At 40.4% G+C, this 288358-nt stretch overlaps 1 protein-coding gene across 1 annotated transcript; it reads left to right on the plus strand.

Annotated features, from left to right (window-relative positions):
- Positions 1-18398: 18398 nt before the first annotated feature.
- Positions 18399-234471, plus strand: LOC139381349 (protocadherin-15-like). Its single transcript, XM_071124806.1, has 32 exons — positions 18399-18489; positions 29436-29450; positions 29790-29855; positions 63451-63611; positions 64318-64473; positions 66241-66360; positions 66469-66579; positions 75146-75316; positions 79439-79547; positions 79713-79825; positions 86322-86528; positions 92078-92212; positions 92751-92900; positions 95345-95538; positions 100521-100653; positions 105664-105743; positions 111970-112063; positions 144520-144648; positions 154811-155116; positions 155526-155756; positions 162043-162159; positions 172512-172652; positions 177143-177255; positions 207927-208036; positions 216959-217099; positions 220484-220611; positions 226315-226530; positions 227442-227530; positions 229833-230009; positions 232625-232843; positions 233945-233953; positions 234351-234471. The coding sequence occupies exons 1-32, from the start codon at positions 18399-18401 to the stop codon at positions 234469-234471; spliced, it is 4353 nt and encodes a 1450-aa protein (XP_070980907.1).
- The last annotated feature ends 53887 nt before the right edge of the window (positions 234472-288358 follow it).

Genomic DNA, 288358 nt, shown 5'->3' on the forward strand with positions numbered 1-288358 from the left:
AAGTTTGGTGTATGCATGTGCCGTGCGTAGTAGTGCCTCAATGTTTGATGATCACGCTTGGCAATAGAAAGATACTAGACACTAACTCGTACAGTAGTTACCACTAAATCTCCCCATTTCAAGTGTAGGCGAGAGATGGGCAGGCGAGGGCTGGTGTGCTTGTGTGAGAATGCGTTCTAGTTTCAGTCGCCGTCTATGACAGCCTGAATAGGATTTGTGTGCTTTTGGAGCCAACATGGTAAGACATCATTTCATGTTTGATATGAGCGTTGTAATAATTTGTTTATGTCAGGGAATAATGTGAAAACGGTAGTTAATGTGTTAGTTATTTGAATGTTTGTAATCTACAGCCATTGTAATGTATTGCTTGGTCTTGTGCGAATCTATGAGCTAGGCATTTAATTTCAAATAAAACTACCATGCAGTGTAATCATTGCAGTATTGGGGATGCCAGTAATAAACAATTATAATGTGATAATAATTTGGACTATATTTCATCCACTGACAATGCGTCATCATAGAGCAGCCTAAAGTAGACCGTTCCGTTAATCTCTTAAAAGTTATGTTTTAAAGCACACTGAATGCATGAGCATTCACATTGGATTGATTATATAGGAGTGATATCCCACTCGTGTCAGTGCTTTACTGTAAACTGCAGCTGCAGGAAAAACAAAGTTTACTTCCAGTCGCTTTCAGCACTTCATGTCTCTCTGTGTCAAATGCTCTGCGTTTTTGTTTTATGCACGGGGAGAAGAAGTCTAAAATCATACATTTCTCCACTGAGTCACCACACTATAGCGCCTTCACGTGCATGGGTCAGGTCTCTCACGCGTTGACGCACATACAGTACACACTAAATACAAATGTGTTGAAATAAGGGTTATTTGGCTTGTATCCATAGCGGATCCTTTTTTGGTTCTATGTGGAACCTGTATGGCAGTAGCGATGCGTGTGTAAAATAACTTGGGAAGCCAAGCCAGAAAAAAGCCATAGTATAACCTATGTGTTGTGATAATTGCGTTGTTTTCTCTATAACCTGTTAATTCTATGCCTTGCGATCATGACATGTGGTTGGTTCTAAGGTCAAGACAATAACAAGACACAGTGGGAGAATATTATTTCAACCACACCTTTGTTTCATCACAAAACCTGAGATCAACCTCTGTCTGGTGAAGTCCTCAATGTAACAAACAATTACATGACCTACAGCATGGTCAAGCAAGTTAATGTTTCCGACATTTTTGGACTACTTAATTAACAACTAGGCTTATTGATTTAGAACAACGGAGTGTTTACCTCAAGTCGCAAAGAAAACAGGAGCTGCCTCTACTATTCCAGCACCTTTTCAACTTCAACATTTCAACATCATCAAATCACCTATGATTAGTCTAATACAGTGACAACTAAAAAATACCAAAAAACGATTTAGTTCAATCAACAACTTATGCTAAATATGATGTGGCTTTCCATGGTTCTGATTTCTCTCTCTCTCTGTGTGTGTGTGTGTGTGTGTGTGCATGCATGCATTAGTGTAGAAAAAAACATGTTCATTTACCCAACTGCCATCCTGCTCTCTTTCATGTATGCAAAACGTCTATGACTGTCATACAGTACAGACTTTTATTTGTTGTCATAGGCAATTTTAGCTAGCTAGCTAGCCTCCTGAGGACAACAACAAAACAAGATGCAACAATTCAAGTTGTTCCTGTCAATAACATGTTGCTCTCGATGTGACGTGATTGGAGTGAAGCCAAATCCAAACTGGATTCCCTTGACACTTTGTTTTGGTGCGCCAGGACCATTCACAGTTGAGCTCACTCAGTTTAGCTCAACGCTGATTGGCTATTATTTGTACTTTTTCTTATCAAGGGATGCCAAATGCTCTATGGCTTCCCTTGCATTCAATGCTATGGACAGCAACAATGTCATACTCTTTTTGACCAGACATCGTCATATAGATTGCCTACACATACAAGGACAGAGGGGGCGCTGTTTCGCTCACTTGGATGCTTTCTCCAGTGAGATACATCGAGCCTCTTGCGAATTGAAGGAAAACTAAGAAACACAGAGAGACGAAAGAAACACATTTTTTATTATCTTCTTCTTGATACATTTTTTGGGGGGGGGAAGCCTGGCTTACCTTGGCATCCATGAATACACACCACTGCTGTATGGTGCTATAAATCAGGGTTTCCCAAACTCTTACCTGTTTCCAAAGGTTCTATAAAGAACCATAAAAAAAGCTTATATATAGCAACAAAAAAGGGTTCCGCTATGATATATTTTTACCAGATTTGGAAAATAACATGTACTTGGTTTTACCTGAATTAAGTACCAATTTCAGTTAAACAAAGGCTTTCTGCAGGGCAATAAAAGCATTTTTTTTTTTACAGATAAACAAATATTGTTAATGTAAATACTAAGAACCAGACCAAGAATCGATCTCTGTGGGACACCCTTTGTTATGCCCAGAAAACCTGATGTTATGGTTCTCTGGGATGTTTATAGTTTTGCTCTAATACAGTGGCCTGAAACTCATAGTTTACAGGCCACATCAGGCCTGCAAGTCACATTATGCTGTCTTGCAAAGTGGTGGGTAATTCCTGTTTGTTTTTCCAACAGTCTTGAAAGAGTTCCCACATATGCTGAGCACTTTACTCTGCGGTCCAAATCATCCCAAACCATCTCACTTTGGTTGAGGTTGGGGGATTGTGGAGACCAGGTAATCTGATGCAGCACTCCATCACTCTCCTTCTTGGTAAATAGCCCATACACAGCCCGGAGGTGTGTTGGGTCATTGTCCTGTTGAAAAACAAATGATAGTCCCACTACGTCCAAACCAGATTGGATGGCGTATTGCTGCAGAATGCTGTGGTATCCATGCTGGTATCCAAGTGTGCCGTGAATTCTAAATAAATCACAGACAGTGTCACCAGCAAAGCACCCCCACGCCATAACACCTCCTCTTCCATGCTTTACGGTGGGAAATACACATGCGGAGATCATCCGTTCACCTACACTGCATCCTACAAAGACACAGCGATTGGAACCAAAAATCTACAATTTAGACTCCAGACCAAAGGACAGATTTCCACCGGTCTAATGTCCATTGCTTGTGTTTCTTGAACCAAGCAAGTCTCTTCTTCTTCTTATTGATGCCCTTTAGTAGTGGTTTCTTTGCAGCAATTTGACCATGAAGGCCTGATTCACACAGTTATTACATATGTGACCCTTTCTGGGAAAGTCTCTTAGAGCTTTCCACACCTGGATTGTACAACATTTAACCATTATTATTTTGAAAATTCTTCAAGCTCTATCAATTTTCAGGTCTTGCCATAGACCTTCAAGTAGATGTTCAAGTCAAAACTGTGACTCGGCCACTCAGGAACATGCACTGTCCTCTTGGTAAGCAAACCAGTGTAGATTCGGCCTTGTGTTTTAGGTTATTGTCATGCTAAAAGGTGAATTCTTCTCCCAGTGTCGGTTGAAAACAGACGGAACCAGGTTTTCCTCTAAGATTTTGACTTAGCTCTATTCTGTTTTATTTTTGTAATTTTTTATTTTTACTCCCCAGTCCTTTAACAACTACAAGTATTCCCATAACAAGATGCAACCACTACCATGCTTGAAAATATGGAGAGTGGAACTCAGTAATCTGTTGTATTGGATTTGCCCAAACATAACACTTTATATTCAGGATAAAAAGTACATTGCTTTGCTACATTCTTTCCAGTTTTACTTTAGTGCAATCATGACAAAAAGTGAATTGCTTTGCTACATTCTTTCCAGTATTACTTTAGTGCAATCAGGACAAAACGTTATTTGCTTTGCTACATTCCTTCCAGTATTACTTTAGTGTAATCAGGACAAAAAGTGAATTGCTTTGCTACATTTTTCAAATATTACTTTAGTGGAATCAGGACACATAGTGAATTGCTTTGCTACATTCTTTCCATTATCTCTTTAGTGTCATGTTGCAAACAGGATACATGTTTTGGAACATTTTTATTCTTTACAGGCTTCATTCTTTTCACTCTGTCAATTAGGCTAGTATTGTTGATTAACTACAATGTTGTTGATCTATTGTTAGTTTTCTCCTATCAAAGCCATTAACCCTTTGACACGTACCAACAGATGGGTGTGATCATTCTACAGTTGTCCCTGCAACGTACACTCAAACAGATTTGATTAGAATGCTTATTTAAGCATTGTTGTGGACTTAAAATATTACATTTGGTTGCTTTTCATTAAAAAAAGTGTTTTTGAGAGTGAACGTCAATCGAAACTGGCCATTTTAACCTGTTGCGACGACCAAACCCGGATCCGGGATTCTATTTATAGACCTAAGCTCATTACCATAACGCAACGTTAACTATTCATGAAAATCGCAAATGAAATGAAATAAATATGCTATCTCTCAAGCTTAGCCTTTTGTTAACAACACTGTCATCTCAGATTTTCAAAATATGCTTTTCAACCATAGGAAAACAATCATTTGTGTAACAGTAGCTAGCTAGCGTAGCATTTAGCGTTAGCATTAGCGTTAGCATTTAGCAAGCAACTATCACAAAAACAAGTAAAGCCTTCAAATAAAATAACTTACCTTTGAAGAACTTCTGATGTTTTCAATGAGGAGACTCTCAGTTAGATAGCAGATGCTCAGTTTTTCCAAAAATATTATTTGTGTATTAGAAATAGCTCCGTTTTGTACATCACATTTGGCTACCAAAAAAAAAAAATAAACGAAAATTCAGCCCTCAAAACGCAAACTTTTTTCCAAATTAATTCCATAATATCGACTGAAACATGGCAAACGTGGTTTAGAATCAATCCTCAAGGTGTTTTTCCACATATCTCTTCGATGATATATCCTTCGTGGAAGCCTGGTTTCTCCTTGCTCTCAAATGGAAAAATAATTGCACCTGGCTTTGCGCTCCAATTTCGACGCAGGGACACCAGGCGGACACTTGGAAAATGTAGTCTCTTATGGTCAATCTTCCAATGATATGCCTACAAATACGTCACAATGCTGCAAACACCTTGGGGAAACGACAGAAAGTGTAGGCTCATTCCTTGCGCAATCACAGCCATATAAGGAGACAATGGAAAACAGCTTCAGAGATTCTGCTCATTTCCTGGTTGACGTATCATCTTGGTTTCGCCTGTAGAATGAGTTCTGGGACACTTACAGACAATATCTTTGCAGATTCTGAAACTTCAGAGTGTTTTCTTTCCAAAACGGTCAATAATATGCATAGTCGAGCATCTTTTCGTGACAAAATATTGCGCTTAAAACGGGAACGTTTTTTATCCAAAATTGAAATAGCGCCCCTAGAGATCCAAGAGGTTAACCTCTTTATCCTACCCCCTCCTTTTTCGAACATTCTTTTAAAAATCGCGCAACATTTCAGCGTCCTGCTACTCATGCCAGGAATATAGTATATGCATATGATTAGTATGTGTGGATAGAAAACACTCTGAAGTTTCTAAAACTGGTTAAATCACGGCTGTGACTATAACAGAGCGTGTGTTTCATCGAAAAGCGCAAGAAAAAATGGTCACTGAAATCTGAAAAAAGTATCCATGCGCCCCTTTCATGGATTATTTAAAGGAAACCAAATTTAATATGGAGACGGATGCAATTCCTACAGCTTCCACACGATGTCGCCAAAATTTTCATTGACAAAAATAATTTTCATTGACAAAAATTCTTTGAGACATTACCAATAGATCCGTGATTCCATCCAGCCTACCTCAATCGATTTTGGAAGATTGAAAAATGGACACTGTTTTCTTTTGTAGCTGCTATTGAATACAGATCGCCCAGTGATCAATTTGATCGCTTATTAACGTTTACAAATACCTAAAGTTGGGTTATAAAAGTAGGTTGAAGTGTTTTGTCAAAGAATATAGGCAACTTATATAATTTTTAAACATGACGTTGCGTGTTGGAAGAGAGCTTTTTTCGTGATGCAGACATACAAATGGATATTTTCGGCATTCATGGACGGATTTAATTGGGAAAAAGACCAATTTGTGATGTTTATGGGACATATAGGAGTGCCAACAAAGAATATCATCAAAGGTAATGAATGTTTTATATTTTATTTCTGCGTTTTTGTGTAGCGCCGGCTACGCTAAGTCTTTTGTTTACGTCGCCTTCAGGCATTTTGGGGTGTTGCATGCTATCAGATAATAGCTTCTCATGCTTTCGCCGAAAAGCATTTTAAAAATCTGACTTGTTGGCTAGATTCACAACGAGTGTAGCTTTAATTCAATACCCTGCATGTATATTTTAATGAACGTTTGAGTTTTAACGAGTACATTTAGCATTTAGCGTAACGCATTTGCATTTCCAGGTGCCTACTTGAGACGACTGCGTCTCAAGTAGGAGCAAGAAGTTAAACTACATCAGGAAACCAGTACATGTAGGTTTTTGAGTTTATTTATCTTTTTATTGAACTGTGTAGGCACCTAGCACTGTTGTTTGGTTAGCAGTGTTTCTGTAGCACACATGAGATGGAGTTGCAAAACAAATGGCCACTGGATTGATGCAAATAATCATGATCTCATTCTGTCAGGTAAGCATAGACTACTCTGTAGCTAGTTAACATTTATTGAGAAGGACTTTGAGAAAGTCTTTCCTACATCCAGAAGACGGTTATGTCTATCATTAGCATTGCTATATCATTCCGGTTCCTTAATCTTGATCCTACTTGAGACGCAGATGTCTCAACTAGGCACCTGGAAATGCAAATGCGCTACGCTAAATGCTAAATGTACTCGTTAAAACTCAAACCTTGATCAAAATTCACAAGCAGGGTATTGAATTAAAGCTACACTCGTTGTGAACCTAGCCAACAAGTCAGATTTTTAAAATGCTTTTCGGCGAAAGCATGAGAAGCTATTATCTGATAGCATGCAACACCTCAAAATGCCTGAATGCGACGTAAACAAAGACTTTGCTTATCCGGCGCTGCACAAAACGCAGAAATAAAATATAAAACATTCATTACCTTTGACAAGCTTCTTTCTTGGCACTCCTATATGCCCCATAAACATCACTATTGGGTCTTTTTTTCGTTTAAATCGGTCCATATATACCCAAAATAGCTTTCTATGAAAGCTGTGTCATTCAGAAAAAAACATCGTTTTTAAACGCTGCGTCATTTTTTTAAATTAAAAAAGTCGACGATAAACTTTCACAAAACACTTCGAAATACTTTTGTAATCCAACTTTAGGTATTAGTAAACGTTTATAATCTATCAAAATGATTACAGGGCGATGTATATTCAATAGCTCCTCGTCTGCAAATCAATGGCTGCCAATGTGCACATTGAAAACATCCTGGTGGAGACCGGAAGAAACGGAATCCAGATAGTTGGATTTTCCAACAAAAAATTCAATTGAAAATGACGACAATGGCGACATCGTGTGGAATTTGTATGAATTGCATGCAGGTCGATATTAAATTTTGTCCCCTTTTAACAACCCATGAAAGTGACTTATGGAAATTATTTTTAGCTTTCAGAGAGCAGTTTTTCTTGCGTTTTTCAATGAAACACACGATCTGTTATAGTCACAGCCGTGATTTAACCAGTTTTAGAAACTTCAGAGTGTTTTCTATCCACACATACTAATCATATGCATATACTATATTCCTGGCATGAGTAGCAGGACGCTGAAAAGTTGCGCAATTTTTAACAGAATGTTCGAAAAAGGAAGGGGTAGACTTAAGAGGTTGGGACGGACCAACATTTACAGAATGGTTAGCCAGAGGAAAATGGGGGAGGGTCATGCTTTTTCAATTTTAGAGACAAATATAGTCCATGGGAGGGCAACGTAATTCATAACTGATGGAATTCCAATATTTCTCAGTGTTTTGTGATTAGTTGCTTATTCGGCTATATATCTATAGGCTACAAAGTGCATGCCCAGAGAAGCACAGAGCAAAGTTATATTTCTAAGATAGCTGCTGGGATAGTGTAAATAAAACTAGGCTGCATTACACACTGTAATGGATATTCCAACCCTGATCCCCGGCCTGCTCTGCTCTTGCTGATCAGGAGGAGAGTCGGAGGTTTCTTCAGAATTGTTTTATTTATTAGGTCTAGTCTTGCGCGTAACCTATGTTCAATTCAGTTTGACAAGGAGAGTGCGAAGATGAGGAGAACCCGGAGGTCAACTTTGAAAGCTTGCTACTACTATAATTTATTTTATTAAACACAATAATGTTTATTGCCCATGATTTATTTATCACATTTATTTGTCTCACAATAATCCAGATTTGAGTAATTTACATTGTGGTTCTGAAACTTGAAACAGCAGCTACTGTACAATCAGTCAGAAATGAACAGCTCATGGTCCTGAAAGTAGGCAAATTCGGCTAACAACAAAGAGGGCTTTGTAATGAAGCCTATTTTTTCCTATTTAAGAAACAAGAGGTACGCCTATCGGTTTGACAGATAAAATTAGGCTATAGGCTGCTATATCTATAGATGTGTTGGTAATTTCCTCCACCCACCATGCACTCTTTAAATAGCCTACCTCCATGTAAGTGAAGGGTTGTTTGTTAAGTTAAAACCTAAATTAAAATTGAGGGGGAATGAGTGGGTATGCAATAGGCATACCTTTTATTAATGAAAATAAGATTTTGTAGCGTAAGATTTTGAAGAAAATAAAATATCAGATTATATAAAGTGATCTTTAATAGCGCTTTAGTCCGCAATACTTTATGCTAGAAAAAAGCTGTAAAATACTCAGGAAAGACTGAATCTTTGTTTCGTTTCTTTGACATTCAGAGGTTGACTTTCATTGGGAAGTAATCTATATCTGTCACTATCAATTGATTAAGCTATTCACTTTCTGTGGAGTAGAAGATGTTAAACCCAGGCAGCTTTTTGGGAAAGACTTTTGACCTTTTCTCGTTTGAGTTAAGCCATGGAAGACCGGCCTGACGGCCGTGTGCGGCCCGCGACCTGTTTCGATACGGCCCGCGGAATCATGCTCAGATCAGATAAAGAATTTGCGATAGTAAAGTTTTGAAAACGTATTTGTTATTCAAATTCGAGGCCCAATGAATACTGGCCTTTGTGTAATGATTTAACTCCAACTGCTTGTGGGACATTTATTTTGAAGGCACATGTAAATAACAACTGCACAAGGACAGACAGTGTCTTTCACGCTGACACACGTCACAGTTACAAATAGTATCTAGCTATAAAACGTGCAAAAATTTGTTTTTCAAAGATTTCAAGGAAAAGGAAAGTAGACAATGAATGTAGGGTGTTCCAGTAAGAAAAATGGATATATTTCTTTATTGAAGTGTCAGGGCTTGCCTTCATCGTGGACATCATGGCCCTCATGAATGAACTGATTTCCAAATTACACGGTACTCTAATTCTCAGAGTAAGAAACTCTACGGACACTATGGAAGCTTAACCAAGTTTATTCTTCAAAGAGGATCAATACAGCTGCATTAGACATACATTTTCACACAAGAACTGATATTTAACCGTTCCTCATAGGCTGTCTCCTCCTACTCATCTGTACAAACATCGTTCTTTACTGCTATGCAGGGCACTTGTGATACGGGCCATAAACCTTTATTTCTCCCTTAACCTCACTAGGGTATGTGGGATGCTAGCGTCCCACCTGGCCAACATCCAGTGAAATTGCAGAGCGCCAAATTCAAAAACAGAAATACTAATTATAAAATTAATAAAACATACAAGTGTAATACATTGGTTTAAAGATTAACTTCTTGTTAATCCAACCACGGTGTCAGATATCAAAAAAAGGCTTTACGGGAAAAGCAAACCATGCGATTATCTGAGAACAGCGCCCAGCAGACAAATCATTACAAACAGTAACCAGCCAAGTAGAGGAGTAACAAAAGTCAGAAATAGCTATAAAATGTATCACTTACCTTTGATGATCTTCATATGGTTGCACTCCCAAGACTCCATGTTACACATTAAATGTTTGTTTTGTTCGATAAAGTCCCTCTGTATGTCCAAAAACCTCCGTAAATGTTTGTAGAAACATGTCAAACGATGTTTATAATCAATCCTCAGGTTGTTTTTGTCATAAATAATCAATCATATTTCAACCGGACAATAGCTTCATCAATAGAACAGGAAAAACAAGAAAGGCTTGCTCCCGGTCATGCGCAGGACTCATGTCTGGAAATTTCCACTGTCGTCTCATTGAAAGTGGTGTTTCACCCTCATTTTTCAGAGTAAAAGCCTGAAAGAATGCCTAAAGACTAGCCACATGTAGTGGAAGCCATAGGGATCGTGAACTGCGTCATAAGTCTTTGTATGTTGGAAAGGCTTTCAATGAAAAAACAGCCATTTCAAAATAATAGCACTTCCTGGATGGATTTTCCTCAGGTCTTTGCCTGCCATATCAGTTCCGTTATACTCACAGACATCATTGTAACAGTTTTGGAAACTTTAGAGTGTTTTATACCCAAATCTACCAATTATGTGCATATCCTAGCTTCTAGGCCTGAGTAGCAGCCAGTTTACTTTGGGCACGCTTTTCATCCAAGATTTTGAATGCTGCCCCTATCCCAAAAACGTTTTTAACTTCTGGTGTAGACCCTCCGAACCTCAGCACTCCATCAGTGACATGAATAAGTATATTTTCATATTCTCAGAACCAAACAAAGGGAAGGGCCTTTTTGCACATCAGATGTACAGCCTTGTCAAAGCCTTCAAGGAAAAATTACTCCTCGTAACCCACCAACTAGAAGCCAACAATCTCACCCACCTTCAGAAACACTACTAGTCTGTCTCCTATGAGATGACCAGCGGGAAAAGTATACATCGCTGCTGCGTGCTTTGAACATTGAGTTTTGTCGTCCCTTTTGAGGATTTCAAAGTGTTGGAAAATGACATGCTGTTGGTTTCTTCTCCTTTCACCTTCAATGTGAATAACGCTCCCACTGACCTGTAACTTGAGCTTATCGATCTTCAGTCTGATGCAGTGATTGGAGAACTATTCAAAACAATGTCACTAACGAGGTTCTATGCATCTCTCGATGAACAAAACTTTCCAAAGATTAGAAGTCACGCTCAGAAGATGTTTGTACTGTTTGGGTCAACCTATGTATGTGAACAGACATTTTCAGTCATGACATAACAAGTCAAGGCACAGATTATCTTGCTGACTCTCACCTCTCAGTTATACTGCACATAGGGACATCAGCAACTTTCCCTGACTTCACTGCTCTAGTCAATGCCCATCAGAGAGTTCACTCCTCACACTGATTGAGTAGTTCAAATTAGAGGTCGACGGATTATGATTTTTCAACGCCGATACCGATTCATCGGCCGATTAATTAATTTATTTATATGTAATAATGACAATTACAACAAACCTGAACACTTATTTTAACTTAATATAATACATCAATAAAATCAATTTAGCCTCAAGTAAATAATGATTTTTTTTTACATTTGTTTAAATAATGCAAAAACAAAGTGTTGGAGGAGAAAGTAAAAGTGTAATATGTTCCATGTAAAATATGTGCCATGTAAGAAAGCTAATGTTTCAGTTCCTTGATCAGAACATGAGAACATATGAAAGCTGGTGGTTCCTTTTAAAAGCTGTTGAGGCTAGGGGGCAGCATTTCCACTTTTGGATGAAACGCGAGCCCAGAGTAAACGGCCTCCTACTTTTTCAGATAGGAATATATGCATAGTATTATTACTGGTGGATAGAAAACACTCTGAAGTTTCCAAAACTGTTTGAATTATGTCTGTGAGTGTAACAGAACTCATATGGCAGACAAAAACCTGAGAAGAAATCCAAACAGGAAGTGAGAAGATACCTTAGATAGGGATGAGAATGCACTTCCTAGGGCTTCCACAAGATGTCACCATCTTTAGATTCTGGTTGTATGATTCTACTATAAAGGTGGGGTTCATAATAGCTCTTTGAGTGTGTGGTCTGGCAGAAAGCCTCGGTTTCATTACGCGCGGTCACGAGAGAGTGTTCTTGCGTTCCTATGCTTTTCTTCAGACAATGAAATTCTCCGGTTTGAACCTTATTGCTGATTAATGTTTAAAATATCCTAAATATGGATTGCATACATCATTTGACTTGTTTCTACGACCTGTAACGGAACTTTTTTAGTTTTTGTCTGGAGGAATTGCTCGTGCTTTTTGAGGGTTGAATGCTGGACTGAACAAGCTAACAACAAGTTGCTAAATTATGGGCTTTTTTGAACTTTATGGAACAAATCAGTCATTTATTGTCAAACTGGGATTCCTGGAACTGCCGTCTGATGAAGATATTCAAAGGTAAGTGAATATTTATAGTGTTTCTTGTAGCTTCTGTTGACGCCAAAATGGCGGCTATTTCTTTGGGTTCTGAGCGCCGTTCTCAGATTATTATTTTTCTGTAAAGTTTTTTTTAGAAATCAGACAGCGGTTGCATAGAGGATACATTTATCTTTAATTCTGTGAATTACACTTGTATCTTTTATCAATGTTTATTGTGAGTATTTCTGCAAAATCACTGGATTTTTTGGAATCAAAACATTACTGCACGCAACGCGCCAATGTAAACTGAGATTTTTTTTTACATATATATGCACATTATCGAACAAAACACACAATACATGTGTAACATGATGTGTCATCTGATGTAGATAATCAAAGTTTAGTGATTCATTTTATCTCTATTTATTTATTTTGTGACTGAAATATCGCTCAGTGTGTTTTTGAATTTGGTGGTCATCTAACATAAATATATGTTGTGTTTTCGCTGTAAAACATTTTAAAAATCGGACACGATGGGTAGATTAACAAGATGTTTATCTTTCATTTGCTTTATTGGACTTGTTAATGTGTGAAAGTTAAATATTTCTAAAGAATATTTTTTTAAGCTGAATGGGAGGGGGTGTTCCCTTTAGGGAACTCCTCCCCCCCCCCCCCCCCCCCCCTAGCCCCAACAGGTTTTAACATGAGTCTTCAATATTCCCAGGTAAGAAGTTTTAGGTTGCAGTTATTATAGGAATTATAGGACTATTTCCCTCTATACCATTTGTATTTCATTAACCTTGACTATTGGATGTTCTTATAAGCACTTTAGTATTGCCAGTGTAACAGTATAGCTTCCATCCCTCTCCTCGCTCCTCACTGGACTAGAACCAGCAACACAACGACAATTAGCGCACGCTAACTAGCTAGCCATTTCACTTCGGTTACACGAGCCTCATCTCGGGAGTTGATAGGCTTGAAGTCATAAACAGCGCAATGCTTGACTTACCACGAAGAGCTGCTGGCAAAACGCACGAAAGTGCTGTTTGAATGAATGTTTACGCGCCTGCTTCTCAATCAAATAATTTAACTTTGAAGAACTATGGATGTTTTCAATGAGGAGACTCTCAGTTAGATAGCAAATGTTCAGTTTTTCCAAAAATATTATTTGTGTAGGAGAAATCGCTCCGTTTTGTTCATCACGTTTGGCTAAGAAAAAAACCAGAAAATTCAGTCATTACAACGGCAAACTTTTTTCCAAATTAACTCCATAATATCGACAGAAACATGGCAAACGTTGTTTAGAATCAATCCTCAAGGTGTTTTTCACATATCTATTCGATGATAAATCACTCGTGGCAGTTTGGTTTCTCCTCTGAACAAAATGGAAAAATGCACGCACCTGGAGATTACGCAATAGTTTCGACGGAGGACACCGAGCGGACACCTGGTAAATGTAGTCTCTTATGGTCAATTTTCCAATGATATGCCTACAAATATGTCACAATGCTGCAAACACCTTGGGGAAACGACAGAAAGTGTAGGCTCATTCCTTGCACATTCACAGCCATATAAGGAGACATTGGAACACAGCGCATTCAAAATCTGGCTCAATTCCTGTTTGAAATTTCATTTTGGTTTCGCCTGTAGCATTAGTTCTGTGGCACTCACAGACAATATCTTTGCAGTTTTGGAAACGTCAGAGTGTTTTCTTTCCAAAGCTGTCAATTATATGCATAGTCGAGCATCTTTTCGCGACAAAATATCTTGTTTAAAACGGGAACGTTTTTCATCCAAAAATGAAATACTGCCCCCAGAGGTTCAAGAGGTTAACTGACTTGCCTAGTTAAATAAAGATTAAATAAAGGTGTAAAAAAAAAAAAAGAATCTGCAAATCGGCGCCAAAAATACCGATTTCCGAATGTTATGAAAACTTGAAATCGGCCCTAATTAATCGGCCATTACGATTATTCGGTCGACCTCTAGTTGAAATGTAATGTTGAGCGCTCTCTCTTTCGTATGTTTTTGTTAGTTAGTTCTGTCCGTGGTGCTGAATGCAGAGTGTACAGTACTTTTCCCTCCGTGTAGTTCATTGCATGTTTAAAAATGAAAATACCTGCCAAAAGGAGAACATGGATGTGGTTTATTTTTGTACTTGTTAAACAAGTAAAACAAGTAGCATATCTGGACGTGATTTACAGTAGATATATCTGTCAACACAGTCATACACATGTAAAATCCTGTAATATGATTCTGGCCCACGATGGGAAAAATGTATTCTAATGTGGCCTTCCATGGAAAATAATTTCACAGGCCTGGTCTAAGCCCTGTCTAAACTGAGGGTGGGGGTGGAATTGTTTTAAAAAGGCCCAGCATCGTCCGGTTAGGCCGTCATTGTAAATAAGAATTTGTTCCTCAACCCTTCTGCTGTGTTACGGTCGAATTGGACCGAGCCCTGGGAGACACAAGTAATGAGAGTACATGGTGCAGACACAGATCCTCTCCACGTCACCTGGTAGGAGCGGCCTGAGTGTGATGGGAGGATTAAGAGGAGGAAATAATGGTTCATGGTGTTGAAGGCAGCAGATAGATCTAGGAGGATGAGAACAAAGGAGAGAGGGTCAGCTTTGGCAGTGTGGAGAGCCTCCATGACACAGAGAAGAGCAGTCTCGGTTGAGTGACCAGTCTTGAAGTCTGACTGGTTAGGGTCAAGAAGATCGTTCTGAGAGCGAGAGCGAGAGATTTGGTCAGAGACAGCACACTCAAGTGTTTTGGCAGTTGTTGACGTCAGAGTAGTCGAGTGTTGGTTTCTTCAGGAGGGGAGCAACTCAGGTCATTTTGAAGTCAGAGGGAACACAGACAGTGGTCAGGGATGAATTGAGGGAAGTGAGGAATGGGAGAAGGTCTCCAGAGATGGATTAGATAAGGGAGGAGGTGATGGGGTCAAGTGGGCAGGTAGGCAAAAGCTTGAAATTTAGAGCGATAGAAAGTGGTATTTACAGTGAATACAGAGGAAGAGAAGGTAGAGAGGAGGGAGAGAAAGGATGATTGTTCCTCTGGAAGTTTAGTTTAACCTGGCTGCTCGCAGCCCTGTTCTGTGAGTCCGCAATGAATCACTCAACTACGGAGCAGGAGATAAGGGCCAAGCCGGCCGGGAGAAAAGGAGACAGTGTGAGTCATAGGATGCTGAAAGGAAGGAGAGTATAGCCGAAGAGGAGACAGGAGGATAAGGATTTAGCAGAAGGGAGAGATGATAGGATAGAAGAGGAGAGAATAGTGGGATATAGAGAGCGAAGATTGCGACAGCGCATGACCATCTGGGTAGGGGCTGATTGGCTAAGGTTAGAGAAAAGGGACACAGAAAAGGAAACAATGTAGTGATCAGAGACCCGGAGAGGGTTTGCATTGAGATTAGTAGGCGGACAGCCTCTAGTAAAGATGATGTCAAGTGTATTGTCTGCCTTGTGAGTGGGAGGGGACTTAGAAAGGGTTAGGTCAAAAGAGTCAAGGAGGGGAAAGAGAGAGTTGGAAAGAAATTAATTGAAGGCAGACGTCTGTAGGTTGAAGTCGTCAAGTACGAAGAGCGGTGAGCCAGCGTCAGGAAATTCGTTTTTCAAGGTGTCAAGCTCATTGAGGAACTCTAAGGATACCTGGTGGGCAACATATGACAACAATGTTAAGCTTGAGTAGACAAGTGATAGTGACAGCATGGAATTAAAAAATAAATTAAACAACACCTAGGAGAAATGAGTAGCCCTGTGCCACCACTGCGATGACCAGATGTTCTCAGACTATGAGAGAAAACGTAGTCAGATAACACCTGGAGAAGCAGTGTTCACTGGGATGAGCCATGTCTCCGTCAGACCCAAAAAGTCAAGGGACTGAAGGGCAGCATATGCTTAGATGAACTTGGCTTTCTTGACCACAGATCGGCAGTTCCAAATGCTGCCAGAGACCAGGAATTCCACATGGGTTGTGCGCACAGGGTACACTAAATTAGAAGGGTTGCAGCCAAGGGGTGGGGGTCGTCTGTAAAGCTTACAGGGAGAGGAGCGAACAGGTATAGAAAACACACACATACACTACATGACTGTAGGACACCTGCTTGTCAAACATCTCATTCCAAAATCCTGGGCATTAATATGGAGTTGGTTACAAATGGTTCTTTATAGAATCATTCTCCATAAAGGTTCTATAAATAACCATAAAAAATGGTCCTATATAGCCCCAAAAACGGTTGTAACCATAGCGAACCCCTTTTTTGGTGCAATATTGAATATTTTTGGATTGGTTCTTTATAAAACCTTTTTAAAAATTGTTATTTATAACACCATACACGTTCCAATTCGAATGTTATGAACATGGTTCTTTATTGAACCTTTAAAAAGTGTTTTAATATAGCACCAACAAGGGTTTCGCTCGTTACAAACCAAAGAACCACTATCTGGTACTATTTAGAACCCTTATTTTTGTGTGTACAGAGGATGAGAATCATGTTGTTTTTTAGTTTCCCCATATGTTGTCCTTTGTCCTTGTGGAAACAGTCTCATCCAAAGCAAAGGACATAGTTAAAGGATACACATTCTGTGTTCCATCATACCGTTGGGGTAGTTTTGTGATCAATTCTGATAAGCAAAGGAAGCTAAGGAGACAGGACATCAACCATCAACTCTCTCCTTGCACCTCCATCTTCCCCTTGTATGTTCCTGTCAGTATGTTCCTTTAGAGTCACAGTAAAGCCTGGGTTGTGGCTAGAAACATGATCATTGCTTTGTCGACCTTGTGGGCCAGGAGAACATTCAGTTGAGTCACAATGCCTCCAAGTTTGTGCACCCCTTGTTCTCTTCTCCTATAGTCACATGGATTTATTTATCCTCATGGGGACAGGGAGGATATGACAGTTAAGGCTCAGACAGGATGTCATCTAGGGAGAATCCTGAAAGATGGCCGTCCTCTCCAGGGTTCCTAGGCACTGAAGTCTGGCTTCAAATGTCTCCTGATCAGCCCTGTTAAGACAGATAGGCATTTGTGTGAAATTAACCTAGCTTCAAAATGGAACACCACTGAGATGAGAGAGAGATGAAGAGGCAGAAAGAGAAAGAGGGAGAGAGAGAGAGAGAGAGAGAGAGAATAGGTTGTGGGAAAAAATGTGAAAGAAGGAGAAGAAAGAAATGTGGAAGAAGAAAACAGCTGCATGGGTTTGCTCTCCATTTTCCCCTTCTGTAATCTGCTAGTTATATGTAAAATATGTGTGTGTGTGTGTGTGTGTGTGCATGTGTGTCTGTCTGTTTCTGTGTCTGTTTGTCTTGGTGTCTGGATGTGGGCTTGCAAGTGTGTGCGTAAGCATGTAACGTCCTGACAAATAATGTTTCTGTCAGGATGTGTAATAAGATGACTGACAGAGATGCTGATTGTGTTAAAAATGTAATTGATATAAACATGTCATTGATCGGCCATTGATATGGTCCAGGTGATACAGTATCTGTGACTGCTTGCCTTGGCACCAGTATGGTTTAAAAGCACATTTTCCATCTTATCTCCTTCCCCCAGAATAAGCTGACTGAGGAAGTTGTGACTCAAAATACCCTTGATAGACAAAAGAAAAAACACTTATATTCTTCTCTGAGACACCTTGCCTCTGTGTAGGGAAATACATGTATGTTCTGAGTAATGTGCAATTCAATCACATAGGCTACATACAGTGAGAAGAACACACACTAGGTGGTCTACATTGATAGTAGATGTCTTCAGTGAGGACTTGAATAGATCCATTTACAATGTCTACAACTTACTGTGTTGGGATAATGTGATGTCTACCGAATTCACCCATAGTGACATACCCATGGGAACTATACACACAGAATGTAAGCAGCACACACATTGCCTACACATGTGTCCCTGAATAAGCACAATGCAGTAACAACCTTGGGTGTTCTGTATGTTGTATGTGTGTGTGAGTGTGTGTGTGTGTGCATTTATGTCTGTGTCTATGTGTCTGTGTGCGTTGGACAGGTGTGTGCTGGACAGGGATATCTGGGCTCAAATGCGCTATCTCTGACTAGTAAATTGAAAGTGTCTCTCTTTTCCTTCCGTCCAGGTGGGCAAGCAATAACGTTTGAAAGAAGATGCGACGGGGGTCCTGTCACTTCAGATGGCTGGGGATAGACATGGCACTTCTCTGTCTGGCCACCTACAGCTGGGCCCAGGACACAGAAGGTACAGTAGACAGACATGCCTTACAAGGAAATTCCACCACTTTTCAACCTCATATTCATCATCCCCAGCACTAAACCAGTGTCTACAAATGTGAAACCAACACTTCTATGATTAATGGTTAAAAAGATAAGAAGGTCCTAAAAAATGCTTCTCTGTGACATAACAAGGGAGGGTACTTTCTTGCTCCCTACACCACTGCGAATCTGATAGTGTTAGAAAATCCCTGTTTTAAAAGGTTTTTACTTTTGATGATGTAATCAGGTCGAACTTTTGAACTTAATATTTTGTTCTACAAAATGGAGAAACGTGCTGTTTTCATATATGTTAACACAGGTATTGCACTGGAGATAATGAAAAATAAGTGCTTTTTAACGGCATGTGTGAAGTAGGGTATTGTGACAGCAAATCAATACATTTTCATACAATTTACAATTAAGTGTCTATTCTATTCTATTTAGGATACATGGGCTCCGATACGATGCAGGAACAATTTGGTGCAATTCGGTTTGATTAGAGCAGGTATTCCCAAACTGGGGTAGTCCCAGGGGCACTCGCAATGCCATTGGGGGTACGCCAAATAAAAATGTGATTCGCATAAAAATTTAAATACGTTTTTTTTTTCTTTAAAAAATTATAATCTTCACATTTTCAAACAGTCCATTTAGTAAGGTCCGCGTCCATAGAAACACATACCAGCTCTACTGGTAGTACTGCTACTCCCAGCAGTACTACACCTACACCTGTCGACGACACAGGTTGTTCTGCTTCCATGAGCACATGCAATGCTATCATCAGTAATTCTACATTTGTTGTTAGCCCAGCTAGCATGGACACTGACGGTTGTGAATCTGATGCAGCCGAAGAGCTACTACCCCCTTACCCGGGAAAGCACAGAACAACAGACAGGGACGTTCGACCATCGAAGAGGTGCAAATATGATGAGAACTACATTGATTTGGGGTTCACTTATATTGGGAGTAGTGCCTTTCCTCAGCCACAGTGTTTTATATGTGCAAAGGTATTATCTCACAACTCGATGAAACCTTCAGTCTTGCGCAGACATTTAGAAACAAAACATGCCAATTTGAAAAATAAGCCAAGGGAGTTTTTTGAGCGAGAATTAAGACGACTTTCGAGTGGTAAAAGCAACAGATATAGTGCGCAACCGAGTGGCTAGGACAGGCAAGCTCCATACTATTGTGGAGGACTTAATTCTTCCTGCTGCCGCAGATATGGATGGGACAATGCTAGGGGAAAAGGCCAAAAAAACTATACAGACAATTTCTCCATCAAACAGCACTGTTTCAGGATGCATCAGTGACATGGAAGGAGATATTTTGAAAAAATGACTGCTTCGCATACAAGCCAGTGAATTCTATGCGTTACAGCTGGATGAGTCAACAGTCATGGCGGGCATGGCACAGCTCCTGATATATGTCCATTACATTTATGGGGGGTCAATTAAGGAAGACATCCTCTTCTGTAAACCACTGTAAACCAGTACAACAGGAGAGGATATTTTTGAAGTACTGGACAGCTTTGTGACACCAAATGGACTTTGGTGGTCAAGATTTGTTGGTATCTGTACTGATGGTGCAAAAGAGGCTCTTGCTGCAAATGGAATGCCTGACAGCTTGAAAGACGTTTTGGACACTACAGTGAAAATGGTTAACTTTGTTTAAGCAAGGCCCCTGATCTCTCATGTATTTTCTGCACTATACAATGATATGGGCAGTGAATATGTAATGTGTTTACTACATACAGAAATAAGTGAGCTGGTTATCTAGGGGCAAAGTATTGACACATTGTTTTGAATTGAGAGACAGCTTAAAGTTTTCTTTACTGACCATAATTTTCACTTGTCTGACCGCTTGCATGAGGACAACTTTCTCACATGACTGGCCTATTTGGGTGAGGTTTTTTCTCTCATGAATGATCTGAATCTAGGATTACAGGTACTCTCCGCAACTATATTCAATAAGTGGGACAAAATTGATGCTATGATTAAGAAGTTGGATCTCTTCTCTGTCTGCAGTAACAAGGACAACACACAGGTCTTTCCCTCCTTTCAGATGATCTTACCACAACTCCATTTTGTTGCTCCCAGCCTATAGAGAGATTCTAAAACAGGAAGCACCCGTGCTCAGGGTTGTTCAATGCTGGTCCGACCAATCGGATTCCACACTTCAAGATTGCTTCGATCACGTGGACTGGGATACGTTCCACATAGCGTCGGCCAATAACATTGAGGAATACTCGATTCGGTGAGCGAGTTTATTAGCAAGTGCATCGGTGATGTTGTACCCACAGCGTCTATAGAAACATTCCCCAAAAAGAAACCATGGATTGATGGCAGCATTCGCGCAAAACTGAAAGCACGAACCACTGCTTTTAATCAGGGCAAGATGACTGGAAACATGACCGAATAAAAACAGTGTAGCTATTCCCTCCGCAAGGCAATCAAACAAGCTAAGCGTCAGTATAGAGACAAAATTGAGTCGCAATTCAACGGCTCAGACACGAGAGGTATGTGGCAGGGTCTACAGTCAATCACGGACTACAAAAGGAAAACCAGCCCTGTCGCGGACCACGGTGTCTTGCTCCCAAACAAATAAAAATCTTCTTTGCTTGCTTTGAGGACAATACTGTGCCACTGCCTGCTACCAAAACCTGTGGGCTCTCCTTCACTGCAGCCAATGTGAGTAAAACATTTAAACGTGCTAACCCTCGCAAGGCTGCGGGCCCAGATGGCATCCCCAGCCGCGACCTCAGAGCAAGCGCAGACAAGCTGGCTGGTGAGTTTATGGACATAATCAATCCTTATACCAGTCTGCTGTTCCCACATGCTTCAAGAGGGCCACCATTGTTGAGGTTCCCAAGACAGCTAAGGTAAGTGAGCTAAATAACTATCCCCCCGTAGCACTCACTTCCGTCATCATGAAGTGCTTTGAGAGACTAGTCAAGGACCATATAGTCATGGACCTCCACCCTACCTGACACCCTATACCCACTCCAATTTGCTTTTCCGCCCCAATAGGTCCGCAGACGATGCAATCGCAATCACACTGCACACTGCCCTAACCCATCTGGACAACAGGAATACCTATGTAAGAATGCTGTTCATCGACTACAGCTCAGTATGTAACACCATAGTACCCTCCAAAATATTGATAAAGCTCGAGACCCTGGGTCTCGACCCCGCCCTGTGCAACTGGGTCCTGGACTTCCTGACGGGCTGCTCCAGGTGGTGGGGGTAGGTAACAACATCTCCACCCGCTGATCCTCGACACTGGGGCCCCACATGGGTGCGTTCTCAGCCCTCTCCTGTACTCCCTGTTCACCCATGACTGCGTGGCCATGCACACCTCTAATTCAATCATCAAGTTTGCAGACGGCACTACAGTGGTAGGCTTGATTACCTACAACGACGAGACGGCCTACAGGGAGGAGGTGAGGGCCCACGGAGTGTGGTGTCAGGAAAATAACCTCACACTCAGTGTCAACAAAACAAAGGAGATGATCGTGGACTTCAGGAAACAGCAGAGGGAGCAGCCCCCTATCCACATCGACGGGACAGTAGTGGAGAAGGTGGAAAGTTTCTTGGAATACACATCACAGACAAACTGAATTGGTCGACCCACACAGACAGCGTGGTGAAGAAGGAGCAGCAGTGCCTCTTCAATCTCAGGAGGCTGAAAACATTTGGCTTGTCCCCAAAAACACTCACAAACTTTTAAAGATGCACAATCGAGAGCATCCTGTCAGGCTGTATCACCGCCTGGGACAGCAACTGCTCCACCCACAACCGTAAGACTCTCCAGAGGGTAGTGAGGTCTGCACAACGCATCACCGGGGGCAAACATACTGATTCATCTCTATCCAACATACTGATTCATCTCTATCCACTTTAATAATGAAAAAATGTATGTAATAAATGTATCACTAGCCAATTTAACCTGTATAGGACACAGGTCCCCCCCCCAACATTCCCCAGCATGGAAAATATTTAACTTTCACACATTAACAAGTCCAATACAGCAAATGAAAGATAAACATCTTGTTAAACTACCCATCGTGTCCGATTTTTAAAATGTTTTACAACGAAAACACAACATATATTTAGGTTAGATCACCACGAAATCCAAAAAAACACACAGCCATTTTTCCCAGCCAATGAAAAAAAGCAGAATTAGAGATAAAATGAATCACTAACCTTTGATTATCTTCATCAGATGACACTCATATGACATCATGTTACACAATACATTTATGTTTTTTTCGAAAATATGCATATTTATATCCACAAATCTCAGTTTACATTGGCGCCATGTTCAGAAATGCCTCCAAAATATCCGGAGTAATTACAGAGAGCTACGTCAGATAGCAGAAATACTCATCATAAACTTTGATGAAAGATACATGTTTTACATATAATTAAAGATACAATAGTTCTTAATGTTCCAACAGGACAATTCCTTTTGTCTGTACAAATGAAGTGGAACATAGCTACCTTTCACGTGAGAGCGCCAGACCGAGGCTGTGGCACTCTGTCAGACCACTCACTCAAAGAGCCCTTATGAGCCCCTCCTTTAGAGTAGAATCCTCAAAACAAAATACTGTTGACATCTAGTGGAAGCCTTGGGAAGTGAAACATAACTAATATCACCCTGTATCTTCAATGGGGGCTGAGTTGTAAAACTACAAACCTCAGATTTCCCACTTCCTGGTTGGATTTTTCTCAGGATTTCACCTGCCATATGAGTTATTTATACTCACAGACATCATTCAAACAGTTTTAGAAACTTCAGAGTGTTTTCTATCAAATACTAATAATAATATGGATATATTAGCATCTGGGACAGAGTAGGAGGCAGTTCACTCTGGGCACGCTATTCATCCAAAAGTGAAAATGCTGCTACCTATCCCAAAAAGTTGAATCACATCTAAGTTAACTCACCGAAGTTAAAAACGCTAATATTCTGGTTGAAGAACCACTTTGACCCTTTCAGAGTACTACTGTACATTTCTGTTTTAAAACACATTCTGGTTATTAAAACACTTACATTGGGTTTACATTCAAACAACCTCCAAACACCACATCTTAGCTTAGGTGCAATACTTCTCATGGTTTCATTTGACAATCATGGTGTTTTTAGACTTTCTATTTTTGAAGTGTAGAAAGGTCCATACAATGTAGCCTATACCTGAAACAATCATACATTAATTGACACCAGGAATAAAAGTGGATTAAGGTACAATTGTCTGAAAAAAAATGACATATTTTAAGAACAACAATCTCAACATCAAACTTCCATGCACCATTGGGATCACAAAATCAGAGAGACACTCATGCACTGTGCAACTTCACCTAGGTGCCTCCATACAATGCAAAGTGCATTAGCCATCTAAAAATAATTAATTCAACAACAAACGTTTATCCACAATAAGGATTACCTAAGCAGAGAGTCACTCATCTGATCAACAAGCAGCGCAGCAACTAGACTAATGTTTCATTAGCCAACTCAAAAAACACAGAGAGGCTTTGTTCTGTTAATCTAATGGAACATTGCTTTAATGGAAATCAGTTTTTCCCAATAAAATAAGTGGAAGTAGGGAAGGAAAACTGGAAATGTTAAAGAGGCAATACTCCATCAGTAATTGGTAATCAAGGCACTATACACTCCAACAGCTTACTCCAAGAACAATCTAAATATTAACATTTGAACCTCGGGGCAATTTGCTTTCATTTGGGAAAATAGTATCCTGCACAAATCAACAGACTGACTCCCCCTCGAGCTACAAAACTTCAATTACCAAACGTTTATAACCTTTCTCACAAAAGAACCAGGCCCAGAGATGGATGGAGACACAAGTAACCTTTTTCAGATTTGATGTGGTTGTTTTTCTGCAAGATCTTACTTTTTTCCATGATTGAGATATAAATTGATTTAAAGGTATTTTCAGTAGAAGCAGGCTTGCACATACAGTGGGGCAAAAAAGTATTTAGTCAGCCACCAATTGTGCAAGTTCTCCCACTTAACAAGATGAGAGAGGCCAGTAATTTTCATCATAGGTACACTTCAACTATGACAGACAAAATGAGAAGGAAAAAAATCCAGAAAATCACATTGTAGGATTTTTAATGAATTTATTTGCAAATGATGGTGGAAAATAAGTATTTGGGTAGTAACAAAAGTTTATCTCAATACTTTGTTATATACCCTTTGTTGGCAATGATAGAGGTCAAATGTTTTCTGTAAGTCTTCACAAGGTTTTCACACACTGTTGCTGGTATTTTGGCCCATTCCTCCATGCAGATCTCCTCTAGAGCAGTGATGTTTTGGGGCTGTTGCTGGGCAACACAGACTTTCAACTCCCTCCAAAGATTTTCTATGGGGTTGAGATTTGGAGACTGGCTAGGCCACTCCAGGACCTTGAAATGCTTCTTATGAAGCCACTCCTTCGTTGCCAGGCGGTGTGTTTGGGATCATTGTCATGCTGAAAGAACCAGGCACGTTTCATCGTCAATTTCCTTTATGATGGAAGGAGGTTTTCACTAAAAATCAGGGGGACACGTCTGGCACTGCAGGATTTGAGTACCTGGCGGCGTAGTGTGTTACTGATGGTAGGCTTTGTTACTTTGGTCCCAGCTCTCTGCAGGTCATTCACTAGGTCCCCCCGTGTGGTTCTGGGATTTTTGCTCACCGTGTGATCATTTTGACCCCCGTGGTGTGACATCTTGCGTGGAGACCCAGATCGAGGGAGATTATCAGTGGCCTTGTATGTCTTCCATTTCCTAATAATTGCTCCCACAGTAGATTTCTTCAAACCAAGTTTGAACTTTCACAATTGGTGGCTGACTAAAATTCACCAAAATTATTGTTGGAAGCTTGTGGAAGGCAACCCAAAACGTTTGACCCAAATTAAACAATTTAAAGACAATGCTGCCAAATACTAATTGAGTTTATGTAAACTTCTGACCCAGTGGGAATCTGATGAAATAAATAAAAGCTGAAATAAATCATTCTCTCTACTATTATTCTGACATTTCACATCCTTAAAATAAAGTGGTGATCCTAACTGACCTAAGACAGGGAATTTTAACTAGGATTAAATGTCAGGAATTGTGAAAGACTGAGTTTAAATGTATTTGGCTAAGGTGTATGTAAACTTCTGAGTTCAACTATATATATATATATATATATATATATATATATATATTTAGACAGTGGGGCAAAAAAGTATTTAGTCAGCCACCAATTGTGCAAGTTCTCCCACTTAAAAAGATGAGAGTACTCTGTAATTTTCAACATAGGTACACTTCAACTGTGACAGACAAAATGAGAATTTATTTTCCAGAAAATCACATTGTAGGATTTTTATGAATTTATTTGCAAATTATGGTGGAAAATAAGTATTTGGTCACCGACAAACAAGCAAGATTTCTGGCTCTCACACACCTGTAACTTCTTCTTTAAGAGGATCCTCTGTCCTCCACTCGTTACCTGTATTAATGGCACCTGTTTGAACTTGTTATCAGTATAAAAGACACCTGTCCACAACCTCAGTCACACTCCAAACTCCACTATGGCCAAGACCAAAGAGCTGTCAAAGGACACCAGAAACAAATTCGTAGACCTGCACCAGGCTGGGAAGACTGAATCTGCAATAGGTAAGCAGCTTGGTTTGAAGAAATCAACTGTGGGAGCAATTATTAGGAAATGAAAGACATACAAGACCACTGATAATCTCCCTCGATCTGAGGCTCCCCGCAAGATGTCACACCATGGGGTCAAAATGATTACAAGAACGGTGAGCAAAAATCCCAGAACCACACGGGGGGACCTAGTGAATGACCTGCAGAGAGCTGGGACCAAAGTAACAAAGCCTACCATCAGTAACATACTACGCCGCCAGGGACTCAAATCCTGCAGTGCCAGACGTGTCCCCCTGCTTAAGCCAGTACATGTCCAGGCCCGTCTGAAGTTTGCTAGAGGTCATTTGGATGATCCAGAAGAAGAATGGGAGAATGTCATATGGTCAGATGAAACCAAAATATAACTTTTTGGTAAAAACTAAACTCGTCGTGTTTGGAGGACAAAGAATGCTGAGTTGCATCCAAAGAACACCATACCTAATGTGAAGCATGGGGGTGGAAACATCATGCTTTGGGGCTGTTTTTCTGCAAAGGGACCAGAACGACTGATCCGTGTAAAGGAAAAAATGAATGGGGCCATGTATCGTGAGATTTTGAGTGAAAACCTCCTTGCATCAGCAAGGGCATTGAAGATGAAACGTTGCTGGGTCTTTCAGCATGACAATGATCCCAAACACACCGCCCTGGCAACGAAGGAGTGGCTTCGTAAGAAGCATTTCAAGGTCCTGGAGTGGCCTAGCCAGTCTCCAGATCTCAACCCCATAAAACATTTTGAGAGGGAGTTGAAAGACTGTGTTGCCCAGCAACAGCCCCAAAACATCACTGCTCTAGAGGAGATCTGCATGGAGGAATTTGCCAAAATACCAGCAACAGTGTGTGAAAGCCTTGTGAAGACTTACAGAAAACGTTTGACCTCTGTCATTACCAACAAAGGGTATATAACAAAGTATTGAGTTAAACTTTTGTTATTGACCAAATACTTATTTTGCACCTACAATGTGATCTTCTGGATTTTTTTTCTCATTTTGTCTGTCATAGTTGAAGTGTACCTGTGATGAAAATTAATAATTTCTGAGACTATAACACAATTGATATGGCAGGCGGAGAAAGTGGAGAAAGAAATGTGTATCTGATAATCACACACTGCTATTTATTGCTAACCAGCAGATGTCACTCATCTGCATTGTGAACAGATAATGAAGCTCTGAGTAATGAACCGTTTTCTGGTACAATTTGGTGAAAGCAATGAAGCCTTCAGAATGCCTCAGTTACACTGCTGGTGGTTTGAACACTGCTTGACAATGCCTGCCAAAATTGTATATAATGGCAAATTATCAAATGCATAGAACAATGTTAAACGTTACGACACTTCGAAAAAAGGGTTTGCATTCTGCTCTGGACAGGTTTGAAAACATCATAATGGTGTTTAGAAACTTTAAGGAGAGGAAACAAGACCAAATGAGAAGGTTTCTAATTCTGCACTAAACATGACTTTAAACCTTTTTGTTAGTTCTCCAAGTCCCTGGCAAGGTGTTTCACAATACTTGATTAATTAAGTGGTGTTACAACACACCATGTAATGTTTTAAAACATCTCAGGATGATTTGTTTCAATACTCCAGCAAAGTTAAGGTTTTGTCTCCTTCAACTTGGTGGCAGCTCAGTTGCCACTAGTGTTGGTGTTAGAAAAACACTTAATTTTAAGTGTACCACTAGGTGGCTCCACTTTTAGGATTGTTCCACGCTGAGCGAGGACAGGATGTGTCTAGTTATGGAGGAAGGGATCACTGTGATGTTCATCATAGTTATATGTATGAACAATGACCTTACATTCTAGGTCACATTGAATTGGACATGGCCTGTGTAGTCCTGGTCGATACCCTGCCTCTGGTTACAGAGAGACAGTATTGACGATGTGTCCAGTCATGGGTTTGATGCAGAAGATACAGTATCTCAGCACGTTTTAGCTCAATTTTCATAACAGGCCTAGGTGTACTGAAAGTGAGGGTGCAGTTTAGTTTTAGTTCTATACGCTATGGGGTTTTATCCAGCTTCCACTGCCACTGCTCAGTTTGTATTGTTTTTCACTAGTTATCATTCTCTATACAATCGGTCCAACTCTCATTATGTATTTGTGTTTGTGCGAGAGAGAGGGAGAGTGAGAGAGTCCTTCCCTCTCTTATCTGTCTTTCTCTCTCTCTCTCTCTCTCTCTCTCTCTCTCTCTCTCACACACACTCTCTCATCCCTTTCTCTCCAATTCCATTTTCCTCCTCTGTGTCCATTTTCTCATTACGATAAGTTGTGTTCTCTTCCGAACAGTTTTGCTTTGGCGCTTGCTGGTTGCACAATGGTTGGCTGGGTCCCTCCACTCCCCCTGCTCAGTTTGTATTGATTTTCACTGGTAATCACTCTCTATACAAATCGGTCTAACTCTCATTATGCATTTGTGTGTTTGTGTTGGTGTGTGCGTGTGCGAGCAAGCGGGAGAGTCCTTCCCTCTGGTGTATGTGTCTGCTGCCTCCTGTCTGTTGTGTTCTCTTCCAAATAGCTTTGCTTTGGTGCTTGCTGGTTATACGATTTATCCCTCGTCCTTTGGGCTCTCGTACCCCTTTTCCTATTGAATCAAGTTAACTCGCTACACACCTCCTGACTTCTTCACAATTTAGCTTTTTAGGATTTGCCCTGGCCGGCCAGATAAGTGGATACATCTATAAGTGTATATGGTATATGGTGTGTGTATATGTCTATACCAACTTCAACAATAGGTTTCACACCACATTACCAACCCGAAGACCATTACGGGTTGTGGTATTTAGGGAGTTCAGCATAACTAAGCAATGTTTAGTCGTATGAATACAGAACTCATATGAATACAGAATTCCAAGGGTGGGTCAGTTATCAGGAAGCATCTCTGATATTCTCTTCTAACTCCGGGATTTTACCCGAGAGGGGAAAGTCCCAGACAGAGAATATTGGAAAACAAACACCAACACCCTGGAAAAGATGTCAACACTATATGAAATATGGTGTTCTCTTTGGATGATTTTCAAGAGACAATTGTATGTAGAAAATAGGCTAACTATGTTGTGATGAATGTATCTTTAGAAGTGTTTCCTACTCCCATGCCAAATAACATCCATCCAAAGAGGTATTTAGTTGAAAAAGATTTTGTAGAGCTGTTAACTTACTCTCTATTCCTTCACTCCCCTCCCCCTTTCCTCTACTCTTATGTTTTTTCTCTCTTCTAACATCAAACCTCTTCTCCAAACCAACAATTTCATCTTTACAGACTGGCGGTACGAGGGTAAGAGGGCAACCCTTTACTTTTCCTCATTCTCTCTATCTATCTTATTTTGTCTTTGTGTGCTCAGAGTCATTTCCATCTGTGCAACTCCCTGTATTGAACACTGTGCTCATGTTGTCACCCCACATGGTTGTCATGTATTGTCGTCATGTATTGTTGTGAGTTGGTCATCACTGTGCTTTTGTATCAGTGTCCTTAAACCCGTCAACATGCTTCAACATTAATAGAAAGGATGAAACCATTCATAACCAGTTATGACAGTTGCTGTCAGTTTATGACATTGAGGCTCTTTGTGGTATTGGTGTGTTTGTTTTATTGCCTTCTCTCTCCATCGTACAGAATGTAAACTGTCCCGGTCTGGCCCCCCTGCTACCATAGTGACCATTGATGAAGAGAGCCCCAATGGTATGTACTGCCTTTGTTTTCTTTGTACCTGCTAGGCTGTTCAATATATGCCATTCATAACATACACTACTGTTCAAAAGTCGTGTATGGTGGTCACTTAGAAATGTCTTAGTTTTTGAAAGAAAAGCAAATGTTTTTGTCCATTAAAATAACATCAAATTGATCAGAAATACAGTATAGACATTGTTAATGTTTTAAATGACTATTTTAGCTGGAAACTGATATTTTTTTATGGAATATCTACATTGGCGTACAGAGGCCCATTATCAGCAACCATCACTCCTGTGATGCAATGGCACAATGTGTTCGCTAATCCATGTTTATCATTTTAACAGGCTAATTGAAAACCCTTTTGCAATTATGTTAGCACAGCTGAAAACTGTTGTCCTGATTAAAGAAGCAATACAACTGTCCTTCTTTAGACTAGTTGAGTATCTGGATCATCAGAATTTGTGGGTTCGATTACACGCTCAAAATGGCCAGAAACAAAGAACTTTCTTCTGAAACCTGTCAGTCTATTCTTGTTCTGAGCAATGAAGGCTGCGTTGCGACACCGTGTATAGCTTTGTGAAATGTTAGGCTTGAAATAAGAAAATCAAGACCAGGCCTACCAATACAAATGTGTCCATTAGCTAAAGAAAAGCTATACAAGCCCTGGTACCACAGAAAGCCAATCATCGATTCGATAGGCATGCAGACGCATAGACATGGCTGCCGCTGTGCAAATTAGAAGTAGCCCAAAAACCTGCAACCCGCGACCAATACATTTTCACCCTCTGCATTGTTTTCGAAGTAGCCCAATGCAGGAAAACCGTAGACATGACAACCCTGACTCCTTTCGCATTCCATCTTTCCCCGTTCCTCTGGAGAGTATATCTAATTACCCAGGAACATGAATGACAGTGAAGTAAGACACTCTCAATTGTTTTATTTCATTCACACAGTTGAATTAAGAAAATCTAAGTTTGTTATTTTGTCTCTGGTGCACACCTGTTTGCCTCTTTCTTTTGGTTGCATAACAATTTTTTTACTGTGTCCTGTAATTATAGAATGGTTACTATGCTAAAAGAAGGGCTCTGACTATTCTTGTTTCAGTGCTGTGATGTTAGTTGTAATTCTGTGATGTGCCTTCACTCTTTCTGGCTGAGAGGCTGGTTTGGTATTCTGTAGCCGTCTTTCTGTGATTCAAATGCCTGGCAGCAGAGTAAAAAGAGAAAGACGGAGTAAGTGACTGAGTGTGGGTGTGTGTGTGTGTGTGTGTGTGTGTGTGTGTGTGTGTGTGTGTGTGTGTGTGTGTGTGTGTGTGTAAGCAATGTGCACATATATGTGTGTGCCCTGTTAAAATAATTGCAAGGCCAGCAATATGTAATTAGAGAGTGTGGCTGAAAGGACGGGATTTGTCCCAACACCTGCTTCTTCTCTGGATTAGAGAGAGAGGACCAGGGGAGGGAGAGGGAAAGAGAGAGATTGAGAGGGGTATGGGGGAGATGAGAATGGTGCATAGAAAGCTGTAGAGCAAAGAGAGAGGGTATAATGTGTGGACAGTGTGCATACTGTAAACTCTTGGGAAAAATGGTTCCAAAAGTGTTCTTTGGCTGTCCCCATAGGTTAACCCTTTTTGGTTCCAGGTAAATCTGTGTTTAGTTCCATGTAGAACTTCTGTGGAACCAAATGGGTTCTACCTGAAACCAACAAGGATTCTTCAAAGGGTTCTCTTATGGGGACATCTGAAGAACCCTTTTTGGTTCTAGATGGCACCTTCTTTTCTAATAGTGCTTGCAATCTTGCCTCCGTGCATGTGATGTGCTAGTAAATGAAAATGTGCATATAATTTACCCAGGCTTTCCATTTTACTGTCGTTTTTTATATAATGTATCACAATGGCCTCGTGTTTGAATCTACATGCTAATTCAATGGAACATAAACTCTTTAGTGGAAGGGTAGAACACCAGTTGATATTTCTCTCTGTGTCCACCCATTTAGTCTAGTGGGGTTGCTAGTGTAGTGTTTTGATATTGTGAAGCATATTCCTCCATTTGATGGGTAAATAAAGGCCACAATTAAAGTATTATGCTGAGATAAATGGTCAGATTAATTAGCCGTGTTCTTGTGCTAAATTACTTACCCTCATTAGAGGCTATAGAGATGAGTTTGTTTGAAGTATAGCAAGAATTCTGCATCTTCATTTACATGCACTTAAATTCTTTGTTTGGATTTTTGCTTTTTTTCATGTGAAAACCTCTCTCTGTTATGAAAATCAAATGAGAACATCAACTCCCAAAACGGATCACTAAATCAAATTAAATATACTCATCCTATTCATATTTCCAATATTATATAAAACCCTAATAGAGAACTCATCTGAACAGCATACAGTACATTCCCAACTGCCATGCAATTTTATAAGAAGTAGAAAGAAATGCCTCTAACTTCCTTTACTATTTCTCAAGTCTATTCTGACATGACTTTACAGCCCCCACTACATTATTAAATTGTGTGAGAGCATTGCCATGTTAGATTAAGGTTTCAGAATTATCAGTATATTTGTCATTTTGGATTCACATCTCTCTTATGAAATCCTGGGGTAAATGTTCACAAAAACAGCATCCACTCCTTTAAGTTGCTTAAAAAAGGTGGTCTCTATCTACAGTACAATTGACTTTACTCTAATAGTTTTGTAGCCACATAAGTAATACAGATTAAAAGGTTCAAATGTAATTGTTTTTTATTTCTCTGTTTTGTTGGCTTTGTGTTCATTTCATAATACTTTACAATTTCTAATTATAATGGGATATTGGTGTATTTTACTGATTTAATATGAAACACGTTGGGAAGTAAGTGATCCTGATTGTCTTAGTCCTCTCATTAGACTGAGTCGTAATTAAAGGGATAGGTCATCCTCATTTCATAATTGGAGCACATTCATTTTTCTAAATTGTCAACTAAATCAGCACAAAGCTAGTTCCCTTTACTGATTTACCGCAGCCTTGCTTTCAATCGTCCTATTTAGGAAATGCAACTGAAAAGAAGATTTTCAAACGTGCTTTTATATGGGTGTCTTGTGTGTGTGCTTGCACGTGGAAAGCTTTTGTACACTCACTCTGCCAAAACAGTACACAGTTAGTCACTCATCCTTCTCGATAACTTTCGATAACTTGACACAGTCGTAAACAGATATTGTGTCTGGAAGTAGCATAGGCTAGCTAGCAAGCTAGCCAACTTATTTCGCCAATTAGCTACAGACGGCCAGGGTGCGACCATGGCAAAATTGCTTTGACTTTGGATAGCATATCTGGTAGGGGCCATCAATATATTACACAATGTAATGTGATGCACACCTTTTAGTTTTCTCATGAAATGATTTCAATATTTGTAAATTAATTAAGTCAAAAAAAGTAAACATTTTGAAATGTGGAGCTAATTAAGTTCAAAAATAGTGTTCCATTGACAGTGCCTTCAGAAACTAGTCACAACTCTTAACTTTTTCCACATTTTGTTGTGTTACAGCCTGAATTGATTACATGTAGATTGTGTGTCACTGATGTAAACACAATACAACCCAAAATGTAAAGTGGAATTATGTTTTTTATAAAAAATAAAAAAATAAAATGAAATACATTGAGTCAAAAGGTATTCAACACCTTTATTATGGCAAGACTAAATAACTTCAGGAGTAAAAATGTGGTTAATAAGTCAGATAATAAGTTGCATGGACTAACTCTGTGTACAATAATTGTGTTTAACATGATTTTTGAATGACTACCCCATCTCTGTACCCCACATATACAATTATATGTAAGGTCCCTCAGTAGAGCAGTGAATTTCAAACATACATTCATTGACAACGACTAGGGAGGTTTTCCAATGTGTCGCAAAGATAGATAAAACTTTTTTTTTTAAACATTGAACATCCCTTTGATGAAGTTATTAGTCACACGTTGGATGTTGTATCAATACACCAATTCACTACAAAGATACAAGAGTCCTTCCTAACTCAGTTGACGGAGAGGAAGGAAATCGCTCAAAGATTTCACCATGAGGCCAATGGTGATTTTAAAACAGTTCTAGACTTAAACTGAGGTAACTGAGGATGGATCACCAACATTCCAGTTACTCCACAATACTAACCTAAATGGCAGAGTTAATAGAAGGAAGCCTGTAGAGAAAAAAACATTTAAAAACATGCATCCTCTATGCAATAAAGCACTAAAGTAATACTGCAAAAAATATGGCAATGAAATGAACTTTGTGGCCTGAATGCAAAGCATTATGTTTGGGACAAAAAATAAAAAATAATAATAATAACTGAGCACCACTCTTCATATTTTCAAGGATAATTGTCATCGGCAAGGACAAGGGGGTTTTTCAGGGTAAAAAGAAAAGGAATAATGCTAAGCAGAGGCAAAGACCTACAGGAAAACCTTGTTCAGTCCGCTTTTCAACAGAAAATGAGAGAAATCCATCTTTCAGTATGACAATAACCTGAAATGTAAGGTCAATTATACACTAGACTTACTTCCCAACACAGCATTGAATGTTTCTGAGTAGCCTAGTTAAAGTTTAGACTTTAATCAGCTTGAAAATAAATGGCATGACTAAAAATCAAAAATAAACTTGATAGAGCTTGAATAATTGTAAAAGAGAAAACTGTCAAATATTGTACAATCCAGGACTCACAGCTGTAATCACTGCCAAAGATGATTCTAACATGCCGGGGCGCGCACCACTTTGGTTTTAGAAGTGGAGGGATCATAACCTGGCGGCAATCTGGGGGTCCTCCCCGATAATTTTCTGGGGCATCTAAATCTAATTTCCTGCATTTTACACCATCCCGTATGCCATCTCTATTTTAGAACAAAAAGTATGCACAGTCATCAAGCTTCAATTATAATTCTATAATAAATATTGTGTTGCACCTTTTAACCAATAGCCTAACAAATGAAGTCTTGAAAAAATACAAATACTTTTGATTGTCTTTATTAAGATATGCTCTATATCACATTTCAGCCAGACTGACTAGCCAGGTCAGGTCGAGCCACCTGCACACCCAACACCACCAGTCTAGTCAACATCTCAACTCTATCCCAACACAATTTCCTTCCCACCTCACACCTTACATTTTTTTTTAATTCACAAGGGAAGGGTTAAAAAAAAATATATATATATATATAGTTGAAGTCGGAAGTTTACATACACTTAGGTTGGAGTCAATAAAACTCATTATTCAAACACTCCACAAATGTCTTGTTAACTTCTTGATCCTACTTGAGACGCAGATGTCTCAACTAGGCACCTGGAAATGCAAATGCGCTACGCTAAATGCTAAATGTACTCGTTAAAACTCAAACCTTGATCAAAATTCACAAGCAGGGTATTGAATTAAAGCTACACTCGTTGTGAACCTAGCCAGCAAGTCAGATTTTTAAAATGCTTTTCGGCGAAAGCATCAGAAGCTATTATCTGATAGCATGCACCCCCCAAAATGCCAGCTCGACACGTAAACAACAGATTTTGCGATAGCCGGCGCTACCCAAAACGCAGAAATAAAATATAAAACATTCATTACCTTAGACGAGCTTCTTTCTTGGCACTCCTATATGCCCCATAAACATCACTATTGGGTCTTTTTTTCGTTTAAATCGGTCCATATATACCCAAAATAGCTTTGTATTGAAGCTGTGTCATTCAGAAAAAATCATCGTTTTTAAACGCTGCGTAATTTTTTAAAATTAAAAAAGTCGACGATAAACTTTCACAAAACACTTCGAAATCCTTTTGTAATCCAACTTTAGGTATTAGTAAACGTTTATAATCTATCAAAATGATTACAGGGCGATGTCTCTTCAATAGGTCCTCACTTCAAAAACAATGCCATCTGATCTCTCCCTAAACTGCTTCCGGGTGAAGACTGGAAAACTGGAGGTCAGACAGATGTATTTTCCAACAATTAATTCAATTGAAAATTAGTACAATGGCGCCATCGTGCGGAATTTGTATGAGGTGCAGGCAAATTCCCATTAAATTCTGTTCTCTTTTAACAACTGGTGGAAGTGACTTATGGAAATTATTTTTTGCTTTCAGAGAGCAGTTTTTCTTGCGTTTTTCAATGAAACACACGCTCTGTTATAGTCACAGCCGTGATTTAACCAGTTTTAGAAACTTCAGAGTGTTTTCTATCCACACATACTAATCATATGCATATACTATATTCCTGGCATGAGTAGCAGGACGCTGAAAAGTTGCGCGATTTTTAACAGAATGTTCAAAAAAGGAGGGGGTAGGATGAAGAGGTTTTAACAAGCTATAGTTTTGGCAAGTCGATTAGGACATCTGCTTTGTGCAAGACACAAGTAATTGTTCCAACAATTGTTTACAGACAGGTTATTTCATTTATACACCACTGTATCACAATTCCAGTTGGTCAGAAGTTTACATACACTAAGTTGACTGCCTTTAAACAGCTTGGAAAATTCTAGAAAATGATGTTATGGCTTTAGAAGCTTCTGATAGGCTAATTGACATCATTTGAGTCAATTGGATGTGTACCTGTGGATGTTTTTCAAGGCCTGCCTTCAAACTCAGTGCCTCTTTACTTGACATCATGGGAAAATCAAAAGAAATCAGCCAAGACCTCAGAAAAACACATAGGGCACATAGGAACAAAGATCGTACGTTTTGAAGAAATATCCTCTTGTCTGATGAAACCTAAAATAGAACTGTTTGGCTATAATGACCATCGTTATGTTTGTAGTTAAAAGGGGGAGGCTGGCAAGCTGAAGAACACCATCCCAACTGTGAAGCACGGGGGTGGCAGCCTAATGTTGTGGGGTTGCTTTGCTGTAGGAGGGACTGGTTTACTTCACAAAATATATGGTTTGAGGAAGGAAAATTACGTGGATATATTGAATCAACATCACAAGACCTCAGTCAGGAAGTTATAGCTTGGTCGCAAATGGGTCTTCCAAATGGACAATGACCCCAAACGTACTTCCAAAGTTGTGGCAAAATGGCTTAAGGACAACAAAGTCAAGGTATTGGAGTGGCCATAACAAAGCCCTGAGCGCAACCCTAAAGAAAATTTGTGAACAGAACTGAAAAAGCATGTGCGAGCAAGGAGGCCAACAAACCTGACTGTCAGGAGGAATGGGCCAAAATTCACCCAATTTATTATGAGAAGCTTGTGGAAGGCTACTCGAAACATTAAACAATTTAAAGGCAATGCTACCAAATACTAATTCAGCGTATGTAAACTTCTGACCCAGTGGGAATCTGATAAAGGAAATAAAAGCTGAAATAAATCACTCTTTACTATTATTCTGACATTTCACATTCTTAAAATAAAGTGGTGATCCTAACTGACCTAAAACAGGGCATTTTTACTAGGATTAAATGTCAGGAATTGTGAAATGTAATGTTTAAATGTATTTGACTAAGGTGTATGTAAACTTCGACTTCAACTGTATATATACAACTGTGTATATATATATATATATATATATATATATATATATATATATATATATATATATATATATATATATATATATATATATATATATATATATAACATACACCTCAAATATACATTAGTACACAGAAACAGCAAATCTTCCATATAGTTAATCTCATAGGACTAATAGTACTGCAGAGCTTGTTTTACTTACAAACAATATAGCTGGGACCCCAACCCAAAACACCCCACTTTAGGATCTTAGTGAAACATTCATTATTGGAAAATGAACAAGACTTTACTAGAAAATGAAGTATTTAAGAAGGAAGTAGCAGGAATTATTGATAAATATTGGAATTGTGCCTGTGTTATGAATACGTTTGGAAGTTACTGGGTGCTAATTCAATTTGATATAAGGCTTTTGGTTATTTCAATGGTGAAATAAATTGCTCGTGCCAAGAGAGAGAAAGAATATGACATCATAAAGGGAATAATGGATTATACTACAAAAACTGAACTAACTAATCAGGAACTACTGGAGCTATCACCATTGCAAATGCAGTTAGACTATATCTACGAGGAAAAGGCCCGGGGAGTGTTTGTAAGATCAAGACGAAAATGGATGGAAGAGGGAGAGAAAAATACAAAATATTTCTTTAATTTAGAAAAAAGGGCATGCGAAAAGACATCCATTTGTAAATAATGATTAATAATATTGCCAATGAAAATCCAAAAGAAAACTCTCAGTATGTTGCCCAGTTTTATCAGAATCTGTATACATCAGCCCAGTTAACTTCCAATATGGATATTTTCTTAGACAATGTAGCAAACATTGCTAAGATAGATAATGACTTCAGGTATTTTTGTGATGATGAGTTATCTGAAATTGAGATAAGCCTATATTAATATTAAAAGCCTTAAGGACAATAGGTTCCCTGGAGATTATGGTTTAATAAGCGAGTTTTATAAAGCATCCAATGATAAATTGATTCCTTTCATTCTTGCTATGTTCCAAGAATCAATAGAAAAGGGGGAGTTACCGGCCTCCTTAAAGCAAGGTGTAATTACTTTGATTCCCAAACCTAATAAGGATAGTCTTTATATGGACAACTGGAGAACCATTAGCCTGTTGCATAAGGATGGGAAACTATTTGCCCTTGTATTTGCTAAGAGGTTGAAACAAGGCTTGCATCATATAATTGATAAAGAACGGTCTGGTTTTATGCATGGTCAACACATTGGTAATAACATAAAGTTGATCTTAGATATGATTGACTATAATGACTTCATCCTTGATGATAGTTTTCTTATGTTTGTTGATTTTTATAATGCTTTTGACACTGTATAACATGTGTTTATGTTCAAAGCAATACTTTTTTGGGGGTTTGGTGACTTTTTTTTGAAAGCAGTCCAAACTTTATATAGTGGTTGTACTAGCTCTGTAAAATTAACTCACAGGACATCCCAAAGATTTGATTTTGTCCGTGACATTAGGCAGGGCTGCCCAATTAGTCCATTTTTATTTTTATTGGTTACTCAAATTATGCCTCTTCATATTAAAAAAGGGAATTTAAGGTGTTTCAGCACTTGGCAATGAATTTAAACTGGCTGATGATACCACCATATTTTTGAGAGACGGTAATGAGGTTTCTAAAACAGTTTCCTGTATTGAAGACTTTTCCTTAGTTTCGGGATTGAAAATTAATATCAATAAATCAGTCTTATTTCCACTCAAGGATTGTGTTTTACGGGAGGTATATGGTATCCCAATTAAAGATAAGGTTACTCTTCTTGGAATTGTTATATGCAAGGATGAAAAACAAAGGAGTGAATTAAACTTAACCCCATTATTGACAAAACAAAGAATAAATTTAGTTATTCATTATATGGTCCAGTTTTATTTTCCAAAGCTGAAGGGTTATCCAGATCGGTTTATGTCTCGTTATCACTTGGATTATCCCCTAAAATTGTAAAGGACTTAGATACAATTCTTTATAATTTTATTTGGAGGAACAAGCCTCACTATCTATGGAAAGATATTCTCACTAATACCCAAGAACATGGTGGTCTTGAGGTTTCAGATTTCAATATTTTAAATAATACTATTATTACTATATTACTAATACTATATTTACAGTTTTTCTCAATTGCTAAAACACAATTTCTGAAACCTTGCTCCGTTTCCTGAAAACAGTAAACACAAAACCTAATCTTCAAGCACTATTTACATAACCTCTGACTCCTCTCGCAAAAGGGAACATCTGCCTGAAAACAGTTTTACCTGTGTTCAAAATCAAACACTGCTCTCAAATCATAAACATAGTGATCAAAATTATATACACTCTCAAGACTCTCAAGCAGTCAGTAAACAATACACCAAAGAATAGAAAACACATTGTTCAAAACATACAGTTCTCAGGGAGAAGTACATTTTTAATCTAAAAAATTATTAATATTATTCCGTCATTGTCTTTTGATGAACAAAAACATGTTCTATCATAGTAGCTCAAAATTGATCAGAAATTACTACTCTGCTTTGCTCTTTGCAATTTTGTTTTTTGTTCTTCCTCCTTGTACCCCTATTTTTACAGTACTGTACCCTGCATCTCACAAACTTGTCCTTTGTCTCTGTGATACTGTAATTCTTGTTCTTTGTTGATGTGAACCTGCAACCAGTCAAAATCTATTGAGCAGTCAGTGCTGTTAATAAATGGAAAGCACAATGTTCAGGGCCATACAATTTGTCCATTGTACAGTATACAGCCTACAATGCACTGTACTACAGTATACAATACTAAAAGGGACAAAAATCAAAGGAGTAAACATGTGATCAATGTGCTTCTTCTTGTCTTTGGGCTGGGTCAGGCCAGAGTATTTCGTCGACATCACAAGCAATATTGTCCCTCCTGAGGCAATGGGGAAAGAAGCCTCGTGTGTGCTGCATCCAGCCCTGACATGATTCCTCACCTATATCACCACAGGCTAAATCCATGGCGTGCAGCAGATTTACTCTGGTGTAGGGTTGTCTATCATACACTTTCCATCTCCAAGAGGAGAAAAACTCCTCAATCAGATTCAGGAAAGGCGAGTATGGAGGGAGGTACAAGTTCATAAACTGCCCATTGATGTTAAACCATTCTTTTACCTGAGCAGCTCGGTGGAAACTGACATTGTCCCACACTATCACATAGGTGGGAATGGGATTCTCATTTAACTCTTGACCCTGCGGCTCTTGAACGTGCTGCTCAAATAAAATATATCTTCGATTGGCAATAATCTTAGAAGGTGCTGGGTGTTATATGGCCCGAGTGTAACAAGGGGTTGTAGAACTCCATGGTTGCTGATAGCAGCACAGATTGTGACATTTCCACCTCGTTGACCAGGGACTTCAACAACGGCCCGATGTCCAATCATGTTTCGGCCTCTCCTTCTCCTCTTTGTTAGATTGAAGCCTGCTTCATCGGCAAAGATGAAGTCATGGGGTATGTCCAAGGATTCCAATTAAAATGTTGTCTGTGTAGAATTAAAATATACTGTATGTAGGATTTTGTAAGTCGTACAGAGACAGTGCTATACTGTAGAGTACAATTAGGCTTCTGATTCACATACATACTGAAGAGTAATGTCATTCACATAGTATGTGTTAGTACTGTAGACAATCTGGATTACAGTAAATGTTTCTGAATGTACACTTACTTGCACATACAGAGCTCGCAGTTCTTTCACCCTTGGTGAGTTGCGCTCAAAAGGTACTCTGTCTACTTGTTTCATTCGCATCCTGTTACGATGGAGGACACGGTCAATTGTGGAAATGCTCACACTGTCGATTCCCTGGAAGTGTGTGTTGTCTTGTATCACTCATTCCTGGATTTCTCTGAGTCGTATTGCATTATCTTGAAGGACCATGCCAACTATAACGGCCTCTTGCTCCCGAGTGAATATAGCTGTCCTTCCACCTGCATGTGGCAGCCTTGTAATTCTACAAAAAGTAGTTGTGCAGTTACAAAACATATTCATGCAGTACAATACATACCGTGATTAACTTTACAAATGTCTATTGAAACACCTGCATATAGTGTAGTACAGTAAATGTGCAATTACAAAAATACAGTAGTATCCTGTACCTGTTCTCTTCTCTGAATGTCCTGACTATGGTGGACACAGAAAATCAGCTCAAATTGGGTTGCACTCTAAGTCCTCCTTCCCTTATTGTCAGTCCATGGACAAGAACATGGTCTATAACTGTTGCTCAAATTTGATCAGATATTTCCACTCTTTGTCTTCCTCTACCTCTTTCTTGCCCTACTCCTCCTCGTCGCCCACCTCACATACGCACGTGTCCTCTCACATTGTTTCTTCTATCCATTCTCAGACTTTCTCCTTCCCACCTTCAACAACCTGTTTGCTCTCTGAACTGGCTTATATTGGTTGTGTCGCATCATTTGAAACAGGTTAAATCAATTATGAGTGGTTGTGTTCAATCAATGACATGTGTTCTCTATTTGTATTTGATTGTTGCCACTTGTGTTTACCAGTATGGATGACATGTGCATTAGAGTGCAGCATGTGTTTTGAGAATGAGAATGTGTTTAGAGTTTTGCTGAAAAATCTAAGTGAGATCTGAAAATTGTGTTTTACCATGTGAAATGGTTTAAGGTATTTACAACAGACTGCATAATTAGCTAAATGAGTCCAGGCAACTGAGAACTTTGTTCAGCTAATGGGTTTTAGTGTTTTAGCAATTGAGAAAAACAATAAAATAAATTGGATTCTGAAGTATATTAAAAACCAGAACATTATTTAGAATGTCTTCCGTAAGTATTTATTTGACTCTTTTGGTGGTTTAGAATTTTTGCTTTGATGTAATTTTGATGTTGATAAAATCCCAGTAATTTTGGCCAAATTCCATAAGCAGGCAATTTTAGCTTGGATGTTAGAGTATAAACACAATCTTTCCCCTCACAGACACTTTCTATGGAACAACAAAGATATACAATTTAAAAATAAGTCTCTTTTTTTTGTAACTGGTTTGAGAATACAATTATTTTGGTTGGTCAGTTACTGAATGAGGATGGATATCTACTCATATGGGGAATTTATTGATACGTTTAAAATTCCAATAACCCCGAAAGAATATGCAATTGTTTTTGATGCAATTCCAATGAGGGTTGAATCTCTTTTAAATTCCTCTGTGGTTGATGTAAGTAACATAGATTTACATTAAAATATATGAATTGGTAATAGTAACATCAAAGATAAATGAACAGATTAGGAATATTGTTTGTGATTTTACAATTCCCCCAGCAAGATTATTTTGGTCAAATATCTATGGTGATATACAATGGGTGAAAGCATGGAACATTCATTTAAAATGTTACATAGAATTTATCCTGTGAAACATGTTTTGGAAAGATTCAAGCTGAATATTGACTATAAATGTGATTTCTGTGGAATGGAGAATGAGACCATTTTGCATTTGTTTTTTGCCAGTATTTATAGTAGAATTTTTTGGATTGAATTTTGTAACAAAAGAAATAGGACCGGTTGTACTATTTTATGGTTTTGATATGATTTATTTCAGAAATTCTGACATTAATTAAATATACGGATCTTTATCTAACTGCTAATAATACTAGCTCCATTTCATATTCGCAAATGGTCTAATTCAAAATATAACTTTTTTCACTTTATAAATGAATTTAAACAATATGGCACGACTTTAACTAAAATGAAAAAGAAAAAGGCAATTAAAAGTTGTGTTAATAATGAATATGATTTGTTTGTTTAGGATTACGGGCACAGTTGAACAACCCCCTCCCTTTCCCGGCACTCCAATCTTCTGGCATTTCTTCATTTTCTTCAGATAGCTTCACAGTTCAAAGTGGATGGCCCATGACAATGTCCCAATTTCAATGTCTCACCTGAACCCCACCACAACTCCTATGTCTTGTCCATTTGCCAACCAGTATACCAGCAAAGTGGATGGCCCATGACAATGTCAATGACAAGCAATATGAGAAAGGTTTTGGAACTGATCTCTCTCCATGCTCACTCCAAGTGGGCTTCTGTTGCACTCCTGAGGGAAAAGCATGAGAGAAGGCCGTTGATATCTTTAAGTGGATGCTGTACACCGGTTGCTGGCCCCCTTCAGGTCTCTCACCATAATAGAGGTGGTGCAGGACAGGGCCTTGGTGAACGTAATTTCTTCAGTCGGTTAGAGGATTTTTGAGGTCCACACCATTTGTTAAAATTATCCCTCTTTATATCAGGATTTGTAAGATACTGATAGAAACGAAAACAGACAGAGGCCCAGTCTACCAAAGTTAAATGTTTATTCACGGGAACGTTCTGACGTTGACAGTACAGGACCTTCAATTTATAGCGACACACATACTTCCACACCAACCATCAAATCTGCCCGCCAATAGAGCCTAGGGGAGTACGTGAGAATAGTGTCTTCCTACCCTCCCCTAAGATAGGGAGAGACCTGGGACTGGGAAGTTCTCAGTGTCCCAGCCAAGGTCTCCCCGGATCTGGCTCAGACAGATAGTCTGTTCTCAAAACACTAGACACATTGTTCCCAAAACGTTGATTCTGACTAAAACCACACACAGTATTATAATATAATCATCGAATGAGTCTAACACTTACACAAATGTATTATAATAATCTAATGATTCAAATAAATGTCATACAATCACATGGTATCAGACTTATGGTTTCAGGACTGTAACATTCTAATAATTTATTAAAACACATTTCCTTATCAACCTCTTCTATGTATTTATTTCCACTCCTCTCTCCTCGCAGTTTTAATATGTGCCAATCTTTTACAATCCTGTAAACAGCCATATAATGCTTTAACCTTATCTCTAACAAATGAGCCATAAAGAGACCACTCTGAACCTACATACTGTATGTCTACGTATGGGTTATTTAAGTTGCATCTCAACATATTTCCAGTGTTTCTTTGTCAAATCTCTAGTAAGCGATTATACGCACATGGTTATTTCTCATTCATGATTTTTTTCAAATCTTCACAGAATCAATAAATAATGTAGGGAATCTTAGGTACTCACATTAATGAACCACTCCATGTGCTTTTACCAACAACTCTTGATGCATACACTCCCAGCGGAACACAAAAACGTTATTTTCCAGGACGCTGCCCCATGGGAATAATGTTCCACAGGATCCTCAACAATTACTTAGACTTCCAGAAATTATAGACTTGCCGCTATTGTTCTAAAATAACATTGCACTTCCAATACCACCTCTGATATTCTATGATGGGCAGTGATGGACGGAACCCTAAGATAACTCTACATATCGAAACTTATACCAATTTAAATCAGCTTATTATTCACATTTCTACATCTTATTATCCAAACTTCAGATAACCCTTATTTCCAAACTCACAAAACTCTCATTCACATTTACACAGTACTGTTCCCAAAACATACTTAATCAATTAGTTGTTTTCTACAATATTTTTTATAACCTGAAGGAATATTTTCTAACTTCTATTTTGGGGTTAGGTCCTGAGATTTACAATACTAACCCATGGTACAGGTTCTCATAACCTTAAAACGGCAGTAAATCCACAGGTGCACCTTCATATTTTACTATCTTATACTATTCATTCTAATGCATTCTCTAATATTTCTATAGCACTTTTGAGTCCACACCAGATCTCTAACCGACACAGGGTTTTTAAACCACACAGGGTTTTTGCTTTAACTTTTTATGGCTGCAGGGGCAGTATTGAGTAGCTTGGATGACTAATGTGCCCAGAGTAAATGGCCTGCTCCTCAGTCCCAGTTGCTAATATATGCATATAATAGTACATTTGGATAGAAAACACTCTGAAGTTTCCAAATCTGTTTGAATGATGTCTGTGAGATTAACAAAACGAATATGGCAGGTAAAAACCTGGGAAAAAAATCAAACAGGAAGTGGGAAATCTGAGATTTGTAGTTTTTGAACTCATCCCTATCGAATACACAGTGGGATATGGTTCAAGTTGCATTTCCTAGGGCTTCTAGATGTCTACCGTCTTTAGAAACTTGAATGAGGCTTCTACTGTTATGTGGGGCCGGATGAGAGCTCTTTGAGTTAGTGGTCTGGCAGAGAGCCAGGTCCTGGTCACGCACATTTCACATAAGAGCGACCTGCGTTCCATGGCTCTTCTAAAGACAATGGAATTCTCCGGTTGGAACGTTATTGAAGATTTATGATAAAAACATCCTAAAGATTGATTCTATACTTAGTTTGAAATGTTTCTACGACTTTCAATATAACTTTTTGAACTTTTCGTCCAACGTTCGGCTGGACCTGTACGAGCGTTTGGATATGTGTACTAAAAGCCCTAACAAAAGTAGCTACTTGGACATAGGCCGAGAGCCTACCCTTTACAGACCATGCTGTTTCTTATATACCTGATACCAAGATTGCTCAGTCATAGCTGGTTCAACCCCTCCATATAGATTGGGGGCACCATAAGCCACTTTGGGTTCATCCTGTGGTCATCTGCCTCTGGTATTGTTTCCAAGATGCCAGGATAATTAGGAATACTGAGGCCTTTGTTCTGTTCCTCCAGGCTCTCTATCTCAGGGACACCCACCACATCTGATCTATGAAATGCCAGCTGTAGGTTTTTTATCACCAAGCCCTCACTTAATCAGTTGCCAGCCCATCTCCATAAAGACTTCTCTCAGTTAACTCAGAAAAGAGAGAGAGTCCTAAGAACCTTACTCTATTAAATAAAACAACCATTTGGTGCATAAATATAACATAATCTTGTAATCCAGCTACCACAGTAGGCTATAGCCTATGCATGGGTGAAGAAACATGGGGCAGTTATCTTTCCAAGGAAATGTATTTTTAAAGAGGCCTATGATTAGGTTATAGTTTACTACATTGCCTAGAAATAGGACTAAATATTGATCACTCATATTTCTCTGTCTAAAAATATTCCCACTCCTAAACGGTAGGCTATAAAAAAGTGCAAGTCTCTCCACCTCTGCTCTCTTCAAACTACATCTAGCATATTGGCTGATATAGCCCAGTAATGCAATGTGAGAATCTCTGGTAATTTAACCTATTTCATAAGATATTTTTGCGTATTTTATGTTGCCTATAGGGCGTAAAATTGCTGGGATCATGGCTGGCAAGTGAGAGGCGTCACATACGCCTAAAATAACATTGCGGTACTGCTGTTGGGTTTGGGTAGCGGGTGGGAGTCTGACAGAAAGCCAGCTGGTGTGGGCAGGAGTGGGATGAAGAAATTGGTCCTGCGCAGACCTCTACTGTGCACCATGACAGTGAAGCCTGTAACATTAGAGCTGTTTAATACTGTGTCAGTGTGAACAGTAGAGAATCAGATAGTGAAATTGACTGATCAATAGGGTTACATTGCCATACTGACTAATAAAACGCACATTGCAATGAAAAATAACGATATTAAATTGTTTAGCCGATGGTTTCATAGTTTGACTCAGGTCTAGTGTGATTGAGGCTCATATTAATATATGTAGACTTAGAAATAAGATTAATGAAATCAATAACTTGCTAAAAATCAGATAACATTTATATATTAGCCATTTCTGAGACTAACCTATATAATTAATGTGATGATACAGCAGTAACAATACAATGATGTAACATCTATAGAAGAGATAGGTGTCACACCCTGACCATAGTTTACTTTGTATATTTCTATGTTGTGGTTGGTCAGGGTGTGATCTGAGTGGGCATTCTATGTTACATGTCTAGTTTGTCTAGTTCTATGTTCGGCCTGATATGGTTCTCAATCAGAGGCAGGTGTTCGTCATTGTCTCTGATTGGGAACCATATTTAGGTAGCCTGGGTTTCACTCTGTGTTTTGTGGGTGATTGTTCCTGTCTATGTGTTTTCACCAGATAGGCTGTTTAGGTTTTCGTTACGTTCTTTATTTTTGTAGTGTTTGTATTGATTCGTGTTTTACGTTTGTTTATTAAAACATGGATCGCAATCTACACGCTGCATTTTGGTCCGACTCTCCTTCACATACAGAAAACCGTTACAATAGGAATGCTTATGGGGGAGGTGTTGCTGTATCTACTGTGATCCATATCCCTGCAATGCTTAGAGAAGATCTTATTTCAAGTGTTATTGAAGTGTTGTGGTTGCAGGTCCACCTGGCACATCTAAAGACGTTTCTTTTGGGGTGTTTCTATAGGCCACCAAGTGTTAACAGTCAGTGTCTAAATAATATGTGTGAAATACTATAGTGATAGTGTATGTGATGTAAACAGAGAAGTCTACTTACTTGGTGACCTGAGAATTTACTCTTTTTCATCAAGCTGTCCGCTCAAGAAGAAGCTTTTCTCTGTAACCAATGCCTTTAATCTGGTCCAGGTTATTAATCAACCTACCAGGGTGTTTACAAACACTACAGGAACAATAATTTTTACTAATAAGCTGAAGCTGTATCCATACCCATTGGAGGCAGTGATCACGATTTAGCTGGGCCTAAAATAGTGATTAAGACCCGGGTGGTGCAGTGGTCTAAGGCACTGCATTGCAGTGCTAGCTGTGCCACCAGAGATGATGTGTTTGAGTCTAGGCTCTGTCGCAGCCGGCTGCGACCGGGAGTCTCATGGGGCGGCGCACAATTGGCCCAGTGTCTTCCTGGTTAGAGAGGGTTTGGCCGGCAGGGATTTTCTTGTCTCATCGATCACTAGCGACTCCTGTGGTGGGCCTGGCGCAGTGCATGCTGACCAGGTCGCCAGGTGTACGGTGTTTCTTCCGACACATTGGTGCGGCTGGCTTCCGGGTTGGATGGGCATTGTGTCTAGAAGTAGTGCGGCTTGGTTGGGTTGTGTTTCGGAGGACGCATGGCTCTCGACCTTCGCCTCTCCCGAGTCCGTACGGGAGTTGCAGCGATGAGACAAGACTGTAACTACTACCAATTGGATAATTTTGATAATACAAAGGATTTTGACGCTGAATTCATGAAATTGGTGCTTACAATTATTGATAAACATGCACCTATTAAGAAACTGACTGTTAGAACTGTTAAGGCTCCATGGATTGGTGAATAATTGAACAACTGTATGGTTGAAAGAGATGTGGCGAAAGGAGTGGCTAATAAGTCCATCTGCACATCTGACTGGCTGACTTACTGAATATTTTGAAATTATGTGAGTACCTAACAAAAAGAAGAAGAAACTGTATTATGAAGCCAAGATCAATCATATAAAGAAAGATTGAACAAAAAAAACCATTGGAGTACTTTAAGTGGAATTATGGGCAGGAATACTCAACTCCATATTTCGCATCAGATGGCGTATTCATCACAAAACAAGTTGATGTTGTCAATTATTTGAATGATTACTTCATTGACAAAATGGGAAAACTTAGAGAGGAAATGCCAACAATGAACAGTGAGTCATCATAATCATGCATAAAAAAACAAATATGAAAGAAAAACGTTGTAAATTTGAATTTTGTCAAGTTGGTGTGGGAGAGGTGGGACATTTTTTGCTATCGATCAGTAATGACAAACTTTCTGGCATTGACAATTTAGAAGCTACTGAGGATGGTATTTGACACTATAGCCACTTCTATCTGTCATATCTTTAATCTGAGCCTAGAGGAATGTCCTTGTCCTCTGTCCTGGAGAGAAGCCAAAGTCCTTCCATTATCCAAGAGTGGTAAAGTGGCCTTTACTGGTTTCTAACAGCAGACTTATCAGCTTGCTGCCAGTGCTTAGCAAACTGTTTGGATATTTTGTTGTTGACCAAATACAATGCTCTTTCTCCGTAAACAAATGAACAACAGACTTTCAGCATCCTTATATAGAATGGCACTCAACATGTACTGCACTGACACAAATGACTGATGATTGGTTGAAAGAAATTGATAATAAGAAGATTGTGGAAGCTGTACTGTTAGATTTTATTGCAGCCTTTGGTATTATTGACCCATAACCTGTTGTTGAGAAGACATATGCCTTATTATGTCTTATGGCTTTTCAACCTCTGCCATATCATGGATTCAGAGTAATCTACAGTGCCTTGCGAAAGTATTCGGCCCCCTTGAACTTTGCGACCTTTTGCCACATTTCAGGCTTCAAACATAAAGATATAAAACTGTATTTTTTTTGTGAAGAATCAACAACAAGTGGGACACAATCATGAAGTGGAACGACATTTATTGGATATTTCAAACTTTTTTAACAAATCAAAAACTGAAAAATTGGGCGTGCAAAATTATTCAGCCCCTTTACTTTCAGTGCAGCAAACTCTCTCCAGAAGTTCAGTGAGGATCTCTGAATGATCCAACGTTGACCTAAATGACTAATGATGATAAATACAGTCCACCTGTGTGTAATCAAGTCTTCGTATAAATGCACCTGCACTGTGATAGTCTCAGTGGTCTGTTAAAAGTGCAGAGAGCATCATGAAGAACAAGGAACACACCAGGCAGGTCCGAGATACTGTTGCGAAGAAGTTTAAAGCCGGATTTGGATACAAAAAGATTTCCCAAGCTTTAAACATCCCAAAGAGCACTGTGCAAGCGATAATATTGAAATGGAAGGAGTATCAGACCACTGCAAATCTACCAAGACCTGGCCGTCCCTCTAAACTTTCAGCTCATACAAGGAGAAGACTGATCAGAGATGCAGCCAAGAGGCCCATGATCACTCTGGATGAACTGCAGAGATCTACAGCTGAGGTGGGAGACTCTGTCCATAGGACAACAATCAGTCGTATATTGCACAAATCTGGCCTTTATGGAAGAGTGGCAAGAAGAAAGCCATTTCTTAAAGATATCCATAAAAAGTGTCGTTTAAAGTTTGCCACAAGCCACCTGGGAGACACACCAAACATGTGGAAGAAGGTGCTGTGGTCAGATTAAACCAAAATTGAACTTTTTGGTAACAATGCAAAACGTTATGTTTGGCGTAAAAGCAACAAAGGTCATCACCCTGAACACACCATCCCCACTGTCAAACATGGTGGTGGCAGCATCATGGTTTGGGCCTGCTTTTCTTCAGCAGGGACAGGGAAGATGGTTAAAATTGATGGGAAGATGGATGGAGCCAAATACAGGACCATTCTGGAAGAAAACCTGATGGAGTCTGCAAAAGACCTGAGACTGGGACGGAGATTTGTCTTCCAACAAGACAATGATCCAAAACATAAAGCAAAATCTACAATGAAATGGTTCAAAAATAAACATATCCAGGTGTTAGAATGGCCAAGTCAAAGTCCAGACCTGAATCCAATCGAGAATCTGTGGAAAGAACTGAAAACTGCTGTTCACAAATGCTCTCCATCCAACCTCACTGAGCTCGAGCTGTTTTGCAAGGAGGAATGGGAAAGAATTTCAGTCTCTCGATGTGCAAAACTGATAGAGACATACCCCAAGCGACTTACAGCTGTAATCGCAGCAAAAGGTGGCGCTACAAAGTATTAACTTAAGGGGGCTGAATAATTTTGCACGCCCAATTTTTCAGTTTTTGATTTGTTAAAAAAGTTTGAAATATCCAATAAATGTCGTTCCACTTCATGATTGTGTCCCACTTGTTGTTGATTCTTCACAAAAAAATACAGTTTTATATCTTTATGTTTGAAGCCTGAAATGTGGTTCAAGGGGGCCGAATACTTTCGCAAGGCACTGTATATAATAGAATTCAGACAGTATTTTTTAACGGAAGCTTCTCTAATGTCAAACATGTAAATTGTGGTGTACCAAAGGGCAGCTCTCTAGGCCATTGACTCTTTTCTATTTTTACCAATAACCTGCGACTGGCATAAATATTGGGATAGGCGTGCCGCTAGCGGGACACCTCAACAACATCCGGTGAAATTGCAGAGCGCCAAATTCAAATTAAATTGCTATAACTATTTAACTTTCATAAAATCACAAGTGCAATACATCAAAATAAAGCTTAACTTGTTGATAATCCAGCCACCATGTCAGATTTCAAAAAGGCTTTACAGCGAAAGCAAACCATGCAATTATCTGAGGACAGCGCCCTGCATACCAACACATGAAAAACATATTTCAACCAGGCAGGTGTGACACGAAAGTCAGAAATAGTGATATAAAAAATGCCTTACCTTTGATGATCTTCTGTTGGCACTCCAAAGGTCCCAGTTACATCACAAATGGTCATTTTGTTTGATAATATCCTTCTTTATATCCATAAAAACTCAGTTTAGCTCACGCACTTCAGTCAATAATCCACTCAGTTTCCCTCCATCAAAATGCATACAAAATTAATCCCAAACATTACTAATATACTTTTCCAAACAAGTCAAACGTTTATAATCAAACCTTAGGTATCCTAATACGCAACTAAACAATACAATTTAAGACGGAGAATAGTAAGTTCATTACCGGAGATAAATAAGAAAGAACGTGCTTTCCTCCATGCACTTGGAAACACTGTAGCCAAAATGGGAGCCACCTAGAAAAACTACAATGAGAAACAGGCAGTTTACTTTGGGCACGCTTTTCATTCAGATGTGAAAATACTGCCCCCTATCCTAATGAAGTTAATATTAGCCCTCTGATTACAATGAAGAGAAAGACATATGTCTATGTTCTGGGCCAGCTGCAGCTTAAATAGGTCTTGATTTGCTGCACATGACCATATGACTGGACGATAATCAAGGTAAGATAAAACTAGAGTCAGCAGGACTTTCTTTGTGGAGTGTGGTGTCAAAAAAGCAGAGCAACTCTTTATTACAGACATACATCTCTCCCTTTTTAAAACCATTGCATCTATATGTTTTGACCATGACAGTTTACAATCTAAGGTAACACCAAGTAATTTAGTCTGCTCAAATTGTTCAACAGCCACACCATTCATTACCAGATTCAGCTGAGGTCTAGAATTTAGGGAATGATTTGTTCCAAATACAATGCTCTTAATTTTAGAGATGTTCAGGACCAGTTTATTACTGGCCACCCATTCCAAAACAGACTGCAACTCTGTTAAGAGACTTCATGAGCTGTGGTTTTTGATGTGTATATGGCTGAATCATCAGCATACATGGACACACACTCTTTCTTTAATAGTATGCATGTCAGTCTCTCTTGGCTAACAGTTGAGGAAAGACTGACTTCGTCACTTCATGTTTTTATAAGAAACATTATTCCAAATATTTTGCATCATTAACTTACACAAAGCACTGACACACACACTTACCCCACCAGACATGCCACCAGGGGTCTTTTCACAGTCCCCAGGTCCAGAACAAATTCAAGGAAACATACAGTATTATACAGAGCCATGAGTGCATGGAACTCCTTTCTATCTTATATAGCATAAGTGAACAGCAAACCTGGTTTCAAAAAAACAAATAAAGCAAAACCTCACAGCACAACTCCTCTCCTCCATGTGACCTACATGTTATGTATGTACTGACATGTATGTGTAATTGATAGATGTACACACACACTACATGTTCATAAATGTATGAAAATGTTAAAGTATAATTGTCTGTAATGTCTTTTTCGTTATGTGTCAGACCGCATTAAGACTAGCTGTCGCCATTGGCTTAATAAATCAAATTAAATTAAATCCAGAGCCAGTGCTCCCAGTGGCCGGTAATTTTAATGCAGGACAACTGGAATCCGTCTTACCTACTTTCTACCAGCATGTCACATGTAAAACCACAGGAGAAAACTCCTTATAACATTTACCCCACACATAAATTAAAACAAAGCTCTCCCTCGCTGTCCATTTGACAAATCTGACCATAACTCTATCCTCCTGATTCCTGCTTACCAGTAAAAACTCAAACGGAAGTGTCCTTATTTAGTGGATGCTAAACTACAGGATTGTTTGGCTAACGCAGATTGGAATATGTTCCGGGATTCATCCGATGGCATTGAGGAGTTTCATTAAGTGCATCGACGATGTCATCCCCACAGTGACCGTACGTACATATTCCTACCAGACACCATGGATTACAGGCAACATCCGCACTGAGCTAAAGGGTAGAGATGCCACTTTCAAGGAGTGGGACATTAATCCGCAAGTTAAAAATAATTCTCTCTACGCCCTTCGACGAACCATCTAACAGGCAAAGCGTCAATGCAGGACTAAGATCGAATTGTACTTCACTGGCTCTGAGCAGGGATTGCAAACTATCATGGATTACAAAGGGAAATTGAACCTCGAGCTGTCCAGTGACGTGAGCCTACTAGATGAGCTAAATGTCTTCTAGGCTCGCTTTAAGGAAAACAACATTAAACCATGCATGAGAGCACCAGCTGTTCCTGATGACTGTGATCACATTCTCCGTAGCCGATGTGAGTAAAACCTTTAAAGAGGTTAATATTCACAAGGCAGCAGGGACAGACAAATTACCAGGACGCGTGCTCAGAGCATGCGCTGACCGATTGGAAAGTGTATTCACTGACATTATCAACCTCTCCCTGAACCAGTCTGTAATACCTACATATTTCAAGCAGACCACCATAGTCCCTGTGCCCAAAAACGCCAAGGCAACCTATCTAAATGACTATGCTGTAGCACTCACATCTGTAGCCATTCATAGCTAAACATTTCTAGATATGACTCCCAGACTCTGGTGTTTGTGTTCACTCAATATATAAACCACAATGTCTGATGAGATTAGCGAAAGTATTGTCAGGTTAGCAGGTTAGTTTGTACCAAACAATCAGTCTGTTTGTGTGGGGAGAAATGGAGGGAAATGTCCTGATGTGGCAATAGCTCGTAGGCACATCGTCACAGCAAAGAATAGTGGCGAAGCTCATGGGCTAATAGTGAAGCATAACAGTGTGGATTTATAAAAATAATATTGGTCTGTCAATATACACTTATATCTCTTGAGCAATGGGATCCAATGGCACTTCCTGTCACAACTTTGTTAACTAAAACAAATTGCATCATCATGTGAAGGAAGCAAGGAAGGAAGAGTTTGTGCAGATGAAAATAATATCGTGGAGATGAGAAGTATAACTTCTTTGTCATGGGTTCAGATAGTGGTAATAAGCCTAAATAGAAGTGACAAGGTATGTTGCAGAGGAATTGTTAAGAAGCTCATTGCCATCCATGGAGCAGCTGTAGCAAGGCAGAGGCTGAAACAAGTCCAGCTTCAGCAGCCTTGATCTCTCCAGTCAAGGCTTAGGTATAGAAAATAATCACAAAATCCTCCCTGTTACTCACAACGAAACGGAATGGAGAGCGAGAGAGAGAGAGAGAAAGAAAGAACGAGGGGGAGCATAGAGAGAGAGAGAGAGAGAGAGAGAGAGAGAAGAACGGAGTGGGAGCATGGAGAGAATGAGAGATGGTGAAAGAGAGAAAGTGATAGAGATGGAGGGAGGGCGAGAGAAAGAGAATAAGAGAAAGAGAGAACAGAGAGAACTTGTTTTTTATCTGCATTCTCCTTGAGATTGTATGTGTCTGCAGCAACATTTAACAGGCTTGCAATGTTGAGAGCACGTCTTAAATCTCGTTGTCACAAGCTGTCAGGACTGAGAGTGTGAGTGGGCTTTACATACAACACAAAGCTAATCAGAACGCTTTCACTCTCCATGCAGAATTAGCTTGCGGGATGCTCACAAGTTCCTTGAATATAGACCCTGTAGTGCTCATAAATGACCACTTTCAGGGATGTGAACATGTTTCGTGGAAAGTCGCTAATTAGACGCTAGGGGTGAAAGAAGATGTGGTGCAGAGGGAGATGCAGCTAATCTGGACACTATAAAATAATCTCATTCAGAAAATGTACGTAACAAGGGGATTATGCTGTCTACTAGAAATATAGCTGGTCTTTGAATGAATCCTTTAATGCAATGAAGTTGTTTCGTTTTTGAACTCACCCTTTCATCTTGGGCCTTGTGTTTACTGAAAGTTTGCCGAAACAATAGAAATGTCAGGTTCTGGTATGGTCTGTTGCTCAATTCACCTGTTTTGCATTGACCCATTTAATTTGAAGGATTTTCACTTGTTTCCTGCTCTACACACAGTTGGCTACTAAAACAGCAGTTCCCTGATCTTTTCTTCTCATTTGGCTCTGTAGTTATAGTTTACTTTTGATGTTAATGTATAAACAGACAGATGACATCCCATTCTCAGTTGGAGGCAGTTACTTAGCACTCATGTAGGGTGCAGTGGGCATTGCTAGGTGGGTCCCTTAGCAGCTGGTGTGTGCTTGGGTGTGTGCATGCATTTGTTTGTGTGTGAGGCTGAGGGTCAGCGAACCAGGGTCAAGCTGAGAGAACTCACATTAAATTGCAGAGCTTTCATAAAGTTTTCATACTTTTTGAGTTATTCCACATTTTGTCAAAATGGATTTAATTGATTTTTTCCCTCACCCATCTACACACAATATCCCCTAATGAAAAAGTGAAAACATGTTTTTATAGATGTTTCCACATTTTCTGAAAATTTAATACAGAAATGTTTAATTTACACAAGTAATCACACCTCTGAGTCAATACTTTGTAGAAGCATCTTTGGCAGCGATTAAAGCTGTGAGTATTTCTGGGTATGTCTCTAAGAGCTTTTCAAAATTCTTCAAGCTCTGTCAAATTGGTTGTTGATCATTGCTGGACAACTATTTTCAGATTTTGCCATTCATTTTCAAGTAGATTTAAGACAAAACTGTAACTCGGACCCTCACGGTCTTCTTAGTAAACAATGTCAATGTTCATTTGGCCTTGCGTTTTAGGTATCCTGTTGAAAGTTGAGTTAATTTCCCAGCATCTGGAGGAAAGCATACTGAACCAGATTTTCCTCTAGAATTTTGCATTATGCTTAGCTATATTCTTTTTCTTTTTTATCCTGAAAAACTCCCCAGTCCTATGCTTGAAAATATGGAGAGTGGAACTCTCTTTTTACAGTATTACTTTAGTGCCTTATTGCAAACATGATGCATGTTTTGTAATATTTGTATTATGTACAAGCTTCCTTCTTTTCACTCTGTCAATTAGGTTAGTATTGTGGATTAACTACAATGTCGTTGATCCATCCTCAGTGATCTCCTACCACAGCCATTCAACTATGTAACTGTTTTAAAGCCACCATTGGCCCCATGGTAAAATCCCTAAGCGGTTTCCTCCCTCTCCGGCAACTGAGCTAGGACTGTATATTTGTAGTGACTGGGTGGATTGATACACCATCCAAGTGTAATTAATAACCTGACCAATGCCTGCTTTTTTAAAATTTCTACCCATCAACAGATAGGTGCCCTTTTTTGCAGGGCAATGGAAAACCTCCCTGGTCTTTGTGGTTGAATCTGTGTTTGAAATACACTGCTCAACTGAGGGACTTTACAGACAATTGTATGTGTGGGGTACAGCGATGAGATATCATGTAAAAAAACAAACAATGTTATACACTATTATTGCACATAGATTGAGTCCATGCAACTTGTAATGTGACTTGTTAAGCACATTTTTCTCTTTAATTTATTTTGGCTCACCATAACAAAGGGGTTATTGACAATACTTATTGACAAGATATTTAAGCTTTTCATTTTCATTTATTTGTAAAAATTTCAAAAACACATTCCACTTTGACATTATTGTGTATTGTGTGTGGGCCAGTGACAAAAAAATCCATATTTAATTCATTTTAAATTCAGGCTCTAACACAACAAAAGGTGGAAAAAATAAAGTGGTGTGAATACTTTCTGAATGTACTGTATATGTGTCACGACTCCTACCGAAGGTGTGGTAGTGTGTTTCGTGTTGGGTTTTTCTCCGGACTAGTTAGGTCCTGTTTTTGGACAAATCGTGGATGTGCGCACGGCATTTGCATGTACGATTTTCCCTGTGCCGAAATAAAAGCACTATTCTGTACCTTCTGCCTCCTGCGCCTGACTCCGCACCCACTACGCCGGAGTGCGTCACAATATGAATTTAAATGGGAATCTGCGATTAATACTTTTTAATTAGATTATATATACCCATTTATTCTTACAGATTATAATTACGAGCTATCCCACTGGTAAAAAAAAGAAGAAAATCTACTTTTTTTATATCATAGATGGTCAGTTTTTGCCTCCATAACTCTGCCAATGAATTTAAGAGTGGTAACATTTATCTTGCCCCATCTCTCAGCTCTTTACCAAAATATTGACTGGGTGGAGCTTGTTTTTGTTTGAACAGCAGATTGCCCCTTTAACTTACACATAAGGTAATATTGGTGTCAGTTACACCAAGGACAGCCTGTGTACTTTAGCATGCCACTTTGTTATCTTAAAGGGGTTTTGACACGTGTCACGAGTGGCATACAATAGGGCAGAAAAGTATTTAGTCAGCCACCAATTTTGCAAGTTCTCCCACTTAAAAAGATGAGAGAGGCCTGTAATTTTCATCATAGGTACACTTCAACTATGACAGTCAAAATGAGAACAAAAAAATCCAGAAAATCACATTGGAGGATTTTTTATGAATTTATTTGCAAATTATGGTGGAAAATTATTTGGTCACCTACAAACAAGCAAGATTTCTGGCTCTCACAGACCTGTAACTTCGTCTTTAAGAGGCTCCTCTGTCCTCCACTCGTTACCCGTATTAATGGCACCTGTTTGAACTTGTTATCAGTATAAAAGACACCTCCCCACAACCTCAAACAGTCACACTCCAAAATCCACTATGGCCAAGACCAAAGAGTTGTCAAAGGACACCAGAAACAAAATAGTTGACCTGCACCAGGCTGGGAAGACTGAATATGCAATAGGTAAGCAGCTTGGTTTGAAGAAATCAACTGTGGAATAAATTATTAGGAAATGGAAGACATACAATACCACTGATAATCTCCCTCGATCTGGGGCTCCACGCAAGATCTCACCCCGTGGGGTCAAAATGATCACAAGAACGGTGAGCAAAAATCCCAGAACCACACGGTGGGACCTAGCGAATGACCTGCAGAGAGCTGGGACTAAAGTAACAAAGCCTACCATCAGTAACACACTATGCCGCCAGGGACTCAAATCCTGCAGTGCCAGACGTGTCCCCCTGTTTGCTAGAGAGCATTTGGATGATCCAGAAGAAGATTGGGAGAATGTCATATGGTCAGATGAAACCAAAATATAACTTTTTGGTAAAAACTCAACTCGTCGTGTTTGGAGGACAAAGAATGCTGAGTTGCATCCAAAGAACACCATACCTACTGTGAAGCATGGGGGTGGAAACATCATGCTTTGGGGCTCTTTTTCTGCAAAGGGACCAGGACAACTGATCCATGTAAAGGAAAGAATGAATGGGGCCATGTATCGTGAGATTTTGAGTGAAAACCTCCTTCCATCAGCAAGGGCATTGAAGATGAAACGTGGCTCGGTCTTTCAGCATGACAATGATCCCAAACACACCGCCCGGGCAACGAAGGAATGGCTTCGTAAGAAGCATTTCAAGGTCCTGGAGTGGCCTAGCCAGTTTTCAGATCTCAACCCCATAGAAAATCTTTGGAGCTAGTTGAAAGTCCGTGTTGCCCAGCAACAGCCCCAAAACATCACTGCTCTAGAGGAGATCTGCATGGAGGAATGGGCCAAAATACCAGCAACAGTGTGTGAAAACCTTGTGAAGACTTACAGAAAATGTTTGACCTCTGTCATTGCCAACAAAGGGTATATCACAAAGTATTGAGATAAACTTTTGTTCTTGACCAAATAGTTATTTTCCACCATAATTTGCAAATAAATTCATAAAAAATCCTACAATGTGATTTTCTGGATTTTTTTATGAATTTTGTCTCCCATATTTGAAGTGTACCTATGATGAAAATTACAGGCCTCTCATCTTTTTAAGTGGGAGAACTTGCACAATTGGTGGCTTTTGGCAATTGGTGACTAAATACTGTTAATGTAATATTATACAGTGAGGATGCGCCACTGTGTATAACAAATGCTTGAGGTCACGCATGTTTTTGATGTAACTTTTGAACGGCTTAATACCAATCTCTGCTATTTGTGAACTGTATGAGGGTTTTTGTCTTTGCATGTATAAATGTGCCTTTGTCTACAATACCTAACCTATTCTATTTGTCTATTGGTGCAGCTTTGCTCACTCTCCCCATTCACACCTGGTTGATGGGTGCTAAAGGGAATTCACCAGACAGACAGAGGAGCCAAACCCAAGCCACATTTTATCGGACACAGAGTTTGATCCACCGTGTCTGTGATAGAGTCAAATCTTACTTCAGACACAACGTCTTATACAAGACGACTGGTCTTGAAAAGTCAAAGTATTGGATTGTTTCTTACAGCATGGTCTTTTTTAGTGGATTGAGGACACGCATTACTTTTCTATTCAGGTTACTGCTGCTTGTTGCGTGGAACATATCATGTTTATTGGATTATTTTAAAGATCAAACAAAATTAAACCTGGTCTCGGTTGGACTTCAGTACAGAACAAGTTAAGTGCTTATTGATTAGTACTTTTTTTGCTAATCTTTAGATTTTTTCCCCACTAACTTCAAAGCCTTTTGTAAACCTCAGCGTCTATACTATAATTATCCAGGGATTGATTATATTGGTTCAAAGTCTAAGATATCATGCGTCCAGACAGTCAGTTATGAGTCATCAAGGCTCACACCTTATGAAAGGTATTATCTTTAATATATCTTCAATATCTACCAAACTCACGCAAAGGCACTGACTGTCCTTTGCACCTGGCCTATCAATTAGAGAAAATGGTCTATATTTACTTTGAATTGCATACCTATTGTTTGAAACATAACCATATAATCTCTAGTGAAGTACATTTCCACCTACATACCTTCCTATAGCTTCTGAAATATACATCTATCTGATTTTCAGTGTCAGCCCTGTCTGGCAGCATGATTCTGGGATGCTGTAAAGTGTCTTTTGATATTTGGAATAAAAGTGGGCTGGTCACACAAGTCTGGAATAGATGACATGCTCAGGAGGTGAAGTGGTCATTGGAGAATGACCCTGTCTTTGAGTAGAATCAAACAGGGTTCTTCAGGTTTGTCCCCAAAGAGGAACCCTTTTTGATGCTGGGTAGAACCCTTTGCAAATGGTTCTATCTACAACCTACTATGTAGGGTTCTTCAATGAACCCTCTGTATATGGTTCTACCTAGAACCCTTTGTGAAGGGTTCTGCCTAGAACCCTCTATGAAGGGTTCTACTGAGAACGCTTTTATCTTTGCAGGGTTCTTCCTAGAACCCTTTATGAACGTAATTGGAGCAGTAAAAATCATTATTTTGTCATACCCGTGGTATACGGTCTGATATTACATGGCTGTCAGCCAATCAGCATTCAGGGCTAAAACCACCCAGTTTATAATAAGATTTTGTATACTCTGTGTATATCATAAGGCCTTTCTTTGAGGGCCTAGTTATACCCTAACAAAGTGGTGTTGGGGATCTCCTGGTTTACTGGCCACACCAGGCCTGCAAATCACAAAATGTTGGCTTGCAAGATGATGTGTAATTCCTATTGAATCCAGCCAGAGTTAGGATATCCAACAATTGGATTTGTTAATCACCCACAACCTGCATTCAGAATGAGTGCCAGGGTAGGGAAGACTGATTACTGAGACTACCTCAATCATCTTAACTGGAACAACCATCTCAGTAACAGCTACAATAAATCCAATTACTAAGAGATTGGGTTAGCTTCGGAAATGGTATGTTATTTATCTTTGTGTAGCATAACTTTAATCAACCAATCAATGTATATTCAAAAACACAGAATTTACAGTAAAACAAACAATTCTGAAAATATCCCTGCAATAGAGCTTGCTGAGAAATATTATATATGGTTCTATGTACAACCCTTCTTGCCTTCCAAATAATCCTGATTGCCTTCCAAAGAGTCATCAAAAAACCCTTTCTTCAAAAAATGGTTCTTAGGATGTTGAAGGTTCTAGGTAGAACCCTTTGCTTTATAAAGAACCATTGTCTTCCAAAAAGGGTTCTTCTGGTCAAAACGGTTCTTGGTATAACCCATCCTTCCGCAAATAACCCTTTTGGAACCCTTTTTTCTAAGAGTGTGGAGAGAAACCATTAGGTGGAACGTTTCTGTGGGAAGGCCTCTCACCCCTTGCAGACGTTTACTTTATCTTGTGTGAAAGTGTCAACAGTACCTCTTTCCTTTGTGAGTTTTGTAAGTATTAGATTGAGAGAGTAAGTGACTAAGTGCTTTATGTTTGGGCTGGTGTTAAGCATAATGGGCAGTCTGTGTCATGGCTGGATAGGCTGCGTTTCCGCTGTCAAAATTTGTGCCATAACTTGTTGAGGATAGGGGGCAGTATTTTCACTTTGGATGAATTGGGTGCCCATAGTGAACTGCATCCTACTCTGTCCTAGATTGCTAATTTATGCATATTATTATTACTATTGGATAGAAAACACTCTGAAGTTTCTAAAACTGTTTGAATTATGTCTGTGAGCATAACAGAACTCATTGGGCAGGCAATCTTCCAAACAAGAAGTGAAATTCTGAATGTGTAAAGTATTTACATTTATTCTAAACAACTGGTTCCTCGTCTGGTTCTATTCTCTGCTCCTGGGTCCTACCTCACCTCGTCACAACTTCCATAGTCTGCTTTGTTTTAATATTATATGCACATGGGAAGCAATTACTGTGTCTGCCTATTTAAAACAAGTTGTTGTTTAGTTTTGTTTAGAATTTGATTAGAACTAATCGCTCTCTTTTTAGTGAATTTAGTCTTGCTTATTGACAACATTTGGCTCGTCCATGCTTGGCCATAATGCCATTTGCAGTAGGCCTATCCTCTATATAAGTGAGAATGCTATGCATATATTTCAACATTGAGGCCATGCAATTACTTACAACAATGCGGACTGCAAACATGTTCAAGTTAACATATTTAGCAAAGATTGGATAGGTCCACATTTTGATTCTGTAAGCTGTTTAACAACCTATAACAGACTAACATCGGAATTGGAGTTGATTCCAAGGCAATACATAAAAGACCGTAAGTACACAACTTGAAGCAACCAGATATTTAGCCATGGCGCATGTTCTGATTGGCCACAACTTGTTTATTCATCAAAACCAAGCCAACTGCGCCGATAATTGTGCTTGTGAAAATACCAAAAATATTTCTGACATACCCCGAACCTATAACACTACTGCCCAGCGCTTAGATTGACCATTGCGTTAGGTTCGTTAAAATAGAGCCCTAGATGGTAAGGGCCTTTGCCTGTCTTAGTCTCTCTAGACAATTGAAGCGTAATTAACTTTAGAAAGCAACAAGGCTCCCTCTCCCTCCCCAGTAATATTATTTGTAATATTATCAGCAGTTATGACCTAAATATTCCAAAAAGATTTCCCTCTGAAGTTACTGAAGTTTAAATATGTATGAAAATGCCTTTTTGAGATTAAAGCACAAAATGATTGCGTGCTAGACTGTAATTAAAACATCCATAAAGATACACACCATCCTATTTCATTTTATAGCTAAATGATCTGCTTGCATCTATGTGCTAGTGTAGTGAGGCAAGTGTTAAACTCAGTACATTACATATGTAGTTTGCCAGCATATGGCTTGGTTCAGGGTTCTGTAACTACGTTAATTTTAACCTCATGTGGATACTGCACATGCCTTGCTACAGACGGCGAGCAGAATTACTTCTGATCATATGTATTTTGTCTTGCAAAAATGTTAGAAAAGGTGACTGCACATCAACAAGGTCAGAATGTGTTGTGGTGTAGTACTGATACCCTAACAAGCATGCCAATCAACCAAGGCACAATTGGTTGGATTCCTCTAGCCAATGCCAAGGCCAAAATTCCAATGCTGTGTTTCTGTTTAGTCCTCGAGTGCTGCAATGTCAGATTTGAATCATTCCAATCGTGATTAAAAGGCAAGGATGCAATTCATCCGAAACTTAAGAGTGGCTCTTGAGGAAAATAATTTGGTAATGTCTGGTGCTAGCCCAAATGAGCCTTTCTCTGCAAAGGGATTTAGATGTTTTAGAGAGTAAACCCTGATCATTATGCTGCTGTGTAACATGACTGTTGTTTGAGGCGTGGTGCTTGTAACACAATGGTTGAAGGTTTGATTTTTGCATGGGCTACAGACTGAGCATAAATGTGTTAAATAAATGTAAGTTGCAAAGTATAAAACAAATGTGTGCAAAATTACAATATATCATAATATGCTACTTCTGTGCAGGCACAGTTATAGTGAAAAATATGCAGATCAATGGGAGAGCAGAGGACCCAGGCAGGACCATCTCTCTGACCCTGCTGGACAATTACGCCTACTGGGTCATCCTGGACCCCCTCAGACAGAGACTGTTCCTCAACAGCACCGGACGCGCCCTGGACAGAGATGTGAGTATGGACCCGGCCCCAGGTTGGGTTGGGATAATGTCGTTTGTAGAGGGTCTCGCTAAGAAATGTTGACAAACACAAGCCTACTAGACAGTACTATGAAAAGCATTTTCCCCCTTTATAATTTTCTCTACTTTTGCATGTTTTTAATACTGAATATTATCAGATATTCAACCAAAACCTAATGTTAGATAAAGGGAACCTGTGTGAGCAAATAACACAACAATGACATACTTATTTCATTTATTTCATAAACAAAGTTATGCTACACCCAATGTCCCTGTGTAAAAAAGTATACTCTCAATAACTGGTTGGGAGCCCTTTAGCTGTAATGACACCATCCAAACACTTCCTGCAGTTGTTGATCAGTCTCTCACATCACTGTGGAGGAATGTTGGTCCACTCTTCCATGCAGAACTGCTTTAACTCAGTGACATTTATTTTCAAGCATCAACTGCTCATTTCAAGTCCTGCCACAACATCTCAATTGGGATTAGGTCTGGACTTGACAAGGCCATTCCAAAACGTGTAGACTTGTTTGTGGGTTTTGGATCTACTGAGGTAAAGGGCTTTGGAGCAGTGTGCCAATGTATTTTTCTACAGTGATTACATAATCCAGAGTTTATTGATCGTTTTATTGATTGATGAATTGGTTGATTTACAGTTCCTCCTTTTCTCCCTTTCTCTCTTTCTTTCTTGCCTTTAGCCCCCCTCATATATCTCTACCGTCGTGGTGAAGGTCCAGTGCACAAATGAGCTGGTTGGGACAGTGATTCTCCACGAGGTCCGCATTGTAATCAGGGACAAAAACGACAACACGCCTCGCTTTCAACAGCAGCGCTACTATGTAGCCGTCAACGAGGTGAGCGAAAGCGTGAGTTACTACAACAATTATTGCTTTTTTCTTTAGTGAGCATTTCTTTATCCCCAGGGTAAGTCACAACCTGATTCCTCAAATGAGGTTTGAAAGTCATCATGACCATTCCAGCAGTCAACAAAGCCCAGATGACTTACAGAAAGGGACTCCTACTGTAGTAGATTCACACTTCATTCTTTGAAATACAAAGAATGGCCCAGGTTTGGTGATCATTTAAATGAAGGACCTACCTGATTAAACAGTCAAAGCATTTGTGATGTTGGCACAGTGAAATAGAGTGTAGACTACTCTGTAGCAACAGGGGGATTCTGTATTTCTATTTTGTTGATATGCCTTCAGCACGGAGACAGAGTAATACATGACAACAGCTATTATACGCATGTTAAGCAGAAGGTTCCCAGGATAATAGAACAATAGCTGATCCTCAGATCTTCAGAATATCTGTTCATTCTCTAGTGCATTAAATTGCTCAGTGGCACACTAGTTTGCATGTTCCCAGTGAATCATGGGGATCCTGTCTGTGTGCTCTGCGTGCTATAGATGTCATATTCCCTGTGTGCACCCGCAAGCTCAACAATGATGCTTTTGACTAACAGCATCAGCTCAGTATGTGTGTGTGCTTGTACATGCGCATGCATGTAAATGCGTGTGTGTGTGTGTTTTTCTATTTGATTTAAGACAAAGTGATAGCTGTGTGAGTCAATACTTTTGTTACCATTCCAGACAGAGAGCACAGTGGAATATCAAATGTTATTTTGTGTTAGGCATCACTGTGTTTAGAAATTTAAAATCTGTCTCATCAAAATCAGTCAGTGATATCCGCACCTATATCTACACCTATACAAATTGACTTTTGGTTGCATTTTGCAGTACTATTTTCAGCATAAGTTATTAGGATTATTTTGACCAAAAAGGTCTGCAGAAATGAACAAACAAGCAAATTATGTGGATATTTGCATACTCCTTTGAAGATTGATTTTAATCTCCTACTTTTGCAGATCCTGTATAAATCATTCTGAAATTACCATGGTTCTCCTCCGTCATAGACCCCAGCTGTCAAAGGGAAATAGAAGTAATTTTATATTGAGTGTCACTGACAAAATATCTAGTTATTTCTGTTTGTCTCTTTTCCAAAATGCCATCCCTGTACAACTACATTACATTAATGACACTAGACATTTGAGATGTCTTATTATTTCAGCTATCAAAACCAGATTTTGACATGACACCTATCAAGAGGCTCAGAGTCAGACATTGTGTTGTCTAGAGTAGACAACCATGACTGATGTCTACTTTGTTGACACTTCCTGTGTTTTATGTATTTCACAATGAGTGTGTGTTATTCCAGGAAACACTACTCCCTGAACAGCTATGAGTCAGACTCCGCTGCTGTCAAACCGCTCCTGAACTGAGCTGAACTCCCCTCGAGGCCCCTTTCTCTTCAGCATCTCTCTGAGTGGTTGTTATGGCTGTCAGTTGGGTGCAGAGACCCCCAGAGAAACACACATTCATGGCTGCTGATGACAATGTTTTCATTTCAAATCAGTTAATTCATTCACTCTTTCTATAGCATAACGACAAAGGTCTCAATTTCTCACACTTCGGGCAGTATTTGGCCATCTTCTATTGAAGACACACTGTGTCCTTGTGACCTTGGGAGGGGTCAGTCATTTCTGTGAGATAGAGTTGTTACAATGTCCTGACAGAGTGACATGCCTGATGACGGTTTGCTCCCTCTATCTCTGCCTCCAGCTCACTCCTGCCGGGACCATCATATTCACAGGCTTTGGTGAAGACAATGGAGCCACAGACATCGATGATGGGCCTAACGGACAGATAGAATATGGCATCCAGTACAACCCCAATGACCCAGTACGTGGATGTAATGCTTTCTTACTGAAGACTGACTTATTTAAGTAGAACAATGTATGTTGTTAATGAAAACTATGAGTGAACACTCTCTCTCTCTCTCTCTATCAGGTGTCTAATGAAACTGTGGTTGTAGGGAATACTCTCTCTGGGTACATTGTTCTGGCTGAGAGACTAAACTACGAAGAGAGAACACGCTACCTGGTCATTGTTCAAGCCAACGTGAGACACTTTGCTATTTCCTTTGTTTGTTTGTGTGTAGATGCCAGAAGTGTGTAGGCGTATGACTGTGTGTTTGTGCATATTGCATATGAATGAATCAAATTGATCCTCTTGAAATTGTTTTTTGTAAAGATTTTACTTGGTATTGACAGTGTAAAGCTTGATTGAATAATATTCTGAAAGAGTTTACTTTTCTTTGCCCTGGCTAAGGTAATGGATTGGTGTTTTGCAAAACACTCTGTCAGGCTTTTAATGTAACGCTGTTAAATTAAGAGTTGTAATAGTAGAATGCACAAAATTTGGTGGTGCATGGACAGTTTTCCTCTTATATAATGAACCTGTCAGAAGTGTCCAGTTGAACAACTAGCCCATGTTAGCTAGGTAGGTAAGTTATGCCAACCAGCTATCTAAATCTTGTAGTTAACATGGCCAGATTATGTGCCCATGTGGCCCTCTATAAACATACATAAAACATGGTGTCACGACGTGGGGGTTTGCTACTACACCAATGAATGACAATATCCATCCGAACCTTTGCCACCTAGGAATTTTGAGTGACTGGGCCTTCTCAAATAGTAGTTAAATACCCCTGTTTTATGGACCTCTTTTTGTCCAAATCGTTTAGATTGGGTAAATTAGTAATCGTTACTTAGATTGGTGGATGCTTCTTTAAGTTTGCCATCACCAGACAAAACAAAACCTTACTAGTTAGCTATCTGTTATTACGGAAAATGTACGCAATTGGAAGAAGATGATTTCTCGTTGGCAATTATAGTACATCTTTTGCAAACTGTTTATCCATAAATTAAATCATCAGCCTCTAGAAGCTTTGATTATTTGACTGTTTTGAATGAATTGCTTGACAGACAAATATGTCTAGTTATGGAATAAAAGTGGCATAATTATACTTGCTTGTGAGTTATTAGACTATTTTGATGGTTGTACATTGCTGGCCTTAATCTAATGTTTTAAACGTTTATGGTTCTACAGAGGAAACAAAGATACACAGCAATGAGTAAACAGAGCATTTAATTAAAGTAGACAGTTAAATAATGGCATAAGAAGATATACATTATGGCTGTATTATACATAGACTAGTTTAACATATACTGTAAGTCAGAGGTGTGGACTCGAGTCACATGACTTGGACTTGAGTCACAAATATGATGATTTTAGAATCAAAAACACTGCACTTGCAGTGGGAGATGGCTTGAAAGAAGCAAAAATGATAACTCTTTCTATTTCAAAGTTATCAAAAATCAGCTCACTGCTGCATACAAGCACAACATTGAAATACGTGTTTGAGGCTGAATTTGGGGAAAGAGGCATCCCTGCCACTGTCAACACAAGATGGAACTCAACACTGAGACAAGTGAAGGCAGTTATCCAGTGTTACCATCTAAAGCTATGTCGTGTTCTAGAAAAGGCACACGGAGTTGCAGGCACCATCTTCCCCCAGAAAGTGACAGGGTCACAATCACCAGCCTGCTCCTTCAAACCCACATTTTCTTGCAGCTCAATCAACTCCATTTGCAGTGATGCAAAATCTACCAATCTGAAGATCTGTTTTGCTTCTTTTGACAACTTTGTCATGTTTATGACCAAGAAGAGGTTCTGGATGAGCAGCAGCAGTTCTCTTCCAACAGTGAAGTTATCAAAGCGAGCCTTGAAGTTATCGATCAGCTTCTGGGTGAAATCATCATGGTTGGAGACATCTTTGTCTCCCTGTGCTTACACCAGAAGATTGGGGAAGTGGACAAGTTCTCCCTGGAGATCCTTCTTGAAAACCTCACATTTCTTCTGTAAAGCCTGGACTGCTGTCATATCACACACTGTGTTGTCCCGTCTCTGCAGCTTAACATTCAGTTGATTAAGGCGTGATGCAATGTATGTCAAAAATACAACTGTTTCCATCTTCTACTCATCTTCCAAAAACTCAGAAAACTGAGTTGCCTAGTCACTATTTTGCTCTGATAAGAAAGCTTTGATTTCCTCCTATATGGCCCTAAAGCATGCCTTTGTTGAGCCATCTGTTGTGCAGTAGTATGCCTCAGAATGCCTCGTAACAGGCTGTGTTGCTCTCAAAAAGTTAATCAGTTTCATCATTGTTTTCATGACCTCAGAATACTATTTCCCAAGACACAGGAGAGATATGATTTCAGGTCAGGGTGGTCCTCTTTCAAACGTGCAACCAGTCCCCTCCCTCTTCCTATCATGGCTGGAGCTCCATCTGTGGTGATGGAGACCACTGACTTCAGATCTAACCCCCTTTTAGTCAGCATCCCTTTGATGGGATACGTCTGATCGAATTTACTATGCCTGGTGTCATAATGTCACGTCAAGCCTTGAGAGATAGAGAAATCATGAGCAGATGGGCTCCCACATTTTTTCAGCATGTTTTTAAAAAATTGATTTAGTGTTAGATGAACTTGATGTTTCCAAAGGACATATAAAGGATACTACCCTCCACAGCATAACCTTCACTCCAAATCAAAACTTCAAACCTACAACTTGATTTTGGACAAAATAACCTGGAAGGATTCCTACTACCAAAGATTCTTATTTCCAAGGTCTATATAGCAAATGCTCTGGCAAACCAATGACCAGCAAACACCATTCAACCTGGCACTGAGTGAGTAATATTTAATCTGAAGCTTATTTTAAAGCCAAGAAGAAAGATAAATTACAATTCAATTAATTCAATAAGTAAATCTTCTCCCAAGTGGGTGTGACACCTTCTCCCGTTGCCTGCTGCTTTGCTGCTTGGATTCCACCTGGCGATTTGTTCACCGTCTGCCCTGGCCTGTCTCCCCCTGTTTGGTACAGGTAACCCCGCCACACACCCCCCTCTCTCCTAAGCTTTCGCTCGCCTCCAGCACACACTCACTGTTGGGGCGAGTGACTCTGAACTTGCAATGGCTAGCCCCAAATCGTCATATTTTTTTATTGTGCTTTATGCTATTTGCCTCATGACTCCTGTGGGATTTGTTGACTATGAACTTGCTTGTTTACCCGACCGTGGGACAGACTATGTTTGTTCCCACACTCGAGAGTCTGAGTCTCTATTGGTTCCACGGACACTTGTCCTCCAATCTTCATCTAACCACCTTTCGCCGGCTTTTGTATTATTTTAACCTGATGGAATTGCTGTACAATATGATCTTGTTGCCATCTAATGCACATTCAAATGTCATAAATGAACACTGCAGAGTTCTCCCTGTCGTCTGCTGTTCCCTGATTGTGTTACTGCTGATGATATCTGGACATGTGCATGTACACCCTGGCCCATCTATGGTTGCTAGCCCCAATTCTGACTTGTGCTATGCTATATGCTTCACTGAATTCTGCTCTCATAAAAACCTGGGTTTTCTGCACATTAACCTTTGTAGCGCAGGCATTCCACTAGTGACCCACCTCGACAACATCTGGTGAAATTGCAGAGCGCGAAATTCAAATGACAGAAATATAAATATTTAACATTCATGACAATACATGTGTTATACATCAAAATAAAGCTGAACTTCTTGTTAATCCAGCCGCTGTGTCAGATTTCAAAAATACCAGGCAGGTGCGCCACAAAAGTCAGAAATAGAGATATAATAAATGCCTTAGCTTTGAAGATCTTCTTCTGTTGGCACTCAAAGGTCCCAGCTACATCACAAATGGTCCTTTTGTTCGATAATGTCCTTCTTTGTATCCCCAAAAACTCAGTTTAGCTGGCGCGCTTCATTCAATAATCCACCGGTTTCACTCCTTCAAAATGCATACAAAATGAATCCCAAACGTTACCAATAAACTTATCCAAACAAATCAAACAACATTTATTATCAAACCTAAGGTAACCTAATACATAAATAAATGATACAATTTAAGACGGGGAATCGTTATTGTCTTTACCGGAGATAAACAACAAGAACACGTTCTCATCCACGCACAGCCAAAATGGGAGCCACTTAGAAAAACTACAATTTCTTGCTAATTTTTCCAAAAACAAGCCTGAAACTCTTTCTAAAGACTGTTGACATCTGGTGGAAGCCCAGAACTGCAATCTGGGAGGTTTTGGCCTCCTAATAAACATGAAAGCCATTGGAAACAGTGGTAGGCTGATTTTCTTTTTTTATGGTTTGTCCTCGGGTTTTGCCTGCCATATCAGTTCTGTTATACTCACAGACATTATTTTTTAAAGTTTTAGAAACTTTAGAGTGTTTTCTATCCAAATATACCAATTATATGAATATCCTAGCTTCTGGGCCTGAGTAACAGGCAGTTTACTTTGGGAACGCTTTTCATCCGGACGTCAACATACCTAAAATGTATAAATTGAAAGTGTGGGTTCATAGTTCCAATCCAGATGTGTTGGTCATTACTGAGACGTGAAGAAAGAGTTTTTTGAACACTAATGTTAACCTTTCTGGTTATAATATTTTTCGACAAAGCAGATCTTCCAAAGGTGGTGGAGTGGCAATCTTTACCAAGGAACACCTTTAGTGCTTGGTTGTCTCCACCAAGTCTGTGGTTTTAAGCATTCAACTTTCAATTTTTTTTTTTGTTGACTGTTGCTGGGTGTTATCATCCACCATCAGAACTGACCTGTACCCCAACTGCCCTAAACTCTCTCCTGGCCCCTTACACTAAGTCTGAATGTGTCCTGCTAGGTGACCTAAAATGGGAGATGCTTAAACCACCTGACCAAGTCCTAAAGCTATGGGACTTATTACCAGTCCCACAAGGTATGACTCCAAACAACTAAAGGCTACTCCTTGATGTTATCCTCGCAAATAATCCTGATAGGTATCAGTCTGGTGTTTTCTGTAATGACCTTAGTGATCACTGTTTTATAGCCTGTGTTCGTAATGGCTGCTCAGTGAAACGACCTGTCCAGATTTGTCAAAGATGCGTACTAAAAAATATTAATGAGCAAGCCTTCCTTCATGACCTGGCCTCTGTAAATTGGACCTTCTTTTTTATATTTTCAGTGGTATTCTTAACAAACATGCCCCGTAAAGAAAACAAGAATTAAAAACAGGTTCAGCCCCTATTCATGCATTGTGCTGCGCACAATTGGCCTAGCATCGTCCAGGTTTTGCCGGAGTAGGCCATCATTATAAATAAGAATTTGTTCTTAACTGACTTGTCCAGTTAAATAAAGGTTGTAGGCCGTGCCTATTTCTCCTGGTCAGTAGCCGTGAAGAGTCCCTGACAAGGATTATGAATCGGACACTGTTATGCTACCTGTGATCATTATCAACATCATTATCCCAGAAACTAGACCAACTCCAATTTGCATTCCCCCCCAGCAGATCCACAGATGATGCAATCTCTATTGCACTTCACACTTCCCTTTCCCACCCGGACAAAATTAACACCTATGTGAGATGCTATTCATTGACTACAGCTCAGCATTCAACACCATAGTGCCCTCACCATAGTTCCCATCACTAAGCTAGGGACCCTGGGACTAAACACCTCCCTCTGCAACTGGATCCTGGACTTCCTGACGGGCCGCCCCCAGGTGGTAAGGGTAGGTAACAACACATCTGCCCCGCTGATCCTCAACACTTGGGCCACGTCAGGGGTGCGAGCTCAGTCCCCTCAAGTACTCCCTGTTCACTCATAACTGCACAGCCAGGCATGACTCCAACACCATCATTAAGTTTGCAGATGACACAACAGTGGTAGGCCTGATCACTGACAACGATGAGACAGCCTATAGGTAGAAGGTCAGAGACCTGACCGTATGGTGTATGGACAACAACCTCTCCCTCAACGTGATCAAGACAAAGGAGATGATTGTGGACTACAGGAAAAGGAGGACCCAGCACACCCCCATTCTTATCGACAGGGCTGTGGTGGAGCAGGTTGAGAACTTCAAGTTCCTTGGCGTCCACATCACCAACAAACGAACATAGTCCAAGCACACCAAGACAGCTGTGAAGAGGGCACGACAAAACCTATTCCCCCTAAGGAGACTGAAAATATTAAGGCATGGGTCCTCGGATCCTCACAAGGTTTTGTACAGCTGTACCATCAAGAGCATCCTGACAGGTTGCATCACTGTCTGGTATGGCAACTGCTCAGCCTCCGACCGCAAGGCACTACAGATGGTAGTGCGTAAGGCCCAATACATCACAGAGGGCCAAGCTTCCTGCCATCCAAGACCTCTATACCAGGCGGTGTTAGAGGAAGGCCCTAAAAATTGTCAAAGACTCCAGCCACCCTAGTCATAGACTGTTGCTCCCGCACGGCAAGCGGTACCTCTGCTCCCGCACGGCAAGCGGTACCAGAACGCAAAGTCTGTGTCGAAAAGGCCTCTAAACATCTTCTACCCCAAGCCATAAGATTCCTGAACATCTAATCAAATGTCAACCCAGACAACGTACGCTGCTGCTATTCTCTGTTATTTTCTATGCATAGTCACTTTAATAACTTTACCTACGTAAATATTACCTCAATTACCTCGACACCGGTGCCCCCGCACATTGACTATGATCTGTTGTCCCCTGTATGTAGCCCCACTATTGTTATTTTTACTGCTGTTTTTAAATTACTTGTTATTTTTATCTTACTTTTTTCAGGTATTTCATAAAACTGCATTGTTGGTTAAGGGCTTGTAAGTAAGCATTTCACTGTAAGGTCTACACCCTTTGTATTCGGCGCATGTGACAAATAAAATTTGATTTGATTTTGACAGTATGATTACACAGGAGAAGAAGAAGAAAATGAAGACAGGAAAGGGGGATTGAGATAGGGAGAAGACAGAATGTCACAGAGACAGACACTAATATTAAGAGGAACAGAGGAAAGGGATTTATTTGCTTTATTTCCCCAGTAAATATGGATGACAGGGGCCTAAGCTGCTCCCAGAGATTTCATCTTACCTTTACCAATGTCAGAAGAGTTTAGAGGGAGAAGGACATGGCATGTTTTTTTTCTTATTTTTCTAAGGGGTGGATCAGCTTAGTATTGCGGAAATAATGTTGCTTCCGTCAATGTAATTGTTCTGCATCATTTCCAATCCCCCATATATTTTTGGGGTAAATATATATCCCATACACGCATGCATACATATACACATATATACATACATATACCTATATAGAGTAAACTAAAAAACACTTTGGCTTTTACCTTCAATTTACACATCTTATACACATTTTACAGACACAGTCTACTTTACAATAGTTCCCTCTTGTTTGTTCTTAGTCCTTCCTCTATTTCTGATGTCCATCCAGTTTGATTCCAAAATGTAACTGTGCTATTTCACAAAAGTTCCCGTATGTTTTACATTGTTTACAGTATCTTGTTATTAGTCCCACCCTTCAGCTCCATTCAACCCCTCCCATCTATCTCTTAACATCATCCATTTCGGATTTCTATTTGCCATATATTTTTCAACTGTGGTGTGATGCTTCACAAAATATTTGAACCTTTCTATTCTCATAGCTTCTACAGATTGTAAATTAAAAATAAACATTTTTGCTAAAATAATTATTATATTATTGATTGATTGACTATGGCTTTTCAAATCACCCAGTATTGCTATCTGTAGCATTAGTTCTAGGCAAATGTTGCAATTCTTCAGCCATTCCTGGACCTGTGACCAAAAATGAGCTACATATGGACAATACCAAAATAAATGCCTCCTCACAGCAGAATCTGCAGAGCTGGGAAGATTGTATCCCCCATATATATAACATTCTATTAGTTGCAAGAATTTTGTATAGTAATTTAAATTAAAAATTAGAAGTTTTGAATCCGGCGTTGTTTTGCGTATCAATTCATAAACCATGTGCCATGGATTGGGTACATCGAAAATCTCTTCCCAACTATTTTGCAATTTATATGGCACAGCTGCCAGTTTATTGGTCCTTAAATGAAATTGTTATATGTTTTTATTTATCACACTTTTCTTTAACCATTTATGTTCTTTAATACAGGGCCGACATACAAGTTCCTTACCTTTTTCCCCTTCTACTTGCCTCTTCCATTTTTGTGGTAATGCTGCAATTACTTGGTTGTAATTTTGGGTAGAGCAGACATTTCCATATGTCTGTGTTAGCTGCATGGCAGGACATTGCATTAATTGGACCTCTGCTGCTTATGTCAGGGTTCAATTATTGTGACAATGTGAAGTGCTGCTCAGAGAGTATTGGGAGAAGGAAATTGCAAGAACATAGACATACTGCAATTACTTTTATAATTTCTCGTGTGCATGTGCGTTTGTGTACTGTCTGTATATTGTTGTCCTTGAAAAAGGTAACTGTACACAATGCTTTCTAGAATCTGATGCCTTGAGTAAGGGTATATGTCGAATATCTCTGAGTGTCTTAAGATGGTAAAGATGTAGGAAATTAGAGGGGTTGTTACAATTGATATTTGAAGTAGAGGTAGAGTGATGATGAAATGTATTTATCAAACTAAATGTTCAGTAAGTTTATGAAGTTGATCATGGAATTGAAAAGAGAAATAGGTCTCATGATTGATTGATTAATTTATAATGATTATATTTTAAAGTGTTGTTCATTCATGGCTTTGGTAAGTAACGATGTTGACTTCCATCCGATAGGACCGTGCTCTGTACAATGCCAACAGGCGGACTACTACGACCACGCTGACCATAGACGTTCTGGATGGAGATGACCTGGGGCCTATGTTCCTGCCCTGTGTCTTGGTCAATAACACCCGTGACTGCAACCCCCTCACCTACCGCATCACCATACCAGAGTTCACCCAACCGGTATGAACTACACTGTGAGGGGTGTACTGTAGGCTTTGTGCATGTGTAGGGGAACGGGAAGTGATTGAGTGCAAGTGTGTGTTTGTGTGCAACAGCAACCTCTCATCTCCTGTGTTTTACCGTAGGCAAAACCCTGCAACAGACAGATATGATGAGCCACTAAAGTTTTACTTGGGATCTTATAGTGCCTTCAGGAAGTATTCATACCCCTTGACTTTTAGAAGCCTGAATTTAAAATGTATATTTTAATATTCATATTTTAAATTCATATTTTGTGTCACTGGAATACATACAATACCACATAATTTGAAAGTGGAATTACGTTTTTAGAAATGTTTACTAATTAATTAAAAATGAAAATCTGAAATGTCTTCAGTCAATAAGTATTCAACCCCTTTGTCATGGCGAACCTAAATGAGTTCAATATTTGCCCATTATTCTCTTTTAAGGATGCTGCGAATTTTCGCAGCTTTTTGTTAAAAATCGCGCAACATTTCAAAGTCCTGCTACTCATGCCAGGAATATAGTACATGCATATGATAAGTATGTGTGTATAGAAAACACTCTGAAGTCTCTAAAACTGGTAAAATGTCTGTGGCTATAACAGAGCGTGTTTAGGAGTAAAAATCCCAGGGAAAACACACAAAAAAAATTAATCCGCCAGTCTTTGAATTGTCTAAGGCGAAAATAGATCCGTTCCGTTTACAACGCCTACAGCTTCCACACGATGTTGCCAATACTGGCATTTCTTAGCACATTTATTCTTGGTGGGATGACGTATAGGCACTTCCTGTCTTGAGGTGCACCCAGGAAATGATGAAAGTAAAAAAAATGGACGATGATTTCAAGACTTGCTGCTATCGAATACAGATCGCCCCATGATCAATTTGATCGATTATTAACGTTTATTAATACCTAAAGTTGGTTTAGAATAGTCGTTTGAAGTGATTTGTAAAAGTTTATAGGCAACTTTTGTAATTTTAAAAAGTGACGTTGCGTCTTGTAAAGTGGCTTTTTCCAGGATCAGACTGGCCTTCAGCAAATGACATTTTGGGTATACAATGACGGATCTAATCGGGAAAAAGACCCAATTGTGATGTTTATGGGACATATAGGAGTGCCAACAAAGAAGCTCGTCCAAGGTAATGAATGTTTTATATTTTATTTCTGCGTTTTGGGTAGCGCCGGCTACCGCAAAATCTGTTGTTTACGTGGCGTGCTGGTATTTTGGGGGGGTGCATGCTATCAGATAATAGCTTCTCATGCTTTCGCCGAAAAGCATTTTACAAATCTGACTTGGTGGCTAGATTCACAACGAGTGTAGCTTTAATTCAGTACCTTGCATGTGTGTTTTAATGAAAGTTTGAGATTTATCGAGTACTATACTATAGTACTATAGGTGGAGCTCTGAAATTTCCGCTGAGGTGTTCCTGTGCAGGAACCACATCGGTAAGAAGTTAAAGATTATTCAAGCTCTGTCAAGTTGGGGCCAAACTCCCTGCCACCCAGGACCTACAGTTGAAGTCAAATGTTTACGTACACTTAGGTTGGAGTCATTAAAACTTGTTTTCAACCACTCCACACATTTCTTGTTAATTAATAAACTATAGTTTTAGCAAGTCAGTTAGGACATCTACTTTGTGCATGACACCAAGTAATTTTTCCAACAATTGTTTACAGACAGATTATTTCACTTACAATTCACTGTATCACAATTCCAGTGGGTCATAAGTTTACATACACTATATTGACAGTGTCTTTAAACAGCTTGGAAAATTCCAGCAAATGATGACATGGCTTCAGAAGCTTCTGATAGGCTAATTGACATATTGGAGGTGTACTTGTGGTTGTATTTCAAGGCATATCTTCAAACTCCGTGCCTCTTTGCTTAACATCATGGGAAAATCAAAAGAAATCAGCCAAGACTTCAGAAAAATATCTGTAGACCTCCAAAAATCTGGTTCATCCTTGGGAACAATTTCAATGCCTGAAGGTACAACTTTCATCTGTACAAACAATAGTACGCAAGTATAAACACCATGGGACCTACCTACAGTGCATTTGGAAAGTATTCAAACCCCTTGACTTTTTCCACATTTTGTTACGTTACAGAATTATTCTAAAATGTATTAAATAAAAACTTACACATCAATCTACACACAATACCCCATAATGACAAAGCGACAACATGTTTTTAGACATTTTTGAAAATTTCACAACAATGTAAAAAAAAAATCTTATTTACATAAGCATTCAGACCCTTTACTATGATACTCGAAGTTGAGCTCAGGTGCATCCTGTTTCCATTGATCATCCTTGAGATGTTTCTACAACTTTGATTGGACTCCACCTGTGGTAAATTAAATTGATTGGACATGACTAGGAAAGGAACACACCTGTCTATATAAGGTCTCACAGTTGACAGTGCATGTCAGAGCAAAAACGAAGCCATGAAGTTGAAGGAATTGTCCATAGAGCGCCAAAACAAGATTGTGTCAAGGCTCAGACCGGGGGATGGGGGTACCACAAAATGTCTTCAGCATTGAAGGTCCCCAAGAACACAGTGGCCACCATCATTCTTAAATGGAAGACGTTTGGAAACAGACTCTCAGAACATGAGAAACAAGATTCACTGGTCTGATGAAACCAAGATTGAACTCTTTGGCCTGAATGCTAAGCGTTACGTGTGGAGGAAACCTGGCACCATACAGTACCTACGGGGAAGCATGGTGGTGGCAGCATCATGCTGTGGGGATGTTTTTCAGTGGTTAGGACTGGGAGACTAGTCAGGGTGAAGGGAAAGATGAATGGAGAAAATGACAGAGAAATCCTTGAAGAAAACCTGCTCCAAAGCGCTCAGGACTTCAGATGGGGTGAAGGTTCACCATCCAACGGGACAACGACCCTGAGCTTGAGAGGATCTGCAGAGAGGAATGCAGAAGTCGAGGCTGTAATCGTTGCCAAAGTTATTTCAGTACTGAGTAAAGGGTCTGAATACTTATGTAAATGTGATATTTCAGTTTTAAAATGTTAATACATTTGCAAAACTGTCTAAATCCGGTTTTTGCTTTGTCAATATCAGGTATTGTGTATAGATGAATGAGTGGAAGAAACAATTTAAGCAATTTTAGAATAAGACTGTAACGTAACAGAATGTGGAAAAAGTCAAGGGGTCTGAATTCTTTCAGAATGCACTGTAAGTCTTTGTATTCAGAACATAGTTCATAAGTTAATTTCTTTGCCACATTTTTGCAGTTTTACATTTTTGCCTTATTGCAAACAGGATGCCTTATTGCAAAGACAACATTTTTATTCTGTCCAGGCTTCCTTCTTTTCACTCTCATTTAGGTTAGTTTTGTAGAGTAACTGCAATGTTGTTGATCCATCTTCAGTTTTCTCCTGTCACAGCAATTAAACTCTGTAACTGTAGTAAAGCCATAATTTGCCTCATGGTGAAATCCCTGAGCATTGTCCTTCCTCTCGGGCAACTGAGTTAGGAAGGACACTTGCATATTTGGAGTGACTGGGTGTATTGATGCACCATCCAATTAATAATTTCCCCATGCTCAAAGGGCTGTCCCTTCTTTTTGAGGAATTGGAAAACCTCCCTGGTCTTTGTGGTTGAATCTGTGTTTGAAATGCACCGCTCAACTAAGGGGCCTTACAGATAATTGTATGTGTTGGCTACAGAGACGAGGTAGTGTAAAGATCATGCTAAACACTAATATTGCACACAGAGTGAATCCATGGAACTTGTTACGTGATTTAAGGAAATTGTTATTTCTAAACTTATTTAGGTTTGCCATAACATAGGGGCTGAATACTTATTGACGCAAGACATTTCAGCTGTTCATTTTTTATTCATTTGTAAACATTTTTATAAACATAATGCCACTTTGACATTATGGGGTATTGTGTGTAGGCCAGTGACACAAAATTCAGGCTGTAACACAACAAAATGTGAAAAAAAGCATGGGGTGTGAATACGTTCTGAAGGCACTGTACATTTAATAAATGTTCCCTTGGTTGCAAAAGGCTTAACATTGTAATGGGCGATACAAACCACTAACACAGTTCATTGGTTTCTGACTCCCCCCTTTTTCCTCCCTACCTCCTTTTCAGAGAGAACTGAACCCGCTGGAGGTGACCCCACCTATCCGAGCTGTGGACATGGACAGGAACATCCAGCCCCCCTCTAAAAGGCCAGAGATCCATTACTACATACTGGTTGGTAGGTTCCTCACTGAGCTTAAAGTCACACACATGGATGTTTGCATGATCAATCCCACTATCTCACTTCAATCCTTTATTGTCCAATTAATAATGTATTATCACTGGTCAACATTCATACCCGAAAGCACCAAAAAAGCAATGTTCATTCTTTGTTTTACCTCAGGTCAGCCCTCAACGTACCAAGAGTACTTCTCCCTGAACAGGACGACTGCAGCGCTCCTGCTCCTGAAACCAGTCAGCAGAGACCTGTACACCAAATTTATCATCATCATCAAGGTAAGCAAATCCACCTTCAAACTGAAATCAAGGTAATCATGTACCAAACATCAACCAGAGATTTTGGTTTTGTTTTGAGGGCTGGTCTAGTGGTAGTGCTGCTACCCCCAAACCACGGTATCACGCCCCTGGAGGCAATCCGAATTAGAACCAGAGATGACCTGTTATGATGCACAAAGCATACTACCATCCACCCACCAGAACCTCTCTCCATTTAAAATGGTAGCCCCTGAGCACTGAGCAGGCTGTCACGTGCACAGAGGAGAGGAATGTGTGATGATGTTTGAAAAGTGCTTTGTGTGAGCATGGAGCAGGCGAGGGAGGAGGAGAGGTGGAGGTGGAGGGGGAGGTGGTTGGTGGGAGATGAACTGGTGCTGGTGGTATTAGCAGGGAAGGAAAGAGAGAGTTAGAGGTTGGTATCTAGAGGAGACTGCTCTGGGTTAGCTGTCAGATACAGCTTTATAATTATGCTTACTGCCATTGAAATATATTGAGAGCTTCGTCATCGAGATACTTGGAGGAGTGAAAAGACAGTTTGTACGTAGTAGTTGTAGTTATTGTGACTTGTTATAGAATGTTCAGCACCAAGGACAATGTTGTCATTGATCCTGATGTCACATTGTAAAAAGCCATTTTCTCTCAGAGGGTGGCAAGGACAGATATGAAAAATATAGATGAGTCAGATAGATGGATTGGGTTGGAGGGAGGATAGGCGGATAAAGACAGAGGAAGAGAGAATAAGGGGAGAAAAAAATAGAACAAGAGATGGAAAAGTAAGTTAGTCAGAGAGATAGAGAGAGGGTTAATTGATGGAGGGGAGAGAGAGAGAGAGAGAGAGACAGAGACAGAGACAGAGAGAGAGCGAGATGGAGTTTGTGAGAGTGGGTGGAAAGAATGAAGAATGAGTGATAAACAGTGACTGTAGGTGCAGAGGGTTTTAAACATTTATGTCCATATAATTGTCTTATATCGGCTGAAAGCTTAAATTCTTGTTCATCTAACTGCACTGTCTGATTTACAGTAGCTATTAAAGCGAAAACATGCTATGCAATTATTTGAGGACGGTACACCACATCAAAATATTTTTCCACCGGCACAGGTTTCATACATTCACAAATAATGATTAAATATTTTTGAAAATCTTCCCCAGATGTGTCATCCAAAGGGTCCCAGCTATAACATTTAGTGTTGTTTTGTTAGATAAAATCCTTCTTTATATCCCAAAAAGTCAGTTTAGTTGGTGCCATCGATTTGAGTAATCCACTCGTTCAACCTGCAGAGAAAGGAATCAGAAAATCTACCCCTAAACTTTGTTTCAACAAGTCAAAATACATTTCTATTCATACCCTAAAGTATAATCAAACTATGATATTTCGTACGGAAAGAAGTATGTTCAATAGGAAAAAGATTTTAGCACGTGCGTAATGTCTTCATAGCGCACGCAAACCAAGACTTTGCTAAAACTGCTATTTCTTATTAGCTTTTGAAGTTAGAAGCCTGAAACCTTGAACATAGACTGCTGTCACCCTGTGGAAGCCATAGGAATTAGCCACAGTGAGCTAATTTTCAATATGACCTTTCTCTTGAATTTCAAAGAGGATGGTCGCTCAAAAGGAAAATCTGGTGTTTTTTCTTTGGATTTTCTCACAACATATCTACTGTGTTATATCATCATACATAATTTTAACATTTCTTCAAACGTCAAAGTATTTTCTTTTCAATGGCACCAATTATACAGTGGGGCAAAAAAGTATTTAGTCAGCCACCAATTGTGCAAGTTCTCCCACTTAAAAAGATGACAGAGGCCTGTAATTTTCATCATAGGTACACTTCAACTATGACAGACAAAATGAGAAAAAAATATCCAGAAAATCACATTGTAGGATTTTTTATGAATTTATTTGCAAATTATGGTGGAAAATAAGTATTTGGTCACCTACAAACAAGCAAGATTTCTGGCTCTCACAGACCTGTAACTTCTTCTTTAAGAGGCTCCTCTGTCCTCCACTCGTTACCTGTATTGATGGCACCTGTTTGAACTTGTTATCAGTATAAAAGACACCTGTCCACAACCTCAAATAGTCACACTCCAAACTCCACTATGGCCAAGACCAAAGAGCTGTCCAAGGACACCAGAAACAAAATGGTAGACCTGCACCAGGCTGGGAAGACTGAATCTGCAATAGGTAAGCAGCTTGGTTTGAAGAAATCAACTGTGGGAGCAATTATTAGGAAATCGAAGACATACAAGACCACTGATAATCTCCCTCGATCTGGGACTCCACGCAAGATCTCACCCCGTGGGGTCAAAATGATCACAAGAACGGTGAGCAAAAATCCCAGAACCACACAGGGGGACCTAGTGAATGACCTGCAGAGAGCTGGGACCAAAGTAACCAAGCCTACCATCAGTAACACACTACGCCGCCAGGGACTCAAATCCTGCAGTGCCAGAAGTATTCCCCCTGCTTAAGCCAGTACATGTCCAGGCCCGTCTGAAGTTTGCTAGAGAGCATTTGGATGATCCAGAAGAAGATTGGGAGAATGTCATATGGTCAGATGAAACCAAAATAGAACATTTTGGTAAAAACTCAACTCGTCGTGTTTGGAGGACAAAGAATGCTGAGTTGCATCCAAAGAACACCATACCTACTGTGAAGCATGGGGGTGGAAACATCATGCTTTGAGGCTGTTTTTCTGCAAAGGGACCAGGACAACTGATCCGTGTAAAGGAAAGAATGAATGGGGCCATGTATTGTGAGATTTTGAGTGAAAACCTCCTTCCATCTGCAAGGGCTTTGAAGATGAAACGTGGCTGGGTCTTTCAGCATGACAATGATCCCAAACACACTGCCTGGGCAACGAAGGAGTGGCTTCGTAAGAAGCATTTCAAGGTCCTGGAGTGGCCTGCATATGTAACTCCCTTCACCTGCATTAATCTTAGGACACAGGATAGGTGTAGTATTTCAATGAGATACTTCATTTGAACCAGTGGAGAATGTTAAATGCTTTATTGAAAGTTCATTATCCAGGTGTTATAAATACATAATACATGCATTATAAATATTATAATTGTAATAGTATATTATAAATACAAGTTCAATCTGTACTTCAATGCATAGATGTTGTGCATTATAAAACAAAGAGGAGGTGGGGAGAGCAGTGTAGAAGACAAAGGCAGGTCCTCTGGCAGTCTCTATGGGGGTGCCACAGGGTTCAATTCTCGGGCCGACTCTTTTCTCTGTATATATCAATGATGTTTCTCACTCTGCGGGCGATTCCCTGATCCACCTCTACGCAGACGACACCATTCTATATACTTCCGGCCCGTCCTTGGACACTGTGCTATCTAACCTCCAAACGAGCTTCAATGCCATACAGCACTCCTTCCGCGGCCTCCAACTGCTCTTAAACGCTAGTAAAACCAAATGCATGCTTTTCAACCGTTCGCTGCCTGCACCCGCACGCCTGACCAGCATCACCACCCTGGATGGTTCCGACCTTGAATATGTGGACATCTATAAGTACCTAGGTGTCTGGCTAGACTCTAAACTCTCCTTCCAGACCCATATCAAACATCTCCAATCGAAAATCAAATCAAGAGTCGGCTTTCTATTCCGCAACAAAGCCTCCTTCACTCACGCCGCCAAACTTACCCTAGTAAAACTGACTATCCTACCGATCCTCGACTTCGGCGATGTCATCTACAAAATTGCTTCCAACACTCTACTCAGCAAACTGGATGCAGTTTATCACAGTGCCATCCGTTTTGTCACTAAAGCACCTTATACCACCCACCACTGCGACTTGTATGCTCTAGTCGGCTGGCCCTCGCTACATATTCGTCGCCAGACCCACTGGCTCCAGGTCATCTACAAGTCCATGCTAGGTAAAGCTCCGCCTTATCTCAGTTCACTGGTTACGATGGCAACACCCATCCGTAGCACGCGCTCCAGCAGGTGTATCTCACTGATCATCCCTAAAGCCAACACCTCATTTGGCCGCCTTTCGTTCCGGTTCTCTGCTGCCTGTGATTGGAACGAATTGCAAAAATCGCTGAAGTTGGAGACTTTTATCTCCCTCACCAACTTCAAACATCTGCTATCTGAGCAGCTAACCGATCGCTGCAGCTGTACATAGTCTATTGGTAAATAGCCCACCCATTTTCACCTACCTCATCCCCATACTGTTTTTATTTATTTATTTTTCTGCTCTTTTGCACACCAATATCTCTACCTTTACATAACCATCTGATCATTTATCACTCCAGTGTTAATCTGCATAATTGTAATTATTTGCCTACCTTCTCATGCCTTTTGCACACAATGTATATATAGACTCCCCTTTTTTCTACTGTGTTATTGACTTGTTAATTGTTTACTCCATGTGTAACTCTGTGTTGTCTGTTCACACTGCTATGCCTTATCTTGGCCAGGTCGCAGTTGCAAATGAGAACTTGTTCTCAACTAGCCTACCTGGTTAAATAAAGGTGAAATAAAAAAAATAAAAAAATAAAAATAGATAAGAACTGAGGAGCAGGGAAGACAGCATAATTAATTACAGTGCTACCCCAATATTCTCTCAGTTCATCACAATTACATAGTGTCTCTTGTGGTGTCTCCTAACCAGCCTTGGGGTCCCAGACAGCCCAAAGGTTATCTTAAGAGCGGGTGAGGTGGCGATGACGGGACTGGCTTCCTCTCTCACATCAGAACATACCTGCAGACGAGAGAACATGATTAAGCCTTGTTTTTTTTATTCTAACACGGTCAGTCATCTTAAATCAGGAGGTAAAATGCAAAACTGACCTTGGATCATTAACTCTGGGACTACTACATCTCTGTCTGTATTTCAACGTTAAGCATCTCTTAAATAATACTTCCTGTTGACCCGACCAAGTGACCTCTCACCTATGATCATGCTGTGCCTTCTGTGTCAGCCAGTTCAGATGTGGGAGGGGTTCACCAACACAGCTGATATAACTGTGCGTGTGTAGTCTCACCTGGTGTCCACACAAAGTAGATAGAGTACTTTATGCTGAAAAATAGAGACATGAGGATAATGTCATTGCTAGACTTTTACCAGATCACAAATGAATACATAAATACCACTTGAAGCATGATGATGACTAGATCATTTACAGTGCCTTGCGAAAGTATTCGGCCCCCTTAAACTTTGCGACCTTTTGCCACATTTCAGGCTTCAAACATAAAGATATAAAACTGTATTTTTTTGTGAAGAATCAACAACAAGTGGGACACAATCATGAAGTGGAACGACATTTATTGGATATTTCAAACTTTTTTAACAAATCAAAAACTGAGAAATTGGGCGTGCAAAATTATTCAGCACCCTTAAGTTAATACTTTGTAGCGCCACCTTTTGCTGCGATTACAGCTGTAAGTCGCTTGGGGTATGTCTCTATCAGTTTTGCACATCGAGAGACTGACATTTTTTTCCATTCCTCCTTGCAAAACAGCTCGAGCTCAGTGAGGTTGGATGGAGAGCATTTGTGAACAGCAGTTTTCAGTTCTTCAGTTCAAAACTTTTTTTGAACTTTTCAGTTCAAAACTGCATCTGTATTTGGGTATTTTCTCCCATTTTCCTTGTAGATTTTCTCAAGCTCTGTTAAGTCAGATGGGGAGTTGTGGTAAACAGCAAATATCAAGTATTTCCACAGATGTTCAATGGGATCCAAGTCTGACCACTCTCCCATAAAGCCCAGATTGGTGAAGTGCTGTAGAGTCTGTCCTCTTTCTGGCAGGTGCTCCCATTTTATAATTATTTTTTATTTTACCTTTAATTAAGTAAATAAGAATTTGTTCTTAACTGACAATGTTGGTCTAGGAACAGTGAGTTAATTGCCTTGTTCAGGGGCAGAACGACATATGTGGACCTTGGCTGCTCAGGGATTTGACCCACCAACCTTTTGGTTACTGGCCCAACGCTCTAACCATTAGGCTATATGCCGCCCCGCATCTCAGCCAAGGAACTCTGTAGTTCTGTCAGAGTGGTCAATGGGTTCTTGGTCACCTCCCTGACCAACGTCCTTCTTGACCAGTTGCTCAGTTTGGCCGGATGGCCAGCTCTAGGCAGAGACTGGTTAGTTCCATATTTTTTCAATTTCCCAATGATGGAGACCACTGCGCTCTTGGAAACTTTCAACACTCTAGAAATTGTTTTATACCCTTTCCCAGATATATGCCTCATCACAATTCTATCTCAGAGATCTGCGGACGTCATGGTATAGTTTCTGCTCTGACATGCACTGTCAACAGTGGACCTTACATAGACGTGTGTTTCTTTCTAAATCATGTCCAGAAAAAATGTCAATAGTAGAATTCAATCAATTTTGAATTCACATTGTACCACAACAAATTGTGGAATAAGTCAAAGGGTATGAATACTTTCTGAATGCACTGTATGTTGTAATTTGCATGTCAGTAAATGTTACAGTGAGGTTCATAATACATATAAACTTGTCTCCATCCTTTAGGCTGAGCAAGACAATGGCCACCCCCTCCCAGCATATGCTGACTTGATCATTGATATCCTGGATGAGAACAACCAGGCTCCATACTTCCAGTTCCAGTCCTACCAGGGATACGTCAGTGAGTCCTCCCCAGTGGGAACCACCATCTCTGCTAGCTCCAACCTCACTGCCCCCCTGGGCATCATTGCCCTGGACAACGACATTGAGGAGGTATGAGAATGTGCGTGTGAACAGAGACAGACACAGAAGTGAACACACACACACACAATCTTGTACAACCAACCTTGTGGGGACAGACAATTCAATCCAATTCAAAGTCCAATTTTCCCTAACCCCTAAACCTAACCCTAACCTTAACCCTAAAACTAACTCTAATTCTAGCTCCTAACACTAATTCTAACCTTAACCCTAAACCCCCTAGAAATAGCATTTGACCTGTGGGGATTAACAAAATGCCCCTAGTTAGTCCATTTTTTGTTTGTTTACTATTATTGTGGGGACTTCTGTTACGTTACAGGCTTATTCTAAAATGGATTAAATACATTGTTTTTCTCAGCAATCTACATGCAATACCCCATAATGCCAAAGCGAAAACAGGTTTTTAGCATTTTAGCAAATTTATTTAAAAAAATAAATAAATGAAATACCTTATTTACATAAGTATTCAGACCCTTTGCTATGAGACTCAAAATTGAGCTCAGGTGCATCTTGTTTCCATTGATCATCCTTCAAATTACAACTTGATTGGAGTCCATCTGTGGTAAATTCAATTGATTGGACATGATTTGGAAAGGCACACACCTGTCTATATAAGGTCCCACAGGCCTTTATGGTAGAGTGGCCAGACAAAAGCCACTCCTCAGTAATAGGCACACTACAGCCCGCTTGGAGTTTGCCAAAAGGCATCTAAAGACTCTCAACCATGAGAAACAATATTCTCTGGTCTAATGAAACAAAGATTGAACACCTTGGACTGAATGCCAAGCATCAGGTCTGGAGGAAACCTGGCACCATCCCTATGGTGAAGCTCGGTGGTAGCAGCATCATGCTGTGCAGATTTTTTTCAGCGGCTGGGACTGGGAGAGTAGTCAGGATCAAGGCAAAGATCAACGGTGCAAAGTACAGAGAGGTCCTTGATGAAAACTTGATCCAGAGCGCTCAGGACCTCGTACGGGGGTGAAGGTTCACCTTCCAACAGGACAACGACCTTAAGCACACAGTCAAGACAACACAGGAGTGGCTTCGGGACAAGTTTCTGAATGTCCTTGAGTGGCCCAGCCAGAGCCCGAACTTGAACCCGATCTAAGATCTCTGGAGAGACCTGAAAATAGCTGTGCAGCGACGCTCCCCATCTAACCTGATGGCTTGAGAGGATTTGCAGAGAAGAATGGGAGGAACTCCCCAAATACAGGTGTGCCAAGCTTGTAGCGTCATACCCAAGAAGACTTGAGGCTGTATCACTGCCAAAGGTGCTTCAAAAATGTATTGAGTAAAGGGTCTGAAAACTTATGTAAATGTAATATTTCATTTTTTTTCATTTTTAATTAATACATACGTACAATTTTCTAAAGAACAGTTTTTTGTCATTATGAGGTAGTGTGATTATTGATGAGTAAAAAACAAACAATTTAATCAATTTTAGAATAAGGCTGTAACGTAACAAAATTAGAAAAATGTAAAGGAGTCTGAATACTTTACGAATGCTCTGTGTACAGACAGTGCACACACATACAGAGTGGTGTAGTGGCGGGTACGCTGTGAACCCACCTTTTTTCAGCTGGCATTGCATGTGCTCACTTAATGTCTACTGATGAGTATCCAAGTAGTGTAGTGGAGGTAGTCGTACCCTTGACTTATTCAACAATTTGTTGTGTTACAGCCTGATAATGCCAAATAATGGAAAATGAAATACATAAATATCTAATTTACATGCGTTTTCACTCCCCTGAGTCAATATATTTTAAAATCACATTTGGCAGTGATTACAGCTGTGAGTCTTTCTGGGTAAGTCTCTGAGAGTTTTCCACACCTGGAGTGTGCAATATTGCCCATTTTCAAAAATGGTCTGTCAAATTGATTACTGATCATTGCTAGAGAACCATTTTCAGATCTAGCCATAGATTTCAAGTAGATTTAAGTCATAACTGTAACTTAGCCAATCAGGAACATTCACTCTCTTCTTAGTAAGCAACTGTGTTTTAGGTTATTGTCCTGCTGAAAGGTAAAATACTTGCTACCACCAATCCACTTTTCATTTTCAATTTGTTTTGTCTTTGTTTCACACACCTGTTTTCAATCCCACAATCACCTGTTCATTATTTAACCCTCTGTTCCCCCCATGGTTTTTGTGAGTGATTATTTATTTGTATTTTCAGTCTGTCATGGTGTACATGTATTTGTTACTTTGTATATTTTACCTTTTGAGTAAAGTACATTTGATTACTCATATCTGCTGTCCTGCGCCTGACTCTCTACACCATCTACACCTAGGGCCCATTACAATACTGTTGTTGATCCATCCTCAGTTTTCTCCCATCACAGCCATTAAACTCTAACTGTTTTAAGTTACCATTGGTGAAACCCCTCAGTGGTTTCCTTCCTCTCCAGCAACTGAATTAGGAAGGACACCTGTATATTTTTAGTGACTGGATGTATTGGTACATCCATTGTGTAATTAATAACTTCCTCATGCTCGAAGGGATATTCAATGTCTGTTTAAAAAAATGTTTTATCCATCTAACAAAAGGTGTCCTTCTTTGCAAGTCATTGGAAAACCTCCATGGTCTTTGTGGTTGAAATTCACTGCTCAACTGAGGGACCTTACAGATAATTGTATGTGTTGGGTACTGCCTGCAGCACACCACCCTACATCCCACTGTTGGCTTGCCTTTGAAGCTAAGCAGGGTTGGCCCTGGTTGGTCAATGGATGGGAGAACATATGCTGCTGGAAGTGTTGTTGACGGTCCAGTAGGAGGGACTCTTTCCTCTGACAAAAAAACAACATCATCCCAATGCCCCAGGACAGTGATTGGGAACATTGCCCTGTGTAAAGGTACTGGGCTTTCTATTGGATGTTAAATGGGTGTCCTGATTCTCTGTGGCCATTAATGATCCCAAGACATTTATCATAATAGTAGGGGTGTTGGCTAAATTCCCAATCTGACCCTCATACCATCATGGCAAACTAATCATCCCCAGCTTCTAATTGGCTCCTCTCCCCTGTCACTATTCCCCAGGTTGTTACTGTAAATGAAATGTGTTCTTAGTCAGCATACTTGGTCAAATAAGGGTGTGAATACTTTCTGATCAATTGATATGGCTGACGGACCAGATATGAGGAAGTGTTTCCCTCAACATATTTCCCTCGACATTTCTATGGATGGATTTTGGCTTGGCATGCCTCATAATATGAAGCAAAACGTCCACGTTTCAAACAGTGAAGGAAAAGGAAAATACAAATGCTGATAGGCCTAACCATATTCTGATAGATGGAAAGGCTTTCCCCAAAAAATACATTTAACCTCAATTTATGTAACTTGCTACAAATGATATCATGATTATTTGCATCAATCCAGTGGCCATTTCTTTTCATGTGTACTACAGAAACACTGATAACAAAACAACAGTGCTAGGTGACTGCACACTTGAATTAAAAGGTAACTACACAAACAAAATGTCTTAGATTCTTCCCATTCCTCAAAGTGGTCTCCTGATTTAAGTATTGTTGTGGGCGTAGAACATCCAATCCTGTGAATTTCTGACTCAGTAGACAACCTCTTTTATCTTTTTAAATTGTAGGCCTACTAATTTATTAGCCTACTTGCACAGTACAGCTTGGGTCGGCCTGACTGTGAAATACGAATATGAGATTTATCATTTTACTGTCTGTCATTCAGAGTACATGTCACTGTTTCTCGTCGAATTCTACACACAAGGCATCATTCCTTCGCATGGTGGGCCATCTGGAGTTTTTTTGGCAACATTTTAGTATACCCACTTCTCCAGGCACCACTACTGTATTATCGCAGTTGCTGCTTTGTCTATTTGTTGTACCTGGTTCAAACAGGTCATGTATTTGTTGTACCTGGTTCAAACAGGTCATGTATTTGTTGTACCTGGTTCAAACAGGTCATGTATTTGTTGTACCTGGTTCAAACAGGTTATGTATTTGTTGTACCTGGCCACCTGTAGGCAATATAGTGTTTTTTGGTGCTGTGATGACTAAAAGTTTGCCTTTAGGTTTTACTCTACTGCATGGTGTGTGTTCAAACCTCTTTCAATTCTTTCAGATGCGTGACTTTGTTTCCCTCCAATGATCCCTTTCTTCATAGACAAGTCTAATGCGTTTGAATTTTGCCATGTGTGCTTGTTTTTCTAGTCAAGTAAAAATAAAAATGTTTTAGTGGCTAAATACACAGATCACACAATACATTGAGTACATTATGTGTGTGTGTGTGTTTCTTCGGTTTTACTATCCTTGTGGGGAGTAGAAGTACTCACAAGGATAGTAAAACAAGGACATTTTGGACAAGTGGGAACATTTCACAAGTCCCCACAAAGAAAAGGGCTATTTTAGGCTTAGGGGTTAGGTTTAGGGTTAGAATTCGGATTAGGGATTATGTTTAAGGTCAAGAGTTAGGGGGAGGTTCAGAGTTAGGGGTTCAGGTTAGGGTTAGGTTAAGGGTTAAGTTAACAGTTAGGGGAAAATAGGATTTTGAATTGGAATCAATCGTTTGGTCCCCCACAAGGACAGTAAAATGTGTGTGTGTGTTTGTGTGTTGAGGTGATGATTCTGAAACGCTCACAATGTCAAACAGGTGCTGACAGGAACGGGTTTTCTAAGCAACTCAACAGCATTTAAATGGACAAAAACAAACATTGAGACACACCAGGATACACACACCAGGATACAATTTGCTCCACTCTGTTTGTGTTTTTGTCACCAGGACATTTATCTTTGTGTTGATGTTGAAAATAATGTATTCATAATTTCCTCAGATGACACCTAACACAATAAGCTCCCCACAGCCTGCCTGCCCCTCTCTCTCGCTCTCTCTCTCTCTCTTTCTCTCAACAGGGTGAGATTAATAAAACACTGCACTTTGCAGCTCTAAAAACAGATCAATGGGCAAAGAAGTGTGGATGTTTATTTGACAGGCAGGCCCTTATTGACTGATATGAATCAACCTAACAACCCAAGCCTACTTCAAACTCCCTTGTACCAACAGAAAATGAAGTTCATTTGTTTGGGAAGTTATTAAACAGTATTGAAGTGTTTTTATTATCTAGCTATGGGTCCTCACTTGTAGGCCACATTACTCCCTAGGCCCACTCCCTTGTATATTCATATTTACAGATCACATTCAAGATTGATATAAAGGCACATGAGCGTTCACATAAACAATTCTACACAACGTTATACTTTCAAATGGCTCTACTATATAGTACAGTATGCTGAGAAACTCCTAGGTTTTTGTAATCTTTCACATACTGTATACTGTAGCTTGTGGCCAGAGCCACAATGAAACACTTACAATTGTAGTGCGGGGGTATTGAGTCATAGGATTTCTTCATAGAATTTCCTCAAAGCCTTCCCCGATTTTCAGTACTGTGTTCTCAGTAATACAGTATGTTGTCTTTGTCAGCAGACTGACTTGTTTTGTCTCTAATAGTTTTTCCTCAGTGGCATGGCTGCAGACTTGAGTAAAGTCATGACACCATGGTAACATTCTTCTCTCCGATGGCTTTACTTTTTGTAGAGCAAAGACCCCCTGGTGACAGTGACTCTGGACGACTTGAGCACCATCTTTGACATAACCCCGACCGGCATCACCCGCTACCTCAGACTGCTCAAACCCGTGGACAGAGAGAAGCAGATGACCTACACCTTCACGGTAGATCTCGATCCAACCTTATCCACACATATTACCAAGTAACCTTTGGAACCCTTTGGAGATGGAATTAGGACTTTTGGATCTCGCAACCAGAGGTCCCAGTGTAGACCCGTCTGTGATGGTGTGTGTGTGTGTGTGCGTGTGTGTGTGCGTGTGCATGTGTGTGCGTGTGCGTGTGCGCGCGTGTGTGCGTGTGTGTGTGCGTGTGCATGTGCGTGTGTGTGTGCGTGCGTGTGCGTGCGTGTGTGTGTGTGTGTGTACATGGACTTGTTGCGGTGATAATACACTGTAGTAATGATATGCAGATTTTGCCTTTGAAGGGTTTCATCAATAGTGTGTTTATTATGCCTCTGTTGAGAGGCTTTGATCGTTGCCCTAGTTACCTGTACATCCGATGTCATTATCAGACCTGGGTTCTAGTAGTATTGTTTTTTTTAAAGTACTTAAATTGCACTTGATTGAGTTTAACTGGTGCTACCAGAGTAAATAGTAGCAAATAAAGCGTTTTTTTTACTGCTCTCTTTTATCCTGTGTATAGATGATGGCATCAGATGGGATACAGGAGAGCACCCGGGTGACCATCAACATCCTGGTGATTGATGCCAACGACAACACGCCCACCTTTGGCGAAGTCTCTGACACCGTCGAGGTGTTCACTGACATGCAGCCAGGAAAAACAGTACTGCAGGTAATTAGCACATCTCTGTCTATCTTCCTGTCTCTCGTTCTCTTTGTCATTCTCTCCTCTTTCTTTCTTTCTTTCTTTCTGTGTCTCTCTCTTATTTTTCTCTCACTTTCTCTCTCTTTTGGTGTCTCTCTCTCTCCCTTCCCTCTCCCTCTTCCTCTCTCTGTATCTCTCATTATCTCTCCCTCCTCTTTCTCTCTCGGGCCCAGTTTCCGCAAACAATCCAGTACCTTAGATCAACAGTCCAAGCCCCAGAACAATCCACTCTTTCCCCAGAACAATCTAGTTTCTTACTACTGTAGTCAAGACTCAAATACTATTAGCTCAATATTGACATGACTCAACGTAATACACTACCATGGATCAACAGTTAGGACTCCAAATCAATCTCCTATCCTATAACAACATTGGTCACTGTAAATCCCTGACTGAAATAGCTCCAAGGAGAGTCTGTTGTCTAGTTTGTCATCATATGTCTGAATGGATTGCAGAGTTTATTTACATTGACTCAGATTCTAGTTTGATTGGTTTGAAGGTTTGGGGTTAGGTTTGGTGTTTGTGTGTCTGTGCACATGTGTGCATGTGTTTGTGTTTAGAGTCCAATTGTTTACAGCAGGAAGTCCCCTCATTGACATATCTGCTTTTATGGAGTTCGTTCAGCAGCAGTGTGCGTTTGTCTCCCATTAGGTAGGCAGAGCATGATTTCCCATCTTACAGTCTCTCAAAACAGAGTCCAAAAAAAATATCAGACACATAAAAGGTCAAGTTTAATCTGTGTTTAAAATCATCGCCCAGCCCAGCTGAAATGAAGCCGGCGGTCAAGTGATGGCCGGTACAACCACTTATAAGCTGTTTTTATAAGCCATTTATAGGAGAGTCTCCGGGCCTCTAAGGATGAAGGTTTATTTGATGCTGCTATTTCATATCTTAGACATTACAGCTCTATATGAAAAAAAGGGTTCATTAGGCTAGCCTAGCGTGTATTAACATAGCAAGGCCTTGCAAATATAGAGCTAACGTTAAACTAAAGCCTGGCTAAGGGTGCTGTGAGTTGTAAATGGTGGGGTGTCCAAATGAATTAGCTGGAAGTGAAGGGTGGCTGTTTAACTTTTCATCTAACACTGCATGGTTCTAAGGTCTATATATAATCTGTGTACAGATTCCATTCGGAAAGTATTCAGACCCCTTCCACATTTTGTTACGTTACAGCCTTATTCTAAAATGGATATAAAACAAAAATTCTCAGAAATCTACACACAACACCTCATAATGAAAGAGTGAAAAAAGGAGTTTATACATTTTTGCAAATGTAAAAAAAATGTAAAAAAAAATAAAAAAAATTAAATACCTTATTTCCAAAGGCATTGTATTTAAAAAAAAATGTTAAAAAAAATAAAAAAAATGAAATACCTTATTTCCAAAGGCATTGTATTTAAATATATTTACATTTGTATCAACAAGCCCACACAATTAGACTGAGCATTCCATTGGCAAAAGGAAGCTCAGGAAAATAAATTATAAAAAATATATTCATATTTATTTTCATGAAATAAACACACAGTAAAAATTGAATGGGGGCTTTAATAGATTAATCATTCTCACTAATACATTCATAAAGGTCACGACATTTGCATCAATATTTTAGGAGGGAGAAGTTGTTTACTGTAGCAGTTACAAAAGGTCAGTAGTTTCTGTAAACATTACACACAGCTTACAAGAGCACCGTCTGGTAAATGTCACAAAATGCAGGTCATGATTTGAAAAGGTAATAGAATTTTACTGAAATAGATGTCTGTGTTTCCTCCACCATTAAAAAGACAGGTGGGACCCTCTCACAAATCATTATTGCTCCCCTACCTAGAAGCATTTTCTTTTTTTTCTTTCTTTTTTTTACCCCTTTTTCTCCCCAATTTCATGGTGTCCAATTGTTGTAATAGCTACTATCTTGTCTCATCGCTACAACTCCCGTACGGGCTCGGGAGAGACGAAGGTTAGCCGCACTGCTTCTTAACACAGCGCGCATCCAACCCGGAAGCCAGCCGCACCAATGTGCCAGAGGAAACACTGTGCATCTTAGCGTGCACTGCGCCCGGCCGGCCACAGGAGTAAAGTGTGCGATGAGACAAGGACATCCCTAACGACCAAGCCCTCCCTAACCCGGACGACGCTAGGCCAATTGTGCGTCGCCCCATGGACCTCCCGGTCGCGGCCGGTTACGACAGAGCCTGGGCGCGAAACCAGAGTCTCTGATGGCACAGCTGGCGCTGCAGTACAGCGCCCTTAACCACTGCGCCACCTAGAAGCATGTTAAACTCAGTTCAGTAAATGTGAATAGTTGGTGGCTTTGAATGTTTTAGGGCCTTCCACACCCTGCCAAAATGCACTGAAACACTGAATTCTTCCTCAAAGACTCCATATCTCTCTCTCTCTCTCTCTCTCTCTCTCAGCTAAAAGCATTAGATGCTGATGATGGGTTAAATGGTCTGGTGACCTATGAGATACTTGCCGGAGCACAAGGGGATTTCATCATCAATAACCGCACTGGACAAATCACCATCGCACCCAGGACAGCTCTTAGCATGGGTCATTCTTATGCCCTCACAGTGAAGGCCGCCGACAATGCACCAGATATCCAGAGAAGGTACAGTAATTGAATCCATTCATCTTTTCATCTATTTGTTCATTCAGCCTTTAATTTTCTCAATCACACCTTTAATCTTTGAATGTGTTTATTAAAAGGACTGTATTCCTTTGATATCCTCATTAATATCCATGCATGATTTAGGTTATGTTGGAGGTAAAATCTTGATTATGACCTCAGTTTCTTACTCAGTTTTTCATTTTTCATACTTATTCAGTTAAAGTTGCAATATGTCACTTTTTGGGGGATCCAAACAAATTCACTATATAAATCCAATTTATAGATCTGTCATTCTCATTAAAAGCAAGTCTAAGAAGCAGTACATCTGTTCTGTATGTGCTATTTCTATTATTCCCGTTCTTAAGTTTCATGTTTGCATCTTTTACTTGTATATTTTTTACACCAGATTCAAACAGCTGGAAATACAATATTTTAGGTTATTAAAAATAGATTTCACAGTGGTTTAGATGGTACAATGATTCTTTACACTATGCATGGCTTGTGATGTCACATGAACTGAAATTAGCCGATCTATTCGAATTTTAGCAACCAGGAAATGGCTGAGTGATTTCTGCAAATTGCACCTTTAATCATGTATTCAGTTATTCCTTAATTCATTGTCATTGTCTTTCATACATTTATTGATCCATCTCATTCCGTCACTGCTCCATTTTATTGTTTATTCATACTGTGCAGTTACTTGTAGGTCTATTAAATTCATGCATATAGAATCATTGTATTCCTTATTGAATGCATGTGCATATGGCTGTATCCACATACAGCATTTTACCATCTGATTGGTAAGAGGCTGTATGAAGACAGATTTGCCTGGGCATTGAGACAAGCTGTTTACAGTGGCTTGCGAAAGTATTCACCCCCCTTGGCATTTTTTTTTTTGGGGGGGGGGGTTTGTATCATTTGATATATACAACATGCCTACCACTTCAAAGATGCAAAATATTTTCTCGTGAAACAAATAAGAAATAAGACAAGAAACGGAAAACTTGAGTGTGCATAACTATTCACCCCACCAAAGTCAATACTTTATAGAGACACATTTTGCAGCAATTACAGCTGCAATTCTCTTGGGGTATGTCTCTATAAGCGTGGCACATCAAGCTACTGGGATTTTTGCCCATTCTTCAAGGCAAAACTTATCCAGCTCCTTCAAGTTGGATGGGTTCCGCTGGTGTACAGCAATCTTTAAGTCATGCCACAGATTCTCAATTGGATTGAGGTCTGGCCTTTGACTAGGCCATTCCAAGACATATAAATGTTTCCCCTTAAACCATTCAAGTTTTGCTTTAGCAGTATGCTTAGGGTCGTTGTCCTGCTGGAAGGTGAACCTCTGTCCCAGTCTCAAATCTCTGGAAGACTGAAACACGTTTCCCCTCAAGAATTTCCCTATATTTAGTGCCATTGATAATTCCTTCAATTCTGACCAGTCCCTGCCGATGCATGATGATACCAGCACCATGCTCCACTGTGGGGATGGTGTTCTCGGGGTGATGGGTGTGCACCAGACATAGCGTTTTCCTTGATTGCCATAAAGCTTAATTTTAGTCTCATCTTATCAGAGTACTTTCTTCCATATGTTTGGGGAGTCTCCCTCATGCCTTTTGGCAAACACCAAAATGTGCTTATTTGTTTCTTTAACCTGTTGGATCTCTAGGGGCGCTATTTCATTTTTGGATAAAAAACGTTCCCGTTTTAAGCGCGATATTTTGTCACGAAAAGATGCTCGACTATGCATATTCTTGACAGTTTTTGAAAGAAAACACTCTGAAGTTTCAGAATCTGCAAAGATATTGTTTGTAAGTGCCCCAGAACTCATTCTACAGGCGAAACCAAGATGATGCGTCAAGCAGGAAATGAGCAGAATCTCTGAAGCTCTGTTTTCCATTGTCTTCTTATATGGCTGTGATTGCGCAAGGAATGAGCCTACACTTTCTGTCGTTCCCCCAAGGTGTTAGCAGCATTGTGACGTATTTGTATGCATATCATTGGAAGATTGACCATAAGAGACTACATTTTCCAAGTGTCCGCCTGGTGTCCTGCGTGGAATTCGGTGCGCAAACGCCAGCTGCTTGTACTTTTCCATTTGATTGAGGGGAGAAAACATGCTTCCACGAACGATATATCATTGAAGAGATATGTGAAAAACACCTTGAGGATTGATTCTAAACAACGTTTGCCATGTTTTCAGTCGATATTATGGAGTTAATTTGGAAAAAAGTTTGCGTTTTGAGGACTGAATTTTCGTATTTTTTTTTGGTAGCCAAATGTGATGTAGAAAACGGAGCTATTTCGAATTCACAAAGAATCTTTTTTGGAAAAACTGAGCATCTGCTATCTAACTGAGAGTCTCCTCATTGAAAACATCCGAAGTTCTTCAAAGGTAAATGATTTTATTTGAAGGCTTTTATGTTTTTGTTGAAATCTTGCGTGCTGGATGCTAACGCTAATGCTAACGCTAAATGCTACGCTAGCTAGCCACTTTTACACAAATGATTGTTTTCATATGGTTGAGAAGCATATTTTGAAAATCTGAGATGACAGTGTTGTTTACAAAAGGCTAAGCTTGAGAGATGGCATATTTATTTCATTTCATTTGCGATTTTCATAAATAGTTAACGTTGCGTTATGGTAATGAGCTTAAATAGAATCCCGGATCCGGGTTTGGTAGACGCAACAGGTTAATCAATGGCTTTTTTTCTGGCCACTCTTCTGTAAAGGCCAGATCTGGAGTGTACAGCTTAAAGTGATCCGATGGACAGATACTCCAATCTCTGCTATGGAGCTTTGCGGCTCCTTCATGGTTATCGTTGGTGTCTTTGTTGCCTCTCTGATTAATGCCATCCTTGCCTGGTCCGTGAGTTTTGGTGGGCGTCCCTCTCTTGCCAGGTTTGTTGTGGTGCCATATTCTGTAAAAAAAAATGTATAATGGATTTAATGGTGCTCCGTGGGATGTTCAAAGTTTCTGATATTTTTTTACAACCCAACCCTGATCTGTACTTCTCCATAACTTTGTCTCTGACCTGTTTGGAGAGCTCCTTGGTCTTCATGGTGCCGCTTGCTTGTTGGTACCCCTCGCTTAGTGTTGTTGCAGACTCTGGAGCCTTTGAGAATCAAATCAAATCAAATGTATTTATATAGCCCTTCGTACATCAGCTGATATCTCAAAGTGCTGTACAGAAACCCAGCCTAAAACCCCAAACAGCAAGCAATGCAGGTGTAGAAGCACGGTGGCTAGGAAAAAATCCCTAGAAAGGCCAAAACCTAGGAAGAAACCTAGAGAGGAACCAGGCTATGTGGGGTGGCCAGTCCTCTTCTGGCTGTGCCGGGTGGAGATTATAACAGAACATGGCCAAGATGTTCAAATGTTCATAAATGACCAGCATGGTCGAATAATAATAAGGCAGAACAGTTGAAACTGGAGCAGCAGCACGGACAGGTGGACTGGGGACAGCAAGGAGTCATCATGTCAGGTAGTCCTGGGGCATGGTCCTAGGGCTCAGGTCAGAACAGGTGTATATATAAGGAGATCATGTGACACTTAGATTGCACACAGGTGGACTTTTTAAAATAATAATTATTATTTTGACTTGTGAAGGTAATTGGTTGCACCAGAATTTGTTTAGGGGCTTCATATCAAAGGGGGTGAATATATATATATGCACGCACCACTTTTCCATTTATTTCTTTTGAATTATTTTAAACAAGTTTTTTTTTCAATTTCACTTCACCAATTTAAACTATTTTGTGTATGTCCATCTAAATTAAAATCAATTTAAATGACAGGTTGTAATGCAACAAAATAGGAAAAACCTCAAGAAGGATGAATACTTTTGCAAAGCACTGTATAATGAAGTTTCAGATTATCATTCTTACAGACATTAAAAAAACATATTTCTCTTTCATTTCTGTTCCTTTTAAACGATTGTTAATAATGGTGTGAGTGGTTTGATGTAGTTCATCTAATAGTTGCTTCATATTCCTTTTGGCAAGAAGCAAGTGAGCAGCAAACTATTTTAATAGTCTGTATTAGGGCATAACCATTTTTGTGAGGTGTATACTTAAGGCTACCAAGAATTACTCTGTGTACCGCTGATTTAGCCCACTGCAGTAAAAGGTTAAAGAACTTATGAAAAAGATTGGTTTGTTTTTTTCCCCACCTAATCATTGCAAGGGTTGTTCAATGACAGAAATGTATTTGTTTGAAATCTATCACCAGATAGAGCCATTTCAGGGAGACATGTAATCATGTTTTGTTGCAAAATGCTATATATGCGCCTCTCTCTCAGAGAAATACATAAGTAGTACTGCTATATTTTACATTTTTTACTACATTTTTTATAAAGAACTGTACAAATGATACACGTGTGACATCAATATATATATATATATATAGTTTTATTAATCAGTGTAGTAATATGAGATCTGTATGTAAAATATTTACATTTTAGTCATTAATTAACAGGTGTTCTTACCCAGAGCGACTTACATTTAGTCATCTTAAGACTCCAAGGTGTGACAACCACATATCACAATCAATTATACAGGACACGAACATTCCATTCCAGCTAAACAATCGATATATTGCGTTTTGCAACTAGTTTTAAACCACATCTAAAAAACAGTATTCATTTACACACATATGAAGGTACCCATAAGCAATAATTTCTGTGGAAAAAACACAAATGTGATAAATTGGTGGATATAATGTTTTGGAACAAAACTCTTCACATGCAGACTGCCAGTTGACTTATCCACCTATCTTCGTTGAGCCTCTTTAAGCATGGTGTCCTTGTGGGAAGCCAGGAAACTCATGACAACCTCCAACACCCTGATGGACCACCACTGTACCATTACTGTATGTGAATGCAACTGTGCAAAGAATGTTGTTGTATTGTTTGTATATCTATTGTATATTGTAAATATAACCTTTCCGTCCCCTCTCATATTGTTCTCAACCCATACAGGAGTTCTATCACCACTGTGTACATCAAGGTGCTGCCCCCCAACAATCAGAGCCCCCCATGCTTCCCCCTCTTCACCTATGACCTAGAGGTCAGCGAGGCCATGAGGATAGGAGCTATCCTGCTCAACCTACAGGTGAGAGACACACAACTAGGGCTGTGGCGGTCACAAAATTGTGTCAGAATAGCATACTCCAAGATGTCCTTATCTTAGGTCCTGAGGTGGCTATGCCAAATGGCTATGAGCTACACTAGTTCAGTTAGCAGACAAGATTTGAATGTAATTCCATGGCATTATTTTATACCATGAAAAATACAATTGAACAAAGCTGAATAGAATATTAATATTTTCTCCAAATTATTTGAGGGAGTGCGCACATGCGGCTGTTCTGTGTTGAGCAGTTAACAAAGAAATAGGTACTCTTATATGCTTCATTTTGTAATGTCTACGCTGGGAGTTGGGAAGTACAGGGAGTGGATATTTAATAAATAAAGGAACATGGAACAATACAAGGAACATGAGTAGTGTAAAGACATGAAACACAAACAGAGTCAATAACATCTAGGGAAAGAACTAAAGGGAGTGACAGATTTAGCGAAGGTAATCAGGAAGGTGATGGAGTCCAGGTGAGTCTGATGAGGCACTGGTGCACATAATAATGGTGACAGGTGTGCACATACCCATTGCCCTCGAGTGCCGAAGAGGGAGCATACGTGACAGTACCCCTCTCTGACGTGCGGCTCCAGCCGCAGGTCGCTGGCCAGAGCGATGGTCCGGGACCAGGAGTGGGCCAATCGCTTCTGCTGAGGCGCGGGAACCTGTCGAGCCAGCTGAGGCATGGGAGCCTGACGAGCCGGCTGAGGCATGGGAGCCTGACGAGCCGGCTGAGGCACGGGAGCCTGCCGATCCAACCGAGTCTTGTAAACTTTAGTTGTTCTACAAACGTTGGGCTATATGTTTTGATTTTTAATATATTGTAAGGCTGCATGATGAGACTCTAATGATAGTTTTGAAAAAAGTCGGTTCGGGTTACCGTGGACCACAATCCTACAGAGACATCTCTCACACCCACCAGCGGGGGAGAGATTGAGAGGGTTGGAGGTGAGGGGTTTTATGACACCTCCAGCCAATTGTAATTCTTAAGGCAGCAGACAAAATCCCTTTGTCCTCTCAGTGTGGAGGAATGGAGTGTATGATGGACCTATGGAGAACCTACCTCAGCACAGTAACATGCTATAAATGGACTTTGAGACAATATGTTTTGTCAGCCAAAATGATGGTAATGACGACAGATGGATTATGAAAATGAATGTCGTTTTTGTTATGTTATTAAAAGTTAAATGATGATGTTATAATGAAAACGTAATTTGAAGAGTTTTCATAATATGTACGTGATGTTTGCATACTATACGTTGTTTGGAAAAAGTCCAGATCAAAGAGAATATTTTTGGTGAGATGTGAAGTTAGTTGTCTAAATTGGATCTGAGTAAAATCCAGACCTTGCCTCATAACTAGTGACGCCCCGAGAACGTATTTAATTTACATATCAGACTAGGTGACCACACGCTGCAGCCAAGGTCCGAGTTAGTCACAACCCCTAAACGCAACACGAGGTTGAAGTAGACAAAATAACCTTTTAACACTCTATGCTACAGATGAGTAGCTGTGTCTAAGAGGGTGATTTCAAGCAGGACCACCCGGTTACCACTCTCCAAGGACTTGTGTGTCTACACATGTTTCATTCCTACGCTGGAGCCCTAAGCTACATGGCTGACCGTACTCAGAAGACCACCTTTCAGAACAAGGGTGAGGAAACAGACCACTAAGAGAAAGGACACTGACATTGTGTGGACCAGAGAGTTACACCCGGTAACTAAAGAAACCAAAGAAGTGCCATTATCAGAGGAGAAGGCGAACCCAGTCCTCAAATAGACACCCCATCAGAGACCTTCGACAAGTAATTAAATAATGATATTCTGACCCATAAGAATGGCAGTCCGGGGCAAGGTGTTAAGGCTAAACTAATTATAGTTTACAAATGTATCCAAGTGTGCTTTTCTCTCGTGCACTCTGTCTTTCTCTCTACTTTTTAAATCCTCATTTTGTGTAACACGTGTCATATTGTGTTGGCCCGCTAGGGACCTGTTTCATTGTACTAACTTCTAATCAATAGCTTAGACTGTGTATTTGTGTACGTGTATCTTATATTATCATTTTAGCTTGTTCGTAAATAAATAATCAACTCAAGTGGTGAGGTACGGACTCATTCAGTGGGACTCGGGTTTGTGCAGATTCCCGGATTATGCGGCATTCAGGATGAGACTGTAGAGGAAATTGATTAATTAGGAACTGTTGTAAAATCAATATTCTGATATTTTTTGAGTTAATTTGGGAAATGGAAACTCAATAAAAACACATTTTCCCATGGTGCACCGGGTTGCTGAGTTAATAATTACCTGATTAATTGAATCATGTAATTATCAACAGTTAATCATTTGATGAAAAGCAGTCGTCACATTAATCAATACAAGGTCATGAGCTCTGCTTAGTTTTTTTGCGCAGGCTTGTATATACTCCAATAGTCTCTCATTCGCAATTTGACAAGCACTTGATAATGCCTCAAATTTCACAACGGCATCCCCATTGTGGCCTTAATGCACCATAAAACAAATCCATACCTTTTGATTCCTGGAGTGCTGTGTTGTGCCCTTCTCCCTGAGTGTGCTGTTCAACTCGAAGCGACTTTACCTCACATGGCTCTCCGTCAGGTGATTGGGTCTTTCTCACAGGCTACAAGTGAAAACAGACACATCGGGGACGCAACTGCGTGTGTCCTTATCCAATTCCGAGGGGCATATTGAAGATATTGGAAGAACTGTCAACATTTACTTTTTGTCAGCTAACAAGATGAGTAGGCCTAACAAAAAGTAAAAGCACTACCCTATGTCAATCTACTATCCCCCATAATACAAAAGTCAACCTATTCTATTCTGTGCGAGAAATAAATATTAAAAAAATAGTCTGGGACAGTTGTGGGATGCGATAGATCCCAAATTAATACAACCACTAGCTTAAAAAAACTATGTTTTTATGCAATGTGGCTGACGCAACAGATCAGAACATATAGCTTACATTTTTGACAAACTATTAGGCTATTTATTCATATTATAAGTGCAGCGATGCACACATGATAGTAGGCTATAACGGTGAATGTTCCATTAGCGGGAAACAGCATAATCAAAAGTGACGACAAATGCAGTTATGCATGTAATGCTTTCATTATAAAGGTGCATTTTCATGGTGAAAATTACCTTCCTCAAACTTGAAACTGTTCTTGATTTAATAATGTCTTTACATATACTAAATTATATATGTGACATTTGTTTTGATTTAGAATGGACGATTATCATGCACCTGTATCGAGGGGCAGCGGGAGAAAATACATGTCATCTATGCACTTAAATATCGAATGGGGGACGCTTTTCCCAGTTGTTTATTTTCATGCCAGCCAGGTAGGCTATACTACTGTTGTAACTATAAGCAATGTGCTTACTAGTAGGAAAGTTGAGAAATAAATATAGTAGGAGTAGCCTATAGAAAGCCGATGGGCTCCTCGTCTTTTATTAGCGGTCATCACTCTTTCTCCCACAATTGCATAGCCTATAGAAATACTCATGGGCTCTCTTGAAGTGCTTGATTAGATTTTAGAATACATTTGCATTGATGTCAGAGTGATTATAGGGACAGTAGAGTGCTAAGTACCAGGCAGTTAGCAAGTTTGGTAAGCTACTAATGACCAGCAGCAGCATCAGAGCTTGGATAAACCTAATTACCATCACTTAAGCTCTTGAAGCTAGGGGGCACTATTTTTATGTTTGGAAAAAATAACGTTCCCAATGTAAACGGCCTATTTCTCAGGAACAGATGATAGAATATGCATATAATTGACAGATTAGGGTAGAAAACACTCTAAAGTTTCCAAAACTGTCAAAATATTGTCTGTGAGTATAACAGAACTGATATTGCAAGCGAAACCCTGAGGAAAATCCAATCAGGAAGTGCCTCTTATTTTGAAACCCTTCTGTTCTTATGCATGCCTATCCTCCATTTAAAGGGTTATCAACCAGATTTTTCTATGGATTCCCTAACGTGTCAACAGTCTTTAGACATAGTTTCAGGCTTTTATTTAGAAAAATGAGCGTGAAATATCACATTGCGTAAGTGGATCGTTGGAGGATCTCAGAGTGAGTTTTGCGCTACAGAGTAAAGCGGCCATTGTTCCACCCGGTGTATTGAAAAACCTACACACTCGGTTGATATATTATCTAATATATATTTTAAAAATAACCTGAGGAATGATTATAAAAAACGTTTGACAGGTTTCTGTGGACATTATAGACTATTTGGAATTTCCGTCTGCGTGACCGCTCTTTCCTGTGGATTTCTGAACATAACGTGACAAACAAACGGAAGTATTTTGGGTATAAAAATTATCTTTATGGAACAAAAGGAACATTTGTTGTGTAACGGAGTCTCGTGAGTGAAAACATCCGAAGATCATCAAAGGTAAACGGGTAATTTGATTGCTTTTCTGATTTTCGTGACCAAGCTTCCTGATATTAAGTGTACATAGTGCTATGCTAGGCTATCAATAAACTTACACAAACACTTGGATTTCTTTCGCCGTAAAGCATAATTTCAAAATCTGAGACGACAGGTGGATTAACAGAAGGCTAGACTGTGTTTTGCAATATTGCACTTGTGATTTCATGAATATGAATATATTTTTGTAATATTATTTGTCTGTGGTGCTATGTTATTCAGCGGTTGTTGACTAAAATGATCCCGCGACAGGGATGGGTAGCGTCAAGAAGTTTTAACAGTCATGTGGAATTTGACTGGTTTCATGACTTGTGACGGTAATACGTTCACCACAACAGCCCTACACACAACAGGGGTCAAAGGTCACACAACTAGATCGCTGGAGGTCAGGAGAGGGCAGTGTGATTACTCAAGCAAAGATCATGGAAGTGTTTGGGTCATGAGTTTAGCAAACAACAATTACTAAACCAGCCAGTATGGATTATCAGATTTGATTTAATAGATTAATTGATTGCTATCCTTTGTTCTTGTTGTTTTTCATAGGCCACAGACAGAGAAAATGACTCAATCACGTACCAGATTTTGAGTGGGGATATTCAGCACGTCTTCAACCTCTCTAAAACGTAAGATGGATGGATGATAATGAGAATTATGAAAGTGGTTAGTATGAGTAATGACTGTGCACATTTTTTAACCTCTCTTGGGTAGGGGGCAGTATTTTGAAGTTTGGATGACAAACGTGCCCAAAGTAAATTGCCTGTTACTCAGGCCCAGAAATTAGGATATGCATATGCATGGAACTATTAGATAGAAAACACTCTGAAGTTTCTAAAACTGTTACAATAATGTCTGTGGTTATAACAGAACTGATTTGGCAGGCGAAAACCCGAGGAAAATCTATCCAGGAAGTGAAAGCCTATTGATTATGTTGTGGGTTAGGGCCCAACATTCCACTGAAAAGTCAGCGCGGGAAATTCAAAAATATTTTTTAAAGATATGTAACTTTCACACATTAACAAGTACAATACAGCTAATGAAAGATAAACATCTTGTTAACCTCTCTAGGGTAGTGGGCAGCATTCGGAATTTTGGATGAAAAGCATGCCCAAATTAAACAGCCTGCTACTCGGGCCCAGAAGATATGATATGCATATAACACATAACTGGTAGATTTGGATAGAAAACACTCTTGCGACTCTAGTGGCAGTATTTTCATTTTTGGATAAAAAACGTTCCCGTTTTAAAGAAGATATTTTGTCTCGAAAAGATGCTCAACTATGCATATAATTGACAGCTTTGGATAGAAAAGACTCTGACATTTCCAAAACTGCAAAGATATTGTCTGTGAGTGCAACAGAACTGATGTTACAGGCGAAACCCAGATAAAAATCCAATCAGGAAGTGCCGCATTTTTTTAAACCCGCCTCATGCCAATGACTCCTTATATGGCTGTGAATGAGCTACGAATGAGCTACATATTCCCCAAGGTGTCTAGAGCATTGTGACGTCTTTTTACGCATTTATGTTGAAGAATAGCCGTAAGGGACCACATTTAGCAAGTAGTCACATGATGGCTCCCGCAGAAAATATTGCGTAAAGTACACAAGTAGCCATTTTTACAATCGCTTCTTATGAGAAACCAATTGTCCCGACGGATATATTATCAAATAGATATGTGAAAAACACCTTGAGGATTGATTCTAAACAACGATTTTCATGAATAGGAAGATTTTCTAGGAAGATTTATGTCCGCTGCGTTATGCTAATTAGTTTGAGGGTATGGTTACGCATGCGGGTTTGAGAGTCATGAGAAGTTAAAATAGTGTCTGTGAGTATAACAGAACTGATTTAGCAGGCGAAAACCTGAGAAAAATCCATTCAGGTAGTAGTTTTATTTTTGGTTTTGTAGTTTTCTATTCAATGTCATTACAGTATCCATTGACTTAGGACTCAATTTGCAGTTCCTATGCCTTCCACTAGATGTCAACAGTCTTTAGAAATCGTTTCAGGCTTGTATTCTTATAAATGAGGGAGTAAGACCAGTCTGAACGAGTGGACCCTAACGTGACGCATGAGTTTTTTCAGGGGCATGTGCATTTCTTGTTTACCTTTTATATTGACAACGTTATTGTCTGGTTGAAATATTATAGATCATTTAGGCTAAAAAACAACCTGAGGATTGAATATAAACATCGTTTGACATGTTTCTATGAACTTTACGGATACAATTTGGAGTTTTTGTCTGATTGTTTTGACTGAGTTTGAGCCTGTGGATTACTGAAGAAAACACGCTAACTAAACGGAGGTTTTGGAATATAAAGAGACTTCATCGAACAAAAGGAACATTTATTGAGTAAATGAATGTATACTGATTGCCACCAAGGGATAAATTGTATCTCTATTTCTGAGTTTTGTAACGCTTCTGCTTGGCTGTTTACTGTTTGTAATAATTTGTCAACTGGGCTATGTTCTGGGCTAGGTATGTTCTGGGCTAGGTATGCTTTTGCCTAAAATCATTTTATAAATATGACACTGTGGTTGGTTTAACAAGAAGTTAATCTTTAAACCTATGTAAAATATGTTTTGCTTTCTGAATTTTTATAATGAGCATTTCTGTAATTTAATTTGGCGCTCTGCAGCCTCACTGGATGTTGGCCAGATGGGACGCTAGCGTCCCACATAACCTAGAGAGGTTAATCTACCCATCGTGTCCGATTTCAAAAATGCTTTACAGCGAAAGCACCAGATATGATTATGTTAGGTCATAGCCAAGTAAAAAAAAATGAAATTTTTCCAGACAAAGATAGGAGTCACAAAAAGCAGAAATGTAGATAAAATGAATCCCTACCCTTTGATGATCTTCATCAGATGACACTCATAGGACATCATGTTACACAATACATGTATGTTTTGTTCGATAATGTGCATATTTATATCCAGAAATCTTAGTTTACATTGGCACCTTATGTGCAGTAATGTTTTGATTCCAAAACATCCGGTGATTTTGCAGAAATACTCATAATAAACATTGATAAAAGATACAAGTGTTATTCACATAATTAAAGATAGACTTCTCCTTAACCTCTCTGGGAAATGTGGGACGCTAGCGAAAATGCAGAGCTCAAAATTAAAATAAATTACTATAAAAATCTAACCTTCATTAAATCACACATGCAAGATAGCAAATTAAAGCTACACTTGTTGTGAATCCAGCCAACATGTCAGATTTCAATAAGGCTTTTCGGCGAAAGCAAACGATGCTATTATCTGAGGATAGCACCTCCGTCAACAAAGAGAGAAACCATATTTCAACCCTGCAGGCGCGACACAAAACGCAGACTTAAAAATATAATTCATGCCTTACCTTTGACGAGCTTCTTTTGTTGACACTCCAATATGTCTCAAACATCACAAATGGTCCTTTGTTCGATTAATTCCGTCGATATATATCCAAAATGTCCATTTATTTGGTGCGTTTGAACCAGAATAACACCGGTTCCAATTTACTCAATGTGACTACAAAATATCTCAAAGGTTACCTGTAAACTTTGCCAAAACATTTCAAACTACTTTTGTAATAAAATTTTAGGTATTTTTTAACGTAAATAATCAATAAAATTGAAGACGGGATGATCTGTGTTCAATACAGGAAGAAAACAAACTGAAGCTATCCTTCTGGTCACGCGCCTCTATCTAACAGTACACTTCAAGTGACCCTCATTCAAGATGGCCGTACTTCCTCATTACACAAAGGAATAACCTCAAACAATTTCTAAGGACTGTTGACATCCAGTGGAAGTGAGATGAACGTCAAGAAGGTCCCTTAAAAATCTGGATTCCCAATGAAAACTCATTGAAAAGAGAGTGACCTCTAGGGAAAAAAAATCTGAATGGTTTGTCCTCGGGATTTTCCCTGCTAAATAAGTTATGTTATACTCACAGACATGTTTCAAACAGTTTTAGAAACTCCAGAGTGTAATAATATGCATATCTTATCTTCGGGGTATGAGTAGCAGGCAGTTGAATTTGGGCATGCATTTCATCCGGACGTGAAAATACTGCCACTGTCACCAAGAAGTGAATGTAACCGCTGTGTCAGATTTTTAAAAAACGTTACGGAAAAAGCATAATCTGAGATTGGCGCTCAGAACCCAAAAGAGCCAGAGGAATATCTGCCATTTTGGAGTCAAAAAAGTTAGAAACAACACCATAAATATTCACTTACCTTTGATGATCTTCATCAGAAGGCACTCCCAAGAATCCCAGGTCGACAATAAATGACAGATTTGTTCCATAAAGTTCCATAAAGTCCATAATTTATGTCCAAATAGCCACTTGTTGTTAGCGTGTTCAGCCCAGTAATCCATCTTCATGAGGCGCATGCACTTCATCCAGACAAAAACTTGAACATTTCCATTACTGTCCTTTAGAAACATGTCAAACGATGTATGGAATCAATCTTTAGGATGTTTTTAACATAAAACATCAATAATGTTCCAACTGGAGAATTCTTTTGTCTTCAGAAAAGCACTGGAATGAGAGGTAACTCTGTTGGGAGCGCGCGTCATGAGACCAAAGCACTCTGCCAGACCACTGGCTCAAAGAGGTCTCATGAGTCCCTCCTTTATAGTAGAATCCTCATTCAAGTTTCTAAAGACAGTTGACATCTAGTAGAAGCTGTAGAAAGTGCAACTTTATCCATATCTCAATGTGTATTCTGTGGGCCAAGCTTTGAAAAACTACAAACTTCAGATGTCCCACTTCCTGGTTGGATTTTTCTCAGGTTTTTCGCCTGCCATATGAGTTCTATTATACTCACAGACATCATTCAAACAGTTTTAGAAACTTGTCTATTTTTTCTATGTTTTCTATCTAATACTAATAATAATATGCATATATTAGCATCTGGGACAGAGTAGGAGGCAGTTCACTCTGGGCAAGCTATTCATCCAAAAGTGAAAATGCTGCCCCCTATCCAAAGGAAGGTTAACTGAGAAAACATTTTTTTCAATTCAAGAGAATAAAACATTTAATTAGGCAACCAATTCAGGAGTGGGTTGTAATAAATGATCAGACTCACAACCAGTCCAATAATGTTAATGAACAGAAACACATACCAGTCCAATAATGTCAATGAACAGTAACACATACCAGTCCAATAATGCCAATGAACAGAAACACATACCAGTCCAATAATGTCAATGAACAGTAACACATACCAGTCCAATAATGTTAATGAACAGTATCACATACCAGTCCAATAATGTCAATGAACAGAAACACATACCAGTCCAATAATGTCAATGAACAGTAACACACACCAGTCCAATAATGTCAATGAACAGTAACACATACCAGTCCAATAATGTCAATGAACAGTAACACATACCAGTATTTAAAATAGAAAAAACAACAATTATTAGGAGTTATTAATCATCAATTATCATGTCAATAGTTTCACAACCGTGAGAAGTTATTTTTAAATGTGTACACTTTAACCAATTCAATAAAATGTAATATGAATGTCAGAATTAATGAACAATAATAATTAACATAGTGAACAATAACTCATTAACCTGTTGATTTATTGTGGGTGTGGTAGCATGATTCTGATTGCAAGACAATCGAGTGCAGGATACTCTCCCATTACACTGCTCCAGAACTTTGGCAGTGTCATTTCCAGGAAGCGCATACTCAGTCCGCGATCAAATGACAGCTACACCAGCAGAACCTCTTTGTTGCTTGGCAACGTGACACTTCCCATCTCCACTTGAAAGGGGTCCCATATTCAGTCGTCTTGTCTCCTGTTCTCCTCCGGGAAGTAGTCACAAAACTTTCCCTGCAGCTTGACAAGATGCTGTTTAAGGTTTTTCGTCAGTGTATCAATGTGCACTTTGTTGATTAGATTCTGAATCTCGAAATCAGCATTGGGTAACATGTCAATCCTCCTGTTAGAAATAATAAAAGCGAGCCAGCCAGCTAATGTTTTTTGATAAAAAAAAGTTTACATTCAAATGGCTCTACTGTGAAGTAGTGACCCGAGACATACACCTAGTTTCCTGAAACGAGTCACATTTCTGCGCAGGAACGTGCACAATTTAGAGGGAACATTGGTCTTAAGTACACCAGCTGATCCTCCTCATTGTCCTGAGCAGATTTGTTTTTACTATTGCTGTTAAATCCTGCTTTAATAAATGATGTCCAGTTCAGTTTACTGCTATCTCTCTCTCTCTCTCTCTCTCTCTCTCGCTGTCTCTCTCCTCTTCACAGCGCTGCCTGCAAACAGTAAACTGCAACAAAACTGTAAATTAAGGATTCTGCCTCCTTATGATAGAAATGAGTCACCAAGGACTCTTGTAATTTTAAAGAGGATTTATCTTTTATGTTCCTTTCTGTAAATCCAAAACAGGTTAGGTGTTGGTTTTGTACACTATTGTATTTTTTACCTTTGACATTCCCTTGATAAGTCATATCCAGGTGTTATAGGGATTTGTGTGTGTTTCTCAGTGTAGAGTCTAGACTGTAAAGAGACAGTTTTAGAACCCACACCCATCCATTTACACATGTTCACTCCCCTTCGCTGACGTGAAAGTATTAGATAAGTCCCTGCAATATGATGGAAAGCTTAGCTCACTAGAGGGACTTGTGGACTTATACCATAATGTAGCTTATCCAGCCATCGCAGAGTCACTGGGGAGGGAACTAATGAGGACAGTGACAGGAAAGTGAGTTATCCGATTAGAATCCCCAAATTCTGTCTGGATGGAGATTAAGTCCTGATGGATGTAATACAGTATGAATTTAGCTGTTTACTAATGCTGCTGTGTGTTGTTGTCTCTCCGTCTACAGGATAGGCCTCCTGCTTCTGGGAAAGCCTCTGGACAGGGAGACCACTGACCAGTTTCGTCTCATTGTCACTGCCTCTGATGGCAACCTAGGAGGGGTGAGACACTTTATTCAGAGTGGAAATTGATTGATTGATGGATGGATAGTTTTACTGATTGATATCAATGTGCAGGTCTGACTTTCTATGATTCACACAAAGGTCACAGTCAGGATACAGGGGCCGCTTGCACCAGTTGGGCTCCAGTTGGGCTCCGCTGTAAAATGCACTCTAAGAAGGACCTAAAAATGTGAACTGTTGTGCCACATGGGCGTAAGCCCTTCTATGAACTATAAATTCCATGCTTAGTAGGGAGCAGGCATACACTCTTAGGAAAAAAAAGGTGATGTCTAGAACCTAAAAGGGTACTTTGGCTGTCCCCATAGCAATCTATATTTTCAAAATCATGTGAGTCTCAAGTTCATATTTCACAACCTCTGCAGGCTTTATAAATTGCATGTGTGTGAGTCAATAGCGATAGCAAATAATCATCTATAAGTCTATGCTGGGTAAAGCTCCGCCTTATTTCAGCTCACTGGTCACAATAACAACACCCACCTGTAGTACACGCTCCACCAGGTATATCTCACTGGTCATCCCCAAAGCCAACACTTCCTTTGGCCTCCTTTCCTTCCAGTTCTCTGCTGCCAGTGACTGGAACGAATTGCAAAAATGAAGCTGGAGACTTACATTTCCCTCACTAAGTTTAAACATCAGCTATTTGAGCAGCTAATTGATCGCTGCAGCTGTAGATAGTCAATTTGTAAATAGCTCACCCAATCTACCTACCTCATCCCTATATTGTATTTATTTACTTTGCTGCTCTTTTGCACACCAGTATCACTAGTCACACACCATCATCTGCTCATCATCATCTGCTCATCTATCACTCCAGTGTTAATCTGCTAAATTGTAATTACTTTGCTACTATGGCCTATTTATTGCCTTACCACCTCATGCCATTTACACACACTGTATATATACTCCCCCCCCCTATTGTGTTATTGACTTTACGCTTGTTTATTCCATGTGTAACTCTGTGTTGTTTCTGTCGCACTGCTTTGCTTTATCTTGGCCAGGTTGCAGTTGTAAATGAGAACTTGTTCTCAACTAGCCTACCTGGTTAAATAAAGTTTAATAAAATAAAAATAAATTGTAAAAATAGACTAGGCCTCCACTTGATTTAGGATACATTAGCAAAATAAATGTTTCTGAGCAATGATAGATGAGTCAGCAAATACTGTAGATGAGCTATCACTTCCACTTATATGCCCAGCCAGAAATCAATTAACCAAATATACAGACAGAAATTCAGTTAAACAAAACCACTACGCTATCAGACAAGTCATTGGATTGTGGTTGGGAGTAGGCTATGCCTACTACACGAGTGAACAGAAAAAATATCCACTTGTTATCATAACATGCTAGAAAAAAATTCTGATCAGTGCTAGATGTGCAAACTAGACTAAATATGGTGATGAGCACACCTCAACATAGCTAACCGTTTCCCAGTAATTGTAACCAAATATCTAAAGATTCGGTGAATACCAAAATCTGACATTGATTTATCAAAATGTGTCTCCATGCTTGTCTCAAAGTAGAAATCAATCAATCCCCCCTCTCAGCACTCACCTCTCCCAAGGTTTCCTTCACGGGGTCGCCAGCAGCTGACCAGGCATTCTCTGACCTTTTAAATGTCGATTCACCTCAGCCCCCATCTTGACCCGTTCCGTCAGTTTGTGGTGGAGGTCGACACCTCAGATGTCGAAGTGGGGGCCGTCCTGTCCCAGCGTTCTTCCCAGGACCAAAAGCTCCACTCCTGCACTATCCTCTCCCATCGTCTTACCCCTGCTGAGATGTGGGAAATCGAGAACTCCTCACCGTCAAGATGGTGTTGGAGGAGTGGAGGCACTGGTTGGAAGGGGCAGAACACCCATTCTTAGTGTGGACTGGCCATAAGAACCTGGAATATCTCCGCACCGCCAAGCGCCTCAACTCTATGCAGGCTCGTTGGGCCCTGTAGTTCACCCGGTTCAATATCACTCTCTCCTACGACCCGGGGTCCAAGAACATGAAGCTGTACACACTCTCACAGTTGTATTGCCCTGCTGCTACTCTGTCTGACCCCGAGACCATCCTCCCTACCTCCTGTCTAGTGGCTGCAGTCATCTGGGGTATTGAGAGCATGGTCCGTAAGGCTAACCGGATGTTTGTCCCGGACTCTGCCTGTTCCCCAGTCAAACTGACCTGTCATCCAGGCTCCAGTCGGACCCTAATGAATAAAGGGTCTGAAGACTTATGTAAATGTGATATTTATTTTTATTTTCATTTTTTTTTACATTTGCAAACATTTCTAAAAACCTGTTTTTACTTTGTCATTATCCAGGCTGAAATGTAAGTCAAGGGGTCTGAATACGTTCTTAATGCACTGAAAATGATTTAGTATATCTAAAGACAAGATTAAATCAAGAATGGGTGACAATATAAGCCTTTCACTTGTAAATTATATATTGTCACTTGTGAATGATGCCCAGCGAATCATAGTCGCACACGTCATGTTCCCTAGCCCATAGACCTATATGTTTTAATAAGTGGCCAAATAACTTCTTAAAATGAAGCACATTAATCCACTTTACAAGGGGTGTAGAGCCTAACTAGAATACATAAGCTGTACGTGAGTTTCAAGTTTAGGGAAGATAATTTTCACCATAAAAATTCACCTTTATATTAACCGGCATCACAAGCATTACAAGCATAATCGCATTTGCGGTCACGTTCTGATCTGTTGCGTCAGCCACATTGCGTAAAAACATGTTTTTTTATGTTAGTGGTTGTATTAATTTGAGATCTATCGCATCCCACAACCATCCCAGACTAGGTTTTGAATATTTATTTCTCACAGAATAGAATAGGTCAACTTTTGTACTATGGAGGACAGTAGATTGACATAGGCTAGTGTTTTTGCTGTTCTTTAGGCCTTCTCATCTTGTTAGCTGACGAAAAGTAAATGTGGACAGTTCTTCCAATATCTTCAATATGCACCTCGGATTGGATAAGGAAGTGTGCAGTAGTGTCCCCAATGTGTCTGTCTTCACTTGTGGCCAGTGATAAAGACCGGATCACGTGATGGAGAGCCATATGAGTGAGAGGTGCTTCAGAGCGTGCAGCACTCAGGGAGAAGAGCACAACGCAGCAGTCTGTGCCAAGGGCACAACTGCCACTGGCCGCAAAAGGCATTACAGCCACACAAAGGTGATGCCACCGGGAAATTCGAGACATTATCAAGTGCTTGTCAAATTGTGAATGAGAGTCTGATGGAGTGTGTACAGCCTGCGCAAAAAAAAACAAAGCAGAGCTCAATTTACTCTTTCAATTTACTTTTTTCAAATCATCATTAGAGTCGCATCATGCAGCCTTACAATGTCTTTGCCCTCTCCCTCTCTCTCTCCCCCTCTCTCTCCCTCTCTACCGCACCTGCTGTCTCGACCTCTGAATGCTCGGCTATAAAAAGCCAACTGACATTTACTCCTGAAGTGCTGACCTGTTGCACCCTCTACAACCACTATGATTATTATTTGCCCTGCTGGTCATCTATGAACGTTTGAACATCTTGAAGAATGCCTTAATGGCAATGTACAAAGAGGACTGGCCACCCTACAGAGCCTGGTTCTTCTCTCGGTTTATTCCTAGGTTCCTGCCTTTCTAGGGAGTTTTTCCTAGCCACCGTGCTTCGACATCTGCATTGCTTGCTGTTTGGGGTTTTAGGCTGGGTATCTGTATAAGCACTTTGTGACATCTGCGGATGTCAAAAGGGCTTTATAAATATGTTTGATTGATTGATTGATGTACTTTTATGCCAACAAAAATAAGGGGTTAAATATGTGTGCAAAACAACACAAATATTTCCTGAGCTTTTTAAACCTCCTACATATAGAACAGACACTTCAAACTTTTTTTTTTTTACCGTCTTCTTTTTGCCATTTATGAATATTTTATTCAATGCAATTCTATGGGCTATAGTAGTAAAGGCCAAATTCAATATTTTATCAAATAATTGTTTTATATTTTTTTAATACTTAATAAAGATGTTCTACAATTCCAACTCAAATAGCTAAATGATCCATTGCATGACCATCTTAAAACCATTCAAATAAGTTACAGTGCCTTCAAAAAGTATTCACACCCCTTGACTTTTTCCAACTTTCTGTTGTTACAAAGTGGGATTAAAATGGATTCAATTTACATTTTTTGAAAACGTTCTACACTAAATACTTGATAATGTCAAAGTGGAAGAAAAATTCTAACATTTGTAAGAATAAATATGAAAAAAGAAACACAAATATATCCTGATTACATAAGTATTCAACCCTTTGAGTCAATACATGTTAGAATCACCTTTGGCAGCAATTACAGTTGTCTGCGTAAATTTCTGGGTAAATCTATAAAAGCTTTCCACACCTGGATTGCGCAAAATTTTCACATATTCTTTTCAAAATTCTTCAAGCTCTGTCAAATGGTTGTTGATCATTGCTAGACAACCAGTTTCAGGTCTTGCCATAGATTTTCACAATGATTTAAGTCAAAACTGTAACTCGGCCACTCAGGAACATTCACTGTCTTATTGGTAAGCAACTCCAGTGTAGATTTGACATTGGGATTTAGGTTATTATGCTGCTGAAAGGTGGATTAACTGCAATGTTGTTGATCCCCATCCTCAGTTATTTCCTATCACAGCCATTAAACTGTTTTTGTAACTGTTTTAAAGTTACCATTGGTCTCATGGTGAAATCCCTGAGTGGTTTCCTCCCTCTCCAGTAACTGAGTTAGGAAGGACGCCTGTAAATTTCTAGTGACCGGGTGTATTGATACACCATCCAACTTCACCATGCTCAAAGGGATATTAAATGTCTGCGTTTTATTTTTACCCATCTACCAATAGGTGCCCTTCTTTGCAAGGCATTGGAAAACCTCCCTGGTCTTTGTGGTTGAATATGTGTTTGAAATTCACTGCTCAGCTGAGGGACATTACAGATGTGTTGGGTTCAGAGATCAGGTAGTCATTCAGAAATCATGTTAAAAAGTAGCACAGAGTTCATCCATGCAACTTTTTAAAAATGTTTATATTTTTTTACCAGCTTTTTCAATATTGTCCCATCTCTGCAACGGGCTCGGCAGGCAAAGGCTGAGTCCTCCAAAACATGACCCGCCTAACCGCGCTTCTTAACACCTGCCCGTTTAACCCGGAAGCCAGCCGCACCAATGTGAAAAAACTGTTCAACTGATGGCCGAGGTCAGCCTGCATGTATGCAACAAGGCACTCAAGTAATACTGCAAAAAAAAACACGGCAAAGGAATATACTTTTTGGACTAAATCCAACACAACACATCACTGAATAACTGCATCGCTATTTTCAAGCATGGTGGTGGCTGCATCATACTATGGGTATGCTTGACATCGGCAAAGACTGGGGAGTTTCTCAGGATAAAAATAAATGGGATTTAGCTAAGCACAGGCAAAATCCTAGAGGAAAACCTGCTTTAGTCTGATACACTGAGAGAGGAATTCACCTTTCTGCAGTAAAATAACATAAAGCCAAATCCTGTGTAGCCAAGTTACAGTGTTGACTTAAATCTGCTTAAAAAATAGTGAGGAGGAGGATTATTTAAAATACTGTTTGAGGAGGTAGGGTTCAGATGTTTTCGGGAGATGGGCAGGGACTCTGCTGTCCTAGCTGGTTCCACTTTTGGGGTGTCAGGACAGAGAAGAGCTTGGACTGGGCTGAGTGGGAGCTGCCCTCCCGTAGGGGTGGGAGGGCCAAGAGAACTGAGGAGGCAGAACGGAGTGCTCGGGTTGTGGTGAAGGGTTTGAGCATAGTCTGAATGTAGTGAGGGGCAGTTCCTCTTGCTGTTCCGTAGATAAGTACCATGTTGTAGTGGATGCGAGCTTCGACTTGAAGACAGTGGAGTGTGCAGCGAAGCAGGTGGCTTTAGCATTCTGGATAAGTTGCAAGGGTTTGATGTAACAAGCGGGGAGCCAGCCAACAGCGAGTTGCAGTAATCCAGACTGGAGAGGGAAAGTGCCTGGATTAGGATCTGCGCCACTTCCTGTGTGAGGTAGGGCCGTACTCTACGGATGTTGTAGAGCATAAATCTGCAGGAGCGGGTCACTGCTTTGATGTTTGCAAAGAACGACAGGGTGTTGTCCAGGGTCAGTTCTGTCTCGTGGAGCTTGAAGTGGTGGGCCGACGTCCAAGTCGACATATCTGCCAGGCACTCAGAGCCACCTGCGTGTCAGAAGGGGGGAAGGAGAAAGTAGTTGAGCGTCATTCGCATAGACATGATAGGAGAGATCATGCAGAGATATTACGGAGCCGAGTGACTTAGTGTATAAAGAGAAGAGATGGCCTAGAACCGAGCCCTGGGGGACACCAGTAGTGAGAGTACATGGTGCAGACACAGATCCTCTCCACGTCACCTGGTAGGAGCGGCCTGCCTGGTGGGATGCAATCCAAGAGTGTGCATAGCCTGAAATGCCCAGCCCTGGGAGGGTGGAGAGGAGGATCTGATGGTTCAGGGTGTCAAAGGCAGCAGATAGATCAAGGAGGAAGAGAACAGAGGATAGAGAGTCAGCTTTGGCAGTGTGGAGAGACTCTGTGACACAGAGAATAGCAGTCTCGGTTGAGTGACCCTTCTTGAAGCCTGTTTTTGTGAGAAGACTGATTTTCGGGATGTCTCATGGTCTGACAAACACCGCTCTAGCTCTACCACCTTTCACCGCAGATATATATACCAAAGTGTGGGAACACGACTTCAAATAAATGGATTTGGCTAATTCAACCACACCGTTGCTGACAGGTGTATAAAGTTGAGCATACAACCAGCCATGTAATCTCCATAGACAAACATTGGCAGTATAATGGCCTTACTGAAGAGCTCAGTGACTTTCAATGTGGCACCGTCATAGGATGCCACCTTTCCAACAAGCCAGTTTGTCAAATTTCTTCCATGCTAGAGCTGCCCCGGTCAACTGTTGTTGCTTTTATTGTGAAGTGGAAACATCTAGGAGCAACAACGGCTTAGCTTTCGAAGTGGTAGGCCACACAAGGTCACAGAAGGGGACCTCCGAGTGTTGAAGTACGTAGTGTGTAAAAATCATCTGTTCTCGGTTGCAACACTCACGACCGAGGTCCAAACTGCCTCTGGAAGCAACATCAGCACAAGAACTGTTCGTCAGGAGCTTAATGAAATGGGTTTCCATGGCAGAGTAGCCATACACATTCCTGAAATCTGGACTCTGTAGCAGTGGAAATGCGTTGTCTGGAGGGATGAATCACGCTTCACCATCTGGCAGTCCGACGGACAAATCTGAGTTTGGCGGATGGCATGAGAACGCCACCTGTCCCAATTCATAGTGCCAACTGTAAAGTTTGGAGGAGGAATAATGGTCTGGGGCTTTTTCGTGGTTTGGGCTAGGCCCCTTAGTTCCAGTAAAAGGAAAGCTTAACGCTACAGCATACAATTACATTCTAGATGATTCTGTGCTTCCAACGTTGTGGCAACAGTTTGGGGAAGCCCCTGTCCTGTTTCAGCATGACAATGCCCCCTTGGAAAAAGCGAGGTCCATACAGAAATGGTTTGTTGAGATCAGTGTGGAAGAACTTGACTGGCCTTTACAGAGCCCTGACCTCAACCCCATTGAATACTTTTGGGATGAATTTGAACGCTGACTACGAACCAGGCCTAATCGCCCTTCATCAGTGCCTGACCTCACTAATCCTCTTGTGACTAAATGGAAGCAAGTCCCCGCAGAAATGTTCCAACATCTAGTGGATAGACTTCACATAGGAGTGGAGGCTGTTATAGCAGCAAAAGGGGGACCAACTCCATATTAATGCCCATGGTTTTGGAATAAGATGTTCGATGAGCAGATGTCCAAATACTTTTGGTCATGTAGTTTTTCTCTAGCTTAAACTGACAGATTTTGATGGTGATTTTTGTTATCGATTGACGCACAGGTGTGTTAATCGACTCTCAGGATTTCAACTTAAAAAAACAGAGGTTGTCTTGATAAGCACTCACACCATCATGAACAACATCAGCAGCTGCAGGCCTCAATATTGATGGTGTCAAGGTCCTCCCCTTCTTTGAGGTTCACAACCTGGGTGTGATACAGTAAGTGACAGTCAGCTCTCGTTTGAGGCACACTTCAAGAGTATGACCAAAGTCATTTTTTTCCATCTACGGAACATTGCCAGGTTACGACCTATGCCAACAAAACCTGTGGCTAAGTGACTCATCTACACCTTTATTTCACCTTGTCTGAAATATTGTATTGCCCGTTTTGTTTGCGCATCTGCCAAGTGCCTAAATAGGCTATAGTATGTCCAGAACTGCGCTGCACGTGTCCTCACCCCCTTTCAGCAGCCCTGCATCAGACTAAAAACTATGGGTGACAGGGCATTCAGTTGCATGACTCTGCAGCTGTGGAACGCACTTGCAGACACTGTAAGGGCTCCAGAGTCTCTGTCCTCCTTTAAGGCACAGCTCAAGAACGTTCTGCCTAATCATTGGTAAAATATCTGATTGGTCAGAAGACCAATTACTGGCAGAATTGGGCTGCCCGTGTCTACGCAGCCTTTGTCTTTCAAAAAATAAATACAGAAATCAAATGTATTTATGAAGCCCTTTTGACATCAGCAGATGTCACAAAGTGCTATGCAGAAACCCATCCTAAAACCCCAAACAGCAAGCAATGCAGATAAAGAAGCACGGCGGGCAGGAAAAACTCTCTAGAAAGGCAGGAATCTAGGAAGAAACAAAGAGAGGAATGAGGCTCTGAGGGGTGGCCAGTCCTCCTCTGACTGTGCAGGGTGGAGATTATAAGAGTACATGGCCATTAAGGCCAGATTGTTCTTGAAGATGTTCAAACATTCATAGATGACCAGCAGGGTCAAATAATAGTTTCAGTGGTTGTAGAGGGTGCAACTCCCTCAGGAGTTAATGTCAGTTGGGTTTTCATAGCCGAGCATTCAGAGGTTGAGAGAGAAAGTCGAAATCAGCAGGTCCGGGACAAGGTAGCACGTCCGGTGAACAGGTCAGGGTTCCATAGCCGGAGGCAGAACAGTTGAAACTGGAGAAGCAGCACAACCAGGTGGACTCGGGACAGCCAAGAGTCATCAGGCCAGGTAGTCCTGACCTTATGAAATGATGAGTCTTCAGTAAAGACTTAAAGGTCGAGTCCAAGTCTTTGTCTCTCACATGGAAAACCTTGAAATCTGCCCTACCCTTAACAGGAAGTGAAGCCATTGTAGAGAAGCTAGCACTGGAGTAATATGATCACATTTTTGGTTCTAGTCAAGATTCTAGCAGCCGTGTATAGCACTAACGGAAGTTGATTTAGTGCTTTATCAGGGTAGCCGGAGAGTAGAGCATTGCAGTAGTCTAATCTAGAAGTGAAAAAAGCATGGATTAGTTTTTCTGCATAATTTTTTCGACAAAAAGTTTCAGATTTTTGCAATGTTACTAAGATGGAAAACGCTGTCCTTCTAATAGTCTTGATATGTTCGTCAAAAGAGAGATCAGGGTCCAGAGTAACGCCAAGGTCCTTCACAGATTTATTTGAGACGACTGTACAACCATCAAGATTAATTCTCAGATCCAACAGCAGATCTCTTTGATTCATGTGACCTAGAACAAGCATGTCTGTTTTGTCCGGGTTTAAAAGTAAAAGATTTGCCGCCATCCACTTCCTTACATCTGAAACACAGCCTTCCATGGTAGGCAATATTCTAAATTGGTAGGCACAGGAAGTAGCAACGATTATTGAAATTATTCAATTACACCCAGGATACAACATGTTTGTGAGCAACCCGGTTTTGAGACTGTCTAGCAACGTGTCTGTGTGTAGTAGACAATTGAAAAGGCCATTAGTATAGAAATAGTGGTTGCATGTAAAAGCCATCATTTGTGTGTTTTCTATGATGTATGATGTCAGAGGAATACAGAGTGAGAAGGTGAGGCTGTAAAATGGACAGAGAGAAGGTCAAAGTGGGAGTGGCAGACAAATAAAGAGAGAGATAGAGAGAGGGATGCCCTGACCTCTCAGAAAAAGGTGACCAGCACTGGCCCTCTGAGTCCTAATGTTGAATGAAGGATTGTAGGGACCCTGAACTCCAATCCTCACCCTCTCCAGGGGCCCATAACCTCACAGAGGTGTGTGTGTGTGTGTGTGTGTGTGTGTGTGTGTGTGTGTGTGTGTGTGTGTGTGTGTGTGTGTGTGTGTGTGTGTGTGTGTGTGTGTGTGCGTGTATCAGTGGTGTAAAGTACTTAAGTAAAAAATACTTTAAAGTACTACTATTTGGGGGTATCTGTACTTTACTTTACTATTTATGTTTTTGCATTGCATTTTACATTCCGACAGAAAATAATGTACTCTTTACCTTTTTTAATACATTTTCCCTGACACCCAAAATTGTCCAATTCACAAACTAATCAAAAGAACATCCCTGGTCATCCCGACTGCACCTGATCTGGCAGACTCACTAAACACAATTTTTTTGTTTGTAAATTATGTCTGAGTGTTGGAGTATGCCCCTGGCTATCCGCCAAAAAGAAGAAGAAAAAATTGTGCTGGTCTGGTTTGCTTAATATAAGGAATTTGAAATTGTTTTTACCTTTTGATTTTGATACTTAAGTATTCTTAAAAACACATACTTTTAGACTTTTTCTCATGTATTATTTTACTGGGTGACTTTTACCTTTACTCAAGTCATTTTCTATTAAGGTATCTTTACTTTTACTCAAGCATGACAATTTGGTACTTTTTCCACCACTGGTGTGTATGTGCGGGTGTGCGTGTGCATGTATGAGTGTGGACTTGCAAACATGTGAGCCTGTGTGTGTTTATTATGATGGAGTCCCCATGGGAGCAGGACAATTACTATCTGCACCTGCAGCCCATCAGGTATAATAAAGTGAAATAGAGTTGAGGAGGAGATTATGGTGTTCAATATACATAGAGTGGGAGAGATTGTGTGCAATTGACTAGTGAGATAGAGAGAGGGTAGACAAAGAGGGTGCATCAGGAAAGAATGACAGAGAGAGAGCGAGAGAAAGAGAGAGAGAATGAGATGTGATTCGAGGTGTCCAAGGGTTCTGTAATTATAACAGATCTTGTGTAACCATGGGAACGTGACAGGGAGAGAGCAGGCCCGCCCTCGTGATTCCCCTACATACACTACACGAGAGAAACACAAGAAGAGGTCTAATGAAGTGATATGAAGTTTTTTATTTTTTTATTTGACCTTTATTTAACCAGGTAGGCAAGTTGAGAACAAGTTCTCATTTACAATTGCGACCTGGCCAAGATAAAGCAAAGCAGTTCGACACATACAACGACACAGAGTTACACATGGAGTAAAACAAACATACAGTCAATAATACAGTAGAAACAAGTCTATATACGATGTGAGCAAATGAGGTGAGATAAGGGAGGTAAAGGCAAAAAAAAAGGCCATGGTGGCAAAGTAAATACAATATAGCAAGTAAACCACTGGAATGGTAGATTTGCAGTGGAAGAATGTGCAAAGTAGAAATAAAAATAATGGGGTGCAAAAGAGCAAAATAAATAAATAAAATAAAACAAATACAGTAGGGAAAGAGGTAGTTGTTTGGGCTAAATTATAGGTGGGCTATGTACAGGTGCAGTAATCTGTGAGCTGCTCTGACAGCTGGTTCTTAAAGCTAATGAGGGAGACAAGTGTTTCCAGTTTCAGAGATTTTTGTAGTTCGTTCCAGTCATTGGCAGCAGAGAACTGGAAGGAGAGGCGGCCAAAGAAATAATTGGTTTTGGGGGTGATAAGAGAGATATACCTGAAAGAATGACAGAAAGAGAGAGAGATGTGATGTGAGGTGCCCAATGGTTCTGTAATTATAACAGAACTTGTGGAACAATGGGTATCTGACAGGGTGAGAGCAGGACCCCCTTCGTGATTCCCCTACATACACTACATGACAAAAATTATATGGACACCTGCTCGTCGAACATCTCATTCCAAAATCATGGGCATTAATATGGAGTTGGTCCCACCTTTTCTGCTATAACAGCCTCCACTTTTCTGGGAAGGTTTTCCACTAGATGTTTGAACATTGCTGCGGGGACTTGCCTCCATTCAGCCACGAGCATTAGTGAGGTCGGTCACTGATGTTGGCCGATTAGGCCTGGCTCACAGTCGGCGTTCCAATTCATCCCAAATGTGTTTGATGGGGTTGAGGTTAGGCCAGTCAAGTTCTTCCACAACAATCTTGACAAACCATTTATGTATGGATCTTGCTTTGTGTATGGGGCATTGTCATGGTGAAACAGGAAAGGGCTTTCCCCAAACTGTTGCCACAAAGTTGGAAGCACAGAATCATCTAGAATGTAATTGTATGCTGTAGCGTTAAGATTTCCCTTTACTGGAACTAAGGGGCCAAGCCCAAACCATGAAAAACAGCCCCAGACCATTATTCCTCCTCCACCAAACTTTACAGTTGCCACTATGCATTGGGACAAGTAGCGTTCTCCTGGCATCTGCCAAATCCAGATCCGTCCGTCGGACTGCCAGATGGTGAAGCGTGATTCATCACTCTAGAGAACGCATTTCCACTGCTCCAGATTACAATAATGGCAAGCTTTACACCATTCCAGCCGACGCTTGGCATTTGGCATAGTGAGTTTAGGCTTGTGTGCCTAATCCACTCATTTGAAGGGGTGTCCATATACTTTTGTATATATAGTGTATCAAGCAGATGGTAATTGAAATGCCGGAAAAATAATAAAGGAAAGTAATGGTAATTGTTCATAAATTGAAAAGGTCCCCTGTTAAAGTAATGGTCAATATCCAATTAATGAAAAGCTTTTCATTCGTTTTCGGAAATCTAATGAACCTCAAATGAACACCCTGCAGGCCATTCTAATATTTTGTTGCTAAGTTGGCTAAAGAGCTAACCCATGACCCATAGAGATTAACTACTGTTGTTAGATAACCCAACTATTGGATAGCGCCAACGGACATGGCAGCATCGCGACTAGCGCTTAGAAATTGTTGCTTTATTTAGTTTTTTTATGAACTATTTTTTACAATATTAGCTCAGGAAATGCTTTATGTCATTACATACAGCCGGGAAGAACTATTGGATATTAGAGCGGCGGTAACTCACCAGAACTACCAGCATTACGAACAGGAATACGACTTTCCTGGAGCAGATCCTTTTTTACTCTCCCCAGAGCAATTGAACTTATTCCAGAGGCCGATCCAAAACATCGTCGGCGGAGGAGAGGCACTCGAGGCCTGCTGGTTCGACTTATGAGGCACGCACACCAACAACCTCTTCTGAGTAAATTACTCGCTAATGTTCAGTGCTTGGATAATCTTTGGGATAGGCGTGCTGCTAGCGCCCCACCTCGACAACATCCGGTGAAATTGCAGAGCGCGAAATTCAAAATACAACATTTGTAATATTAAACATTAATGAAAATACAAGTGTCTTACATTGTTTAAAATCTTAACTTCTTGTTAACTTCTTTGGCACTGGGGGGCAGTATTGAGTAGCTTGGATGAATAAAGCGCCCAGCGTAAACTGCCTGCTACTCAAAATATGCATATAATTAGTAGATTTGGATAGAAAACACTTTCTAAAACTGTTTGAATGATGTCTGTGAGTATAACAGAGGTCATATGGCAGGCAAAAACCTGATAAAAAATCAGACCAGGAAGTGGGAAATCTGAGGTTTGTAGTTTTTCAAGTCATTGCCTATCCAATTTACAGTGTCTATGAGGTCATATTGCACATCCTAAGGGTTCCACTAGATGTCAACAGTCTTTAGAACCTTGTTTCAGGCTTCTACTGTGAAGGGGGAGAGAATAAGAGCTGTTTGAGTCAGGTGTCTGGCAGAATGCCTTGAGCTCAGTCAGGCGTGCGCCAGTGAGAGTTAGCTGCGTTCCTTTTCATTTCTAAAGACATAGGAATTGTCCGGTTGAAACATTATTGAAGATTTATGATAAAAACATCCTGAAGATTGATCCTATACATCGTTTGACATGTTTCTAGAACTGTAATGGAACTGTCATCTGAACTAAGTGCCTGCGCCATGTGAATTTGGATTTGTGAACTAAACTTTATTCAACAAAATACAAATTTATTGTGTAACAGAGTCCTGGGAGTGCATTCCGATGAAGATCATCAAAGGTAAGTGAATATTTATAACGCTATTTCTGAGTTTTGTGACCCCTCTCCTTCTTTGGAAAATGGCTGTATGTTTTACTTTGTGATTGCAAACAAACAGAGACCTTCAAATGGAAAATGTCTGTAATGCATTTGTATGCGGGGCGCTGACCTAACATATTCGCAAGGTGTGCTTTCGCTGTAAAGCCTTTTTGAAATCAGACACTGTGGCTGGATTAACGAGAAGTGTATCTTTAAAATGGTGTATAATACTTGTATGTTTGAGGAATTTTAATTATGAGATTTCTGTTGTTTTGAATTTGACGCTAGCGTCCCACATATCCCAGAGAAGTTAATCCAATCCTTTGTCAGATTTCAAAAAGGCTTTACGGCGAAAGCACATCATGTGATTATCTGAGGACAGCGCCCCGCATACAAGCGCATTACAAACATTTTCCAAACAAGCAGAGGCAACACAAAAGTCAGAAATAGAGATAAAATAAATCACTTACATTTGAAGGTCTCTGTTTGTTTGCAATCACAAGGGTCGCAGCTTCATAACAAATTGTCATTTTGTTCCAATAAAGTCCTTCATTATATCCTAAAAAAGTCAGTTTAGTTGGCGCGCTTGACTCAGTAATCCACTGGTTTCCCTCGTTCATAATGCATACAAATGAATCACAAAGGTTAACAATAAACTTTGTCCAAACAAGTCAAACAACGTTTCTAATCAATCCTCAGGTACCCTAATATGTAAATAAACGCTAAAATTTAAAAAGGAGAATAGTATGTTCATTACCAGAGATAAATAACGAAGTGTGCGCCGACGCACGCCACAATACTACAGCCAAAATGGGAGCCACCTAGAGAAATTACACATTTTAGCTAATTTTTTCAAAAACAACTGCAATCTGGGAGGTATTCCATTGATATTCCCATAGACAAAACAAATTCTGGATGGATTCTCCTCGGGTTTTCTCCTGCCATACGAGTTATACTCACAGACATTATTTTAACAGTTTTTGAAACTTTATATGCATATTCTAGCTTCTGAGCCTGAGTAACAGGCAGTTTACTTTGGGCACCTCAGTGATCCAAACTTCCGAATACTACCCCCTATCCCGAAGAAGATAACAAAGTTTATAAGCTTAGCGCAAGGATTTCTTTCCAGAGAGAAATCGGGGCCTGTAACATACCAGCAGGATTCTAAGTACATCGCACAGAACGGAATAAATATCTCTCCAGCAAGCAGTGTGATTATCGACACATGGTGTAATTCTAGGAACATACAGGAACTTAACCTCTTTGATCTCTAGGGGCGCTATTTCATTTTTGGATAAAAAACGTTCCCGTTTTAAGCGCGATATTTTGTCACGAAAAGATGCTCGACTATGCATTTTCTTGACAGTTTTTGAAAGAAAACACTCTGAAGTTTCAGAATCTGCAAAGATATTGTCTGTAAGTGCCCCAGAACTCATTCTACAGGCGAAACCAAGATGATGCGTCAACCAGGAAATGAGCAGAATCTCTGAAGCTCTGTTTTCCATTGTCTCCTTATATGGCTGTGATTGCGCAAGGAATGAGCCTACACTTTCTGTCGTTCCCCCAAGGTGTTAGCAGCATTGTGACGTATTTGTAGGCACATCATTGGAAGATTGACCATAAGAGACTACATTTTCCAAGTGTCCGCCTGGTGTCCTGCGTGGAATTCGGTGCGCAAACGCCAGCTGCTTGTACTTTTCCATTTGATTGAGGGGAGAAAACATGCTTCCACGAACGATATATCATTGAAGAGATATGTGAAAAACACCTTGAGGATTGATTCTAAACAACGTTTGCCATGTTTTCAGTCGATATTATGGAGTTAATTTGGAAAAAAGTTTGCGTTTTGAGGACTGAATTTGTTTTTTTTTTGGTAGCCAAATGTGATGTAGAAAGAGCTATTTCGAATTCACAAAGAATCTTTTTTGGAAAAACTGAGCATCTGCTATCTAACTGAGAGTCTCCTCATTGAAAACATCCGAAGTTCTTCAAAGGTAAATGATTTTATTTGAAGGCTTTTATGTTTTTGTTGAAATCTTGCGTGCTGGATGCTAACGCTAATGCTAACGCTAAATGCTATGCTAGCTAGCGACTTTTACACAAATGATTGTTTTCCTATGGTTGAGAAGCATATTTTGAAAATCTGAGATGACAGTGTTGTTTACAAAAGGCTAAGCTTGAGAGATGGCATATTTATTTCATTTCATTTGCGATTTTCATGAATAGTTAACGTTGCGTTATGGTAATGAGCTTAGGTCTGTAAATAGAATCCCGGATCCGGGTTTGGTAGACGCAACAGGTTAAGTCATGGTGTTCACCCGACCTATAATACCTCACAATTAAATGCCGACCATATTATCTCCCAAGAGAATTCTCCTCCGTCATCGCCAAGGCCGTTTACATCCCACCACAAGCCGAAACCTCAATGGCCCTCAAAGAACTCCACTGAACTTTATGCAAACTGGAAACCACATATCCTGAGGCTGCATTTGTTGTAGCTGGGGATTTTAACAAAGCAAATCTGAGGACTAGGCTGCCAAAATTATATAAACATGTTGAATGTCCTACCCGCGCTACTAAGACTCTCGACCATTACTATTCTAACTTCCGGGATGCTTACAAGCCCCTCCCCCGCCCTTTGTTTCAGCAAAACTGGCCATGATTCCATCTTGCTCCTCCCGTCCTATAGGCATAAACTCAAACAGGAAGTACCCGTGCTTCATACTATTCAAAACTGGTCTGACCAATCAGAATCCACACTTCGGGATCGTTTTGATCACGTGGACTGGGATATGTTCCGGGTAGCATGCAAAAATAATCGAGACGCATACACGGATATGGTGACTGAGTTCATAAGGAAGTGTATAAGAGATGTAGTACCCACTGTGACTACTAAAACCTTCCCAAACCTGAAACCTTGGCTAGATGTTAGCATTCCCTTGAAACTGAAAGCACAAACCACCGCATTGAACAATGGCAAGGCGACAAGTAATATGGCAGAATATAAACAGTGTAGTTATTCACTCCGCAAGGCAATAAAACAAGCAAAACGTCAGTATAGAGACAATGTGGAGTTGAAATTCAACGGCTCAGACACAAGACATATGTGGCAGGGAATACAGATAATCACGGACTACAAAAGGAAAACCAGCCATGTCCCCGAGACCAACGTCTTGCTTCTGCACAGGCTAAACACATTCTTTAGTCACTTTGAGGATAACACAGTGCCACCAAAGCTACCAAGGCCTGTGGGCTCTCCTTCTCCGTGGCCGATGTGAGTTAAACATTTAAACATGGTAACCCTCGCAGAGCTGCCGGTCCAGATGGCATCCCTAGCCGTGTCCTCAGAGCATGCGCAGACCAGCTGGCTGGTGTGTTTACAGGCATATTCAATCTCTCCCTATCCCAGTATGCTGTCTCCACATGATTCAAGATGGCCACCATTGTTCTGGTACCCAAGAAGGCAAAGGTAACTGAACTTAATGACTATCTCCCCATAGCATTCACCTCTGTCATCATGAAGTGCTTTGGGAGACTAGTCAAGGATCATATCACCTCTACCTTACCTTCCACCCTAGACCCACTTCAATTTGCTTACCGCCCCAATAGATCCACAGACGATCCAAACGCCATCACTCTGCACACTGCCCAATCCCATCTGGACAAGAGGAATACCTATGTAAGAATGCTGATTATTGGCTATAGCTCAGCGTTCAACAACATAGTACCCTCCAAACTCCTCATTAACTTCTCTAGGGTAGGGGGCAGCATTCAGAATTTTGGATGAAAAGAGTGCCCAGATTAAACTGCCTGCTACTCAGGCCCAGAAGATAGGATATGCATATAATTGGTTTGATTTGGATAGAAAACACTCTAACGTTTCCGGAAATGTTAAAATAGTGTCTGAGTATAACAGAACTGATTTGGCAGGCGAAAACCTGAGAAAAATCCATCCAGGAAGTAGGATTTTTTTGTTTGTTTGTAGTTTTCTATTCATTGCCATTACAGTATCCATTGACTTTGGACTCAAATAGCATTTCCTATGCCTTCCACTAGATGTCAACAGTCTTTAGTGATTGTTTCAGGCTTGTATTCTGAAAAATGAGGGAGTAAGAGCAGTCTGAATGAATGGACCCTGCAGTGTCACATAGCTTTTTCATGCGCACGACTGAGTGCCATTCTTGCCAAGGTTGTTTACCTTTTATATTGACAACGTTATTTTCCGATTGAAATATTATCGATTATGTAGGCTAAAAACAACGTGACGATTGAATATGAACATTGTTTGATATGTTTCTATGAACTTTACGGATACAATTTGGATTTCTTCCCTGACTGTTGTGACTGCGTTTGAGCCTGTGGATTACTGAAGAAAACTCGCAAACAAAATGGAGGTTTTTGGATATAAAGAGAAACTTTATAAAACAAAACAAATATTTATTGAGTAAATTAATGTCTTCTGAGTGCAACCATATGAAGATCATCAAAGGAAAGTTATTCATTTTATCTCTATTTCTGACTTGGCTGGTTACTGTTTGTAATGATTTGTCTGCTGGGCGATTTTCTCAAATAATTGTAAGATATGCTTTCGCCGTAAAGCCTTTTTGAATTCTGACACTGTGGTTGGATTCACAAGAAGTTAGTCTTTAGATCTATGTCATTTTTATAATGAGTATTTCTGTATTTGAATTTGGCGGAAATATCAGTAATGTTATACTCACAGACAATATTTTGACAGTTTTGGAAACTTTAGAGTGTTTTCTATCCAATACTAATAATAATATGCATATATTAGCAACTGAGACTGAGGAGCTGGCCATTTACAATGGGCACCTTTTCATCCAAGCTGCTCAATACTGCCCCTGCAGCCATACGAAGTTAAGCTCGTGGCCCTGTCTCTGAACCCCACCCTGTACAACTGGTTCCTGGACTTCCTGACAGGCCGTCCCCAGGTGGTGAAGGTAGGAAACATCACCTTCCCTCCGCTGATCCTCAACACTGGGATCACACAAGGGTGCGTGCTCAGCCCCCTCCTGTACTCCCTGTTAACTCATAACTAAGTGGCCAAGCACGCCTCCAACTTAATCATCAAATTTGCAGATGACACAACAGTAGTAGGTTTGATTACCAATGATGACGAGACAGCCTACAGGGAGGAGGTGGGGGCTCTGGAAGTGTGGTGCCTGGAAAACAACCTCTCATTCAACATCAACAAAACAAAGGAGATTATCGTGGACCTCAGGAAACAGCAGAGAGTACACCCACCTATCTACATCGCCGGGACCGCAGTGGAGAAGGTGGAAAGCTTCAGGTTCCTTGGCATACACATCACTAACAAACTGAAATGGACCACCCACACAGACAGAGCCTCTTCAACCTCAGGAGGTGAAAGAAAGTTGGCTTGTCACCTAAATAAAACCCTCCCATTTTTTTACAGATACCCAATTGAAAGCATCCTGTCGGGCTGTATCCCTGCCTGGTACGGCAACTGCACCGCCCACAACCACAAGGCTCTCCAGAGGGTGGTGCAGTCTGCCTAACGCATTACCGGGGGCAAACTATCCACCCACCAGGACACCTACAGTACCCGATGTCACAGGAAGGCCAAAAAGATTATCAAGGACATCAGCCACCCGAGCCACCCAACTATTTCCATTGCCTGTTCACCCCACTATCATCTAGAAGGCGAGGTCAGTACAGGTGCATCAAAGCTGGGACCGAGAGACTGGAAAACAGTTTCTATCTCAAGGCCATCAGACTGTTAAACAGCCATCACTAGCACATTAAAGCCTGCTGCCTATAGGCATAGACTAGGAATCAATGCCACTTTAAGGAATGGAACACTAGTCACTTTAATAATGTTTACATATCTGACATTAGTCATCTCATATGTATAAACTCTTCTATACTATTCTATGGTATCTTAGTCACTTAATAATGCTTACATATCTTGCATTACTCAACTCAAATGTATATACTGTTTTACTATACAATTCTACTGTATCTTAGTCTGTTCCGCTTTGACATTGCTCGTCCATATGTATATAGTCTTAATTCATTCCTACTGAGATTTGTGTGTATTAGGTATATGTTGTGAAATGTGTTAGATATTGCTTGTTAGATATTACTGCACTGTTGGAGATAGAAGCACAAGCATTTTGCTACACCCCCAATAACATCTGCTAATCATGTGTATGTGAACAATACACTTTGATTTGATTTGTCCTTAACCCTCATATAAGGTGACTGCCAGCCTATGCAAATCATCAGACCTCACCACGGCCACAAATTATTGGGCTCCAACCGTGTTTTCACTTCAAAGGCTGTAGTGTTGGTACCCTGGCCATGTCTTAGGGACTTGGGTTACAGAGAGGGGAGATCACAGACAACTTTTTCCTCTGATAAATAAATAATAGGAGCTCATTAATCAGCATCAAACTGATGGCCACATCCAGAAATACGATGCTGTAGCAGGGAGATTCTGGGCTTTAATAGCGCCCGTCCACGCAAGACCCACACCTCATTAGCCTTCAGGAGCTTGGGTATGTGAAGTCCATCATGCTCTGTCATGAAATCTGAAGGAAGAGAGGAGGCCTTACGTTGGATGTAGCTATTATTTTATAATCTGTTCTGTTTTTTCTCAGAGCTCAACCTCTCAGAAAGAGAGAGGATGTGATGATGTTGTAAACCTTTGACCTCTCAGAGAGAGATGACGTGATATTGCATAACAACCTGTAAATAAAATAGATTTTTATTTTTATTTCATGTAATGGACATACACAAAATAGTTAAAATTGGTGAAGTGAAATGAAATAAATAACTTGTTTCAAAAAATTCCAAAAAGTTTAAAACAGAAAAGTGGTGTGTGCATATGTATTCACCAGCTTTCATATGAAGTCCTGAATAATATCTGGTGCAACCAATTACCTTCAGAAGTCACATAACTAGTTAAATTAAGTCCACCTGTGTGCAATCTAAGTGTTAAATGATCTCAGTATATTTACAGCTGTTCTGAAAGGCCCCAGAGTCTGCAACCACCAAGCAAGCGGCACCATGAAGACCAAGGAGCTCGTCTACCTTTGATGATCTTTGTATGTTTTCACTCACGAGTCTCCCAGTTAGACAACAAATGTTCCTTTTGTTCCATAAAGATATTTTTTATATCCAAATACCTCCGTTAGTGTGGTGCGTTATGCCCAGGAATCCACCGGAAAGAGCGGTCACGACAACGCAGACAAAAATTCCAAATTATATCCATAATGTCCACAGAAAAATGTCAAACGTTTTTCATAATCAATCGTCAGGGTGTTTTTCAAATATCTATTCGATAATATATCAACCGGGACAGTTGGCTTTTCACTAGGGCCGGGAGTAACAATGGCCGCCTTTCTCTTTTGCACACAACTCATTCTGAGAGCCCCCACCTATCCACTTACGCAATGTGGTCGTTCACGCTCATTCTTCAATATCAAAGCCTGAAACTATGTCTAAAGGCTGTTGACACCTTAGGGAAGCCATAGAAAAAGGTATCTGGTTGATATTCCTTTAAATGGGCAATAGGGATGCATAACAACGGAGAGGTTTCAAAAACAGGGGCACTTCCTGATTGGATTTTCCTCAGGTTTTAGCCTGAAATATCAGTTATGTTTAACTCACAGGCAACATTTTGACAGTTTTGGCAACTTTAGAGTGTTTTCTATCCCAATCTGCCAATTATATGGATATTCTAGCATCTGGTCCTGAGAAATAGACCGTTTACTTTGGGAACGTTATTTTTCCAAACATTAAAATAGTGCCCCCTAGCTTCAAGAGGTTAATTAGAGAGGCAACAAAGACACCAAAGATAACCCTGCAGGAGCTGCAAAGCTCTACAGTGGAGATTGGAGTATCTGTCCATAGGACCACTAAACCGTACACTCCACAGAGCTGGGCTTTACGGAAGAGTGTCCAGAAAAAAAGCCATTGCTCAAAGAAATAAATAAGCAAACACGTTTGGTGTTTGCCAAAAGGCATGTGGGAGACTCCCCAAACATGGAATAATGTACTCTGGTCAGATGAGACTAAATTGAGCTCTTTTGCCATGAAGGAAAGCACTACGTCTGGCGCAAACCCAACACCTCTCATCACCCATCAACAGGGACAGCGAAACTGGTCAGAAATTAAGGAATAATGGATGGAGCTAAATATAGTAAAATTCTTGGGGCAAACCTGTTTCAGTCTTCCAGAGATTTGAGACTAGGACAGAGGTTCATCTTCCAGCAGGACAATGACCCTAAGCATACTGCAACAGCAACACTCAAGTGGTTTAAGTGGAAACATTTAAATGTCTTGGAATGGCCTAGTCAAAGCCCAGACCTCAATCCCATTGAGAATCTGTGGCCTGATTTAAAGATTGCTGTACACCAGCGGAACCCATCCAACTTGAAAAAGCTGGAGCAGTTTTGCCTTGAAGAATGGGCAAGAATCCCAGTGGCTAGATGTGCTAAACTTATAGAGATATAAGTTTAAGGTGGCTCTACAAAGTACTGATTTGGGGTGGTGAATAGTTATGCACACTCACGTTCTGTTTTTTGTATTATTTCTTGTTTGCTTCACAATAAAAAATATTTAGCATCTTCAAAGTGGTAGGCATGTTGTGTAAATCAACTGATACAACCCCCCCCAAAAAACATTTTTAATTCCAGGTTGTAAGGGAAGAAAATAGAAAAAAATAGGAAAAATACTTTCACAAGCCACTCTACCTCCTGGGAATTATTTGTCTTACATTTAGTTTTTTTCCTCCCTTTTTCCCCAAAGGAGGCCATTTTGCACCATTGTGTAAGCACGGCATTAACTCAATGCCCTGTGGGATTATAGATATTGTGCATATTCAGCTATATTTCCCATTGTTTTATACGAGTACCTTGGAGGTTTGTGTACTGGTGTCATTGTTTGAAGGTTAAAACTTCTTTAGGATAGGGGACGGTTGCGTCCCACTTGGGCAAAAAACAGGGAAAATTTAGCGTGGCAAATAAATAAAAAATGATATAAAAATCAAACTTTCATTAAATCACACATACAGTGGGGAGAACAAGTATGTGTGTTTCGGGTCGTTGTCATGCTGGAAGACCCAGCCACGACCCATCTTCAATACTCTTACTGAGGGAAGGAGGTTGTTGGCCAAGATCTCGCGATACATGGCCCCATCCATCCTCCCCTCAATATGATGCAGTCATCCTTTCCCCTTTGCAGAAAAGCATCCCCAAAGAATGATGTTTCCACCTCCATGCTTCACGGTTGGGATGGTGTTCTTGGGGTTGTACTCATCCTTCTTCTTCTTCCAAACACGGCGAGTGGAGTTTAGACCAAAAAGCTCTATTTCTGTCTCATCAGACCACATGACCTTCTCCCATTCCTCCTCTGGATCATCCAGATGGTCATTGGCAAACTTCAGACGGGCCTGGACATGTGCCGGCTTGAGCAGGGGGACCTTGCGTGCGCTGCAGGATTTTAATCCAAGATGGCGTAATGTATTACTAATGGTTTTCTTTGAGACTGTGGTCCCAACTCTCTTCAGGTCATTGACCAGGTCCTGCCGTGTAGTTCTGGGCTGATCCCTCACCTTCCTTATGATCATTGATGCCCCACAAGGTCAGATCTTGCATGGAGCCCCAGACTGAGGGTGATTGACCGTCATATTGAACTTCTTCCATTTTCTAATAATTGCGCCAACAGTTGTTGCCTTCTCACCAAGCTGATTGCCTATTGTCCTGTAGCCCATCCCAGCCTTGTGCAGGTCTACAATTGTATCCCTGATGTCCTTACACAGCTCTCTGGTCTTGGCCATTGTGGAGAGGTTGGAGTCTGTTTGATTGAGTGTGTGGACAGGTGTCTTTTATACAGGTAACGAGTTCAAACAGGTGCAGTTAATACAGGTAATGAGTGGAGAACAGGAGGGCTTCTTAAGGAAAAAATAACAGGTCTGTGAGAGCTGGAATTCTTACTGGTTTGTAGGTGATCAAATACTTGTCATGCAATAAAATGCAAATTAATTTCTTAAAAATCATACAATGTGATTTTCTGGATTTTTGTTTTAGATTCCGTCTCTCACAGTTGAAGTGTACCTATGATAAAACATTACAGACCTCTACATGCTTTGTAAGTAGAAAACCTTCAAAATTGGCAGTGTATCAAATACTTGTTCTCCCCACTGTATAAGATACTCAATTAAAGCTACACTCGTTGTGAATCCAGCCAACATGTCAGATTTTAAAAAGGCTTTTCGGCGAAATCATAAGAAGCTATTATCTGATGATAGCACAATAGTAAACAAAGAGGGTAGCATATTTCAACCCTGCAGGCGCTACACAAAACGCAGAAATAAAATATAAAACATGCATTACCTTTGACGAGCTTCTTTTGTTGGCACTCCAATATGTCCCATAAACATCACAATTGGTCCTTTTGTTCGATTAATTCCGTCCATATATCTCCAAATGTCCATGTATTTGACTCGTTTGATCAAGAAAAAAACAGCTTCCAAAAAACGCAACGTCACTACAAAATATTTCAAAAGTTGACTATAAACTTTCCCAAAATATTTCAAACTACTTTAGTAATACAACTTTAGGTATTTTAAAACATTAATAATCTATCAAATTGTAGACGGGTGTCACACCCTGACCTTAGTATTCTTTGTTTTCTTTGTTATTTTGGTTAGGTCTGGGTGTGACATGGGTGATGTATGTGTTTTTGTCTTCTCTAGGGGTTTTGTATGTTTATGGGGGTGTTTCCTATCTAGGTGTTTTGTAAGTCTATGGTTGCCTAGATTGGTTCTCAATTAGAGGCAGCTGTCTATCGCTGTCTCTGATTGGAAACCATATTTAGGCAGCATATTCTTTGGGTATTTTGTGGGTGATTGTTCCTGTTCCAGTGTGCCAGTGGACTGTATCGTCTTCATAATTTTTTGTAGGTTTGTTGTTTTTGTTCATTGTTTAAGTATTCCCATTAAATATGGATTATATTCACGCTGCATCTTGGTCCTCCTCTCTTTCACCCGAAGACAATCGTGACAGAATCACCCACCAACAATGGACCAAGCAGCAGGAGGAGCAGCGCAATCAGGACTATTGGACTTGGGAGGAGATACTGGATGGAGATGGACACTGGACGCAGCCGGGGGAATATCGCCGCCACAAGGCAGAGCTGGAGGCAGCCATAGCGGAGAGGTGGCGGTATGAAGAGGCAGCACTGCAGCACGGCTGGAAGCCTGAGAGGCAGCCCCAAAAATGTATTGGGGGGAGGCACACGGGGAGTGTGGCGAAGCCAGGTAGAAGTCCTGCGCCAATTCCCCGTGCTTACTGTGGAGAGAGAGGGCGTCATGCTGGTCAGGCACCTTGTTATGCGGTAGAACACACGGTGTCTCCAGTAAGCGTGCTTAGCCCAGTGCGCTACATCCCAGCTCCCTGCATCTGGCGGGCTAGGGTGAGGATCCAGCCAGGGCAGATGGTGCCAGCCCTGCTTTCCAGACAGCCAGTGGGTCTCCTCGGGCCAGGATATCCTGCGCCGGCGTTGCGCACTGTGTCTCCCGTATGTCTGCACAGCCCAGTGCGTCCTGTGCCTGCGCCCCGTACGTGCCGGGCTAGAATCACCATCCTGCCCGGACGGGTTGTGCAGGCCATTAGCTCGAGACCTCCAGTGTGTCTTCACGGTCCGGTCTATCCAGTACCACCAGTGCCAACACTGTCGGTTTGTTGTTTTTGCTCATTGTTTAAGTATTCCCATTAAATATGGATTATATTCACGCTGCATCTTGGTCCTCCTCTCTTTCACCCGAAGACAATCGTGACAACGGGTCTATCTGTGTTCAATACAGGAAGACAACAAACCATGCTACTTTTCACGTCTTGCCCAATCTCAACAGTGTTACCTAGTTCCTAGATGGCCTACTTCTTAATTGCATAAATGAATAACCTCAACCAAATTTCAAAGACTGGTGACATCCAGTGGAAGCGGTAGGAACTGAAAACAGGTTCCTAAGAAATATAATTTGCCAATGAGAACTCAGTGAACAGACAGAGACCTAAAAAAAAAAGATTCTGAACGGTTAGTCCTCGGTTTTTGCCTGCTACATAAGTTATGTTATACTCACAGACATGATTCAAACAGTTTTAGAAACGTCAGTGTTTTCTATCCAAATCTACTAATAATATGCATATCATATATTCCTGGCATGAGTAGCAGGAAGTTGAAATTGGGCACGCTATTTATCCAAAAGTGAAAATGCTGCCCCCTATACCTTAAGAAGTTAACTGCACTATACTTGTACACTGTGCAAGTATTACCAGCAATGGAATACAGAGGATCCTCCTCCTCTATAGTGGGACTGCCACTGCCATGTCCTATTCGTGATGATAGAAAGGGACCCGTATCCAAAAGCCTATCACAACGGTTCACAGGGAGTGCCAAGGATGAAGCGAAATAGAGCTCTGCCCTCTAGGAAATTCATATTTTGTGATAATAATTCAACACTGCACAGCAAAAATATGGATATTTAAGTCTCAGTGTTGTGGTAAAAAGCTGTATGAGTTGATTCTAGTGGAATCAACACCACATGGTGTGGTTCTTACTTGACTGTGTTGGGCCCGCCTTATCATATTTCCCAGCATTCTTTGTTGCAGGTTTCTTTTTAGAATAGTTTGTTTTAATATCAGGATTTCTGGATGCAAATTGATTTATCAATTGAACTTATACTACACAAAGATAAAAAACAATTTTCTAACCTAATCCAATCTATATGTGGTTGAACTTATTCAACCGTTATCCAAATGGTTTAGGAAGCCTACATTGGCAGTCATTTTATCTGCAGATTGAAAGTGATTCATAGTTCCAATTGTTGGATATCCTAACATCTGTCTGGATTCCAGAAGGAATTGTATAGCACTTCACTAGCCAGCGTAATATATCGTTGCATTTCCTTTAAAAGCAGCTCATATATATTTTTGTACATCATTTTGTACACATAAAAATGGCATAAAAACATAGAAAACAGCATTTGAATATTACATTTAAATTGTTAAAAAGTACATGTTAAAAACAAACATGAATAAAAACACTTTTTCTTCTAAAACAATCTGTAAAAGCCATTTAACATTTGTATAAATGATTTAACAAAGGTAAAACATTTTTACCATGGTAAAACGTAACTTTGTTAAAAAGCTGTCTTCGGTCCTTTGTACAGTAATGGGGTGGATTCTTATCAAACTCGCCTCCTCCTGCTCTTCCGAATCAATTACCGTCCTGTCCTTCGGGGCACAGAGGAGATCCCTCCCCTAGGCTTCGCAGCGCTGTCAGGCCGTGGCCGCCGGGACCTTTGGTGTTGTGGGGGACCCAGGGCTTCCGTGGCTACTATGGCCACTGCCTTGGGGATGGTCTCTACTCGTTTCACTGCCAGCAGGTTGCGGGAGGACCACAGTGCATCCTTCAGACACGTGAGGGTGGGCCAGAGCTTGGTGAAGGCCTTCTGTGGAAAAGGCCTTCGGCCCACCCCATACAGCACAAGCTGGGGTGTTAGGTCTTCCCCTGCTGGCAGACACGGGGAGATCAGTGGGCATGCTTCCTTCCACAGGTCCCGGGTGGCTCTGCACTCCCATAGCAAGTGCCTCACCGACTCATCCTGGTCGGGGGCACGCGGGTGTCCATAACGACCCTGACCGGGAGGATCTCGTGGGCGAACATCCAGGACAGGTCGCGGTGCCGGTTCAACAGAGCAGGATGGGCCACATTGCGTCAAACTGTTGTGGGCTCATCTGTAGCAAGCCCAGACACTGACACACTGGTTCCTGCTCCTGCACAAGAGAGAGAAGAGAGCAGTGTTTAGTTAAAATCTCGACTGCCTCTTTTTCCAGTTTAAAATGCCTTAACTTTTGGAGCTGGACGTAGTGTTTGGGGAGCAGGAAAGAGACTGAAGTAAGATCCCAGCCAGGGATCTTATTGTTGACCGGGGAGTGGCAAGAGTTCGGTGTAACGCTGTGTAGCGGCTGCCCAGGAACGAGTAGAGGTCCGGCAAGCCTTCCCCCCCCTTGGACCTGGGCCTCTTGACCATCTCCCTCTTCAGCCTCTCCCACTTCCTTCCCCACAGGAAGTGAAAAACCATCTGTTCCAGAGCTAAAAGAGTTGTTCATGGGGGGATAAAAACAGAACCAATAAATAAATGCACAGGTAAAATTACAGCTTTAATGATTAAAATCTTGCCCTCAAAAGTCAGCTGTCGAAGTCCATAAAAAGCCACTCTCTCTGTTACTGTCCCCAGGATCCCACTCCAGTTGTCACTCCCTCCTCTCTCCCGGTCAAACCTTACCCCCAGTACCCTTATGTCAGTCATTTTAACTGTCAGTGGTAGTCTGGTCAAGTCTTGGTCTGCCCACGGTCCAAAAAATCGGGCCTCTGTCTTGTCTCTGTTCAGTCTCGCCCCAGAGGCTCGTCAGTACCTGTCAGTCATGTCCAGGATCCTGTCGACAGATAAAAAGTCAGGGCATTAAATGTTGACGCCATCCATGTAAAATACACACTTGGCGGATACCCACCCCACTGATTCGTTGGTCCCTTTACAAGACCTGTGCCAGTGGTTCGAGGCAGGCCACAAACAGAATTGGAGATAACGGGCACCCCTGACAGACGCCGCAGTGTACTCCCCACGCTTTTGACAAATGTCCATTTACAAGGATTTTGCTGGTAATGCTGTAATAATACAATTTTCACTTAGACACTAACTTGGTGAAGGCTACAGGACTGACAGCCATTAAATGCAACACTCATGTCTCTGTTATTAGCAAACACAGTCATGGCTGGTACCTCCAAATTCACTCAAACGGCACCCTGGGAAATAAATATGCAAATAAGGCTTTACACCCTACTACAGTCTTAAAACAACACCAACAAATGAGTCATTGTAACACAACAGGTCTTAATTCCCTAACACTGAGAAAGTATAATAGCATCAGCTCTAATTAAGAGTTAATTTAAAGGTCCAGCCGATTGTTTCTCAAATATCAAACAATATAACTTGTAAGAAAGTGTTACATTTTAACACTGTGGGAGATAAAATTCCGAACCCAAATTTGCTTTGTGTACTGTATATCCACAAAGATAATTAATAATAATTAATTTAATTTGTAAAGCGCTTTTCTCAAACTCAAGGCACAGAAGAAAAAAAATGTATATATTTTTATAAAAATAATAAAAAAAATAAAAAAAACAGACCATTATAATCAGACAACAATCAAAGCTGTATACCGGTGTTGTCAAATCCGGTGGACAGGAGAACAGAATTAAACATAGGTCCTTGAAAGCTTTTCTGAACAGCTCAGTCTTTAGCTGTGCCTTAAAACTTCTTGATACTACCCATCCCGCATGCGGGAGCGTAACGTAGCCTCAAACAATTAGCATAATGCAGCGGACATAAATCTTCCTAGAAAATGTTCCTATTCGTGAAAATCACAAATGAAATATATTGAGACACAGTTTAGCCTTTTGTTAATCACACTGTCATCTCAGATTTTTAAAATATGCTTTACAGCCAATGCTAGACAAGCATTTGTGTAAGTTTATCATGGCATAATGCTATGGCTAAGCTCTGCTAGCATCAGGCAACATTTTCATGAAAATAAGAAAAGCAATCAAATTAAATAATTTACCTTCGAAGAACTTCGGATGTTTTCACTCAGGAGACTCCCAGTTAGATAGCAAATGTTCCTTTTTTCCAAATATATGATTTTTGTAGGCGAAATAGCTCCGATTGGTCTTCACGTTTGGCTGAGAAATCGACCAGAAAATGCAGTCACTACAACGCCAATCCTTTTTCCAAATTAGCTCCATAATATCGACAGAAACATGGCAAACATTGTTTAGAATCAATCCTCAAGGTGTTTTCCACATATTTATTCGATAAAATATCCGTCAGGACAATTGGTTTCTCATAAGAAGCGATTGGAAAAATGGCTACTTGTGTACTTTACTCAAGATTTTCTGCCGGAGCCATCATGTGATCACTTGCTAAATGTGGTCCCTTATGGCTATTCTTCAACATAAATGCGTAAAAAGACGTCAGAATGATGTAGACACCTTGGGGAATACGTAGAAAACGTAAGCTCATTCGTAGCTCATTCACAGCCATATAAGGAGTCATTGGCAGTTTAAAAAAATGCGGCACTTCCTGATTGGATTTTTATCTGGGTTTCGCCTGTAACATCAGTTCTGTTGCACTCACAGACAATATCTTTTCAGTTTTGGAAACGTCAGAGTGTTTCCTATTCAAAGCTGTCAATTATATGCATAGTCGAGCATCTTGTCGTGACAAAATATCCCGTTTAAAACGGGAACGTTTTTTATCCAAAAATGAAAATACTGCCCCCTAGTTATAAAAGGTTCAACGAGGCTAGTGGCTCTGCAGCCTTGACAGTGACTGGAAGTGCATTCCACAGCTGAGGAGCCGCACAACTGAAAGCATTATCACCCATAGTTTTTAGTGTGCTGTGTGGCTGCTGAAGGGAGATGGACCTGGAGGAGCGAACGGTGCATGTGGTAGGATGAAGTCAGACAGATACTTGGGTCCAGAGTTGTACTCTAGATGGACTTTGGATGTGCTAACAGCCTTAGTTGTTAGCCATCATATTGTGTTCTCTGCATAATTGAAGTCTGTTTGAATTAGCTTCAGTAACTGTTTGATTTAGTGTCTCTGTATTGACTTCATTACATAGTTTCTTCGGATAGCCTTATGTATTCATTAGTAGAGTATATTTGTCTTTGCCTAGTCATCACAGATGCTGTTATATAAGTCTGCTTCGGAGACTGATTTCCAAAACTTTGTGAAAATATTTTAGATTCTTTGCAGCTTTGCCTTTGTTTGGCAAATTATTATTCAATTATTTACATTGTATCATCGTACAGAAGGTAAATTCATTTAGTTTTGATTTCCCTCATAGCTCTTCAATACAAAAACACACACTCATACAGTACAGTGTGTGACCGACCGGCTTGATTCGGTCTTATGTAGCAATGGTGTTTTTTCCATGGGATAAAAGTAGAGTCTCAGAGCTAGAAACTAGTATATCATACACTACAGTTAAGGAACAATGGGAAAGGAATTCTGCTTTGAAAGTTGATCAACTTTTAACCTCACTTTTGAGAAAATGGGCCTTGAATTTTTTTGTACCTAATGGAGAGTTCTTCTTTGTCTACACCCATTAAGCATCGTTCACACCCTCTTAAGCTTTAGCCCCACCCACCTCTTTAAGGATTCACATGTGAGGCTATGTACTAAATAACCAAAGATTTCAAGACTAAAGGCTGGTTTATACTACGGATGTGTTCGTAAATTTAATCTGCAGTGCCAGAGTGTCTGGGCATTCGTAAACTAAGAGCGTTGCCAGATTGTTCGTTCGTAAATTCAGAGCGCAACGCTCTCAGAGTGTTCAGAGCGCACACTGGATGCTCTGGCCGAGTAGTCGGGTTGATCCGAGCGTTCTGAACCAACAACTGTAGTCAAGCACCCAAGCTAACTGGCTAACGTTGACAACAGCTCACTTTGACCATTTTACTCACCCTAGCAGAGCTAGTTAGGCTGTTTATCCAGAGTGTTGGTGACTGCAACTGTGCTGCTGGCAACAATTTCATTATGCTTTTTTGTCAACATTTACTGACACCCGCCATACTCAACGGGTGTTGAGCATTCGTAAATTCATCAGTTATTCTGCGCTGTGGCACACTCAGATGAGAATGCTCTGAAGTCAAAGAAGATAACTAAAGGGAATTTATCAGCTACGTGATATCTTTCAAAAAACCTGCGTTTAGAAAGGATTACCTACACATACTGACCAGCTCATGTTATGAACAGAAGTGTGCTACTGTACATGGCAGATCAATCCAAACTCATCTCTCGGCATGTCCAGCCCGCTCATTATCTCAGACAGTCATGGCTTGCGGGAAGGTTTCTTGCTTTTTCCATGGCTAAACCAACTTGGCTCTTGATTAACAATTGTATTAGTATTTACAGATGGCATACACGTTTGCTATTAAGGCACATGAAAGTTCACATTCCAGAAGACATTTCTGGCCAAAAACATTGATTTAAAAAAGGTTTACATTCAATTGGAGCTCCCGTGAAGAAGTGTCGCGCGACATATGTCTCGTTTTCTGAAACGAGTCACGTATGTTTGTTTGCTTATGCACACACACACACTCACACACACACACACACACAACTTGTTTTTTCTCTCTGTTTTTGTTTCCAGACCTCCACCACCACAGTGAACATAGTGGTGACTGATGTCAACGATAACAACCCTAAGTTTGATCTGACCCTACCCAGAAACCTCACTGTCCAGGAGGAGGAGGCAAACATGTTTGTGGGTCAAGTCACGGTAAGCACATCTGATGGGCTAAAGATGCACACAATATGGAAGTATGTTTTTTGAAATTCACCTGAATACCTTGAACGTGAATATGAAGAATAACAACCTTACTTTCTCCTGACATTTCCTAGCATTTCCCTTCTTTCTACCTTTCTACCTGGCACAGCTTTACTAAGCAGGCCTTCTTTGCCATTTCTCTAACCCAGCTACTCCCAAAGTCCCACAGGTGTCCACAGCAACGCATGTGGCGATAACAACGACAGGCTCTAATTGACTGGAATACAATTCTTTGCTGAGTTGGGATCAAAATTATTACCTTTCCCTAGTGATATCATTATTTTGTTTTGAGCTGCACCCTGATAAATGATGACACATGAAGTGTTAAAGGGCAATTCCACCACTTTTCAACCTCATTTTAATAATCTCCAGCACAGTATCAGTGTCTACATACCGTTTTCTGAAAGTGGCGCATTTCTACGTTTCTACCTTGTTTCACTTTTAACTTTGTTTGGAACATGGGGTAAATGTGTTTTTCAAAAAACAGCAACAACAAATGCTGAGAAACAAAAAACAAATATACAGTTTTCCTAGGCATGACCATGTTGCATCAAGACCATGTTTAAAAAAGAAGAAATACAAACTTCCATGACATTTGCATCAATTAATTATCTGTGGAATGATTACAGTTCTGCAGAGGGATATGATAGGTAGGTCAAACTACCACTAAATTGTATGTTCACCCACACTGTGCCATAGCAGATCAGTGAATGACAATTTCTATGGGAACGGGAAGCTCTTTGTGTTGCATCATGCTGACACACATTCTAATCTGTCTTCACATCCACCAACCCTGGAACACCAAGACTGATCTCTGACTTTAAAGTTCCCACATCTCTAATATTTATTTTCCTAAGTTACTAACATAGACTACAAATGTCACAGAAATGGATAGGGGAAGTAATACATGTATCAATAGCATACGAAACAAATGCATTGGTGCATTTTATCTCCATGGGCTATTTAAGTCTGACCCTTGAGTTCCACAGTTCTGCTGGTTGTTATCCTTCTGCTGTAATCAGGGACTGACTCAGACCTGAGACACCAGCTTTACTTGACACCCAGCATCACAACGGCAGGGTGGCAGGTAGCCTAATGGTTAGAACGTTGGGCCAGTAACCGAAAGGTTGCTAGATCGAATCCCGAGCTAATAAGGTACAAATCTGTCGTTCTGCTCCTGAACAGGGCAGTTAATTCACCTACTACATGATTCCATAACAGATATGGAATCATGTAGCAACCAAAAATGTCTTAAACAGATCAAAACATGTTTTCTATTTCAGATTCTTCAAAGTAGCCACCCTTGATAACAGCTTTGCACACTCTTGGCATTCTCACAAGCAGATTCATGAGGTAGTCACCTGCAATACATTTCAATTCACTTGTAATTTGTGGAATTTATTTCCTTCTTAATGCGTTTGAGCCAATCAGTTATGTTGTGACAAGGTAGGGGTGGTATACAGAAGATAGCCACTCTATTTGGTTAAAGACGAAGTCCATATTATGGAAAGAACAGATCAAATAAGCAAGAGAAACGACAGTCCATCATTACTTTAAGGAGTCAGGATGATTGGAAAATAGCCTAGGCTCTATATTAGGCAATATAAGGCTACTATGTGAGCAAACGATAAGCAACCGAAACAATGAGCTACCTCTTCCACTTGTCCAGCCAGAGATCAATTAACCAAATATACAGACAGAGTCAGTGAAACAAAATTACATTGACTGATAAAAAATTATAATCAGACAAGTCACAGGCTTTTGGTCGGGACTATGACAGGCAACTATGCGAGTTAAGAGCTAAATCCACGTGAAAAACACGATACGAAATGTTTTAATCAGCTAATATATGAGCAAAACTAGTATAAAGATGATCATTAGCACTCACCTCAATGTAGCTCACATTTCTCCAGCCTTATATCCAACCGAGGATTAATTGAAAACTAAAATCTGACATTGATGAATTTATCTAGACGAGTCCCCCAAGTTTGTCTCAAAGCAAAGCGATGGCGCTGTCCCAATCAAAACGGTGCTGAACTGATAATCTAGGTGGCCACACATGACGATTGCTTTAAATTAGTATAATGTTTGGAAATTACTTTGGGAGTTTGATACCGTTTGATAATTTGATACAAGTTTGATACAAGTTTGATACAAGTTTTCAATTGCATTAGCTTACTTTATTCCAATATTTTCATAATTCAGTTGATCATAACTAAATTGACTTTTCCTTTCTCTGCACTTCCTCTATAGGCCCAATGGCTGTTTTCTCATCTCCTCATTCCACTGCTGCCCTCCTCTGCCGCGTTGTTCTCAACACCAGTAAAAATCAATATAGCCTACTGTTTTCTAGAAATCTGCATTTTTTTGTGTTCAGGCTCAATTAATTTATGTGATGTCGGACCAGACCTGGGCTCGGGCTTCAGCTCACCGCACTTGGGTCGGACCGGATTTGAATTTCGATGAGAAGTCTAAACTGCATTAGGGTCTAGTGTGCAGTCTAGTGTGCAGTGCGAAAGTATTCCCCCCTTGGAATTTTTCTTATTTTGTTGCCTTACAAAAAAAGCTATTTTAATTCTAGTTTGTATCATTTGATTTATACAACATCCCTAACATTTTGAAGAGGCAAAATATTTTTTTTGTGTGAAACAAGCAAGTAATAAGACAAAAAACTGAACTTGAGAGTGTATAACTATTCACCCTCTCAAAGTCAGCACTTTGTAGAGCCAACTTTTGCAGAAATTACAGCTGCAAGTCTCTTGGGGTATGTCTCTATGGAGCTTGGCACCTCTAGCCACTGGGATTTTGCCCATTCTTCAAGGCAAAACTGCTCCAGCTCCTTCAAGTTGGATGGGTTCCACAGGTGTACAGCAATCTTTAAGTCATACCACAGATTGTCAATTGGATTAAGGTCTGTGCTTTGACAAGGCCATTCCAAGGCATTTAAATGTTTCCCCTTAAACCACTCGAGTGTTGCTTTAGCAGTATGCTTAGGGTCGTTGTCCTGCTGGAAGGTGAACCTCCATCCCAGTCAAAAATCTCTGAAAGACAGAAACAGGTTTCCCATCAAGAAATTCTCTACATTTAGCGCCATCCATCATTCCTTCACTTCTGAGCAGTTTCCCAGTCCCTGTCGATGAAAAACATCCCTACAGCATGATGCTGCCACCACCATGCTTCACCGTGGGGATGGTGTCTCGGGGTGATGAGAAGTGTTAGGTATGCGTGAGACGTAGCTTTTTGGCCATCAAGGAAAATGCTACATCTTAGTCTCATCTGACCAGAGTAGCTTCTTCCATGTGTTTGGGGTGTCTCCCACATGCCTTTAGGCGAACACCAAATGTGTTTGCTTATTTTTTACTTTAAAAACCTCTTAGAGCTACCCCCCTACTTTTTTCAATTTCCCCAGAAGACATACCCAAATCTAACTGCCTGTAGCTCAGGTTCAGAACCAAGGATATGCATATTCTTGATTTCATTTGAAAGAAAACACTTTACACAAAGTTTGTGTAAATGTGTATTGAATGTAGGAGAATATAACACAATAGATCTGGTTTAGATAATACAATGAAAAAACATATTTGTATTGTTGTTTCATCATCTTTAAAATGAAAAAAGACACAACAAACATTCAGATAGCATGATGGGGACAATTTCAGTCAAAAACATAAGAGGCCAACAGTACTTGTGCAAAGTTTCAGAATGATAACTTCTAAAATTAGTGTGCTTACATTACATTTATCATGAAGTCACCCAGGTGTCCCACACAAGTAGCCCAAATATACCCAAGTGGCAAAATTGGTGAAGTTATACATTTTGAACGGAATAACTATATACAAAATACCAAAATGGTATTCTAACACAGCCCCCCAAAAAATGAGAAAAAAACATGAATAAAAAAATATATACATTTACAAAATAACACTTTCGATATTTGGAAGACCCTCAGTCCTCTACACAATATTGTGTTGCTGATGCCAGGTGCCATAGCAGTCTCTTTCTGCTGTAAAGCAGAGGGTCACCAAGCATGTGGTGCAGGTGATGGGGGACTTCATTTTGAAAAGAACACAGCGACGCCTCCATGCTGTGCCCTTTTGGCCCTGAGGCACATCCATGCCTGCTGAAATAGATTTGGGCAGATGAACACCACTTGTGGCTGGAGCTGGATGAACCAGCTTCAGTGGGGGATGGACACCTTGGCACTGGGGGCTCCCATTCTGAGTCAGTGTCACTGTGAAAGAAAATTTTCAGTTAGAACAGTTTCACATATGAGCCCTGTATCAACAGGTATAATACACATACACATACATACATATATATATATATATATATATATATATAGAGTACAGGGAACATAAGGTTGAATATATTATTATAGACCTGCTAGATCTACTGTCTCATTTATATTATGACAGACCAGCTAGATCTACGGTCTATTTTATATTATGACATTTCAGCTAGATCTACTGTCTCTATTATATTATGACAGACCAGCTAGATCTACTGTCTCCATTTCACTTTGGCCATTGTTGTGGGCCTGCCCTCCCCTCAACAGCCTCAAATAGGCCATTTCATTTCACAAGTAATATGTTATATTAATAATTTCAAACAACGGCATTGGCATGAGAAAAACTTACCAGTCCAAAACGATGTCCTCTCCGTTGAAAAAATATTCCTCCATTTGGGAATCGCTAAATGAATCGTCCTCCAACAATCTCTCTCATTTTCCCGATCAATTTCTTCTAAAAATTGTGTGTACATCTGTATATCTACACTTAGATTTAGCTTTCCCTGACAAACTGATTGATATATAAACAGCTGAAGACGTGCTTTACAAAAACAACGCTGTGCGTAACATGCGTTGCTCCTTCCGGTATGAAACTTCAATGGCGAATGACCGTCTTTACGCCGGAGTTTACTATATGGGTTGGTCTTCCAACACATAAACATTACATATTGCCGTTTACCTCAGCTCATTGGCTATCTACCCAGCTAGATTTCAAGACGATCAGTCGTCATTGGGTTAAAATACAGTCAATCAACGAAACAGCGGTCATATTATTGGTGCACAATGATGTCATTACTTGTCTTCAAATCAGTTTCTTTCAGTCAATATGTCCCGCAAAATGACCCATCAGGTTTGGTTGTGTTACAAACAAACCAGTTGATTGCAATGAAACCAAACATGACTGGAAAAGTCACATTTCGTGTGTGTATTTACATCGAATGTGTCGTCGAAAATGGAATGAGACGGAATTCACAAGCGGTTCACAAAATGTTTTGTGTTAGGCTATAAAATGGATTTTATCAAATAAAATACCATTCATTGTGTAACAATGAGCATTGTGATTGCAAACAGAGGACGATCGTCAAAGGTAAACAATTTATTTTATTGCAGTTTGTGAATTTGTTACGCCTGTGCTGGTTGAAATAGTTGTTTTCTATGGGGCTCTATCCTCAGATAATCGCATCGTATTCTTTCGCAGTAAATAATTTTTTTAATCTGACAACGCAGTTGGATTAGCAAGATTCTAGGCTTTCGACCCATGTAAGACACTTGTATTTTCATGAATGTTTAATATGACTATTTAAGTAGCGATCACCTTATGTTGTCGAATTTCATCCCGCTAACGGGTTCTGTGCGCAGTGAGGTTAAGCAATGGCTTTTTCTGGCCACTCTTCCGTAAAGCCCAGCTCTGTGGAGTGTACATCTTAAAGTGGTCCTGTGGACAGATACTCCAATATCTGCTGTGGAGCTTTGCAGCTCCTTCAGGGTTATCTTTGGTCTCTTTGTTGCCTCTCTGATTAATGCCGCCCTTGCCTGGTCCATGAGTTTTGGTGGGCGCCCCTCTCTTGGCAGGTTTGTTCTGGTGCCATATTCTTTAAAAAAAATGTATAATGGATGCAATGGTGCTCCGTGGCATGTTCAAAGTTTCTGATATTTTTTTATTACCCAACCCTGATCTGTACTTCTCCACAACTTTGTCCCTGACCTGTTTGGAGAGCTCCTTGGTCTTCATGGTGTCGCTTACTTGGTGGTTCCCCTTGCTTAGTGGTGTTGCAGAATCTTGGGCCTAACATAACAGGTGTATGTATACTGAGATCATGTGACAGATCATGTGACACTTAGATTGCACACAGGTGGACTTTATTTAACTAATTATGTGACTGCTGAAGGTAATTCATTGCACCAGATTTTATTTAGAGGCTTCATAGCATACAATTTCTTTTAAATTTCACTTCACCAATTTTGACAATTTTGTGTATGTCCATTACATTAAATCCAAACAAAAATCCATTTAAATGACAGGTTGTAATGCAACAAAATAGGAAAAACGCTAAGGGGGATGAATACTTTTGCAAGGCACTGTATGTGTGTGCTTTGAATTTAGGGCAACTTTGTGTGAAGTAAGTACGCTAGGCTAAAGGCTTCTATGCCACAACCTGTTTGGATCATGTGCTATTTATTCTTGGGGTAATCTGCTGCTGTGCATGCTGTGAATTTTGTGGAATTGCATTTGTGCGACATTGGGGGTTATTTTACATTTTTCTCAGTTCTTGTCATTTTATTTTGTGAGGAAATGTATAGAGTGGTCCCAGGACCGGTGTTAATCACTAATATACAGTACCATTTAATATGACAGACCCTTTTTATGGAGGCCTGTGAAGAGCACTCATATCTCAATAGATGGGCATATACTGTAAATGCAGTACTTGACCCTTAATCTGCATGCAGATGTTACCAATGCATGGGGTTTGCACTGCATATATCATCCATGTATTTTAATGCTAATCCTGAAGGATAAGTAAGGGATAATCAATGAGGGGCTATGGGTTCTAGGGAAATAATGTACGTCACAGAAGGTGTGTGTGCAACGACATGCAGCGGAGATGTACTCACCTTCAGCAGAGTTGCATTATTTCCAGAGAACAAATAGGCTGCGTTTACGCAGACAGCCCAATTCTGATATTTCTTCACTAATTTGTCTTTTGTCCAATGAGATCATATCTTTTAACCATAATTGGGAAAAATATCTGAATTGGACTGCATGTGTAATTGCAGTCTTAACTTTTAATAGATATGAGAGACAATGAATGCTCGGCACCCTTAAAGAGCATAAAAAATGGCTGCTGACCAACGTGGTAGTGCTAAAGTGTGCTTGTTTGTTTGTTTGTTCAATTAATTTACTATGTATTACAGGAATTTTGCCCGTTGAAAAGCCTGTGAGCTGTGGGGTGCATAATGATGTCAACCTTTGTGGTTAATTTGCAGATGTGACTCACCACTTGGATTCGGTCTTATGTAGCAACATTTGAATTTCTGTTTTTTACATTGGATAAAAGTAGAGGCTCAGAGCTACAAAATGGTATATCATACACTGCATTTGAGGAAACAATGGGAACGTAATTCTGCTTTGAAGGTTGATAAACTTGTAAACTCACTTGTAAAACTGTTTATCAATGTTTTGGTACTACTTTTGGAGATCCCTTCTTTGTCAACACCCATTCAGCATAGTTCACACCCTCTTTTGTTATTTTTGACTTTTATTTAACTAGGCAAGTCAGTTAAGAACAAATTATTATTTACAATGACAGCCTAGGAACAGTGGGTTAGCTGCCCTGCTCAGGGGCAGAATGACATATTTTTACCTTGTCAGCTCAGGGATTCGATCTAGCAACATTTCAGTTATTGGCCCAATGCTCTAACCACTAAGCTACCTGCCGTACCTTACACCTTACCCCCACCCATCTCTTTAAGGGTTGATCTGTGCGTTCTGTACTGTCTTGCCAGCTACTTCCAGGCACATAAGAGTGAGAGAACGGCCCACTGAACATGATTTGCCCTAGCAGAGCTGGTAAGGTTGGTTTTGGTGATTGCAACTGTGCTATCAGATTGTCCGTTTGTAAATTCAGAGCGTTTCGCGTTCAGAGCACACTCTGGACAATAAGTAGGGTTGTTCCGAAAGCTGTGACCTCACATCGACAGTCAAACACCCAAGCTAACTGGTTAGCTACTTCTAGACACATAATGAGAGAACACCCCACTCTGACCATTTTACTCCCCCTAACAGAGCTAGTTAGTATGTTTTCATGTTATCCAGAGCTTTGGTGACTGTAACTGTGCTGCTGGCAACAATTGAATTACGCTTTGTTGCCAATGTTTACTGGCACGGACATATTCAATGGGTGTTGAGCGTTCAAATATTAATCAGTTATTCTGCGCTCTGGCACACTAAATATTAGTCTTTTGTTAAGAAACGGAGCAAGATATATAGCTAAGTAAACAATTAATCCCAACGCATGACATAACATTAGTTAGCGAGCCAGCCAGCTAACGTTAGCTAGGTAGCACACTAACTTGAATTGAAAATAATTTGTCAAAATTAGAGTGGAGTCTTTTGTTAGGACATGTAGCTAGCTAGCTAGCTAAACAATGGACCATAATCACAACTCATGACGTTAATACCCTGCATTGATCTACAGGTAGCTAACCAACCAGGTTCTATGGCTATAACTAGTCAAACAAATGTGTCTGAGATATGAAGAATAAGATCATACACATAATGTTAGCTAGCGACCCTGCCAGCTAAGGTTAGCTAGCTAACAGTAAGCTTCAAATGAAAACACTTTCTGTCAAAATTAGAAATGTGTCATATCTGAAAATGTAGCTAGCTAGACTATCGTACCAGTATACATCATGGTTGGACGCGTCTCCTGTCTGCTGCCATGCACAATGTAATCAAGACTGTTGTTTTCGTCATCTCCTTAGCTATTATACTCAAATTCCACTGATTTCAAAACTCGGTCCACCATAAAGTGGAGAGCATACACAAACATTAGCTAGCTAGCTAACAGTACACTTTAACTTGAAATTAGGGTTGCAGTTTTACTACACAATGTATTTTTTTTAAAGCCGCGTTGGACACGATTACCTAGACATACTGACCAGTTCCAATAGACAGACAGACGTGTGCTATATGACAGACCAATCCAAACTCATCTCTCGGCATGTCCAGCCTACTCATTATCTCGGCCAATCATGGCTAGCGGGAAGGTTGCTCACTTTTTCTGTGGCTTAACCAACTAGGCTCGTAATTTACCAATTTTATTAGTATTTACAGATGGCATACAAGTTTGATATTAAGACACATGAAAGTTCACAAGTTCGAGAAGGCATTTCTGCCAAAAAACGCTAAATTATTTTTTACTTTGAAACAGCTCTATTGTGAAGTCTTAACTTGCAACATACGCCTAGTTTCCTCAATCGGGTCACATACTGGCATGTTGTTCTTTCTTCTGTTTTCGGAAGGTTTAACACCAGGGCTCAATCTTTAGCCGTGGCTTTGAGCATTTATCTGGCTTTCTGTGTAATACAAAATGGGGGTAAATCACCCTTACCGCATCTAAGCCCTCTCTCTCTTTCATTTTCATTTGTTTCTTTGATTCTCTCTGTGCTACTCCTTACATCCCTAGCCGGGGTTAATAACTCAGCAGTCAGGCTTGAATTGAACAGTGGCAGGAGAAGTGTGACCAGATTTCAAAGTTTTCCCCCCTTCTCTCTCTCTCCTGCCCTCTCCCTCTTTCCCTGTTACCATGATTACAACAGAGAGGAATTTGTGTCTGCTATTCACACACAAAAACCACGATGGCACACACACTCACACACAAGCTTGCACACACTCACACACTAGAATATCAATGACCTGACATATTCATTAGGGATTTAGAATTTGTTAAGTAACTAACTTTCTGTCTACCCTGAAGGATCCTCAAAATGTACCTCATATTTTCCCTATTCAAGGAATTCCCTTTATAGAAAGAGGTTTATGGCCCATTAAACTTATTGATGATTAGTCATGTCTGTGACAAAGACACTTATCTTAATGTGAACAGAAAATTAGACTGAAATTAACACTGGGCTTTAATTTATGAGAACCATGTCAGCTTAGTAATTTTTAAGTGTACATTAAAGTGTGTGTGTATGAGTAAGTTTTAACACATTTTAACTGTGGCTTTATTCATGATATAGCACAACCCCTTGTACCTTACTGCTTATGTATTTCCATATTTACCTTTCCCTTCTTCACTCCACATATTTACGCTTCCCCTGCAGGTCACAGATCCAGATGCAGGGGCTAACGGTCTGGTGCGCTACAGGATAGTCAACCACCCAGGTTTCTTCACCATCAACGAGAACGGCAGCATATTCACCGCAGTGCCTCTGGATCGGGAGCTCAAGAGTCAGTATGACCTGATAGTGGAGGCCTCTGATGTGGCGGTGGACCCCCGCAGGACCACCTACACCCTCTCTGTCCTTGTGATAGACATTGATGACAACAGCCCAGAGTTCTCCCAGAAGACCTATGTTGTCAACGTCCCCGAGAACAGCCCTGTGGACACTGTGCTGCTGCGTTTCAGTGTAAGTCTGTCTGTCTGTCTGTGTGTGTGTGTGCGTGTGCAAGTGCGCATGTGTGCGGGTATGTGCTAAAGCTTCACTGAGCAATGAGCATGGTGGTTCTGAGACTTAGTGTAAGTGTGGGTGTGGGGGAGGGAATTCTGTAGCTTCTCTCTCTGTCAGGCTTTGTGCAGTGCAGTAAGGGCTTCAAACAGCTTAACTATTAAATTCACCCTTTAACATCCTTTAACTTCAAAGCGACTCCAGCTATCAGCCGATTTGGCCTCCATTTCAACTGCCATTCTCTTCCAGCCTGGTAGCAAACATCTATAAAAATGTGAATTTCATTGCAATAGTTCTGACTGCAGCACCTCCACCCACCCATCCCTCTCTCTATCTCTCTCTCATCCCTCCCTCTCTCCGTCCATCCTAGGCGGTGGATGCAGACCTGTTCTCTAATGTAACGTACCGTATCAAGTCTGCGGAGGACATGAAGCTGTTCTCAGTGAACCCGATCTCAGGCGAGCTGTCAGTCCTGCAGACCCTGGACTTTGAGGACCTGGCTAGTACGGGTATGGGGGCCAACTATACCTTCCAGGTGGAGGCCGTTGATCAGGCTGGGACCATGCCCCCCGGTGAGGCCACCGTCACTATTCGGATCACGGTACGATCACGTCGCTCTGTATTCACTGTGTTTGTCATGAGTGATAGTAAAAGTAAAAAATACTGTTGCTTCACACTCATTGTTTCCACTCATGATGGTGACTAGTAGGCTAGTGCTTGAAGAATATGCAAGTTATGGCCCTCATCAAGGTAAAAGCACTTCTTGCTTTACATGTACAATGTTATGTACCATCATGGTCCCTAAGGACAAGTATCGGTGGTGAAGGATGCACACTAACAACACTGTAGAAGTAATAGTCATAGTCTGCTGTCACTCTTTATTCACTGTGCTCTACATACAATTTGGAAGCTTTCCTCCTCTGCTTAGGATGAATAAAAAATATGTTTCCAACTACTTTACCCTCATGGCCCCTCAGCAAAAGTAGTGCTGGTATAAATCAACAAAGCAATACTGTTTCACTGCCAGGAGCAGTAGTAACAGTTATAGACAATACATTATATTGTGCATTTGATAGCAGAAGCAATAGTTATTATTGTGGAAGCTAGAGGTGCTGATAGCAGTGATAGAAACAATCTATTTTAAAGGTAGTACGTTTATCTCAATATTTGAATATTGAGAAAGCAACTTCATTAGCAGTATCACTATCAAGAGAGTAGTACTTTAGCTCTACATGAATAGCAGTCATGGTATTATGTCATATGTTGTGAATTTCATTTAATGATCACCTCATTCTACTAGGCTAGCTAAGAGACCCTTGCATTGAAGTCATGATTGTGTCTTTGTTATGGCTGATCCAAGGCTAAATGCATATTCGGAGCCACTGTGCCTTTCTACCCTTAGCCTTCACATCACAAAGATGTGCTTTGATTTGATTTATTAGGATCCCCATTAAACGATGCCAATGGTGACAGCTAGTCTTACAGTGGTCCGACATATAACGAAAAAGACCACTGGTAGCATGTCTTTTGGTGTCAGTGCTGTGTGTAGAAAAAAACATTTGTAGAGGTCCTAAAGAGCTGCCCTGCGCTACACCACACTTTACATGTTTGAGATTAGAGAAGCTTCCAACATATTGATGTTTCTTATAAAAACGGTTTACAATCAAGCTTAACACCAAGTAATTTAGTCTCATCAACTTGTTCAACAGCCACACCCTTTATTCTCAGATTCAGCTGAGGTCTAGAACTTATGAATGATTGAAAACAAATACAATGTTTATTACTGGCCACCCATTCCAAAACTGACTGCAACCCTTTCTTAAGGGTTTCAGTTACTTCATTAGCTGTGGTTGCTGTGACACGTAAATTATTGAATCATCAGCATACATGGACACAAACGATTTGTTTAATGCCAGTGGCAGGTCATTGGTAAAACTAGACTAGAGTTTCAAGAGAGCTGCCCTGCGGTACACCACACTTTACATGTTTGATGTTAGAGAAGCTTCCATTAAAGAAAACCCTCTGAGTTATATTAGATAGATAGCTCGGAATCCACAATATGGCAGAGGTTGAAAAGCCATAAAACAAAAATGTTCTCAACCTTAGGTTATGGTCAATTATATCAAAGGCTGCACTGAAATTTAACAGTACAGGTCCCACAATATTCTTATTATGCATTTATTTAAACCAGTCATTAGTTATTGTCAGTGCAGTACATGCTGAGTTCCCTTCTCTATAGGCATGCTGAAATGTATTTGTATTGTATTTGGTCAAACACGCCAATGGCAACAACTAGTCTTCCTGGGGTCCGACATATAACAAAAAATACATTATAAACAAAATACTTTACAATTTACATACAGTACATTTAAAATCATCAACATGTAGTGTGTGTGTGTATGTGCAGCTATCAGTTACATGTCAGTACATACAGTACACACAACAAATACATCATAGGTGAGAGATGCGTTTTACTATGAGGTGTGCTTTACTTATTTTTTTAAACCAACTTTGCTGTTCATTTGTGCTATATGAGACAGAAGGGAGTTACATGCACTCGTGGCTCTGTATAATACTGTATGTTCTGGACCTGGGGACTGTGAAAAGACCCCTGGTGCCATGTCTGGTGGGGTAACTGTGTGTGACAGTGCTGTGTGTAAGTTGACTATGCAAACCATTTGTAGAGGTCCTAGAGAGCTGCCCTGCACTACATCACAATTTACATGTTTGACATTAGAGAAGCTTCCACTAAAGAAAATCCTCTGAGTTCTGGAAGCAGAATGACTTTGGCTACCCTCCAGGCCTGAGGACAAAGACATTCCTCGAGGCTCAGATATGACAGATATGAGTGGCTATAGAGTCAGCTACCATCCTCAGTAGCTTTACATCTAAGTTGTCAATGCCAGAATTATTGATGGATAGCAAAAACAATCTACCTCGCCCACACTAACTTAACACAATTCAAACTTACAATGCTGTTCTTTATTCGTTTTTTATGCATGAATACGATGGCTCACTGTTTGTTGTTAGCATGTTCTACCTAAGTTTGCTCACTTTGCCAATGAAGTAATCATTCAAACAATTGCCAACATCAAATGGTTTTGTGATGAACAAGCCATCTGATTTGATAAGTTCCTTCTTATTTTTCTTGGGTTTAGTCACGTATTTTCTCAATTTGCAGTAAGTCAGCCAGTCAGATATGCAGCCAGGCTTATTAGCTACTCCATTTGCCTTTTGTTAATCACACTGTCATCTCAGATTTTCAAAATATGCTTTACAGCCAACGCTAGACAAGCATTTGTGTAAGTTTATCATGGCATAATGCTATGCTAGGCTCTGCTGTTAGCAGGCAACATTTTCACGAGAATAAGAAAAGCAATCAAATTAAATAATTTACCTTTGAGGAACTTCGGATGTTTTCACTCAGGAGACTCCCAGTTAGATAGCAAATGTTCCTTTTTTCTAAATATACGGCGAAATAGCTCCCGTTTGTTCATCACGTTTGGCTGAGAAATCGACCGGAAAATGCGGTCACTACAACGCCAAACTTTTTTCCAAATAAGCTCCATAATATCGACAGAAACATGGCAAACGTTGTTTAGAATCAATCCTCGAGGTGTTTTTCACATATCTATTCAATAATATATCCGTCGGGACAATTGGTTTCTCATAAGAAGCGATTGGAAAAATGGCTACCTCAGTACTTTCCGCAAGATTTTCTGCGGGAGCCATCATGTGACCACTTGCTCAATGTGGTCCCTTACGGCTATTCTTCAACATAAATGCGTAAAAAGACGTCACAATGCTGTAGACACCTTGGGGAATACGTAGAAAGCGTAAGCTCATTCGTAGCCCATCCACAGCCATATAAGGAGTCATTGGCATGAAGCGGTTTCAAAAAATGCAGCACTTCCTGGTTGGATTTTTATCTGGGTTTCGCCTGTCACATCAGTTCTGTTGCACTCACAGACAATATATTTTCAGTTTTGGAAACATCAGAGTGTTTTCTATGCAAAGCTTTCAAATATATGCATAGTCGAGCATCTTGTCGAGACAAAATATCCCTTTTAAAACAGGAAAGATTTTCATCCAAAAATTAAAATAGCACCCCCTATATCCAACTGGTTAATAACCTGAAACAGATTGCAGGCACTGGTTACAGTGAGAAGTTTTCTCTGGAGTGGACAGCTTGATGAAAACTAGTCAATATTCAGGTCAACAAAAAAGTAGAACACTCTGTTTACATCACATACACTATCAAGCATTTAACAAGCAACACCCCCCCCCCCCCCCCCCCCCCAAAAAAAAAAAAAAAAGCTTTAGATGAGACAGGTGGACCTACAACCGCAACACTTCAATAACACTTTACATGAGATCTTCTCTCAGCATTACACGGACATGGCTCTAAATATATACAGCAACATCTCCCCCATAAGCATTCCTGTCACTTCTGTAGATGTTACATCCTTGTATGGCTACTTCTGTATCATCAAAGGAATTATATAAGTGAGTCTCCGAAATGGCTAATATAGGAATGTTATTGATTTCATGAACCTTGTTTCTAAGGCTACATATATTATTATTGGCTATTTTCAGCCATTTCCTGGGTAGTTTGTCAGTGATAGACATAATGTGTAAAAGAGCAACAAAAAAAGAAGAATAAAAAAAAAACATTCAGCAGTCCATTAAAATATCCTCACTTGTGATAGAAAGACACCCTGTACCCAACAATACTCCCACAGGCCCTGGTCTTTGTCATGTTAGCAATTTAGGCTATGCTGTTACTTCTTGCGGATCCAGACAGGGCAGGTCGCAGGGAAGAAAGAAACAGCAACAAACAGCAGGGATCTAGACAGCCACAAGCCCAGAACAATCTGCGGTCCCAACCACAAGGTCTAACCGTATTGCAAGCTACGTTCAAGCCCTCAAGGTGACCCCTGCTGATGGATAACTTGAGGTCGCGTTAGCCCTGGTGCTATTCCAGGGCTGAATGACTCATTAGCTTTGTTACTGCAATTATGTGAGGATTTTCAGATGCATGTTTTCCCATTCCAATTTTTCAGCAGATTAGCCTCTCAATTGAAACTAAAAGATGAAATGCCTCCTGTTTTGGCGCACAGTGTCTCGCTATGTTTATGTGTGTGTGTTTGTGTGTGCTCGCGCGCGTGTGTGTGCATGTTCTTATGTCTTGAATTCTTACACTTCACCCACTGAGTAGGTGTGCGTTTGCTTTATGCAATATTTAGGTGGTTGTGCATTTGCTGTATCAGGGTGTAAGTGGGTTTTATTTAGCCCAATGGCGGAACCACTGACTTGAACTCTGTATTCACAATTTTGACATGACAGGAAGGGAAGTGTGGTTCCTCAGGTTGTTCCTCTGCAGGCCCAGCCAACCTGTAGAGTGAGTTTGTCCTCCGATAAGGATAGTGTTTGATGCAGTTTCCTTGTAGTCACCCAGTAACCGTGTTTGATGTGATAAGGCACAGTATTGCTTATGTTATCACACCCTCCTGGCTGCTATTTGATATGGCCTACATGCATTAAAGTGGGGCTAATGGATTCACACAGGGTTCCTATGAGTGGAGTTGGAGGAGACTATGATTTTCCTTCTTTCCTCCATTTAACACCTGCATAGGCTTTTGAAGTCTTTTGTGTTTGATTTGTTCTCGTGTTGTTCTAAAGGTTTTCTTGTTTCATTTCAATGGAAGGCCTCACAGTGATTGATTGTGTACTCTATCTGTGTCCTAGGGATCGTATTTAAACTCACACACTTTTCCTTATTTTCTCGCAGTTTCTGAAAACACACTGTAGAATCTGATAGAGAGTGTGTGTGTGTGTGTGTGTGTGTGTGTGTGTGTGTATTCGTCACCTGCACAAAGGAGGAAAACACCAAGGCATGGCTTTGTTATTGAAAACTGAAGCAGTGAATCACAGTTTGTCAGCTCTACAAAACACAAGCTGCATATAGATGGACGGGAAATGTGTCTGTGAATGACTGTCTTTGCCTTTCACAGTGAGGTCCACTACACATGGTTAGATCAGATAGTTTATTCAGCAGCTCTTCTCTCTACCGTTCAGCACCGACCCACTTCAACCATACTATCAGAAATGTCATTACATCATATGAATCAATGTTTTGTTCTATTGCTGCTGCTGAAGATCTTGATTGTATATTATGGTGTCAGTGTTTGGCCTCCATCCCGCAACTAGGGAGCGTGAGAGCGAGAGCGAGAGAGAGAGAGAGAGAGAGAGAGAGAGATTAAAAGCAATGCCATGTTCACAACATATTAGTTGAGGATGTTGTTTCAAAGTCTAATGCAACGAAATGGACAGCGCTTTCTAAAGTGATGATAAATTATAAACACCCATATGCATATTCGAGCTAATGCATAAGCATAGGCGATATGAGGCCAAGCTTGGGAAAAAAACATAATTATTAAAATAATGATTGTGCCGTTATACAATACATAGCCAACCACATATTACACATGGCAGAATTTAAAAAAATAAAGTCACATAATAATGCTTCCACTGAACTTTGTCAGATAGACATGCAGATCGCAGTTCCAATTGCAGAGGATAAAACACGTCTCCAGCAGATTCAGTTTGACCCTGACAAAGCCATAAATAATACATCATTGAGCTCCAGTATTTCTAGTCAGATTCGTCTTTGCAAGATGTTGATGTTTGCTATCACTTGCAGACTGATTGATAAATTGTGAGTCTGACAATGGATACAATGAAACTGAATCATGTGATGATTCATGCTCTGACCCAGACTTTCTTTCCTTTACCTCCAAAGCATTGGGGATAGAAAAAGTGAATATTATAAATTTATAATAGCCTACAGTACTTTATGCATCTATTCCTTTTCTTTTTATTGACAGGATATGAATGATTTCTCGCCAGTGTTTAGCCAAGCGCTGTACAAGGGCCTGGTGGCCCCCAATGCAGAGAAGGGAACAGTCATCACCACTGTGTTCGCTGAGGACCAAGACCCTCCTGTGAGTATCACTGACTGCTCAGTGACCAAGGATTCAGATTAAGATTCATATGTATTGGTCTTAAAGAGGATAATGATTTTCACAGCTCATGGCATCATAGCTGATGACACAAATGATTGTTTATTACACAGCGTAGTGAAATACAGCACTACCAGCAAGAACCAATGTTCACTTTGTAAAAATAGCTACCTGATTGTGTTGCATCTGTTCTGTTCCCTCTGTCACAGTTATCATAATGTGATGATTGCTTCTGTTAAGTACCGTTCCAGTCTCACCCTTCTGTCTATTTCTATCTGTCTTCATTGGCTTTGACATGGCTGAGCAGTTCCACACAGCCTTCCTGGTATAACCAATGTATTTGTGAATTAAATTACACTATATGGCACCAGAATTTTGACACCCTGTTGTGCTCAGAAATTATTTCCCCTATCACAGGCGAGGCTGCACAGGGGCAGGGGAAATCAGTATAGGTTTTTGTGATTCAGCACACCATACACCACAGATTTTTACTGCTTCCTGTTCGCTCTGTCAATAGGACAACAAAGGACAATACAAAAAAGAAAATACATTCGGAATCAAATAAATGCTAAAGAAAAAGGTTATTTTGTCCCCACATAAATGAAGTTCAGCGTCATCAATTCGATGCCAAATTAAGGTTAGTTTATTGGTAGAGTAATCACCTAAATATTTATTTAATAACCCCATAGGTGAGTCAGCATTCTACCTTAAATGCTCTCTCACACCCTCTCTCTGTTCTTTTGAGACTGGAGTTGTTTTGCATTATATCGAATGCATAGCATTGTTACATGAATCTAAAAGTCCTGAGGTTCTCAAAGTGTTTAGTCCATGTTAGCTTGAATGGTTACTGTAGCATGTTTTCTGTGTAGAGCTAGTTAGCTTTGAGCTGGGCAAAAGTCGCAGGGTGGAGGATAGAAGTTGTATTGAGCCAATTGGAAGCTGGGGTGACCAAGGTACTCTGAGGGGCCAGGTGGGGAATTTAGCCAGGACACCGGGTTAATACCCCTAATCTTACAATAAGTATCATGGGCTCTTTAGTGTCTACAAATAACAATACCTTTTGCAGCAAGTCAGCAGTGGGATGCAGTGTGGTATGGCTAGCCAGAAAATGTATTAGTAATATGTAATAAAAACAGAGACATTTGGGGCTTCTGTGTGCACATCTCTTCCTCACTTTCTTGCAAGTGAGTGTCTCTCCTTTTTCTCACTATTTTCTGCCCCTTTCCCCATCTCTTTCTCTCTCTCCCTGGCAGTCTCCTGGCAAGGATTTAATATAATTGAGTGATCTGTCATTTTTTTTATAGTCTGCATCATTATATTGGACTCTTCTGTGAATTGTGTCCATCAAAACAATACAGCTTTCCCTAACAATCCTCATCTGACACTTCTCGAATCTGGCAGCTTGTTATACCCTCCCAGGGGGTCTTTTGAAAAGGACATTGGAATGAAAGGAGATTGGAATGAAAGGACCTCCAGCTGGCTGTGTTCCCACCAGGGTAGGGGGCCTATGTTCTCTCATTACTCAAAACCTTTGCACTTAATTTATCTGAATACAGTTGCTTAAAGTGATGTTGTAGTCATTACACAAACTGATTCACTGTGAGTCACTGTGACCGTGTAGGGGTCCACATTTGAGTTTTATCAACTTAACATTTTGGAAGAACTGTTCCTCAAGCGCTTCATGAAATGGGTTTCCATGGCCGAGCAGCTGCACACAAACCTAAGATCACCATGCACAATGACAAGCGTCGGAGGTGTAAAACTCGCCGCCATTGGACTCTGGAGCAGTGGAAACGCATTCTCTGGAGTGATGAATCACACTTCACAATCGGGCAGTCCGGCATACTGTAAAGTTTGGTGGAGAAGGAATAATGATCTGGGGCTGTTTTTCATGGTTCGGGCTAGGCCTCTTAGTTCCAGTGAAGGCAAAGCTTAACGCTATAGCATACAATGACATTCATGATTATTCTGTGCTTCCAACTTTGAGGCAACAGTTTGGGGAAGGCCCTTTCCTGTTTCGGCATCACAATGTCCCCGTGCACAAAGTGAGGTCCATACAGATATGGTTTGTCGAGATTGGTTTTAGAAGAACTTGAATGGCCTTCACAGAGCCCTGACATCAACCCCATCGAATACCTTTGGGCTGACTTGGAACGCAGACTGCGATGCCAGGCCTATTCGCTCAACATGAGTGCCCGACCTCACTAATGCTCTTGTGGCTGAATGGAAGCAAGTCCCAGCAATTTTCCAACTACTAGTGGAAAGCCTTCCCAGAAGAGTGGAGGCTGTTATAACAGGAAAGGGGGGACCTAACCTTTTCACACGTGCCAACAAACGGCTGTGATCATTCTGTAGTGGTCCCTGTTGCGTACAATCAAACCAGTGTGATTAGAACGCTTGATTAGAATGATTATTAATCTTTTGCGACGTGCAATCCCGTATCCGGGAGCGTAATTATAGCCTCAAGCTCATTAGCATAACGCAACGTTAACTATTCATGAAAATCGCAAATGAAATGAAATAAATATATTGGCTCACAAGCTTAGCCTTTTGTTATTAACAACACTGTCATCTCAGATTTTCTAAAAATGCTTTTCAACCATAGCTACACAAGCATTTGTGTAAGAGTATTGATAAATAGCATTGCATTAAGCCTAGCATTCAGCAGGCAACATTTTCACAAAAACAAGAAAAGCATTCAAATAAAATAATTTACCTTTGAAGAACTTCTAACTCTCAGTTAGATAGCAAATGTTCAGTTTTTCCAAAAAGATTATTTGTGTAGGAGAAATCGCTCCGTTTTGTTCATCACGTTTGGCTAAGAAAAAACCCTGAAAATTCAGTCATTACAACGCAAACTTTTTTCCAAATTAACTCCATAATATCGACAGAAACATGGCAAACGTTGTTTAGAATCAATCCTCAAGGTGTTTTTCACATATCTATTAAATGATAAATCACTCGTGGCAGTTTTGTTTCTCCTCTGTTCAAAATTGAAAAATTCACGCACCTGGAGATTACGCAATAGTTTCGACGGAGGACACCGAGCGGACACCTGGTAAATGTAGTCTCTTATGGTCAATTTTCCAATGATATGCCTACAAATACGTCACAATGCTGCAAACACCTTGGGGAAACGACAGAAAGTGTAGGCTCATTCCTTGCGCATTCACAGCCATATAAAGAGACATTGGAACACAGCGCATTCGAAATCTGTCTCACTTCCTGTATGAAATTTCATCTTGGTTTCGCCTGTAGCATTAGTTATGTGGCACTCACAGACAATATCTTTACAGTTTTGGAAACGTCAGTGTTTTCTTTCCAAAGCTGTCAATTATATGCATAGTCAAGCATCTTTTCTTGACAAAATATCTTGTTTAAAACGGGAACGTTTTTCATCCAAAAATGAAATACTGCCCCCAGAGGTTCAAGAGAACTTCCATTTTCGATTGACACAACAATCAGCATTTGAGCTGGCCACTTTTTTTTCACAGATATATTTAGCAAAAACACAGTTCTTACAAAGTTATGTCCAGAATGTGACCAGTTTATTTTTTGGATGCAATGTTCAGACATTCACAGAAGTAGATACAGCATAACACAATCATCCAAACCAGAAAATGTAGGCTACATTTGTCTTAGTGGAAAGATTGACTTAACACAAGTTGTCATATTTGTATAACTTTCGACTGATAGAAACGTACTATTTAAAATTAATCACATCACCATTGATCAAAATTATTGAGTAAAACACTTACTAGAAATCAAAAGTAACCCGAGGATGGGTAGTTTGTGCACGCCCTGAATCTTTTTTCTTCTTCTTCGCAACAACCAAAGATAAGAGCAGACAAGATTAGTTTGGTCTGTTAATAGTATGCATGTTGAAGGGGGTGTGTCGTCTACGATCATCCACTTCCCTTCATTCGCTTCTGAAAGCTTACCTGAAAGATGAGGGAACCATTCTTTCACCTCATTATAACATCTTTGATCTGACAGATGTTTACGTGACACCCACAATGCATTGTATGATGTCAACAAACATGGCGCCACACATAGCTGGCAAATAGCTTAGCTCATTATTATCAGTACAACCTTCAAAAAAGTATTTTACACACATCATAGGTGTCCGTTACAAAATACGCAATAATCGGAATGCATTATATCACCAGTACTTGAAAACATGTGAATAAAACTGTAAATACATTATGCTCCATACATACATACATACATACATACATACATACAAAGTTATTATTTGTAAGGAAAACAACAAGAAAGGCAAAGCGACCACCAGTAAGAAAATTTTAGAATTCTTGCAAGACTGCGCAAATATATGCATACTTGATCTACGCAAACATGAGTGAAGCCTCAAACAAAAAATTGTCAGCATCGCTGAAATGGGCTACTTCTATGTGAATTAATGAGGAGGCGGAACACACCTCAATTCAAACTGCTTTTCGAAAATAATTAGAAATTGACAAGTTGAAACATAGCCTATAGATAATTAGTAGGCTTGACAGTGTTGACTGTCCTGTTGCATAATACTCACATTTTGGAACAGTGAGTGCATTCTGACATGATGTGCATAAAACCACTCACGCTGAGGCGACCATAAGAGATATTTGGAACATTGTGAAATGGTTAATGCCCATGATTTTGGAATGAGATATTTGATGAGCAGCTATCCACATACTTTTGGTCATGCAGTGTATCTCTCCCTTTCTGTGCATGTGTATTGTCTGTCAGTCTGTCTGTCTGTTTGTCTGTTTTCTAGTCCCTTTTGCACTCCCACTCCCGCACTCCCACACCTTTGTGTCACCTCTTTTTTTACTGTAGAAAATATACTGTATGTATTGCTCAGTTACAAAGCTTAAGTATATGGGTGCATTATGATAAACTCTAGTTCATGGTCACTGAAGCAAACTTCTGTGAGGTGGAGGAGGGCTTAGCCTAGAGTGCAGACATACAAACACACACACACACACACACGATATCCTCTTTACTACTCCTCTTAATTTTGGCCTTTGTGCTGCATTTTTGTTGAAGAGCACATCAACTCAAATGTTATTGGTCACATACACAAGGTTAGCAGATGTTAATGCGGGTGTAGCAAAATGCTTGTGCTTCTAGTTCAGACATGGCAGTAATATCTAACAGTAATCTAACAATTCCACAACAACTACCCAATACCCACAAATCTAAGTAAAGGGATGGACTAAGAAAATATAAATATATGGATGAGTGATGACCGAGCGGCATAGGCAAGATGTAATAGATGGTATAAAATACAGTATATACATATGAGATGAGTAATGCAAGATATGTAAACATTATTAAAGTGGCATTGTTTAAAGTGACTAGTGATACATTTATTACATCCAATTTTTAATTATTAAAGTGGCTAGAGATTTGAGTCAGGATGTTGGCAGCAGCCACTCAATGTTAGTGATGGTTGTTTAACAGTCTGATTGCCTTGAGATAGAAGCTGTTTTTCAGTCTCTCGGTCCCAGCTTTGATGCACCTGCACTGACCTCGCCTTCTGGATGACAGAGGGGTGAACAAGCCGTGGCTCGGGTGGTTGTTGTCCTTGATGATCTTTTTGGCCTTCCTGTGACATCGGGTGGTGTAGGTGTCTTGGAGGGCAGGTAGTTTTCCCCCAGTGATGCGTTGTGCAGACCTCACTACCCTCTGGAGAGCCTTGCGGTTGTGGGCGGAGCAGTTGCCGTACAGGCGGTGATACAGCCCGATATCAAGCATGAATAAAATCTGATACATTTGTGTCAAAATCTGAATATTCAAATGCTTGTAAATTAAAGTGTTTACAGTTTATGCTTATAATACCAGTGCAATTTGCACAGGCAAACAAAACACCATAACAATAATTATCCATTGTCCATTATCACTAGCTTTGACTTAATAGCATTCCTTTATTGGGTAACTCAAACCGCCTGGTAGAGCGTATTTTTCAAGAGTTCCTAAAATTAAATAAATTAACAACATTAGTAATTTAATCTTCTTTAATTATATTTTAGAGATCAACAACATTTTACAAATTTGTAATTTCCCACTTTATACACAATTAGTACAAAAAATGTGTGGTAAACGAGGCTTGGTTTTGCTCATATTCACTTCCTGGTTTTCAACCATCTTTTAATGCATGTTTAAAAAATATGGGATGATCATTTTATTAAATGGCATTGATTGAAATGATAAAATATACCAAACAAAATTTATTTGTTTAATTATATTTACAATTGGTTGTCAAAATTAGCTCAACTGCTGGAGCTGCCTGATAAAGGGTTACAACCGAGTGTGTTTACCCCAGCAGAAGGAATAAACAATTTATGGTCTGTGAGCAAAAAGTCAGACAAGGGGAGCTGCTGTAAACCTGAAAGCACTAGTAAAGAGAGTAAGATTTTACCGTCAAGGCAAGCCCCATAGAATACTGATGTGTTGGAAACAATATGAGACCTGCCAAATAAAGTTTATAGTATGAGGGAAATGGGAAAGGACATACGTTTATTAAAAAAAATATTATATTATGTAGGCACACCGTCTCTGACCCTGAGGGCCTTTCAGCTCACACTGCAGTAGCCACATGGCCTCGGGTTCTACTCCTTAGTGATAATTCAAGGTCAGAGCATGTCCTTACATGTTAGGGAACAATATATGGCTGGTGGTGTAATCTGAAATGGTGTGCTTTTATGGGTTGTGCATGGGCAAGATACTTAGCCTATGTCCTATGTTCACCTGAAATGTTTAAGCAGAAAGTGTCTGCTGTATAAATAAATAATTCAGACAGAATGCTTACACTTTTGTTACAATATTTGGTAGGTGCAGTGTGCAGTTGCTTAACAAAAATGCCTTTGGTTTATTGCCTTATTATGTTCAGTTTGGATCTACAGTAACATAAACCCCTGATTCTACACACAGAGCCTGGATGCTACACTCATGCCCCTCAGCGTATCAGCAAGCTCTCTCTAATCGTTTCTCACTATCTTTGGCAGATGTATCTGTGTGAGTAAACCACCCAAGGGATCTGACCCCGTATTTGCTCAATTCTGCTCAGTTTGACTCTACAGCACAGAAAACCCGATAGGCTGTCTCAAGGCCAGCCTGCTCAGTTCTGCTGAAGGGCATTGAAGTATAACCTATGGTAGAGAACAGCAAGAAAAAAAGGTGGATTAAAAAATATAGCACTCTGAAGTGGTACATTAAAAAACATAGTTATGAGATAATCAGCCATTTGGAAGCATGATTCATCTTAATCAAAGGGTCATATTAAAGTCCCAGCTTTCATAAATGACTTTAAGTGTATTTGATTTGTGGATGGAGGGATGGGGGACATGGGTGGGGCGTTATATAACTCCAATAGATGTGTAAAGATAAGACTATGTTGTGTAGTCACAGTGTATCAGAGGTAGTTGGTCGAAGTTCACTTGCATGGAGAGTAACTGCCTGAGACCTCAAGACCAATGTTAGCACAAAGAGCTAACGGATATAAAATAGCTTAGCAGGCAAACACGACCATGAGTCATGTTCAAGACCTACAGTGCCTTCAGAATGTAGCTACACCCCCTTGACAAAAATATAGTGTGAATTAAAAAGGGATTCAATTGAGATTTTTTTTTTGTCACTGGCCTACACACAATTACCAATAATGTCAATGGGAATTATGTTTTTCGAAATTTTTCAAATTAATTACAAAATTAAGCTGAAATGTCTTGAGTCAATAACTATTCTACCCCTTTGTTATGGCAAGCCTAAATGAATTCAAGAGTAAAAAACATCTTAAGTCACATAACAAGTTGCATTGACTTATTATGTGTGAAATAATAGTGTTTAACATGATTTTTGAATGACTACCTCATCTCTGTACCCCACACATACAATTATCTGTAAGGTCCCTCAGTTGAGCAGTGAATTTCGAACACAGATTCAGCCACAAAGACCAGGGAGATGTTCCATGGCCTCACAAAGAAGGACACATATTGGTAGATGGGTAAGGAACAAAAAAACAGACATTGAACATATCCCTTTATACATGCTGAAGTTATTAATTCGACGTTGTATGGTGTAACAGTACACCCAGTTATTACAAAGATACAGGAGTCCTTCCTAACTCAGTTGCCGGAGAGGAAGGAAACCTCTCAGGGATTTCTCCATGAGGCCAATGGTGACTTAAAACAGTTACAGAGTTTAACTTCTTATGGGCAGGTGGGACTTTAACCTCCCACCTGGCCAACATCTGGTGAAATTGTAGAGCGCAAAATTCAAACTAGAGAATTATAAATATTTAACTTTCATAAAATCACAAGTGTAATAAGTCAAAATAAAGCTTAACTTCTTGTTAATCCAGCCGCTGTGTCAGATTTCAAAAAGGCTTTATGCCGAAAGCACACCATGCGATTAGCTAAGGACAGCGCAAAACAATGAAAAACATATTTCAACCAGGAGGGTGCGCAATAAAAGTCAGAAATAGCGATATAATAAATGCCTTAACTTTGATGATCTTCTTCTGTTGGCACTCCAAAAAGTCCCAGATACATCACAAATGGTCATTTTGTTCGATAATGTCCTTTATATCCATAAAAACTCAGTTTAGCTGACGCGCTTCAGTCAATAATCCAGCCAGTTTCCCTCCATCAAAATGCATACAAAATGAATCCCAAACATTACTAATAACCTTTTCCAAACAAGTCAAACAACGTTTATAATAAAACCTCAGGTACCCTAATACGTAAATAAACAATACAATTTAAGATGGAAAATCGTTATTGTCTTTACCGGAGAAAAATACAAAAGAACGCGCTCTCTTCCACACGCTTGAAAACACTGCAGCCAAAATGGGAGCCACCTAGAAAAACAAAAATTTCTGGCTCATTTTTCCAAAAACCAGCATGAAACTCTTTCTAAAGACTGTTGAGTCCTAGTGGAAGCCCTAGGAACTGCAATCTGGGAGGATTTCACATTATAATAAAAGTGACAGCCATTGAAAACAGTGGTAGGCTGAACATTTTTTTTTTTTTTGGGGGGGGCATATCAGTTCTGTTATACTCACAGACATAATAGTAACAGTTTTAGAAACGTTAGCGTGTTTTCAATCCAAATCGACCAATTGTATGCATATCCCGGGCTTCTGGGCCTAAGTAACAGGTAGTTTACTTTGGGCCCGCTATTCATCCGGATGTGAAAATACTGCCCACTACCCAAGGCAGGTTAATGACTGTGATAGGAGAAAACTGAGGATGGATCAACAACATTGTAGTTACTCCACAATACTAACCTAATTGACAGAATGAAAAGAAGGAAGCCTCCTGTTTGCAATAAGGCACTAAAGTAATACTGCAAAAAATGTAGCAAAGCAATTAACTTTTGTCCTGAATACAAAGTGTTATCCCTTGGGCAATTCCAATACAACACATTATTGAGTACCATTCTCCATATTGTCAAGCATAGTGGTAGCTTCATCATGTTATCGGTATGCTTTTAATCATTAAGGACTGTGGAGTTTTTCAGGATAAAAAGAAACGGATTGGAGATAGGCACAGGCAATATCCTGGAGGAAAACATGGTTCAGTCTGCAATCCATTAGTCACTGGGAGAGAAATTCACCTTTCAGCAGGACAATAACGTAAAAGACAAGGCCAAATCTACCCTGGAGTTGCTTACCAAGATGAAAGTGAATGTTCCTGAGTGGCCAAGTCACAGTCTTGACTTAAATCTGCTTGAAAAATCTTTGGCAAGACATGAAAATGGTTGTCTAGCAATGATGAACAACCAATTTGACAGAACTTTAAGAATTTTGAAATGAATCATGGGCAAATATTGTACAATCTAGGTGTGCAAAGCTCTTAGAGACTGACCCAGAAATACCCACAGATGTAATTTTCTCAAAAGGAGATTCTAACATGTATTGACTCAGGTGAGATATGAGATATTTCTGTATTTAATTTTAAATAAATGTGCAAAAAAAACCTGTTTTCACTTTTTCATTATGGAGTATTGTGTGTAGATTTGTAGATTTGTATTTATTTTGTCCATAATGATTTCAAGTTGTAATACAACTAAATGTGGAATAAGTCAAGGAGTATGAATAGTTTATGAAAGTGCTGTAGGTGCACGACCCGGTTAGGTGAATTGGGAATACGTTTGCTTTCCAAGCTGCTGTTGAAATGGTTACCTCTTTGTGCCTACTCTGGCCTACTCCTGCGTGTAATAACAAATAATATGTTATTTATTATGTCCCCTATGGAAATATACAATATAAAAGGTTAAAATAGAGGAGTTCACTCATCTAACATGTCTGTCTTGGTCCTGTGTTTCTGGCCCAGGGCACTCCGGCCAGTCTAGTGCGTTACAGAGTGGAAGATGACCAATCACCTTACAGCGGTAGCATCTTTGATGTCGAGGAGGAGTCTGGGAGGATAATCACCAAGGTCAACCTCAACGAACAACCCAGTGTCACCTTCAAGGTAGGTGGTGATGATGATGCGTCGACAGACACGGTTGCCCTGTTTCTAGCTCCTAACCAACATATGATTTAGTTTATTTTGATGTTATTTCTTACATTATTTGCTCACACGTTTCTAGTACTATTAGCTACAGCCAAAAATAACTTTGGGATATTAAATTGAAGGTCACTCACCAGAAATTCGACTCCCCATATCTAGATCCTTTGTTTGGACTCCCCAAGCTAGCTCCAGGTGATTTTACAAAACGTCACCGCCGGAGAAGAGGGAGCAGGAGTGGGATCTTAGTTAGACTCAGGAGGCATGCATTCCACCTACCGCATCAAAGAATATTACTCACTAATGTTCAGTCCTTGGGCAATAAAATTGATAAACTCAGGACGAGGATCTCCTTCCAGAGATAAGGGACTGTAACATACTCTGTTTTACGTAATTCTGTCTCTCTCCGGATATATTGTTCCTGTCCATACAACCAGTGGGTTCTCCATTCATTGTGCAGAGAGGAACAAAGGCCTCTCCAGGAAACAAAGAGATGGAGGGGATGTCTCATGATTAATAAAACACTAATGTGTACTAATGTACAGGAAGTCCTTTTGTTAGAATATCTCACCATCAAAAGCCAATCGCATTACCTCCCGAGATCATTTTCTTTGGTTATAGTCCCTTGCTCGTGTTTCTTGGCCCAAGAAAGTCTATTCTTATTATTAGTGTACTTTCGTAGTGGTTTCTTTGCAACAATTCAGCCATGAAGACCTGATTCACGCGGTCTCCACTGAACAGTTGATGTTGAGATGTGTCTGTTACTTGAACTCTGTGAAGCATTTATTTGGGATGCTATTTCGGAGGCTGTTAAAACTTCTCTGGGATATGTGGGATGCTAGTGTCCCACGTAACCAACAGCCAGTGAAATTGCAGGGCGCCAAATTCAAAACAACAGAAAGCTCATAATTCAAATTCCTCAAACATACAAGTATTATACACCATTTTAAAGATAAACGTCTCGTTAATCCAGCCACAGTGTATGATTTCAAAAAGGCTTTACGGCAAAAGCACACCTTGTGATTGTTAGGTCAGCGCCAAGTCACAGAAAAACATACAGCTATTTTCCAAAGAAGGAGAGGTGTCACAAAACTCAGAAATAGCGTTAAAATGAATCACTAACCTTTGATGATCTTCACCGGATGGCAATCGCAGGACTCCATGTTAGACAATAAACGTGTGTTTTGTTCGATAAAGTTAATCTTTATGTCCAAAAACCTCATTTGAAATTAGTGTTTATGTTCAGAAATGCATTGTCTCAAACAAACATCTGTTGAAAGTGGAGAGAGCCACATAAAAATTACAGAAATACTCATCATAAACATTGATAAAAGATACAAGTGTTATGCATGGAATTATAGATAAACTTATCCTTAACCTGTAGTGACACTCCATCCCGTGAACGGGACCGTTGTCATCATCTGACACTAATTAGCATAACACCACGGACATAAATCTTCCTAGAAAATATTCCTAGCAGCAGGCAAACTTGTCACGGAAATCAGAAAAGCAATCAAATTAAATCGTTTACCTTTGAACTTCGGATGTTTTCACTCATGAGACTCCCAGGTAGACAGCCAAAGTTAATTTTTTCCCAAAATATTATTTTTGTAGGTGAAATAGCTCCGTTTGTTCTTCACGTTTGGCTGAGAAATTGCCCGGAAATTGCAATCACCACAACGCCGAAAAATATTCAAAATTAGCTCCATAATATCGACAGAAACATGGCAAACGTTGTTTAGAATCCATCCTCAAGGATGTAATATATCCGTCGGGACAATTCCTTTTTCTCTAGGACCGATTGGAGTAATGGCACCTCTGCACTTTACGCAAGAATCTCTCTCGGAGCAACCATGTGACCACTTACGCAATGTGCCCCCATACGGCTATTCTTCAACAGAAATGCATAAAACTACGTCACAATGCTGTAGACATCTTGGGGAATACGTAGAAAGCGTAAGCTCATTGATGGTACATTCACAGCCATATAGGGAGTCATTGGAACGCAGCGCTTTCAAAACCTGGGGCACTTCCGGATTGGATTTTTCTCAGGCTTTCGCCTGCAACATCAGCTCTGTTATACTCACAGACAATATCTTTACAATTTTGGAAACATTAGAGTGTTTTCTATCCAAAGCTGTCAATTATATGCATATTCTAGCATCTTTTCCTGACAAAATATCCTGTTTAAAACGGGAACGTTTTTTTTCCAAAAATGAAAATACTGCCCCCTAACACCAAGAGGTTTTAATGCAACCGCTGTGTCAGATTTCAAAAAGGCTTTACGGCGAAAGCACACCTTGCGATTATGTTAGGTCAGTGCCAAGTCACAGAAAAACATACAGCCATTTTCCAAAGAAAGAGAGGTCACAAAACTCAGAAATAGCGTTATAAATATTCACTTACCTTTGATGATCTTCATCGGAATGCACTCCCAGGAAACCCAGTTCCACAATAAATGTTTGTTTTGTTCGATAAAGTCCATCATTTATGTGCAAATACCTCCTTTTTGTTTGCACGTTTAGCCCAGTAATCCAAATGCACAGTGCGCGAGCAATTAGTTCAGATGAAAAGTCAAAAAAGTTATATTACAGTTCGTAGAAACATGTCAAACGATGTGTAGAATAAATCTTTAGGATATTTTTAACATAAATCTTCAATAATGTTTCAACCGAACAATTCCTTTGTCTTTAGAAATTAAAAGGGAACGCAGCTAACTCTCACGGCCGCGCGCCTGACATGACATTCTGCTAGACCTCTGACTCAAACAGCTCTTATTCCTTCCCCCTTCACAGTAGAAGCCTGAAACAAGGTTCTAAAGATTGTTGACATCCAGTGGAAGCCTTAGAAAGTGCAATATGACCCCATAGACACTGTATATTGGTTAGGCAAAGACTTGAAAACCTACAAACCTCAGATTTCCCACTTCCTGGTTGGATTTGTTTCTCAGTTTTTTGCCTGTCATATGAGTTCTGTTATATTCACAGACATCATTCAAACAGTATTAAAAACTTCAGAGTGTTTTCTATCCACATCTACTACTTCTATGCATATTCTAGCTTTTGGGCCTGAGTAGCAGGCAGTTTACTCTGGGCACTCATGAACTTATCCTTTGCAGCAAAGGTAACTCTGGGTCTTCCTTTCCTGTGGCAGTTTCATTATAGCACTTGATGGTTTTTGCGACTGCACTTGAAGAAGCTTTCAAAGTTCTTGACATTTTCCGGATTGACTGACCTTCATGTCTTAAAGTAATGATGGACTGTCGTTTCTCTTTGCTTATTTGAACTGTTCTTGCCATAATATGAACTCGGCCTTTTACCAAATAGGGCTATCTTCTGTATACCAACCCTGCCTTGTCACAACACAACTGATTGGCTATAACAGATTTTTTTTGTTATTAATATTTTTCATAATTTCATGATTAGAATAGAATAGACTAAAATATAATAGAATAAAACGTGATTGTCCATACAGGATGGACAGTTTTCTTTGGCATCACCTTACAATAAAGGGATCACATTCACATACATTCTCACATGATACACATTAAGATCAGTCAGTCCATCATATTGTATACATTAAAAACAGAGGACATTGATACATTCACTCATAACTGACCACTGTCCCAACTGCACTGGATAGATAAGTACATACTGATACAATTTACGTTGCATTAGTAGTCCAACAGCACAAAGAACGAATGAATGTTTGAACACGTTCTTCTTGGCCATGGGCATTCTGAAGTGGATGGAAACCTCTCTCAGTAGTCGTTTCAGCAGTGTGTGTATTTGCATTGTATTGAATTCTGAACTAAAATCAATAAATAAAATCTGTGCATAGGATTTTGCATGTTGGAGGTGACTAGCCACCATTTTCACCAAGGTCAGGGTAGCTTCCTCAGTCCCCCTCTGTACCTTGTAGGCAAACTGTAACGGGTCCAGTTTATCTTCTATGGACGGGTAAGGTGCTTACTGACAACCCTCTCCATGCATTTGGCCAGAAGGGGCATTAGGGCCACAGGTTGAAAGTCATTTGGTGATTCGCCCCCTAGCAATGCCTTCATCATCTTTTTATTCTTCAGGCTATTATACAGACTCCACTTGTGACTAAACCACGATTTACCTGCATATTAAGTTCCTGAAATGATACAATTCATACACACACTCCCACAGAAGGTCATCTGATTGTATGTGGAGGTAACCTTAGCTCAGCGTAACCTTGGCAGTAAGCGGGTACTCAGGTACTGAGTGATATTAGGTTCTAATAAGTCTCTCTCTCTCTCTCTTGCAAGAATGTTGGATCGATAGATTCATACACACTCTCTGGATGGGTTGAAGTTGGTTCCCAGACCTTTTTGTCCCCTTTCCAACCTCTCCTGTTATTAGTTTTCATGCCCTACATACGTGCAGAATAGATGGCGAATAAGTAATGCATGTGCTTATGTGTGTTCTCAGTTGGTGGTGATAGCCTTTGACGATGGAGAGCTAGTGAAGGAGAACCGGACCCTGGTGGAGATCACTGTTCTCCAGCCCTCCAGGATCCCCATCTTCACTGAGGAGGAGTACAGGTAACACAAACAAACACATACACACGCATGCATGCACACATGCATGCACACCCACTAACACTAAAACATTTTAGTGATCCCCCTCTTGGTGGCGGAAATAAAAAAGTTTTTAAAGTGAATTTCCTCCAATTCTACGCATTTTGCTATGGGACGTAGAAAAAATGTTGCAGTTAAAAAAACATATTTCATGCAATTCTACACATTGTGGCATGGGGCGGACAGAACATTTTGCAGTTTGGAAGCGCAACAGAAGCCAATAAACAAATTATCTGATAGAAAACCTCCTATGTGGGGTCGATATTAGTCAGAAACATTATATTGTCAAATTTCACAATAAAGTGTAAATAGAATGATTTTGTCAGCCTCGTCCAAAACAGAGTTTTGTAAGTGAGTTCGTCATAATGTACTTGAGGGTTGGGTTTTGATTTTGACAATGCTGACTTGCCTACTAACACAGAATACACAGCTGGGGTGAATGCGCTTCATTCAATCCTACCACAGAACACACAAGACAGTGAGACAGACCTGCCCATCAACGCAGTACATCTGACTTTGTTAACATGTCTAACAGAATCATGTTACACAATACACAATACATTTATGTTTTGTTCGATAATATGCATATTTATATCCACAAATCTCAGTTTACATTGGCGCCATGTTCAGAAATGCCTCCAAAATATCTGGAGTAATTACAGAGAGCTACGTCAGATAACAGAAATACTCATCATAAACTTTGACGAAAGATACATGTTTTACATATAATTAAAGATACACTGGTTCTTAATGCAACCACTGTGTCAGATTTATTTTTAAACGTTACGAAAAAAGCATACCATGCAATAATCTGAGACGGCGCTCAGACTGCTCAAAAAAAATAAAGGGAACACTTAAACAACACAATGTAACTCCAAGTCACTTCTGTGAAATCAAACTGTCCACTTAGGAAGCAACACTGATTGACAATAAATGTCACATGCTGTTGTGCAAATGGAATAGACAACAGGTGGAAAATTATAGGCAATTAGCAAGACACCCCCAATAAAGGAGTGGTTCTGCAGGTGGTGACCACAGACCACTTCTCAGTTCCTATGCTTCCTGGCTGATGTTTTGGTCACTTTTGAATGTTGGTGGTGCTTTCACTCTAGTGGTAGCATGAGACGGAGTCTACAACCCACAAGTGGCTCAGGTAGTGCAGCTCATCCAGGATGGCATATCAATGCGAGCTGTGGCAAGAAGGTTTGCTGTGTCTGTCAGCGTAGTGTCCAGAGCATGGAGGCGCAACCAGGAGACAGGCCAGTACATCAGGAGACGTGGAGGAGGCCATAGGAGGGCAACAACCCAGCAGCAGGACCGCTATGTCCGCCTTTGTGCAAGGAGGAGCAGGAGGAGCACTGCCAGAGCCCTGCAAAATGACCTCCAGCAGGCCACAAATGTGCATGTGTCTGCTCAAACTGTCAGAAACAGACTCCATGAGGGTGGCATGAGGGCCCGACATCCACAGGTGGGGGTTGTGCTTACAGCCCAACACCGTGCAGGACATTTGGCATTTGCCAGAGAACACCAAGATTGGAAAATTCGCCACTGGCGCCCTGTGCTCTTCACAGATGAAAGCAGGTTCACACTGAGTACGTGACAGACGTGACAGAGTCTGGAGACGCCGTGGAGAACATTCTGCTGCCTGCAACATCCTCCAGCATGACCGGTTTGGCGGTGGGTCAGTCATGGTGTGGGGTGGCATTTCTTTGGGGGGCCGCACAGCCCTCCATGTGCTCGCCAGAGGTAGCCTGACTGCAATTAGGTACCGAGATGAGATCCTCAGACCCCTTGTGAGACCATATGCTGGTGTGGTTGGCCCTGGGTTCCTCCTAATGCAAGACAATGCTAGACCTCATGTGGCTGGAGTGTGTCAGCAGTTCCTGCAAGAGGATGGCACTGATGCCATGGACCGGCCCTCCCGTTCCCCAGACCTGAATCCAATTGAGCACATCTGGGACATCATGTCTCGCTCCATCCACCAACGCCACGTTGCACCACAGAATGTCCAGGAGTTGGCGGATGCTTTAGTCCAGGTCTGAGAGGAGATCCCTCAGGAGACCATCCGCCACCTCATCAGGAGCATGCCCAGGCGTTGTAGGGAGGTCATACAGGCACGTGGAGGCCACACACACTACTGAGCCTCATTTTGACTTGTTTTAAGGACATTACATCAAAGTTGGATCAGCCTGTAGTGTGGTTTTCCACTTCAATTTTGAGTGTGACTCCAAGTCCAGACCTCCGTGGGTTGATAAATTTGATTTCCATTGATAATTTTTGTGTGATTTTCTTGTCAGCACATTCAACTATGTAAAGAAAAAAGTATTTAATAAGAATATTTCATTCATTCAGATCTAGGATGTGTTATTTTAGTGTTCCCTTTATTTATTTGAGCAGTGTATATTTCTGTTGGAGTCAACAGAAATACGAAATTATATCATAAATATTCCCTTACCTTTGATGATCTTTCATCAGAATGCAGTGCAAGGAATCCTAGTTCCCTAATAAATCGTTGTTTTGTTCCATAATGTCCATTACTAGTGTCCAATTAGCTACTTTTGCTAGCACGGTTAGTTCACATGTCCAAAAGCTGGCGCTGGTCCAGGCGAACTCAGACGAAAACTTCAAAAAGTTATTTTCCAGGTCGAATAAACTGGTCAAACTAAGCAGAGAATCAATCTTCAGGATGTTATTATCATATTTATCCAATAACGTTCCAACCGGAACATTATTTTTTGTCTACAGAGTAATGGAACGCAAGGCGATATAATGACTACTGCGTTTAACCAGGAACTGGCATTCTCGCAGACCAGTGACTCAAATAGCTGCCATCCGGTCCCACATCACACTAGAGGCTTCATTCCACGTACTACTGACTGTTGACATCTAGTGGAAGGCAGATTCTGCTCCGGTAGCTCTCCTTCTGTTTCTTCTGCGCCTTGTCAAGGTTCAGTCTCACCTTGATTGATAACAGGAATAAATGCAATTTATATTTCATATCACAAAAACATTTCTTGCATATCCATTGGAAGGCCGGAAAATTAATTTTTACCTTACCATTTTTACCTGGTCAAAAATTCCTCGAAGGCATCTGATCTGGCTCGACAACTTCCACCACATCAGGTGGGGTTTCAGTGATCTGTAAGTATGTTATACGAAAATTGCAATAGACAAACAACAACAAATCAAATCAAATGTATTTATATAGCCCTTCGTACATCAGCTGATATCTCTAAGTGCTGTACATAAACCCAGCCTAAAACCCCAAACAGCAAGCAATGCAGGTGTAGAAGCACGGTGGCTAGGAAAAACACCCTAAAAAACCAGGCTATATGGGGTGGCCAGTCCTCTTCTGGCTGTGCCGGGTGTAGATTAAAACAGATAATGGCTAAGATTTTCAAATGTTCATAAATGACCAGCACGGTCAAATAATAATAATCACAGGCAGAACAGTTGAAACTGGAGCAGCAGCACAGCCAGGTGGACTGGGGACAGCAAGGAGTCATCATGCCAGGTAGCCCAGCGGCATGGTCCTAGGGCTCAGGTCCTCCGAGAGAGAGAAAGAAAGAGAGAAAGAGAGAATTAGAGATAGCATACTTAAATTCACACAGGACACCGTATAGGACAGGAGAAGTACTCGAGATATAACAAACTGACCCTAGCCCCCCGACACTGTGGCCCCATCCGATGATACCCCCGGACAGGGCCAAACAGGAAGGATATAACCCCACCCACTTTGCCAAAGCACAGCCCCCACACCACTAGAGGGATATCTTCAATCACCAACTTACCATCCTGAGACAAGGCCGAGTATAGCCCACAAAGATCTCTGCCACAGCACAACCCAAGGGGGAGCGCCAAACCAGACAGGACCCCCTCCCAGGGATGGCATGAAAGAGCAGAGAATCCCAGTGGAAAGAGGGGAACCGGCCAGGCAGAGACAGCAAGGACGGTTCGTTGCTCCAGAGCCTTTCCGTTCACCTTCACACTCCTGGGCCAGACTACACTCAATCATATGACCCACTGAAGAGATGAGTCTTCAGTAAAGACTTAAAGGTTGAGACCGAGTTTGCGTCTCTCACATGGGTAGGCAGACCATTCCCTAAAAATGGAGCTCTATAGGAGAAAGCCCTGCCTCCAGGTGTTTGCTTAGAAATTCTAGGGACAATTAGGAGGCCTGCGTCTTGTGACCGTAGCGTATGTGCAGGTATGTACGGCAGGACCAAATCACAGAGATAGTTAGGAGCAAGCCCATGCAATGCTTTGTAGGTTAGCAGTTAAACCTTCAAATTAGCCCTTGCGTTGACAGGAAGCCAGTGTAGGGAGGCTAGCACTGGAGTAATATGATCAAATTTTGGGGTTCTAGTCAGGATCAACCATTAAGATTAATTGTCAGATTCAACAGAAGATCTCTTTGTTTCTTGGGACCTAGAACAAGCATCTCTGTTTTGTCGTAGTTTAAAAGTAGAACGTTTGCAGCCATCCACTTCCTTATGTCTGAAACACAGGCTTCTAGTGAGGGCAATGTTGGGGCATCACCATGTTTCATTGAAATGTACAGCTGTGTGTCATCCGCATAGCAGTGAAAGTTAACATTATGTTTTCGAAAGACATCTCCAAGAGGTAAAATATATAGTGAAAACAATAGTAGTCCTAAAACGGAACCTTGAGGAACACCGAAATTTACAGTTGATTTGTCAGTTGATTTGGACAAAGCATTCACAGAGACAAACTGATATCTTTTCGACAGATTAGATCTAAACCAGGCCAGAACTTGTCCGTGTAGACCAATTTGGGTTTCCAATCTCTCCAAAAGAATGTGGTGATCGATGGTATCAAAAGCAGCACTAAGGTCTAGGAGCACAAGGACAGATGCAGAGCCTCGGTCTGATGCCATTAAAAGGTCATTTACCACCTTCACAAGTGCAGTCTCAGTGCTCTGATGGGGTCTAAAACCAGACTGAAGCATTTTGAATACATTGTTTGTCTTCAGGAAGGCAGTGAGTTGCTGCGCGACAGCCTTTTCTGAAATTTCTGAAAACGAAGTAATCTAAAATTTGAAAGACTACAGTATATGTAATAATTTTAAAAACAATTGCATTGTATACAGTTGAAGTCAGAAGTTTACATACACCTTAACCAAATACATTTAAACTCAGTTTTTCACAATTCCTGACATTTAATCCTAGTAAAAATTCCCTGCCTTAAGTCAGTTAGGATCACCACTTTATTTTAAGAATGTGAAATGTCAGAGTAATAGTAGAGAGAATAATTTATTTCAGTTTTTATTTCTTTCATCACATTCCCAGTGGGTTAGAAGTTTACATACACTCAATTAGTATTTGGTAGCATTGCCTTTAAATTGTTTAACTTGGGTCAAACGTTTCAGGTAGCCTTCCACAATAAGTTGGGTGAATTCTATCCCATTCCTCCTGACAGAGCTGGTGTAACTAAGTCAGGTCTGAGTCAGCAAAGCACCCTCACAACATGATGCTCCCACCCCAGTGCTTCAAGGTTGGGATGGTGTTCTTCGGCTTGCAAGTATCCCCCTTTTTCCTCCAAACATAATAAGGGTCATCATTATTATTTTTTATTTTTTTTCCCCCCAATCTTTTCCCCCATGTGCAGTTATAAACAGTAGTGTGGCTTTTTTATGGAGGTTTTGGAGCAGTGGCTTATTCCTTGCTGAGCAGTTATTTTAATTGTATTTTATTTATTTCACCTTTATTTAACCAGGTAGGCAAGTTAAGAACAAGTTCTTATTTACAATTGCGTCCTGGCCAAGATAAAGCAAAGCAGTTCTACAAATACAACAACACAGTTACAGTTGCACGTGGAGTAAAACAAACATAGTCAATAATACAGTAGAAAAATACGTCTATATACCATGTGAGCAAATGAGGTGAGATAAGGGAGGTAAAAGCAAAATAAGGCCATGGTGGCGAAGTAAATACAACATAGCAAGTGAAACACTGGAATGATAGATTTGCAGTGGAAGAAATAGAAATAGTGGGGTGCAAAGAAGCGGGGTGCAAAGAAGCTGTAGTTGTTTGGGCTAAATTATAGATGGGCTATGTACAGGTGCAGTAATCTGCTCTAACAGCTGGTGCTTAAAGCTAGTGAGGGAGATAAGTGTTTCCAGTTTCAGAGATTTTTGTAGTTCGTTCCAGTCATTGGCAGCAGAGAACTGGAAGGAGAGGTGGCCAAGGGAAGAATTGGTTTTGGGGATGACCAGAGAGATATACCTGCTGGAGCGCGTGCTACAGGTGGGTGTTGCCATGGTGACCAACGAGCTGAGATAAGGGGGGACTTTACCTAGCAGGGTCTTGTAGATAACCTGGAGCCAGTGGGTTGAAGCGAGGGCCAGCCAACGAGAGGGTACAGGTTGCAGTGGTGGGTAGTATATGGAGCTTTTGTGACAAAATGGATGGCACTGTGATAGACTGCATCAAATTTATTGAGTAGGGTGTTGGAGGCTATTTTGTAAATGACATCGCCGAAGTCGAGGATCAGTAGGATGGTCAGTTTTACGAGGGTATGTTTGGCAGCATGAGTTATGTCGATATAGGACTCGTTTTACTGATGATACAGATACTTTTGTACCTGTTTCCTCCAGCATAAGGTCCTTTGCTGTTGTTCTGGGATTGATTTTCACTTTTTGACCAAAGTACATTCATCTCTAGGAGACAGAACGCGTCTCCTTCCTGACAGCCGCGTGGTCCCATGGTGTTTATACTTGCATATTATTGTTTGTACAGATGAAAGTGGTACCTTCAGGCATTTGGAAATTGCTCCCAAGGATGAACCAGACTTGTGGAGGTCTACAATGTATTTTCTGAGGTCTTGGCTGATTTCTTTTGATTTTCCCATGATGTCAAGCAAAGAGGCACTGAGTTTGAAGGTAGGCCTTGAAATACATTGACAGGAACACCTCCAATTGACTCAAATGATGTCAATTATTCTATCAGAAGCTTCTAAAGCCATGACATAATTTTCTGGAATCTTCCAAGCTGTTGAAAGGCACAGTAAACTTAGTGTATGTAACCCACTGGAATTGTGATACAGTGAATTACAAGTGAAATAATCTGTCTGTAAAAAGATTGTTGGAAATATTACTTGGGTCATGCACAAAGTAGATGTCCTTAACCGACTTGCCAAAACTATAGTTTGTTCACAATAAATGTGTGGAGTGGTTGAAAAACTAGGTTTAATGACTCCAACCTAAGTGTACTGTATGTACACTTCCGACTTCAACTGTATATGACTGACCAGTGGCTCAATGCTATGGAGGTTTGTAGGTGTACTATTTTTATATTTTAGTGCAGCATTTGATTAATTGGATCATGAAATCATTTTGACAAAATTTTTTCATTATGGTTTTAAGTAGGTAACACTGAATTGGGTACTGTCATATCTAACTGACATGAAACAGTCCACCTACAGTATTTCAGTGATTAATTTTCTTCCCCTCATGCTTTAAACTGTGGAAAACCGTAGGGCAGCTGCCTTGGGACACTTCTTTACTAAATAAATAAATGTACCAATGACCTTCCTTATGCCTTATCTGAAACTCAAGCGACTATATTTGCAGATCATAATACAATTTATACAGCAAGACAATCGGTTCAACAGGTACAGCAAGCTCTACAAGTAGATTTGGAAAATATCAGGAAGTGGGTTTGCCGGAACCAACTTGTTTAATACATAAAAAAACAAAGTTATGTCGGTCTGTTCCACCAGGAAAATGCCAGCACAGGATGGGATACGTTTTAGTATGGGGGGAGTACAAATTGAGGAAGTGGCAGAAACCAAACTATTGGGGTTGCAGCTAGACAATTGCTTATCATGGCCATCTCAAATAACTCATCTATGTAAACAAAAGTATTACAACTGCATGCATGATCAGAAGGACAGCTAAATATTTACCGGGAAAGATTTTTTAGCAAAAAACCCAAGCATTAAATGGGAGTCAGGTGAAATTAGGAGGCTGCAGATTGCACAGATCAAAGCAGCAAGGATAGTTTTAAGGTGGAGATATGGTTCTTATTTTGTAGTCATGCTCAATGTTCTTGGTTGGTCATCAATCAACAAGATAATTGAAAAAAAATGCTTATTTTATTTCATAATTTACACAATTTAAAACGGCCAAACTCTATTCACAACAGTATTCAGTTAGTACGAGACAGACATTCAGTAAATACTAGGAATAGATTGTCCCCCATGTGTTATCCAGACAGAAAAGAGAAATAGGCTAAATAACATTTAGATTTAGAGCAATAAAGAAACATATTAATGTATCTGAGCAAACCAGAAACCTGTCAATATATAAATTCAAACAATACTTTAAAACCATTTAAATATAATACATAGGAAAGTTGTGCTGGACTATGGTAGATGAAGAATCAATCAATCTTTATAGACTGTTAGAGTATTTATCTGGTCAATATGTCAGTGTATTATGTCTGTTTGTAACAGTGACAATGTGATCGTATTATAAATTGTATTTTAATGTTTAAGGACTCTTGGAAGATTAGTCCAAATGAGGTCTAAAAGAGATCCTAATAAAATAAAATCTAACCTCAGTCAACAGCTGCTGTGTGCAAAGATAATTACTTTCAGGTGGTTCTCCCACCCTTCTTGGTAACAATCAAGGGACTTGCCCTTGGCAGTATTGAGGGTCTGGTTGGTCCATTCTCCAAAGCTGGAGTAGGGGGTAGGAAAGTTCCATGTACCCTGGAAAAACAAAAACAAATTGTAAAAAATAAATTAAACAAGTCATTGGTAGCAGATTATAACTTATAACAACCTTGTTCCAGCGTTCATGACCTTGCTCACTCAAGATGACCTCATGAGAAATGTGGGTGTTGAAGATGTCCATCATCGCCTTGAAGGTGGCCTCGCCAGTTTCGTTCTTGATGAGTGTCATACAAAACGAAAATCTATTTTTGGTTCCAAGGACCCTTTATAATGAGTTACAAAAGGGAATTTAGATTTAAGCACGTGCTCTTTATTTACTGACCTTAATGGGTATTGTCCTTCACCCACTTGGTAAAGTGATCAGTCGCCGTCAGACACCAGCTGTTGCCATTCCTGGATTTCGTGAAGGGTCCGATGAGGTCCACCCATAATGTTAAAGTGTTAGAAGGAAGATGACTTTATTCTTACCAGTGTCTGTGTTATACAGTATAAAGATTTTCATATTTGTAAGGATACTGACTCTGCTGTGGTCAAATATTGCAACCAATACAAAACAACTTATCAGGGCAACATTTTTATTGGGACACTTACCAATCATGTGCCATAGTGAAACAACTTTGATACTCCAGCTCCACAGTCTTCAAACATCTGGCAGGCTAGACAGGGTACTGACTTTTAAGCAAAAAGTCACAAATTGAAACATTGTGTGCTCTTTGATTTGACATTCATTGAAATCATAATAACTTCAGATATAATAGAATGTGATTGATAAACAAAATGTTGTTTAAATTGCCCAGCTGTCCACCTCCTTGACAATTCTCTGTCAGAAGAAGCGTAGGTTGATTTTGGCAATCATGCGCTCCAATGGCCAACATACATCTCTGTCAACACAGCATACATCCCCATACCCCTTCTCTCTCTGTGTCTGTCTGGCAAAAACACCTAGTTAAGGGCATTTGGAATTACCATAATTGCTTACACCTACCCATTCACATACTAATGGCTGAAATGGAGTCAATGGAATGGTATCAACCACATGGAAACAACTTGCTTGATACCATTCCATTTACTCCATTCCTGACATTATTATGAGCCTTCCTCTCATCAGCAGCCTCCACTGAACTATATGTATAGCTAGTAACATGTAGATGACCAACAACGTAAACTAACTCTCTTTTGTACATCGCGCTGGTCCATACAATTAACCTTATTTTAGCACCCAAAAAACGTAATACTTCCAGATCAACTGTAATATCAATACCATTGTAAAGCACAATTTCTCCCCTTTCCAACAAAATCAATGACGAGCCCTTCATGATGCCCATCTCTGCATGATTCAAGAAGGCAATGAGCTCAGTCAGGGCTTTTTAAAAATGGCGGGTGGGAAGCTAAACCTATTGATTGATAGTGAGAAGGAGAGATGTCGTGTGGGGAAACCTTTTTTTCGCTCAATCTGTCCAACTTATCACCTTATTGCCTCTAAAATGTAAATAAAACACTATAAAGAGTTTATATAATGTGTCATTACATACCTATTTGAAGGTTTGTCGAATTTGAATCGGGTTTTTAGGGAGGATGCTAAAGTGATCTTCAGAAGTAAACAGCGGCTTTTGAGAGTCATGATAGCTTGGAGTGATGACTCAAACAATGACTAGGTTTCCCCCTTACCTGTCCCTGTCCATTTCTTGTTTTTAAACGGTGAGAGAATTGCTACATCTGGTGGAGAGAGGCTGTAACTCAGAATTAGTTGCTTTTTGAATGCTGTATGTTACGCCATGACATGTCACGATGTAACAGCGTCGGAGGGGTCAGTTTTTTACACTTTTTTCCAACACTATAAAGCCATTACCATGTCAATCAACGCTGGAATAGAAACGTAGTTCACACCCCAGATTTTGATGTCAACACAGTCGCTCCAGTCCCATTAGTTTTCTTTCCAGCCTTGTTTGAATGTCGCGGTTGCGCACATTTGTACGGAATGGGGTTAGCATACGTTAGCTAGATTAAAATGGTTGTACATAGCTAAATCCATCCAGTTATCTAATAGAAGTTAACTGCTTAACGTTACCCTGAATTTCTCTGAATGTTGCGCCTCTTGTCAAGATCAGTGGTTAATTCATAGTACTTTGCAGGGTTGGAAAGATAAAATATCCTTGAGGGATACCATTGTAGTGCAAGCTACATACAAACAGAAAGCTACAATAACAGTTACAGCTACTGTAGCTGGCTAGCTGAATAGGCAGGCTGAGGTACAGTAGCTAGCAACATCAGTCCAAAAGAGCTTAAATTATTTCTTCATATTTAACAATATTTTCTTATATAATGACAAATATATGGTAAAGAAAGTGTGTTGTCTTTCCAGTCTTTTCAGTCCTCTAAAGCAGCAGGTAGTCCTTGGAGAGCAATGCTGAGGTAATCATTTTGTGTGGACTGAGTGAGCACTTATGAGGTGAAATAGAGCTAGACCTGCCCGTGTCCTCCTTCCTTTTTAAGAGGTAAAATAGAGCCAAGCAACCAGCATAGCAACAGACACTTTGTTTCCTTACGTAATCCGGGCAGAATTTTGCAAGTTCTAGCAACAGCCCTAGCAATAGAAGCTAGAGCTCATTGATTCCCATTGTGATGCAGTGGGGGACACTTTTTTTGGCAGGGGGACACTATTTGATTGATCAGGTTTAACTTATAGCTAGATATCTCAATATGACAGACATATAACTGTGACCGCTTATGTTGCTTATGGCCAGGGCTGGCACTGCACATACTTGACTTTGGCCATATGCACCTTACAGTACACCTTACATTTACTCCAATAACTGGTGAGAGTGCCAAGCTGATGGATAGGTTTGTTGAGCAGAAACACAACAACACCTTAACACTACGAATCAGGTTTGAAGAGTTAGCGAGGTAACATTGGTCAACTCTGATAATCGGCTCCAGGGCATGCTAACTCAGGGCTAACTGAGTTGTCCGAGCCGCGAGTTGAGTACTAATGAAATCAGATTCCCTCCCTCGCAAAAATTGCCATCATCCCCTTAATTTGAAGAAGAAGACAGATTAAATAATTTAATCAAATGTATTTTTTTGTGTGTAAAAATATAGCAATGTTAAAATACCTTATCACTTTACAAAGCACACCAAAGAGGGCATTAACGATAAATAATAAAATAAACACGCCACTTCTATGAGTCTATTTCACACCATTTACCTAAAAATGTAAATGTGACACTGACTCACCCATGGATTGACGTTTCAGCATTGTCTCAATGAACAGTTCTGCGTTCGACTAGCCACGTGCGAAATGCATGCTCAGTTACAAGCCTGTTAGAGTTAGCAGCAGACGGATGAGCAATATCCACCGTCTATTACGGATGAAGCATGAGCTGGAATGTGAAGCTAACTGATGCTGGCTAGCTTTAGAAAACCCTGAGTAGATCTAGCTTGCATCGTAGTATACCCCTCAGGTCATATTCTCCCTCATCAGGCCTTGATAAAAATTTTAAAACATGTTATACTCATCATCAGTGAAGATGAATAATGTATCTGCAAGCTTCAATTACATTTTTTGGGGCCCTGAGTTGACCATCTATTATTTAAAGCAGTTATTATTGTGTAATTATGTTTGCTGATGCTTGTGTCTCAGCTGGGATATTGTGCACAATGTGAGAAGATGTACCAAAATGTGTGAAGACAAGTGTTGTTGGGAGAAGTTTGTAAAATATAATGTATTGGAGCTCTGTTTTCCTCGCATGCAGACTGTATAATGAGGAGTATACAGTGCATTCGGAAAGTGTTCAGACCCCTTCCCCTTTTCCACATTTTGTTATGTTACAGCCTAATTCTAAAATGGATTAAATAAAAATGGTCCTCATCAATCTACACACAATACCCCATATAGGCATAGCGAAAACAGTTTGTTTTTATGTTTGCAAATGTATTACAAATTAAAAACAGAAATACCTTATTTGCATAAGCATTCAGACCCTTGGCTATGAGACTTGATATTGAGCTCAGGTGCATCCTGTTTCTAATGATTGTCCTTGAGATGTTTCTCCAACTTGATTGGTGTCCACCTTAAATTGATTGGACATGATTTAGAAAAGCAAGCACCTGTCAATATAAGATTCCACAGTTGACAGTCCATGTCAGAGCAAAAACCAAGCCATGAGGTCGAAGGAATTGTGCGTAGAGCTCAGAGACAGGATTGTGTTGAGACACAGAACTGGGGAATGGTACCAAAACAGTTCTGCAGCATTGAAGCTCTTCCTCGAGCTGTCCGCCCGGCCAAACTGAGCCATAGTTGGAGAAGGGCCTTGGTCAGGGAGTTGACCAAGAACCCGATGGTCACTCTGACAGAGCTTCAGAGTACCTCTGTGGAGATAGGAGAACCTTCCAGAAGGACAACCATCTCTGCAGCACTCTACCAATCAGGCCTTATGGTAGTGGCCAGATGGAAGCCACTCCTCAATAAAAGGCACATGACAGCCTGCTGGGAATTTGCCAAAAGGTGCCTAAAGGACTTTCAGACCATGAGAAACAAGATTCTCTGGTCTGATGAAACCAAGATTGAACACTTTGGCCAGAATGCGAAGCATCACGTCTGGAGGAAACCAGGCACCGCTCATTACCTGGCCAATACTATCCCTATGGTAAAGCATGGTGATGTAAGGCTTCTGTAATTAACGCTAGATGCAGTATTACAAACAAACAATTTTGTGCTCAGAATTTCAATGACACAAGCTAAGGCACAATGTGCTGCAATAGAGCTGAGCTCAATTCCGAGTCTCATAGCAAGGTGTCTGAATATTTATGTAAATGGAATATTTCAGTGAAGGGGTCTGAATATTTTATGAATGTGCTGTATATACCATTTAAATACAAGTAAACCAACTAATAGGCTAATATAAACTAGGGCCTATTTCAAGAATCATTTTCAACCTTTTCGAAACGTTAATTTATCACAATGAATGGCTATTTTTTTTTTAGATGGAACTCACAAACACATCACTGTGGGAAGTCTTTACCACTGGGTACCAGGGACTACAATGCATATTTATTTTGTCTGACTGCAGGAGAGGAGGAGTAAGCTTTTTCTAAGCCCTGGCAATCCTGTGAATCCCTACTGCACAATACAGAGAGAGGCTACTTTACTTTCCTGGCCCGTTGTAGCAGACCTTCAGCATAAGCATTTTTCCCTTAGGCCTGCTGCTTATCTTCCTCCAGCATTTACCCTGAGCTGAGAGCTGAGGGTTGAGAGCTGTGGGCTGGGAATGTATCCTTTAAAAACTTATTATGGCTGCAATCCTGTTAACAGGATCAATATGACAACAGCCAGTGAAAGTGCAGGGCTCTAAATTCAAAACAACAGAAATCTCATAATTAAAATTTCTCAAACATACATGTATCTTATACCGTTTTAAAGGTAATCTTGTTGTTAATCCCACCACAGTGTCCGATTTCAAATAGGCTTTACAGCGAAAGCACCACAAATGATTATGTTAGGTCACCAACAACTCACAGAAAAACACAGCCATTTTTTCAGGCAAAGAGAGGAGTCACAAAAGCACAAATAGAGATAAAATTAGACACTAACCTTTGATTTTCTTCATCAGATGACACACATAGGACTTCATGTTACACAATACATGTACGTTTTGTTTGATAAAGTTCATATTTATATTTAAAAAAAATCTCAGTATACATTGCCGCGTTACTTTCACTAGTTCCAAAAACATCCGGTGACATTGCAGAGAGCCACATCATTTCAGAGAAATACTCATTATAAATGTCGATGAAAATACAATTGTTAGACGTGGAAATATAGATATACCTCTCCTTAATGCAACCGCTGTGTCAGATTTCAAAAAAACTTTACGGAAATAAGCAAACCATGCAATGATCTGAGAATGGCGCTCAGATTTTTTTTTTTATTATCTGCCATGTTGGAGTCAACAGAAATCAGAAATAACATTATAAATATTCCCTTACCTTTGATGATCTTCATCAGAATGCACTCCCAGGAATCCTAGTTCCATAATAAATGTTTGATTTGTTCGATAATGTCCATTATTTATGTCAAAGTAGCTACTTTTGTTAGGGCGTTTAGTACACAGATCCAAACGCTCGTGCAGGTCCAGCCGAACGTCAGACAAAAACTTTAAAAAGTTATATTACAGGTAGTAGAAACATTTCAAACTAAGTATAGAATCAATCTCTAGGATGTTTTTATCATAAATCTTCAATAACATTCCAACCGGAGAATTCCATTGTCTGTAGAAAAGCCAAGGTACGCTCGCTATCATGTGAAATGTGCATGACCAGGACCTGGCTCTTTGCCAGACCACTGACTCAAAGAGCTCTCATCCGGCCCCACATAACAGTAGAAACCTAATTAAAATTTCTAAAGACGGTTGACATCTAGTGGAAGCCTTAGGAAGTGCAACATAACCAATATCCCACTGTGTATTCAATAGGGTCTGGGTTGAAAATCGACCAACCTCAGATTTCCCACTTCCTGTTTGGATTTCTTCTCAGGTTATACTCACAGACATCATTCAAAACGTTTTAGAAACTTCAGAGTGTTTTCTATGCAAATGTACTAATATGATGCATATATTGCAAATTTGGACTGAGGAGCAGGCAGTTTACTCTGGGCACCTCTGGGCACCTTTCATCCAAGCTACTCAAAAGTGCCCCTGCAGCAATAAGAAGTTAAATCACAGAACACCAAGTCTTGCCATTCCTCACGTAGTCATTTGATGATCACAGCAATTACAGCTTCTCTATTAGCTGTTCTCTCTTTCTCTCTCTCAGGTGTGTTTCTCTCAGTTCACTCTTTCATCTGGTTTCCTCCACCTTCTTGGCCCTTCATTTTCTCTCTCTAGTGCCTGACTCATTTTCTCCTATGTACCTTTGTACTTCCCTTTTCTCTCTCGCCTAAGCGGATGCAGTAGCAGTGTTATAGCTTATTAAAAATGAATTAATCATGTATTACCCTTACACCAAGCTGAAACCATTTTGAAACCTTGCTTAATTACACACGTTTGTTTCCACGCACAGTGCTTGAAGCAACTTATTAACATGGTAATTTTGTTTTGACAGTATATTCCAGACACAATGTACTTTGAGCAAATTACAAAAACATTCATTGGATCACACTTGTTCTAAGCAAGAGGATAATGTTGTCTAAGTCTACGTGCTTATAATAGCCCATTCCAAACTTGAGCCAAATGCATAAGCTCTTTGACACCAACCCATGCCCATAGCCTATGATTTGTTTTTTAGTTAGTTCAGTCCTTTGCTCAGTTTTAAGATAATTGTCACTAGATGGGCATGCTAGAGTGGGTATTGTCTGTTATCAGCAACCTCACATGAGCAAGACCATGGGTGGTTTGTTCTTTTGTTCTATTTTGTCTACCAAGGGTTAAGGAAAAGGGTTTATTTGTTCCTTCTTTGATGCGGCTGTTCTAAGAGGGACCTTTAAGATTGCAGATCTGTCTTTCTCTTCGGTTGATGACACTGACTATCTCCTGTGATGTTAGCATGCAGCCCAGCGGGCCACTGAACAACACCCCACCACAGCATATTATTGAGCCAGCCTCTTAGACATGCTGTTAGCATAGCAAACCAAGACAGCTAGTGATGTCTGTATCCAGTATTACTACAGGAAAACACATACTCTTTGCTATTGAGAAATTTAGAGATAAAGTACAACTGATTTTTGTTTTACTACCCTTGAGAAAGTGTTTCCTTGATAGTACAGTATTCCTGCTCAAGAATCTGTCTTACTGCAGTCGAACAAGGATTAAGAGAGAATTTTGGCGATATCTCAACCCAGTAACACAGAAAGTCTCGGTCCTGTTATGTTTATAGACCATACTGTAGCTGTTGTATATTTTCTGTGATTCAGTACTTTCCATGGTGCTGCTAATGGCCTTTGTTCTGAAATAAAGTACTGTCTATGGGCCTGTACCACTAATCATACTTTAGATCGTCTAGACATTTAGCAACTCATTAAAGAGTTATAAATGACCTGTGAATAGAAATGCTATCTTTTAGAAGGCCTTAATAACTGTTGCTCAAAATGTAAAAGGAATTACCAAATAAAAAAAATTCAGTTGATTTGTTTACACTGCTTAGAGAGATGATCTGCATCAGTATTGCATATCAGTTCAAGAACATACAGATAATGAGTTTGACCCCTGCTTGACATAAGACTGCTGTCTCTGGATTTGATATGCATACTGTAATGTGCTCGTCCACACACACAAACGCTTACTCAATCTCTGTCCTCTGTCTTACTCTCCCGCCTCCAAAACACTCTTTCTCTGCTCTTTCTCCCATTTTCGTTCTAAAACAGACATATACAGTACATGTGTGGGATTACACAGAAGGCTACACACACACATACACAGCAGGCTACACACACACATACACAGCACACACACACACACACACACACACACACACACACACACACACACACACACACACACACACACACACACACACACACACAGAGTTGTGGAAAAGGTACTCAATTGTCATAAAAGTATAGATACCTTAATAGAAAGTTACTCAATAAAAAGTGAAAGTCAGCTAGTAAAATACTGCTTGAGTAAAAGTCTAAAAGTATTTGGTTTTAAATATACTTAACCTCTTGGAACTCCCCATACCGGATCCGGTATCAGGAATACAGACTCAAGCTCATTACCATAACGCAACGTTAACTATTCATGAAAATCGCAAATGAAATGAAATAAATATGCCATCTCGCAAGCTTAGCCTTTTGTAAACAAAACTGTCATCTCAGATTTTCAAAATATGCTTCTCAACCATAGGAAAACAATAATTTGTGTAACAGTAGCTAGCAAACAAAGGATTTAGCGTTAGCATTAGCGTTAGCATCCAGCACGCAACATTTCAACAAAAACATAAAAGCCTTCAAATAAAATCATTTACCTTTGAAGAACTTCTGATGTTTTCAATGAGGATACTCTCAGTTGGATAGCAGATGCTCAGTTTTTCCAAAAAGATTCTTTGTGTATTAGAAATAGCTCCGTTTTATACATCACATTTGGCTACCAAAAAAAAACCGAAAATTCAGTCCTCAAAACGCGAACTTTTTTCCAAATTAACTCCATAATATCGACTGAAAACATGGCAAACGCTGTTTAGAATCAATCATCAAGGTGTTTTTCACATATCTCTTCATTGATACATCGTTCTTGGACACATGCTTTCTCCCCTGAATCAAATGGTAAAGTGGAAGCAGCTGGCAATTGCGCACCGAATTCGACGCAGGACACCAGGCGGACACTTGGAAAATGTAGTCTCTTATGGTCAATCTTCCAATGATATGCCTACAAATACGTCACAATGCTGCTAAGACCTTGGGCGAACGACAGAAAGTGTAGGCTCATTCCTTGCGCAATCACAGCCATATAAGGAGACAATGGAAAACAGAGCTTCAGAAATTCTGCTAATTCCTGGGTGATGCATCATCTTGGTTTCGCCTGTAGAATGAGTTCTGGGGCACTTACAGACAAAATCTTTGCAGATTCTGAAACTTCAGAGTGTTTTCTTTCCAAAACGGTCAAGAATATGCATAGTCGAGCATCTTTTCGTGACAAAATATCGCGCTTAAAACGGGAACGTTTTTTATCCAAAAATGAAATAGCGCCCCCAGAGATCCAACAGGTTAAGTACCAAAATTAAATGTAATTGGTAAAATATACTTAACTATCAAAAGTAAAAGTAAACGTATTGTTAGATTATGGTAAAAACTTGGAACATTGTTATACTAGAGACATGATACATCAGGAGTAATACTATTTTTTATGAGGAGTGATAGAAACTGGTTTTTACATCAGAAGTTAATGGTTATTTGTAGGAGCCAGATGGCTTTGGAATGTACTGAGTAGAGGGGAAGGCAGTCACAGGATTGCTATAGGTGATACGGGTGGAGAGCTTTGGATTATGCATCAAGGGGGTTGAGGTCAAGTCAGATCACCTCAAGGGAGAAGGAACAGTTTATTACCTCATCACTTTGTCTTCCTGTCGAACCATAAAATATGTAAGGGTTGGAGAGAAGGAGGAGTGCATCTAAATTGGAGTATATATGCTTGTGTGAAAATGTTTTTGTCTAATGCAGCTGTATGGATCCTCTGGGAAGAATTAAAGTTGGTTAAGCTTTCATAGTATCCGTTGCAGTTTTTACTCTGAGAATTAGAACCTAACAGTATAAATCACTTAATTCCTTTTATTAAGCAAAGTAGACGACAACATTTTCTTGTTTTTAAAATTTACGAATAGCCAGGTTCACACTCCAACACGCAGAGATTATTTACAAAAGATGCATTTGTATTTAATTAGTCAGCCAAGCCAGCGGCAGTAGGGATGACCATGTGTTCTCTTGATAAGTTCGAAAATTTGACTATTTCTTCTAAGCATTCAAAATGTAACGAAAACTTTGGGTTTTCAGGGAAAATGTATTTGGTAAAAATTACAATATTTTCTTTAGGAATGTAGTGAAGGAAAAGGAAAAGTTCTCAAAAATATAAATAGTAAAGAAAAGTACAGATACCCCAAAAAACTACTTAAGTAGTACTTTACATCACTGCAAACAAAAACACACATAGTAGGCTACACAAACATTCACAGTAAAGGATAATCCATGTCCATACATAATGTATGACTTTATTTGTACCTGGAGACTTGAAGGGCTGGCCTGAGCCTTGAACTCAGCATAGTTAGGTCTTCACCTCTCCCTGCAAAGCAGACAGGCATCACATCAGTCATATACAGCTAAGTAGTAGAGGTCACTCATATCATGCTGTCCACAGAAGTTCAATGTTACCACAAACAAACCTTTAGAAAAACCTTTGTATGTTTCTGTACTTAGCATTTAGACTCTGACGCTAGCCAACTATATTATGTTTCAATATTATCCATGTGTGTGTGTAAATGTGTGCATGGTAGATATATATGTCATCAGCCATGGAGGACGGCACCTGTCTGTCTACAAGGCACCGCAGGCAGGTTAGGACAAAAAGCCTTGTCTGTCCCATAGCACAGCTAGTCAAAGTATCCACACATTTGACAGAGAGGCGCCTCCCCATATGTGTTCAATTATCCAGTGAAATATCTGTGATGTGACGTAGTGTCATGTGTTGTGTGGGACTACATACTTTAAGTAACTGCCCAGTGTTTCCAGATTTCTATGAGGTGTGACTTATAATTAATTACAATATAAGTTAAATAGTTTTCCTTCTAATTTAATTTTTTTTTAATAAGTACAGTATGTTTCAAAAATCAGCTTTGGTGTGAGCGTATACCGGTCATTAAAAATATTAATACGAGTAGACTGCTGATTGGCCTGTTCATCCTCCTCAGAATGATGACATCGTCCTCTATGAGGAAATAGCAATCATGTCTGTTTGAGATACAAGTTTGAAGTGGAATTTTCTCAAATGTCTGCTTTGGCCACAAATACAAGTATAGGACTCAACAACATGATTTGGGTATAGGAACTTTTAAAAGTGAGACTTCCACTGGACACTTACTTAGAGATGGGACAGTGTGGCATTCAGAGCCAAATGGGGTGGCAGGTAGCCTTGAGGTTAGTGTGACGGGCCAGTAACTGAAAGGTTGCTAGTTCAAATCCCAGAGCTGCCAAAATCAAATATGTTGTTCTACCCCTGATTAAGGCAGTTAATCCACTGTTCAGGTCATGAGCTACAGGCAGTTAGGTTTGTGTATATCATTTTAGGCTAAAATTTTTTTTTAATAAAAGCGTCCGATACTGAAAAGGGCACATGCCCAAATGAATTACCCCCTGGCGGGATAATATAGTTCATCTGAAACTGACAAAAAATATAAATGTCTTTGCAATTGATACAAACAAGTGGTGCATAAAAATGTAGTTTCAAATGAAAACCGAGATGACTGCATTGAAATATAAACAGTAGGCTATAAGCCCATTTGAATCATATTGAAATACATTTAATGTTCAATCACTTGAGTTACATTTTTCTCTTTGTCTGTAATTTGATCCCAATATATTTAATGATGTCTTATGTGTGCAATGATGTGCCAATATCAGTGATTTTGTGATTTTTTTATTGGGTAAGCATTAGAATAATCTGCCTCAATATTTGCAGCCACAGGTGGTAATATCTCTATAATTGTACTGTTAAGGTAAGATTTGAATGGATAAAGCTGATCCTAGAGCAGCTCCTCCCTTGTCCGCTGGGTGGATGATTTAAGGGCTTGTTTCTCTGAGCGGGTACATATATTCCTGATATAGGGGATAGAGGTCTCTAGCTTGGATATGTCTTTAAGCAACAGTCAAGGAACAGACAAATGCGAGGCAGAGCATGCCCAGAATTTGTGGTTGAGTAGTACCAGAGCGCAATTGGAGCGGGAGAGAAGGCAGACACAATATTTTTAATCTGCTTAAATTATGCTCTGCTCCTCGCTCCACACTCGACCACATACATGCTCTCTCGGGTCCTCCGAGAGAGAGAAAGAAAGAGAGAAAGAGAGAATTAGAGAGAGCATACTTAAATTCACACAGGACACCGGATAAGACAGGAGAAGTACTCCAGATATAACAGACAGACACTAGCCCCCCCCAACACATAATCTACTGCAGCATAAATACTGGAGGCTGAGACAGGAGGGGTCAGGAGACACTGTGGCCCCATCCGATGATACCCCCGGACAGGGCCAAACAGGCAGGATACCCCACCCACTTTGCAAAAGCACAGCCCCCACACCACTAGAGGGATATCTTCAACCACCCACAAAGATCTCCGCCACGGCACAACCCAAGGGGGGGTGCCAACCCAGACAGGAAGATCACGTCAGTGACTCAACCCACTCAAGTGACGCACCCCTCCTAGGGACGGCATGGAAGAGCACCAGTAAGCCAGTGACTCAGACCCTGTAATAGGGTTAGAGGCAGAGAATCCCAGTGGAGAGAGGGGAACCGGCCAGGCAGAGACAGCAAGGGCGGTTCGTTGCTTCAGAGCATTTCCGTTCACCTTCACACTCCTGGACCAGACTACACTCAATCATATGACCTACTGAAGAGATGAGTCTTCAGTAAAGACTTAAAGGTTGAGACCGAGTCTGCGTCTCTCACATGGGTAGGCAGACCATTCCATAAAAATGGTGATCTATAGAAGAAAGCCATGCCTCCGGGTGTTTGCTGAGAAATTCTAGGGACAATTAGGAGGCCTGCTTCTTGTGACCGTAGCGTACATGTAGGTATGTACGGCAGGACCAAATCGGAAAGATAGGTAGGAGCAAGCCCATGTAATGCTTTGTAGGTTAGCAGTAAAACCTTGAAATCAGCCCTTGCCTTAACAGGAAGCCAGTGTAGGGAGGCTAGCACTGGAGTAATATGATCAAAGTTTTGGTTCTCGTCAGGATTCTAGCAGCCGTATTTAGCACTAACTGAAGTTTATTTAGTGTTTTATCCGGGTGGCCAGAAAGTAGAGCATTGTAGTAGTCTAACCTAGAAGTATCAAAAGCATGGACACATTTTTATACATCATTTTTGGACAGAAAGTTTTAGATTTTTGCAATGTTACATAGTTGGAAAAAAGCTGTCCTTGAAACAGTCTTGATGTGTATTCAATGAAACGCTGTTTGTTTTGTCCAGGTGTGAAAGGGTAGTGCTGAGTACAATATAGACTGCATCTGTGGATCTGTTGGGGCGGTATGCAAATTGGAGTGGGTCTGGAGTTTCAGGGATAATGGTGTAGATGTGAGCCATGACCATATATGAGTGCTATGGGTCGGTAGTCATTTAGGCAGCTTACCTTAGTGTTCTTGGGCAGAGAGACCGTGTTGCTCTGCTTGAAACATGTTGGTATTACAGACTCAGACAGGGAGAGGTTGAAAATGTCAGTGAAGTCACTTGCCAGTTGGTCAGCGCATGCTTGGTGTACACATCCCAGTAATCCATCTGGCACTGCGGCCTTGTGAATGTTGACCTGTTTAAAAAACTCTTGAGTGTAGGGGGCAGTATTTTCGTGTTTGGCTGAAAAACGTACCCAATTGAAACTTCCTATTTCTCAGGTGTGTTTTTGTGACTAGGCGCTGACCTAACATAATCATATGTTGTGCTTTCGTTGTAAAGCCTTTTTGAAATCGGACACTGTGGTGGGATCAACAACAAGTTCATCTTTAAAATTGTGGAAAATACTTCTATGTTTGAGGAATTTTAATTATGAGATTTCTGTTGTTTTTAATTTGGCGCCCTGCACTCACTGGCTGTTGTCATATCGATCCCGTTAGCGTGATTCAAGCCATAAGAAGTTTTTAATGCCATCGGAAGAATCCCGGAACATATTCCAATCTGTGCTAGCAAAACAGTACTGTAGATTAGCATCTGTTTCATCTGACCACCTTTTTATAGACCGAGTCACTGGTGCTTCCTGCTTTAATTTGTAAGCAGGAATCAGGAGGATAGAATTATGGTCAGATTTGCCAAATGTAGGGTGAGTCTCTGTGTGTGGAGTACAGGTGGTCTAGAGTTTTTTTACTTCTGGATGCACATTTAACATCCTGATAGAAATCAGGTAAAACTTTTAAGTTTAAGTCCCCGGCCACTAGGAGCGCCGCTTCTGGATGAGCGTTTTCCTGTTTGCTTATGGCGGCATACAGCTCATTGAGTGTGGTTTTAATGCCAGCATCGGTCTGTGGTGCTATGTAGACAGCTACGAATAATACAAATAAACTCTCTAGGAAGATAGTGTGGTCTACAGCTTATAATGAGATACTCTACCTGAGGCGAGCAAAACCTTGAGACTTCTTTAGATATTGTGCACCAGCTGTTGTTTACAAATATGCATAGGCCCCCGCCCTGTGTCTTACCAGAGGCTGCTGTTCTATCCTGCCGATAGAGTGTATAACCCGCCAGCTGTATGTTATTAATGTCGTCGTTCAGCCACGACTCGGTGAAACATAAGATATTACAGTTTTTTATTTCCTGTTAGTAGCTTATAGAGTTGTTGGAGTAATTAAAACGTGTTATTCAACCACTCCACACATTTATTCTAAACAAACTATAGTTTTTGCAAGTCGGTTAGGACATCTACTTTTTGCATGACACAAGTAATTTTTCCAACAATTGTTTACAGACATGATTCACTGTATCACAGTAAAACTAGTCCTATATCGACATAACCTGAAAGGCCGCTCAGCAAGGAAGAAGCCACTAATCCAAAACCGCCATAAAAAAGCCACACTACTGTTTGCAACTGCACATGGGGTGTCACGTTCTGACCTTAGTTCCTTTGTTTTGTCTTTGTTTTAGTATGGTCAGGGCGTGAGTTGGGGTGGGCAGTCTATGTTCTTTTTTCTATGATTTGGGATTTCTGTGTTTGGCCTGGTCCGGTTCGCAATCAGAGGCAGCTGTCAATCGTTTTCCCTGATTGAGAACCATACTTAGGTAGCCTGTTTTCACCCTTGAGTTGTGGGTGATTATTTTCTGTTGAGTGTTTATATTCTGCACCAGACAGAACTGTTTTGGTTTCGTTCACGTTTTTGTTCATTGTTCAATTTCTTTATTAAAAATATGGACACTTACCACGCTGCGCATTGGTCCTCACCTTCTTCCACCACAGACGGCTGTTACATGGGGACAAAGATCGTACTTTTTGGAGAAATGTACTCTGGTCTGATGAAAGTAAAAAATAACTGTTTGGCCAAAATGACCCTTATTATGTTTGGAGGAAAAGGGGGGGGGGCTTGCAAGCCGAAGAACCCCATTCCAACCTTGAAGCACGGTGGTGGCAGCATCATGTTGTGATGGTGCTTTGCTGACTCAGACCTGACTCAGTTACACCAGGAGGAATCTGACAAAATTCACCCAACTTATTGTGGGAAGCTTGTGAAAGGCTACCTGAAACGTTTGACCCTAGTCAAGCAATTTAAAGGCAATGCTACCAAATACGAATTGAGTGTATGTAAACTTCTGACCCACTGGGAATGTGATGAAAGAAATAAAAACTGAAATAAATAATTCTCTCTACTATTACTCTGACATTTCACATTCTTGAAATAAAGTGGTGATCCTAACTGACTTAAGGCAGGGAATTTTTACTAGGATTAAATGTCAGGAATTGTGAAAAGCTGTGTTTAAATGTATTTGGCTAAGGTGTATGTAAACTTCCGACTGTTGGTAGGAGTAAAGTGACTTTGCAACAGGATAGATAATAAACAGTATTAGCAGTGTTTGTGATGAGTAAATGCAAAATGAGTTAATCTCTCTTGGATCGTTCGGGACAGAAGTCTCATATTTAAAATTCCTCAACCATACAAGTACTTTACACCATTTGAAAAAATACACTTCTCGTTAATCCATCCACAGTGTCCAATTTCAAAAAGGCTTTTCGGCGAAAGCAGAACATATCATTCATTATGTTAGGTCAGCAACTAGTCACAGAAAGCATTCAGACATTTTCCAACCAAAGAGAGGTGTCACAAAAAGCAGAAATATAGATAAGATTAATCACTAACCTTTGACGATCTTCATCAGATGACACTCCCAGGACTCAATGTTACACAATACATGTATGTTTTGTTCGATCAAGTTCATATTTATATCCAAAAACCTCAGTTTACACTGGCGCACATGTTCAGAAATCCCTCCAAAATATCCGGAGAAATTGCAGAAAGCCACATCAAATAACAGAAATACTCATCATTAACTTTGATGAAAGATACATGTTTTACATAGAATTAAAGATAAACTTGTTCTTAATGCAACCGCTGTGTCAGATTTCAAAAAAGCTTTACGGCAAAAGCACAATATTTAATCATGTGAGAACAGCGTTCAGCCACAAAAGCAAGCCATACAGTTACCTGCCAAATTGTGGAGTCAACAACAGTCCAATATGCTGGTTTTCACCCGCCATATCAGTTCTGTTATACTCACAGACAGCAATCAAACTTCAGAGTGTTTTCTATCTAATACTACTAATAATATGCATATATTAGCATCTGGGACAGAGTAGCAGGCAGTTTACTCTGGGCACCTTATTCATCCAAGCTACCCAATACTGCCCCCCTATCACCAAGAAGTTAATGCAGATAGTCTGGCTCGCTATTTGGTTAACTATTTGATGGTCTTATGCCTTCCAGACTTGATGTATTGGTAATGCTTGCCGTGCTGTAGCAGAGACAATAGTCGGGTGGTTTGAATCTCTGACAATTGTTAGGGCCTTCCTCTGACACCTCTTGGTATAGAGGTCCTGGATTGCAGGAGGCTCGGCTTCAGTGATGTACTGGGCCGTATGCTCTACCCACTGTAGTGCCTTGCGGTCGGATGACAAGCAGTTTCCATACCAAGTGGTGATGCAGCCAGTCAAGATGCTCTCAAGTGTGCAGCTGTATAACTTTTTGAGGTAATGAGGGCACATGCTAAATCTTTTCAGCCTACTGATGGGGAAGAGGCATTGTCATGCATTCTTCGTGACTGTGTTGGTTTGATAGACCATGGTAATTCCTTAGTGATGTGGAAACCGAGGAACTTGAAGCTCTCAATCCGCTCCACTACATCCCACTGCTCATCCCTCTGTTTCCTATAGTCCACAATCAAATCCTTTGTCTTGCTGACGTTGAGGGAGAGGTTGTTGTCCTGGCACCACACTGCCAGGTCGCTGACCTGCTCTCTATAGGCAGTCTCGTAGTCGTTGGTGATCAGGCCCAGCACCGTCGTGTCATCAGAAAATGTAATGATGGTGTTGGTGTCGTGCGCTGCATGCAGTCATGGTTTAACAGGGAGTGCCCCCACCTGGAGGGCACTATGGTGTTGAACGCTGAGCTGTAGTCAATAAGCAGCTTTCTCGCATAGGCATTTATCTTATCCCGGTGGGAGAAGGCTGTGTGTTGTGCAACATAAATTGTGTGGATCTTGTACGGTTTCATTTAGACAGGATACCTTGGTGTTCTTGGGCACAGGGACTATGGTGGTCTGCTTGAAAGATGTAGGTATTACAGACTGGGTCAGGAAGAGATTGAAAATGTCAGTGAAGACACCCACCAGCTGGTCAGCGCATGCTCCGAGTACGCGTCCTGATAATCCATCTGAATATTAACCTGTTTTTTCACCTTTATTTAACCAAGTAGGCCAGTTGAGAACAAGTCCTCATTTACAACTGCGAACTGACCCAGATAGAGCAAAGCAGTGTGACACAAACAACACAGAATTACACATGGGATAAACAGTCAATAACAATAGAAAAGTCTATATACAGTGTGTGCAAATGTAGTAAGATTAGGGAGGTAAGGCAATAAATGTGCCACAGCGGCGAAATAATTGCAATTTAGCAATTAAACACTGGAGTGATAGATGTGTAGAAGATGAATGTGCAAGTAGAGATACTGGGGTGCAAAGGAGAAGAAAAAAAAACAACAACATAGGGATGAGGTAGTTGGGTGGGCTATTTACAGATGGGCTATGTACAGTTGCAATGATCGGTAAGCTGCTCTGACAGCTGATGCTTAAAGTTCGTGAGGGATATATAAGTCTCCAGCTTCAGCAATTTTTGCAATTTGTTCCAGTCACTGGCAGCAGAGAACTGTAAGGAAAGGCGGCCAAAGCAGGAGTTGGCTTTGGGGGTGACCAGTGAAATATACCTGCTGGAGTGCGTGCTACGGGTGGGTGCTGCTATGGTGACCAGTTCGTTGAGATAAGGTTTGCTTATGGCCCGACACAGCTTATTGAATGCTGTCTTAGTGCCAGCATTGGCTGCCGTCTGATCTTAAAGATGCATGGAATGTTATCCATATCCTGATTCAGCCACAACACGGAAAAACATAGGATATTAGTTCTTCAGGTCCCATTGATAAGATAGTCTTGACGGGAGCTTGTCCAATTTGTTGTCTGGTGAATGTATATTCACCTACAAAACAGAGTTCAATGGCAGTCTAAATGCTGGCCGACGTGGTCTAATCAATGGGCCACAGCACCAGAGGTAGGCCTACACAGTAGTGTTAGCCTTAACTAGAGTTACAGACATGCTAACCTAGCCCAACCATTGCCTTGCTACTTTTCCAGGAGCCCTTATATTTGTTTATATTCTAAGTCCCAGAGCCATTACCACACAGCAGCAACTCATTAGCTTCCATAACATTGAACTTTTTATGGCTGCAGGGGCGGTATTGGGAAGCTTGCATGAAAAGGTGCCCATTGTAAACGGCCAGCTCCTCAGTCTCAGTTGCTAATATATACATATTATTATTAGTATTGGATAGAAAACACTCTAAAGTTTCCAAAACTGACAAAATATTGTCTGTGAGTATAACATAACTAATATTGCAGGCGAAACACTGAGGAAAATCAAAACAGGAAGTGGCTTCTATTTTGAAAACTCCATGTTCCATAGCCTCCCTTTGCTGGATTTAAAGGGATATGAACCACATTCCTTTTCCTATCGCTTCCTCAAGGTGTCAACAGTCTTCAGACATAGTTTCAGGCTTTTATTTTGAAAAATGAGCCAGAACGGTAACATCGCGTCATGTGGTCACATGAGTTTTGCTCGCACAACAGAGTTTGGACAGCCATTATTTTCCCCTCTCCTACTGTGAAAGACATTTGCGGTTGATATATTATCGATTCTATATTTTAAAAACAACCAAAGGATTGATTACAAAAAACGTTTGACATGTTTCTGTGGACATTATGGAAACTATTTGGAATTTTCGTCTGCGTTGTCGTGACCGCTCTTTCCTGTGGATTTCTGAACATAACGCAACAAACAAACAGAGATATTTTGGATATAAAAATTATCTTTATGGAACAAACGGAATATTTGCTGTGTAACTGGGAGTCTCGTGATTGAAAACATCCGAAGATCATCAAAGGTAAACGATTAATTTGATTGCTTTTCTGATTTTCGTGACCAAACTTCCTGATGCTAAGTGTACTTAATGTTTTGTTGTGCGATCGATAAACTTACACAAACGCTTGGATTGCTTTCGCTGAAAAGCATAATTTCAAAATCTGACACGACAGGTGCATTAACAAAAGGCTAAACTGTGTTTTCCTACATTGCACTTGTGATTTCATGAATATAAATATTTGTAGTAATATTTATTGAATGTAGCGCTATGCTATTCAGCAGTTGTTGATGACACTTATCCCGATATCGGGATTGCAGCCATAACAAGTTAAATGGCTTGTCATTTAGTCTGTTGGTCTTTGCCAAGTCTGTCTCAGGTATCGCTGTTAAACGATCTAAAAAGAGCACACTTAAATCGGATTGATTCATAAGTGAGCATAAAGTGGAGGGTCTCTAATTATAGCAAAAGGGTATGAAAGGCTTAGACAGCAAGTTGAGAATTGGTACTGTAATTTATTCACCCTTGCTTGCTTACTAATGTGATACTGGATGTTGCTCAATGTCAGAACCTAATGTTCACCATGTTATGTCCATGCTTTGCATGAGTACACAGGAAGTTACAGTATGTTGTCTCACTGGAAATGTTTTGATTTCTGTGCATGCTGTATTAAAATGACCTTATATATACACAGACACATCTAAGGCACCTGATGTTCACTTTTAGATTGCAGTGCATTTGGAAAGTATTCCGACTTTTTCCAAATTTTGTTACATTACAGCCTTATTCTATGTTTAGTTGAGCAACCACTGTACAGAAAATAAGGCACTTACTTTGATAGGAACGCACACAAGTCAAAGTTATTATTTGAAAGGAAAACAACAATGAAGGCAATTCTTGGACCAGCCAGAAAATATGCCAGGGGGGAAAAGTTTGTGCAAGACTGCGCAAATGTCTGCATACTTGATCTGCGGAAACACTGGTGAATTGCTTTGGCTCTCATCAAAGAAAGGAAGTCTGTTCGGTTCAGTAAAGCCTCAATCATAAATTGTCCTCAGCAGTGAAATGGGCTACTTCTATATGAATGAATGAGGAGGGAGAACACACCTCAATTCAAACTGTTGTTAGAAAATAAAATGTAGAAAATAATTTGAATTTGACAAGTTGAAACATAGCCTGTAGTAAATCGGTTTGAGGGCAGCGGGGGTTAACTATTGCAAAGCAATCACATTTTGGAACAGTGAGTGCATTCTGACATCACACCGTTCGAGATATTAGGAACTCACATATGAAAAGGATATTTTTTTTATTTCTAATGAACCCATCCACCACCCTCCGTTTTCCGATGAAACATATATTTTATGCTACATACTGTATACATATATTTTCCATATACATATTTTATATACATGGTACTTTTATATACAGAAATCACATAACAATAATACATTGCCAAATATAAACTCTTTAACCCACCCCTCAGCCACTCTCAGCCCACCCCATGTACAGTATCACCATAGACCACCCTTGTTTGGTTTCGAGGGTGGTCTGAGATTGCAGAGATTCTTAGCTTTGCCTCTATTCAGCAGTTTCATCCAGAGCATCATGGCATTTGTAGCTCTTTATGATAGCCACATTAGCAGCTAATTATAATTTCATTTTGGGAGGGTAAATACAGCAAATATATTGAAAAAAAGTCAACTTGTCCAAGAGAGATTTACATGGGTATCAAAACAACAGCCTACACGAAAACACAGCCCTTATTTTAAGTGTTTTTAAAAGATGTCAACATTTTTACTTGAAGACACAGACTTAATGTGCACTGGAACTTGTCAGGTTTAAATAAAGTGCTAATTGCTATTGTAGAAACTTGTAAAAGTGTGAATATGGTTTTGTTTAGTGAAAGTTTTGTATGTGCCATATTCAACAGTGTGTCTGCTAAATGTGGTGGGAAGGAGCATACTGTCAGATTATTATTTTTTTCACAATTGTTTTTCTCAGTGGAAGTTCTCAGTGGTAAAGTGTCCAGGGATATTTAGTCATGTCGTCTCCGTCTCCGTCTTTGTCTTTGTCTTTGTCTGCAGGTTTGCTCCTGTCAGTGAGCTGTCCCCAGTAGGCAGACCGGTGGGCAGCATCCTGGCAGCCGTCATCAACCAGACCATCTTCTACTCCATCGTGGGAGGAAACGAAGGTGGTAAGTGCAGACGTTACCCCCTGGTGCCAAAGATAGAAGAAACACTACAATACAGCAGCTGGGTGCAAAAAGTTTAAAAAAAACAAAAAAAACAAGAGGTGATCATTTTTGTGGTTGGCCTTTGGCACACCAACAGACAATATTTAATGTTTTACCTCTCAGATGTTATGTCTCCTATAAGGGGGGCTTTGAGTGGTCCAACTGACATTTTGGTGTACAAAGCGCTCTGTGAACTTCATAGAGTACTGTGCCTTATAGTGCCAGAAAACCCAATTGGTGCGCTCTCTGTTACCATTCTGTCAGTGGAGCTGACTTGAACTGTCAGATTTCAGACCCCACATTTGCAAAGAGTGATGTGTCACATTTTCTGACCTACCCAGAAAAATAGTAAATTTGCTCTACCTCTGAGTGATGGAGCCCAGCCTGGTAAACAGGTGTCAGTCTAGCAAATCCCACAGTTGTGGTGTCATCTCACTGTGATATTCTCAGCCGGATTTATGTCTCTCAACATGAAAAAATACTACAGAATTTCATATAATTGAAACAAGACCACTTTATTTGTGTCACAGAATAATAAAATCACTTTGTGCTTCAAATCAAATCAAATGTTATTAGTCACATGCCCTTCTTTGAGAGGCATTGGAAAACATTCCTGGTCTTTGTAGTTGAATCTGTGTTTGAAATTCACCGCTCGCCTGAGGGACCTTACAGCTAATTGTATGTGTGGGGTATAGAGATGAGGTAGTCATTCAAAAATCATGTTAAACACTATTATTGGACACAGAGTGAGTCCATGTATTGATCACATGTTTATTGATCACATCTTTGTTCTAAAGCTGTATCTGTACCCATTGGAAGCAGTGATCTAGGAAAGCCAAAGTTCCAAAAACTGGTCCTAAAATATTGTATAAAAGATCATGCAAAATATTTTGCTGTGACTCTCATTTGGATGATGTTAAAAATATTTGTTGGTCTCATGTGATTAATAATGAGCATCCAGACACTGCCCTTGATGAATTTATGAACTTGCATCTTCCAATTATTGATAAACATGCACCTGTTGAGGCTCCATGGATTGATGATAGACCTCTCCCATCTTTACAACCATTGAATCTATATGTTTTGACCATGACAGTTTACAATCTAAAGTAGCACCAAGTTAGTCTCCTCAAATTGTTCAACAGCCATACCATTCATTACCAGATTCAGCTGAGGTCTAGAACTTAGGGAATGATTTGTACAATGCTCTTTATTTTAGAGATGTTCAGGACCAGTTTATTACTGGCCACCCATTCCAAAACAGACTGCAACCCTTTGTGTCTATGTATACCGAGTATGTCCACATCTCTGTCAGACCATTTTATTGCTAAACTTCAGGGTAGTGTAAAAGTAGATTTTTTATTGATCCAATACATAATATAGTACACTTATCATAATTTGGTTTTAATCCAGAGAGGTTAGAAAAAGTATCTAGATCCTCTGAGGCTGTGGAGGGATTATAATTGTGGATTTAAAAGAAAACATGAATCATCAATGTACAATGTCACCTTTGTTTTTAAGCCAGGGATTTATAATACCTTAATATTATTGTTGGATCTAATTTTAACAGCTAACAGTTTGATATAATAAATAGATATGACGATAGTGGACAATCTTGTCCCACTTGGCCAATTGCCAAGGAAAATGCAGTGCGCCAAAATCAAATAAAATACTATAAATTCAAACTTGCATTAAATCACAAATGTAAGATACCAAATTAAAGATACACTCGTTGTGAATCCAGCCAATATGTCAGATTTCAAAAATGCTTTTCGGCGAAAGAATAATAAGCAATTATCTGATGATAGCACAACAGTAAACAAAGAGAGAATAGAATATTTCAACCCTGCAGGCACCACACAAAACGCAGAAATAAAATATAAACCATGTCTTACCTTTGACGAGCTTCTTTTGTTGGCACTCCAATATATCCCATAAACATCACAAATGGTCCTTTTGTTCGATTCATTCCATCGATATATATCCAAAATGTCCATTTATTTGGCGTGTTTGATCCAGAAAAAACAGCTTCCAATTTGCGCAACGTCACTACAAAATATCTCAAAAGTTATGTGTAAACTTTGCCAAAACATTTCAAACTACTTTTGTAATACAACGTTAGGTATTTTTAAACGTTAATAATCCATCAAATTGAAGACGGGTCTATCTGTTTTCAATACAGGAGGATCACAAACTACTACTTTTTTAGTCTTGCGCAATTCTCAAACTACACATAACGTTACCCTGATCCAAGATGGCCGTACTTCTTCATTACACAAAGGAATAACCTCAACCAATTTCCAAAGACTGGTGACATCCAGTGGAAGCGGTAGAAACTGCAAACAAGTGCCTAAATTCCCAAGGAAAACTCATTGAATAGACAGTGACCTCAAAAAAAATAAATTCTGAATGGTTAGTCCTCGGGTTTTTCCTGCCACATAAGTTCTGTTATACTCAGACATGATTCCAACTGTTTTAGAAACTTCAGAGTGTTTTCTATCCAAATCTACTAATATGCATATATTATATTCTTGGCATGAGTAGCAGGAAGTTGAAATTGGGCACGCTATTTATCCAAATGTGAAAATGCTGCCCCCTATCCCAAAGAGGTTAACCTCTTACAGCTACCCCCCTACTTTTTTCAATTTCCGCCTGAAGACATACCCAAATCTAACCTAGCCTGTAGCTCAGGCCATACCCAAATCTAACTGCCTGTAGCTCAGGCTCAGAACCAAGGATATGCATATTCTTGATTTCATTTAAAAGAAAACACTCTGAAGTTTGTGTAAATGTGAATTGAATGTAGGAAAATACAGTATAACACAATAGATCTGGTTTAGATAATACAATGAAAAAAGCATACGTTTTTTCATTTTTATTGTTGTATCATCATCTTTAAAAGACAAAACAAACATTCAGATAGGATGATGGGGACAATTTCAGTGAAAAACATTAGAGGGCAACAGTACTTGTGCAAAGTGTCAGGATGATAACTTCCAAAATGAGTGTGCTACATGACATTTATCATGAAGTCACCCAGGTGTCCCACACAAGTAGCCCAAATATACCCAAGTGGCATACCCAAGTGGCAAAATTGGTTATACATTTTGAACGGAATAACTATATACAAAATACCAAAATGGTATTCTAACACAGCCCCCCAAAAAATGGAGAAAAAAACATGAAAAAATATATATACATTTACAAAATAACACTTTCAATATTTGGAAGACCCTTAGTCCTCTACACAATATTGTGCTGCTGATGCCAGGTGCCAAGTCTCTTTCTGCTGTAAAGCAGAGGGTCACCAAGCATGTGGTGCAGGTGATGGGGGACTTCATTTAGCAAAGAACACAGCGACGCCTCCATGCTGTGCCCATTTTGGCCCTGAGGCACATCCATGCCTGCAGAAATAAATTTGGGCAGATGAACATCACTTGTGGCAGGAGCTGGATGAACCAGCTTCAGTGGGGGATGGACACCTTGGCACTGGGGGCTCCCATTCGGAGTCAGTGTCACTGTGAAAGAGTGTTAGTTTCACATATGAGCCCTGTAACAACAGGTATAATAAACAGATATATATATATATATATATATATATATATATATATATATATATATATATATATATATATATATATATATATATATATATATAGAGTACAGGGAACATAAGGTTGAATATATTATTATAGACCTGCTAGATCTACTGTCTCATTTATATTATGATAGACCAGCTAGATCTACTGTCAATTTTATATTATGACATTTCAGCTAGATCTACTGTCTTTATTATGTTATGACAGACCAGCTGTATCTACTGTCTCCATTTCACTTTGACCATTTTTGTGGGCCTGCCCTCCCCTCAACAGCCTCAAATAGGCTATTTCATTTCACAAATAATATTTTATATTATTAATTTCAAACAACGGCATTGGCATGAGAAAAACTTACCAGCCCAAAACGATGTCCTCTCCGTCAAAAAATATTCCTCCATTTGGGAATCAAAGCTATGCTAGCTAAATGAATCGTCCTCCAACAATCTCTGTCTCATTTTCCCGATAAATCTCTTCTAAAATTGTGTGTACATCTGTATATCTAGACTTAGATTTAGCTTTCCCTGACTTAGTCGCCATACTGATTGATATATAAACAGCTGAAGATACGCTTTACCAAAAACGAGTTCCGTGCGCCTAGAGGTTAAATACCTACAGTTGAAGTCGGAAGTTTATATACAGTTAGATTGGAGTTTCAAAATGCCTGAAGGTACCATGTTCATCTGTACAAACAATAGTACGCAAGTATAAACACCATGGGACCATGCAGCCGTCATACTGCTCAGGAAGGAGACGCGTTCTGTCTCCTAGAGATGAACGTACTTAGGTGTGAAAAGTGCAAATCAAACCCAGAACAACACTAAAGGCCCTTGTGAAAATGCTGGAGGAAACAGGTACAAAAGTATCTATACCCATAGTAAAACGAGTCCTATATCGACATAACCTGAAAGGCCGCTCAGCAAGGAAGAAGCCAATGCAAAAGAAACACCATAAAAAGCCAGACTATTATTTTTCAATCTTCAACATCGAAATGCTACCAAATTTGTTTTACTGAAACTTTTTACGAAGGATGGAGTCACTCATGATTCACTGAACAATATTTTGAAATAGGAAGTACTTTAAAACCATGTTATAATCTCACACAATAATACTTGTGTAGCTTATAGATTTGATAAATTCTCATATATTTTTTAAAATAATCTTGGATCATCATTACTTGAACAGTATAGGTTAATAAACCATATCTGTTTATGGTCCAATAACATATGTAAAATCATCCATCTACCTTGAGGATCTGGTTGGACAATTTGCACATTTGGATCAAAATTACTGTTACTAATAATATACCCCTTTTGAATTTCTTTGCCGATGGGAGAAATATATTTTGCCCCTCCTCCCAGTCCTTTTTCCACAAAACTTCATCTAAAATTGTTGAATGAGTTTCCTGTAAACAATATATATTATATTCCTTCTCTTTTAGCCAGGTAAATACGGATCATCTTTTCTTATTATCTGCTAGGCCATTACAAATTTAACTGGCTATACTTATTTCACAAATTATCATAATGAGAAACAGGTTTCAATTATATTTATCATAATATGTTTGTAAACGTGCCATTAAAAAGTAACATAATGATTGAGTGTCTATATAGCTGTACCATAATATTTGCATTGCTACTAATTAAATCTCCAATTGTTCCCCACTATTCCACCTGCTAAAACCCCTCCTCATGCCGAGTTGGGTTATCATCCCAATGAATGGCAGACCCCCGCCGAACCCCCGGATCCCATGGCCCCAGAGAGACCGGGACCCATCCTTCGAAAAGAGCACACAGTGCCACCCACAGAAAAGCAGTAGATCAAACGCCAAAAGCGTTTCCATTTCCCTCACCTCAATTTGTTTTAAATATAGCTATTAAAAAATATATATATATATATATTTTAAAATCCTGTTTATCTTAATTTCCTATAATTAGCTATTCATATTTGCAGGAATGTAGACAGTTTATTGTTACTGCTTACCAGTATTGCCATTACAAACATTACATTTTGGCAAGCAATTATTATTTTAGCAAATAATAATTGTGATTCATCCAATGTTGTCCCTAACATATTTTACTCCCTCGTAACAGTTGTGATACACACACACACACACACACACACACACACACACACACACACACACACACACACACACACACACACACACACACACACATACATGCACACACACTCATAAACACTCAACCCCTTTCCCCCACAAACAACCATAGACTCAGATGCTCAACAGCTGCACCATCCCAGAGCCAAAATCAAGAAGGCCTTGTTCACGAATGCATATACAATTGCAGCTGTATGAGAAGGCCTGCAAAACTGAGCAAAAATGGGCAGAAATGGGGAGATTTGATTAACCATTGTCACGTCCAAGGTGATGGAGATCAGATATACCTCCTTCCTCTGAAACACCCACACATGGTCCCCTGTTGTGACCATATTCCCAAGCATCTTCGTGCAGTCAGACCTCTGATGATTTTGTGCCACCAGCGCCACAATAGTATGGTCCCTCTCTGAATGTCAGTGTGACCCCCTCCCCATGGGTTATTGCTGCTAGTGTTGCCAGCACTGCCACTGCTTGGGTGTGGGCATCCCCACCGGCTAGGTACAAGATCATTTACAAGATCAAGATCATTAAGGTTCTCATTAGCAGCTTTGAGAATTTCCTTGTATATTATGCTCTCCCATCAGGGGGCTCTGGATTTGCAGGACCAACACTGCCAGGCAGCCTCAGAATCTTGAGGGGGTGGTGCTTCTCTAGAAGGTCTCTGACCGCATTTTGGCTGCATACAGGCAGCTTACAGCAGGCCCATAAAACAGATAGGGACTTATCTTTGGTGTCTGGGTCATTCATGTGGGTGTCTAGCGTATAGGGTTGTGGACCGTTCCATAAATAAGTAAATTATATGCATTTTTTTTTATTGTTCCACAATTGTAGGACAATAAATACATACATTATATGTAGAATTTATTTTAAAATGCAGTACCAACGTGATAGGACAATAAATAAACAAATTAGATGGATAAATATTTATAAAATGTACAGTGGGGCAAAAAAGTATTTAGTCAGCCACCAATTGTGCAAGTTCTCCCACTTAAAAAGATGAGAGAGGCCTGTAATTTTCATCATAGGTACACTTCAACTATGACAGACAAAATGAGAAAATCTAGAAAATCACACTGTAGGATTTTTAATTTATTTATTTGCAAATTATGGTGGAAATGGGGTTGTATCCCTCATCTGCACAAAATTGAAAGCTCTCTCACAACCCCTGCTCACAGATATACATTGGTTCTGGGATATGCAACCATTTCCTTTCTCTCTCACTTAACGCCACTTTTTCCCAAACACCAAAAAACACACACCACACCTTCCATCACCATACATCCACACATACCCACATTCTTTCTGCTGTGTTTTTATCTCCACTATGTTGAATTTGTACTTTTTGTTCCAATTAGTTGTATTTGAAGAAAGCTTTTCTTTCTATTTTTTCTTATTATTAAAATCCCTACCATCGCTAGTATTGTGTGGTCCATTATTCACCTCCTCTATGAGAACTTTGTAATTTTTAGAAAAGGCATGCAGTAGTCTTCTTGACTCTGAACATTTGGTTATCAATATACAGTTTATCGACTATGAGAACTACGAATTTCCCTTTCAATCTATTTTCCTATAAGATTGTATACAGAACTTTGCGCCGTTCTGTAATCTCCTTCAGCAACTGATCATTCATGTCGATTTTTGTGCCAAGAAGTCTGTTACACAGTCTTTTAACCATTATTTTATCTTTAAAGAAAGCAAATTTGGCAATGATTGGGCGTTCATACCTCTGCCCTCTCTGTCTGAAACGTTGTACACGTTCGAGTTGGATTTGGTCAATAGCTTCACATGAGATCTGAAGCGCTGTAAGGAGGAACTCTCTAACTCCACATTCATAAACTTCACCTTCTTTCTCTGGGATATTGGAGAAAGTACCAGATTTTCTCTCATGGATCTAGTCTGTATGTCAAGTAAAAGTTCTCCTTTTTAAATTCATTAACATCGGTTTCAATCTTATTGACTGTCCCTTTTGGCTTGTTTGTATCTTTCCCCAATGTCGCAACTTTTTCATCACTCACCTCGAGGCTTGCCTTCAACTCTTTTATATCCTTAAGTGACTAGTTCAAGTTTGCCCAGTTTGTCATTTATTGATTTTAACAGATCGGTTTTGACCTTTACCATTCCCGGTGTAGAAAATATTAAATCGTCTGTGTCTGTAGAAGAGTCACGTTTCCGTTTTGAAATTAGTTCCCTTGTTTTAATGTCCGTCATGTTTGGGTGTTGCTTGTTTTCATATAATTTGTCAATAAATGTGTCTAGTCTTATGATTTGTTTTGTGTTGTTATTCAGATTGAAGATAATTACCCACCAGTTTGTGAAGTGCTAATATTTTGTCTAATTTACCAATATTGAATATTACGTTTTTATCTTGAGGAAATCTACACTGTTGCGTTCAGTCCGCTAGTCTGAATATGTCTGAATATGAATATTAAATTCTCTGACAACAACTCTGGTGGACAATCCTACAGTCAGCATGCCAATTGCATGCTCCCTCAAAACTTCAGACGTCTGTGGCATTGTGTTGTGTGGCCAAACTACACATTTTAGAGTGGCCTTTTATAGTCCCCAACACATGGTGTACCTGTTCAATGATCTTGCTCTTTAATCAGCTTCTTGATATGCCACACCTGTCAGGTGGATGGATTCTCTTGGCAAAGGATACATGCTCACCAACAGGGTTGTAAACAAATTTGTAAACATAAAGGTTTTTGTGCTTATTGGAACATTTATGTGATCTTTTATTTCAGCTAAAAACATATAAAAACAAAATAAAACATAATATAAAAAAAGTATAATACCACTTTGACTTTATGTGATATTTGGTGTATGCCAGTAACAAAACATCTTAATTTAATACATTTTAAATTCAGTCTGTAAAACAACTAAATAAGAGAAAAAGTAAAGGGGTGTGAATACTTTCTGAAGGTACTGTACTTGAGCTTGTGTCCTCAAAAGTGAGTACACCTCAGCAATTTATAACTATTTTTTTACCAGAGAGGTGAGTTCCAGACCTTTCTAAAACTATGCAAAATTACCAGTTATTCTTTATGGCCATCTCAAATGATGGTTATATCTATTTAGGTGTAAATCTCAATTTAATCCAATGTTGATCCTGTCAGAGAGTGCTTCCAATACCTCCTCATATTGTTTGTTTCTTGTTGGTTGCAGGTGAGTTCCAAGTGAATAACCGGACAGGTGTGATCTCCACGGCTAAGCTTCTGGATTATGAGACTGTTACCAGCTACGTGCTCAGGGTCCAGGCTGACTCCATGGCCGTGGTCAAGGCCCAACTGCGGGTTCCCTCCAAAAGTAAGACAGGGATATTGAGCTAGACATAGGGGGCTGGGATGCTACATCAGTTAATCACATTTACGGCTAGATACTGTGGTTGACATTTGTATCATGGTCCTAAGAGGAGGTGTCACATCAGAGAAACCCACTTCACCTCACTTATCTCTGCAATTATTGTAATACAGACCAGGGCACCTTGCTGTCTAATTTGTATTTTTATTAAAACCTTATTGAGTTCAAATAAACAAAACAGAACAGGGCGTAATTGTCAGAGTCCAATTATTAACATCACTACACATGCAGACACACACATGCGCGCACACACACACACACACACGTTTAATAAAGCAGTGTCAATTATTATAATCAATTTAACCCATAAGAGTCTAAACCCTGTCTAAGCCTGGGGAGAGGTTCTACTAAGCTATACTGAATAGTTTTAAGAAGGTCATACTAAGGATCATTTTGCTATTTTATTTAGAATTCTAAGATCCCTTGAAGTATAAAAATATATTTTAAAAAAATGTGTTGATGAAAAATGTTATTTGGCGTGCTATTGAATAACAGATTCACTACATGCAACAACAGATAGTCCCTCCCCCCAAAAAATCTAAAATGAAGTTTGTTCCGAAGTGTCTGTCCTATATCTGAGAGATATAAGAAAGGAAACCTAAACTATATATTTAACCCATTTTTTTGGTCCATTTTTTCAACTGGTACCGTGGGACCTTCAGATGAGTCTTGTGAGGCCTGTGGGAGACCTAGAGCAAAACAACTGACATATAAATGTTCGTGAGAGGGTTGGCTGTGCCGACTTCAGATGAATCCTAAGACCCTTGTGGGGGTTGTACAGCAAAACGGAGAACACCGTCGTGTTTGAGAGATCTCGTCTTTCCATAAAGGGGTCAAACCATTCGTACTCTACAGATGGTTTTGTGAGAAGACCGATTTTTCAGGATGTCTCATGGTCTGACAAACGCCGCTCTAGGTCTGTCACTTTTCACCCCAGATGCAGAAGTGCTACATAGGTTGATGCAGTTGATTGAGATTGAGATGCATCTATTGCAAAACTAACATATTTTTATGGGGATTTTATTATTATGCTAATTATATACATTTCCGTGGTGGTGCGGACATCGACTTTCGGGGGTTAACACATCTCCCCCAGCCCCACCACTCCTTTCCTTAAATGAAAATGCACTCTACACACACTCAAGAGCGCTTTCTGCCATGGTTTTCTTTATGTACATTTGTGTGTGTGCTGCATTTCTTTCTGTGTGGTTGTATTGCTCTACACTTGCAATCATCTGTTTGTGAGGGTTTGCCTTTACTGCAAAGTTACCAATTTCCCAGAAGACCACAACAGATGAGAAAAAGGTGAGAAAGAGAGAGCAAAAAAGAAAAGGGTAGAAACTGTGCAGTGTGCAGACCTCGCTCCTCTCCCTCCTCGCTTTCCCTTTGGCTCTCACACGATGGTGTTTGTACCTGTGATTTGATGTACTGTGTTTTTGTTTGTCCTATTCCCTCTGCTCATTCTTAGCGCTATGCCACATCACTTTAAAATGTTGTGCACTAATGGAAGACACATTTTCTTTGACAGTGCATATTTTTGTGTAGGGTTGTGCTAGGGTAGGGTTGTCCTAGGTTTGTTCATACTGTATTTGTACTGTATACGAATAACTGTGACAAATAGATATGGAGCAGTGGAGGCTCCTCAGAGAAGGAAAGGGAGGACTATCCTCCTCAGTGAGTTTCATTAAAAAAATATAGTAAAACATTTAAAGTTACCCTTTTGAGATAAAACTACACTAAATATATTAATTATCACCAGATAATTTATTAAAATATACTGTTTTACAATGAAGGTCTACAGTAGCCTCAACAGCACTCTGTAGGGTAGTACCATGATGTCAATACAAAACCTAGGAGACTCATGGTTCTCACCCCATTCCATAGACTTACACAATAATTATGACAACTTTCCGATGACGTCCTCCTACCTATCAGAACTCTTGCAGCATGAACTGACATTTTGTCTTCTCAATCAAAGGATCGGCGAATGAATATAGTACTGAAATCATAAGCTACAGCTAGGTAGCACTGTGGTGTGTAACATGGTGAAAAGGAGAAGCAAGAGAGAGAGAGATTTTGTCAATTTTTTTCAGTTTCACTTACTTAGTGATCCAGCTAGCTAGTTTAGCCTACTCAAACACCCTGCTCAAACAGAGGGATGCTATGTTAGCTAGCTGGCTATGACTATCCAACACAACACCTGAACTCTTCCATGTCAAAATAAGCTTTTGGTTTTTCAAATGTATTGCCCCCGGGGCCCTTTGCTGACTATACACTGTAAAGTGCAGTAACTTTACAGTGACTATACTACTGTAAAGTTACTGCATGATTGTAGCGGCTTTGCTAACACGTTCGTTTTATTAGCTATGTTGACTATGATGTTATTTTAGCTAATATGGCATCAACAATGTTGGCTGTGTGTATCAGTTATGATATGGTTTGACATGGAAAGTTTTTTTTGCTTGGTCACATACAGCTGATGTGTTGTGTATTGAGGTCCACAAACAAAGGGAAAAGGTGAGAGGAGGAGAGTGCATAGATGCGAAAAGGAATACAACATGGCTGCTATGAATGTGAACTGTGTTTACGCGTGACCAGGGGTGTATTCATTCCACCAATTCTGTTGAAAAACATTTCTTAAACAAAAGCAAATGGAAAGAAACAGGGATAAACATACCTCAATTTAACCAATAGAAACTCTCATTTGCAACTTTTGGACTAATGATTACACCCTTGATCAGCTAGATGCAGGCAAGAGTGTGCAAGGCTGTATTGAATGTGTCGCTGTCTGTCCATGTGTCACTGTCTCCTCAACATTTTCTCTTGACCTGTGTGCACCTACACTGTAATTCATAGGCTAGGTTGTAGCAATCTCATGAGCATCATGTCGTAGCCTAAACCTATCAATGTTACTTTGAACTGGGTGAATGTAACATGAATGACAGTCATCCAATATACTGTAATAGAAATAAGGCCATGCTCATGAAAAAAATAATTGTCCTCCCTCGTCTTAAACGGCACTGACTGCCACTAGTATGGAGTGTGTTCACCCGTACAACAAGCTCTTTTCCTTGAGGACAACCAGGCATATGAATGGAAATAGCAAAAGGAGCACATATTTTATTATTTATTATAAACTGGAACCTGTGTGTTGGACTTTTATTTTGCAATAAAACTCCCCTTCCCAACCAACACTTATTCTTCTAAACTATGGTATGTACTGTAAAGGATTGAAAATAAAAGTTGTGTGCACTTGCTGCCCTGTTTGTCTGGATAAAACGACATGCTTAATGACAAAAATGTGACTGTGTCCCTCCTCTAACTCTGCAGCCAACACAGCCAAGGTATATATCGAGGTGCATGATGAGAACGACCACCCGCCTGTCTTCACCAGAAAGTTCTACATCGGTGGTGTGGCTGAAGACGCCAACACCTTCTCCTCTGTGCTGAAGATAAAAGTGAGAAAAGCTAATTCCATCCCCATCCTCCCTGCCGGTTCCGTTCTGTTTGGTCATGGGTGCACAATTGATCCGATCGAGTCTATTAGCCAACAAGGTGAAAAGTCTGTCAATGTACCCTTGAGCAAGGCACTTAACCCTCATTTTCTCCAGGGGCACCATACTTATATGGCTGACCCTATAAAAAAACTATTGTCACCTATATGGTGTATGTGACAATAAAACATCTACAGTATATATATATACTACCGTAAGTTTGGGGTCACTTAGATTTTTCCTTGTTTTCCATGAAAACATACATTAAGTGAGTTTCAAAATGAATAAGAAATATTGTCAAGACTTTTACAAGGTTATAAGTATGATTTTTAATTGAAATAATAATTGTGTCCTTTCATCAAAGAATCCTCCATTTGCAGCAATTACAGCCTTGCAGACCTTTGGCATTCTAGTTGACAATTTCTTGAGGTAATCTGAAGAGATTTTACCCCATGCTTCCTGAAGCACAAGTTGGATTGGCTTGATGGGAAGCTCTTACATACCATACGGTCAAGCTGCTCCCACAACAGCTCAATAGGGTTGAGATCCGGTCACTGTGCTGGCCACTCCATTATAGACAGAATACCAGCTGACTGCTTCTTCCCTAAATAGTTCTTGCCTAGTTTGGAGCTATGCTTTGGGTCATTGTCCTGTTGTAGGAGGAAATTGGCTCCAATTAAGCAAAATTGGCTCAAATTAAGTGAAATTGGCTCCTTTTTACCCTGTACAAATCTCCCACTTTGCCACCACCAAAGCACACCCAGACCATCACATTGCCTCCACCATGCTTGACAGAGGGCATCACGCACTCCTCCAGCATCTTTTCATTTTTTCTGCATGTCATGTTCAAAATCAAAAATCACATTTATTTGTCACATACACATGGTTAGTATATGTTAATGCGAGTGTAGCGAAATGCTTGTGCTTCTAGTTCCGACAATGCAGTAATGACCAACGAGTAATCTAACCTAACAATTCCACAACTGCTACCTTAAACATACAAGTGTAAAGGGATAAAGAATATGTACATAAAGATATATGAATGAGTGATGGTACAGAACAGCATAGGCAAGATGCAGTAGATGGTATCGAGTAAAGTATATACATATGAGATGAGTAATGTAGGGTATGTAAACATAAAAGTGGCATAGTTTAAAGTGGCTAGTGATACATGTATTACATAAAGATGGCAAGATGCAGTAGATGGTATAGAGTACAGTATATACATATGAGATGAGTAATGTAGGGTATGTAAACATTATATTAAGTGGCATTGTTTAAAGTGGCTAGTGATATTTTTTTTTTACATCATTTTCCATTATTAAAGTGGCTAGAGTTGAGTCAGTATGTTGGCAGCAGCAACTCAATGTTAGTGGTGGCCGTTTAACAGTCTAATGGCCTTGAGATAGAAGCTGTTTTTCAGTCTCTCGGTCCCTGCTTTGATGCACCTGTACTGACCACGCTTTCTGGATGATAGCGGGGTGAACAGGCAGTGGCTCGGGTGGTTGTTGTCCTTGATGATCTTTATGGCCTTCCTGTGACATCGGGTGGTGTAGGTGTCCTGGAGGGCAGGTAGTTTACCCCCGGTGATGCGTTGTGCAGACCTCACTAACCTCTGGAGAGCCTTACGGTTGTGGGTGGAGCAGTTGCCGTACCAGGCGGTGGTACAGCCCGACAGGATGCTCTCGACTGTGCATCTGTAAAAGTTTGTGAGTGCTTTTGGTGACAAGCTGAATTTCTTCAGCCTCCTGAGGTTGAAGGCTGCTGCGCCTTCTTCACAACTCTGTCTGTGTGGGTGGCCCAATTCAGTTTGTCCGTGATGTGTACCCCGAGGAACTTAAAACTTACTACCCACTCCGCTACTGTCCCGTCGTTGTGGATAGGGGGGTGCTCCCTCTGCTGTTTCCTTAAGTCCACGATCATATCCTTTGTTTTGTTGATGTTGAGTGTGAGGTTATTTTCCTTACACCACACTCCGAGGGCCCTCACCTCTGTAGGCTGTCTCGTCGTTGTTGGTAATCAAGCCTACCACTGTAGTGTCGTCCGCAAACTTGGTCATTGAGTTGGAGGCGTGCATGGCGACGCAGTAGTGGGTGAACAGGGAGTACAGGAGAGGGCTCAGAACGCACCCTTGTGGGGCCCCAGTGTTGAGGATCAGCGGGGTGAAGATGTTGTTACCTATCCTCACCACCTGGGGGCGGCCCGTCAGGAAGTCCAGTACCCAGTTGCACAGGGCGGGGTCGAGACCCGGGGTCTCGAGCTTGATGACGAGTTTGGAGGGTACTGTGGTGTTAAATTCTGAGCTGTAGTCGATGAACAGCATTCTCACATAGGTATTTCTCTTGTCCAGATGGGTTAGGGCAGTGTGGTTGCGATTGCGTCGTCTGTGGACCTATTTGGGGGGTAAGCAAATTGGAGTGAGTCTAGGGTGTCAGGTAGGGTGGAGGTGATATGGTCCTTGACTAGTCAAGGTGGATTGTATTTATCATCATTAGTCATTTAGGTCAACATTGGATCATTCAGAGATCCTCACTGAACTTCTGGAGAGAGTTTGCTGCACTGAAAGTAAAGGGGCTGAATAATTTTGCACGCTCAATTTTTCAGTTTTTGATTTGTTAAAAAAAGTTTGAAATATCAAATAAATGTCGTTCTACTTCATGATTGTGTCCCACTTGTTGATTCTTCACAAAAAAATACAGTTTTATATCTTTATGTTTGAAGCCTGAAATGTGGCAAAAGGTTGCAAAGTTCAAGGGGGCCGAATACTTTCGCAAGGCACTGTATATATATATTATTTTTTACAGTTTCATATCATCATCGTCTCCTTCCCTCTCCCCTCTCTCCATTCCTTTATTCACTGGTGGAATCTAAAATAATGATGAATTGACCCATTAAACAGTGGCCAAAAATCTGGCAGGTTGACGTTTATTGTCATGAATCTTACCCTGGATACAGAACTGAGCGATTTACGCTCGATGGGCCAGCTGCAAAGTAAAAATTGGCTTTATTTATGAAAACAAAACAAAACAAAAATGTGCTTTTTGGTCTGAATTTAAGGTTAAGGTTAGGTTTAAAATCTGATTGTATGACTTTGTGGCTTTTCCAGCTAGTGACCACTCTGCAGAGTTGCCTCCAGAACAAGATTAATGAGAAAAACGCTAACTTGCCTTCAAGAAGGTTACCAAATTAATCATTTAGCTCCATCAACATGAATAAGTAAGGTATACTCTTCTACCACATATAAAATGTAATTTGGATATGTGTAAACATTTACTGTAGGCCTATTTCAATATCGAGGCAATTTTAGGCCCAATATATATGTTGTAATATTACATTTACAGCAATACAATATGCCTCATGGAATCTGTGGCATTGTGTTGTATGACAAAACTGCACATTTTAAAGTGGCCTTTTATTGTCCCCAGCACAAGGTGATGATCATGCTGTTTAGTCAGCTTCTTAAATTTCATACCTTTCAAGTGGATGCATTATCTTGGAAAATGAGAAATGCTCACTAGCATGGATGTATACCAAATTGTTTAGAACATTTGAGAGACATAAGCTTTTTTTTGATGGGGGGGTCTTTTGTTACCAACACTTTACATGCTGCGTTTATGTTTTTGTTCAGTGTAGAATTTGATATTAGTCCTGTTTTGATGCGTTGCTTGTTTGATGGTTTAACTGAGGGCATAGCGGGATTTCTTATAAGACCGCATGAGGGTCACGGTCCTTGAAAGCGGCAGTTCAAGCCTTTAACCTCTCTTGGGTAGGGGGCAGTATTTTACAAATACAAATTCAATGTTGAAACCATTGAGGACAGGGAAGAATGAACACCTGCTATCTACTCCCCAGCATAACAACTATTATTTGTTCTCTTTGAATAAATATATTTGTCACCCCCTTATTAGCTTTGGGGTCTGTGTTATTGAAGAAAAACATCAACTGCTATCAAGGGTTAGGGTAAGGATTACGTTTAGGGTTAGGATAAGGGTTAAGATTAAGGTTAAAATCATGATACATTAAGAGATGGAAATAGCATGTGGCATCCATTTTGGCTGCAGACAGTGATCTGCATATAATGACTATACGCTCATGTCTCCGCCCTAACGATGGGGGTTGTTGTCCAAAATGTGGGAAGGCAGGCGACACGCTTAGGTCCAAAATAAGTCCATAGAAACGGATTGTGACTATTTTGGACAGATGTTGGCGAGAGTGAAACCTCTTGCTTCACCTCTTTCTCTCTGCTGCAGAGGAGAATGTGAGAGGTGAAAGGTCTTCTGGCTCGAAGTAAGAATACACCGATTAAAACACCTGGTTTTCTGAGCAATCTTTTGAATTATTAGGCCATTTAAACAACTTAATCGGCGTTCCAGCCGTGTATCTGCTCATGTGCTAGCGCCAGACGAGCTCTTTAGTGTGAGTGAACTAAATTCGGAACAATTGAATATATGTGTCAAAGAAGTCATTTTCCCATACAAACTTTATATGTCCAAACTCAGAATCAAATACGCTTCCCAAAAATGACATGGTTGCTGTGGTAAAACATTTATTTTGATTGGTGATTTTCAGGTAGGCTGATTTCAGATGTGTTCATGTAAACAGGATTATAAGGGAAATCGTTATTCTTGCAAAGCGTGTAAGTGTTTTAATCAAACTATCATATTAATCTGACTATCCACAATAATCGCTTTATTGTAAAACATGTAACCACACTCTAAGATTGGGCAGCCCTGTCATTAAAATGCCATCTTTCCATCCATCCTCCCTCGATTCTCCCTCATTCAATCCCTCCATCCTCCCATGCCCAGGAACAGTAGCTAATGGGGATCCATAATAAATACAAATACAAATTTTAAAAATAAAGACAAATACAAATACAAAAAAAGGCATTGCACCTATTAATCAATGTAATTGCAAACAGGCACTGTTTGAATTGGTGCCAGTGGCAGGGAGTCTATGGCCGTGTCCGAAATCTGTCTTGCCTACTACTTACTAAAACTACATACTGTGTACTAATCGTGAAAACGTATACAGTAAGTAACAAATATGACCATACTAGGCTCATATATACTGAGAAAGCGCCATCTTGAGCAATCACGCTTGTTCACCGCCATTCGTTCATTTTGGTAGAACATGTACCCTATTCTGATTATCAGCTGTTGTTAAACAAAAGTGAGACTCGAAAGACAATTCTCCTACTGAAAAGTAGGAGATTTATTCTTGATGAATGAGTATGAGAGCTCAAGTTCCCCCTCTCCTGGCCAAATTAGATCAATGCACTCTCGTCCTTCAGGGAACAATGACAATAGTACATTTTGGTCAATGAGCAAAAGTTCTTATCCAGAGCGACATGCTTAGATGATGCTAATTTGATTTGTAAGTTGCCTCAATACTTTATTCTATGCCCTCCATTTGTGTGTATTCAATGTGCATATTTGTGGCGACAAGGAAAGCATTCTGTCCCAAAATTTGCAACCACAACTGAAGCACACTCATCATTACTGCCATTGTTAAAGTGATAGTTCACCCAAATTACAAAATTACATTCCAGTTGCCTTACCCTGTAAGCAGTGTACCGTGTGTGTGTGTTTGTGTGTATATGTTGTTGTGGTTGTGGGTTTTCTTGTGTGTGTTTGTGTGTGTGGTTGTGGGTTTTCTTTTACTTAGGCCACTGATGCAGATACAGGGAACTACAGTGCCAATGCGTACCGGCTGATCATCCCGCCCACGGCAGACGGTCAAGACAGCTTTGTGATCGAGCAGTACACGGGTATCATCAAGACAGCCATCATGTACCGCAACATGCGCAGGTCCTACTTCAAGTTTGAGGTCATTGCCACCGACAACTACGGCGAGGGTCTGAGCAGCAGCGCCGATGTGGTGGTGAGTGTCTACTGTCCTCAAACAACCCATATCCCTCCATGGTCCATGTCTCTCTCACACACACACACACATATGTAAACCTTCATTTCCTCAAGTGTTTCTCATTGGGCAAGTGAAATGAGACTGCAAAGTCTGGCAGTTTGTAGTTTGTCATCTGTTAACTGTGATCCCACACCCAAACAACCTGATGGGTTTATTAGTGTCAGACAGTTTTCCTCTGAGCTGATGTATTCATTAGGATGATGATGAAACATGATTTATTTTCTATCTAGACTGTATCTAGCTATCAATATATTATATTATGAAGAGCAGTAACAGCACACAAGACGCGTAATGTGTACCCCTCTGCTTCCCGCTGATGATGCAGTTCAACTATGCATGGAAAGCATTTTCTGCTCATTGTAATTGGTGTGTTTGTGTGTGCATGTGTATGTGTGTCTTTTTACTTGGACAATATATTTCCATTTGCTTCCAGTTATTGGAGCCAGTGTTGCTCCTAATGTGTAGGGCAAACAAGTCTGTAATGACACAGAAGGAGTGTTTGGGACGAGTGACAGCGAAATGTGCTTAATTATTAACCATGTTGACCATTTTCAAGAGAAAATGTAATTTCATGGAGGCCGTGTGTGAGATTTGGCCTCAGAGCCAGTGCACTTACTGCGCCGGCAAATATTAGGTGCCATTAGATTTGCCACATGGCACCAATACAAGCAGGCAATTAAGTGTCTTGTTTTGGCCACCAGCAGCATGTCAAGCATGAATGTACAACATTTACATATCCTCTCTTTCTCACAAACACTTTTTCTTTCTCTCAATGCTACTCTCTCTTTCTCTTTCTTTCTCTTTCTCCCTCTTTCTCTTTCTCCCTCTTTCTCCCTCTCTCTTTCTCTTTCTAACTGTTTCTCTCTCAGGTGTCTGTGGTCAACCAACTGGATATGCAGGTGGTGGTGTCCAATGTCCCGCCCACCGTTGTGGAGGAGAATAAAGAGCAGCTTATTGCGTAATGCACCAGTCAATCACTTTCTTTCAGCATTATTGTCACATTGAACATGCTTGGTTAAATTGAAAACATATTAGGGTCCTAAAGGCCCCTGAACACTCAACAGAAACAGGAGAGTTTCTGATGAATAAGGGGCCTTGGTAGTCTCCAACTGTGTTTCGAGACTTTATGGAACAGACAAAAATGTCCTAGCACTTCAGAAGTTCTAGCATTTTGTAATAATCCCTATGTTGCACAACTTACAGTAGGTCCTCAATGGCTTCACTGTATGTTTATTTTCTGTCTCCCTTAACCAATGATTGGGCAATTAAAACCACAGATTGTCCAGATAGACAGTCAAATACATTTTTTTCAATCAGTTGATGACTGAAAAACAGTACAGTTTCTATACAGAAAATAAAATAAAATAATAAAATATTTTCAAATCTCACTTTAATAAATGACCACTACCCTTCTAAGATTGCTGCTCTATGCTTTGACACCTACATCATGTGTTTAGTTAATCATTCTGATAACATCTGAGAGGCCTCCCATTTTCCTTGGTCCTAGTTGGGGACCCAAACAATTACCTGGGTACTCTACTCATCAGGCTTGGCAATCGGGTTGGAGAAAGCAAACATTTAGTGGCTGTAATTTAAAGTGCCAGTTTCACTCAGCCTGGAATTGATTATGGGAGACCTGTTTTGCCAAAAGCAAAAAAATGTGAAATTGTGAAAAAAGTGAAATTCCTAAAACCATGGCCTCAAACAGATATGGTCACACACAAGTAAGTTGTTAAAAGATGTTTCAGCATTATAAAGTCAATGTCATAATTTGTGGGTGACAACACATGAAGGTGAAGTGAACCAAGGCAACCACTACTAACGTTTGATCAGCACATTGTAACACACAGCATGACAGAAGTTTATGAATGATTCAGAAAGCCTCCACGTCATGGTAAAGATGGATGCAGAAATATGAAGGTAGTTTTATCTAATGTTTAAGCGATACCTGCACTGTTAAACCTTTCCTGTTGCCAGCTTAATACAGTGATTTTGCTTTACAGCAGAGATACTGTAATACATTTTACAGTACTATTTTACTTACTGTAAAACATATTACAGTATCCCTACTGTAAATGAACAGCAGGGATGATGTAATGATACAACACAAATTATTATCTGAGTTATTTTTTTTCTACGTCGCACTGGAAGATATTTAGAGCAAAATGAAATGGCTTGTTTCATCTTGAGCAACAGTGCCAGTCAAAAGTCAGTGATTTATTTAGAATTCAAGGCACACTTAAACAGCATGGCTACCGCAACATTCTGCAGTGATAAGCCATCCCATCTGGTTTGCGCTTTGTGGGACTATCATTTATTTTTCAACAGGACAATGACCCAACACACCTCCAGGCTGTGTAAGGGCTATTTGACCAAGAAGGAGAGTGATGGTGCTGCATCAGATGACATGGCCTCCACAATCACCTGACATCAACACAATTGAGATGGTTTGGGATGAGTTGGACAGTAGAGTTAAGGAATAGCAGCCAGCAAGTACTCAGCATATGTGGGAACTCCTTCAAGACTGTTGGAAAAGCATTCCTCATGAAGCTGGTTGAGAGAATACCAAGAGTGTGCAAAGCTGTAATCAAGGCAAAGGGTGGCTACATGAAAGAATCCCAAATATAAAATATATTTAGATGTGTTTGACACTTTTTTTGGTTACTACATTATTCCATATGTGTTATTTCATAGTTTTGATGTCTTCATTACTATTCTACAATGTAGAAAATAGTAAAAAGAAAGAAAAGCCCTTGAATGAGTAGGTGTGCCCAAACTTTTGACTGGTACTGTAGCTAAGAAAACATGCCGTAATTCAATGTTGGGCAGCAATACAGATACTTATAAAGTCAAGGTACCTAACCAGCAGCTTCTGAAAATATTCTTCCACTCCACAGCAGCCTCAAGAAGGTATTTATTAAAATAGTCTGAGCTTCATGTGTCTCACCTGACAGCATGTGGTTGGTGCCTGAAACTGATCATTTGAATCTACAGTAAGCATAAGCTATTACTTTAAATAAATACAATATGTTAGTGGAATTTCTACAGGAGGCCTCCAATTCCAGGGATTAACAGTATTTTCAGCATTTTACCCATAGTGCAGTGCAACTTACAGCATCGATGCTGTAAAACAGATTTGCTGTATTTTCCTGTGCATTCTACAGTGTTTTACCATTGACATTTGCAGAAAGTGTTGGTGCTGTACTATACTATATTTTAAATATCAACAGACCACATTGGTTTTGTCTCCCAAACATCAGTATTATGGAGCGATACGTCCAAGACCAGATCCCAGGGGCCAAGGTGGTGGTGGAGTCCATCGGGCCGCAGCTGTTCGGAGACGGCTTTGACCAGAAGGACTACACCAAGTCCGACCTGTTGGTGTATGCCATTGACCCACTGACCAACAGGGCCATATCACGCCAGGAGCTCTTTAAGTGAGGGAGCCAACACAATTAAATGAAAAGCTCTTTACCTTTGTCTCTCTCTCTCCTATTCTCTCTTTTTCTCTTGCTACATACATTCTTTGTCTTATCCTCCCTTCTACCCTATGAATTAGTCAGCAAACGCATGTTGTCCCTTATTTGTTGCTCTCTATCGCTCTCCACACATCCCCAGGCTCTTTCCTCCTATCCAAAGGCCCCTGTCCCCCAGCAGGGTGTGTTAATTCAGTCACTCACCAGAATGGTGGGGAGGGTGGAAAGAGGACATTTTTATGTGAGAGAGAGAGAGAAAGGAAGAGAGAAAAGGGAGGTACTATTCCATCAATCCATCAGTTGCTGATACTAAGCCTCCCAGAGGCTCCAACATTCTGGAGAAATGCCATCTTAGCATTTGTCCCCCTGTATGAAGAGAGAGAGTGAGACACTCCTCAGCGCCCATGGTTGCCCTCTTACAAAGCAGGTGAAATGCTTTTTTACACTGTTGCAACACTTTTTCACAGCAGAACCATGTTGCTCCCATTTATCTCAGACAGGGTTAGGCCCTACTTCCCCTACAAGATAAGAAGGAGAGCATGAGGAGTGGGGTGGCAAAAGATAATTCTACTTTTTAATTCACATTACATCCTTGCCTTTTCTTTCATTGTGGCTGGCAAAGTGACATTCTTGATCCACAATTGAAATGTATTGTACATGTCACAGTAGCCACTAGCCAGTAAGCACAAACTATTCAACAATGACAGAAATATTTTTTCTAAAACATATTTCGCTATTGAATAATGCAACCAAATGATATTACAATATTGAATAATGCAACCAAACCATATTACACTTTTGAACAATGCAACAATTCACAAGCATGTACGTGCAAACAATTAAAGGCTTTATTTTCTCGTCTGAAGTTTACAGTCATTAGATTTTAGCTTCAAGTTAAAAGCACAGAGTTGCTATAACAGCATGTCTTCATCAAGTAATGTTAGCCTATCAAAAAGAACGATTAACCCAAATATAGAAGTATAGTAGGCCTAGCATACAACAAATCAGGCTTCACTTCTATCAGTATCATGAAAATCATTACATGTGGTAAAAGCATATTGTGACTGAAAACGTGGGTATAATTGAATTCACATAAAATGCCTCATGATTTGTAATTGTGGACAATTACTCTGTACTTCAATCTAATCAACTATAACCTACTGATAACAACCACGTCTGCAGGTATCCTAGAGAAGCCTATGCGCTCTGATCTGGGACTGGCCAGGGGAAACGCAATGTAATTTTTTTATAGCCTAAGCTGTGTATTTTAACCCTAAAATAAACCCATTTATTTGAGTTCTGTGAAAATTTGAATGTGATAATATTCACACTTCTGGTGTCTAGTCCTTTTTAATCCAAAATTATTGAATGTAATTAATCCATCAACACAATAGTGACGACATGATAAGTAATCTCAAATCAAATCTATTTTTTTTGGTCGCATACACATATTTTGCAGATGTTATTGCGGGTGTAGCGAAATGCTTGTGTTCATAGCTCCAACAGTGCAGTTGTGTCTAAAAATTATTCACAACAATACACACAAATCTAAAAGTAAAAGAATGGAATTAAGAAATATATAAATATTAGATCGAGCAATGTCGGAGAGGCATTGACTAAAATACAGTAGAATACAATACACTATATACATATGAGATGAGTAAAGCAGTATGTAAACATTATTTAAACATTATTAAAGTGACTAGTGTTCCATTATTAAAGAGGCCAGTGATTCCATGTCTATGTATATAGGGCAGCAGCCTTTAAGGTGCAGGGTTGCGTAACCAGGTGGAAGCCGGCTAGGGATGGCTATTTAACAGTCTGATGACCTCTATGGGATCGGAATATGGGGCTTTGGTGACAAAACGGATGGCACTGTTATAGACTGCATCCAGTTTGCTGAGTAGAGTTTGGGAGGATTTTTTGTAAATGACATTGCCAAAGTCAAGGATCGGTAAGATAGTCAGTTTTACGAGGGTATGTTTGGCAGTGTGAGTGAAAGAGGCTTTGTTGCGAAATAGGAATCCAATTCTAGATTTAATTTTGGATTGGAGATGCTTAATGTGAGTCTGGAAGGAGAGTTTACAGTCTAGCTAGACACCTAGGTATTTGTAGTTGTCCACATATTCTAAGTCAGAGCCGTCCAGAGTAGTGATGCTAGCATGCATTTAGTTTTACTAGTGTTTTAAGAGCAGTTGGAGACCACGAAAGGAATGTTGTACAAAAAAACGCACGTTTTTTCTTTGTATTATCTTTTACCAGTTTTAATGTGTTATATTCTCCTACATTATTTTCACATTTCCACAAACTTCAAAGTGTTTCCTTTCAAATGGTATCAATAATGTGCATATGCTTGCTTAAGGTCCTGAGCTACAGGCAGTTTGATTTGGGTATCATGTTGACTATCATGTTTAATCTTGCATTCTAAACGCCTGTGTTTAAGATGAGAACACTTATTGGAAAATCTAAATGTCTAATGTTTACGTTTTAAACACTGACATTTAGGTTATAAACATGTCACAAGTTTCATGGTTTTACAGTGTTGTGTGACTGACTGACTGTGTTTCATCCGACAGGTCTCTGGACGAGAAGCTGGTGGACATCAACAAGGAGTTCCAGCCCTACCTGGGTCAGAGAGGACACATCTTGGAGATCCGCACTCCCGACATCATGGCCAGAGTGAAAAAGCCTGCCCAGGCCGTGGGCTACACAGAGGGGGCGCTGCTTGCCCTCGCCATCATCATCATCCTCTGCTGCATCCCTGCCATCGTCATCGTCATGGTTACCTACAAACAGTGAGTGAACAACAGCTGTTGTCGTAGCTACACGCACCATGTGTGTGTATGGTAATGGTTGCCTTTCGAATATAGCACTGCAGTTTGGCGAGACTAAGGAAATGTGCATGGTGCCAGTTATTCAGCCGAGCACAGCTCTCCCTGTCTCTCTCTCTAACTAATTAGTGATGCTAAAAGCATACAACATCAATCTAATGTCTCAATCTAATGTTCCTGTTCACACACTTTGAAAGCAGATTAATTTACAATAGTTTGTGGCAAATTTCCACGGCCAATTGTGACCGTCACAGTGCGTCTTCACTCCTCCACTACCCCATCACAACCACCATCACACACATACAGATACACACACACAGATACACACACACAGCCACACCTCTATGTTGTTCTATGTGCTGTGTGAATCCACTGGGTGTGTTACATAAACACTTATGTCTGGGTAATGTTTATACTTAGCAGATGGGTCAGAGTGGTTACCCTGATCTGAACAAACACATACACACACTCACATTGCAGAAATAGATATGATGTTCTAGTTTGTGCAACGTTATGTGTGGGAGAATATTCTGATGCAAACATTGTCATTTCACTCCTCTGGGGTAATTGCATTTTGGTGTGAATAAATCATGCTGATAACAAAAGAAAAATGAAAAAGCTTCTTGAGTTCCTGCAGACATACTGTAGCTTGGAGAGCCTGATGCATTGCATAATATTGTGAGCTAAGAAATAGAGCAGAATTTGTTACCAAGGACCCTTATTATTATATGCATTTGTGAAATAAGCTGAGCTCTTTGATAGGGTGTTTTATCCAAAGCCTGTCTATTATGTGAATAACTTTATAGGAATCTCATGAATAACGCACATGGTTTCACCTAAAGCGATGTGTTTTTCAAAAGGAACCTTAACAACCACCAATCATTAACATTTTATGGAGTTGCAGGAGCATTGAGGCGTCTCACAATTCCCAATTTAATTGATGTTTCTCATTGTGTTGTATTAACAAAATAGGAATTAATTAATTGTATAACTGATGGTCTGTTGCGTTTGCTTTTTCCCTCTGCTCCCCTTGTATCCCGCACTGTCTGTTAAACCATCCACCAGATTCAAAGAGTAAGTAACAGTCCATGTGATATGAGTGATCTCTCTTTTATGCTGTTGAGCGTGCACGCTACATGGTCCTCATTACTAAATAGTCCTTTAAAGATTGACCAAGGAGTCAGAATAACAGTATTACAATTAAGAGAAAAGTGCAAACATTCAAGTTCAAGTCATCCCCTTCAAATGGGTTTAAAACCCCAGTAATTGGGAAAGACAATGACTTGCCTTTTTTTTTTATCAAGTTTTATCAATTTTTGTCTCAATCAGTTAAAATTAGCCACATACTGTGCTAATCTTCAATCACTTCAGTCACCAAAGACATGTAGCCTTCATGTGGAACAAGTGATGAAATGTTATAGAAAAGGGCAGTGGATGGACTCAAACTGATTCAACTTTACTTGAACTTCAGGAGACAGGCGGAATGTGCCAAAACTGCCAGGATTCAGCAGGCTCTACCAGCGGGAAAGTCTGCCGCTCCACGTGCCTCGACAGCCAATTTCTACGAGGAACTGGGGGACAGCAGCATGTAAGTCACCTTTGAACGCTTCCTCCTAGCCCCCCCCCCCCCCCCCCCCCCCCCCCATTTCCGGTTTCAGGTACCATATACCGATGAGTAATGCCTATTTGTGCATACGATATAGTTTGCGTATCTTAGGTTATTGCCTATTTTTCAAACAGAAAAACTATTTCTTGACTAAAAAGGCCTTTGTCCACCAACAATGGACTAACAACAGACATCGGTCTTTAGAGCATGTCATGTTGAGCTTTAGTCCATATGTAGGATCAAATAGCAAAACAAGAGTGTTTGAGCTTAGACACAGCTCTGCTTTGAGATAGCGGCTTGTCTCCTACACCTGTTCTTGAATATTTTTAATTGACATTTACTTAATATTTTATTGTAGCTGTATCTGAGATATGTTATTAAAGTACTATACAGCGTTAGATAATTTGCATTGGAATATAGTGGCATAATGTCAGGGATGCTAGGTAATACTCTTTATACAGTGCCTTGCGAAAGTATTCGGCCCCCTTGAACTTTGCGACCTTTTACCACATTTCAGGCTTCAAACATAAAGATATAAAACTGTATTTTTTTTGTGAAGAATCAACAACAAGTGGGACACAATCATGAAGTGGAACGACATTTATTGGATATTTCAAACTTTTTTAACAAATCAAAAACTGAAAAATTGGGCGTGCAAAATTATTCAGCCCCCTTAAGTTAACACTTTGTAGCGCCACCTTTTGCAGCGATTACAGCTGTAAGTCGCTTGGGGTATGTCTCTATCAGTTTTGCACATCGAGAGACTGAATTTTTTTACCATTCCTCCTTGCAAAACAGCTCGAGCTCAGTGAGGTTGGATGGAGAGCATTTGTGAACAGCAGTTTTCAGTTCTTTCCACAGATTCTCGATTGGATTCAGGTCTGGACTTTGACTTGGCCATTCTAACACCTGGATATGTTTATTTTTGAACCATTCCATTGTAGATTTTGCTTTATGTTTTGGATCATTGTCTTGTTGGAAGACAAATCTCCGTCCCAGTCTCAGGTCTTTTGCAGACTCCATCAGGTTTTCTTCCAGAATGGTCCTGTATTTGGCTCCATCCATCTTCCCATCAATTTTAACCATCTTCCCTGTCCCTGCTGAAGAAAAGCAGGCCCAAACCATGATGCTGCCACCACCATGTTTGACAGTGGGGATGGTGTGTTCAGGGTGATGAGCTGTGTTGCTTTTACGCCAAACATAACGTTTTGCATTGTTGCCAAAAAGTTCAATTTTGGTTTCATCTGACCAGAGCACCTTCTTCCACATGTTTGGTGTGTCTCCCAGGTGGCTTGTGGCAAACTTTAAACAACACTTTTTATGGATATCTTTAAGAAATGGCTTTCTTCTTGCCACTCTTCCATAAAGGCCAGATTTGTGCAATATACGACTGATTGTTGTCCTATGGACAGAGTCTCCCACCTCAGCTGTAGATCTCTGCAGTTCATCCAGAGTGATCCTGGGCCTCTTGGCTGCATCTCTGATCAGTCTTCTCCTCGTATGAGCTGAAAGTTTAGAGGGACGGCCAGGTCTTGGTAGATTTGCAGTGGTCTGATACTCCTTCCATTTCAATATTATCGCTTGCACAGTGCTCCTTGGGATGTTTAAAGCTTGGGAAATATTTTTGTATCCAAATCTGGCTTTAAACTTCTTCACAACAGTATCTCGGACCTGCCTGGTGTGTTCCTTGTTCTTCATGATGCTCCCTGCGCTTTTAACGGACGTCTGAGACTAAAAAACGAGTGCGCTTTAGGGACCATTAACAGTACGTGACTGGCAGAAAGGGTGTTGTATGTGGAGGATGAGGGCTGCAGTAGATATCTCAGATAGGGCGGAGTGAGGCCTAAAACCAGTTTACAGAGGAGTATAGAGTGCAGTGATGTATCCTATAAGGAGCATTGGTGGCAAATCTGATGGCCGAATGGTAAAGAACATCTAGCCGCTCGAGAGCACCCTTACCTGCCGATCTACAAAGTATGTCTCCGTAATCTAGCATGGGTAGGATGGTCATCTGAATCAGGGTTAGTTTGGCATCTGGGGTGAAAGAGGATGTCGACCGCATTATCTACCAAGGGAATTCTCTTCGATTATAATCACAGTCGTATATATTCCCCCCCAAGCAGACACATCGATGGCTCTGAACAAACTTTATTTGACTCTTTGCAAACTGGAAACCACATATCCTGAGGCTGCATTCATTGTAGCTGGGGATTCTTACTTCTACCCCCTCCTTTTTTGAAAATTCTGTTAAAAATCGCGCAACTTTTCAGCGTCCTGCTACTCATGCCAGGAATATAGTATATGCATATGATTAGTATGTGTGGATAGAAAACACTCTGAAGTTTATAAAACTGGTTAAATCACGGCTGTGACTATAACAGATCGTGTGTTTCATTGAAAAACGCAAGAAAAACTGCTCTCTGAAAGCAAAAAATAATTTCCATAAGTCACTTCCACCAGTTGTTAAAAGAGAACAGAATTTAATGGGAATCTGCCTGCAATTCATACAAATTCCGCACGATGGCGCCATTGTCCTAATTTTCAATTGAATTAATTGTTGGAAAATCCATCTATCTGACCTCCATTTTCCCAGTCTTCACCCGGATGCAGTTGAGGGAGATATCAGATGGCATTGTTTTTGAAGTGAAGACCTATTGAAGAGACATCGCCCTGTAATCATTTTGATAGATTATAAACGTTTACTAATACCTAAAGTTGGATTACAAAAGGATTTCGAAGTGTTTTGTGAAAGTTTATCGTCGACTTTTTTAATTTAAAAAAATTACGCAGCGTTTAAAAACGATGATTTTTTCTGAATGACACAACTTCCATACAAAGCTATTTTGGGTATATATGGACCGATTTAAACGAAAAAAAGACCCAATAGTGATGTTTATGGGGCATATAGGAGTGCCAAGAAAGAAGCTCGTCTAAGGTAATGAATGTTTTATATTTTATTTCTGCGTTTTGGGTAGCGCCGGCTATCGCAAAATCTGTTGTTTACGTGTCGAGCTGGCATTTTGGGGGGTGCATGCTATCAGATAATAGCTTCTGATGCTTTCGCCGAAAAGCATTTTAAAAATCTGACTTGCTGGCTAGGTTCACAACGAGTGTAGCTTTAATTCAATACCCTGCTTGTGAATTTTGATCAAAGATTGAGTTGTAACGAGTACATTTAGCATTTAGCGTAGCGCATTTGCATTTCCAGGGGCATACTTGGGACGTCTGCGTGTCAAGTATTCTCAAGAAGTTAACAAGGCTAATCTGGAAACAAGACTCCCTAAATTGTATCAGCATATCGATTGCGCAACCAGGGCTGGATAAACCTTGGATCATTGCTATTCTAACTTCTGCGACGCATATGAGGCCATCCCCCGCCCTCCTTTCGGAAAAGCTGACCACGACTCCATTTTGTTGCTACCTGCCTACAGACAGAAGCTAAAACAAGAAGCTCCCGCGCTGAGGTCTGTTCAACGCTGGTCCGACCAATCTGATTCCAGGCTCCAAGACTGCTTCCATCACGTGGACTGGGATATGTTTCGTATTGCGTCAAACAACAACATTGACGAATACGCTGATTCGGTGAGCGAGTTCATTAGAACGTGCGTTGAAGATGTCGTTCCCATAGCAACGATTAAAACATTCCCAAACCAGAAACCGTGGATTGATGGCAGCATTCGTGTGAAACTGAAAGCGCGAACCACTGCTTTTAATCAGGGCAAGGTGACCGGAAACATGACCGAATACAAACAGTGTAGCTATTCCCTCCGCAAGGCAATCAAACAAGCTAAGCGTCAGTATAGAGACAAAGTAGATTCGCAATTCAACGGCTCAGACACAAGAGGTATGTGGCAGGGTCTACAGTCAATCACGGATTACAAAAAGAAAACCAGCCCCGTCATGGACCAGGATGTCTTGCTCCCAGGCAGACTAAATAACTTTTTTGCCCGCTTTGAGGACAACACAGTGCCACTGACACGGCCCGCAACCAAAACATGTGGACTCTCCTTCACTGCAGCCGAGGTGAGTAAAACATTTAAACGTGTTAACCCTCGCAAGGCTGCAGGCCCAGACGGCATCCCCAGCCGCGCGCTCAGAGCATGTGCAGACCAGCTAGCTGGTGTGTTTACGGACATATTCAATCAATCCTTATCCCAGTCTGCTGTTCCCACATGCTTCAAGAGGGCCACCATTGTTCCTGTTCCCAAGAAAGTTAAGGTAACTGAGCTAAACAACTACCGCCCTGTAGCACTCACTTCCGTCATCATGAAGTGCTTTGAGTGACTAGTCAAGGACCATATCACCTCCACCCTACCTGACACCCTAGACCCACTCCAATTTTTTTACGTCCCAAATAGGTCCACAGACGATGCAATCTCAACCACACTGCACACTGCCCTAACCCATCTGGACAAGAGGAATACCTATGTGAGAATGCTGTTCATCGACTACAGCTCAGCATTTAACACCGTAGTACCCTCCAAACTCGTCATCAAGCTCGAGACCCTGGGTCTTGACCCCGCCCTGTGCAACTGGGTACTGGACTTCCTGACGGGCCGCCCCCGGGTGGTGAGGGTAGGTAACAACATCTCCACCCCACTGATCCTCAACACACCCCACAAGGGTGCGTTCTGAGCCCTCTCCTGTACTCCCTGTTCACCCACGACTGCGTGGCCACGCACGCCTCCAACTCAATCATCAAGTTTGCGGACAACACTACAGTGGTAGGCTTGATTACCAACAACGACGAGACGGCCTACAGGGAGGTGGTGAGGGCCCTCGGAGTGTGGTGTCAGGAAAATAACCTCACACTCAACGTCAACAAAACTAAGGAGATGATTGTGGACTTCAGGAAACAGCAGAGGGAACACCCCCCTATCCACATCGATGGGACAGTAGTGGAGAGGGTAGTAAGTTTTAAGTTCCTCGGCGTACACATCACAGACAAACTGAATTGGTCCACCCACACAGACAGCATCGTGAAGAAGGCGCTGCAGCGCCTCTTCAACCTCAGGAGGCTGAAGAAATTCGGCTTGTCACCAAAAGCACTCACATACTTCTACAGATGCACAATCGAGAGCATCCTGTCGAGCTGTATCACCGCCTGGTACGGCAACTGCTTCGCCCACAACCGTAAGGCTCTCCAAAGGGTAGTGAGGTCTGCACAACGCATCACCGGGGACAAACTACTTGCCCTCCAGGACACCTACACCACCCGATGTCACAGAAAGGCCATAAAGATCATCAAGGACAACAACCACCCGAGCCACTTGCCTGTTCACCCCGCTATCATCCAGAAGGCGAGGTCAGTACAGGTGCATCAAAGCAGGGACCGAGAGACTGAAAAACAGCTTCTATCTCAAGGCCATCAGACTGTTAAACAGCCACCACTAACATTGAGTGGCTGCTGCCAACACACTGACTCAACTCCAGCCACTTTAATAATGGAAATTGATGTAAAATATATCACTAGGCACTTTAAATAATGCTACTTAATATAATGTTTACATACCCTACATTATTCATCTCATATGTATATACTGTACTCTATATCATCTACTGCATCTTTATGTAATACATGTATCACTAGCCACTTTAAACTATGCCACTTTGTTTACATACCCTACATTACTCATCTCATATGTATATACTGTACTCGATACCATCTACTGCATCTTGCCTATGCCGCTCTGTACCATCACTCATTCATATATCTTTATGTACATATTCTTTATCCCTTTACACTTGTGTGTATAAGGTAGTAGTTTTGGAATTGTTAGTTAGATTACTCGTTAGTTATTACTGCATTGTTGGAACTAGAAGCACAAGCATTTCGCTACACTCGCATTAACATCTGCTAACCATGTGTATGTGACAAATACATTTTATTTTATTTTATTTGATTACAATAGAGGAAACCAGGTCTAGATTTAACTTTAGCCTGCAACTTTGATATTTGCTGAGAGAAGGACAGTGAACCGTCTAGCCATACTCCCAAGTACTTGTATGAGCTGACTACCTCAAGCTCTAAACCCTCAGAGATAGTAATCACACCTGTGGGGAGAGGGGCATTCTTTTTACTAAACCAGATTACCTTTGTTTTAGAGGTGTTCAGAACAGGGTTAAGGGAAGAGAAAGCATGTTGGACACTAAGAAAGCTTTGTTGTAGAGCATTTATCACAAAATCCAGAGAGGGGGAAGCTGAGTAGAAGACTGTATCATCTGCATATAAATGGATGAGAGAGCTTCCTACTGCCTGAGCTATGTTGTTGATGTAAATTGAGAAGAGCGTGGGGCCTAGGATCGAGCTTTGGAGTACTCCCTTTTGACAGGCTGTGGCTGAGGCAGAAAGATGTTCTGACTTTATACACTGTACTCTTTGAGAGAGGTAGTTAGCAAACCAGGCCAAAGACCCCTTAGAGACACCAATACTCCTTAGCTGATGTACTTGGGATGTTTTGAGTGGACACATTATCTCCTGTCCAAATACTGTCAGCAGTTGAACAGCTGTTATAAAACTTTTAACTTGTGTATTCAAATACATCAAATGACTCTGATACTGTATCCACCATAAGAAAGGGAAAACATGCTCTCCCCTGCTGCAGTCCAAATCACATATTTTATATTGTTTCTTACTATAAATCATAATACTATTATGAAGAATTCTGGAATAACAGTCTGTAGCACCATCCTCACCCCTTCTCCTCTGCTTTCTCACCCTTCATCCTTCCTTCCCCTGTGTTTCAACTCTTTCTTTTCTCCAACCTCCATCTTCATTCCTAATGGGAGAGGGCTAAAAAGTATATGATTGACGAAGCCAACCGCCAGAGCAGCTTTAGCAGCTTCACCTGTTGTGAAGCTGCTAAACCCATAACAACGGGTCACTGCACAACAACCTATACAAGTCAAAGAGCAACGTCACGTTTCTGTCAGACCACCACCCCCTGACCACTACCAATCCACTCTCTACAATGAAAAAGATGGGAACATCAGCAGTCCCTATGGGACGGGGAGATAGGGCTCTTTCTCCCTCTCCCCCTCTGGAGGGTCTGGGAAGGCCTATATCATACCGAACCGTCTCTATGGAGGGTCAGAGGGTTACGAGTTGCTAAAGATACAGGCTCTGCTGAACCTGGTCCAGTGGGAGCTGCAGCTGCTCCAGGTTGGGATGAATTGCCAGGATGGCTTGGAGGGTTATGACGTCCAGAGAAGCCGCAACACAGAGGAGAGCAAACTGTCGGTCAGGACATGCAGGAGAGACGCCCCAGGGGAGGGCGTGACTCCAGGGGCTCCTTGACTTTCCTTCCACTACTGCGGAACCGGGACAGCATTGACATGCTGGAGCTGAGTGCGGAGACCCTGTTCTCCATCATGATCCGCCCCTACAGCCCCCTGTCAATAGGGAAGGATGTGCCCCCCATATCATCATCACCCAGGGGGAAAGCTCCCCGCCACAGGCCCAGAAGCCCACCCAGCCTGTCCTCAGGAAGTTCAGTTGCAGTTCAGCTGCAGCATCTCCAGCTACATAACCGCTGAGCCCTGTGAGAATCTGTCACCTCCCCCTCCACCTCATTCCTCTTCTCAATCGCCTCATTCTGGTCCTCCCCCTCCTTCTCCTCCTCCTCCTCCTTCTCCCTTATCTCCTTCTCCTCCTCCATCTCCTTCCTCATCTCCTCCCTCTGCACCCTCCAATCCTCATCATTCTGATCATTCTCACCCTCCCTCTTTCCCTCTCTCTCCTGCTGTCCGGAATCGTGCCCCTCCACCACTGCCCCCACCACTTCCGTCCCATTTTTCTCCCTCTTTTGGATGGCCACGCCACACTGTTCAGTTTGTCCCAACCTCGCTGCCACCCTTTTCCTCACTCTGCCCTGTCTCCTCCCGGGCCCCTCGGAACCAGAAGGAAACAGAAGGAACTCAGACACAAAGCAGATCTGGGCCCTGTGAGGAACCAAACCAGCCAAACCTGACGAGCACAGAATCTGTGGTCCTGCCAAACTCAACCAAAAACACTAACTCCTCTGAGCTGGAAACAAGCAAACAAAGCACTAACAATGTGACCTCAGAGGTCCAGGAGCCGAGCCAATCAAACCAGTCCAACGCAGAGTCTGTGATTGAGGAACTAAGCAATTGCTTTCCATCCCAATCTTCCACTTTCTGATATTCTCTGTCTGATGTTTTTGTGTTATCATCAACAAAATAATGTATTTTATAATAATCATGTCATCACAACTAACAGCAAGTGGGATCTAAGTAAGCAGAAAGATCCCATACGTTTTCAGAAAAAGGGGCCAATCCTTAAGAGGTTTAAACTGAGGAAAATATTTAAATATTGTGTGATAAAACACCTACATCTTCCCAAATGTATAACACCTTGTTTTTTTTCTGTTTCCAACCATCCAACCATCCTCTACCTACCCCCTGTTCTGCTAGAAATATTCCATTAAGTTCTCAAGGCTTCAGCAATATGTTGAAATGGACCTGCATAAAAAGTACTCCTTTTATGTTGTACTCCCATACAATTTTTATTTGAGAGTGGTCTATTATGTTCAATGCTTTTTTTGACAGCCAGATTAGAAATAGAGATAGGTGAAGAGGTTGGGCGAAGAGATGGGAGAAGGAAGGGAACTCACAGGGATTGAACCCAGGTCTATGTGAGTATGTGGATGGATAACTATAGAGCCTTTATGACTCATTCATACAAACAAACTTCTTCTAAACCCACTCTCCCTTGATTGTATCCATTCAGAAGCTTCACATTGTGAGCCTAATGGTTTTTAATTTCCCATGAGTACCCTGGTGAGTGGAGAGCTCTTATTCTTCACAGAGGACAGTGCATTCGATCAGAATAGCCACACCATCTATATAATACACCCCGAAGAAAATAGTTTCATGAGAAAAATGCAGAGTCCAATTTACTTATTTCAAAATCATGCAAGGACATATTTGAACATTGAACATTTCCAGAACAACATTGAATTGTACAAACTTCTAAAGTGCTCTGAAGAGGGGATGGAATAGAGTGTGACACAGAGTTCAGATATTTCTCTAGATGTTTGCCAGTTGAAGCTGTGGGTTTATCAGTAGGCTGATGATGATGTTGTGGATGGAGAAAGTTATCTCCTAGGGGACATGTCTGTATACGTCTGGCCCTTCTTTGGATACTGTGCTAACAAACCTCCAAACGAGATTCAACATCATACAACACTCCTTCCGTGGCTTCCAACTGCTTTTAAATGCTAGTAAAACTAATTGCATGCTCTTCAACCGATTGCTGCCCGCACCCTCCCGCCGACTAGCATCACTACTCTGGACGGTTTTGACTTAGAATATTTGGACAACTACAAATACCTAGGTGTCTGGTTAGACTGTGAACTCTCCTTCCAGACTCACATTAAGCATCTCCAATCCAAAATTAAATCTAGAACCGGCTTCCTATTTCGCAACAAAGCCTCCTTCACTCATGCTGCCAAACATACCCTCGTAAAACTGACTATCCTACCGATCCTTGACTTCGGTGATGTAATTTACAAAATAGCCTCCAACACTCTACTCAGCAAAATGGATGTAGTCTATCACAGCGCCATCCGTTTTGTCACGAATGCCCCATATACTACCCACCTATGCGACCTGTATGCTCTCGGGGCTGTCCCTCACTACATATTCACCGCCAAACCCACTGGCTCCAGGTCATCTGTCTATTCTAGTCTATGCTAGGTAAAGCCCCGCCTTATCTCAGCTCACTGGTCACCATAGCAACACCCACCCATTGCACTCTCTCCAACAGGTATATTTCACTGGTCATCCTCAAAGCCAACACTTCCTTTGGCCGCCTTTCCTTCCAGTTCTCTGCTACCAATGACTGGAACTAATTGCAAAAATCACTGAAGTTGGAGTCTTATATCTCCCTCTCTAACTTCAAGCATCAGCTGTCAGAGCAGCTTACCGATCACTGTACCTGTACACAGCCAATCTGTAAATAGCACACCTAACTACCTCATCCCCATATTCTTACTTATACTTTTGTTCTTTTGCACCTCAGTATCTCTACTTGCACATCATCATCTGCACATCTATCACTCCAGTGTTAATGCTAAATTGTATTTATTTTGCCTCTATGGCCTATTTATTACCTTACCTCCCTACTCTTCTACATTTGCACACACTGTACGCAGATATTTCTATTGTGTTATTGACTGTATGTTTGTTTATGTGTACCTTTATGTTGTTGTTTTTGTCACACTGCTTTACTTTATCTTGCTCAGGTAACAGTTGTAAATGAGAACTTGTTCTCAACTGGCCTACCTGGTTAAATAAGGGTGAAATAAAAAATAAAATGTCTGTACAGATCCTCACAACATGCTAAACTAGTAGCTGCATTATGGCTCTCTGGAAGGGGCTTATTAGTCAACCAATTAAAACTCAACCACTGGCACTGCTGTCCTCAGAGCTGTCAGCCTCTACTCTTATCTCCCTCACCCACACAAACGCTCTCTTTATTCTTTCTTACTCTATCTTTCTTGTCCTCTCGATCTAGATCTCTGTCTCTCTTTCACTTTCTTTTCCTTCTCCCTTTCTTGCTCTTTCTCTCTTTATTTCTCTACCTGACCCCTTTTTGTAATTCCTTTCATCTATCCCTCTGACACACTACCATCGGCATCAATCTTCTTTTCAAGGCTCCTGTAGCTCTTTTTTTCCCCCTCTATCTGCTCTCCCTCTCCCTCACTCCATCTGTTTGTTTCACCTCTAACCCTCCCTCATCCCTTCTCAATAACAGTTATATTTGATTCATCAGCCTTTCCCCTGGTGTTCCAGAACACACCAAAGTCTGGCGAATTGTGTATTCTGTGTTCACCACATGGGGTAATCTCTTCTATCAAAAAGGCCCACAGCTCACATACTACTTTCTGGTTCAGGTGTGCTTTTTTTCTTCAGCCCATACAGCTGTAATTTCTAACAGATGTGATTATATTTTTTTGTTCCTTTGATGGCAATTATTGTGTCATCATAAACCATTACCTCCCAGTGAATTGATAGCATCTAAGATAGGAAGAGATTCCCTTCTCTTGCTTTCATCCGGGATGCATTAGTATTCAAGTGTTCATTAGTTATATGGAATTTGACAACTCTTCTGATTGTGCGTCCCGCTCTTCCCCCTACTGCTCACTGCCTTTAGTATCTATATAAAGGGCCACTTGTCTTGGTGCTTACTAAAGACTGCACCAGCCCAGCAGGCCATTCATCAACCCTACTCCCACCTAGCCAGTCCCATACTGGGAGGTGTGGTCGTACAGGCTATGATCTGTCCCTGGTCCCTGCCCCATAATAACAGATGACTGCTTTCCAGAGGAAGTTCACTGGGAGAGCGATGATGATAGACCTCCCAGTGAGAGTCCTCATTACTCAGACCCAAAGACACACTACAGTAAGTAGTATACCACTGGACCGTGAGGTCCCGGGGTGCTCCATTAAATCATGTTTTCATTGACTTTATATGCACTATGTCTGGGAAAAATAGTTTTTTTTTCTGGGGAAAATCTGTTTTGCTTTATTTACTATTGGATAGTGTGAGGCGCAATTGAGTAAAGCCTGAAGAATGCCTTTGAAAAAAGGGTGCAATACTGCTTTCCAAACCAGAAACTAAAATTCTTGAAAATAAGGCCAGGATTCAAGTAACCTCTGATAGCCGACAAACACATAGCTTTCCATTACTTTTGGTTAGGCAGTGTCAGATGTGTAACTGTGTTAGAGCTGTCAAATTGGTGAACGGCTGCTCTTCCATTCATTGTCACAAAACCACACCCGTCCTTATTTCCCACCCACTTTAGAAGTTCAGAACAAGAAAGTGTAGGCTATATAGAAATAATGATACTCATATGCAAAATCATTCAACAAATAGCAGGGATTTATATCAGCCTAATTGATGTGATATACTGTATGAAATGAGACTCGGAGCATCCAATGGCAATGTCCGCGATAGGTAACACCAGGGGCCGCTTGTGGATTTGACAGCTCTAGCGCAGTCAGCCTACACCTCCGAAACCACCCAAACAAAATGATAACAATCTATACGTTTGTCGGCTAATACAAGTTACCTCTGATCTGATTGAATCCTGGCCTAAATTATTCTGATTTAAGTTATATGGTGTGACACCCACAAAGTTAACCATAGTCAAAGGATGTTTGAACTTAATGCAATAACAATTACATTTTTTCACATATATTTACATTGTACTAACAAATGCATTCAAGAGACAATTGTGTGCCATAAAAATATTTATCCAATTGCTATTGGGAAGGAAATTGTTAGATATGTCAACTTAAGTTTACGGTTCCTGACGAAAAAGTAGTAGCGGGTTATTTTTAAGTGTAGAGTATTTTGTTATTTCCTGTTTCTTTCTCCCCCAACTCATTATGTATTCAACTTTTCATTTGATCTGCGTAGCTGTCATTTTTATAATGGAAGAAATAACATAAATAGATAACAACAATGTTTCATTGGGATGATAACCCAACTTGGCATGAGGAGGGGTTTTAGCGGGTGGAATAGTGGGGACCAATTGGAGGTTTACTTAGTAGCAATGCAAATTTCATGGTACAGCAAAATAGACATTCAATCATCATGCTACTTTTTAATGGTACATTTTCAAACATACTTTATGATAAATATAATTGGAACTTGTGTCTCATTATGGTAAGTGATGAAATAAGTATAGCCAGTTACAACTGTAATGGCTTAGCAGATAATAAGAAAAGACGATCAGTTTTTACCTGGCAAAAGAGAAGGAATATAATATCTATTGTTTACAGGAAACTCATTCAACAATTTCAGATGAAGTTTTGTGGAAAAATGACTGGGAGGAGGGGCAAAATATATTTCTCCCATCGGCAAAGAAATTCAAAACGTGTGATGATATTAATTAACAGTAATTTTGATGCAAATGTGTAAATTGTTCAAACAGATCCTCAAGGTAGATGGATGATTTTAAATATGTTATTGGACCATAAACATATATGGTTTATTAACCTATTCTGTCCAAATAATGATGATCCACACTTCTTTGAAAATATATATACAAATACAAATGTATCAAACCTACAAGCAACATAAGACTATATTATTATGGTGGGAGATTATTAATACTGTTTTAAATACCTTTATGGACCATAAAGGAAATCACACTACAAACCCTCCGGCACTTAAGGAAATCATGAATGTCATGGATATATTGGAATTAGTGGATATGTGGAGGCTTAAATACCCTGACCTAGTGAGATATACATGGTGTAGGATTAATAAAGCAAGTCATCTTGATTACTTTCTTATGTCCACCTTTCTGGCACCAAATGTTTAAAAAGTGTTGATAAGGGACAGAATGCAATCGGACCATCAAGTAGTTGGCATATATGAATTATTCTTTCAGAACTTCCACGTGGGGAAGGATATTGGAAATTGAATCAAAGCCGACTGGATGATATCTTGTTTTTAAGTTGAAGAGAATAATTTATAACTGACTTTTTCCAAAATAGCATACGTACAGCAGATCCCCTTATTGCGTGGGACACTTTTAAATGTTCCTTTAGAGGCCATGCAATTCAGTACTCATCTAAAAATTGCAATTTAGGTCCAAAATGTCCATATTAACAGAGGAAATTGAAGTACGAACAGTACAGATAGATAGCAAACAAAATGAAATGGAGGAACTTATTCATGAAGGATCCAGTGTAATATATTATAAAAGTAAAGTATACTGGATGGAATATGGAGAAAAATGCACAACATTATTTTTCAATCTTCAACATAGAAATGCTACCAAATTTGTTTTACTGAAACTTGTTACAAATATTGGGGTCACTCATCATTCACCAAACAATATTTTGAATGAGAAAGTAAAGTATTTGAAGAATAAGTTTTCGTTTCAGTCTCCTCCATCTAAGCAAATTGTATGTTTTTTTTCCAATTATCTATCTGTAAAATTAACATCTGTACAGAAAGACTAATATGAAAGCCAAATTACAGAGGAGGCACTTCTTGATGCAATTAAATTCTTTAAGTTCTGGAAAACTCCAGGGGTGGATGGCATACCAGTGGAGGTATACAATATTTATTTTTATATACTCAGAGACCAATATTAGCATGTTTTAACCACACCTATATAAATGGTAGAATATCGGACACTCAACAAGAAGATCTGATTTTATTATTACTTAAACAGGATCCAAGTGGGCTATGTATAATGATCAAGTCCATTTAACTTCTTGATGCACCCATCCCGTTAGCGGGATCATTTTTGTCAACCTCCGCTGAATTGCAGAGTGCCAAATTCAAATTAAATTACTAAAAATATTTAATTATCAGTGCAATATAGCAAAACACAGCTTTGCTTGTTGTTAATCCACCTGGCATGTCAGATTTCAATAAAGCTTTTCGCCGAAAGCATATCAAGCGGTTATGTAAGGACATCTCTCTCAGTAGACAAAACATTACAAATAGCAAGCAGCCAAGTAGATTGGTCACGAAAGTCAGAAAATCAATAAAATGAATTGCATACCTTTGATGATCTTCAGATGTTTGCACTCACGAGACTCCCAGTTACACAATAAATGTTCCTTTTGTTTCATAAAGATTATTTTTATATCCAAAATACCTCCATCTGGTTGGCACGTTATGTTCAGAAATCCACAGGCTCGAGCGGTCACGACCAGGAAACCGTTTTCAGTCTTCCAGAGATTTGAGACTGGGACGGAGTTTCACCTTCTAGCAGGACAATGACCCTAAGCATACTGCTAAAGCAACACTCAAGTGGATTAACCTGTTGCGACGACCAAACCCGGATCCGGGATTCTATTTATAGACCTAAGCTCATTACCATAACGCAACGTTAACTATTCATGAAAATCGCAAATGAAATGAAATAAATATGCTATCTCTCAAGCTTAGCCTTTTGTTAACAACACTGTCATCTCAGATTTTCAAAATATACTTTTCAACCATAGGAAAACAATCATTTGTGTAACAGTAGCTAGCTAGCGTAGCATTTAGCGTTAGCATTAGCGTTAGCATTTAGCAAGCAACTATCACAAAAACAAGTAAAGCCTTCAAATAAAATAACTTACCTTTGAAGAACTTCTGATGTTTTCAATGAGGATACTCTCAGTTAGATAGCAGATGCTCAGTTTTTCCAATAAGATTCTTTGTGTATTAGAAATAGCTCCGTTTTATACATCACATTTGGCTACCAAAAAAAAACAAAAATTCAGTCCTCAAAACGCGAACTTTTTTCCAAATTAACTCCATAATATCGACTGAAAACATGGCAAACGTTGTTTAGAATCAATCCTCAAGGTGTTTTTCACATATCTCTTCATTGATATATCGTTCTTGGAAGCATGGTTTCTCCCCTCAAACAAATGGAAATGTACAAGCAGCTGGCAATTGCGCACCGAATTCCACGCAGGACACCAGGCGGACACTTGGAAAATGTAGTCTCTTATGGTCAATCTTCCAATGATATGCCTACAAATACGTCACAATGCTGCTAAGACCTTGGGGGAACGACAGAAAGTGTAGGCTCATTCCTTGCGCAATCACAGCCATATAAGGAGACAATGGAAAACAGAGCTTCAGAAATTCTGCTAATTTCCTGGTTGACGCATCATCTTGGTTTCGCCTGTATAATGAGTTCTGGGGGACTTACAGACAATATCTTTGCAGATTCTGAAACTTCAGAGTGTTTTCTTTCAAAAACTGTCAAGAATATGCATAGTCGAGCATCTTTTCGTGACAAAATATCGCGCTTAAAACGGGAACGTTTTTTATCCAAAAATGAAATAGCGCCCCTAGAGATCCAAGAGGTTAAATGGAACATTTAAATGTCTTGGAATGGCCTAGTCAAAGCCCAGACTTCAATCCGATTGAGAATCTGTGGTATGACTTAAAGATTGCTGTACACCAGCGGAACCCATCCAACTAGAAGGAGCTGGAGCAATTTATCCTTGAAGAATGGGCAAAAATCCCAGTGCCTACATGGGCCAAGCTTATAGAGACATTCCCAAATGATACAAACCCCACAAAAGTCCATTTTAAGTCGATAGTGCACGGTGAGTTATGTGGCTCTAGAAGGTTTAGAAAAGTCCCAGAATTACAAGACTAGGTGCATTTAACCCGCCTCGGCCCATAGAGACGGACCCTAAAGTTTCTGTCCGATAGCTCATTCAGGGACCCGGTAGAAATACCTGGACAAATTGCATTTCAGCACTAATTAACGTCGCTGCTTGGGCTCCAAATGACCTATCGAGCCAAAACTCGGGATTTGGGGTTGCCTCAGCTAGGCCTACACATAATTTCAGAACTGTACCCGCAGCTAGAACGTAACAACGTGTTTTAAGTTTTTATTATGGTTCAAACAGAAGGTCTGTGAATTTTGGACCTGCTCTGAAATATCTGATAGTTGGCTTCTAAACGAGTTGGGCTTCTAAACGAGTTGGTGTCAGTATGTATCAGTTTGGTGTCAGAGTGATAACTTATTTAATGATGGATGCTGACTTGATGTCTGACTTTTGTCAGTTTGCAATAAGTTTAAACAGTGATGGACCATCACCAAATGGACAAGCTGTAATCAATTCCAACGAGCGATGGAGAGGAACCATTATCACTGCCTGCCCATCCCGAGTTCAACAGGCCAATCAATTGGGCTTTTCTGCAGTATATTAGAGCATGTCAAATTCATGATTGTAAGACATTGCAAATGGACAAGCGTGTCGCCTGGTAATCTGAATGGGTTACCAGTAGCACATTTTTAAAGTGATATTTAATGCATCCCTTTCCCCAAATTACGTTCTGCCAATGAGACGGCCCAGCTTATGGTGCAGCATGTCTTCCGGGATCCATGGATTCCCGGTAGACATGGTCTCCGATCGGGGTCCTCATTTCTCGTCTCAGTTTTGGAAGGCGTTCTGCACCCTCATTGGGTCGTCGGCCAGACTGTCATCCGGATTCCATCCCCAAGTCAATGGTCAGTCGGAGCGAGCCAACCAAGACCTGGAAACCATCCTGAGATGCCTGGTCTCAACCAATCCCACTCCCTGGAGCCGACAACTGGTCTGGGTGGAGTATGCCCAGAACACCCTTCCCTGTTTGGCCACGGAACTCTCTCCATTTGAGTGTTCTTTGGGGTATCAACCTCCACTCTTCCCGGAACAAGGGGAAGAGGTCAGTGTACCCTCAGCCAAGATGTTTGTACCTGGAGAAGAGTTCAGGCGGTACTTCTCAAGACCAACTCCAGGTGTCGTCGGCAAGCGGACTATCGCCAGATTCCAGCTCCCCGCAACCGCATTGGGCAGAGGGTATGGCTTTCCACTCGGGACCTGCCCCTGCGGCTAGAGTCCTGCAAACTGTCTCCCCGTTTCATTTGTCCTTTTCCCATCTCTAGAGTCCTTAGTTCCACTGCTGACCGTCTTGCGTTACCCCATACACTCCGTATTCACCCTACTTTCCATGTTTTCAGAATCAAGTCTGTGTCTCACTGTCCTTTGTCTTCTGTTTCCATGCACATCCCTCCCCCCACGGGTAATCGATGGCCAGCCAGCGTATATGGTGAGACGCCTTCTGAGGTTTCGACCACGGTTCAGGGGTTTCCAGTACCTGGTTGACTGGGAGGGTTATGGCCCAGAGGAGAGGTGCTGGGTTCCTGCTAAAGACATCTTGGACCCGGCCCTCATCGCCGATTTCCACTGCCGACACCCCGGTCAGCCAGGTATGCGCCCAGGTAGGACGTGGTGTTAGGACGCTAGTTTTTGTTCACAGGTCCAGGAATGGCTGAAGAATTGCAACATTTACCTAGAGGTAATGCTGCAAATAGCAATAATGGGTTATTTGAAAAGTCACAATCAATCGATTAAAAATATAATAATTATTTAAGGAAAAATGTTTATCTTTAATTTACAATCGGGTAGAGACTATGAGAATAGAAAGGTTCAGTACTTTGGTGAAGCATCACAGCACCGTTGAAAAGTATAGGGCAAATCCAATATGGATGGTGTTAAATCACAAATGTAAGATACTCAATTAAAGCTACACTCATTGTGAATCCAGCCAACATGTCAGATTTTAAAAAGTATTTTCGGGCGAAAGCATAAGAAGCTATTATCTGATGATAGCACAATAGTAAACAAAGAGGGTAGCATATTTCAACCCTGCAGGCGCTACACAAAACACAGAAATAAAATATAAAACATGCATTACCTTTGACGAGCTTCTTTTGTTGGCACTCTAATATGTCCCATAAACATCACAATTGGTCCTTTTGTTCGATTCATTCCGTCCATATATATCCAAATGTCAATTTATAAAGCGAGTTTGATCCAGAAAAAAACAGCTTCCAAAAAACGCAACGTCACTACAAAATATTTCAAACTACTTTTGTAATACAACTCTAGGTATTTTTAAACGTTAATAATCGATGAAATTGAAGACGGGTCTATCTGTGTTCAATACAGGAAGACAACAAACCATGCTACTTTTCACGTTTTGCGCACTCTCAACAGTGTTACCCAGTTCCTAGATGGCCTACTTCTTCATTGCACAAATGAATAACCTCAACCAAATTCCAATAATAATAATAATTGTCCTGCCCCATGAAGTGCACCAGTCCCTTCTGCAGCAAAGCACCCCCACAACATGATGCTTCCACCCCTGTGCTTCACAGTTGGGATGGTGTTCTTTGGCTTGCAAGTCTCCTCCTTTTCCCTCCAAACATAACAATGGTCATTATGGCCAAACAGTTCTATTTTTGTTTCATCAGACCAGAGGACATTTCTACAAAAAGTATGATCTTTGTCCCCATGTGCAGTTGCAAACCATTGTCTGCCTTTTTTATGCCGGTTTTGGAGCAGTGGCTTCTTCCTTGCTGAGCAGCCTTTCAGGTTATGCCGATATAGGACTCGTTTTACTGTGGATATAGATACATTTGTAACTGTTTCCCCCAGCATCTTCACAAGGTCCTTTGCTGTTGTTCTGGCATTGATTTGCACTATTCGCACCAAAGTACGTTCATCTCTAGGAGACAGAACACTTCTCCTTCCTGAGCGGTATGATGGCTGCGTGGTCCCATGGTGTTTATACTTGCGTACTATTGTTTGTACAGATGAATGTGGTACCTTCAGGCAGTTGGAAATTGCTCCCAAGGATGAACCAGATTTATGGAGGTCTACAATTTTTTTCTGAGGTCTTGGCTGATTTCTTTTGATTTTCCCATGATGTCAAGCAAGATGCACTGAGTTTGAAGGTAGGCCTTGAAATATGTATTCTTTCCTCTTTTTTTCATGGCCTACAGGCGAGGATACGGCATACAGGTAGGCATTTTTTATTGTGATGTATTTTTATGTTTTGTATTGTGTACCAAGCCCATATCTTTTCATGCTCAAGGGAACTTGAGGCAGCTTCATCATCATTATTATCTACCTCTCACTTGATGGAAAATACTGAATGAGATTTAGTCGGGATGAGAGATAGTTGGCAGATTATTTTAACATTAGCATCACAGTTTTCATTTGGTTTGGCCATGATATCTCTTTCCCTCCTGGGTGAGCATCAAAGAGAGGCCCCTTTCTCCCACCAGAGAGTAAGGGGGGGAGGGGAAGTGGGCCTGTCTCATGACTTTAACGACCAGTCTTAAATGCTATCTCTGGACCTGCAGTATTGAACAAAGGAATCTGATGTGTGTAGAGAGAGAATATGCCTCCAAAACTCCAACATCCAAAAGCGGATAATGAAACAATATTCCTAACATAAAGAATGTGGGAAATGGGTGGAGGGGATCGAAACAATAAGCATTTAGCATTTTGTGATGTCATTACGGATGGTATAACAAGATAATTGTATCTTGAAGAGCTTTCACAATGTAGATATCAGATTTACTTCTCAATGTTGTAAAATGTATATAATTAAATATGAAAGCGTGGAGTGATGATAATAACTACAAGACCAGAAAGTGTGGCGAAGTAGCTACATGTTGAAATGGTTTAAAACTACAAGACCAAAAAGCTTGGCGCAGTGGCTACACATTGAAATGGTTTAAAACTACCAGACCAGAAAATAGTAAGACTCAAACGCTCGAGTTAAGAAGATTGACTACATCGGTACATTCAGTCTGCAGCTGTACTTTAGTCTAATTTTAGTCTAATAAACTCGACCAAGACCACCGCGTGTACACCTCTGAGTGTTTGTTAGGCTGGATACATCAGAGAAAAAAAGTCCACTACAACTGAGGACATTGTGACCTCTGGTGGTCAACCAGAGACTTACATCGAACTACTCACCATAGACGGATGAGTAGTTTCAACAGAGAGATGACAAAGGCATGCAAACGTAATTATATATGTCTGGTATTTCTTTTCAAATGAGTGGTTGTTCATGTGGAATGTATTCATTTTTCATGAGCATGGCTTCCACATGTATGTACCAGTCCACTCTCTTTGTCTCTCCCACTCTCTTTATCTTACCCATCCCCTTCCATTGTGTAACAAGCCGTCATGTCGGGTTGGTCCACTAGGGACTTTCATTGCATTATGTTAGTAATCAATTCAACATTGTTGTGTTTATGTATTTCTGTGTGATTATTTAGTCAGTTAGTAAATAAATAATTAAGCCAATTTGTGTATCGCTGAATCATTTAGACTAGGATTCGTGTAGATATCCAACAATTTTGTGACGTTCAGAATGAGAGTGATATGAGGTAATAATAATTAATAGATGGCTGGTATAGGTGACTGATATATTATGACAAATTCTTGAGTTAATTAAGGAAACAGTAACTCATTAAACCAACTTTTTCCATGGTGCCCCAAGTTACTAATGAGTTAATTGTTACATTATTAATTTAATCACGTAATAATTAAACATAGTTAATTAATAAAATAGCCGTCATCACATTAATGATAGTCACATCACGACATCTCTGTACTGTTAGGTGTCAGATTAGCATTGTTTTCTCTACTGGTGCAGGGAAGCATTACTAGGAGCTTTACCAAAGATCAACTGACTCAATGTCAACAGACGTTGGTACCCTGAGTCATCCAAATACTACCCTGTAAATAACCCATTAACTTTAGCATCAGAAGTGTCATGCATACTCTTTTAATTTTTCTATATTTGATATCAGCTCTAAAGTTGTGTGTGCTTTATCAGTCATCTATCTCTCATTCTCTTCTGGCTTCTTCTAATATACACAGTATCCATTATCTCACCATTTCTATCATCTTTTTTTCAACAACACCTTTTGTCTATTTTCATTTTGACTGTCTACTCTGTTCATCGCCTCAATCTTTCCTTTGTATTCTCCTTCATTACCTCATCTCCACCTCATTCTGTGTTTATCCTTTGTTTATCTCCTCCAAATCCACTTTCCTCTCTCTATGGCCACAGCCTTTTTCTGTAGTCAAATTACCTAGTGTGCTCATGGGTGGAATCTTGTTGATATGTTTCATAATATCATACAAAAATAAATATATATATGTACGTATTTTTAATCCCGTTTTTTTTTCATCATGTATGTCAAACGGTTTTGTTGTATTTCAGTCTTCTGTGATATATAGTATATAGAGTGTAATATTGGGATGCAAACTCAAAATTGAACACATTTCAACTCTATAACTGAGGAAAATGTGTCTTCTTTAGTTAAGCTTATGTGTGTGAGGTTTATACTTTTGTTTCAAAGTATGTTTGTTTAAGACTACTGAGAAACACTGTGTGACCCTGATTTAGCCTTCTGCAGTAAAATATTAAACACCTTTCATCCTTTCTCCTGCTGTATCTATATCATAAAATGTATATTAACTTATAATTAAACATTCTGTTTAACACTCCTTATCCTTCCCTCTCTAACTAATCTATGGCAGCAACAGCAACTGCTAAGGACATCCTTGCTGAGACCTGAGGTAGAAACCTTACTGCTTCTCTCAATGCATAAGGATAATTATTCAATGCTCACACTGTGCTGTTCTGCAATGTGCTGTGCTGGGTTTCTATGGTTTCACTTTTGTTTCTCTGTACTAATTTGAACTCTATGTACTTCTTCTGAAATTCAGGAGCTGTCCATGGAGTCAGGCATCGACCCAGGCCAAGACTACTACAGGGAAGACTACTATAATTACGACCAAGGGTGAGTCCAAACTCCACTGATTTTCCCATCTCTCATCAGTCTCGTTCTGATCCGGGGAATTTAATTGATGTCCATTGGTTCATTTAAAGTTGAAAGTTTTGCCATTACGACAAAATCACATTTCACAAGCCCCCGACACACACACACACACACGCACTGAGTGATCCTTTGGGTTGGAGAGTAATGTGGGGAAATTCAAAATTATGGGTTAAGTGTAATATATTGTAATATATTTATGCAGATCATGCCTGTGTTTACCCTTTCCACTCCCACCAAATGTAATCTATTTCTCAGACTTGAGCGGAGCATGGCCCATGAGAGCCTGGTAATGGTCTCCTCCAGTAGGGAAGAGAGGGAAGGGTACTTTGGCTTGTGTGGTACACTGCAAATCACCTAAATGGTCTAGACTCTAGAGGAAAATTACGTAATCTACAGCGATACAAACAGATGTTAACCAAATGTTGTGCATTGAACTCTCGTGGTCAGACACTCAGGGGAGTTAAGATAGTTGGAGGTGAAGCTAATCCCCTACCTGAATCAAACCGTAATGAATTGTGTGAAGTGGTTCATCAATTACTAAACATATTTTAATTGCATGATCACGTAGGCCTCATCGAGTTTGTGACTTACCCTCTCATCATCCATACAAATTCTAGTTTCCGCACAGGATGCTTAGTGTGTTTGTATTACGAAGCCCTTCTGTTGAGACTGACAGTAATTGTGTTGTGAAGACTGATCGACTATGTGGGACGGCAGGTCCTTATTAAAGCTGCTGCTGCTGAGGTTGCTATCCCAATAATCCCAGACTGCCTTTGATATGTTTCTATTTAAAGAGCATGGAGCAATTTAATAGCTGCCTTACACTCTAAATCCAGGGATCATTAGCTGTTTGCGGTGACCCAGCGAACTCATCTGTTCAGAAGGTGTTGCTAATGCAGATTTCCAATTGACCTTCTTCCTTCAGTTTCCACACAGTCAATGGTTTAATGCAGCTGGCTTTTGGCACCCATGACAAGTGGGTTACAGATAGGACCACAATTCTGTTTTTGCTTGCTATTTCAGGTCTGACGCAGATGTTAGTATGATGCTGATTGATGTCGGCCCCACATTGCACCTCATTGACCGATTCAATGTGGGGCTAATGGAGATTATGATATGGGCCTTTTAATTGTGCATCGCTCGCAGCAGTATTGTGGGCAGAGTTTAGCATTTACTCCCACATACATCAAAGATTCAATAGTATATTGCAGCAATGTATATCACTTCACTCTCTCATGTATTTGTACAGATTCAATTATGTAGCAGATCCGTGTTGACCCCTTCTCATGCATATGCCATCTCACCATTTAGAGGGATGTTGGGTGTAGAGCAGAAGTCAGACCAAAATAACCATGACAACTTGACAACTTGTTGACTATGCCAATTTAAGCATGTTTTATGTACTGTAACACAGTACATATGCAATTGTTTTAATGTTAGAGCTAGTGCTTCAAATGTCTCGCATCCCTAGTGGTGTGAGCAGAAGTTGTTAGTTACTGTCACCTCTCAAAAAATATTTTGCAATGTTGGAAAGGAATTATGGTAGAAACAGCCCTTAAGCTGTTTCCCGTTTGCCATTTGTTTTTCCTCTCAGGTATGACCTTCCTCCGTATGGCAATCACAGGAAGCTTATCTCTCCCATGTACTATGAGCATGGAGAGCTGTTTATGGAGGATGACTACCACAGCCCCCATGGGTCTGAGGTACTTATTTTACTACATATGTAAAACATTTGATATGATCAAACATTTGATTTTGATTATCAATACTATATATCAATGTCTAGGTTTCCATCCAATTGGCGACAGATTTTGATGTGAATATTAAAAAAAATCTGCTGTACATGAGCCTCCCGACCCAGACCTTGACTCCCCTTAACTGCCCATCTCATCACTGCCTGGACCTCTGGCGCTTAGTGATGATTTTATGGTAGAACCAGGCTGGGAAGCAACACTACAGAACCTGTGCTGCAACCACTGCCACTAAAACTACCAGTGCCAGGAACATTACAACCGTCACTAGCACCTCCTATGGCACAAATGCTACCACTGCCACTGCCACTGCCACTGTCACTAGCACTTCACTGCTCCCGAGCTGGCTAAGTGAAAAGTCAGTCGATGTGCCCTTGAGCAAGGCACTTATCCCTAATTGCTCCTTTAAGTCACTCTGGAAAAGAACATTTGCTAAATGACTCAAATGTAAAATAATGTATACAGAGTTGTGTGTTTCATATCCTGTTACCGTCATAGTTTTAAGATAACTTGTACATTGATTGCCAGACTTTTATCTATGACCTGTTGGTTTGCATGATATATTTCAATATACGTAAATACTGTTTTATCTGTGCAGTAACCTCATCTTTGGCTCTCCATCTTTTGTTCTCAGCCTGGGGTGAGGATGAAGCGGCTCAAGCTGGTGGTGGAAAGCTCCACGGGAGAGGACAGCGCTCCTGAACCCCAGAGGAACTGCCTGTCTAATGTCAATCGCCACGCTAACATCAATGGGAACGTCTACCTCTCTCAGAATGGGACCATTGTGCGGACCAGGAGGCCCGTGCACCCCAACAACCTCAAGGTGGGCTCCCCTGGCCACCTGGGCAAACAGTTTATAAATCTGGAAATGCTGACTGAGACTCAGGAGAAGCTTCATCTAAACAGCATGGGGGAACCGGTAACAGGAAATGGAATAGGTACACTTACGGGCATTACCTCCACCGTTGACATTAAACTCAGTCCTCCAGCGGATCCCTGGGGTTCAGCATCATGCGCCTTGACAGAATTGGGTCCAAATCCAACATTGCCAAGGCACTACATGACAGAATCAGCAGAAGCAACTGTTGTGTAGATGAGCACGAGTCGTGTTTCGAAAGAAACGTTGACGTCCCACAGCAACCACACATTATCAGAGGAGGAGGAGCTGTGCATGGGGCCTTGGAACAGCCTGCACTTACCGATGACTAAATTATGACATATGGACCGCTGAGTGTTTATCTTTCTGTTGACAAAGTTGACCATGTTTTTAATGTGTTGAGAGAAGAAGCAAAATATTACTCTGTCCAAGACTAGCAGTATGATTGCACTAACGGTATTATTGCACTATTCTTATGAATTTGATATTTATGAGTTTTGATATGCTGATGTTTCATGTGTCTAATACATATCCCTGATATGGCTATTATACAGATCAGTGAAATTGCTGTGAAGCAATGCTTGCCTTGAAACATTTATGACAAGTAACGAATGTTGATTGGTATTATCCCTAAAAATGACCTTGAAGGCCTTTGTCACGATGGATGTTGCATAATATGTTTTATAAGTATTTTCTTGATTTGGATGTGAATGATGTCTGGAGCCGAGATACTTGATAATATAGATACATATAATTATAATAATTAAGAAATTATATGTATTTTACTAAGATGGTATTTTATTTGCAAATAATTAAATATTATTGTTGATGATTTTATGTTTTAATTATATAAAAAAAAGAATCTTATCAGAGTTAATTCAATTATTTTTGTCGTTTTATGTCGATCAGAGTAAGGAAAGAGATTTTACACTTGTAACCTATGACATAGAAGTAATTATTATTAATAATTTTAGTATGGTCAGGGAGTGAGTTGGGTGGGTTGTCTATGTTCCGTTTGCTATGTTGTGTTTGCGTTTGACCTGGTATGGTTCTCAATCAGAGGCAGGTGTCGTTAGTTGTCTCTGATTGAGAATCATACTTAGGTAGCCTTTTCCCACTTGTGTTTCGTGGGTGTTTATTTTCTGTTCTGTGTTTTATTTCACAGTTCAGGACTGTTCATTTGTCGTTTTATTGTTTTTGTTTCAGTGTTCACTATTCGTATTAAAAATCAAGATGAACACTTACGACGCCGCGCTTTGGTCCTCTCCTTCATACGACGACCGTTACAGTTTTAAACAGACGTGTATCTACAGAATGTGATATTTTCAATCCTTTAAAACTTGATGTAAAATCTTTCTGTTTGAGATATTTTCTTAATACTTCAGGACCATGCAGATGGAAAAACACTACCAAATAATGTATTAATGTCAACAGTAAAGTTTTAATGAGCAATACTTTGGAGCACTGGCATGAATGATAAACAGCTGCAGGTTGAAGTAACACAACATCTGCATGTAAGTCATGTCAAGGCACAGGTATTGTGTAGAACGCTGTTTACAAAGGCCCAATATTGAACTCTGACAAATAGTTGTTTTTGTTCTCGCATTAGCTGGTGATGTGAAAAGAAGTTATTCAAACTTGGCAGTTTTTCAGAAACTTCCTGACCTATAGTATTTTCCTAAAGCCCCCTCCTTTGACTGACTTTGGGATAGGTAATTGTACTGTACAGTTGAAGTCGGAAGTTTACATACACTTAGGTTGGAGACATTAAAAATGGTTCTTTAACCACTCCACAAATGTCTTGTTAACAAACTATAGTTTTGGCAAGTTGGTTAGGACATCTACTTTGTGCATGACACAAGTAATTGTTCCCAATATTGTTTACAGACAGATTATTTCACTTATAATTCACTGTATCACTATTCCAGTGGGTCAGAAGTTTACATACACTAAGTTTACTGAGCCTTTAAACAGCTAGGGCAATTCCAGTAAATTATATCATGGCTTTAGAAGCTTCTGATGGGCTGATTGACATCATTTTAGTATATTGGAGGTGTACCTGTGAATGTATTTCAAGGCCTACCTTCAAACTCAGTGCCTCTTTACTTGACATCATGAGAAAATCAAAAGAAATCAGCTAAGACATCAGAAAAAAATTGTAGACCACAAGTCTGGTTCATCCTTGGGAGCAATTTACAAATGCCTGAAGGTACCACGTTCATCTGTACAGACAATAGTACGCAAGTATAAACACCATGGGACCACGCAGCCATCATACCACTCAGGAAGGAGATGCGTTCTGTCTCCTAGAGATGAATGTACTTTGGTGCGAAAAGTGCAAATCAATCCCAGAAAACAGCAAAGGACCTTGTGAAGATGCTGGATGAAACATGTACAACAGTATCTATATCCACAGTAAAATGAGTCCTATATCGACATAACCTGAAAGGCCGCACAGCAAGGAAGAAGCCACTGCTCCAAAACCAGCATAAAAAGCAAGACTACTGTTTGCAACTGCACATGGGGACAAAGATCGTAATTTTGGAGAAACATCCTCTGGGGGAAAAGGAGGAGACTTGCAAGCCAAAGAACACCATCCCAACTGTGAAGCACAGGGGTGGAAGCATCATGTTGTGGGGGTGCTTTGCTGCAGGAGGGACTGGTGCACTTCACAAAATAGATGGTGTCATAAGGAGGAAAAATATGTGGATATATTGAAGCAACATCTCAAGACATCAATCAGGAAGTTAAAGCATGGTCGCAAATGGATCTTCCAAATGGACAATGACCCCAAGCATACTTCCAAAGTTGTGACAAAATGGCTTCAGGACAACAAAGTCAAGTTATTGGAGTGGCCATGCCTATAAAAAATGTGTGGGCAGAACTGAAAAAGCGTGTGCGAGCAAAGGAGACTTACTAACGTGACTCAGTTACACCAGCTCTGTCAGGAGGAATGGACCAAAATTCACCCAACTTATTGTGGGAAACTTGTGGAAGGCTACCCGACACTTTTGACCCAAGTTAAACAATTTAAAGGCAATGCTACCAAATGCTAATTGAGTGTATGTAAACTTCTGACCCACTGGGAATGTGATGAAAGAAATAAAAGCTGAAATAAATAATTCTCTCTACTATTATTCTGACATTTCACATTCTTAAAATAAAAGTGGTAATCCTAACTGACCTAAAACAGGGAATTGTTACTAGGATTAACTATCAGGAATTGTGAAAAACTGAGTTTAAATGTATTTGGCTAAGGTGTATGTAAACTTCTGACTTCAACTGTATAATAGTTGGGTCTAATCCTGGATGCTGATTGGTTAAAACCGCATTCCAGCCGGTGTCTATTCCACGAGTTACCACCGGCTAAAGCTATGACGTTGAAATACCTATTTACTTTGTTCCATCTCACTGTGCAATCCACTGTCTTATCAGCCCAGCCAGGCAATTTATAAACTTGATCTTCACTATAAAATGCATTGAGACATTATCTCCTATTTCTTTACACTGGAATTAGATTTTCAACATCGGAGATTTGTCTAAACATTGCTGTCTGTCTCTCCGATATTTGATCTCCAGCTGTCCCATAGTATTAAACATGTCTGGAGTCATGATGAGACAGAATGGCAGGCTGATTTTCTCAGCCAGTTGTTATCATGAATCAGCTGGCAAGATTTTATGGATTGTGGAAGGACCACCAGAGGGCAGGCTGGGCTCATGGATAGTAGCCCAACAAGGCATGGGAGACAAGGTATCCAGAGGCAATTAAGCACCACTGGCGGTACTAATTACATATTCTCCTTCCCCTATAAGAGAGAGTATGGAACCAGCAGAGAGGTCTCTGGAAGATGTCCACAGAGACAGAGGAGCTATCCATGAAGAACCACTAAGACGGTGACAATCCCGTGACTTTTGTTGTAGTTTAAAGATAATCGTATTGTGTTCCTGTTTGATCTGGAGATGAAGATGTATGTTTTTTCCTTGGGAGATTTTCATTGATTATGTTGAAGTGTTTGTGTTGACCAAATGCCCTCAATAGAGAACTGTGTTCAATCAAGAAAACCTACTCCTGACTCGTTTATTCCACCTTTCCGCTTTAGAGTGACGCCCAATTACTTGGTCCGCTCACAGGATAGACACTAAGAAATTTCAATAGAAACCGGTCTTTCCTGCTTCAGTTTGAAGTGATTAACTGTTTTTGGCTAGCTCCTCTGAACAACATTGTCCTGACGAGAGAGCACATTTTCTCTGCCAGGTAAAATCACATATCATTAGCTCATTGCTATGGATGTATCCAAATAAATGTCACTAGAAAACAGCTTAACAGCTTAAACAAAGGCAAATGCAGTTATTTTGCTGTTATTCTGACTGCACTGTTTGATGTGATTGTAAATTAGCCATATTTGGCTAGCTAGCAAGCAAGGGATAAGAACATTGCGGGCCAGTATGGCTATGGAACATTTAGAACGAATGACTAGGCCGCGTCCATAGATCCAGAACAAAAATAGTGAATGATTGGGTCGCGTCTGGCAAACGAACTGATAGAATTAACGACCAGCCTGCTTGGGAAGCAACCCTAGATTTGTCTTGGGACTATGTCTTGTGTAAGGATGAAATAGTATTAATACATTCATCAAAATAATGTCTTTAATGAAAATATGTCAATCATTTTTTAATATTTTGATAACCCGATGTATAAAAGTGATAATGCCGGTGTTTGGAGGATACAGTGTATTGGCACGGTTTGCTGATATATGCTCCAAATAATGGCTTCTCGGACATTATCACTTAAATGCGTTTGTGCTGAATGCGAGTGAAAGCTCAGGAAAGATGGGGGAGTGTGGCGCGGGTACCTGTACCAGACAGGGGGAGACAGGCCAGTCTTACAAAAATGTACCTTGGTAGTACAATGAAAAAACAAACATGTTTTTTTATCAATTCAATGGAAGGAAAATACCTTGGTAGTGACCAAAGAAACATGATTGTAACTTGGTCGTTTTTTCATTGTACTAGCAGGACAAAACCGATTTGCACCAGTAACATTGTCACGCCCTGATCTTTTTCACCTGTCTAAGTGATTGTCTTCACCCCCCTCCAGGTGTCGCCCATCTTCCCCATTATCCCCTGTGTATTTATACTTGTTCTCTGTTTTTCTTTTGCCAGTTTGTCTTGTTTGTCAAGTCAACCAGCCTTTTTCTCAGCTCCTGCTATTCCCCAGTCTCTTTTTCTCGCCCTCCCGGTTTTGACTCTTGCCTGTCCGGACTCTGAGCCCGCCTGCCTGACCTGAGCCTGCCTGCCGTCTGTACCATTGCCCAAACTCTGGATTACCGACTTCTGCTTGACCTGACCCTGAGCCTGCCTTCCGTCCTGTAGCTTTGCCCCACCATTATGGATTATCAACCCCCTGCCTGCCTTGACCTGTTCATTTGCCTACCCTGGTTGCTGTAATAAACATTGTTACTTCAACACAGTCTGTACTCTGGTCTCACCTGAAACATTATAGTACAAACTGGCCATGACTGACCCAGCAGACTTGGACCAGCTCCGCACCGCCATCTCCTCCCAAGAAGCCACCATTAGTAGGCACGAGGAGTTGCTTCGCGGTCTGATGGAAGGCTTCCAGGCCGTTGCCAAATGTCACAACCTAGTTTTTGGACGCATTGCAGGAGCAATTACATGGGTTGCCTACCACGAGGGTAACTTCCCGGCCTCTCAGTAACCCGGCTGATAGCAGCACCATCACCCCAATTTCCCGGGAACCCCGCTTACCTTCCCCTGAGCGCTACGATAGAGATTCCAGAACCTGCTGGGCCTTTCTCTCCCAGTGCCCTCTTGTTTTCAAGCAGCAGCCTTCATCGTTACCCTCAGACCGCTCGAGGATAGCGTACATCATTTCGCTGATGTCCGGGAGGGCACCTGCCTGGGTCATGGCAGTGTGGGAGCAACAATCCACAGTACTGTCATGCCCTGATCTGTTTCACCTGTCCTTGTGATTGTCTCCACACCCCTTGAGGTGTCGCCCATTTTCCCTGTTCTCTGTTTGTCTGTTGCCAGTTCGTCTTGTTTAAGTCAACCTGCTTTTTTCTCATCTCCTGCTTTCCCTCGGTCTCTCTTTTTCTCACCCTCCTGGTTTTGACCCTTGCCTGTCTGGACTCTAAGCTCACCGGTCTGACCACTCTTCCTGACCTGAGCCTGCCGTCCTGTACCATTGACCCTACTCTGGAATACCGACCTCTGCTTGACCTGAGCATGCCTGCCGTCCTGTACCTTTGCCCCACCACTCTGGATTATCGACCCCTGTCTGCCTTGACCTGTCGTTTGCCTGCCCCTTTTGTTGTAATGAACATTGTTACTTCAACACAGACTGCACTTGGGTCTTATCTGAAAAGTTATACAAATTGTATTTTCCTGCCAAATGAACCATGGTAGTATAATGAAAAAATAAATACAATGGTTTTGTTCTAGCAGGATGCAGTGAAACATGAAGCATGGTAGTTATGATGGTCTGTGTTCCACAGTTTTTTGGGTAAAGTGGCCAAAAACAGTAATGCAACATTGACTACTCACACTGCAATGGAAAAGTGTAGGCCTAGTACCCTCTTAAACACCTTTGGCTCATAGTGAAAAACCACAACAAACGTGGTCTAGTAGTGTACCCTCTTAAAGCTTGGAACCTGGATAGAGGTTGTAAATATAGGTTGTAAAAGGTAGATCATCTTATCTCATAGATACATTTTCATCATGTATTTCTCAACATATCCCTAAAAACAGCAAATTGCAATGTTTCCCTTTGTTTACACACTACAACAGGCTAGCTTGACTGGAGCTAACTTTAGCTGACATTAGCTTCTATGCTAATGGACTTTTATGACATAATTAAACTATCAAAACCTCAAAAAATAACAACAATTATATAATTACACGCCACTTAAATTGGTGTTTCATATCCTATACTTTATAACTCGCTCACCGTGATAATGTTTAAAATATCTCTTCTCTCTTCAGTTTTCAGTTGGCTTGGCTTTCTCATTCAACTGACTTACTAACTAGGCAGGCTAGCGTGAGAGTCACTGTAGAGTAGGGATGAGAGAGCGTAAATCAACCACTAGAGCGAGCTGCTCCCTCTGCGGGTGGAAACAAGCACAACACCCCTTGACTATAAATACTGTAAATTATTACAAAATGCCAAAGATTAGGCTACATTTTATATCATATTGTCCCACATTTCAGGTTGCCAACACAGGGAACCCAAACATGATAAAAACTGTACTATCCATAGAGAAAGTATTACCCCTTTTTCATAGCAACTATTTCCCCTTTCTTTGATGCTACAGACAAACTAGGACCAACAATAGTGGCCTGCCTCTGACTTTATCAGAAACTTGTCCATACTGGTATATAAATTCATCAATACGATACCAACCAACCTCTTTTGACCTAGGGGTGTTTATTTATTTTATGCATTATACCTCCATTGTACTATGATAATGCACAATTAATAAAGATGGTAACATATGTTAATTTTTGGTATCCTTTATCATAATTGTGCAGTGCCATTGTAGAATGTATAGTGCAGGTTAAAACCATAGAATTTCCATGATCCACATCAATGGTAAAAAAAAGAGGCAATAGCATGGTATTATTTACAGTGGGGCAAAAAAGTATTTAGTCAGCCACCAATTGTGCAAGTTCTCCCACTTAAAAAGATGAGAGAGGCGTGTAATTTTCATCATCAACTATGAAGTGTACCTAAAAAAATCCAGAAAATCACATTGTAGGATTTTTAATGAATTTCTTTGCAAATTGTGGTGGAAAATAAGTATTTGGTCACCTACAAACAAACAAGATTTCTGGCTCTCACAGACCTGTAACTTCTTCTTTAAGAGGCTCCTCTGTCCTCCACTCGTTACCTGTATTAATGACACCTGTTTGAACTTGTTATCAGTATAAAAGACACCTGTCCACAACCTCAAACAGTCACACTACAAACTCCACTATGGCCAAGACCAAAGAGCTGTCAAAGGACACCAGAAACAAAATTGTAGTCCTGCACCAGGCTGGGAAGACTGAATCTGCAATAGGTAAGCAGCTTGGTTTGAAGAAATCAACTGTGGGAGCAAATATTAAAATAGTAAATGGAAGACATACAAGACCACTGATAATCTCCCTCGATCTGGGGCTCCACGCAAGATCTCACCCCGTGGGGTCAAAATGATCACAAGAACAGTGAGCAAAAATCCCAGAACCACACCCCCCTAGTGAATGACCTGCAGAGAGCTGGGACCAAAGTAACAAAGCCTACCATCAGTAACACACTACGCCGCCAGGGACTCAAATCCTGCAGTGCCAGACGTGCCCCCCTGCTTAAGCCAGTACATGTCCAGGCCCGTCTGAAGTTTGCTAGAGAGCATTTGGATGATCCAGAAGAAGATTGGGAGAATGTCATATGGTCAGATGAAACCAAAATATAACTCTTTTTTTTTAAACTCAACTTGTCGTGTTTGGAGGACAAAGAACGCTGAGTTGCATCCAAAGAACACTATACCTACTGTGAAGCATGGGGGTGGAAACATTATGCTTTGGGGCTGTTTTTCTGCAAAGGGACCAGGACGACTGATCCGTGGAAAGGAAAGAATGAATGGGGCCATGTATCGTGAGATTTTGAGTGAAAACCTCCTTCCATCAGCAAGGGCATTAAAGATGAAATGTGGCTGGGTCTTTCAGCATGACAATGATCCCAAACTCACCGCCCGGGCAACGAAGGAGTGGCTTCGTAAGAAGCATTTCAAGGTCCTGGAGTGGCCTAGCCAGTCTCCAGATCTCAACCCCATAGAAAATCTTTGGAGGGAGTTGAAAGTCCGTGTTACCCAGCAACAGCCCCAAAACATCACTGCTCTAGAGGAGATCTGCATGGAGGAATGGGCAAAAATGCCAGCAACAGCAACAAACCTTGTGAAGACTTACAGAAAATGTTTGACCTCTGTCATTGCCAACAAAGGGTATATAACAAAGTATTGAGATAAACTTTTGTTATTAACCAAATACTTATTTTCCACTATAATTTGCAAATAAATTCAATAAAAATCCTACAATGTGATTTTCTGGATTTTTTTTCTCATTTTGTCTGTCATAGTTGAAGTGTACCTATTATGAAAATTACAGGCCTCTCTCATCTTTTTAAGTGGGAGAACTTGCACAATTGGTGGCTGACTAAATACTTTTAGCCCCACTGTATGTGAATGGCAGTACCATCATACTTTGAAGCTAAAACCATGGTACATTTCCATGATTCAGATCTATACCATGGTATAAATGATGCCATACCATGGTAATATTTAGGTGCAATGGGAGTACCATGGTAGTACCATCATACTTCAGGGCTAAAACCATGGTACATTTCCATGACAGACTATAACATGGTATAAGTAAAAGTACCATAATAGTACCATGGTATGAATGAAAGTATGAATGAAAATGTTTGTAAGGGCAGACGAGGAGCATAATGAATGTCATATTTGCTCATCAATATTGTTTTACTTTTTAAAAATGTCCTGTTACGGCAGCTGATCACATCTAGTTCTAGTCACCCAAATAATTTTTTATTACATTGAGTGTCATTCTCACAGTTGTAATGTTATGACTGCCTCCATTGGGCAAGGGCTGCTGTCAAGTACCATTATGGTTCTGTTTGTCTTTTTTTTGTTAATATTAATCACAAATGATTCATTTACCTTTACATACTTAAGTCTATAACCACATTAAACATGACGTGTTAGCCTGCTGGATAAATGTTATGTTTTGTGCCTTACATGTTAGGGCATACCTGAAAACTCTCCAGAACATGCTCACAAGAAGCCACAAGATGTCGCCTCAAGCTTTATAATGAGAGTGACTGCTGTTGGCCCAACGAACCATGAAATTACACTATACTACCAAGATAAATAACACAAAATAAAACTTTTTCTAATATGTTACTATTTACCTATTTAGCACTTCATTAACACTTCATAATCAATATATTGATTCACTTTAGTAAATGCTGCCAATGTAGTTAGTAGGTGGGCATGGTAATTATTTCACCACTATGGCCTATTTATTGCCCTTATCTTACCTCATTTGTACACACTGTATATAGACTTCATCTATATTGTTTTATTGACTGTATGTTTGTTTATTCCATGTGTAACTCTGTGTTGTTGTTGTGTCACACTGCTTTGCTTTATCTTGGCTAGGTCGCAGTTGTAAATGAGAACTTGTTCTCAACTAGCCAATCTGGTTAAATAAAGGTGAAATAATACAAATTAAAAATGTAACATTTTTGGAGAGTCTAGGGTTGCCTCTTCTGAATAACTGGATGCAATGTCGAGCAATACCAATACACTGTATAGTGTCTGTACTGTTGATGTGAAGGGCTACTTTTCATTACCAAGCGGAGACATGAGTTACAGTGATGATCAAGCATTTAAGTATCAAAATACTTCTGTCAACAATTCAAATGAACTGAAATGGATGAGCAATGTAATTGACAAAATGGTAGATGCGTCAAAGTATATTTTGCCCAGGTGGGTTGGAGGGTAGGTCACAGTATTTCACTTAGTGTGCTGTAATATTCCTCATTTAGTTAATGTTCATCATGTAGTTCTGGTCTCTGAACATGTGTTGTTTTTTGGATGTGGCTCAGTATTGGGGAACATCAAGTTCCAGGGAATGTTCACGATGTGAGCTGGTTGTGTTCCATGTTTGTAAAGATGGAAAAAGTTGTTTACTTCAAGTATATTTATTCTTGAACAAGTAGATATAGCTGAACTTACTTATTTTTTTTTGTTTTGTAGGAAAATATGATTTAAAAAAAGACACACCATCATCTCAGCTTGCCCTGCACCAGAAAATAACTCTAGAATACAGAAATACAAAGCCTGAAATGTGGCAAAACGTCGCGAAGATCAAGGGGGCCGAATACTTTCGCAAGGCACTGTATTTATTTTCTCACTATAGGGGAACAGAAGTATCTAAGAGGAAAATGGATGCTGTTTAGTACAAGTGCACTGTTGCCTTGTGACAAACAGTTGGTTCAACTTGAATGAAACATACTGTAATGTTTAGTTTGTCTAGTTTGTCCATGGAAAACTAATTTTCCATTAGTATTGAAATTGTTGTAGTTATTATCTGGTTCTCAACCTACTGTGAGATTGGGTTCCTCAGAAGAGGAGCAAAGAGGGACAGGAAGAATATTTGTTACGTGGTGACTGGTTTCTTCCTTGTCCCTGCATATGATTCACACAATTCTGATTGGTCAGACGGTCCACAAACTGGCCTCAAGACATCTAAAGGCTGAATCAGTCTCTTATTAGAAGGTAAAGATATGAACCAGTAGAAACTTCAAACGTCCGCCCTCTAGAATCAGTGCTGAGTACTAATTGGTTTTATAATGCCCGGGCCTTGTCCACTATAATCAGTAAAATAAAAGGGAGGAGTGGAATGACAACCATGAGGTATCATTCTCCTCTCCCTGTGTTTGAACTTCGATTATTCTACTCTGTTTATCCGTCTCCCTTTTCAACCTTCTATCAGTTTCTTTTGCTGTGGCTTCTTAGGCCCATTTTTCGTCTTCCTCCCTCAGTTCCCGCTGTTTTTGGAGAATTTCCAATTGATGCTGCTGCTTTTGAATACGTTCCTCAATGCATTGTTATGGGAACAAACAGTGGCACCCAAACATGCAAAATCATCATCCTCCTCTCCATGAGCTGGAGGAGGAGGTGGAGGAAAATTGGGGGGATATTGCAATTTTAGGTGTTCCAGTGGAGAATACAAAACCACTGGTGGTGGGGGTTGAGGCTGCGTAGGGGGTGCTGAGGCAGGGGTCGGTTTATCTGTGCCTTGCAGCTTCACGAAAGTCTCTGATTAACGTGGCAATGATATTTGTCCCCGTAAGCGGTTTTAAAAGTACAGAAGATACGCAAATCTTAGTTTGAGACTTTATTTCCCTGACCCAATAGACACCCATACAATGCTTTGACCTTATCTTTATCAAATGATCCATAAAGGGACCACTCTGAACACTTCTCAGAATCATTTTCATACCCCTTACTGTATGTACATCTACGTGTGGGTGCTCAAGTTATATTTTCCCCGCTGGATCAGCACCTTCAGTGGTGCACTTAGAGGGGTTTGGCGCTAATGCTTTCTAATTGTCTTCTTATACCGTATACGTACACCAAATCTCTAATAACCTCTTATACACACATTCAATTCAATCTGTCTTTATCTCACTAAGTCTCTCAACCAACACAAGTCTACCAGACCACTGGTCTATAACTTTCTCTCATGTATATATATATATATATATATATATATGATAAATATTATTGAATGTAAGTGAGTTACCTTAGATTTACCCCTTGGATCAATTTCCTTAGATCCCCTGAACCAGTTTCATTAGGTTCTCTAAGCCAGATTCCTTAGGTTTTACTCCGGTTGATCAATGTTAACCTTGGATCAATTTCCTTAGATCCCCTGAATCAATTTTTAAACATATTTAATACCAGCAGCTGCAGGATAAATCTATATCTGATTTTACAGGGAAGAACTCAAAGAGTAAATGGTTACATGTCCCTTATATAGTGTTAGGTGATAATACAATCAAATTGTTATTTTATACAAGCAACAGTTGTGGCTTTGTGTTAGGCTGCAGAGATACTGCACCAGGAGTCCATGAAAGGCATAAAATCACAGTCCAACATAGAACATACACTACCTTTCAAAAGTTTGTTCAAAAGTTTGGGGTCACTTAGAAATGTCCTTGTTTTTGAAAGAAAAGCATTTTTTTTTGTCCAGTAAAATAACATCTAATTGATCAGAAATACAATGTAGACATTGGTAATGTTGTAAATGACTATTGTAGCTGGAAAAGGCTGATTTTTTATGTAATATCTACATAGGCGTGCAGATGCCCATTATCAGCAACCATCACTCCTGTGTTCCAATGGCACGTTGTGTTAGCTAATCCAAGTTTATCATTTTAAAATCTAATTGATCATTAGAAAACCCTTTTGCAATTATGTTAACACAGCTGAAAACTGTTGTGCTGATTTAAAGAGGCAATACAACTGGCCTTCTTTAGACTGGTTGAGTAACTGGAGCATCAGCATTTGTGGGTTAGATTACAGGCTCCAAATGCAAGTTACAACAGCTCACCCCAAATTCTGCCACCACAACACACACACACACACACACTTCACTAGAAATATAGAGTAATTGAGGGGTTTGAGTAGTTTTTGGTTCATTAACAGTAGATGCTGTTTTATGGCTGGGACTGAGACACACCTGATTAGCTGTCTGTGACTCTGGCAAAGCCATACATGTTTGCTGACAGAGGACATTGCAACCAATGCTGTGTGGTCATTTTTTAATCCTGTTCCACAGAAAGACACTATATTGGTTATATTGTCATGTTTCTATTGGATTTGCGTGGCATAAAGAAATGTTTTGGTGTTACGTTTAAAATGACTTCAATCAAACACTGATGGACTCTGTGTAAACAACCAGAAGCCTTTGCATGGTTGGCCAAGTATTACATCACCACAGCCAGTGGAGAATCCTCAGAAAAAACCCATGACATGTGTGTTATGGGTCCCGTTTCCATGGCAACAGGTCCAAACCCCTAATATGTGATAATTCGCTATTATGAGTAACTCAAAATAATTCTGCTGAAGTCTTATATATAAATATATATTATATATAGTAGATATATATTTACTCCTTCAGTCTGACACAGTAAACTACTTTCAGATCCAGTGTTTCCTGTCGATCTGATACAAAACTGAAAGGTAAAGTGATGAGAGTTGTTTCAGCTGTTAACAGATTATTACCACACACTGCTCTGTGTGAATGTGCTCATCACAGCCAGACGGCTTAGTTGTGGTTTGGAGCATCTGTGTGGTGCGTTGCAAAGAAGACAGGAAAGAGGGAGGGAGGGAGGGAGGGAGGGAGGGAGGGAGGGAGGGAGGGAGGGAGGGGCAGACGCGAGCACCACTCTAAGCCCTCAGTTTTTCCATCACCAATGTCGCCGCTACGGTGCTTATAGTGCTTTAAAGCAGAGCAAGGGGACAGAGGGACCAAGAGACAGACAGACAGACAGACAGACAGACAGACAGACAGACAGACAGACAGACAGACAGACAGACAGACAGACAGACAGACAGAAAGGGGAGACACCAGTCTTGAGGCTAGTGGATGACTTATGAGGCTGATGATTTGGTCTGGCTCGGCTTTAATGGGGCTGGGCCGGTGACGGACGGATGGGGGGCACTTGAGGAGGATTGGTGGGACTTTGAAAATAGCCTGGTTCAAACCTGCGGTCTATTCCGAGTCCCCCTCCCCGCCCCACATACAAGTGTGGTGTTCATTTACAAGCGTTTTTACTGTGTAGCGGTCCACGTGGTGGACTGACACTAGACGACAGCAGCGTATATCCTGCCCTTTAAACCCAGCTCTAATGGTTGCTTTAGTGCGAGCAGCAGGCACTGGGAGAGGCGCCTACGCGTCTTTTCATAGGGTCCCTCTGAGTAACATATCAGCTCACACATCTATGGGCCACCGTCCAAGGCTTTATTAGTACCTGCTTATGTGGCTGTGGCGCCACTGTTTTTAGGCATGGCTCTGTGACAGTAGGAACATGTAGGAGTATGTTAGTGACCTATTAGACTGATGTAACTATGATTTTTGGATGTGAATGTCTTATTAATATCAGTGACTGTGGCGCCTGTGACATTTGAATCGTAACTAGAAGACTGGGGATTTAGAGTGAGGCATCTTAGACCATTTTAGGCCTTGCAATTGGTTGCTTGACTCAATCGGATAGAGATGTTCGTCTTAATGTTAAGATCATTTCCAGTCTCATCCTTGCAATTCAGAACAGAACCGTTTAATGCAGAATCTCTCCCTGTTATACCTCTGTGGTAAGTTAATAGGACTTGTGAATGTTGTTGGGCAAATTTACAGTATATGCAATATGAGAACAAACATACACTAAGCATAACGACACCTGGGTAAACAGGACATTTATGACTGTATACCTTTCTGTGTGGGCCCGCAAGCCCACGCAATTAGACTCCCACACAAGATTATCACTCAAACTTCTCACATTGCTCAACCCAGGCTACCATAGAGAAAATTATTTACTTTTGGATCAACACTGTCAAGTATGCATTGAAAATGACCTAAAATGCCTAATTCCAAACAAAAGTTTACTATTGTCTTTCAATATTTGGGGGTTGAAAATTGAAGATTTGATGGCATTGGATTAAAATAAGTTTAAGCATAATGGTGGAAAAAACATTAAACCTACCAGAGGGCTAGGTGGGACAGAGTGAAAAGAGGGAGCAAGTTAATCTGATTAGAATCTATCCACCCTTGGAGAACAGTCTCCTATGGTCTTCTTCACATGCTGGTTCCTGGATTGCTTCCACAAGAGGTTGGTGGCACCTTAATTGGGGAGGACGGGCTCATAGTAATTGCTGGAACAAAATTCATGGAATGGTATCTATCTTGTTTTCCTGTTTGCTAGTGAGCACCGGCTGAAAAGTGGTTGAAATTTGGTCAGTCCGCCAAGGCCTTAATTTCAACGTCCACAGAAGTAGATTTTGGTCCAGTCTTCATTTATTGCCCAAAAATAGGCGTCTATCATTGGTTCCGATTTGGTCCGGTCTGGTCCTGATTTGGTCCAGACTTGGTTCAGTTTTGGTCCTGACCGGCCTTCATTTGACCCAAACTTGGTTCAGATTTGTTCTGGTTCGGACCGCCCATGATTTGGCCCAAACTTTGGTTCAGATTTGGTCTTGTCCAGACCGGTCTTGATTTGACCTGATTGGTTCAGATTTGATCCGGTTTGACTGAATTTGGTCTTGTTTGGAGGCTGAGGTCATTAGAATAACACCTAGAGTGCTTTGCAAGTTTAATTTTCACATTTACATTTTGGTAATTTAGCAGACACTTCATCCAGAGCAAATTACAGTCAGTGTATTCAACTAAGGTAGAGAAAAAACTACATATTATAGTCATAGCAAGTAAAACAATTATGTAACCGTTACTAAGAATGTTCTCGTAGTTAAAGATTTCTGTTGGTTGTATCAGGAACCTCACTGCCAGTTCTGCATTTTAAATGGCTCACATACAGTGCCTTGCGAAAGTATTCGGCCCCCTTGAACTTTGCAACCTTTTGCCACATTTCAGGCTTCAAACATAAAGATATAAAACTGTATTTTTTTGTGAAGAATCAACAACAGGTGGGACACAATCATGAAGTGGAACGACATTTATTGGATATTTCAAACTTTTTTAACAAATCAAAAACTGAAAAATTGGGCGTGCAAAATTATTCAGCCCCCTTAAGTTAATACTTTGTAGCGCCACCTTTTGCTGCGATTACAGCTGTAAGTCGCTTGGGATATGTCTCTATCAGTTTTGCACATCGAGAGACTGACATTTTTTCCCATTCCTCCTTGCAAAACAGCTCGAGCTCAGTGAGGTTGGATGGAGAGTATTTGTGAACAGCAGTTTTCAGTTCTTTCCACAGATTCTCGATTGGATTCAGGTCTGGACTTTGACTTGGCCATTCTAAAACCTGGATATGTTTATTTTTGAACCATTCCATTGTAGATTTTGCTTTATGTTTTGGATCATTGTCTTGTTGGAAGACAAATCTCCGTCCCAGTCTCAGGTCTTTTGCAGACTCCATCAGGTTTTCTTCCAGAATGGTCCTGTATTTGGCTCCATCCATCTTCCCATCAATTTTAACCATCTTCCCTGTCCCTGCTGAAGAAAAGCAGGCCCAAACCATGATGCTGCAACCACCATGTTTGACAGTGGGGATGGTGTGTTCAGGGTGATGAGCTGTGTTGCTTTTACGCCAAACATAACGTTTTGCATTGTTGCCAAAAAGTTCAATTTTGGTTTCATCTGACCAGAGCAAAGGTGCTTCTTCCACATGTTTGGTGGCTCCCAGGTGGCTTGTGGCAAACTTTAAACGACAAATTTTATGGATATCTTTAAGAAATGGCTTTCTTCTTGCCACTCTTCCATAAAGGCCAGATTTGGGCAATATACGACTGATTGTTGTCCTATGGACAGAGTCTCCCACCTCAGCTGTAGATCTCTGCAGTTCATCCAGAGTGATCATGGGCCTCTTGGCTGCATCTCTGATCAGTCTTCTCCTTGTATGAGCTGAAAGTTTAGCGGGAAGGCCAGGTCTTGGTAGATTTGCAGTGGTCTGATACTCCTTCCATTTCAATATTATCACTTGCACAGTGCTCCTTGGGATGTTTAAAGCTTGGGAAATATTTTTGTATCCAAATCCGGCTTTAAACTTCTTCACAACAGTATCTCGGACCTGCCTGGTGTGTTCCTTGTTCTTCATGATGCTCTCTGCGCTTTTAACGGACCTCTGAGACTATCACAGTGCAGGTGCATTTATACGGAGACTTGATTACACACAGGTGGATTGTATTTATCATCATTAGTCATTTAGGTCAACATTGGATCATTCAGAGATCCTCACTGAACTTCTGGAGAGAGTTTGCTGCACTGAAAGTAAAGGGGCTGAATAATTTTGCACGCCCAATTTTTCAGTTTTTGATTTGTTAAAAAAGTTTGAAATATCCAATAAATGTCGTTCCACTTCATGATTGTGTCCCACTTGTTGTTGATTCTTTACAAAAAAATACAGTTTTATATCTTTATGTTTGAAGCCTGAAATGTGGCAAAAGTTCGCAAGGGGGCCGAATACTTTCGCAAGGCACTGTATGTACAGTTCATGTGGCATATGGGATCAGTAATAGATATTTCAAACTGCAGTCTCCAATTTGCTATTGTGAGTGGAAACAAAATCTTTGAACATTACATAATGCTATCTTCATTGACATGAGTTTTAGAACACCCACTCAGTCAAGGGTTTTTCTTTATTTTTTACAATTTTCTACATTGTTGAATAAGATATCAACACTATGAAATAACACATATGGAATCATTTAGTAACCAAAAAAGTGTTAACCTCTTTGATCTCTAAGGGCGCTATTTCATTTTTGGATAAAAAACGTTCCCGTTTTAAGCGCAATATTTTGTCATGAAAAGATGCTCGACTATGCATATTCTTGACAGTTTTTGAAAGAAAACACTCTGAAGTTTCAGAATCTGCAAAGATATTGTCTGTAAGTGCCCCAGAACTCATTCTACAGGCGAAACCAAGATGATGCGTCAACCAGGAAATGAACAGAATTTCTGAAGCTCTGTTTTCCATTGTCTCCTTATATGGCTGTGATTGCGCAAGGAATGAGCCTACACTTTCTGTCGTTCCCCCAAGGCGTTAGCAGCATTGTGACGTATTTGTAGGCATATCATTGGAAGATTGACCATAAGAGACTACATTTTCCAATTGTCCGCCTGGTGTCCCTGCGTCGAAATTGGAGCGTAAAGCCAGGTGCAATTATTTTTCCATTTGAGAGCAAGGAGAAACCAGGCTTCCACGAAGGATATATCATTGAAGAGATATGTGGAAAAACACCTTGAGGATTGATTCTAAACCACGTTTGCCATGTTTCAGTCGATATTATGGAGTTAATTTGGAAAAAAGTTCGCGTTTTGAGGGCTGAATTTTCGTTTTTTATTTTTATTATTATTTTTTTTTTTGGTAGCCAAATGTGATGTACAAAACGGAGCTATTTCTAATACACAAATAATATTTTTGGAAAAACTGAGCATCTGCTATCTAACTGAGAGTCTCCTCATTGAAAACATCAGAAGTTCTTCAAAGGTAAGTTATTTTATTTGAAGGCTTTACTTGTTTTTGTGATAGTTGCCTGCTAAATGCTAACGCTAATGCTAACGCTAAATGCTACGCTAGCTAGCTACTGTTACACAAATGATTGTTTTCCTATGGTTGAAAAGCATATTTTGAAAATCTGAGATGACAGTGTTGTTAACAAAAGGCTAAGCTTGAGAGATAGCATATTTATTTCATTTCATTTGCGATTTTCATGAATAGTTAACGTTGCGTTATGGTAATGAGCTTAGGTCTATAAATAGAATCCCGGATCCGGGTTTGGTCGTCGCAACAGGTTAAACAAATCAAAATAGATATTTTACATTTGAGATTCTTCAAATAGCCACCCTTTGGCTTGATGACAGCTTTGCACACTCTTGGCATTCTCTAAACCAGCTTCATGAGGCAGTCACCTGGAATGCATTTCAATTAACAGGTGTGCCTTCTTAAAAGTTAATTTGTGGAATTTCTTTCCTTCTTAATGCGTTTGAGCCAATCAGTTGTATTGTGACAAGGTAGGGGTGGTGTACAGAAGATAGTCCTATTTGGTAAAATACCAAGTCCAGATTATGGCAAGAATAGCTCCAATAAGCAAAGAGAAACGACAGTCCATCATTACTTTAAGACATCAAGTGCAGTCGCAAAAACCATCAATCGCTATGATGAAAATGTCTCTCAAGAGGACCGCCACAGCAATGGAAAACCCAGAGTTACCTCTGCAGCAGAGGATAAGTTCATTAGAGTTACCAGTGTCAGAAATTGCACACCAAATAAATGCTTCACAGAGTTCAAGTTCCAGACACATCTCAACATCAACTGTTCCGAGGAGACTGTGTGAATCACACCTTCATTGTCAAATTGCTGCAAAGTAATCATTACTAAAGGACACCAATAAGATGAAGAGACTTCCTAGGGCCGAGAAACATGAGCAATGGACATTGGACCAGTGGACATTTGTAATTTGGTCTGGAGTCCAAATTGGAGGTTTTTGGTTCCAACCACTGTGTCTTTGTGAGACGTGGTGTGAGTGAACGGATGATCTCTGCATGTGTATTTCCCACCGTAAAGCATGGAGGAGGAGGTGTTATGGTGTGGGGGTGCTTTGCTAGTGACACTCTGTGATTTACGGTGGCAAGAAAAGTATGTGAACCCCTTGGAATTACCTGGATTCCTGCATAAATTGGTCATAAAATGTTATCTGATCTTCATCTAAATCACAACAATAGACAAACACAGTCTCCTTAATCTAATAACAGAGAAACAATTATACGTGTTCATGTCTTTTTGAACACACCATGTAAACATTCATAGTGTAGGGTGGAAAAGGTATGTGAACCCTTGCATTTAATAACTGGTTGACATTCCTTTGTTAGCAATAACCTCAACCAAATGTGTTCTGTAGTTGCGGATCAGACTTGCACCACGGCCAGGAGCAATTTTGGACCAATCCTCCTTACAAAACTGTTTCAGATCAGCAATAGTCTTAGGACGTCTGGTGTAAACCGTTCTCGAGGTAAGCAATCAGCCGGAGACCATCTAGCCCTGCCCAGGTGCCTGGACTCTGAAGGAGTGGAGTTGGCAGCCCTCGGTGATTCCCGAGAGAACTCAGTTGATGTCGGGTTCACTCGGACCTGTTGACTTCGGGGTGGGAATCGAAGGCGAAAAGGGCGACAGGGCACAGATTCCCTCTCCCTTCTACGTTCTCGAAGCCGCCCATCGATCCGGATGGTCAAGGCTATGAGAAAGTCAAGGTCCTTGGGCAGCTCCCTGGCTGCAAGCTTATCTTTGACCACCTACGATAATCCATGAAGGAACATGTCGAACAATGCTTCCGGGTTCCAGGAACTCTAAGCCGCCAGTGTGCAAAAATCCACTACGTAGTCTGCCATACTACAGGAGGCTTGACATAGCTGGAGAAGCTTACCAGCATCCTCTCTCCCGGTCAATGGGGAATCAAACACCTTCCGAACTTCCATCACAAACTCCTCTCGACTGAGGAAGACGGCGGACTGTTGCTCCCACACCGCCGTAGCCCAGGCAAGTGCCCTCCCGGTCATCAGCGTTATGATGTACGCTGTCCTCGAGCGGTCCGAGGGGAACGAAGAAGGCTGCAACTCAAAAATTAGGGAGTACTGGGAGAGAAAAGCCTGGCAGTGCTACGGATGAGGAAAGCGGGGTTCTCGGGGCACTGGGGTAGGCTAGGAGATTACTGGTGTGACCTGCTACCAGCAAACTTAAAACTACCTGCTGCAATACTATTGAAAGCTCTCTTGGTCTTGTATACTTGAAGACAGTATAGCCAACTCAAGTGTGAGGCTGTTTTTCTTCCTCTTGTGTGTGGGTTTACAGGCTATTTAGGATATTATTGGTTTAAAAGCTGGAGTTGGAAGGGTGTCATTAGGTAGGCTATTAATTATTATCTTAGAGAGTAATATAAATATCCTGTGAGTAATATTAGCCAAAACACTTATGCTTCAGAGAGCTTCCCATTTGGACCGTCAGGCTTCCAGTTGATCCTCGGGACTCTGAAGAAAGTCTCCAACACACCAAGATTGATGATTGACAAGAAATTGTAGTGTTTAGTTACACACGGCATCTTTTGCTGCATCATCAGTCTGATTTTCTACCTCCTCCATTATCGGAATTAGCTGGTCCCATTCTCTACAGCCGAGACATTCACTGTCTGTTGGTAGAGGTAGGCATCTCCCGCAACTGCACTACTAGCAGTGGGGATTTTAGCATGTATATGTTGGTGGGGCAAACAGATTTAAATTTTTGGGGATGCATGCCAGCGAAGCCACTACACAACACAACACTAAACAATACATGAAATGCACTATAACAGTGATAAACGGTGCCCAAAACTGTTGGGGCCTACATAGTGTTGTGTTGAGTAGTGGCTTTCTTTTCAGTACCATGGAGTGAATCCTTACCACCACTTCACCTAGCTATCAGTGGAGCCTTGTCTGGCAGCGAAACAGTTCATTCAGACTCATTTACAGACTCAAAAACATAGCTCATAGGGCTGACTTGCTTAAACAAATGTGGTTTCTAATGACAATTGAGATGTACAAACTATGGCATAAGGGAACGATGAGCTGATAAGGCAATCCGTAATTTTCGTTAACGAGCGAGCTAAGACAGACGTTGTAATAGTGCCCGTATGTAGCTGGTGTAGAGGAGTCAGGCGCAGGACAGCAGATATGAGTAATAAACGTAATTTACTCAAATATCCACAAATACAACACAATAAATCGAGCCCACAATAACGGACCGTATTACAAACAAACAATTACTCACAATCAACCATGGGGGAACAGAGGGTGAAATAATGAACAAGTAATTGGGGGATTGAAACCAGGTGTGTAAGACAAGGACTAAACAAATGGAAAATGAAAAGTGGATCGGCGATGGCTAGAAGGCCGGTGACGTCAACCGCCAAACACCGCCCGAACAAGGAAAGGGACCGACTTCGGCGGAAGTCGTGGCAGACGTAGTCAATATAACTATTTGTACAGCACTTTTGAAATGTACAGTGACAGAATTCAAAACATGGAACATTCTAACAGTATTCTCCCTGTACACCAAGTCAGAACAATAGGATAAATCAATCATATAAGCAGACAATGAAAGCTCTTAAAATATTAGATGATGACATTTCTCTAAAACAGGCTATAGGCTACATTTGCACCACCAAGTCAGAAGAGTAGGCTAAGTTATAAGGGGGAAAGGGACCAAATTATTAGGGTGAAGCACATGGGCTACTAACAGCTTACTACACAACATACACTTAGTTTTACTCTCTTAGCTATAGTATACATATCTCCCTGGCATATTACATATTACATTTTTGGACCATTGTGCTGTGCTCACTTGAACAGGAAGGTGGTGCGGCGGTCCTTCTTGTGGGCACATTTTGTCACAAAACATTATCATCAAAGTCAGGCCTTCTCTGGATTTATGGCAACTGGGAACAAGGTTAAATCGTGGCTTCAGTGATCTTCAGGTCGGAGCTCTAGGAAGAGGCCCGAGTAACCAATTTGGAATTCCAAGTTGGATGACTCTCAGTTTTCTTAAACTGACTGAAGTCTGAGATTTCCTAGTTCCCAGTTGTTTTGAACGCGGCAGAAGTCATGCTGGATTAATGTATTCAACCTTTTCTGGCCCATGGTGTTGCGTGTGAATGTTTATCCTTTTGAGCTTGGAAAAGATACCCTTCAACTCAGACTTGGACTATACACCCTTTCACTGAATAGCAGGCAGGGGAAGCAAAATAGTGATTGCTTTGCAATGCTTGCAGTTAGTCACTGATTCCTTCCAAATCACTCATTGTTGAATTTGCGATTTCCAACTTGTGTAATGTTTATGTCTAATGGCTGGTGAGCACTGATACGTTTTCTCTATAATTTATCTTCTTATGACAAGGATTGAAACAGATTTTCTAGTAGATTGTCAAAGTAATTAATGATGATGACTGCTTGTCTAGGTTGCTAGCTAAGATTTTGAAAGGATGATGTTGACATGATCAGTCCAATCAAAGCTACAGTAGATATAACGTGATGTTACATCATTGTAACTGTGACCAATGACCTTGAGCCTTCTTGGATGGGGGGCTTGAACTTTCTTGCTCTCCCTGTGGATTTTACGGTGACGTACTGTCCCCATGAGTGACAAAACACTGAGCCAATCACGGCGCAACTAGAGAAGATTACCAACCCCAACGCTCTGTATTTTTCACTGGCTGCCCCTCCACTTCAGAAAGCACTGGGCTAGGCTGAAACACTTGCATTTTGAAGCTGCCTTACACAAGAAATCAAATAAGAGACCATGTTTGTATGCAGCTTTATTAATGCAATACATTTTTCTTTACATTGTTTGCAAGCTGATATGTGACACGTGTTAATGCCAAAATAACATGGAAAACGGGAAACAATTTTTAAAAATATTATTATTACTTGTTTTAGCTAAACCCCCTGAACGGCAGGCCGCCACTTACCATCAGTAACCATACGTTCTCGGGACCAGCCTGTGTTTCCTCAACATCTGCTCCGTTCTGTCTCTCTCTAGCTCTTTTTCTCCCAGTCAACCCGGAAATGGAACAACTCTGATTCAATTTGAAGAAGGCTGCAAATACGATCAGGAAGTGAAACTGAAAATTATTGTTTACAACCTTCAACCACGCCCACCTCGGAAGTTCCGAACTTAATCTACTGGATTTCAATACGAAAATAACAAAATACATTGGTAAAAATGTGTTTACTGAAATTAAAATAAAAAGATTAATAGAAAGTAATTACAAGGACTATTACAGTCATAGGAGGACAGAGTGATGTGTTTGGGAGGTACAGTGCATTTGGAAAGTATTCAGACCCCTTCACCTTTTCCACAATTTGTTAACTGCTATCTCACCTCAGGCTCTGTTGCAGCCGGCCGTGACCGGGAGACCCATGGGGCGGCGCACAAATGACCGAGCGTCGTCCGAGTTAGGGGAGGGTTGGGCCGGCTGGGATGTCCTTGTCCCATCGTGCTCTAGCGACTCCTATGGCGGCCCGGGCACATGCACGCTGACACTGTCGCCAGGTGTACATTGACATTCTGAGGCTGGCTTCCGGGTTAAGCGGGCATTGTGTCAAGAAGCAGTGCGGCTTGGCTGGGTCGTGTTTCGAAGGACGCATGGCTCTCGCCCTTCACCTCTCCCGAGTCCGTACCGGAGTTGCAGCGATGGACAAGACTGTAACTACCAATTGGATACCAAGAAATTGGGGAGACAATGGGATAAAAAAAATAAATGAATAAAATAAGTTTATAATTTTTTTAAAGTATTCGAAATTACAAAAAATAAAACAAATTAACAATAAACATTTTAATAAGAAATAACTGCTATCTAGCTTGTCACACAGACCTCGACAGTTACACAAGGTAACACAGGGTATTTCATTTTGACAGTTAATGTCGCTTACGCAAAACCAGTCTCCAAGCCTTTAGCCCCGTCACTGGGGCACGTCTATTGTGCTTGTGGTATTCTCATGAGCCCCTGGAAAGCGGGGAGATGTAATACCTTTCTTTCTAACCCACTTTGCTATTTACCCTATGCCTGCAAAGCGAGTGAGTGTGCTGCACCCACTGTCTGCCCACTGTCTTTGCATTCAGTTTTCCCTGGGGTCCTCCTAGGTACCCTACTAGCCAAACTCCACCTTTATGTCTTGGATCAGCAGAAACTGTGTTGTTGCGTCCTGCAGCTTGTGGTTATACCCACTATTCTTCCCATTAACAGAAGAAGAGCGTCTCCACTGTTTGTGTGCTGTATTTGCTTGGATGAAAGCGAGAGTATTGTGCTAGAGCGGAAACGACCTCTGCGTTTTTGGGGCACCTCCATGCAAGGCTAACTCATGAACAGCTGTCTTGAGATAATGGAGGCTATTGAATTGGAAAATATAATTGCAAGAGTTACAGGTCGTTCTACAACAGGGATTTGCTTTATGGCATTATGGGCACCCCCTCATACGTTTATGTGGTCTTTACGGACTGGATGTCAATGCACCTTCGTTGGGCATACTCCCTCAGTGTCGGAGCCTCTGAGGGGTGATTCTGTTGGAACTACCCTGGCTTTGGGGAGCATGTCTGCATTATGGGAGTTAGCCATATTCCATAGTCAGACATCGAACAAGTATTTGTAATACAATTCAAGGTTACCTGCATAATCCCTGTTCTATGAGAATATGAGTGAGATGTCTCATCACTTTTCCCTCATCATAAAAGCACAAGGAACAGTGGCATGCTCGAGATAGACCAGTTGAATGGCAAGTGGCTCCCTTTTTGGAGGCAAGGGGAACCCCTCATTTGCCACTAGACCTGTCTGTCTCCAACAGACCCTGTGTGGTTGCATATTTCAAGTTTATGACACCCCTAGGTGTATCTCATAGTGAGACATCGCACTCACATTCTCATAGAACCAGGCTTATGCAAGTAACTTTGAGTTTATGAAATTCCCTTACCAAAAAAAATCTACTTTCTATAATAAATTGGGAGTCTATATCTGTGGGATCTAACATAGGTTTTAGTATCTGGTATGTTTGGTATTTTATTAGGATCCCCATTAGCTGTTGAAAAAGCAGCAGCTACTCTTCCTGGGGTCTACACAAAACATGAAACATTACATAATACAGAACATTAATTGACAAGAACAGCTCAAGGACAGAACTACATAAAAAAGGCACACATAGCCTACATATGAATACATACACACAAACTATCTAGGTCAAATAGGGGAGAGGCGTTGTGCCGTGAGGTGTTGCTTTATCTGTTTTTTGAAACCAAGTTTGCTGTTCATTTGAGCAGTATGAGATGGAACGGAGTTCCATGCAATCATGGCTAATACTGTATGCTATCTTACATTTGTTATGGATTTGGGGACTGTGAAAAGACCCCTGGTGGCATGTCTGGTGGGGTAAGTGTGTGTGTCAGAGCTTAGTTTTAGAGATTTATTACTGGCCATCCATTCCAAAACAGACTGAAACTCTTTGTTAATGGTTTCAGTGACTTCATTAGCTGTAGTTGCTGATGTGTATATGGTTCAATCATCAGCATACATGGACACATGCTTAATTTAATACCAGTGGCAGGTCTTTGGTAAAAATAGATAAGAGTAGAGGGCCTAGAGAGCTGCCCTGTGGTACACCACACTTTACATGTTTGACATCAGAGAAGCTTACATTAAAGAAAACCCTTCGAGTTCTATTAGATAGACAGCTCTGAATCCCTGATAGGGCAGATGTTGAAAAGACATAACATATACGTTTTTTTAAACAACAGTTTATGGTCAATAATATCCAAGTCTGCACTGAAATCTAACAGTAACAGCTTCCACCATCTTCTTATTATCAATTTCTTTAAACCAATCATCAGTCCTTTGTGTCTGTGCAGTACATGCTGAGTGCCCTTCTCTCAAAGCATGCTGAAAGTCTGTTGTTAATTTGTTTACAGAGAAATAGCATTGTATTTGGTCAAAGACAATTTTTTGCAACAGCTTGCCAGAGCTGGCAGCAAGCTGAAAGGTCTGCTATACCACGCTTGGATAGCGGAATTACTTTAGCTTCTCTCCAGACCTGAGGACAAAGACTTTCCTCTAGGCTCAGATTAAAGATGACAGATATAAGTGACTATAGAGTCAGCTACCATCCTCAGTAGTTTTCAATCTAAGTTGTCAATGCCAGGAAGTTTGTCATTATTGACCGATAACAATAATTCTTCCACCTCTTCCACACTAATTTAACAAAATTAAAACTTGCAATGCTTTTCTTTCATTATTAGTTTTTTTATGCATGAATACGATGGCTCCCTGTTCGTTTTTGGCATTTCCTGCCTAAGTTAGCTCATATTTTTTACATCATCCACATAAGCATCATAGCGAAATCCTTTGTCTTACACACTATTTTAGGCCCAGCTTTTTAAACTTTGACTTTCCTGGATATAGCCACTATATTGTGGGTATGGATATTGCTTTAGAACAAAGTTATACAGTATTAGTAAAAATGTGATCGATACATGTGGAGGATCTTGTTCCTGTAGTGTTTGTAAACACACTGGTAGGTTGATTAATAACCTGAACCAAATTACAGGCACAGGTTACTGTGAGAAGCTTCCTTTTGAGCTTACAGCTTGATGAAAACCAGTCAATATTCAGGTCCCCAAGATAGTAGACCTCTCTGTGTACATCACATACACTATCAAGCATTTCACACATATTATTTAAATACTGACTGTTAGCACTTTGTGGCATAGAAAAGGCTTTAGATGTGCCAAGTGAACCTGCAACCACAACACTTTAATAACACTTGACCTAAGATCTTCTCTAAGTATTACAGGGATATGGCTCTCAATATCTGCAGCAACACCTCCCCCATAAGCATATCTGTCTCTTCTATAGATGTTATATACTTGTATTGATAATGCTGTATCATCAATTGAATTATTTAGGTGAGTCTCAGAAATGGCTAATATATGAATATTATCTGATTTGAGCAAGTTAATGATTTCATGAACCCTATTTCCCTGAACGTGATCAAGACAAAATAGATAATTGTGGACCACAGGAAAAGGAGGACCGAGCATGCCCCCATTCTCATCGACGGGGCTGTAGTGGAGCACGTTGAGATCTTCAAGTTCCTTGGGGTCCACGTCACCAACAAACTAACATGGTTCAAGCACACCAAGATAGTTGTGAAGAGGGCATGACAAAACCTCTTCCCCCTCAGGAAACTGAAAAGATTTGGCATGGGTCCTCAGATCCTCAATTTCTTTTTACAGCTGCACCATCGAGAGCATCTTGATAGGTTGCATCACTGCCTGGTATGGCAACTGCTCGACCTCGGACCACAAGGCACTACAGAGGGTAGTGCGTACGGCCCAGTACATCACCGGGGCCAAGCTTCCTGCTACCCAGGACCTCTATACCAGGTGGTGTCAGAGGAAGGCCCTAAAAACCGTCAAAGACTCCAGCCACGCTAGCCATAGATTGTTCTCTGCTACTGCACGGCAAGCAGTACCGTAGCGGCCAAGTCGAGGTTCAAGAGGGTTCTAAACAGCTTCGACCCCCAAGCCATAAGACTCCTTAAAAGCTAATCAAATGGCTACCCAGACTACTTGCATTGCCTCCCTCTTCTACGCTGCTGCTACTCTCTGTTGTTGTCTATGCATAGTCACTTTAATAACTCTACCTACATTTACGTATTACCTCAATTACATCGACACCGGTGTCCCCTTACATTGACCCCCTGTATATAGCCCCGCTATTGTTATTTACTGTTGCTCTTTAATTATTTTTTATTCTTATCCCTTACTTAAAAATGTATATATTTTAAGGGCTTGTAAGTAAGCACTTCACTGTAAGGTCTACACCAGTTGTATTCGGCGCATGTGACAAATACAATTTAATTCGATTTTAAGGCTAAATATATTCATATGGACTATTTTCATTCCTTTCTTGGGTAGCTTATCAGAGATGGACTTAATATGTAAAACAGCAAACAAAGCCTGATAAAAAATATATACATTTAGCAGTCCATTAATCAATTGGTGTGTGTTTGTGTGTGTCTGTGTGCTGTGGGGTTGAGGCTATGAACCCATAGACTGGCTCTATCATCCCTTCCAGGCTTCTGGGAGGGAGGGTGGACAATGTAGCAATGTCCCCTCGCCATCTGGCAGCTTTCATGGCTGGGATTAATTATTTCCTC

The sequence above is a fragment of the Oncorhynchus clarkii genome, chromosome 23, assembly GCF_045791955.1.
Source record: "Oncorhynchus clarkii lewisi isolate Uvic-CL-2024 chromosome 23, UVic_Ocla_1.0, whole genome shotgun sequence".
Taxonomy (NCBI): domain Eukaryota; kingdom Metazoa; phylum Chordata; class Actinopteri; order Salmoniformes; family Salmonidae; genus Oncorhynchus; species Oncorhynchus clarkii.

Bases quoted from the DNA above. Each gene is read 5' to 3' on its own strand.
- LOC139381349 (XM_071124806.1), top strand. From the start codon at position 18,399: ATGCGACGGGGGTCCTGTCACTTCAGATGGCTGGGGATAGACATGGCA. The intron at 63,612-64,317 runs GTGAGTATGGAC...TCTTGCCTTTAG, and splicing joins GACGCGCCCTGGACAGAGAT to CCCCCCTCATATATCTCTAC. The intron at 226,531-227,441 runs GTGAGTGTCTAC...TTTCTCTCTCAG, and splicing joins GCAGCAGCGCCGATGTGGTG to GTGTCTGTGGTCAACCAACT.